The sequence below is a fragment of the Rhipicephalus sanguineus genome, chromosome 1 (assembly GCF_013339695.2).
Source record: "Rhipicephalus sanguineus isolate Rsan-2018 chromosome 1, BIME_Rsan_1.4, whole genome shotgun sequence".
NCBI lineage: Eukaryota > Metazoa > Arthropoda > Arachnida > Ixodida > Ixodidae > Rhipicephalus > Rhipicephalus sanguineus.
This window is the reverse complement of record NC_051176.1, coordinates 251532447-251820804: the sequence shown is the minus strand read 5'-3', so window position 1 is coordinate 251820804 and position 288358 is coordinate 251532447. Positions and strand designations below refer to the sequence as shown.

At 47.1% G+C, this 288358-nt stretch overlaps 2 protein-coding genes across 9 annotated transcripts; both read right to left on the bottom strand.

The window, feature by feature from the left end:
* Positions 1-25948: 25948 nt before the first annotated feature.
* Positions 25949-43895, bottom strand: LOC119377757 (uncharacterized). The gene is made up of 4 exons (XM_037647099.2): positions 43737-43895; positions 38305-38496; positions 37574-37807; positions 25949-26797 (listed from the first exon to the last, which is right to left on the bottom strand). Exons 1-4 carry the CDS (start codon positions 43833-43835, stop codon positions 26606-26608), a joined length of 717 nt encoding a protein of 238 aa, XP_037503027.1. The 5' UTR covers positions 43836-43895; the 3' UTR covers positions 25949-26605.
* A 30639-nt stretch (positions 43896-74534) lies between these two features.
* LOC119377718 (uncharacterized) lies at positions 74535-266303 on the bottom strand. 8 transcript variants are annotated; one of them, XM_049411333.1, is made up of 3 exons: positions 265995-266303; positions 112823-112933; positions 74535-86212 (listed from the first exon to the last, which is right to left on the bottom strand). In XM_049411333.1, exons 2-3 carry the CDS (start codon positions 112828-112830, stop codon positions 85147-85149), a joined length of 1074 nt encoding a protein of 357 aa, XP_049267290.1. In that variant the 5' UTR covers positions 112831-112933; positions 265995-266303; the 3' UTR covers positions 74535-85146. The 8 variants fall into 8 exon arrangements, 7 of the variants coding, with proteins under 7 accessions (XP_049267290.1, XP_049267286.1, XP_037502997.1 ...); XM_049411329.1 differs by lacking the exon at positions 265995-266303 and adding an exon at positions 265155-265375; XM_037647069.2 differs by lacking the exon at positions 265995-266303 and adding an exon at positions 147016-147433.
* Positions 266304-288358: the final 22055 nt, after the last annotated feature.

Sequence of the window (288358 nt, the reverse complement as noted above, 5' to 3'; positions counted from 1 at the left end):
TTACATCTTCGCTTGGTCAAAATGGGCCGATCACGGAGGCAGTGCATGCCTCCGCTGATGTGCAGAAAGCTTGCGCTGCCTTAAGGCTGTAAGAAAGCCAGGTTAGGCGCAGAAATATCTTGGAGGGAGGCAGAAAATGTTCAATACATTGACTGGAAGAAAAAGAAGATGGCTTTCGCCTTTCAGTCGTCTTAGATGAATGCATAAGGGACCCTGTGAGATTTTTTTTCTTTATCAATAAAGGGGAATAAAAGAAAGACAATTGTGATTTCTTTCAGTTCCATTTGCAGAGTGGTGGAACACAATAGTATGATACAGGGGCGTAGCCAAGGGGGGGGGGGGGGGGCGTTGGGGGTTCAACCCCCCTCCCCCCCGAAATTTTTCAGTTTTGCTAGCATATATATACATGCACACATACAAACGCACGCACGAACATAGATAAAGTATGGTTGAACCCCCCCTCCCCCGAAAAAAATTTCTGGCTACGCCCCTGGTATGATATACTAAGGCATTGGGGCGGTTGCAATAGACTGAAATAGAAAATAAAACGCGACTACTATCAAACTCGAGTGCAAGTACCGAACCGGCAGCACGGCCTCACAGTCTGCCTGCGGAATACTTACAGCGCGGATGGAAAGACACGCGAACATGCGGCATCTGCATTCTTTGCTGCTTCGCATCTATATTCAAGTGATTATAGCCTCGATGATTGATGAGAACACGACGTCATCCATGATACAATAAAAGACCATCTAGCATCTTTTTATCGCCACGATGGTTAGAGCGTGATGAAAACAGCGCGCCGCTATGTTCGCGTTTCTTTCCATCCCCCTGTACCCGTGAAAGCCTGCAAGAAGCACAAATGCAATTAAACTCGGATGCATACATGAGTGAGCTTCGTGATACGCGCGGCCGTTCAGCGCCAGCTTCCCGTGGATGGATGGATGGATGCTATGAGCGTCCCCTTTATAACGGGGTGGTGACATGTCTGCCACCATGCTCGAAGAAAAAAGAAAAAAAAAACTTCCTTGTTTCATGCTGGCCTAATACCTTATCTACCTTGATTAAATCTATCTTATTATACCAAACAAGTTATAAATTCACGGTCTATCTCTCTGCCTCTTAAGGCAGAATGACCTTATTTTTTTCCCCCATTATTTATTTTTGTACTTTAGCTCTACTCTTCTGCCACCGATACTCTAACCGTCTCTTACTTATTTCTATCGCGAACGTGTTCAGCTTTCCATTGTTGTCCCTAAAACCCAAGGCTTCCTGTAGCCTCGTGCCCACAAGTATACCTGGGTGAATATCGCCACATTCAATCAGTACATGTTCCATCGTTTCCTTAGTTCCCCCACAGCATGTACATTGTTCGTCTTCGTTACTGAATTTCGCTTTATAACTTCGCGTTCTAAGGTAGCCCGACCTTGCTTCAAACAGTAAAGCGCTTCCCCTTGAATTATCATAAAACCTTTCCCTCCTTATTTCGTTTTTTCCCTTTCGGTAGTTACTCAGAACCGGCTTCTTTTCCATCGCTGTCATCCAATAAGTCCTCTCCGCCTCTCTGACCTTCCGCTTAATGCTCCTTGTTGCCATATCGCCCGCAGTGCTAGCCGTATATTTACTGGTGAGCCTCCTAGTTCTTTTTCTCCACTGTGTGTCAACGCTTTTTCTATACAAATACCTGAAAACCTTCTCTGCCCATCTACTCTTCTTCATTTTCCTCAGTCTCTCTTCGAATCTCATTTTGCTCTGAGCTTCCCTCACTTCAAAGCCTGTCCATCCCATATCACCCTTTATAGCCTCATTTGTCGTCTTCCCGTGAGCGCCCAACGCGAGGCGGCCCACCGTCATTTGATTTACATCCATTCCTGATAGTACCTCTGACTTCATGCAAACCACTGAGTTCCCAAATGTAAGCCCCGGGACCATCACACCCTTCCACAGCCCTCGAAGCACCTCGTACCTATTGTATCCCTATAAAGCTCTGTGCTTCATAATTGCAGCATTCCTCTTTCCCTTTGCTACCGATGCTTTCTCTTGTACCTCCATATATCTATGGTAGTCTACTTGCACAGCGCCACCACGCGGCAGCAGCGAGCGGACGCGGAGCGCACGCTCGACGGCCCGAGGAGAGCGTTCGCCCAGGCACTGAAAAATAGAGGCGCTGGCCCTGCATACTAGAGCACTGCACGGACTCGGGCCTACCCGAAAACCCGGGCCCGGCCCGGCCCACGGGCCGGGCCGGGTAAATTAGCTTTCACGGTGGGCCCGGGCCGGGCTCGGGCCTGAAGCTCCGGGCTTAGGGCCGGGCCCGGGTTTGAGGCGGCGGGCTCGGGTCGGGGCGGGCTTGGATTTTGCTCCGTTTTTAAAGGGTCACTAAAGTGAAACACTGAATCGGCTTAGAACGATAAAGTGTTCTCTGAGAACCCGAACGTCATTAATTTCACCATCAATGAGTTTATTAATAAAGGAGAAAATCAAGGTCAAAGTTCCATCTTGAAATTTTGCGCTGAAATGATCGCACGTGACGTCACAGATTTCAGATTGTATTCGTCGTATTTTGGGGGCCTTAGCTCAACGAAATTTCCAGAAACTTGGTATGATAAGTCTGTTAAGGCCCCTCAGAGGTCAATGTATTTCATTTTTACCCACTATAAACTATGTAGGGCCCAGTAGATGCCGTCAGAATCTATGACGCCACGGCGTTTGCTGCGTGAATTTCAAGTTGGCGTCGTGACCTGCATTTTCCTGCGAGTTTTAGGGGCGAAGCTCCTTAAGGCGGCACCCGTTCGTCCCTCGTAGTCGTCGTCGTCGTAGTAGTAGCAGCAGTAGTAGTCGTAGTCCGTAACAAGTCTTACGCTTTGACCTCCAAGGTGGTGCCGGTGGGAGATTTTTCCTGTGCGTTGTTGAACAATAAAAAATTCGCAGCGTGCGCGTTAACTAAAATCCGAATTCTTCTGTCTCTCATTCCCCATTAGCAGCCATTGGCATGTTCCAGTAGGAAACGTTAGTAGAAGTAGAAGTGTAAGTGTTAGCTAAAAGCCGACTTCTTCTGTCTCTCATTCCCATTAGCAGCCATTGTTTACCTCCAAGGTAGTGCCTGGTGAGATTTCTCCTGTGCGTGATTAAACAATAAAAATTTTGTTCAAAACGCCGTTGATTGATGAAATAAACCAACGAAAGACGCCAGATGTTTTGTAAAAGCAAAACGAAAGAACGCCAGATGTTTCTAAAGCAAAACGAAAAGACGCCAGCTGCTTAACAAAAGACGCCAGATTTTTCGAAAGCAATGGTTTTCTAAACAATGAAAATTCACAGCGTACATGTAAAATTAAAGTGAGCTGCAAGTCGTCATAACTCATCTAACCTTTAGTATAAACGCGCCCGATCTCACGTCGGTGATGATGTACTGGGCAGAATTCACGGAAGATTCACGGTTTACCGATGAACCTCCGCAGCTTCGCCCACTCATCATCATTCACTCCGTGGATATGCTGTGATTTTTCTTTCTTACCAAGAGGCGTGTCGCGGCGAGCGTGGTGCTTTTGGAATGGTAAAAGAGTAATTTACTGATCATAGAAAAATTGTTTTTTAGAAAAATCGTTTTTCTTTTTAATGTGCCTTATTCCGCATACGCTGTGTATACATATAAGTCCCACGTTTTATCTCGAAAAAACGCTTTTTTTTATGTGGGGTAAGGTATTTGCAGAATTTTTATGAGGAATAAGTGCTGAACTGCTTTTGCTTCTTGCATATGAGCTACTTGATTTATCTGAAACGGGCGAGCTAAAAGTAAATAGACCAGGCGCTTATATGTAACATCTCGCTATTCCGTGCTTTAGTTGCTTTCGTTATTATTTTATATCCCAAATGTTACTCTGTAATCGCAGCAATAAATGTAATATAATAAAATTATACCTATGAGATGTCATCGCAAGAGCGATCACAGAGCTACAAAGCGGGGAAACGTTGTTGAAAGTTAGAGCCCCCCTCTAAAACTAAAGGACTGCACGGAGTCTTGATACATAGAATCCCCATAAAGGCCCATTCTTTTTCTGTGACTCTGTGACGGCTTCCAGTGGTCATGTGGCGCGGGATGGACATGCAGAGCCTGATTTGTGCCCACATTGTTAACGTCTGAGCTTTCGTCTTGTTCCGCCATATCAGGGGTCTCAAACTCACCTCAGCTAACTGGCCGCATTCACGAAAATTTACTCCCGCAAGGGCTAGGGCAATGACGAAGGTAGGAGCGTGGGAGGAGGGAACTGGTTTTAAAACTACCGTCATTTCACCGCAGACCTTTGCCATATCTCATATACGGGATCATTTCTGAAGGGGATTTGGCGGCAGGAGTCCAGCAACATATCCATACTCATTATTGCAAAATAGTGCGGAGCGGAGCAACTTGGAGCGCACCAGACTCTATCGAAGAAGAGGAAACCGAGGGGCATCGAGGGCACGTGCACGTGGCCGGCGCAGCAGTTCACCTTTAGTGTTGCCATTAAACGGTCGTCTCTCTTTCACGTCTGGGGAACCAGTCATTTCGTATCACCCATAATGACTAAAATCTCGACGCCGATTCTGAAATATAGCTTTTGTTTCACGGTGGTGTATCAACACACTGTGACCGCAGGGGGTGCCTGACGAAAAATATGCTTTCGATCTGTCATGCCTGTGTATCTCAAGGACACACTTATAAAGAAAAAAAAATGGGATGAAGACAGTCATGTGCGGGCGGAGGGCCGCTAGTGAGAGGTCCGCGAGCCGCGTGTTTGAGGCCCTAAGCTACATGATGCTGCCGCAACAGCGTTGGAATGCGCAGGAATATGTCCATTAAACGAGGCGTGGGGTGAAGTATATTCGCTTGACGAAATATCTGGCTTGAAAAAGGACAATGACAGATTCCGTGTCGGGTGATGTCCCCTCGAACCATATGCATCCAATGAGTAAGCTTCGAGAAGCTTAGTCGCGCCTTTATTACCAAACTCGAGCGAACCGCGCAAATATATCGAAATCGCTTCGTCCGCCTCTTGCCACTTGTAACCGCGTAGTCCAATGACCACCTTCTACCGGTACAACATCGCTGGGAAGGCATAAACCATTATAATATGAAAAAAAACGAGCACGGTGCAAACCGTGCATAACATACACTGCTGATAATTGCAAAGAGAAGCCCTCAAACAGGAGGTTTATAGATGAAATTGAAGAGTGGCACGACGTTCGGGAACGAGAGAAGTGAAGGGATGAGCTGGACAGCTATGGTCATTCTGCAGAGGTCCACAAAGACATCCTAGATTTGCTCCAGTGGTGGAAGTTAAGAACAACAACTGCCGACGCCTTCGCAATTGGCAAGGCAGATGTGGTGTGCCCGCATGCGGCCATCGCGAGCAGTGCAAGAAGCTTTAGTGCGGCAGGATATGTGATGCAACAGCGCATGGCGTGTATAAAGCAGGAATCTCTTGATACTTTGATTTTTCGCACAATAACATGTGAAGAAGTAAACTATAAACTACCCCTTGCGCCATTAAAAAAAAACTATAAACTATGCCATAATATTAATCAGAACTAACAGACAATAACGCCAAGGAAAGTACAGGGGATGTTATCTGTGGTATATAGAATATAAATATGAAGAAAGCAAAGTGGACGAAAAGATAACTTGCCGCCGGCAGGGACCGAACCTGCGACCTTCGAATAACGCGTCCGATGCTCTACCACTGAGCTACGGCGGCGGTCATCCTCTCGTCCACTTTATGGGGTATGGAGTGTTAGTCAGCGGAGTGTCAACCTAGGAGTGTTAGTCAGCGCCAATCGCAGCCATGCGGCGAGTTTGGAACAGTCTTTTTTCTGCCTGTTGGCGTCACGTAGCACGTGATCATTTTACGAGCTGGAAGCTGATCAATAATCCGACGGATTATTGGTCAGCTTCTTGTCTGTTAGTTCTCATTAATATTGTGTCTAACAAAGAAAAACGAGCCCTTAAGAGCCATCTCCTTTTCTTCAAACTATGTCATAAGAAACTTATAGACTGTATATACTAGCAGTGGTATGGTATACGAAAATAATGCTATGACAAATAGTTTTCTCTTCCTTTCCGCTGCTTATACACATACACGCGGTGCACGCGGTTCCATACCTTTACCTAGATTGGTGTATTTACAACAACGGTCACAAATTTGGTTTTTTCCCTCTGTTTCTCTTGCTGTGGCAAGGTGCTACAATGGTGAAAACAGGTGCTACATTTCGAGAAGGGTGCACAATTGGCTTTGTGGTTAGATCATGCTATAAATTTCAATAGGCTATAGAGTGCAATAAAAACAAGGTGAATTGAGTGTTTTGTTCTCTGCCGAGCCAATCTAGAACACATGCTATCTGAACACAGCTATATGGGCAGTCCAACGGACCCGCGACGCAGCAGAGAAACTTGGTCTTTATGTTCCGATGTCGGAGCGGCCCGCAACGTGCTAGAGCGCGTTCGGATGGACCATAATAAAGTTTATCCATCCATCAATCCATCCTCTGTTGTTATTGCGCTCCCTATCGAAACTGAACTCGTGCTGCAAATCACTTTCCTTGCTACAATGTCTGCTACAAAACGCCCTTCATGATCTCCAGTGTATTTGCAGAAAACATGGGTGCAGTATACCACTGCCGAACATAATTCATTGTATCCAATATGTCCGCTCAACTGTTTGTACCGTGACCCCCTTTTTACAAGAAATTACCGTATGTTAAAGTATAATTGTTAGCGAAACATACGTCAACAAAGCGTAGATATTTGCCACTTAAAACACTTTGCTGTCGATTCCATGTTCGGGCAACACCACCTAGATTGGATTACTGGGTCGGGCCTCAGTCGGGCCTGATCTGTGGACGGGCCGGGCCGGGCCGGGTAGACGAAATTTTGTCTTGGGTTCGGGCCGGGCCCGGGTCTCATTTTGAGTCAGCGGGCCGGGTTCGGGCGGGTAAATTTGAACGAGTTCTGGGCACGAGCCCGGCCCGGGTCGAGAATTACGGCCCGTGCAGTGCTCTACTGCATACAACGGCGGTGGCTCCGTCGGCGTTATTTTTTCTTTTGTTACATTGCAGCTCGCTGCACGCGACGGCTGCTGTCTGGCAGCGCGTGTGCTTTCTCTCTTCCTAAGACGAGAAAATCTGAGCCAAGGGCCGCTGCTCTGCCTTTCTGGAAAGCGCCCCCATTTTCGGAAATCTCGTTATGCAGTCGCGCACGGCACTTCGCCGTCGGTTTGTTTACATTGCGGCTGCGTGCATTCTGTCTCGCTGCACGCGCGCGCTTCTCTCTCTCTCTCTCTCTCTCTCGTTCTCTGCACGCGTGCGCTCTCTCCAAGGCGCTGGTGCGCGCGTCCTCTCCTCTCTTGCTGAACAGCAGTGCGCGTGCTCTTGCGTGCGGTGCTCATGAGAGCGTGCTTGCGCGCTAACCTCGCGCTGCGCTTGCTCTAGCGTTGTATTTAACTGCAGGTCGTGGTCTCGCGGAGTCGGCGGAGATGGCGTAGAGCACCTTTGTCAAGAGACTGGCCAAGAAAGCCACCCTCTTGGCGACGGTTATGCCCAGAAGGTCGAGAAAATGAAAGGTTGAAAATAAATTAGTGCGCCATGCTTTTAGAATATTGAAAAGAAATGGCACCAAGATCGCGCAGAACATTTATGACGAGAACTTCTGCAACCTCGATATGAAAATAAACGCAAAAAAAAAACGTAAAAAAAGTAACCCTGCTTAAAAACGTGTGTGCGTATGAGAGAAGCGTTTATAAATGACACAACCAGCACGGACTGATTCATGCTGTGGAGATAGGTTTGCACGAAGCTTACCCTACGAGGCGACCGGGAAGGGACGCGACGTTCTCCACTGCCGCAGCGAACAAAGATTCTACGGCCGGGTTCGTCGACTCTCCGACACGGCGCAGAAAAGGCACTCGAGGCAGGTTGTCAACAAACACGCGTTTATGAACCCAAGATGCAGGGCAGTGTGACAGTCGCGGGCTTGCAGGCCGACAGGGAAACTCTGCAAGACCGATCGAGTGTACGCTTGCCGGCGGCGCTACGACTATCACAAAAAGGGCAGCAGTCGAGCGCATTGGCGAGAAGCCGCCTGTCAGAGCAGCGCATCAACCTCTGCCGCGTGCTTCACAGCTTCGCACGTGTCATCCAGCTTCAGAGAGTGGAATGGCTCCGTGCTAAACCAAGTGATAAACACCGGGGCCGCCATCTTCAGCTTCGCTGGTCAGCTATCTCCACAGGGCGTGCAGGCCCAGGCCTGAGAGCGCGTCTCTCATAATCATATCGTGGTTTTGGGACGTTAAACCCCAGATATTATTATTATTAGGCCTGAGAGCATCTGACGCGGCGAGCCAGCTCCAGACAGAAGCGAGCTCATAGGAGAAGGGGTTGTCAGTGGCGGCCAATGAGGACAGGCGAAGCGCAGTGACGTGTGCTAGCGTGGCGTGTGGGTACGTTGTCCGGACATGTCCAGAAGCGTGGCTGTCGTGCGGAGAAGACCGACGCATGGCTCGCGCCAGGCCACCTGGCGGCGTAGCCACGGTAGCCACGTCGCCGATTAACGGCGGTTCCCGGCGCTCGAGCTGCGCGGGGCCAGCACACGCGCTAGCTGGGGAAAGAAGCGCCAGAGGGAAGGGCACGCTCGATTCCCACAATGCCAACCCGAGTTTGGCATGAAAACCACCTGAAAACGGGCAAGTCCCCCCGACAACGGATTTTAAGCTGGTAAACAATTTTTGGGGTGAACTGCACAAGGGCAGAGGACGAAACCACGGCGAGAACAAGGACAACAAAGGAACGAAACCCACAGGTCAAGCGCTGACCACAGGACAAACGCTTTGTTCCTTTGTTGTCCTTGTACTCGTCGCGCTGTTTTATCCTCTGCTCTAATTATGAACCAACTAGCCCTCATCAAGTGGTTACCAATGCACAAGGGCGAAACAAGAAAGGTGCTATCGCGTTTGCTAACCTCACTGTTCTGTTTTTTTCACGTAAGTTCTCCCCAAGTTTGAGGTGGGCTGTTTTCCTGGTCTTGCGGTTTCCGAAAGTAGTGCAGTGCGAAGAAAAAAACATGACTGCTGTTTATTTCTTTCCGGTGTCATTTCAGAACAACGTAAAAGCCACATTGCTAAATTTGTGGTTTTTCACATCGGATGGCGTTAGAGTGTGCTATTTCCTGAGAGTACTAAATGAGCGCGAGGATATGTGAGAAGTTGACTAAACTTGGTTGCTGTATGTGTAAGAGCCACTCGATCTGCTGTACAACAGTGATCAAAAGAAGGCACCAGGAGCGTAGGCAGAAATTTTTTTCGGGGGATGGGGGACACCTCTTTGATCTGAAATGCGGGCCGGGCAGGCAGATGTGGTCGAGTGTCATTCTATGCTCTGTCTGCCGTGGCAAAAAAAGAAAAATAATAATAACAAAAAATTCAGGGGGGGTGGTCACGGGTCTGGTATACCAGCCCCCTGGCTACGCCAATGGAAGGCACACAAAATAAATCACGATTTTAATCTGCGTACAGCTTGGCGCTTGTTCATGCTGTGAATTTCCCTTGAATATGCACTTTCACAGGCTTATTTCGGTGATTGTCATCTTCTCAATACTCATGTGGCACTGCACGACTTAAGAATACATTCAGACTACAGTTAAATCACAGAGAATACACGACGTAGAATATATAGCGAAGTCGGTAAAGTCAGCAAAAAAAACTTCGTTATATCGAGGATTCGTTAAATTGAAATTTGACCTTTTGAACAATGTGTACTTGCCAAAAGGCTTTATATATATATATGTATATATATATATATATATATATATATATACATATATATATATATATATATATATATATATATATATATATATATATATATATATATATATATATATATATATATATATATATATATATATATATATATATATAATGTTCCAATAATATAGCAGTGCAAAAAGCTCATTTACATAATGTGAAAAAAAGTTTTGTTCTTGAACCTGATATTCGGCGATAGCGGCTTGATGCTGCGCCGGCGAAGTCCTCTTCACAGCTGCCGAACGTCACGTGTAAACCGTCCAACGCATTGTGGTACTCTGGTAGTAGCGAAGCTATCGCGCCTGTCCTGCCGCCGCGGCTTGTAATCAAGACCTCGATTGTTGCCCGGAGTTGCCGATGCTGTGATGTACACCGAACCAAACCACTTGCTTCCAACTCGCTTCGATGCACGCGCAACGTTGAAGACCGTAGCACGCCACGAAACCAAAAGCGCTGCGGTCTAAATTCGCATAGAAGTCAACCTGAATTACGGCACCTCCGTTTATGGTGCCCCGCCCCTCTCAAGGATGAGTTCACTGCTGTGACGTCTATAACGCTTTGTATGAAACCGTTTACAGCACCTCCAAAACTTTGAAGTTAGGACACGCCACCTAAGAGGGCCTTATGACGTGGTTAGCCTACCATACTTCGATAACGCTGCCAGTGAGAAGATACCGATGATTATATAAGTGGGGACTTCTTTAGGAGCGGAGCTGCTCTTCGTTGCGCCGGGTAGTGCGAACAGGAATTATCATTATCATGAACCGGTACGCGCTCGCTTCGTCCTCTTCAACTTTTGCTTCGCTCCCACAAAACGTGCGCCACTTTGTCCGGTGTGGAATCAAATAACTATAATAATATTTGTTGGGGTTTAACGTCGAAAAACCACGACATGATTATGAGGGACGCCATAGTGGAGGGCTCTGGAAATGACATAACTATAATGGACGAGTCTTTTACGCGACTAAAAATCACGTAGCAACCAGTCACGGGACTAAAATCACGTAACTAGTCACGTGACTAAAAATCACATAACAATTACTCACGTGACTAAAAATCATGCAACATCTAATCACGTGACTAAAATCACGTAGCATGACGTAACATTTAGTCACGTGACTTCAAATCACAACGTCACGTGACAACTAGTCACGTGACTAAAATCACACATCAGGTAACAGCTAGTCACGTCGCATGTTCCCGCCATAAACCACGTAACAACTAGTTACGTGACTAAAATCACGTAACATCACATAATATCTAGTCACGTGACATGTTCCCGCCAAAACTTTTCAACAGCTAGTAACGTGACTAAAATGAATGTAACAACAGGTAACATCTGGTAACGTGAATGAAATAACGTAACGTCACGTAACGGCTTGCCACGTGACTAAAAATCTCGTAACGTCACGTAACAACTAGTCACGTGACCTGTTCCTTCCAGAAAACACATGAGAGGTAGTCACGTGACAAATCACAACATCACATAACAGCTAGTCACGTGACAGGTTCCCGCCATAAACCACGTAACAACTAGTCACGTGACTAAAATACCGGAACATCACGTAAACCAGTCACGTGACTAAAAATCACGTATCTAAAGTCACTAAAATCACGTAACATCACGTAGCAACACGTAGTGACTAAAATAACGTAACTAGTCCGGTGACATGTCCCACCAAACTGTAAAAGCTAGACACGTGGTTTATTTGCTCTTCATATTCTGTGTTTTTTCAATAAACTTTCAGTTGTTAGTATGCGCTTGTGTCGTCCGTTTCTCCCTTTGTCCACGTTTTTCGCGCAGTTTTTACAGAATCACGTGATATGTTCCCGCCAAAGCCACGTGACACGTGCGTAGTGTGGGGAGCCGACGGCAACCGGACAAGAATAGCCAAGTCTAGCCATACTAGCCAAAACTTAGCATCTCTAGCAAACGCTTGGCATTACTAGCAAAAGTTAGCTAGGTCGAACACTGGCTCCGCTGTTGGTTCCAGCCTTGCGCTACTAGAGCAAGCTGTGCACGTTTTAGTTTTACATTTTAACACGAAAGTGTTTTAAGCTGGGGTCCACCAAGACTTTCATGATGTATTTCCGTCACGGAAGTACGTCAGCAAAATGAATGCCATCAGATAAGAAAAAGTTCCGTTGACGGGAATCGAACCCATGACCTCTCGGTCCGCGACGATGGCTGACGGGCATTTAGCCCACTGAGCTACCGCCAAACACATTACGGAGGCGACATGAACGCGCCTTTTATCTTTCACACTTGCCTCTCAGAGTGATCTTGGATGTATGGATGCTATGAGCGTCCCCTTTATAACGGGGCGGTGACATCTGTGCCACCAGGCTCGAAAAAAAAAAAAAAAACGCGCCGTTGTAACGACCGTCCCATACGGCGCGTTTCCAATACAAGTTTAATTTCGTCAACGCTTTACACACCGTGAGGTGGCGGTTTTAGCGCAAGCCTCACTCATAGCATCCATCTATATCGACAAATAGCTCTCCGACGCTCGCCTGGCTGTCGCACCGCGTTCCCTGCTCGCCCTGTGAGAAGTAACGGCCAGGCTAGAGGGAAGACACGACGGGCGTATAGCATTTCTCTTCGCATTTCACGACGCTTTGAAGGAGTGCATATCGAGCATTAGTGTTTATTATGTACTTGTTGATGCCATCTTTGCGCGGGATTCACCATATGTGGAGTCCACGTATATGTTAAGAACTTCAGCTACCGCAAGGGTTAAATCATGATCACGGGCGTTTGTCGTCGGTATGGAGATGTGCCACTAGGCGTCAACGTGAGTGCGATGCGTCCACATCAAGCGGTGCTGTATCTGCCAAACAACAGTAGACATTGTACAAGCTCTCATATACCAATCCACTATAAACAATAAACTACTTCTGTGACGACACGTTTCACTTTCGTGTCATACCGATCAGTGTTGCGGAATGGGCTCCTCCATTCCATTCCAATTCCATTCCGGGGAATTAGAACTTACCGCAATTCCATTCCTTTCAATTCCTCGGAATGAGAAAACTTAGCCCATTCCCACTCCGGGAATTGCTGGGCAGTTAAATTCCATTCCTGCAATTCCTCAAAGTATAGGAAAGACATCTTGATAGTTTTATCGAGTTAAGAATGAATGCCCCATAAAGCTGATGCCATCAGATGCATTATGTACTGCAAAAGTATGCAAAACATGTTACCAAGGTCGAGGGACAGTAGCTTGGTGACATAACTCGTGCAGTACAACCACCCTACTAATTATCATAGGGGCAGTTCTTCCGCTACCTATAGTGTTTGCATGGTCAGCATGTTTGAACGAATGGTGATGTTTTAATATTGTTTAATCTTAAATATGTTAATGCTAAAATGATGACATAGCATATTTTTGTGCTGACAAAAGTAGTATTTAAGAAGACTAACCAGTTTTGCTACGCGTCTGGAGCAGTCGTGAATATGGAGAAAAGTAAGATTTGGTTAATGGGGAACAAAACCATCTAGATCTGCTGGTATTAGTTGGAAGAGTGCACCGCTCGGGCACCTTGTGCCTTTGCATCTTGTGCCTTTGCAACTTAGAAAAGCGAAATGACTTCTTTCTGGGCTAGTTGGTGCGTACATTACTTAGGTACAGACGACCGAGGCGCGAAATACATTTCTTAAAAAGGGAAAAGCAGAAGAGAAGACAGAGAAGCGCCAACTACCAACTGTTTAATGACAGACAATGAAAGGTACAGTAAAAAGAAAACATTTCCGCGCATGCGTAAACAGTGAACATTCGATGTACAGCGACATGGTCAAGCAAACATAGTATCTAGGAAGCGCATTTCTGTCGAATATAAAGATATCAAAGTGTTACTGACACAATCGGAACCTTTCTTTTTGATATTAAATGCTTCCAGCAGCTCTCTAGCCGTTTGTTGTGTGCCTTTACCAAGGATCAGTACTTGCTCAAAGCATGGCATCCGCAGGAGTTGCAATGCGCAGGAAGGTGCGCAGAGAAGCGCTTCTTCGAATATGCGTCCGAGTCGCCGACGGCGACAAAAGCAAAAACAAAGAAGTGAAGGGGGGGGGGGGGGGGGTAAGGGGGGAGAGACAGCAGGCGGCTGGGGCGCCGCCGAGGGGAAAAAATCACAAGGCGTAAGGGGTAGGGGGGGGAGGGGGTATGTCGCTGCCGTAGTTCCGCACGACGGATACCAGCGGCATAGATCCTCGGTTACGCGAAGAATAGCGAAAAACTTCGGAGCAACACAGTTTATTAGGGAGGCGCGTTGCCTACAAATGGACCGTGCTTGTAATCAGCCAAGCCATTTTAAAAATACTGCTTTATTGTTGAATTCGAGGCTCTGACTTACAAATGTTTGAAGTTTAAAAACAGCATGTAGACGAAAACGTGCTCTATTTTCGGAAAAGTAATATTAATATCTGGGGCTTAACGTCCCAAAACAACGATACGATTATGAGAGACGCCGTAGTAGAGGGCTCCGGAAATTTCGACCACCTAGGGTGCACCTAAATCTAAGTACACGGGCCTCAAACATTTTCGCCTCCATCGAAAATGCAGCCGCCGCAGCCGGGATTCGATCCCGCCAGGGGCGTAGCGAGGGGGATTGGAGGATTGAACCCCCCCCCCCCGAAATTTTTCGAATTTGCATGTGTATATATACACGCACACATACAAACGCACGCACGAACATAAGAAAAAGATGGTTGAACCCCACCCCCTACGAAAAAATTTCTGCCTATGCTTCTGGATCCCGCGACCTTCGGGTCAGCAGTCGAGCGCCATAACCACGAGACCATTGTGGCGGGGTATTTTGGGAAAAAGGCGTAATTCCATTACCATTCCATTCCATGCAAAAGGCGCTTAATTCAATTCCCGTTCCATTCCCCCAAGCGCTGCCCCCATTCCATTCCGGGGTCGCGAAAATGTGGAATGATTCCGGAGTCATTCCAATTTTGGAGTGGCAACTCCGCAACACTGATACCGATTCCTATGACGAAGGGATCAACCAACCAGATTTTTTATTTTGTTCTCTGTCCGTCGTTACTAGGGTTACATCGCTGTTTTTCGCCGGCGTCAGCAAATGAGCCGATCAGACGACAGGTGAGTGCCTCGATGACGCCGTGTCAGCGCATATCAGTATATCGTGCGTATATTTTCGTCGCACGCACACTGTCATTTGGGCACCGGGCCATTAGAGTGCGATGACAGTCGGCAGGACACTTAAGCCACTGTGCTCCCGTTTTCCCGCCAACTGTGATCAGTGCGTTATAGAAGACCGAAGGACCTGGTATTGCTCTCTATTTAACAAGCATGTGTTCTCTTGTGACAGCGGCGTCATCGTGCTCCTTTCTTTCCGTGCGTCTAATGTTTGCTGCAACTACTCAACCTGCAATATCACCTAGCCCAGATGCAAGCCATTCTGGTGCCATTCTGGTGACTGCGCCACCTCTCACCTTGGGAATAAGGATTTCATTGCTACCAACGTGACAGTCAAGTCTCCTGAGCAGTGTGTGGGAATTAATTGAAGCGTACTATTCTGCATTTGTTTCTCAAGAGCTCAAGAAAGCTCCTCAAGATGCCAGCGCAGTCTTCTGAAGCTTGACATCGAGGCAGGGGATCCCACGGACGCGTGCTGACAGAGGTGGCCGAGTGGGGCGCATTCGGAACCACCCAGTTCACCCGCACACATTTGGCAACCGTTTCGGTGAGTAACTTTGGACTGGTTCATTCCGGTACTGCATCTGAGGAAAGTGCCTTGTTCTCCGTGTTTGGTGTCAATGGAGATATTTCATTGTAGCATGAAGATGAAAAAACCTTGCAAAGATAGAGAAAATGTTGCTCTTTGACAGGTGACACAAAATTATCCCCGCGTGCTTCAGTGACAGTCCTGTGAAGCCAGAAGTGCGCATTCTTGAAAGGTTCCGGATCATGGATGACGCTCAATCGGTGCAATTATTTTTTCGTAGAGGATAATAAACGCTGGTGTCGTGCGTGCAGCGGCACGTCTTGACCACACGTCGGGCTTAATTTCTTATGTCAAACTTCCTGAAGCGATCCTAAAGCAGTGAATACGTTTGCAATGGTGACATTGAAGGGGAGGGTTAAACAACGTTTCGTTAGTCACCGACACTTTATCAGCAACTACCGCTTTATCGCCACCCCGATCACTGCGAATCGGCGCCAGAAAATGACACGCCATCGATGTCGTAACACATTGCCATTCCTTAGGTGCACGTGACGTTGCACCACACGTCACGCCTTCACTCGGCGCTACGCGCATGTGCTGTGGTAGCGCTACACATCGCGCCCAACCACGTGGCCTCGTGGGCGCGCCGCCTTGGACTGTGCGCTATTGCTTATGCATACTTGGACAATTCTTTTCGAAATTTCTACTCACTTTTTTGTTGATATATTAATTATGTGGACACTCCAGGCGCATTTTTGCCGTCGTCGGGAGGTTCCGTATGAAGTCCAAGGGCGACAACATCGCCCCGCGCGTCTATGTTCCACGTGCAAGTGAAAACGTGCAGCCGACGATGGCGGCTCAAGCGGTGTATTATACTATAATATTCGTCGTCGTTCGGGAAGGGGCCGTGGCTCCCGCAGAAACTGCGTACTTTGACCGGCCGGACGCGGTCGCGCGCGCTCGATCTTGATAGGAATTAGTAGACGGCGCACACCTTCATACGTACACTGTTCTCACCATTCAGTTTAAGTTGACGCGATAGACAGAACGAAGGTCGCTTCGCTCACGGAAGCGGCCGCGTTTTCTTATGTCAGCGTCTTGCCGCATTGCTTCGCCCTTGCGGCGAAACTGTGACGTTTATTTCGTCCCTTTGTTGTTGTTGTCTTATCGGTAACAGGATCGTTGAAGAGCACTGCCTCAGTTGCCCGCTGTCGCAAGCCCAAGTATGTGCCATCGATCAAAGGGGGAAAAATGGCCCAAGGGCACACTGGTTCTCCAAAGAACAATTTCTTAGGTGAGCCTTACTCTCAAAGTTAGGCTCATCTCGGAAATTGATTTCGTTAAGGCATGCCCTGTCGTGCTTATACCGAAATCAATAAGAACGTTAGCGCACTGCTTAATCAAAACTTTCACGGAAATGCTGTACGACAAGACGAATTGGATGAAAACCCAGGTAGCACAAAACGGATAATTGACGTTTTATAAACGTTTATCCGAGACGATAAAAACGTTTAGAAAACGTCCCGGAATAGAAGCTAAAGGTCTAGAAAACGTTTTATATCTCGTCTAATGTCCGGCTAGAATTCGTTTTTAAGACCATCTAGAAAACGTTTTTAAGACGATCTAAAAAACGTTTTTAAGACGTTCTAGAAAACGTTTCAAAAACGTTTTAAAAACGTCGCAAAAAATCCAATTTTTAAAACAGATAAAAATATCCCATTCCATGGTCTTTAAAAAGACGTCTTCTAAACGTTTTTAAGACGATCTAGAAAACGTTTTAAAAACGTCGCAAAAAATCCCATTTTAAAAATAAGAATATCCCATTGCATCGTCCCCCGCCACGGTGGTCTAGTGGTTATGGCGCTCGACTGCTGACCCGAAGGTCGCGGGATCGAATCCCGGCCGCGGCGGCTGCATTTTCGATGGAGGCGAAAATGTTTGAGGCCCGTGTACTTAGATTTAGGTGCACGTTAAAGAACCCCAGGTGGTCGAAATTTCCGGAGCCCTCCACTACGGCGTCTCTCATAATCATATCGTGGTTTTGGGACGTTAAACCCCAGATATTATTATTATTATTATTACCATTGCATCGTCTTTGAAAAGACGTTTTCTAAACGTTTTTGAGACGTCATGCAGGATCTCTTTTCTTTTAGCTGTTTTGTTTTTGCGCATGCAATTATAATAGTGCACGTTTTTAGGAAGCCCCCTCTGTTATAGTAATTACAGTTACTTTATTCTGTAATTACTATTACAGAGTGAGAGCTCAGTAGATTCACAGACAAAATTGGTCATGTCATAATTTATTATGTGAAACAGCAACGATTCCTGTACAGCATAGAAACGTAAAAACCACGAAATGAGATATAGCATGCGACTATATAATATTATTCAGAAGCGGCAAAAGAATGCAAAATATCGCGGTAATTAAAATGCAGCTATATAGTATCCAACCTTCAAGAACACTTTTTGTTGCACGATTCATCATTCGCAAAATTGTCAAACAACTAACAGTGCAATATGACAAAATTAAGGATCTGGCACAGCCATTCTGCAATATGTAGGCGTAGACTCATTAGCTTTACTTAATCAAACGCAAAGATGAAGTAAAGAGAAATTGTCGAAAAGGGAATGTCGCTGAAGTCAACGACTCGACAAGGGGGCTAGTTTCCGTCAGGCAGGGGCGTAACCAGAATTTATTTTCGGGGGAGGGGGGTTCAACCATACTTTGTGCATTTCGTGCGTGCGTTCGTATGTGTGCGTGTATGTAAATGCGAGCAAAATTGAAATTTTTTTCGGGGGGAGGGGGGTTGAATCACCCCCCCCCCCCGCCCTTGGCTACGCCCCTGCCGTCAGGGCCCTGACGAAGACAAGCATTCACGATGAAACGTTTCCTCAACGCTTCATCTTCCGCTGAACGTTTTTCTTGTAGGAAGGAGAGAGAGAGAAGGAACAGAGGATAGGCAGGGAGGTTAACTAGCGTCCAATTTGCGACCCTACACGTGGGAGGAGAATGAGGGAGTAAAAATAGAGAGAAAGAGACACACTTCACAACACACACACACAGAGGAGTGTATCACAGGTGGTCACTCAATTTGGTGCCTTGAAGTACTGCAGGAGGGCTCGTGTCGTTTTCTCGGCTGATGTGCTATGAAGACAGACTCCCAAGGTCTTTCCTTCGGGAAAAAGCCGACCGTCAAGTCTCCTGAAGGCACACTGGAGAGTCCGGCGATGTGTTTGAAATAGCATACAGCGGCACAAACGATGATCGATAGTCTCTATGCAGTTGCAGTTATCGCATTTTGATGAATCTGCCCTACCAATCCGATAGGTGAATGAGTTAGAAGACACTACACCGAGCCACAGCCAGCACAGCATCACAACAAAAAGACGTGGACAGTAGAAGTGGACAGGACAGCGCTTACTCCTGTCCACTTCTACTGTCCACGTTTTTTTTTTTTTTTCAGTGTGCTTCAACCTAATTTTCCAAACATGAACGTAAACCAACAGGCCCAACTCGCCATCTTGCTCCAACACAGCATTCTAAGCAGGAAAGGAGGCATGCATCAAGCACCTGGTGTGTATCTCGTTTCAAAACAATCGTTCAGTAGCGCTACTTAAGACCACAGTTAGTGGAAATCGACTCCAATGTGTTGAAATCACTAATAACAAAACAAAACTGCAAAATAATATTTGGCCCACCCAGCCAAGAATGCGCAATGAAAAAAGAACGTAAATTGCTTGCAAAATCACTGTTGGTGATGTGCATTGCTCACAAAATGAAACTTTTAGGAACGTTCTTACAACATGCCTCTGTTGGAACATTTCTCACTGAAAAAAAAAAATGTTGTAAAAAGCTCTGGCATCATTACAGAAGTAAGATAGGCGTTGGGAACAAAAGGCGCCATTTTAGACGTTAGCTAACAATATTTGTGGATGCAGCATACGTGTTTCAAACGGGGCCCACTAAAGAAGTAACGGTTTCAGGCTTCGAAATGCAGCGTACAAAACTTATCACAGAAATTATGGTCTGACATCCCTAGAGAGCACACAGTTAAGCTTAAATGTGCCATGGCTAGCAGAAAATATGAACACTGAAAATTACAGCGACATATAACAAAAAGTACAACTAAACCAACTGTAACGCGAAAACAAAATGTATGAACAGAAAACTAATCGAAACGACCACAAAAATTACAATGAATGAGCCACTTACTTCAATGAATAAATAAAAATTAGCAATATGAAAATACCAGCCTGATAAAAAAAAAACATCTTTCTTTTATGATGCCCAGTATTAGAAAATGTCAGGCTAAAAGAACAAATTGATATTATGATAAGACACATCAGCTAAAGAAATTGGGACTCTTCCCCATTTTTTACTCAATAAGCACACAGCTGTAAACTCAGGATTGTCAGAGGCAGATCAGGGTATTGGACTTAGTGCATCACATTGCTCAGTGTCAAAATATCACAATGTGTGGCAAGTCAGTCTGAACACATGGCTTCATAACAGGTACTTGATGGAAATCACTAGGCACATTCGGAAGTCTGCAAAGAACACTACAAATAGCATGCACACGAAAGTTGTTGTGCCATTAGCAGCATGGGGCAGCGTTCCACGTCAAATATATTTTAGCACAATAGCCCTGGTGCGGTTTCTTGAAGATGCCGACAAACAAAGACGCTCAAAAAAGTTAACTGCTTTACAAACTGTGACCTTTTGTTTTTGAAAGTTTCCAAGGAAAAGAGGAAAATGTCAATCTCTTGACATCCATCTTTTTTCACACTAAAACCTGCCAGTCAGCCCATCAAAAAGAAGAAAGTAATAATTTAGTTGGTGTAGTCTTTGTTTCTAAACATCTAGGGCAAGTACCATCTGCAATAAATAGGAGAAAAGATCATTTCATTATTTGCTATTATACCTAAAATAGGACAGTGTGAAAAGATGAAAACTCGATAACACCGTACGGCGACAGAGAGCAAGCCTGCTATATTTAACCAGGCACAAAAGACGCGCAAGAGAACCTCTTGGTTCTGCTAAGAACTGCAGGCTTTACTGAGAAAGGAGGAGGTTAACAGAGTAGGGGAAACATAAATCACAATTCCGAAAGTGCATCGAGATAGTCAAGGCAGCACTGAGAAAAAATGCCGAACTCCTCCCCGTGAAACGCGTCTTTGACTCCCATGCCCTCAGAAATTCGCAACTAACGGAAAAGCGTGACCAGCCTCTCGTTACATGCAGCTAGTACTGTGGAAGAAACCATGAATAAGTACGATGTCGCTGCAAAGATTCTCTCATCCACAAACTTCAGTGACACAATAAAACAGATGGCACATGCCGTAACTTCCAACAATGCAGTTTTAAAATTGGGTGCGCGAAGCTTTGCGTTCGTTCATCACCATTGCGCATGCATTATACGCTACGTACGCAACAAACGCTATCTGCGTATCCCATTGTAAAACTGGCTACTCCGCATGCGTCGTACGCCATCCTCTTGCGTACTGACGTTAAGTGGCGGAAATAGCAAAGGCGCCCAACGAACGCTATCTTTGCGTACTCTATTATAAAACTGCTTCTTACGCGGCACACGTAGCTTAAGCTAATGTGTATCTTGAAACTACCTCATCAAGCGGCCAAGAAAAGACAGTCATTTTACTGAAATTAGGTTAACAAATACAAATATGGTTTTCGCTCATGTTCGTTCGAGCATGAACGGAAACATGACGTGCATTTACGCTTAGACAGCTTTATCATGTATGCTGAATAAATTCAGCAGTAACGTACTGCTGAAACATGTCGCACATGCAGCCCGTGATGCAATGAAACACACTTTTCATTTGCCATAGTTCTCAAATACTGAGCGCAAATGCAGTAAAAATGAACTTACCTTCAAAAATGACGGAAACCCGTGGTTTACAGTATCCGCAAATCCACAGAAAACTAATGGCACATCAAAGTAACCACGCCCGTCCCTCGCGCATAGAAGAAAGGAAGTTGCGAGAGCGTCCCGCGCGCAGGCTGATGAGTGAAGTTTTCCGCAGAGAATCTTACGGGACTCTAACCGTCAGTCAGCGTAACAGTCGCTCCACACAGACATACTTGCATTCGGGTCCACAAGTTTAACACGCAGCGAAGTATAGTTTCTTCACAGCTGCGTTTATAGCCTCCACGAACCACGACACAAGCACGAAATATAGCAAAAGAGTGCATGACCGGTGAGCTCGACCGCCCATGCGAAATCGGCGAGTTTAACGACATTGCAGAAGCAACGGCCGCGCGGATGGATACAGTCAGCGCTAACGCCTTCGTGCGGATGTTAGACGGTTATCGCTACGAGTAAATTCCAGTAAATTACGTAAAGTTTACTGGTTAACGAACTTTGAAGTCTTCATTATTGCTGATGCAATGTAGACACCATACGCCTTTATCCTTTTGCGCGTTACTTTCTTTATCGCAATGAGAGATGGCGTGCGCAGGCCCGAGTTCAAATTTCAATTCGCGGTGGTTCATGCATGCCCATGCATGCATGGGCCAAGTGGCGCGCAGTCCGCTGCTGGGCGACAAAACGTCTTATAAAGTGCGTCTTCTAGACGTCACGAACAAGACGTTTTTGAAACGTCGAAATCGGTTTAGGATCGAACAAACGTCTTGAAATATACGTTCCATACCAAAATGGTCTAAAAAAATGCCTTTTCTAGACGTTATCAAAAACGGATATAATACGGATTTTCTGTGACGTTTTTAAAACGTCGAAATTGGTTTAGAATCGAACAAACGTCATGAAATATACGTTTCAGACCAAAATGGTCTTAAAAAATGCGTTTTCTAGACGTTATCAAAAACGTATATAATACGGATTTTCTGTGACGTTTTTAAAACGTCAAAATTGGTTTAGAATCCGTTTTATCCCATTTATCCCTAAAAAAACGTTTTCTAGACCATGTGTGCTACCTGGGAAGGGATGATATCAGCACAATATCAAATGAAACTAACTAAATAATATTGCTTGGAAATTGTACTCTAGTACTACACTATCATCCTCACTAGTTCTCCAAGCAGAGTCCTTGTGCAATGTTTCTTTTTCGTTTTCTTTCTTTCTTTTCTTTTTTTTTGTCCCCGTTCACTACACGGCTTTCTTTCGAGCCTTTGTCGCCGTCTGCGTCAATTTCCTACGGCGGACGTGAAACAACGGGTTCGCGAGTACCGTTGTTCTTGCTCAAAGAACTTAGTAGTATTAACTTTTGCACCACGAAATCAGTCAACCAGCGTTTCTTCTTTCGTTCTTTTTTTTACGTTGAAGCGCACATGCGGTTGCGTGATGCAGTTCGAAGAAAACCTCACGAACTGTGTAGATCGTGCGAGTGACCGCTGCAGCACGACGTCTCCAATCCACACAGAGAGAGAGACAGAGGTAGAGAGAAAGGAGTGTGTGTGTGTGTGTGTGTGTGTGTGTGTGTGTGTGTGTGTGTGTGTGTGTGTGTGTGTGTGTGTGTGTGTGTGTGTGCGTGTGTGTGTGTGTGTGTGTGTGTGTGTGTGTGTGTGTGTGTGTGTGTGTCAGAAATTGCGCAAGACCCACTACTCCCCACTCATCACAATTAAAATTGAAGAGAGTGAGTGAGTGAGAACTTTATTGTGGTCCAAAAGTGGCAGAAGCTGAACGCGACTGGAGGTCCCGCTAGCTCAGCCAGGTGGCTCCACCCAGGAAGGTGCCGGAAGCTGGAGCCTCTCGGCGATGTCCCGGGCCCTCTGGACTGCCAGGAGTTGCTCGTTGAGTTCCATGCTGCGCATGGCAGCCTCCCAGGCGGGTTTGTCTGATAATCCTGACCCCGAATTAAAGGGGCACAGCCAGAGCATGTGTTCGAAATTGCAGTGCTCGTGATTACAGTGTTGACAGTGAGATGAAAAGTCTGGATCGATTCTGTTTACCATGGCTGGAGTGATGTACGTGTTTGTCTGTAGTTGTCGTAGTGTGACCGCTTGCGCTTTATTCAATTTAGGGTGTGGAGGGGGAAGAGCCTGCGCCCTAGTTTGTGAGCTGAGGTGATCTCGTGGAATGATATTAATGGATCCTTGAAGTCCATACATCCCCGTTCCCGTCCCGTCTGAGATGGCCGGTCACCGCCGCGGGTAGCTAGTTCACGCGCTAGCTGGTGAGCCCTCTCGTTAGGGTTGCCGGTTGGGGACAGGGGCGTAGCCAAGGGGGGGGGGGGTTGGGGGGTTCAAACCCCCCCCCCCCCCCGAAATTTTTCAGTTTTGCTTGCGTATATATGCACGCGCACATACAAACGCACGCACGAACATACACAAAGTATGGTTGGACCCCCCCCCCCGAAAAAAATTTCTGGCTACGCCCCTGGTTGGGGAGGATGAGATGTTACCCATGTGGGCCGGGAACCATATGATGTGCGTTAGAGGATCTTCCCCTGCGTTAGCCTCAGCAGTCGTCTTATTAACAATGCTTGCGGCTGCGGCGGAGACGAAGCCGGATGAAAATGACCTGGTGGCAGTTCGTGAGTCTGAAAAGATGGTGACGTCCCTTCTTCGTTCTTGCAGAGCTACCGCGATAGCCAGTTCCTCGGCTTCGTGAGTGAAGCCGGTGACCACCGTGGCCGCGTTAACTAGTGATCCCTTGGCATTGACGACTGTGACGACATACGCGTCCTTCTTCCAGTATTTAGCTGCATCAACAAAGAGGGCGGTTGAGCTGGGAACACACGGGCGATAAACACCAATTAAGGTTTGTGGACACACGTAACCAATAATTGAGAAATACTCTAATGAACCATCGGGATTAACCCAGTGATAAACAGCGGCGTCGGACGTTTCAGGTCCGACGCCGCTGATTAGTGATGTCACGCACCGGAGCCGGCACCTTCCGTGCACTCCGCCGCCGCCGCGCGCGACTCGCCGCCGCCGGTCTGCGCTTTCCAGGGGAGTGACGTCGCAGCCGTGGCAGACGTATTGGCGCCGGCGCGCGCAGCTATTCGCCTTCGCTGTGCAGTCACCGTCTGACATTGCGCTGGAGCCGCTTGATAGCGCCTCTGACTGGCGTTTGCCACTGTGGTATAGCCATGGAGGAGAGCGCAAATACTGCTCAACGGCGCAGAAGAGCGGAGAAGCTTAACTCATCGGATCCCGAAGTAGTTGCCGGGCAAAATAAATATGCATGTGCCACATGATACGTGTACCGTGTGTGTGTCATTGGATCAGCAGTAAGCATGATAATCAAGCTAATCCTAGACAATCAGGAAAGCTAAGAATAATCAGCTGAACCTTTGCTAACGCTACGTTATCCTGGCATAGCCGAGCTAAGCCACTGCAACATTTTTTTTCTTTGCTCTTGGCTGCGTTAGTTCACAAAAAGTCCCGAAAACTTGCCAGCCTGTCTCTTGTTTCTTTAAACCGCAATTCGATCCTTTTCAATCGATAAAAAGTTAGCAAGACATGACGCTGTGAAAATCGGTGGCGTCATGGAGTGCTAGTGCGGCAACTTGCAGAGTGGCGTCACCAGCGTCACTACCTTTCTATCGATTTCGCATCTTGGCTGGTCAAGCGTGGGTCGGCTGTACGGAATTTGACCTGTTAAAGCTTGCACCATGCTCCCAACCTCGGACGTCCCATGGGCGAGACTACACGCTAACGCTAAACTATAACTAGACAGTTATAGTTTAGCGTTAGCGTGATAGCGGGGGTTAAGGGAATAGCGTTACCGTGCCGCAAACGTTGGTTGCGGAAAGCGTGTTTTAGTTTAGCGGGATAGCGTTTACGCGCCCAAGGCAGGACGGTGGCACACCTAGCGAATGGTGAATGCGTTAAAAAAAGTGAAAAGAACAAAACAGAGAATGCTCGCCTGTATCCCCGCACGCAGCAATATTACTCCTCTTTTTAGTGAAAATAAAAGTAAATAAATATGAACTAAGCACCAAGAGCGAAAATTTTCAGGTTGCAGACTTGTTTACACAGATCTTCTAGATAGGCCTAGGGACGTTCGAAATTGGAAGCGATCTCAAAAACTACGCTAAGTTTTCCGTTATACCGTGTCGTCGAAGCTACCTGAAGGCAAGCGAAGCCATTTCGCACAGTCGTTTGCTACGAAAGAAGTGGATCCGTCCGAATCAACGCTAAATTCAGTTCGAAGCAGGCGTCGAAAACCTCCGCCATGTTTTACGTACACTACGTTAACCACGCAAACACGCTACGGTAAACGCTACGGGTTGTTTACGGTACTGCGCATGCGCACTTCGACCCGCTAATCCGGTAAGCCTGCTATTCCGTTAAACCCGTTAAACTATAACTGTCTATTGTTTCGGGAGCACCTCGCGATATAGTTCGCGACATAGTGCGCTGGACACAGGGCTCTCCGAAAGTACATCACTGATACCAATGCATGCATGGGAAACAATACCGGGCACACTGGATTCGCTTTCTACACGGCAAACAGAAAAATACAGAGAGATCAGTCGAACTTTATTTACAAACGGATTGTTGTACGAGCTGTCAGCGCTGATGCGCTCACCCGCATCCTTTCCTCTCCCGAACTCCTCCACGCTGTCGACTCCTCGTGCGGCACATTATATGCATATCAAGAAAATATCTCTATACAACTAAACACAGTATGAAAACGGAAAGGAATTTTGAGTTTGCGGGAAGTTATCACATAATTTCCGCACAATGAAGACGGAACAGATCGTGTGAACTACAAAGAGATCATTCGTGACGACGCGTGCAGTCAGGCGCACTTTAAGAAGCTCCGTAACATTGCTCGAGTGGTTCAGGCTTTCGGAACGTCCTATAAGGCGAAATAAATACCTTACAAGCCAAGTGAAACTGGAGAAAAATCTGCAGTGCACAGATCAAACATTGACTCTTCAATGAACCCCGACCACATTGAAAAATCCTCGAGACGTAAACCACTGCATTGGGGCAGTGACTGCATGCGATGCGGCGCGCTTCCTTACGTCGTAAAGTCTTTCGCTTGCTGACTATTACGCAACGCGCGTAATAGTCGCTAATTCAGCTGCGTACACAGGATGTGGTCGGAAGCCTTTGCGACTGAGATCCTTGGCTTCTTCTTTTCTTTCTACTTGGGTAGGCACAGCGCCAGGTACGCAGTTCCTTCGTACAAAGCTTCCCGCACGTTGACAACCTTGCGGTCACTGAAGTTCAGAGGCACTGTGCACAAGTGATGGGCCGGGCAGTTGCACGCCTTGTACGTGGCGTAGTAGTCACGTGTGACGTGTCCGCACGGCTCTCCCGGCTTGCACTCACGCAGCTGCGCAGATGGTGTGAAGCCAGTTGCGATAAGTGATAACAAATGACAACGTTCGGTGTCGTGCACCGAACTTCTTGAAAATACGTAAAAGAAAGCACACAAAGTGGGTCCCATTGTTGTGATCGTGTTGTTATGTAACAGCGAAAGCCCGGGGAAGGTTAGCCACACTAAAACGCCCGCTCTCCTATAGCATCTGAGCAGAGCAACAACACTGTGAACTGGGAAGGTAAAGAAAGTGCTTAGACAAGCCAAGCCTGTAGGACAAAATTATGAGAGCATATATAAATACTTAATCAAAGTATACACGTGTATCTCCTAGAAAGTACATACATACATACATACATACTAATAATATCTGGGGTTTAACGTCCCAAAACCACGATATGATTGAGACGCCGTTGGAGGGCTCCAGAAATTTCGACCACCTGGGGTTCTTTAACGTGCTCATAAATTCAAGTACACGGACCTCAAACATTTTCGCCTCCATCGAAAATGCAGCCGCCGCGGCCGGGATTCGATCCCGCGACCTTCGGGTCAGCAGTCGAGCGTCATAACCACTAGACCACCCACCGTGGCGGGCCATACATACATACATACACACATACATACATACATACATACATACATACATACATACATACATACATACATACATACATACAAGAACTCCTGCTATAATGAACCAGTCAACGGAGTGGATACGAAGTTGTTACTTAAAAAAGCAAGTACCGTTAGAAATTAACATATCGTTATTCTGTGCAGTTTACATGTATCTGTTTTTTATTTACACGGACTTTTGAAGGGCTCTCTTTACGTGCTGTTGCATTACTGTGATACCAGTTTTTGTTGCGCAGTTTACAGAGCAGGGCCCATACTCACAAAAAGCTATTACGGTAGAATTGGTCGCATGAGAATATTCCAGCCATTCTTTATGCAGAACGTATTACCACTGAAGGCGGCCGGCCCACGGAAAAACGCACTTGCGAACGAAAAGCTTCGTGAATTTGGCTTCTGTATAATCGCTCTCACGTCTTCTTTTTTTTTTTTAAGTTTGTTAATTTACAAGTTTATGAAAGACTAGCTGGCCTAAATAATGACTATGTTGCCTATGAGTATTAAGGTATGATTTTTATTTTAAAGGCAACACACTGTGTCTCAAATAGTTCAACTTTTGTGTAATGAGAAAATTTGACAGTGTTACGTGTACTTGAGTAATTAAAATGGGTTTAGGCACGCGTGCTAAAACTTCCGCATACGTCATGCACTCAAGGCAGTTTTGCTTTATTATTCTCACGGCATGACAATTCTTAGGCTTAAAACTGCCATGCCATGAGAATGATAACAGGTGACGCGCACCTCCGATCATCTCGAAGATCATGCGCAGCACAGTTTTTCTTTTCCTGCTCGTTGGAATCAGTTTCTGAAATCTCATTCGTGTTCAAAAACTATAGGATTTCCGCATGATTTATCCTGTGGGAATGGTCCGAAAACGTACGTGTGTCCGGCGTGCAACACGAGACAGGCAATGAAGGTGGCAGCGGAACGTAAGCAAAAGCTCAAAATATTGCCTTGTGGCGAAGCAATCGGTACTGTTTAACGGTTGCGTTCTCCAGCGGCTCCTAGTGGGTCGTCCTCTTATAAACGCCGCTCGCTCTCGGAGCCCGTGCTCTTACCTTGACTGTCGCTATAGCGAATTGTCGCCGAGTCCCGTCCAATAAACCGCTTAACAAATTGGTGGAGAGTGCTGTGCTCCCATTCGATGCCTCTGGAGCTTCGATCCCGTACCCTACCAGCTACCATGCCTCAAGACGCCGCCCAGCAGACGCCTCCGCCTACACCGACCTCATGTCCCGGTGTCCCTCGTATCCGCGACCCCCCAGTCTTCACTGGCGCAGATGGGACCGACGTGGAGGACTGGCTCGCGATCTATGAACGCGTGAGCGTCCCCAATAAATGGGACGAGGCGGGAAAACTGGCCAACTTGGTTGTCTACCTCGCGGGTGTGGCCGGCCTGTGGTACAACAACCACGCATCCGATTTTACAACGTGGTCCGACTTCAAGACCGCCATCATCAACGTGTTTGGCCGCCCTGCCGTTCGTAAGCTGCAGGCCGAACAGCGTTTGCGAGAACGAGCTCAGCAGGCCGGCGAAACCTTTACCAACTACATTGAAGACATCCTCGATTTGTGTAAGAAAGCCGACGCCACCATGTCGGAATCTGACAAGATGAGGCACATTATGAAAGGCATCGACGACGATGCCTTTACGATGCTGCTCGCCAAAAACCCCAGCACAGTGGCCGAGGTCATCACGTTCTGCCAGAGCTACGAGGAGCTGCGCCGGCAGCGGTCGATGACCCGTCGCTCTCCATCCCGCGGCGCCGAGCTCGCTGGCTTGTCGACCATATCCGACCACTCCGCCTTGCTCGCAGAGGTGAAGTCATTCGTGCGCGAGGAAATTGCGCGCCAGTTCTCTCTGCTGGACTTTGCTCAACCTCAGTACGTTCAACAGCCGTCAACCACTCTTCTCCCTCCCCTCCGTCGAGCGATTGAGCAGGAAATCGCGGAGGTCATGCCTGAGTACCACCAGCACCATCCAGCTCCTGCACCACTCAGTTACGCCCAAGTTGTCGCCAGGACGTCCCCAGTAATACCTACGGCTGCCCCCCACAGTTACGCCGAGGCCGCCGCTAGACATCAGTCCTTCGAAGCGGCTCTGCCGGCTACCTACGCCGACGTCATGCAGAGGCCACGACTGCAGCCAACGATGCAGTCATATCAGTCGCCACCCCGTCAATCACGTCCTGCGCCATGGGCGGGCCCTGCTCCAGCAAACCGATGGCGCACACCTGACAACCGCCCCATATGCTTCGCATGCGGTTACGCCGGCCACGTGGCGCGTTACTGCAATCGCGTCCAACCGCCTCAAGTCGTGTCGCCCGTCAGACCGCACATTTTACGCCCCACCTACGCCTCTGTCGCCGACGTCACGCCAGGCTCCATCTACTCGGCGCTCTCCGTCTCCACGACGTCGCTCGCTGTCGCCGATGCGCCCACGTCCGGTCGCACGCGACCAGGAAAACTAGTCGTCGCAGTCCAGGAGGCAAAGGCTGCGACGCTATCGAACTGCGAAAGCCCTCAGCGAAGCCCATCGAACGTGATAGACGTGTTTGTCGACGGTGTTCCCGCATCTGCCCTTGTCGACACTGGAGCCGCCGTATCCGTTATGGACCAAAAATTGAGCCGATTACTACGAAAAGTGAGGACGCCACTTTCTGGGATGTCTCTCCGTACAGCACGCTCCCAGAGTATTCATTCTACAGCAATATGCACAGCTCGTGTCGTCATTCAGGACGTTCTGTACGACGTCGAGTTCATTATAATTGCTGCATGCTCTCACGACGTCATCCTGGGATGGGATTTTCTCTCCCGCCACGACGCCGTAATTCATTGCGCACAAGCCGAAATCGAACTCTCCCCGTTCTCAGATCTGACGCCGGCAGACACTTCATCGGTATCGAGTAAGATACTCGTCAAAGACGATACCAAAGTGCCTCCAAACTCGTCGACGGCTGTGTCAGTCGCCTGCGCCGGTCTCTCCGACACCATTGCACTCATTTCGCCATCTGACCACGTTTGCACAAGGAGAGGCTTGCTGGTACCTTTCGCGACCGTCCAGGTCACTCAGGGCATTACCGCTATTTTTGTTCACAACCCATCTCCCTACATTGTTACGTTGGTGCGAGGGGAATGTCTTGGCAGAGTGGAACCCCTCGAAGACGCACAAGTTATGGACGCACCCGATGACACGCACTGTCCCAGTTCCGGTACGCTCAGTGCTGTTTCCGCGTCCGATTCGTCACCTGCTGATGTGTTTAGGTCCTCCATTGCTGACGACCTCACATCGGTCCAGCGTTCCCAACTTCTGTGCCTGCTGGAAGAATTTCGTTCTTCTTTCGATGTCGGGCAAACTTCTCTCGGCCGCACTTCCGCTGTTACGCATCGCATCGACACCGGCGCCCAACCACCACTGCGGCAACGTCCATATCGCGTGTCTCCCGCAGAACGGCGGGTCATTAATGAGCAAGTCGACGATATGCTTCGACGCGACGTTATTCGGCCCTCGGACAGCCCATGGGCGTCTCCCGTTGTTCTCGTTGCGAAGAAGGACGGTTCCGTGCGGTTCCGTGTGGACTACCGACGGCTCAACAAGATCACTCGCAAGGATGTTTATCCGCTGCCGCGAATCGACGACGCAATTGACAGCCTGCAAGGAGCCGAATTCTTTTCGTCTCTTGATTTGCGCTCGGGGTACCGGCAAGTACCCATGGCGGATGACGCTCGACCGAAGACAGCCTTTGTCACGCCCGACGGCTTGTACGAGTTCAACGTCATGCCGTTTGGTCTGTGTAATGCGCCCGCGACCTTCGAGCGCATGATGGACACCGTTCTGCGCAACTTGAAATGGCACACGTGCTTGTGTTACCTGGACGACGTCGTGGTTTTCGCTCCGGACTTCTCCACGCATCTCCAACGTCTGCGGCATGTTTTGACGCGTTTGCGCAACGCCGGCCTCCAACAGAATCTGAAGAAGTGCCGATTTGCAGCACGGCAGCTGACGATCCTCGGCTACGTCGTGTCCAAGGACGGAATCCTTCCCGATCCGGCCAAGCTTCGGGCCGTGGCCGAATTTCCCAAACCTACGTCCGTAAAAGAACTGCGCAGTTTCGTAGGACTGTGTTCGTACTTTCGACGCTTCATACGAAACTTTGCCACCATCATATCGCCGCTGACGAAGCTCCTTGAAAGTAACGGACCCCTAAATTCGTGGTCGTCCGAGTGTGACGACGCGTTCGCAAAGCTCCGTCGTTTGTTGACGTCTCCTCCCATACTACGCCACTACAATCCTACGGCCCCAACGGAGGTACACACGGACGCCAGCGGTGTAGGCCTCGGCGCTGTCCTTGCGCAGCGCAAACCAGGGTTCCCCGAATATGTCGTGGCATACGCAAGCCGTACGCTTACCAGAGCCGAGACCAATTACTCAGTCACGGAAAAAGAGTGCCTGGCGATCATATGGGCCCTTACAAAGTTTCGACCTTATTTGTATGGTCGCCCATTTGATGTCGTCACCGACCATCATGCACTATGCTGGCTGTCGGATCCCTCAGGCCGTCTCGCGCATTGGGCACTTCGCCTGCAGGACTACGACATCCGCGTGCTGTACCGCAACGGACGCCAGCATGCTGACGCCGACGCCCTCTCGCGCTCCCCCTTGCCTGACGACAATGCCCCCTGCTCAGTACCTCACATGGCTGTTGCTTCAATCAACGTTCACACCATCGCTACCGAACAGCGCAAGGATAAATGGATCACGTCGCTGATCGACTTGCTCACTGATCCGTCGGCAACACCATCCACTCGCGCGTTGCGTCGTCAAGCCCACCATTTCGCCGTTCGTGACGACCTCCTGCACCGACGCAATTACAACGCCGACGGCCGCCAGTGGCTACTAGTGATACCCCGCAGTCTTCGTTCTGAAATATGCGAAGCCTTCCACTCCGACCCGCAATGCGCGCACTCTGGGGTATCCAAAACTTACCACCGCATTCGACAACGATACTTCTGGCGTGGGATGTACCGCTACGTGCAGAAGTTCGTTCGCTCCTGCCTCGATTGCCAACGCCGAAAACCTGCAACGCACGTGTCGCCAGCAGGTCTACAACCATTACCTTACCCTAACCGTCCGTTTGGGCGCGTGGGCATCGATTTGTATGGACCACTTCCTCTGACTTCGGCTGGTAACCGCTGGGCCATCGTCGCTGTTGACCATCTAACGCGATGCGCCGAAACCGCCGCCCTCCCAGCGGCTACAGCGCGCGATGTTGCCTCCTTCCTACTACACAGATTCATACTGCGTCACGGTCCACCCCAAGAGCTTCTCAGCGATCGAGGCCGTGTCTTCTTATCAGAAGTCGTGGAAGCCATTCTGAAAGAGTGCCATGCTGTTCACCGCAAAACTACTGCTTACCACCCGCAGACGAATGGCCTAACCGAACGCTTTAACCGCACGCTCGGCGACGTGCTGTCAATGTACGTCGCCGCCGATCACACCAATTGGGATGCCATTCTGCCCTTCGTCACCTATAATACCGCCCCTCAGAGCACTACTGGTTTTTCACCCTTCTTCTTACTGTACGGAAGGCACCCGTCGCACACAATCGACACCATCCTTCCCTACAGGCCGGATCGATCTGAATGTGCGCCTATTTCTGACACAGCCAGGCTTGCTGAAGAGTGTCGCGAGCTTGCCAAGACATTTACGACGCAGGAACAAGAGCTGCAGAAGAGCATTCGCGATGGCACCACCACTTCTGAGCCTACGTTCCTCCCTGGAGCGCTCGTATGGCTCTCGGTCCCTACCACTGCAAGTGGCCTCTCTTCAAAACTGCTGCCGAAATACGAAGGCCCATACCGGGTCGTCGAGCGCACATCCCCGGTCAACTACTTGATCGAACCCATCGAACCAGCTTCGGACATGCGCCGTCGAGGGCGCGACATAGTCAACGTGGAGCGCCTCAAGGCCTACTATGACCCACTAATAGTGACGAGCTGTTAGGAGGCCGGACGGCTCCCTTTTCGTACCCGGGGTAATTGTGGCGAAGCAATTGGTACTGTTTAACGGTTGCGTTCTCCAGCGGCTCCTAGTGGGTCGTCCTCTTATAAACGCCGCTCGCTCTCGGAGCCCGTGCTCTTACCTTGACTGTCGCCATAGCGAATTGTCGCCGAGTCCCGTCCAATAAACCGCTTAACAGCCTTAACTTTTTTTTTTCGTTATTGGGACCTTAGGAAAACTTACACACCAATACGTTAGCTTTGCAACGTGTAAAGGTTGAGGAATGCATGACATGATTGTGATTATTCTGCGCTGCCTTCCCTGATCGTTCAGCTCCCTGAACATGTCCGCATACATAAAGCTTAAAGTTCAGTATATTTGCCATGGTCATCGTGTATGACGCTTCACGCATTTTAGTGGTAAGAAAAGTCTAAATAATGACTAAAATAAATGTATGTCGAGGGCGTTTTTCTTCTATGATTTACTAAATTTTTGCGATTTTACCTCTGGATATTGTGTGTTTCACTGAACATTGCTTATCCTTGCGCCTTTTTGAAAGCCTTCGTGAAACGTTGAGCTGCTGCTAATAACCTCACAATTGAGTATCTCAACTGGCTTCAGTATCTATACCCTTCGTCAACATTCACCGCAATAGTAATCGAAGCTGCGGCCTCGCACTCAACATGTAGAATGACGAAGGCATATAGCGCAAGGGGAGCCTCTTATCTTCACCGTCAAAATTACGTACTGCATACAAGGCGCAAGAAAGGTGCAATTTTCTTGCGCATTGTGCGGGTAGCCGGCAGCATTGAAGATGCGGTTCAACAGAAACATGTGCACATTACTACGACTCCACTCCAGATTTTGTGCGCAGGCACAAATAAATTGGGCTTGTATTTACAAAGAAATTCATACTTATACGTGCAAGCTGGTTATAGGAGCAGGCACCACTCGATCGTGGTAGCAAACGATATTAGCGGAGGTATAGCTGGGCAATGAGAAGCGCGTCTTACGAACAGAAACGTTCACGAATTCGGCTAAAGGGCCAAATAATTTTATAGGCCAGAGTGGTTTTTAAGAATGGTCGCCCTGTGATCGCGATACCGCAAGTATCATTTATGAAACAGAAGCTTTCTGAAATCGCGGCTCCCCGGAAGAATCTACAAAGCTTTCTGTTCAGCTGTTTCGCCAGCCACCTCCGTTGATTTGTTCTGTGCATCATGACTGCCTGGCATCTACACTTACGAATAGTTCTAGTGTTGAAATGTTTTTTTGTGAGTTGATGCGGGCCCAGCTCTTCTGGGGGCTGGTTTCATTAGTTCTGCCTTGATATCGCTATGGCAGAATTAAATTTAACACCTGGAGCTAGCGGTGCGCTGCACATTCAACGACTTGTGCCAATACTATAGGTAACGTGTGATTATTTTGTACCAGTGAAGTCGGTGGCATCATGCAAAGTCTGTTTACCCGCAAAAACAAATTGGTTCTAAGTAAGCTCTGTTGGAGTTATACGTTTTTCACGCGTCCATCATCTGCATGGTGGAATCAAGCGCACTTATATATCAGTACTATACCTTAGCCCAAACTTGTGTGCTGCTCCGATGACAATCCCATGACAGCAATAATGAATAGTAGTGGTCTGTGGCGGTATTAAGTAGTATGACTAAGCTGTGCGAGTGACAATGATACGCGGAACATGAACAGCGAGTTTCCTGCTTTTTCACATCTCCTCGCGCTGTTTAATCCTGCAGGTAGCAGTAACGAATCAAACAACACAAGCTTTATTTTGTCACATCAGTATTTTATACCAAATTAGCTTCAACAAAGTTAATACAAAAAGCTACAAGAACGTTCGATGTCTCATTAAGAATATAAAATTTTGCCTGTTATTTTGCATATAGCTGGTTGGAACAGCATGCCGGTGATTGCCGCGGACACGTGTGTTAGGCGTCTCCCTAATACTACTCCACGATCTGCTCAACGATGCCCAATTCATTATCATGTTCCCTTTGTATTATCGTGCTCCCTTTGTACATACCCTATTCCCTTTGTACGTTTTGGATCCGCGACCTGCTGTTTGCTCAACCATTGATGATGAACAGAGTTTAATGGCGAAGGGGCCACGTATGGCCAAAGCGCGCCAAACAGTGGCTCAGCTATTCTTTATAGCTTCAGGAGCTTGTAGTTTCCCCTTCGAAGTTAAGTAAGCGCGCCCTTATACATGGGGTACAAAGGAGGGATTTCAATGTCTGATTCGATTTTAATATCAAGGTCTGCCTTCACGAAGGACTCTTAGGCTATAATTACCTGCAGAAGAAAAGTTTCTAGCGGCGGGCCAATGATAATGAACATCCGCAAACGCAAAACATTGGGAATTCAGGCACGTAATGTCTAGAACGCAGAGTTCTGGATCGCTTCTCCCAGCGTCGCTGTGTACAACCTCCCCAGCAAAAATTTCATTCCCGACGCATGTTCAAGTAGCCCTCGCCTGTATGTTTCTCTCCATTCACCACATTGTGATTCAACCCCCTCCCCCGCCCACCATTTTCATCTTGATTATGCACGGCCGTGTTGGGAACCTTGGATTATAGAGAAAATGGGGTTTGTAAAGTGCAAACGGTGGTTAACCTGTCTCTATACTTGTGAAACACGTTAAATTGAAACATGTCTGTAAATTAGTGGTTACTCCCTTTGCAGTGCATCTACTGAGCGGTGCTCGCGAAGGCTCCTTGACAGCGAGGATCCTGCCGCGGTAGCGCAGTGCTGGCGCAGGTGAGCTTGTGGTCGCGGGTTCAGTCCTAACCTCAGCGGACGCATTTCCATTAGGGTGAAATGCAAAAACTCTAAGGTACTTTGATGTAGGTACGCGTCAAAGAACCGCAGGTAATCAAAGCTAACCACGAGTGCCACACTATACGTCGTGTATCATAATCAGATCTTGGTTTTGGCATGTAAGATATCTTTTTTTTTTCTTATCGACTAAGGGATTTCAGTGCAGGTATAATGTAAGGAGTCGTCTGCATTCGATTCTATTATTATTATTACTTCTTCTTTTTTTTCTCTCTCTCTCTTTTGCGCAAGGGGGAGTGCTAATGCGGTTTGGAAAAAAACAGGGAACACGAAAAGAAAAGACGGCGGACCGATTCAAGTCAAAACGTGGGTACCGCTGTGGCAGCCTAGCAGGTATAGTGTCGCGCTGCTAAGCTCGAGGGCGCGCGTTCGATTGCTGTCCACGGCTGTCGCATTTAAATGGAGGCGAAATTTACATGGAGGCGAAAAGAACACCCGTGTGCTTATATTTAGGTACACGTGAAGAACCCCAGGCGGTCGAAGTTAATCCGAAGTTCTGCACTACGCCTTGGCTCATATCGCGGTTTTGGCACATAAAAACCCAGCAATTACTAAGGCGAACGCCTTAGATGCCTCATCAAACAAGAAAATTGACCGTCGGCGTTTCACGTCGGCGGCATCAACACAAGTGGTGCAAAAAATCGTCATCACGTGATGACGCCACCGTACGACGTCATCATGACGTCACATGATGACGTCAGCACATGACATCGTCGCTTGGTCAAAGGTGAGCCGATCACGGAGGCAGGGCAAAATCAGGTGAGGTACAGAAAGCTTGCAATGTCTCCGATCCTGCAGGCAGTGCAAAACCCCGTCGCGTGCAGAGAGCTTTCGGAGGGGGGCGCGGGAGGATCAATACATCGACTGAGAACAACAAGAAAGTGGCTTTCGCCTTCGAGTCGTCGAATGCATAAGGGACGCTGTGAGTTTTTATTATTGTGTGATAACGTGGGTGAAGGGCTTTCTGGATCATAATTGATTATCTGCGAAAAAGGAGTATAGACATCGGAGCAATATCCCGGCTCAGATCGCCGATCATTGTTAATTTTCACTGTTCCCAGAATACTGTGTTTGTTCTGTGAACTGTTTTCGTCGCCTCCGCACGGTTGCCGAATATCGTTGTTCGTGCGTGTGGCGCGCAATTGCGGCGTTGTTGTTGTCGCTGAATCAGGGGGGAAACTTCTTTCCGTGTCTGTGTGTCCCGCATATTCGGAGAACACGGAGCCAAATGCTTTTGTAGGAGCTTCTCTTGCTTTCTGAAGCTGTCAAAACATTCTGCCTGAAAGCTGCACGGCCATCGTTAAACATACCGATTCACAGGTGAAGTACTGGCGCTGTTCGTAGTATGTCAAATCCGCCGTATTGTTTCCGTGGGCCCGACGGTAATAGACGCCCGAGTCCTGCCCAGAGCAGCGGCACACCACCTCTGCGTGTGTTTGCTTGCCGTTTTGGCCCTGCGCAACGCGTGCTATCTTTCTGATGGTCTTCGTTACCAGCGACACCTGGCTGGCGTTACAAGGGGTAGCTTGCCAGCCGGAGCACATCTGTGAGAGAAACGGAGAGAGCAAGAGACAAGGCTTGTTAACATTGGGTAGAGGGAAAAGGAAACTCTGACCTGTCTTGTGTCGTTGCCGGAGTGACGCTGCTGCTTAAGGAGGAGCTTTGCAAGAAGCAATACGAAAGCCGCTGAACAAAACAAGTGTTGATCCTAAATGTTTACACTGATCACGCAACCACGCAACAAAAACGCAGTGTGACGTGGCGGCTGGAGAAAGAGTATCGTGGCATTCGCTGTAATGGAATAACTTCATTGTTTGTGAACGATAAGAAAACAATGAGTTCAAGATAAAGAACAAGACCTTGATTGATTGCTTTTATGAACTATATATATATATATATATATATATATATATATATATATATATATATATATATATATATATATATGCGCCGTGGGGGGGGGGGGGGCTGGTTGTACAGCAGTCGATGAGGTAGGTGCACGGCAAATGATAGCGCGTCTCAGCGTGAACCGGAGGCATACCTTGAGTTGAGTCCTTGCGGTGACGTTGAACGCCGATCCGTTTGTCGCTGTCTCAAAACCCTCGGGACAGGGCTCCTTGCGCGGGCAGCGGCAGAGACGAATCTCGAGTGGGCTCTGCCAGTAACGCCGATGGATCAGACTGCAGGCAGAGCGCTCCGAAGCGCACACCGGCAGCTCGCGTTCCCAGGTGGCCTGTGTGCGTGCGACCGTTCAGCAAAGTGCGCCCATAGGAACGCCGGTGACGCGGCTCGAACACTTAAGAGAGCTCGTATATTTAAAAATCCCTGCGCCAAGTTTAACGTGCGTTTGCAACTTTTTTTTTTGTTGTTGTTTTGCTGCTATTGCATCGTCGAGAAGCTGAGGGGGGCGAAATAAACGTTTGGTCCTAAAATAGTATTGCCTACAGAACACTGTAGTACAGCCCGACAGGGCAAACGTGGTACTTCAGTTCGTGTTTGCGTACTATTCTGTCTCGAGAGCGAAACCATCTGCTGGATGACGGGTGTTCTTAGGTACAGTAACAAACATGAAAAATCATACGTGCGTGGTTAAAGTGAAGGCATGTTGGCACATCTTATGTCACGACGTGTGCTGTGTTGATAAGCAGTATACATCTCACCCCATCTCTACGTTTATTTACAGTCTTTTCGTAAAAAGTGTATGCCCGGAATACCGTTGGGTATGAGACGCTAAAAACGACGCTGCTGCTTAACAGTAGCTAGTGGCCAAATAATTTCGTCATTGCAGCTTCAAAAGAAAGAGAGAGAGAGAGAGACAGAGAAAGAAATGTCGCAAGCAGGTGTGCGTGCCATGTCTCTCTATGATTTGTCAAAGTTATATATTGAGCAAAGTCATGTAGTTTGCCGCGATCGGTGGCTGTCTAGCAGACACGGAGTCATGTACGCACTGCAGTCCGCATTCTTGCGTATGAAAGACTAAAGCATTCGACATTTGAGTGGTTGCGGCAAAAGCACCGTTAACGTGCTAATAAGTTTATGGACTAGGACCTTGTGTAGCCCAGGCACTCATGCGAGCGACTTCAGCCATATTGCATTATTAGTCCTTACTTCATCGCTAGTTTATTCGGCTTGGACTACACACGTCGAGGGCATGGTAAACATTTCATCTATTTCGTTATCTGCACTGTTGCAATATCAATTACCCGCTGCGGCAGCAGCATTCCGATGGAAAGTTAACCCTTTCAGGCGCCACCTATGAAGAACTGTCTGCAAATGCGTCAAACTCACACAACATTATTTCAAGGCACTCGATATTTTATTGCAACAAAAATAATCTCATAATACGTTGATATATGTGTTTTATAGTAATTAATCGAACTTAAATTGTAATTGAATATACAATTATACTGAAGTCATTCAGGTTCTGTTTATGCATAAATAAAATAAAATTTTATGCTAGAAATACTGTGCAATTTGGTTTCCCATTATAATAATTTCGAACAAAGAAAAAGTATGCTTTCGGCTTGGCTCGCGGAAAGCGGCACGTGCGAACGACTCGTCGAACATGGTAGTGCATTCAACAAAGTGATCATTTGCAGCAGTACAATGCAAAATGAAGTTAAATGAAGACACATTTATTGTGTACGGGGATCAATTTATCCAAACCTCAATGTATCTTGCTCTTTCTTAGCCCCTAGTAGACGCAACTAGCCAAAACCAGACGTTTCTTTTTTTTTATTTGGGAGAACTTGTGCCAGGCGAATGAAAAGTCAAAGTACAAACGATTCACGCGGCACACTGAGAACAGTCGTCGGCCGTCGAGAAATCTGATCATCGGTAGAACGCGTCGTCTTTTATGCATCGGTCATCGAACCTTCCAGCGTTATCGCTGGTGCTCGCGTAAGCTCTCGAATAAACTCGACTGTTCGCGTCCTGCGCGTAATCTTAACAGAATGATGTGAAGCAATCGCGAAGCTTCCCCAACATTGCGGCGTGGTCGCCGAGCGTTGCTAACAGTTGTTGTAGGCGGAACCCGAATACATCAAAATAAAGCAATAAATACGCGTGGCAATATATCATCCCTTACGCTAATACTGCTCGTTAAAACAGTCAGTCGCGACGTTCTATATATTATTAGCGTATTAAGGCTGCCGGCGAAATGCAAGGAGCACATGAGAGAGGAGAGCTTTGCGAATTCGGCCCATGAAGTAATCAAAATTATTTTGTAGATTTCCACTACGACGTCTCCGATAGTGCCAGGTATCACCTTGTGAAGTTAAATCAATCAATCAATCAATCAATCAATCAATCAATCAATCAATCAATCAATCAATCAATCAATCAATCAATCGATCGATACGAGTTATTTAATTGATATATCCTCACTATCCGCATGTGCTGGCCTAACGTGACACGCGAGTTGTTATAAGCAAATAAATAAATAAATGTGGCGGCGCTTTATCACAATTTAATAGCCGGGAGAATTCCACAGGGCTGCGTATCAGTATCCAGAAACGTATTCTGTCAACACCTCGTAGACTATTTTCTTGGCTCAGTTGTTTGTGATGCCATACCTGCCAGGGGCGTAGCCAGAAATTTTTTTCTGGGGGGGTTCAACCATATTTTATGTAGGTTTGTGCGTGCGTTTGTATGTGTGCGTGCCTATATACGCAAGCAAAATTGAAAAATTTCGGGGGGGGTTTGAACCCCCCCCCCAACCCCCCCCTTGGCTACGCCCCTGATACCTGCATAATGGACACTTACGAAGCTCAGTGATATTATTTATTTATTTATTTATTTATTTATTTATTTATTTATTTATTTATTTATTTATCGATTGATCGATCAATTGAATAGTCTACTATTAATCGGTCCATCGATTGACCGTGGTCGACCGATACTTATGGGACTGCAATGTTTTTGTTATCGTAAACACTGCATGCTGCCCGCTGTCTTCTTCCTGCGAACCTTATTACGCAGTCTTCCCACGTCAATCACCTGAACGCCACGGTTCACGTCAGGCGTTGACCGATCGGTGCGTTTGCAGCGGCTGACTCGGCAGCTGCGGACCGCGCACCGGCACAAACAAGTTGAGAAATTTTCGGCCAAAGCACACGTGTTTGAGTTTTTTTTAGGGGCTTGTAAAAGTCAACCGATAATAACGTTGGACCTGTTATTGCCTAATTTGCTGTCTGAGCAGGCAGTGCATATTTATGCTAAATGGAGAATTTTCTGGCCAGTTTTACTATTTGCCGTATATACTAAGTGGTAACGGCCACCTTGAAACTTTGGTACGAGTGCGAGCTTTCCTTTGTCACCCATGTTCTAAAAAAAAGAAATAAAAACACGCTGTCACTATTCTGGCGCGCATCTTTATAAAGAACTGCATTCGCTCTAAAGCTAGCAAAAGTTCCAGTGTTGCTTGTTCATTTTTTTTTAAGAGTGGCGTTACAGGCGGCAAGAAGCACCAAGAGCTTTTTCGGGTAATTCGCCGGAGTAGTTGAAAAGGCGAAACACTTTAGCGGAACGCTAGTCGCTTTTAGAACACCGCTGTCCGCGCTCAGCGCGGCGTGCACTCTTCCTCACTGTGTAAGATGGCCCGAGCGGAGTATACTAAGTTCGTGCTTGTTCCGAGACTATTTGAACAAGAAACGATAGCGCTATTATTAGCCCAAGTGTAGGACGACTCGCTCGGCGGCTCGTTACCGTGCTCGTCGAGGCAAGATCGCTTTCAATAACTCGTACACAACCTCCTTTCGTGTGTCGACCCGGAGGCAAAATAAAAAAGAAAAGAAAACAATAGTAATGTCTCCGCACGGTGTTGTTCGGTTTCTTTGGCCGTGGTATATCAAAAAGATCGTCCTTCTCTACAAAATAAAACACCCCAACAAAGGTAAAGAACAAAAAAAAAATACGCGTGTACCCTGTCGACACATGTATTTCAGTGAATACGGTACTTAAAAAAAAGAAAAAAAAACGGCGCTTCTGCAGTTACAGCATTTCAGTGAAATCCGAATTCGTATATGCTTTTAATTGACAGCGAGATGCTTTTTTTAATGGCGCGAGGTGCTGGCAGTTTTTAATATTATTTTTATTCTTCGTACAGGTTTTTGCCCCTTTTACATTACTTCGCATGAGACCACATCCTTATGACAGCCAGGATAGACCATTTCGCGTAACGGACATGATAAGGAATCACGGCGGAAGAATCTTCGAATCAAGAGGATTCTTCCAGAATATGACTCTATGGAGAGGTTTGCCTGGCGACGCGCCATGTGTGGATGCTATAAATGAAAAGCTGTGACGTTGGGAATGACGCACATACACAAGCAAACCACACCGAACAAACGCAACACACACGAATACACCACTTCTGAATACATAAGAATTCGTTCAGATATCGTATACCGTTACGAGTTTTTTGCTCCCTTGTGTCCTACCGGCCCAACAGCGCAGGATAACCTCTAAGATTATGCGTGTCAGTAGTGGTGAACATAAACAGAGCTCGCACTTTTTCAACATACAGCATGGTTTTGATCATGGTATTGATTAAAAAGGTTGTTGAGAAATGCTTGAAGTATAGACAACGTACTCAGAAACATTACCGTGGTTACTAAAGATCTGGTCTTATATCATAACCTCTTTTACAAGAGCATTTGCTTGGGCACCCGCTACTCATGCAGAATGGCGATCGTCGCAACAACGAGGTCATCGTCATGGCGACGACCAAACGCAGACAGCACTTATGTCCGAGAATTCTCACGTATACGACTTCTTTGCCTTCGAGAAAGACTTCTGTGTTGCAACGTAACCGCTGCTGCAATACGTGAAGTAACATTGCTTAAATCAAAGACATGCACCGTCACTCAGCCTTTTCTTTTCCTCAGCCGGTCTATATGCAAAGGCGCTGGTAACCACTAATTTAAAAATGCTGGCGAGTGGATATGTTGAGAGTGGGATGAAAGTCTCAGCATATACATCTATAAAGAAACGCTCGGCGAGAGCCTGGTCCTCGGCCTTATTCGCGGGAGCTCTGCTGCGTAACATTTCCTCCGACATAAGGCTTCTGGCTCGAGAGCATCCCAGCCCGTATACCTGACGGCAACACATGTCTCGCATAACGCGTAGTGCCTTTGGGCATGAAGAAACGCGTCACAGAACGCGAGCGCGTGCGTCTGTCCCGTGGGACGGGACAAACATGTCGCTGTTCGAGTCAGCCTCGTTTATATGGAGCCCCGTGTGTTTACGAAACAACGCGGGCCGTCGACTCCAATCAAATGCTCACGTGCGCGAGGCGTCATTGGCCCCTGGCGGTATTCGCGTCTCTGCCTCTGAGGAACACGATGCGCAGGTGACAAAACACGTACGGAGTGGGGCTCCGCGGATGCACAAACGGTCCTCTACTGTCGCAACTCCGGCGACAAAGGGAAAGAGGGCAACCGTGTCGCTGCATACACGGTTGCTGCTGCTCACCCCGTTTCCGAACACGACGAGCGCTAAGGCAGCACCCAGGCTGCAGCAGGACAAAGCCGCCAGCACAAGGCAACGTCGCGCGACGCCCGCAGACGCCATGCCCGTCGCCACCGCTCCGAGGCCTCGCTCCGCGCGCAGCTCGCTCGCACAACTGATGCCTCCCCCACCCCACCGCGCGCGAGTCGCGAGAGCCGAGCCAAGGGGCGCGAAGGCTACAATGAAAGGGAGGCCTAACAACGCCAGCTCGTCACCTGACTTCCCAGAATATCTCGCTGACCGTTTCGCTTACCGTTCTGCTGAGTGTAACTTTGGCGCTTTCTAAGTTTGAGACGAGCCTTTTTTCAAAATAGACGCCCAGTTTGACTGCGGGAGCGCCGCAACGGCCCGTCGGAGACCCCCTGGCCTTCGGAGGACGCGGCATGCTGAAGTGACCTGGATTACAGTGCCACGGCCACTGGGTAGAAGAAAGGCACCGTTGTTACTTTCTATGCAGTGGCCGTGTTGGTACACCTCATTTACGTCACACTGGACATAATTTCGAAGAGGGTGTTATTTTGTTTACTTTTTTCACAGAGTAACAAAACAAAATGTGGTCGCTTTTCTTTTATTTTATTTTCAATCTATGACGCCGTTGGGTCTATATTCTAGCAAGCATTTGTATGCCTCAGTACTCACATATTTATTTATTTATTTATTTATTTATTTATTTATTTATTTATTTATTTATTTATTTATTTATTTATTTATATGCAATACTGCCAGTCTCATGTCGAGACCATAGCAGGTGGGCATATCGTTGTACATAAATGCAAGTTTGAAACAACGGGCAAAAAGCAAATACAGCAATTTTTGAAAGACAAAATACAAAAACCTATAATATAGCAAGCAAATGCGACAAACTGAAATAAACTGAAACTGGAATCTTCAACACTGAAGTATGAATCAAATATGCAGTAGAATTTTACAACAAACTAACATATGCGACTGAAAGAATACGAAAAACAAACAAACAAAAAAATTGCCTCAGAAAAGCGGAATTTTAAACAAACGTCATTACAAAGAATTAGGTTAAGACAAATGGATGTTGAGAAAACATAATTACACAAAAGCTATCTTTCTAACTATGTATGACATCTTCCAATAACTTAGCAAAATCGGACTGTGATGCAGTGTTAGTTATGGATGCATCTAGGCTATTGCACTCATGGACAACACGCGGGAAAAAAGAAAACCGAAAGGTATCATTACTGCAAAAGAACTCATTTAGTGTGCATTGATGCTTATGTGCGGGCAATACGAGATTGATGAAAGGTAACGTATTTTGTAGCGTCTAATTTTACTCGTTTGTGTATTATTTGGTGAAGAAATTTTAGACGAGCTCGCTTTGCTCGAATGGCTAGGGTTGAAATCCCTGACTTTGTTAGTAGAAAAGTAGGTTAGTCACTGCGCCGATATTTTTTATGAATAAATCTAATGGCCTTTCTCTGAATGTTTTACAATTTATATGTATGTGTTTTGGTGTGCGGAAACCATACGATGTTGGCATATTCCAGAACAGGTCTAATAAATGTGGTATAAGCTAAAGGCTTGACGTTAGTTGGTGCCATTCGCAGACACCTTTTAAGAAAAAACTGTTTTTTTTTAGTGCGCTAGAAGTGACATTGTTAATGTGCGAGGTCCAGTTAAGGTCAGATGTTATTGTTATACCGAGGTACTTGTGCTGTTCCACTCTGGTTACGAGGTGACCGTTGAGTTCGTAGGGAAACAGTGACGGGTACTTTCTCCGTGTTACTGTCATGCAGACTGTTTTTTGTATTAAGGCTCATTTGCCACCTGTCACACCAATCGGCTATTTTCGTTAGTGTGCTAATGAGCAAAACGTGGTCTTCACTGTTGTGTATTTCCCGATATATTATACAATCGTCTGCGAAGAGTTTAATTTTACAATCAATGTGAGCTGTTATGTTATTGATGAAAATAAAAAATAACAGCGGGCCCAATACTGAGCCCTGTGGGACGCCCGAAGTCACCGGCACAGGAGCAGATGAGATGTTTTCGATAATGACAAGTTGGGATCGATCAGATAAAAAGCTCTTTATCCATGCAGTAATGGGATCATCGCCAATCACAGCAGTAAGTTTGGCGATTAGTTTGGTATGGCACACACAGTCAAATGCTTTACTGAAGTCTAATAGAAGTACGTCTGTTTGATTGTGGTTGTCAATACCTAACGCGAGATCATGTACCACCTCTGACTTGCGCTTCAAACAAGTAAATGTACGGATTTTACATAGTGGCATAGCTAGGCTCATGGACAAGCATGATCTTTTTCTAATTTCTTTGTAAAAGAGGGCTAACACAGAACCGCTTTCTCGTCTTCCTCAAAAATACTGATTGAGAAAAAAAAAGGGGGGGGGGCTGAAGAAATTATTTTTTTTCTAATTTTTCTTTGTAATGAAGTTGCTCAGCGTCGTGGAAGGAACTCATCAAAAATAGCCAGCGCACGCGGACTCGTGACGCAGGTGAAATAATAAGAACGCTTCAGTGTAGCTTTCCAAGCTCCCTTTGCTCGTCGTTCTTCCCTTTCCTCGGCGCCCTCGCTGCTATTCCCGGTACGTCACAGTGAAGCTGTTTACGGTCATCCATTAGCGTCCTGTTTGTTTGACTTGCATTTCGTTGTTTGCGTGTGTGGGAATGCTAAGTAGTCATTGCATAGAGCTTAAAAAAAAATTAGGGCCGTTGGAATAGCTGTTCTGTTGAGTGTAATCCAAATATGCAAAAAGGAAATACAGTAGAAACCATCTAACGATGGTTGCTGCAGGCAGCGCGTTTCGCCGATGAAGTCTTCCTTAAAATAATTATCTGAACACACGTGCGACTGAACAGCGACACGACGACACTCCCGCCAGCATTGAGAAAACACGCAAGCGTCTCAACGAGCTAGAGAAGCATCTTGGGGAACTCACGAAGCATCTTGGGGAATTTTTCAAGGAGCTCTATCCCGCCTGATGAGCAATGCGCACGTGGCGTAGTAGATAGCGCATTAGACTTCGATGTACTAGAAGCCCCGAGTTCAAACGCTGCCGTCGGAACATTTTATTTATTCGGCATACTTTTGGTCTGTACTGACGTCATTCGCATAAGTGCGTGCGTGCTTGCGCGCGCGCGTGTGTGTGTATTTGTGTATGTGTGTGTCGGCTCAAATGGTTGAGAGGTAGCTAAAGAAATACTGTGCGCGTTAAAAAACAACAGAACTAACGCTTCGAATATCGAATCACCGCCTCACTTCTACAAATTACAATTCTAGCAAGAAGTGCATTGCAAATGAGAGATTTGAGAAATCAGAGAAATTAGTCCTTGTTCGTAATACCATTAAAAGTGGCAGCTTTGCACGAAAATGATTTCTGCAAGAGGAGGGCCTCCACGCTTTTATTTAAGAACACATCAATGCCACGGCAAGCTATGAAAATTGCGCAGAAGTGGCTCACACTTAAGTTCACTCACCATCTGTTGCATCGCTACGACTGGGGCTGCCTCCTGGTCTTTCCCGGTGCGAACATACAGTGCTGTAGGGTCTACGCATGGATGTTGCATTCACCAACGTATATTCATTTACGAATAAAATCGCCGACCGCGCCGAGTGCAACGACTGCGGCCGTTGCACTCAGCACGGTCGAGTTGCAACAAGTGTACTCGGACGTTGTACTCGTTGCACTCGAGTTCCACGAGTGCAACGCCTATCGAACCCCTCGTGAGCCACTAGCGTTCTTTTGAACACGAAAGACTTGAATCTCCGTACAGCTCAAGATCAACTAAAAAAAAAGGCTGTCTCCGTCGACGAGATATTGGGAAAATGGGACTGCGCATCACAGCTACGAAAAACATTAAAAACGCTGCTGCCATTTCTCAAGGCTACCGCATGATTGGCCGTCTGTGACATCGACCACGGAACAGTTGCTACGTCGGCGGCACCGACAGTAATCTTTCTTGTCCCCTCTCAAACTTTTTCTCCCATTCCCGAGTGCAGAGTGGTCAACCTGGCTCAGTCCTAGTTTACCGTCCCGCCTTTTTTTTTTTTTGTCCTGCCCCTCCACTCTTCCAGTGTGCACTCTAGTAATGTTTTTTTTTATTCGCCCCATTGCCCCCCTCCCCCAGAGTAGGGTAGCGAACCGGAAATGCGCCTGGTTAGCCTCACTGCCTTTCTTCACTGCTCTCTCTCTCGGAGGAGGGGAATCATGATCGTATCTTTAATAATTGTTGGGGTCATGGGCGTCCGGAGGGGGGTGCAAGGGGGGGGGGGGGCTGCCCCCCCCCCTGGAATTTCGGATAATATTTTTCTATGCAGTAGCAATAAGCTGCACACGTTGGTTAGCACACAAAAGGTCCGCATATCCGTGTGAAACGGCCTTCAGGACTGCCAGCCAACTTTGCACGTTATTTCATATTATTGACTAACCTTGCCGGTCAAGTCACGGTAGTGAACCCCCCCCCCCCCCCCTTGGATGCACCCCCCTGGAAAAATTTCTGCGGACGCCCTTGGTTGGGGTTTAACGTCCCAAAACCACCATATGATTATGAGAGTCGCCGTAGTGGGGGGCTCCGAAAATTTCGACCACCTGGGGTTCTTTAACGTGCACCTAAATCTAAGCACACGGGCCTCAAGCATTTTCGCCTCCATCGAGAATGAGGCCGCCGTGGCTGGGATTGATTGTAGCTTTAAACAAAGTACACTTTATTCTGTACGCGTCTGAGCGCTTCAAATGAAGCGTACAAACACGAGCGTACGACAGTGAGCAATGTTTATTGGGACATAGGCCTTTTATAGCCTAGGGAAGTATGCGTAGAGAATGTGCGCATACTTTATGTTATCGATTCGCAAAAAATATCACTATCGTGTAACAAAGGAGTCACTGCCTTGCAAAAAAATAAATAAAGAAACACCTCAGGAGCTGTTTTATCGACTCTGCTGCGTAACTTGGCTACGTAAACCACATTTCATATAAAACTGGTTGCATGAAATCCTCATCGTGAATGTCTGATGAGTCAAGGAGAGCTGATACGTCTCGCGTGATGTTAAGCTGTTCGCCCTATTCCCAGCAGGAGAAGTTCTATGCGCACAGAAGTTGTTCGGTTGTCTGTGGAAGCAATTTTGCTTTTTTTTAAGACGAAAGTGTTTTATGCCGGGGTCCACCAAGTACAGGCTGTTTCACACTTAGGGGAAATCTCGGAGCGCGTGGCATCGTGATGCGGCCAGCGCTGTAACCACGCGCCGTCAGCAGCTCGCGCGTGCGCAGATGATGTACAACTCTACACCCTTGAAGCGTCTGCGCACGCGCGAGCTGCTGCCGGCGCGTGATTGCAGCGTCGCATCGCGATGACAGGCGCTCCAAGATTTCCCCTAAGTATGAAACAGCCTGTACATCCGTCACGGATATGACGTACACAAAATGGACGCCAACGGGCGAGAAAGAAAAAAAAACCAAGGAAAAGATACCCCGCTGGGAATCGAACCCACGATCTTGTGGCCGCGACGGCAAGTGCCCGACGCCCTACCGACTAAGCTAAGTCGACAGAGCTGGACATGGCGCGAACGCGCCTTATATCTTTCACTCATTCTCTTTTGCACGGTGCTCTCTGTTGGCGGTGTAGGTAGGCGGCGCAGAGCGGGGCGGTGCCGCCGTCTGTGAGAGGTGAAAAGAAGTAATGCTTCACGATCGACACTTACTAGCGCTTACTCCGAGATTGCGCGCGATATCGGAGGCCATGGTTACAGCGTCTCGATACTAGCGAGGTTAGCGAGGTACACTGGCCGCGCTGGCACCGCCGAGGCACCCTTGACGAAGTTACGTTGGTTCCGTTCTTTCTTTGCCTTTCGCTTCGTGTTAGCGTGCGTCGGCTCATCGAAGTAGTGCACCTTCCACGTGCACCAACGGGATTTCTCCGCCGCCGACTGCTTCGATTGCGAAAGCACCGACTAACAAAACTGCTGCAATACGCGTTGCAGAAAGGACGCGATTTCGACGGGCGAATGTCGTGCCTTGGTGGAGCGAGACTAGCGCCTGCGAGACAGAGCACAGCGGGACGCACGCGTTTGCGGCTCAGGCTACGAACCTCTACCTCCCGTGTTGCTGAAGCGTAGTGCGTGGTAGTGTATGCATGAGCGCCGGCGTCGGTCACCCATTGCTAGAAAGCGCACACCGTGCCGTTTCTCTCCTTAATTGACGACGCTTTGAAGAAGTGCATACCGGGTACCAATGTTGATTATGAGCTTGTTGATATCATCCTTACGCGCGCGGGATTCACGATTTGCTGTGTCCAAAGATATGTTCACAACGTCAGCTACCACAACGGTTTAATCATGATCATGGGCGTTAGTCGTCGCGATAGAGACATGCTGTCAACATGGGTGCATCCACGTTAAAACGGTGCTGTAGCTGCCAAACACGAATAGACATTGTACTAGCTTTCATATATCACTACACAATAAGCACTATACTTCTGTGAAGACACGTTTCACTTTCGTGTTATACCGATTCCATATGACGGAGGGATCAGCCATGTTTGTTTGTTTTTCTGAGGCTTGTTTGTGGTCTGAAGACGGAACTGTTATGCAGCGCGAGACCTTTCGTTAACATGGACGTATCTTGTCTGTATACGCCGTTCGTTTGAGTGCGCGAAACTTACCGAGCACTGTTTCTTTCTCCTCCTTCAGTTTTGGCCGTGTCATAGTCGTGATTCCATGTGTTGTTTTTATATTTTGCTCATTTTACTTTACCTTATGATTACTGTTCTAGCTCATCAAAGGGCCTTATACACCGCATTGGTCGCCTATGTCGGGTCCACGATGGCAGAAAGCTATTGAGCGACTGTTCAGCTGACAGAATTCGCGCGTATAGGGAGAATAACGTCTATCTTCCTTGGAATTTTGAACATTGGGGGAGGCGTCGGTTTTTAACGACAAAATAACCGGCTTTGTCTGTTCGTTCACATAAGTATTCCAGGATTTCGATATAAAACAGCAGTATGCCCTCGAGGTCTACGGCAACTGTCAGCGTCCCTCCCAGATTTGACGCAGCAGAGCCATTGAAACAGGTTTTACGAGTTTTTATTTTATTTTTGCGAAGCAGGGACTCGTGTGTTATATATGAAGGAAAGAAGATGACTCGTGATATCGTGTGTTATATGTAAGATCGTGACATTGTCGTCCCTTAACCAAAAAAAAAGATAATAAACGTGCAAATTTTAGTCAGGTTTACGCAGATGCCTCTTTTCATGAAGGCACATGTATACAGCTACTGCGTTTTGTGGCTCAGAACCTTCAACGTAGCTTTCTATTCGAATATATCATGTATGCATACCGGCATGTACTAGTGTATTACCAAAAGTGAGAAAATTCTCAAACGTTATTCTAAGCTACTCTTGCGGAGCTCTCAGCCAGTTTATCATTGTTCAAGCTGACTCGCTGCTTTTGCATGAAATGCTTAAGATGGGCAACCAAAGCTCATCTTAAAGAACAGCGATGTTTCAATGCATAGCATCCCACTGGTGTCTTGGGAAATGAGGCAGCTGATTTTCTACTAGGAGAAGTTAACTGTAGTTTAGACTTAAAATGTAACAATGATATAAGAAAAGGAAACGAATGGGGACGAAGAAGAAACGTCGCTAGTATGAGTTTGACCCGCATGTTCCGTTTCACGCGTGCGATGCTTTACCAATAAAGCTACGGGAATGGTCATTCTTTTGTATGCCTTCTTGGGTATATTTGCGTGTATACAAGACCCTGCGAGTGTTAGCCAGAGCTACTCGTTGCCATGGCGATGAATGCAGAGCGTCGCTTGGCTGTACCTCAGCGGTTGTACGGCTGAAGAAATATTAAACTGAAGTTCCCTGAATGGGAATTATCCTAGTTATGCGCAGCGTTATGTTCGTTCGCCTTGCTTCTCCTGCTGTTACAGCTGTTTTTGCTCGTGCTTTGGGGAGAGCGATGTTTTCGTATGCACGTAGGCTTGTTTTCCACACTACACATTCCTCCATACACACTCTTTCCCTCTTGCGTGCGGCTTACACTCCTTTCTACTTCGTTTTCTCTTTTGTATGTGTTTATACAATATACCGAGTGCGGGTGTATGTGCGCCAAAATATGACAAGTAATTATACGCAATTATCGCTCTATACAGCTGCCGGTCGCCTGCAATGGGCTTAAACTGCGCACTTCACCCCATTATTGCGCAAGGGGTCAATAGAGGTCAAGACAGGGCCGTGGACTGGCCTTGTATTGCACTTTCGTCAGTACCGGCCCTGTTTTTTTTTTTTTTTTGCTTTTTTTTGCCACTCACGAACGGACCGATAGACGTTTGGGTGGATGGGTGGACAGACTTTCGGATCGACTCGCCAAATAATGTCACGCACAAAAACTACGCGCGCAGAAAGCGGTGCCATAGCACATAGCCAAAGACTAGCGAGCGGAAGCAACATCTTTCAGGGGGGCTATTCTGGACATTAACAAATTCCGTCATTTTGTCAAATTCCACCATTGGTCAACTCTCATTGGCCCAGAGGGCTGCTACGGCCACTCTCATTGGCTTAAAATGCCGCCATTACGAACTTTGACAAGATGGCGGAATTTCACAGTGTTCAGAATAGCCCCCCAGCAGCGCATGCTGCTATTTTGCGTCAGCGCATTAAACGCTTATCTTGGTGCACATGTGTTTAGCTTCAGACCCGGCTGGGCAACGGCATGCTAAAACGCTGGAACGTGACACAGCGTGCTCGCTATGCTTGCAACGTGCAAGGTCATGCACAGCCTTTCGCTTTGTAATCATGAGTAATATGAGCGGGAACACGCGAGCGCGTGGCAGATAGCCTTGAACCCGACGTTGGGCTCTTCGCGGCGTCGGCTGGCGGAAACACAAAGTGGAAAGGGTGCCACGGTTCCGCTAAACGTTGGCACTCCCGCCTCGCTAGTGCCGATACAAAACGAAACGGCAGCTGATTGCATGCTCGCGATAAGGCGGGAAAACGAAGCAGAGCGCGGCGACCGCTGTTTATATTTTCATCCGCACACACGTGTGTTTGTCACAACACAAGATCAAGATACAGACAAATGGAAAAAAAAAAAAAGAAACAGGACGGCTCTTAACTGCGCCTCTGCACAACAAAAGGCGCTACAATTTCATAGTCGTTATCTGTATCATATACGTTCCACGTGTCTTCAAAGCAGACGCGTGGTGGGAGTGAGAGTGCACGAAAAAGCGTTGCCCTTTCCACTTTATTTTTAACGGTGCCATCTGAGTGTCGATCGAACTGGGGTTTGAGGGTATTCGCCACGCGCTCGCGTGTTCCCTCTCATACTGCTCACGATAATACATAGCTTGTCTGGGAGCTTTGGGATAGTGGAATCATTGGTTCACGGTCACACCTAGCTGTTCAGAATAGCCGACTGTATATTTGTTACCTTTCTGTCGGCCGGTGTTGGCGTATTTTAGCAGCGCATTCAAAACTTCCGTAGCACCTCCTGTCTAGCGCTGGTGGCCCATCAGTCTCGGCTCATTATTCACTAAACACAAGACCAAATGCGTTGCACTTGTCTAGAACGCTGACACTCACTCAGAAGTACGTTATCGCTGACTACTGCGGCCGCTGGGGAGACAACCGGCTTTCCCCATGTCTTGTGAGAGGGACTAATTGTCACTACTCGTTGCTTCTCGCTTTGTAATTCAAACAAGCCAGAAGTTCAAGGGAAGAGAGATAAAGAGAAATGTTTTAATGAAAAGCTGGATATGTTTGCCTGGCTGTTCGCCTGACATGCTACTCCAGGTGATGGGTGATAATTATGATATATACACTGATAACCACATAACACATACATAGACTGCACTGTTTACAAAGTTTCGGTCAGGCTTGTGGCCCGCAATAAAGTCAGCGGCGCTTTCGTTGCGCGTAACGCACAGGTGCTGTTTTGCCATGGGCCCAGAATGTGCCGCAGTTCTAAACTCGAGTCCTGTTGAAGGTGCATGGCCGCTTCAGAGATCGTCTTTCTGTTGCGTATCACCTGCATTCACAGAGAACGTGTTTCAGGTCTTCTAGGACGTTACATTGAACGCACATCGGTGAGTCCGACAACTCGATTTTGTTCTTGAAGTAATGAGTGTAGGCGACGTTTAGTCTGATGCGGTGCAAGCATGTTTCCTCTTGTCTGTTGAGGTCTCGAGCCATATCGAAAGCGCACGATGGATCAATTTTGCAAAGAGGCCCATACTGGTGACTGGCATCTGTCCAGAGGGATCGCTGGAAGCGCCAAGAATGTGCCGATACGAGTGTCGCCGCGTCTTTTCTCGAGAAAGTTTCAAGGAAAGATGGAGTCTTGAAGTGATGAGAAATCGGAATGTCGCTGCAGCCAACGTTTCGACAAGTGTCGGCTACCTTGAGGATCACAAGTCCACTTGTCGAAACGTTAGCTGCAGCGACCTTCCCTGTTCAACTATTTCTCGTCGCTTTGTGATTGGCTTTCATGACTCCCTTCATTAAGCGATGCCGCCACGTGAACATCGGCGGTCTCTAATATGCGAATGCAAATGCGTTTTTTTATCCCCCTGCGTGACCTATCGCGCACTGTGGCAGCTGCTCAGAAGGCAGCGTGAGAAGCCGATCATCACTCTATAGAGAATTACTAAACGCAACGCTTTCGCACGTATCGTTGAAGCGCTGTATATGAATGTCTTAGGGCTGTACGGCACAAAGAAGGAGTTTGTTTTGCATCCAGGGGACGGAAACAGCCGCCTCCGATCGGGATGCACGTCCCTGAGTGCACGTGGTGAAAGACAAATTTAAGAAGTACTGCATAGAGTAGACGCGTTAGTCGTCGGTTACTTGCTCCACTTACCAGAAGCTCGAAAAGGGGAGAGGGGGGGGGGGGGGCTAAAAAAAAAAAAAAAGCATGGCTGATCGCTCCGTCATAGGAATCGGTGTAACACGAAAGTGAAACGTGTGTTCACAGAAGCCTCCTAGCCCCGCCAACAGAGAGCACCACGCGAGAGATATAAGGCGCGTTTGTAAGGTGTCGTGCATGCATCTGCCTCGGTAACTTAGTCGGTAGAGCCCGGCCAGGCGCTTATCGTCGCGGGCCAAGAAGTCGTAGGTTCGATTCCCGGCGGGGGCACTTTTCCTTACAGTTTTTTCTTTCTCCTACGTTAGCGTCCAATTTATTCACGTCATATCCGTGACGGAAATACGTCATAAAAGTCTTGGTGGCCCCAGACTAGAGTGTGCTAGAACAGGGGAATGCTCGGAACGGCCGCAGCACCAATGTACAGAAAGTGAAGCCCAAACAGGGTCAAGCCGCTTGTGGCGCTGCGGTCGGTAGCCTGCATTGTGTCGTCGTTTAAGAGTTGCGAGTGGCTCCGCCAAAGTGGTTCAGGCGTAGAAGGCCCGCTTCCCACTAAAAAGGCCCCGGTTCGAATAGCAGCTGTAGATGGTGGGTTTATATTTTTAGTGCCACTTGTTATAGCTGCATTGGTTTTCCTTGTTTCTTAAAACTCGCTTCAGTTGCTACGTATTGCTACAAAAAGTAACGTAAAATGTGAAGTCTCGTTTCGAATCTCATATTAGCAAAAATCTCGGGGGCCATACTTTGCGTTTTTGTTGAATGTCATGTGGTGGCGCTGCAAATAATCACGCTCACGGTCAAATTTTTTTATATTTCACTTCACATTTGACGTTACTTTTTGCAGCAATACGTAGCTACTGAACCTAGCTTTAAGAAAGAAAGGAAAACCAATATAGCTATAACAAGTGGCACTAACAATAAAAACCCACCATCTACAGCTGCGATTCGAACCCGGGCCTTTTGAGTGGGAAGCGGGCATTCTATACCACTGCACCACTTTGGTGGAGCTGCGCGCAACTTTTAAACGACGACACCATTACAGGCTGCCGATCGCAGCGCCACAAGCGGCTTGACCCTGTTTGGGCTTCACTTTTCGGAGCTTGTTCCGAGCACTCCCCTGTTCTAGTATACTCTATCCAGCCATAAAACACTTTCGTGTTAAAGGACAAGGATATCCGTCAGGCATACTTTCGGTTGAAGCCATACAGACACTTCAGATCCTCGCAAGACCCCGCTGCCATACGAAAAGAGTCATTATCTGAAATAAAAATTCGACTTTCTCAACTTAGACTTGGTTGGCTCTTTTCGTCGTTTGAGACACGAAGTTGTCAGTCTTTGGTGAAGGATATTCGTAAACGAAGCGGGAATGTACGTACGAAAGACGATCTTTTTACTTGCGTGTTGTTCAAATTAGCTGTACTACATGTGCAGGCATAATAGGAAAGAGATAAAATTCATTCACCATCTCGTAAACGCGAATGCTCTAGTAGTATAGTACTTATCCAAAGAAAAAGAAAACAATATAACAGATATGAAAATGGAAAAGGCAATTGGTCGTGCATGCATTTACACAGCCCATGTTATGGAGACGTGAACGTGGATGGCGGCGGCTACAAAGGCGTTGTTCCAGTCACGGCAAGGCTGTCGACGAAGTTTCCGTGCCTCATGCGTGGCGTATCAGTCTTTCCCTTTTTGACATGGAGGGCGGCACGCGCGCTCAAGGTTGGCGAAGCAGTGGGACTAAGCTTTCATTCTTCATTTTTTGTCTCATTCTTTTCCTTCTGTTCGGAAACCTGGGCGGTTTTTAAGCTTCTTTTGGGATCAAAGAAAAGAAGGCATCAAAGAGGGCAGTGCAAGATAAGGACGATGTGGCCAAACAGAATGAACGGCGGCGGCTGCTTCGCAGTTTTCAAATCTGTTCATGTTCCCTCTTATTTACGCTGTGCTCCCCATCCCAGTGCTCGCTCGCGCTTACTCACACACGTACGCACTCACGCACGCACACACAGGCAAGCACTCTTTTGCGTCGCGGACAAGTAGCCTATATATGATGCCGCATGTTCATCGTACCCTGCACAAGATAAAATAAAAATAAGAAGATTGCGAGCAAAAGCCACGTAGAGTTTGGGCTGTCGTCACCAGTAAAACTCAAAGGAATGCGTGCTAAACAAAACAAAAGCGACAAAGAAGGTCTGGGAATGCCAACGTATATGGCGTCAAGCACAAAGCGCGAGCATCTAAAATGAAAAACGCTCTCATTCCTTTGTCTTCCGGGTAGACGTATGCCGAACACGCTGCTCATGTCTGAACGGAAAGCTACGAAAACGCAACTATGCGTGCAAAATGTATCCGGCATGCGGAAACCTAGTTGCAAATAGGTTTCTGCATGCCAGAGGCATGCGCCCCGCTCGACGAATGCTTGCGAGCCAGAACTTCAAAGAACTACTATGTGTTGTCACGCGCAATAAACTAATGCGCCGTTAAGTAATCAAAACATTCCACACTTCATCGCGCTCAAACGGTCCGTGTGTTAGCGGTGCGCACTCTCCGCGGTACTGACAAAGAAATCAAACTTAAAAAAAAAAAGCCATGCGCATATAAGTTGATGTATAGTCCGTAAAGTTCCGAGACTGAGTCCATGAAAAAAAAATGTGTGTAACATTGAAATCATTTGTGCAGCACCCCTTCGAAGTAGTCTCCCTTGCAGTCTATACACGGCTTCCAACGCTTCTTGAGGTCTTGGAAACAGTTGGAAAACACTTCTTTTGGCAGGGCTGTCCGCTCCTTTGTCATGGCGTCTTGAATGGCCTCGACGCTCTCCATCCAGCGACCTTTAGGGTTCTCTTCACACGAGGAAACAGGAAACAATCGCATGGGGAGAGGTCAGGCGAGTATGGTGGATGGGGAAGTATGCAGTAATGCTGTGTGCGGCCTTGCGTTATCGTGGAGAATTCTCCATTGTCCAGATGCCCATAAGTCAGGGCGACGGCGCCGCAGTGCATCATGCATGTGTTGGAGCACTCGGATATAAAACTCCTGATTCACCGTCTGTCCTTGTGGGACGAACTTGTGGTGTATGACACCTCTGGCATCGAAAAAAACCATCAGCACCGTCTTCGTTTTGTTCTTCTGTCGCCTCTGTGTAATACGGCAATTGTTTGTTTCCAATTGCACAGCGGAATATACGAATGCTGAATGGGCAGCGTTCGTACATGATAGACATTTTGGGACGGTTCGCGCGATCCAAATATAGCTTTTCGCAAACACCACGCGCAACAGCAAATTGCAAGAGTATTGCTCCTAAATATAGGACTTTGAAATTAGTGTGACAGTTACTCAGTCAACTATATGATCGGTTTCGAACTATATAACTGATTTATAACAGATTCGAACTATATAACCGACAGCAGGGACTAAGGCGCACCACTGGTCCCTGCTGTGATAACTGTGGCAGCATAGAGACAGTGGAGCACATATTACTCTAATGATCCGCGTACCCTGATGAGAGAGAATTGTTTGAGCGACAAATGGACAAGGGGGGCAGGGGGGGGGGCGGTCGCCCCCCCTCCCTATTCACCTAAGAGGGGGTGCGCAAAGTCAGCCCCACACATTGACATAATAGAGAGGGGGGCGCTGCGACTCGGGGGGGGGGGGGGAGCGCAATGTCAGCGCCATACATTGACATAACTGGGAGGGGGGAGGCTGCGACGACCTTCGCCCCTCCCCCCCCTCCCCTGAAGGGGAACCCTGCGCACGCCTATGAACGTTACACAACATATCAGGCCCAGTGCCGGGCTCTTCAAAACAGCGGCGGGTTTTACAGTCACTGTTTAATTACCTGTCAAAAATTCGGAAAGCTTTCATGATTGACTGACAGCCTCGTTGTAAATATTTCTATCAGCTTCACTTGCGAATTTCAATTTTTTTATAATCTTTCTTTTTATTATTCTTTCCTCTCTTCTTTAGTCTGTCAATCCCATTCCCCGTCCCTACACAGAGTAGCATGCCAGTGGTTATACACACGCCGGCAAAAATCTCCGTTTTTCTAATAAAGGGACTCTCTCTCTCTCTCTGTGTCGTGGTAAGAGTAAGATGAATTGCAAGCAGAAGCACTGACAAGGATAAAAGAAAGATGGCATGCTGCAAATCCTTCTTACATGTCATATAAACGAGCTCAGTCGAACACTAGTCTTCAAGTTCCTGTAGTGACATCGAATAACAAGCGAATTTGGTTGAATTTCGACGGTAATCTTTTTGTTTTTCGCTTCTCTTGGCACTCCGCCACCAGTTTACAAGTTTGACTCTACTATAGCGTCTCCTCTTAAGACCTAGATGGGTATCGACAATTCTCTTTATGACGCGAAAAATCTGCATATCGAATTGCTGCGGATATAGTATCGCAATGGCCCGCTAGGCAGATTAAGAATAGGACGCTGTGCTCACGGGACCAGTTCATAAGCTGTAATAATGTAATTTTATTCAGGGTCTTCAATTGCTCCAGAGGATTACGTTATCGTTGATTGCGGGCGCCTGCCACCTGATTACAAGGTTATCAGTTATTCAGAACCTTTCGAGATAGTGTGATTCAGAGCTTTATTTTGCGGATATTTTTTTTGCGCAAGCGAATGGGACGGACGAGTGGTAACGAATTAAGATATGCCCACCCGTCTATGCGTAGTCGTGGTGTATACGATTAACAAGCAGGATACAAAATTTAGCTGGTTGTTAGGGGGCAGCAGTTTAGCTGCGTCTTAAGCTGCTTCAGTCGAGAATATTAAACTTCAAATCGAAACTTTGTAAGTATTGTGAGCGCAGTCACTGACTCTTTTTTGTCAATTGGACATGTCGTCATCATTTGTACATCTTCCTCATCTACATATCATCAGTGTGTGTCAGCTCGAGCTCGACTCGAATAAAGCTGTTCCTTATAAGTGGTGGACGGTGCTTTTCGATACGCCAATCCTCTCGCACAATCTCGCTGGAGCTCCGCTCGGGTCGTCGTATAATACCACCTGCCATGCCCACTCAAGAAAATCCAGGTACGTCCGACGCCACCGGCCCACTACAGCCTCCTCCTCCAGCCTCCGCCTTGTCCATTAACAGCCGCCAGCGTGATCCGCCGGTCTTCTCTGGTCTACGAGGGGATGACGTCGAAGACTGGCTACAAAACTTCGACCTTGTCAGCGACTTGAACAGGTGGGACAACCCACAGAAGTTGCAGAACGTCCCCTTCTACCTGTGTGATGTCGCGAAAACCTGGTTTTGGAATTATCAGCCAGGGCCCGAATTCACAAAGCTTTCTCTTGCCTACGCAATTTCTTAGCCAAGAATTCTCGTATCTCGAGGGATTACGATAGCAATGGTACGAATTTAACTTACCAGCCACTTTTGAGGGCAAGGAGGCAACGCGAAAGCCGATCAAACGACAAGGAAAGAAAGAAGTGCGCGCAGGTGATAGCAAGGCTGCACGCGAAGCGTCTAGCATCGAGGGTATACGATGATACCCAATGTATTTTCGCTGCATCTCAGCTTCCAGTTCCGGGCGTCTGCTACAGCTCTTACGCGTTGCCGCAGACGCCCTGGGGTCTTGCGCGAAGCTCAGTGCTCGTGTTTCATCGATGACCATAGCTAACAAAAATCTACTTGCTCGATGGCGTTAATAATCCGTGCGCTATCCCGTCAAGTGCAGTCGAACAACGCTCCAGACGCACTGCATCTTTAAACCGCGCGTAAATTGAAACATTGAAGGTTTGAAGATGTGACCGAAACGTCTCCCCCTGTTTACCACAACCAGTTTAGTTACATTTTCATGAAGCTGCGCTGCCACTAAACTAACTAGGCATGTTCGAGCACGGTATGGTGGTTGCCATTAGGGCGTTTTGTAGCTAGACGTAAAATTCTGCATTTCTTACGAAGATCTCAGTACAAGACATACGACGCTCGTAGGAGCGGCTTTTGAGCCTACGGAGAACTGTACAGAAATACAAAGCAGCAGTAAGAAAGGTATCATAGCGTAATGCCGCAGGTCCGATTCACCGCAGCATTTTGACAGGGCTGGAATGAGAGAGCAATCGTATACGCTTAGATATGTGCACGCGTAAAACAAGGAAGATTCGTCGGGAGGTTTCTACGTGCTAATGCTTTTCAGAAAGCACGGCGCAGTCACTTCGTCCTTGCGGAGTTTGCGTGAGCAAACATAAAACAAGCGGTGTTGTCTCGGCCTGAAGTGACATGACTACACATGCGTCTGGATTCACAGGGCACGCGTGCTGCGCGTTCGCACGATTAATAATAAGAAAAAAAAAGAGACGGCGTTCGCGTTACTTACTAACGTCTATGGGAGCGAAAGCCATACAAAAGCGAGCGAACGTGTGATTGTGCTTGTATATGAGAATCGAAGCAAATTAAGTGAGTAGCGATTTGTTTAGTGAAAGTTTATTTAAACGACAATAATCGAAACACATTGAATATTTAATTAGTGAAAGTGACATTAGTGACAGTCAATTAGCGATATTGATTAGAGATGTCGCACTCGATACAATGTGCACGGTAATATAGCCCCATTTGATGGCTTTAACCTTCGAGTCACCTTAGGCGAATGCATTAGGATCCCGAGTTTTTTCTTCTTTCTTTGATCGACTTTCACCGGACGTCTTGAAGTACGTGTCTTTCGAGGGAAAGATAATATATATACAATGAAGTAAGTGTTACAGTGGCCAGCTCTCTTCTGAAACACTGCAGCGGTAGTCGAGTCGTTACAGCGTCAGACTACAATGCGGGAGGTACTGGGTTCGATTCGCAGTGTCGCCAAGCACCCACGTTTCTTTTTAATGAAAAAATGGATAGCACGGCCTGAGGTTATGTGTTGCGAGCACTCTTTTCTTGAGAAGGTGGCCTTTCCGCTCTCTTCTTTCACGCCCCTTTATACCCAAATGCGCTTCGCCGTGCTCCCTCACGGATCATAGAAATAAGAGTATCTTTTTCTTGCTCTAACCACTACTATCGCAAGGGTGCCCAGTCCCGAAACCCACTTATCATACCTGGGCATTACTTTTCACGACTCTGGCTATTCGACCGCCGGTCAGACATCGCGGTGTTTTCAATAACATCAGGAGACACGCGGCGGCCAAAATGCTTGCGGCCAAGATGACTGCCATTGTCGGGACACGTTTCCGTGCTAGTTCGGTTGGATTCATTACAAGCAGCTGCGCAAAACGACAGGGACAGAGAGAAAACACACAAACACAGTGATGTGTTTGTGTCTTCTCTCTCGGTCTCTGTCGTGTTGCGCAGCTCCGTGTAATGTCTCTGTCAATGGCTATAAAGGACTCCAGCAGGCTATCGAGTTCTGAGGAGAGGGCAGAACAGTAGGCCTGGGAAAAGATTATGGCAAATTCATTTGCGTCATAAAGGGCTACTCTTCCCTTGGCAAGTACATGAAAATTTTAAACGCGAGTTTATTCTTTATCAACAGCAGTTACAGTATAGATGACAGGTGAACAGACAAAAATCCGCATATTCAGCTTGACTAGTTTTGTGCCCTTAATAGTAATTGGCGACACGTATGACAATACGTAGAAATACCACGCACATATGTAAAAGTATGTACAGCCACGGGCGAAAGCTTGGTTCTGCTGGTTGAAGTCGCCTAGTCTGTTGTACATATTCGACAAACGCAATGTGTAGAAGCAATGTTACACAGAGGAGCTGTCCTATAAACTTATTTTTGCTGGTTGGTTGCATAGTTCTCAACTTCTTGCTGAGAACTCTACGTTGTTAAGTGAAACATCTTGTTTGAATGCACATATTTTTTGTAAGGTTACATTAATTTTTGCGCAGTAGAAAACATATTTGAGAAATGAAAATGAGATAGAAAAAGAACTAGAAATCAAATAGCAAAATTTTTATGAAAGTTACACTAAACAAAAAAAACGTAAGTTTTTGTTTAAAAGATACATACATACATACATACGTACGTCCGTACGTACATACATACATACATACATACATACATACATACATACATACATACATACATACATACATTGAGTAGTAGTTAATAGGATGAACTGCTATAAAACAACAATGCTGATACACGCAGTCTTGAGCACATGAGGTTTAAAGGCAGTAACTTACGAGAGAAATCTCTCACCACTCTTATGTGCCAACTCGGCATTTCTCGAACCCTCTTGGAACAATTTCATGTATAGTTTCTGCTTCTGCCCACTCACAAGCAGTTTTTATACATTTTCGTGGGCGGCAGCCTACGACGATATATAAGAAAAGAGCCCCCGACAATGTGATGTCAAGGAAAAACGCAATGCATCACATTCTGGTACATGTCTGCAAGATGACACATAGTTTATTTACATAGTCCGGCATATTGACAACACTATAACAAGCCATGTCAGGTGATGTGGGCTGGAAGATTGGCACAGCTCGGACAAATTCTGGACAATACATAAATAAAACAATTCACTGTTACTAAGCTCCTCGGTACAAATAATGCTGTTGTTAACATGTAAATGCCCTATTGCTTCTTCTGAAAACACTCCTCAAAAAGGTTTCAAAATGTGCACATGTGCCGACTTCCTTCAAATGAGAGACTGCTGTATATCAGTCTCTCATTTCGCTTGAAAAAAATTTCAGTGCACTGCTGGGCAAGGAATGTGACGCAAAGATTCAGTACCTTGCATGTATATCTTGCTGCTGGCCTCAGCTGCAATGTTGATCAGCACAAATGGGCAGAATAACATTTTATAATGTGCCACGACAAAGTAATTATGTTTCAGGTGCATGAAACATGGACAACAATAAAGGAATTTAAGAACATTTACCTGGCACAGTTTACAGAATCTTAAATATATTTTCATGGAGCTATCACAGCTTGTCTGAATATAGTAGTAATGGTTATCAGCCTTCATATTTGTTCGAAGTCGCCAGTTTCAAGTTTAGAGCACACCAGCAGCCCTCTTCAGGCTAAACCATTTCACAGGCGCATCAAAAGGCATAGGTAAATGCATGCATAGTCACCATACAAAAAGCAATAAATACTTTCAGCAGTAATATGAGCAAAGCTGCATAGATGATAAACTATTTGCAGAGTATACAAGTACATTATAGAGAAACATATGGCAGCAAACACTATATGAAAAAAAAAATTAAAACTTACACAGTACATGCAGAAAGGTTGACCGTTGAAGAGGACAAGCATGCGATATGATAACATTACACAGGTGCTAAAGCCTGTTGGACAAACTAGGAATAGTGACGCTCCTTTTGCATCTAAATATTCCGCGGAAAATGACTTTCCTGAGCTTATATATACATCAAATCATTTGTGCTATAATAATGCATGTATCCTGAACGCCTATATAGACCAAAAGCAAAACTACGCGCTTCAATGGTTTCATTTGTGCACTACCAAACATGAAAACACGGTTTTGGTTGCCGACTATGGCTGCTGTTTCTAATGGCAGTGAAATGCAGAGACACACATGCACTTTGAGTTACGCGCATGTTAATAATTCAAGGTAGCCGAAATTAATTTGCACATTACCACTACAGTGTGATTTACATCAACGTCAAGGTTTGGTATAATAAATGCAGAATTTAATTAATTTTGAATTCTCAGGTGCAAGGAATTGCTGAATGATGCACTGCTCAACGATTAAACTGCAGCTGTGCAGATTCTCACCATACAATTCAAGCTGTTCCAACTATCACAATGCATTCTTTCTGTTGACGTGCACTTTGAACAGAAGGACACAGTCACTGGTAGTCGCTCTCTACTTGTTGGCCTTGTGTGTTTTGTCCGAGATACACTGTACAATTACATGACAGTGGGGCACCTGATCCCATGGCACTGCTGGAACATAGAAAAATACAGATGATTGTTACAACCATGCTATGTGTAAAAATCGACAGCTGATATGTGCGAAAAAGTCTAGCTGTCGTATTTTCAGAATCCAATGACAAGTATGAAATATAATAAAAAAAACAAGGAAAAAAGGTCTGAACATAGAGCTACCAACAATGAAGACCTTGAAAAATTATTTTATGATATAAATGTATACCTACGATGTTCATTTTGAAGGCAACAAACTTCTGCCTAATAGTGAGACATCAGCCAATAAAGTATCTTCTATTTCGACTTTACACTAGGTGCAAGAAGCCGACCAAAAATGAGTTTACTATGCTACACTCTAAGAAAAAATCAAGTATTTGTGGAGTATTGCTACCCCACAACTATAACGTCATCCACCTCACGTACTTTCCACGCGTTATCACCATGGTCCCAGGACTTCCGGGTCACGAATGCCGCGCGTGTTATCAAAGTGACATAGCATTCTTGACAGAAAAGTGCCAAGAGCGGGGTTTTGATAAAAGGAAATGCGAGCAAGCAAGATTTTGATTATTGCTGTGTAGCAGAAATACTCCCAAATAGACGATTTGTTCCTAGAGTGTACTCATGTATTTCTATGTTACAAGACAACAGTTATTGTTCATCACTTTAAAGTTATCTAACATAGCCACCTCATCATACAGTGTACAGGAGCAATTTTGAAGACTTGAAAACACAAAGCATTATTGGATTATGTGTGTTTTTGTTGCTCGAAACGGTTTTTCCTAACAAAATTACACTTTGCAAAAAAATGTACTTGATTAGGAGAAATGATTACGGGCAACAAACACACTCATAATCCATAAATGCATGTTAATGGGCTCTTATGGCTTCCACAAACACTCACCATCATTATTATTGATGTCACTGCCATGCCGGACGGATACGCTGTGTCCTGCTCAGAACACCAAAGGTGCACTGTATGACCGGTCTTGCATGGGTGGGGGCTGCACTGCACTGCTGCTCAGCTGGGCCAGCCACGGACAGGAGGGTGAGCACCCACGGCTCTCAGGCATAGCGAGAGTCACCTTCAGAGATCAACAAGCGTGTACTCAGGTCACATACGATTTGTAGAAATAACCGTGCCACTATGCAATTGTGCTGAGAACATGTACGGCGGAAACACAACGTGCCACAACATGGAAAAAAGATAAGCTACGGCAGGTAAAATGCGCATTTACTGCTCCTGTGTGGCCTGAGGCTTGAACTAGAGTTCTTTCTCCCTGCATGTTGCGAACAGCCAGGCGATTTTCTCCCGCTTGCTATTTCCATGCAGAGCACTTGATACACTGTGTGAGTGACAAGCACAAGAGCTCAATAAGCAATAAAAGTACTTGTGCTATTTCAAAAGCACAACTTTCCAGTCTCACATCTATGGAGTAAAATTCATAAGCTGTAGACTTTACACTTTCGACATTGTCAATTCTATTATAATTTGCTTCTCTTTACGCGTCCAATTAGCATCGCTGTGCGAAAATAATACAAGCATCCACTGTTAGTAACAATGTTTTGGTTGTGAAGGTGTGTACATTAACCGGTGTTTACTGTGGTTAAACACCTAAAACACCTAAAAAAAACTAACCTAGCAACCAGCCATTATGCAGTTTTCTACCCTTGAAGCTCCCAGGCAGAGCACAGTCCATCCAGATGAGGCTGCCATGCGTGCTTCCGGGCCCCTTTGAGGTCGGCTGGATGATGACACCCCCACCGTTGCAAAAGACTTGTAGATTTAGGGAGCACAAGTCCTTCCTATTTCTGTACAGGTGCTCCAAGTCATAAGGTGGCTTGATTTGCCAGTGCTTGCAATCGATGTATCCCACGACCTTACGAAAATCTGCAATCTGTGAAGAGGCCAAAAAGGATATATTAAAAAAACCATCATTGAAAGCGCTCTTAATACATATTTGGCAGAAACACAAAAATTATCGCTTAGTCATAGCTATCAAATATGCTTTATTCAATTTGAAACAAACTGAAGCCCCATGTAAGCTTTACATACTGTAATGTATATGTCCTGGTAAAGCATAGTGCTGCCACAGCGGTAATCTTCTATACAAGTAATTTTGCAATATAAAGGGAATTCCTGAAAAAGTGCTAAATGGCTCCCTGGAAGATAAATTCGCATCAAATATTTTTCTCTCAACTGTCAAGCGTGGTAAACAGACAGGCTCCTCTTAATAATCAGATAAAAGCCTGCTTAAGCAAAATCATAAAAACTGCTGGTGTACTTGCTCATATTGGAATATATGTATATTGGCCATATATACGTATATACAAAGCGGTAGTAGTACTTTTCGTACTGGAACTTAACATGGGGTGACAGTACATCTGCTGGGATGAAAAACTTGCAAACGTACGTTATAGCACTACACGAATAGCAACGAAATTAGTTGCGCAAGTTCAACTCACCGATGGCACAACGATGTTAGCAGCCGTCAGCGTCATCGGGAATGGAATGTGCTTGCAGCCACAGGCAAAAGACGTCCGTGGACTGGAAGCTGCCGTTGACGTAGAAATGCAACGCTAGCAAGACGTGTACGTCCACTGGTGAAGCGTGAGAAATCGCCGTGGGCCGCTGTAGTCAAGGCTCTAGTGCCGTGCAAAACGACACGACAGATGGGCTCGAAAACCTATAGTTAGCAGGTGCTGGTCTACGACTTCATCCAAGGCAAAGCACCAGTGAGAATTGTGTTCTGTCCGGAGCGAAGCGTGACGTCCACGTGCTTTCGCTGCCAGGTACAAGTCCAAGTTTTCACCGGAGAACAGTCAAGACATACTGCCAAAGCAGCCACATTTACAGCACAATGTCTCGGCGAGCGACTTCGGTTCGACACGTTATGACGTTCGAATTACGGTTATCACAAAAAGGAGAAGCAACGAGTTAAAAAAGAAAGCGCCAAGCCCAGCGCCAAATCCTTAAAGCCCTCAAAAAGCACCATCGCAACTTCGTAGGACGAAACACGGTTATCAACACTTTAATCTTCTGTCACACGGGCACAGCCTCTTCACAAGTCTTGGAAATGTCAACACAGCACCACTGTTCACAACGCACATCGTTTCACTCCCGAACACTGCATTTGCCTGGACTGCTCACAAGAAAATAGAAGCGCACGGGCTAACCACTGGCGAAGCAAGAACCAAATACAGAGCGTAGTTCATGCGTTACCGTACGGAATCACGGAAGCACGGAATCACTCAAGTAACGTGCCAAAATGCTATCAATTCGAAATGCCGCACTGCACCTTAATGAGACACAGGAACGCGAAGCAAACGAACTGTTACCGACACTCAAACACGCACTGCAGGCTCCTCCAGTGCCAGTTACCGTCGGTACACAGGCGCCGATCCCCGCTTCATAAACACTCCGTGGCACAGGCTTCGCTACGCTTCACGGCACACCAAGAGACACTGCCGTCGGTCTTCACACTGCTTGCGCGCACCGGAAAAGCAGCGGTATTCACAGCACATCCAGTCGAACGCTGAAGGAACTCATGCGTTTGCGAAAATCGGCGCCGACACCTACAGTTTACGGCGCCATGTTGTTCTTACAAACTGCGCAGCAGGGGGTAGGCGCTAAGACAACTTAGAAAAAGCTCTTTCGCGTTGATCGCGAGAAGATAAAAAGTTCTCTTATGTGCGAGGGGGAAGATATGACGAACACGACAGGAGCGCGCGATGAAAGAAGTGTTTTGTCAACGTCATAAGATGGGCTGTTGTAGAGAGTACTGCTTCCCAACCAATCACGAGTTGCACCTCTCGCCCAAGCCGTCGTCTGCTATCGTTTGTCGTCTGCTACGATAGTAGCCTCCTGCGGGGGTTTCGCCTTATCTACGCGATGATTTCTAGGTCAAGCTGACGCTTATGAGCACAAAATACATTTATGAGTGGGTGAAGCCACCTTCAATTGATATTCTCACGCCATGTTAAATGGCAGTTAGTAATCAAAGGGACGTGAATCCGGCAAAGGCTTGTTTATACTCGAGAATCGTGAGCATTCGCACATATTTTTGATGTCGTTTCAAATTACTGGATCCATTTACTTCTGACTGCTCGCCGTATAAACGCGTTCCGTTTCGGTTTCCGAACAGTGAAGATCGAAAAGCTTGATTTGTTTGAGATTTCATGCATAATCTCGCACATCTATAATATGCTGCGATTTGCAATGTACGCGCCCGCTCTGGATTGACCCAAAGCGCGTAGCGACAGCTGCGTTTCAGCGATCGTGCCTATTGGGCAGTTAAAGCCTATCCAACTAGACAAGTTGTGGAATCACATAATAGGCTTTAATAACGGCTAATTGAAATGCTCCGCTCAATTTTATTTCCAATAGCGTGCAGCTGATGTGCTCCTCTGAACCTCTTTGGTGGTGGTTTCGACCAATGCTGCGTACATCATGATAAGTTGGACGTCTCATTGGAGGAAGTCGGACGCAACACAACAACATAACAAAAAAATGTTGACCAAATACCGCGCCGCTTTGGACTTCATCGACCATTCATGTAGACCTTTGGTTTTAATCCAACCACAAGTCTTTGCATGCATAATGTTTCGCCATTGACACCCAATAGGCTTCTTTAATTACTGCGACTCCCAGTTTATTGGACGACTACGAGTGCCAATACAGTCCATAGCGTACAAGCGAAACAACACACGAAACTCAAAGCGCCGAAATAAATAAAACGTACCAGCAATCATCAAGAAGCCTTAAATGGCCGTGAATTAGCTCAAAATTAGCCACGGCACCCAGATACCCGCCGCAGTTGCATGTTCTAAACAGCCATATTGTTCGTAAGAGTGGTCCGGACCACTCTTGGGATTTTCTCGTAGCCACGCTGTTTCCGCGCAATTTTTTTGCTTCGTGAATCCACTTACGAGCCTTTTTCAGTGACGTCACCAAATATAGCAACTGCATCACCATCGCTGACATGTTCCTGGACAGTCACAGCGCGCTTTACCGCAGCGGCCGATGTGATAACGATGGCCTCTTACGACGTTTTTTTCGCTTCGTGAATCGACTTACGCGACAAAATTTCTCTTGCGCGACAATTTGCTCGTAAGTGAGTTTTGTGAATTCGGCCCCTGATCTTCCCGACTGGGACACGTTCACGTAGCAGCTTCGTCAGATTTTCGGTGCCCCCACAGTTCGTGCTGAGGCAGCAAAGAAGGAGCTGGCTGAACGCATTCAACTACCCGGTGAATCGTACACCTCGTACGTTGAGAATGTCCTTGCATTGTGCAAGCGTATGAACTCCGCCATGTCCCAGACCGATCACATACGCCATATTATTAAAGGCATAAACACCGTCGCCTTTAACGGCCTTGCTACGCAAAATCCTGCCACCACTCAAGACGTCATCACCATTTGCCAGCGACTTGACGAACTCCAGTCTCTTCGGCTATGCTACGTCACCTCGGACATTCGTCTTCCTGCGGCCCTCGACTTACGTACGCTGGTCCGCGACATCGTTCGTGAAGAGCTTCATGGACGTTGCTCTTCCTGGGCTCCACAATCTCCTCTACCTTCGGCTCCAACCAACTTGCGGGACATCATTAAGCAAGTAGTAGCGGCCGCATCACGTCTACCATGTTCCGATGTTCCCTGCGATCGTCAAGTGCCAACGTACGCCGACGTTGCGGCGCTCTCTGCAGCCACCCCCGTCCCTGCGCCTACACCAGGAGACCATGCACCTGTGGCTTCGTTGTCACCGCCGATGCTTCTACAGCCTTATTATACCGCACAGCGACCTCCTCTACCCATCTGTTACTACTCTGGCTACTGAGGACACATCTCTCGGTTTTGCAGACGGTGCAAGGAGGGGAAACTGCATCCGCCGGAGAGCCAACAATTCCTCCAAAGCGACCATCGAACTTATTAGTAGTGTTAGTAGAAGGTGTACGTGTCGAAGCTCTTGTGGATACTGGCGCTGCTATTTCGATTATTCGCGCTGACTTTTGTTCTCGCCTCCGAAAAGTGACCACGCCTTACTGCGGCCCATCTCTCCGTGCAGCGACGAACGCCATCATTCGCCCACTGCACAGTGTACGGTTCGTGTTTGCATAGATGCATGGTATTAGTCATCGTATATAGTCTTTGCTGTTTTCCGTGAGTGCACCCACGCACTCATTTTGGGGTGGGACTTCTTGTGTTCTGCGTCCGCTTCTATATCTTGTCGTCAGCGCCTCATACATCTCAATGCCACTGACTCTTATTTGCCTGAACACGAGGGGCGCATTCGCCTCGTCACCACCTCAGATTATGTGCTTTCGCCATCCAGAGAAGAAATAATCAGCGTTAATTCCAACAACATTGTGGATGGTGACGTGCTCGTGCTACCTTACGGTCCAGGGGCGTAGCCAGAAATTTTTTTCGGGGGGGGGGGGTTCAACCATACTTTATGTTCGTGCGTGCGTTTATATGTGCGCGTGTATATATACGCAAGCAAAACTGAAAAATTTCGGGGGCGATTGAACCCCCCCCCAACCCTCCCCCCCTGGCTACGCCCCTGTTACGGTCATACCCTACATCGAGGCATTCTCATTATTCCAGGGCTTATTCGCTTCTCTCACGGGTTGCTGCCCTGTGGATCAACAGTCACTTGCGCGGTTGACCTTCATCCCGTTGCAGTTGTTGCCCTTCCGCGTCAAGAATCACCAGAGTCAAGCTCGCCGCCACTCAACTCTTCCACACCTTTGTCGACAACCGTAAGCCCTTATCTGGCAGCAGCCCAGAGTCAAGATTTACTCACCTTATTGAACCGGCATCGTTCTCTGTTCAACGTTAATTCGGCCGCCCTTGGTATGACCACTGCCGCTACTCACCGCATTCAGACTGACGGCTCTCGTATTGTTCATCGGCGCCCGCATCGCGTGTCTCTGGCAGAGCGCAAGATCATCGAGGAAAGCGTCTCACGACATGCTTCGACGGAACATCATACGTCCTTCCTCGAGACCCTCCCTGGTCGTCCCCAGTTATTTTAGTGCAAAAGAAAGATGGAACATTACGTTTTTGCGTCGATTATACGTGCGCTGAATACGATAACGCAAAAGATGTTTACCCTCTACCACGGATCGACGACGCATTGGATTTGTTGCATGGCGCCGAGTATTTTTCTAGCCTTGATCTGCGATCGGTCTACTGGCAAATACCGATGTCCGAATCTGACAAAGAGAAGACCACTTTTTCCACCCCAGATGGGCTGTATGAATTTAATGTAATGCCTTTCGGACTTTGTAATGCGCCCGCTACCTTCGAACGCATGATAGACGGCGTACTGCGCGGTCTGAAGCGGAAAACCTGTTTATGTTATCTCGACGACATAGTAGTGTTTTCGTCCACGTTCCCGCAACATATGCAACGTCTAGAAGTCCTAGCCTGCCTTGCAAAAGCTGGCCTGCAGCTGAATACAAAAAAAAAAAAAATGTAGCTTCGCCAGCAAGACCATCAAGGTTCTAGGGCACTTAGCAAAGAAGGGATTCGACCGGACCCTGAGAAGCTTGCTGGTGTCCTTGAGTTTCCCCGTCCGCTGCGTCAAAAAGACCTGCGCAGTTTTCTCGGCTTGGCATGTTACTTCCGGCAAGGCCCGTAGACAGGGGGGGGGGGGAGGGGGCTAGGGTCCCCCCCCCCTTCCGAAATTTTGGTGAAGCAGTTGTTTTTACCAAAAATAAATAATGAAAATAGGTGGTTTTCTCAAATAGTCAAGGTTTTCAGCAAGTGCTCCCCCCCCCCCCCCCCCCAAAAAAAAAATCCTGGCTACGGGCCTGCTTCCGGCGCTTCATACGCGACTTCGCAGAGCTTGCGTCTCCGCTCCATCACTGCTCGCAAGTAATGCGCCCTTCGTTTCGTGCGAAGGCTGTGAAAAGGCTTTCTTGGCGTTGAAGCAAGCCCTGACATCCGATCCGGTACTGTGCCACTTCGATCCAGGCGTACCCACCATCCTCCACACTGACGCTAGCGGTCATGGTCTCCGTGCCATTCTCCTGCAACGGGACACCAACGCGCGCGAACGAGTCGTCGTTTACGCCAGTCGTGCTCTGACTACTGCAGAGCAGAATTACACAATAACAGAGTAAGCCTTGCTGTTGTTTGGGCAGTACAAAAATTTCGCCCGTACCTCCATGACCAGCAAGAGTGCCTTGCTGTTGTTTGGGCAGTACAACAATTTCGCCCATCCCTCCATGACCGCCACTTTACAGTCGTTACCGACCATAACGCACTGTGCTGACTTTCGTCCCTAAAAACTTATCGGGTCGCCTTGGTCGCTGGGTGCTTCGCTTGCAGGAGTACGATTTCGACGTCGCCTACAGACCTGGAAAGAAGCACCAAGACGCTGGTGCTCTCTCTCGCTGCCCTCTGCCCAGCCGTGATAACTCACCATCGCCATCTCCCACCGAGACTGCTATACCCATCTCAACGCTCAGTTGACTAAGATCCGGAAGCCCATCTGTCCTTGTGTCGCATCAACGCGTCGACCCTTACTGCCGCTCTATTCTAGCACGTATGGAAGGTACCTCTGCTCCACCGAACGTCCGACGGCGTCGACAACTTAATCAATTCAAGATTAACAGTGGTGCTTTACATCGCTACATTTATCACGTCGACGGAAACAAATGGGCCCCAGTTATACCACGTTCTCTACAACGTGAGATTCTTCAAACATTTCACGATGATCCCACCGCCGGTCATCTCGGCTACCACAAAACGTACGAGAAAATACGACCTCTCTTCAACCGTTGCCAAATATGTTGCATCGTACGTCCACTGTCAAAGCCGCAAGCGACCCACCACAGCTCCTGCAACCTTTCCTTGTCCCGCTTTGCCTTTCGAAATCGTCGGGATAGACTTGTACGGCCCCCTTCCCGTGACCTCCAATGGCAATCGTTGGATTGTTTCGGCTGTTGACCATCTAACCCGCTACGCGGAAACAGCATCGCTTCAAGCTGGGACTACTACTGAAGTCGCCGATTTTTTTCTGCGCAACATATTTTTACGCCATGGAGCTCCACGCGTTGTGCTCAGCCACCGCGGCAAAGTCTTCGTTTCTTCTCTTGTTGCTGAGGTTCTGCGCGCCGCCAACACCCATTCGCAAGACCACCTCTACTTATTACCCGCAAACCAACGGCTTGACCGAACGCTTTCATCGCACCCTCTCGGACATGATTGCCATGAACATCAACCCCGACCACACGAACTGGGATACAATTCTGCCGTTCGTGACGTTCGCCTATAATACGGCTACGCAACGCACCACCGGCTTTTCTCCCTTTTTCCTGGTCTATGGCCGCTCACCGAGTTTCGCTCGGGACGTCTCGTTCCTTTCGGCTCCTGCAACTTCAGCAAGTCCTTTATCCGAAGAATTTCTGTCTCGCCTTGCACACTGCCGTCACCTGGCACGAATTAACACCGGCATCTCCCAGGAAGCTCGGAAGTCTCGCCACAACTCGTTTCACCATGCTGTCACCTTTTTCCCTGGCGACGAAGTACTTGGGACTCCGGTGCGCGTTCCCGGCTTATGCGAAAAATTCATGAGTCGCTTTATTGGACTTTACACGGTTATTGAGAAAGCATCCCCCGTTAGTTACCGTGCCTCACTCCTTAGCCCTCCTTCCGATTACCGTTGCCGTAGGACAGAAATCGTGCATGTTTCTCGGTTTAAGCCGTATGCACGACGCACCTCTTATACTGTCGCGCGGCCAGGCGGCCGCTTCCAGCGCGAGAGCGCAGTCACTGACTCTTCTTTGTCAACTGGACATATCATCATCATTTGTACAACTTCCTCATCTGTACATATCATCATCAGTGTGTGTCAGCTTGAGCTCGACTCGAATAAAGCGGTTCCTTATAGTATTATACTATGTGTGGAGGTGAAGTATTTTCGGAGATTCTGCGTGTACTCATTATACAGGTATGGAAAAAGGGCTCCTCTGGAAAAGCAGGCCATCTGTCGCCATCCTTTCCAGCATTTATTTTATTTTCGCCTAAAAAGCAGCAGCAGCAACAACAACAACAGCCTTTACAAAGATACCGGCAACGTTTTTATTTATCATGTACACACAAGCAGTGCACAATTTCGTAAAAGGCTTGTAAAACGTACAGATGTAACAACACACTGACAAAAAAGCACGTCGACCGCCGAATGGGTGGGCACTACCTCCTGTTGAAAAATATTCTGTCGCTCTGCTGTCCGTCCGGTCGGCCACGTGAAATGCACATGTAGGTAGAGTATAGAGTACAACAGACGGGCGCGCTTACAGCAGCGCGTCTCTGCCGGAGCCGCACTTTTTTTTTCATAGGACGATCCTTTCTACGCCCGGCAACCGACTCGCAAGTGCTCGTGGCAGTCAATCGGATACTGGCGCCCGCTTCTCGACATAAGCTTCGCCATGACGCACAACGACGCGTCCCGTTTCACCTGGGCCGCACGGCGAGTGCCCCCTCCCCACCAAAAGTCACAATGCAGGCCAAACAACCCACGGTCTGTGTTCCGTATTCGCGGCGGAGCCACCAAAATCAGTGGTCTCACAGTTCCACAGTGAAAGCTCGCGAAGCTAAAAAGGTATGACAGGAAAGCTGAAGCTACGACCGCCGGTGGCGGACACGCAAACGCAGTCAAGCTCTACGACGTGAGTTTCGAAATGCCTGTCGACTCTGTTTGCGCCACGTAGTGCGCGGCGTAACCAGGGAGACCCGCGGCGCTGGAAGCATCGGGCGGTGGCGAGGCTTCTGAAACCGAAGTGTCGGAATCGAGTCGTTCGAACTTGGGCTCTGCCTGCGCGGCATTTGCGGCCAGTTATCCAGGCACGTACCCGGACGGGCAGAGCGATGTGAAAGACCGTTCCCGTTCACCGGTGCGCTTCTATTTCCTTTTTTTTTTCCAACTCTTCATCCCGTAATAAAACACTTCACTTTACCGCATGCTGTGGTGTGCATGAGCTTCTTGCTACGAACACATACCCCCTTCTCCCCCCCATCCGCGAACATATAGGCCACGCAACAAAATCAACCCAAAGTTCACGGAGAAGGCAATCGAAGCGAAGCGGTACATACATACAGTATACTGAACAAACTGCGGTCTGTAAGAGCAGCATGTATATGCGAAACGTCCACAGATATGAGCACGCGCGTACTTGTATAAGTCGACAAAAAAATATAGACAACATGCTACAGAGTATACAAACAACAACCGTTTCTGGGCAACATACTGGCGACAGTGTTTGTACAATGTTTCACTCGCAATCTGCAAGACTTTCGCTCTTTGCTGAGCGCTGGGGAACCTTCGCTGGGGTGGGTCAACGGGAACTCTGCGAATGTCTTTTTTTTTTCTTTTTGCAGTATTACAGCTCATATAGCAACCTTTCTATTAGTAATCACGTCGATTTATATCACGTCGATGAGCAGTGAGCAACCGAACATGTTTTTGTCTGTTCTTTTTCCATTTTTTCGAAGATCGCCTTTCGCCGCTCACTTGTTGCCTTCGAAAAACTGAACTCGCCACATGCATTACAACTACAAATAGTACGTTGTTGGTGTTGCTAACAACGCATACGGCCTGACAGGCAGGAGGTCGCATATTGTTTTTTTTTTCCATTGGATTGAATCATTCATTTATATTAGTCCATATTTTTACGCCAAATGTGAATGGTTTATAGGTGCCGGCGAAATGTCGGTCATTTCACTGTTATGTTATAGTTAGATGCGCTACGTACACTGCCAATAGAATCAATCCCCCGCAGTGTCTTCATTCTCATCCCCGAATACGCACATGGTCTCCGTCTGATCTATGGTCTCTGAGATACGCTTGTGGATATACATAACATGGCTACATTGCAGAATCATCAACACAGCGATACTCCGAAAAGCCTTGGCGAAAATTTCGTGTGTTCTTGTTCTATATAGTATATGGTAATACTGTCTGTTATCTGTTTTGTGTAGCACAAAAGTCACTTAGGCTTTGAAGAGAGAGAGATAATAAAACGAGAGAAAGGCAGGGAGGTTAACCAGAATTGTAGCATCCGGTTTGCTACCCTACACTAAGGGGAGGGGGAAAGGGAAAGAAAGATGGAAAGGACAGCGGAGAGAAGAGCAGGCGCGCGATAAAAAAAAAGATATAAACAAAAGGAAGCTGTAGATCGGCAGTACTAAAGCCTATTCAATAGGCCACTGGCACGCAAAAAGTTCAGTAAAGCCTTAAATGATTTTCGCTGTGCAGACAGTTCGGGTCGGCATTCCAGCACTGACTGTTCCGACAGGGGTCTGTCGTCAAGGCGGGCCAACACAGCAGCTAGCGACAGTCTGTGCGAGCTGTAGCGAGGGCAGCGTTAGGCTTTGAACACCGTAAATTTACGTTCGGGATCGATCTACGTGAAAATGTGTGAACAACTTTCAGTGAATGTTTTTCGTGCGAATGATCGAGTAATATTCTATGTAGGGTGTGTGTGTCGATTAAGCAATAATAATAATAGCAACAACAAGGAAAATATTGTGTGAGCTCAAAGGATACTTTTCTTCCTGGCCACATCAAAATCAATGCTAAACCGGGTTGTTAAAGTCCAGTTTAATGATTAGCCGGTTGCGGCAGGTGCAGCAACAGTTTGCGACGCCGTACCCGTCAAGTGAACCCCACGAATAAAGCGAAGGCTGAATCCCTATGCGCTTTCCTAAATACTATAATCTGTTTAGTGGAAGGAATCGTAAGTCTTCTAACTGGGGGCGCTTGTGAAAGCGCACACTGCTTTCGATGAGAACGCTGCCCGTACTTATAGGAAAGCAACTAATCCACAACCTATGTGAGATTTCCTTCCGTCTTCGAAAGGCGCACTGGTGGACGGCGATAAATCACTGCGTGTGTGTTTGTGTGCGGCGTGTGTGTGACACTCAGCTTGGACAGTGTGCGATGAGGCTTGAACTCGTGCGTGTAAGTTTGTGCGCGAAACAGGGTAGCGCCATTAGCGGCTACGTCCTCGCCGGAGCGTGTGTGTGCGTGTGGCGTTGCCTGGACCAAATGGCAAGATGCACCGGGGGCCTCGCTTCTCGTCGCTGGGCGTCGCGTGCGGGTCTCAAGGACGGTGTTCGCGAGCGTTAGGCGGAAGGGTCCCGGGACCCGAAGGCGAAGCTCCGGGGCCCAAGCCTGACGTGAACTCCCTCTACTGGCGCACGCTACACTGCTGCTCGCACGTGTTTTTTTTTTGTTTGTTTGTTTGCTTTTGTTTTGTAAGCTCGTGCTAAGAGAACCAACCTAACTGGAGCAGAACCGACAGCTGGAAGTGAACTGTGATATTCTTCTTAAACGAAAGTGGAAAAAAAAATTACCCCAGTTCCATCCAGTGTAAAATCTGCTGAAACAGCGGAGTTGCGGCTCTCCTGTGTTCCCCTTGTGATTCTCTGTGATCACTATGCGGCTACCGCTTCGTCCGCGACCGAGGCAGTGACGCCATCTATGGGCGTATCTGGGAACCGGTTTTTGCGCGACGCCCTTCCCCGTTTCACTGTGTGGCTACCGCTTCGTCCGCGATCGAGACTTAGCCATGTATGTGTGTATCTGGCAACCGGAACGTGACATGCGGACACTCATCTGTCGTCAGGCCCACCCCTAGAACAACTGCACTGTTATTTCGGAGCTGTCTTCTTGAAGGTGAACTATAAGCATGGGACCGAGGCATGGGCGCCGAATCCAAAACGAGGGCGTCCATTCAATGTACGGTCCACAAACGTTTGCGGCTCTCCTTTCAGTGCAGTATGCAGAGAAGGAATGCTATTTAAAGTTCTTTACTGACAGAGGGAGGACCGGTAATCACTGAAATAAAGCACCGCGTACGCCATTTATGTACGTAGGTGCACATGGAAGAACCACAGTGCAGAAAAGTAAAAGAAAAAAAGTTACCGCTAATTGACCGTGCTCAGCATAAACGTACAAGCCTCACCAACAAAAAGTGTTGCACTATATTGAATTATGCATTCGCGATATGTATAACGATTGGCGAAAAACAGGCGTATTCGTAGCAAGTGTTCTTGCGCTGCGCATTTGCGTCGAAGAATGCGTATTCTCGAGGCTCCTTTCATGTGCGCGCCGACGTTGCTTGTAAAGCTCGCAACGTTTGACAAGGTATTAATAAACGCAGGTATATTATATACAGGGTGTTTTTTTAGACAATACAGGTTTTTAATAAAAATCCTATGACAGTAAGACTCACGTTTTCGCACACGAGCTCCACGTTGAGGCGAAAATACTTTGCCGCAGTTAAATTGACACTGTTGCAACTATTTAAGGAAAACTCGCAAATTAACTTTTTAATTACTGACTTGAGGGCAGGTGTTTATATTACAAAGTTGTAGTGCATGCCAATTTATGGCATGCCTATTTTTTAGAAATCACAAAAGTTGCGCGTAGTTCGAGATATCCGTCATCGAATTCCAAGGGTGAAATCGAAACTAATTGCGCAAGGCGCGCAAGAAGCGCGACCGTTCTGTTACGTCAGACCGGAACTACCCGTCACAAGAGAGTGACGAAATTTGAACGAAGTCGCGCCATGGCCGTGTTTTTGTGAAAGGCTGCAAGTCATCTCACTGTGCCTGCGCATCGCCCTACTTTTGAGCGTAGTGTTTGGTGCTAATCCGTTTCTTTCGAACTGTGCACAAGAAAACAACAACGTCAACCTTTTCTTTGTCTGGCAGACATAAAATTCAGGGTCAGTCACTGCGGCGCTTTTTCTTGCAGACAGGCGAAATATTTTTTCGCGCCTCTTTATATTTTAAGAAAGAAACAGATAAGCACCACCCATCGCATCAGACATTAAGCTATCTACTGGTGTATTTCAGAAGACTTGCCGATTTTCTTTTTTACCATATTCTGCTTCCGCGAACCTTCAGTGAAAATTCGTCACTTCCCTGTCACGTGTCGTTCCGGTGTTCCGCCGCGCTTTGTGCACGCCGGGCGCCGTCAGTTTCTATTTCGCCCTCGAAATTCGATGCTGAATATCTCGAACTTCGTGCAACTTTTGTGATTTCTAAAAAAAAAAAGTCACAGTTTCGCCGCAAGGGCGAAGCAATGAATGCGATAGCAAGAAATTGGAATGTCACACGAAGAACGAGTAGCAGCTTGATACTTGCAGCGCGCCGCTGAAGCACAAAGAAGGAAGCCCGAAAAGAACGCACAGGCATGCACAGGGCAAGCGTGAACTAACAACTGTCAGAGTTGCGTCTTTGTGCTTGAGCAACGCGCTGCAAGTGTCGACAGTGGAGAACCAGACGCTCATAGGTATTTCTTTTTCTTTTAAACTGCGGCGTGTGGAGTGACCCCTTTGCGTCTCCTTCCACACGGGGGCATCTGACGCAAGGTGTGCCCGGTGTTCTTTGTTTGTTTTTTTTTTCCTTCCACATCATGAGTTGGTACAGAAAGGGGCTACTTTGTCGTGCGCGTCTCAAGGGCAGTTTTCAAATTAAAAGAAAATGTAGGGGCGTTGCGTGATAGAAAACACGCTCAAGCTCCGCCGAGATTTGCTTACCACCAGCGGTAAATGGTGTGTATAAATAGCTCGCCGTTATTTCGCCGGCGCATGCACGGCGCATGGCTGAGTTGCCTAACGCAGCTCGCTGGGGCGCGAGGGGTCGCTGGCTCGAATGCCCGGTCGGGTGCTTCGGAATTTTTTTCTTCTGCTTATTTTTCTTTGTGCCTTTTCATATATATATATATATATATATCCGGGACATGACGGCGACGGCAAAAATCAGCCGCGAGTGTCCATATAATTGCAATCGCAATAAAATGGGTATGCCATGAATTTTAATGCACTAAAATTTTCTAATATAAACAAATGCCTTCAATTCAATAAATAAAAAAGTTAGTCATTGAGTTGTTGTTAATTAGTCGCTTCAACGTCGCTTTAGCTGTGGGAAAGTATTTCCGCCTCGACATAGAGTTCGTATGCGAAAACTACAGGCCTGACTGTCATACATTTCTTATAAAAAATCTGTATTGTGCAAAAAAAAAACACCTTGTATGTAACGCGTATACCCGTCTTGCAATTTCTCATTGCTTTCAAATTAATCTTGCTTCCGCCGTCCAGCGACTTTTCACGAATTAATGACAAGGACAAAGAAGTCAACCAGCATGTCTATATGCAGCATCAATTGCATGTCTACGAAATAAAAAAAAAGTTTGGAGGACGAAGTGACACCGAACTCCCCAGGAAGCGCTCTAAACGCGAATTCGGCCATTGCACCAGGCCGTAAATAGTTTCTGTATTGTAACGTGCAATATACCTACGTGGAAACGTGTATATGAAATCAGCGTCTAATTATCGCTTTTCGACATCGAGGAATTTTCAGTGTGCAAGTGTTTCTTTGTTTCGAGGTGTGTGTATGTTTTCAGTTTCATTTATTAAGTATAATGTCGCTGTGAAGACCAACCCTTTTGGGCGTGTAAAGCGTGTAAAACAAACAGCATTTAAAAGTAATAATAATACTAGCGGAAATTTCGAAGAAAAAAAAAATGACTGGGACATTTCATGTTTCACTTCATGCGATGGAGCAAGCTAACTGCAAAGCGAGCGACATATATACCGGATACGCCTCCACATTACCAAATAAAAAGGCTGCGACGGACGTGAAGTCGACATCTCGGCAGAACACAGGTGCCAGTGTACTTTTTGCAGTGCACTGTTTTCCACTTTTCGAGCACAAGCGCCAGATTTGACTCCCGTTCGAGCTGGTTCATCTGGATTATAAGGTCGACTATTTATACAGGTTGCTCGCGACATCAAAACGTGTGTACGAAGCATTTTCCACTTGATATGTACGACAGACTAGAGACACTTCATATGGGCACGAGAAAACACCCTTGTGCACGTCAAGCGAACGCACTAGCTTTTTTTTTAAATTCATTTCGCGATATAAATATACTAGGTACTTATTTATTTCTTTATCAAACGACTAATTAAACGTGTAATAGGCCATTAACGACCACACTGTAAAATATCAAACGCCTATATCATCGTAAGAACTGCCTTGGGTTGACGTCAAAACCTCATTAATTCATCTCAAGGGCACAAGTGCCTGCAGCTCACGGACGTAAGTGTTTCTTTTCTTTTCTGCGCAGAATTTTTTTTCCCACTATGTGACCATTAATTGCGGCCTTATTTGAGATTCGTCTACACAACTGCTATTAAATAGAAAGAGAAAACTAGTGATTTCAACTGCGCTGCGTTGCGTTAGCCCAGCCCGTAATATTTATCTCGATTAGCCTTCTTTCAAAAAAAGATTTTTTTTTTGTTATTTGGGATCGCCCACTGCATTCTACCTCATGAGTAAAAACGGTCACTGTGAAGTATAAGTACAATATCAAAAAATAAGAACGAACGGCAGGGAGATTCTTTTCTTGCGATAAAAAGCCAAGCCAAAGTATGCTTCTTAAGTAGCGTCTCAGAGAACCGCTTAAAGCAGCTCAGCTTAAATTGTGAAGGTGAATCGTTGCTGAGAAAACAAGTTGTGCGCCCTGCACGAAGGAACTAATACAAAGCGCCCCCTCCAAAAGTAGAATCCCTCCAGTCTCTAGTCGGGATCATGAACAAATGCGTAGGACGCCGCAGCGCTCACACGTCCTGAAGAAGCTAGGCCTTCCAAGGCCTTTCCTTCATCTTCATCTTTAGGCCCTCCAAGCAAGTCCCTTTAAACAAAGTTGTTCTCGATTACTTGCAATGGTTTCCTTTCCCGGAGACTCGAAACCACGTCGCGTGCCACACACCACGCAATGACGACACGCCACAACAAGCATTTTAGAGCACGGCTCTCGTGTCGAGGTTATTCACAGCACTCACTGTAGAAGCGGAATATTACTGCTTTATGCCTGCACTGAGCTCCTTCCATAACGCTCCTCAGCAACGTTTAGGAAAGAACCAGAACGGTTACTTTCACCTTGCGATTGAGGTTCACAAATTAATGCCGAAACTTCGAAAGCGGATTTTTTTTTCCTCAAGAGAGGAGGGGTGAATGGAGAGTCCAGGCTGCGTTTCTTTATGTTTGGATCGGCATTCTTGGTGGGAAAGGAACGAAATGAGACCACAGGCACACTGTGTCGCCAAAATAATAGGGTGATACCAGCTGGTTCGTGTGCATGTTATCTCCTAAAAGCCAACAAGTTCAATCAGCACAAAAACAATATTTGCCTATTTCGTTCAGTACAATAACGGTGCCCCTATTCGTAGCGACAATGACATTCTTGCTCGAAATATATATGAACAACACGGAAGGGACCTGACCTGCAATTTTGTCTCTTGGGCACGTGTATAGCCTGAACGTAAAGATTTTACTGCAGAACAGCGTAGAGCAGAGGTCTCAAACTCACCTCAGCTAGCGGGCCGCAGCCACGAAAATTTACTCCCGGAAGAGCCCGGACAGTAAAGAAGGTAGGAGCGGGAGGGGGCGGGTAGTTTGCCCAAAATGTCAGCTAACGCTGCCACGTGAAAGAAGACATTTCCCGTGTCCGGGATTTCCACAACATATCGATACCGATCTCCGAAATGACTGAAATCTGGATGCCCATTCTGAAATATCGAGTTAGTTTTACGGTTATAAACCAAAACATGGTGAGCGCAGGGGGGGCCCAAGAAAAAAATGATTTAGACCAGTCAGGCCTGTGTAGCTCATGAACATACTTATTAAGAAAAAAAAATGGGACGAAGACAGTAATGTGCGGGACGGACCTCTAGCGAGAGGTCCGCGGGCCGCGTGTTAGAGAACCCTGGCGTAGAGGTTAGGGGTCGGAAGGTGTGGCACATCACGGAACATTGGAGGAAACCGAAAGTAGCACAGTGTGTGCGCGTGTGTCATTTTCCTCTTAGCCTCGCCTAAGCATTGTCTTTTCCTCCAGGGTTGCATGTGCCGAGCTCTTCGCTATTGAATTTGTCAGCTATGGGCTAACTGATAGAGTGATGTCGATGCGAAGCTTGTCCGACCATCTTTCTAAGCGTGTTGTAGTAGTAGCAGGCACTTCATTGGCTTTTTTTTTCTTCTTGGTACGTTTAGAAGCTTCCTGTAGCTCTTATACTTGTGTTCACTTTGAAATTCCGGGCTTTTTAAGATTCACGTTTTATTTTGTCTAAGCCTAAACATCTACTCATTCGGTGAAATAGTTTGGCACTGTGGTTGCGGCTTGTCACCGAAAATCGTGTTCAACGGCTTCGATGTCTACGCGGCGGACGTATGAGTCGAAGCGTGTTGCGAGTATACACCTAAGCAGCAATACTGTGTCACGGCCAAAGGAACAGAGGGAACGCTTTGTTCAAAAATAGAGCGCCTGTCGCGGCTCTTGGGCAATGATTTTAAATTCCGGGAATCTTTTAAATGCAACGGACTAACGGACTTGCAAAATCTCGCAATAAAGTAGACATCTGCGAGCCTCAGCCATTTGTACCTGAAGGCCATTTGTCTGGTAGTCGCCACGGAAAGCACTGCTGAATATTAGTAAGCCGAACGCCTGCCCTGGTAACGGTACGCAACAACTACAAAAATGCTTTCTTTTGAATAGCAAAAGTTGGAGTAAGGGCGCCGACGCGTCAACTTCGAACAAAAATAGTCTAGCTTGAGCACGACAACGCTTCTTCGCGGTTGCTCTGTCACTAGTTTATCTTAAAAATAAAGCCATCTACGAAACTGAGATACATAAATATTTGATTCGGTTCTTTCGTCACAATTCTTCTTTCGTTCGCTTTTTTAAGACTTCTATAAGGCGCTGCCGTAGCGCGATTCAGGTGTTTTGTTGCAGTTGAGAAAGGAGTTGAGAAAGATTATCAATGTAGGTGCTTTACAATTTGCGTCCCTAGAATGACGCAAAGAGTAAGATATGGGACAAAAATCCTTGCTTTGAGGACTTACGGCTCCTCCCCAAAATTGAAGTAATGAACGCATTAACAGTGTTTTGAATCTGACAGTTGCAGATGTAAGCGAGTTCGCACTTTATGGGGGAATGTAGTCATAACCATATTTCGATATCTTTCATTAGTAAGTGCGAACTAAGACAACGCGGCATATTTTGTTGTGCAACATTGCTTTCATGCTGTTTCTTTTCACAAGACAAGAAACAGTTGACCATTGTGTTCAGACTTATGTGCTCTGCCTGCAATGGCTAGTGACGAAAGCTTCAGCTGACCTTACGCAGGTCTTGACAGTGACTGTGATTTCTGTACAAGCAACAATGCACATATTGTCGCTGAATGTGTCTTGTTCTAATCACGACATTGCAATGCTAGGAAAACAATAAAAGGTCGTCGCCCGTTTTCATCGTAATTTTCCCCGGCATTCTCGAGTCTTCTTCTCCTGCATCCAAGGACAAAAGTACACATAACTCGACCCGTGAAACACAATTTTCGCAACATTCAATAGGACGGGGATGGAAAAAAGACAGAACTTTTCCACTGACACACAAGTCTGGACCGTTAGATATATGCTTATACGACAAATGCTTCCGCGGCATTCGCTTTTTGATGTCACGTTTAGGAATACTGAAAACACTTATATAGCACAGACACATATCGTCCCCGTTTGCGCCGACAGCTGAGAAGCAGAGCTTTGAGTGGTTTCACTGCGAAGACCTGCGGCGTAGCACCACACTGTGAGGAAGAGGGGCCCACAGCTAGAGGTCGTAGCTGCAGTGCAGCCCTTTTCCCTGGACGCAGTGCTTGACGGCCGCCTGACTAGAGTCCTTTTTGGCCGAGTAAATGTTCATGGCGGGAATAATGTGAACCCGGAGACCGACGCCGGAGCCCTGCGGCCCGATGCGCTGCTCACGCGAGGGCCTCGAGAAGGTCACGTGGCTCTTGCAGCAGCAGTAGAAGAAGAGCTTGTTGAAGGCCACACGAAACGTCCGGTGCGTGGCGGCATACACGTAGCTGTAGAGGCAGGAGTGCGACAGCGCCAGCCACCACGCCACGTCGACCAGGTGCGGCGGGACCTCGCGGCTGATTGACACGGCGGCCAGCGCCACGCCGGGCACCCACATAGCCAGCGTAAGCAGATACACGGCCACGTGGCTCTTGAGCAGCTCGAGCGCCGCCCCGTCGGGTTCGTGGCGCCGCATGCGCGCCAGCGCCACACCGAAGCCCAACACGGTGAGCAGCACGGGCACCAGGATGCACAGCGCCGCCACGGCCGCCTGCAGCGGCACGTTGCTGGCCATGGGCGCGCCACCGCAAAACGTCGGTCCCAGTCCGAGGCCACGCTGGCCAAGTGCCACGGTGGTGGCCACGATCCAGCTGGCCAGCGCCGCGGCAAGCACGGCGCCGCGCGAGCAGCGCAGGGCCAGCCCCTGACTGGCTGCCAGGCAAGCAAACGAGAGCAGGCTCGCTACCAGGCAGACGACGAGCAGTGCCCACTGGAAGTGGCACAGGCCCGGGTCGCGTGTCACGCCCGCCAGGATGGCCACGCACGTGGACGGCAGCAGCAGCGCCGACACCAGCAGGTGCGCCAGCGCCGACGACACGAGGAAAGCGTTGCCGCGCGTGCGCAGCGGCTCCATCACAATCACTGCACTGATGACGAACACACCGCCCAGAGAGCCGGCCGCCGACACGCACGACAGCAGCGTGAGCCGCACGGCGGCGTTCTGGCCCGAGCCGGGGTCCTCGTCGCGCGTCCAGCTGGCTACCGAGCCGTTGGGTGCGGTCGACATCGGGTCCGGCAGGCCGCCCGCTCCGTCGCGCCTGCATAGCACACTCATCTCTTACCAACAACTTCCCTAAACTCGCTTGTGATAGATTTGCAAATAATATTTTTCAGTGATCAGTTGGTATTATGTAAACAGACTGACAGGTAGCGGCGCTGTAAAGCGTTGTTCATAAATGGAACCAAGATGAAACGCGTGTACTTACGACGACAAGAAACAAAAAATAAACATTTTATGATAAAAGAGAAAACGAAAGAGAATTCATAAAAACAAACTGGAAGGCCAGCTGTAGAACTAACTGTTTGGCTGTAGTTCGTCTGACACATTAACTGCAAAAAATTTAAGCTCGATTAAACTGTAGAATGCAGAAGGAACATAAAAAATCGCTTCGGCTAACATGTTAGCTTTTAACTTTTGCAGTTAACAGGAAGACCAGGCTGAGCTCAGTTCGCTGCGCTGTGCTGGGAAAGAGGAAACGGGGCCAAACAATACGGGGGAGGGAGTCTCGCATTCTACACGTACACACAAGCAATGTGAGGTTCTTAGTTCATGTTTTCACAAGCGGGCATAGAGGCTGGTGCATTTCAAGGAGGAGGGAGCTGTTCATTTAACAGCCGTGAAGTATACATGAGAGCACGGTGGAGGTGAGAAGTTTCGCGCCGAATCCAAAGTGCGCCTCTTAAAGCTCTATCATGCCTACACCGCATCACACTAAACGTCGCCTACACGAACTACTTCAAGAGGAAGATTAAACCAGGGTGTCGGAACGAAATGTTTTTCGTTTCGGTTTTAGTTTCGTTCCACCGCAAAAAGTTCCGTTCCGTTTCTGTTCCGGAACGAAAAAAAAAATGTTCCGTAACGGTTCGTAATGGTTTTTTGCGCAAAAATTTGAAGTTAAGGTAATCATAAAGAACATTGTATTTGTGATGTAGTGACTTGCCCTCCTCTTTGGAAAGTGGGACAAGGGTAAAACACGTTCTTCAGAGGAGCGGAAGCAACTCTACCACGAATTCCTACCAACTTGCACAAAGCAGTATTAATTTCAAAGTCATAGTATTTATTTTCTCAAAAGACAAATACGATTTTTTTAGTGCGCTCAGTGCTTTGTGTCAAGGGAGTGAGCACGACCTCAGTAGCAGCACGTCACTGAGTGTACTCTCTGATGTCCGAGACCGCTGTTCTGATAAAAGGATCGCCAGGCCTGGGGGGAACACGCAGCACAGTCACAGCGAAAGCTGGAAGAATGGACTTTGTAGAGCCCGTTGTAGATTCTCTTGGGGCAACTAATACAAGTACACATGCAAGGTACCCACTACGCCATAAATCATCGTAATTTTTCTCAAGTAGCGTAGTTCCTACTATGCAATTTTTGTCACTTTTTTTGAGAAACGTGGTACCCGCTACACATCTGTATAAGTCAGTGCACTTTTTCTCTCCCTTAATCCCCATCCCCCAGCGTAGGATAGCAAACCGGACGCGCGTCTGGTTAACCTTCCTGCCTTTCCTTCCTCTTTCTTCTCTTTCAGTGCACTTTGTGCTGTGGCTGATGACGATGAGGAATTACGGCTGAGCACTTTGCAGTGGGTGGGAACTTGCAGTGTTGCGGAATGGGAGCCTCCATACCATTCCAATTCCATTCCGGGGAATTAGAACTTGCCGCAATTCCATTCCTTTCAATTCCTCGGAATGAAAAAACTTAGCCCATTCCCACTCCGGGAATGGCCGGGCAGTTCAATTCCATTCCTGTAATTCCTCAAAGTAGGAAAGGCATCTTGATAATTTTATCGAGTCAAGAATGAACGCCCCATAAAGGTAATGTCATCAGACGCACTAAGAACTGCAAAAGTACGCAAAACACGTGACCAAGGTCCAGTGATTGTAGCTTGCTGACATATCTCGTGCAGTATACAGTAATTCCCATAGGGGCAGTTATTCCGCTACCTATAGTGTTTGCATGGTCAGCATGTTTGAACGAATGGTACGATGTTTTAATATTGTTTAAGCTTAAATGTCTTAATGCTAAAATGACGACATAGCGTATTTTTATGCTGAAAAAAGTAGTATTCAAGAAGACTAAGCCGTTTTACCACGCGTCTGGAGCGGTCGTGAATATGAAGAAAACTAAGATTTGATTATTATAGGGAACAAAACCCTCTAGATCTGATGGTATTAGTTGGAACAGTGCACCTCTCGGGCACCTTGTGCCTTTGCATCGAATACGGAACACTGGGCCGCACTGCTCGTCAGCACTCATGGTTGTCAAGCGCGCCTGGCAAGCATGAATGTGGTGAGGAGAGCTTTCTGTATTCGCCTGTGCGCAGGTATGCAGTGTCTTCGTTGTCGCAAAGGTTATTCACGTGTTTCAGGTACTAAACTGCTTGTGAGATAAAGATCAGGCTGTGCATAGAGTATTCGCCACTTTCGTGTGGGGGTATCAATGCGAACAAACGCGCAGGGGTAGTTTGTTTCTCCCTACAGTACCTGCTGGGATAATGAATTTGTTTGTACACTGACTTATGCCTCTGTTTGTAGTAGGCGCGTTGCCTATAAATGTACCGTGCTTGTAATCAGCCAAGCCATTTTAAAAATACTGTCTTATTGTTAAATTCTAGGCTCTGACTTACTAATGTTTGAAGTTTGAAAAACAGCACGTAGACGAAAACGTGCTCTATTTTCGGAAAAAGACGTAATTCCATTCCCATTCCATTGCGTGAAAAAGGCGCTTAATTACATTCTCATTCCATTCCTCCAAGCGTTGTCCCCATTCCATTCCGGGGTTGCGAAAATGTGGAATGATTTCGGAGTCATTTCACTTCTGGAGTGACAACTCCGCAACACTGGTGGGAAGCATTAAACCACACACTTTGTGCTATTAGCATTCTGTGATGACTGGTTGTTATTTTACTCTTCTGCCACGCTATATTACATTTGTTAACACGATTCCCCACCCGACATGACGCCTCGATAGAGTATTTTTGCGAAGGAGTTACAAGCACCAGCGTGGCATTGTGGTGAAAGACCCGACTGCCACGCCGAGGGCGCGGGTTAAAATCCCATCGAACCCTAGAAATATGCTTCTCATTCAATTTTTTTATTTCACGCGATAGCGGTCACGGACACCGGCGGCGGCGGACAACTATGGCCCCAAAATCAGCTGTTGTTATCTCATAACAGATTTCGCTGTAACAAACTTCAGCGCCGACAATGCCCTCTCCACTTTGGCCTGCGTGGCAGGCGCGCAAAAGTCCACTTGCGTTAATATAAACATCTCTGGTTGCCACTGTTTTCGTTTGTCGCACAATTTCAACATATCTTTGCTTTGGAATTCCTGCCTGAGGTACGCGCTAGTACTGTACCCTGAGATATGCTCACATTGCACGAGCTCAGTTGTTCCGGATCGCGAAGTTTTCTCCTGAACCGAAAAACGATTGAAAAAATTTCGGTTTCACTCCGGAACGAAATTATATATAAAGTTTCGGTTACGTTTTCGTTCCGGTCAAAAATATCGTTTTTTTCGTTTTTCGTTTTCGGTTTTCGTTCCGTTCCGACACCCTGGATTAAACTGTCCGACTCGCCTATATGCATTCAGCGTAACGCTCCGGAAGACCTGCAACATGTTCTGTGTGACTGCAGGCGATATGCATCAGAGAGACAGTCTCTGTAAACGGCATTACATTTTCAACGAGACTCGAGCTTAGGATGCGGCATATTCTCTGCCAATGGCAAAGCGCCACCTGTGCGTTACGCGCCACGAAAGCGCTGGTGACGTTCTTGCGGGTCATGAGCCGTAATGAAACTTTGTGAACAGTGTAATCTATGTGTGTTCGTGAGTGTGGCTGTATGTGCTGTTGTGTGTTTATCAGTGTATCATAATCATCACCCAGCACCTGGAGTAGCATGTCAGGTGAATGGCCACGCTAGCGCCTCTAGCGTTTCATTAAAACATTTCTCTCTCTCTTTCTCCTAAAGATCCACCAGTAAAACAACTGTGCTTGGAGTGACACGAGACGCATTTGTTCCGTTTGTGTGTCATTTCCTTGGTGACGTTGCTGGTGGGTGCCACCCAATAAGCCAGGACTAATGTGTCACTTGCAACAGGGAGTCGCTTATTTTGTTTGCTCGCAACTGATACACTCCAGGCACTTCGCGTCCAGTGTGTCTGCATTAACGTCCCCGGAGAGTTCCTAGTGTTCTTGTTCCATTAGGAGCTCAGCGGGAGAGCGCTTCCCCTAATGGGCCACGATTGCAGAGCTGGAAGTACGCGCATTCAGGCCGGAAGGCTGGACGTGCCGTCGTCCGTTGGCTCAGCGAAGACGGAAGGCCCGGAGATATATGAAGCGGAAACGCCTCGCGCAAGCACAGGACCTCACCAATCGCTCTTGTAGACTGCTCTTCACAAACGACGTTCTTTTGCAGCGAAGCTTTGATTGCGATTGGTTACGACGGAATGTCTCAGCCCTAAAGGTCTGTTCCATAGGTCGTCAACTTAGAGAAAATATTGTCTGGTGCAGTTAAAGTTTTAAGGCATATTGGGCATATCAGCGGCTATGTAGGAATAATTAGGTGCGTTGCGGGGTTTTACCGAAGTTTCGTTATTTGCGTTATATGACGTATTCAGCAGTGCGTCGTTTCAGGACTATAAGGCGCGTTACGTTAGACTTGGAAGAATGCTTCTCTGGGGAGGAACATTGCTGGACGGTGATCGAAACATCTTTATTCAAATCATGGTTCACCGAGCCTACCTTCTGCTCCATCACCTGCATCGTGTATATTTCAGCCAGACTCCATGATGTAAGGGAGGAGCCAGGTGAGGACCGCACGTCGCCTTGTGTATATGTTCAGAAGCTGTTCGGATCATTGGGAGTTTTGCGCGACACAAACGTGAAAGCCGTCTGCGCTTTGACGGCACCATAGACAATTTTCAAATTTGTACTATAGCGTCTGATATTTGCGAACTGACGCATCAAGTTGAAATCTTGTATGCGGTGAAATGTGCCTTGAAATAAAAAAAATATGTTTGGAGGAACTTCAAGGTTGTACTTAGGTTGTGTAGGTTCAAGATTCTATACTATTGAGGGGGCAGCACGAAATTTTCAAACTGCTATTAAATCACTTAAACGCCCCTTTGAGCAGTGAAACGTTTGAATTTGTTGATTTAAGCAAACGGCTCAAAATTTCTGCTTTATGCTTTGCTCACGTGTCAGGCAGACGCTCAGCGTTAAGAAACGAGTGTCGCATAAACCTTTCTAAGGCCAAAAATATTTATGCGAGACGGCTACCAAGCCACGCATCTAGCGCTGCTATGGCACCGGCGCAACAGTTTTGTGCCTGTGCTGGACGCAGAAGCGATTAAAAGGGCACGTGCGCTAAGTGCACGCTAAAAGCTGCATGGAACTGAGAAGCTTCATTTGTGCCTCTAAAACCCTAGGTATCAAACTTTTCGAGCTCTGCTTTTCTAAAACTTGGGCTGCGATTTCTCTCTTTTTTTTTCCTTTTCTTTGGTTTATTCACGCACCATTTTTTGCGCTCGCTGCTTCAGCTTTACCAACTTTGCGAAGTTCCACGAAACTTCCACCACCCTGAAGATTTCAGTATAACTCATTCGCTCGGGTTATGGTTGAGGCCCCCGGAGACCACAGTCAATGAAACGCGACGGTTGGAAGCGCAGCGCTGAAACCGCAGTCGCGCTCCCCGGAAGGGTGAAAGCTCGCGCGAACGGAGCAGGCGTCTTGCATCGCCGTCCTGCGCCGCCTCGCGCGAGCGAGACCCGCCAGCGATGGGGAATCGATTTCACTTTTGTCGGCGTCCAGTCGCCGCCGCTTCTCGGCAGCGTTGTCCGCGCTGCTGCCGGCGATCGCGGCCTTGACTTTTTCGACAGGGTGCGATGGGGTTCGGCGCGTCGAGGTTGAATATTTAAGCACGATCCTTCCTCTCCGCGCACCCCCTCGGCGACAGCCGATCTCACTTGACCCTGGAAGCAGATGTCCGTGCACTCAACCACTGGCGCGGTGGCTGTTTGAACATCCAATTTCCCGCGCATCACCTCATTACCCTCTAACGCACACTCGCGTGATGCTCTTCGGGTTTGTCTTTCTGTGCTTCTTCGCGAGGAGCTTCTCTTTTCAATTTCTTTTTTGACGTTCGTTACTACTTTTCCACGCAGACTGATTTGGATAACGACAGGTATAGTGAATTGCAAATCTCCAAAAAGTTAAATCGAAGTACAAAACATCGCGTTATCCTCGCTCTAAGTAATTAATGTATAAACACATGGGGCCCACCACGTCTGTTCTCCCCCCCCCCCTTGATTTCTCCGCACCTGATGCAATTCTGGTTACCTTAAAAGACCTCTGGAGTTACAGAAACTGCGTCGACGTGAGTGTGTAATCTATCGTAAATATTTAATATTCGTGTGTGTGAAAGGGAGTTGCGACCCTGAAAGTGAGCGCAACGCTCACACGCGACTGCAGTGAACCTGTTCTACTAACGTTCCACAGGTTGCGCGATTTTGGTGTGTAAGGCGCGGTTTTTATCTGCCGCACACGCGGCCCTTAGCCTATACGTGGGATTATTCAGCTTTCAGCAAGATTTGCCATTAGACAAAGGTTGGTTAAATTGAGTGCCGCCCTATAAATGTAGGACTAGCCGTCGCGAACATCGGTGCTTTTATGCGGGCTGTTAAACGCAAACACACCTAATGACGCCGAACATTGAACACTGCTTGTGCACGTGCTGCCGAAAAAGGCAACGCTTCTCGTTTTCGTCTATTCTAACAATAAAGTAATCAAATACAGCAGTACAGTGCACTATAGGTATAGAGAATAAATGTTTTGGGCAAAACAGAAAAAAACAACGAAAAGATTGCAACGATCAATTGCATCCTAATGCGCACATAGGTTAACACAAATAACGCAACAGTACAAACACACTACGTAACCGTTCTACTACAGCAAAAACCAATTTGTTAATAAGATTTTTCAGTGTTAGAAATGACATAATGGTCCTCTTCTCGGCAACTATGTGTATCTAAATGAATCGCGTTATTCCTCCATTATTTAAGTAAACATTAAGAAGAACAAAGCTTTCGGTTTTGCGAAATGGACGCGTTGTGACGGTGCAACGGCAACGTCCGGTACGTCGATTCGCGCTCGCAGGTCGCAGGAAGACTGATAGGGCACCGACTAAACTTTCTGCACGCGTCATGGTCATCGCATGCACCTTCATGCATTTGTACAACACGTGCAGCAACAAAGAGCCTCCGTCCCACCAAATTGAGTGCAGCTTCTATCTGCAGGTATGAAAACATAACTTCGTCATTAATACTTAGTACGAAGCATTGTTTACCTTGTTGTAGCATTTTTGTAACGGTCGCCCGTGATGTGTGACGCAAGTCTACTTTCGGCACTACTAAATTACTCTCGGAGGCGGATATTATTTGTGCGTGTAGCAATATGAGTACGTCATTAATTAAATAGGTTTTGTTAATTCAATTCGAAGGTAATTAGAATTCGACGCGTACTGCCTTTTGCAAACTGTAGACGGGAACATCGAGTATTATGCCCATATGAGAAGAATCCTGAGGAACACGCCAGTTTCCTTATATGCGTTCCCAAAGTGTGCGACGAAATGCATTGATGACCAACTTTTTTAGGTGCGAAGCACCTTAGGGACTCGAACTGTTGGCGTCTAATGTCGTCACGGTGTGTTGTGTAGTCACAGTCCATCGTGAAACGGGTACGCGCCACAAAAATTGGGCAAATCCCACTACTCGCCACCGGTCCACTAAAAATTAAGAAGGCAAATAGCCGACGACGTTAGTGGAGCTGAAACACCCTTCCCTACATGCCGTAGGGAACTGAAACCGGGAATGTATATAGGGAAGAAGAAGATGATGATGAAGAACCTTAGGGTAAGCTGCATTCGGACCAGACGCAGTTTTCCGACGAGGTTAGTGGAACGGAAACACCCTTCCCTACATGCCCGGTTTCGGGCTTGGCACCACTAGTGCCTCATCAAAGAAATCTCTCTCAGAACACTGCATGCTTCGCACCTCCACAGGTTTCACGTTAGTGGAGCTGAAACACCCCTGCCTATATGCTTCGCACCTCCCCAGCTTTTTTAAGCTTTTTTTAGAAGGGGGGGGGGGGGGGACGAGGAAAAGTAAGTAGAAAAACAGTGCTGTTTTACCGCATGTTTGACATGACTTATCTTGAGACTGGTGGGCGTTCAAAATTTGTTTATATTAAGACGCGCCATGTCAAATCGCTGTCCCTTAGTACTGTGCAATGTATGCGCTATTTACAGTTATTATTAAAATTTTGTTAATTTTTCAGTTCCGTATTTTTATTTCCAATGTATACGCAATGTCCACCTCGTCGAGTAGCCCGGCTGGGTGAAAATAATTGTGCTATGTACCACAGACGATTTAGAAAAATATATAAAAAATTAGAGCCGCCGATAACTCTCCATGCATGTTAAACGTATAAGTGACAGTATATGCCAATCTCTGGAATCGAAGTGTATGCGATCGAAGCATATGCGTTGATGTGCGTTGCTTAACTTCCAGTTAGTAACCTTGAAGGCTATATTGTGATTACAGAATGAAAGTCAAGCAGTATGGAAACCCTTCATCAGTATTTATTTCCTATTATTTGCATTTCACTGTACTTTTTAACTGTTACAGAGTGATGCCTTTCAACGCTCATCAATTGAGTTCATATTTCTCGAACAAGTGCTTGTCCTTGAGGTTATAGCGTATCTGTAATAGTTATATTGTACTGAGTGGGCCCACTTCAAAATGTTTTAAAGATGAAATTAGTCATGGTCGTATACGCGATTATAACCCAAATTTTTATGTCAATCGCTATTACGAATCTAGTTCTAAAAACATCATCATTCTCCATCGCATTTTTGGAGCATAACAATCACAAATAGTTGTCACTGAAACGGCCGGCATATCTGATACTCTATCTTCTGCGGGCTCCTTCGAAATGATTGATATCTGGTGGCAATGCCCCATGAACAAACGGAGATAAAAGAGGGTCGAATGCGGGTTTCCTAAAGCCTTTCTGGCTGAAGAACAGGCCTCCATTATAACCATGTCACGCCTGGCACCAAGTGGAGCCCCATTCCGTGCAACAAAGTTTCCTTTGGCTCGGATAGCTTTCGAAAGATGATAGGCGCACTCACGAAAGCTCAGCCATCAATCGGTTTCGTTGCGCAGTATCCGATCAGACGCTGTTGGACGGATAATACAAACGCGGTTCGATGACCACCGTATATACAAACCGAAGCCTCGTCTCCGGAAGCTGGGTATCCGGAGGATGACGAAACTATGGCATAGGTCTGGCGTGGCCGCGGTATATCGCAAACCTTTCTGCGGCGCGCCGGAGGGGCCTGCACGCTTGACGTTCTCATTACGAAGCATCTTGGTCAGCACACGGCGTGAAGCATCTCGCAACTCTCTCGCACTAAACGATTCGTCTTCTCGTCTCTTAAGCCTTTCCGAAGATGCGGGTGAACGACCAGGCGAGCGTCACGCCGCAACTCGCCTGAGCAGTACGCGTCACAGGAGCACAAAGACAAGTGCATAGGATGAACCATACAATGTTTGCTCACCATCTGCTGCGACTCTTTCTTGGGACAACTAACTCGATAGATAATCGATAGAACATAACTTCAACTATCATGCTTCGGTCAGCTAAGAAATATATTGAGTATATTTTACTTATATATCTCCCTCGAATCTGGACACAGGCGGGACTTCGCGCCTCAAGAAATCAAAACGAGTGCAACGTCAACTCCTATATCAACACGCGTGTTGATATAGGAGTTGACATTCCTCGCTAGCTCTGATCTCGCCAAACTGTGCAAATGACGCACCAAACAGCGTGTGAAATGTATACTCGTGCAACGTCCGGCTCAGAACAAAGTCAATTCGCCGTGTCCACGCGTACTGGTGGACGCGTAGTCAAATCAAAACTCTTTCGGTATGATGTTCACTTGGCGCTGTTTCGATGACGTGTCCTCACTCCTTTGGAACTGCCAAACTACAGCCCAATCGACTCACACAGGAGTACTCGTCAGGCAGCTGCAGAAGGGATCACCTGTCGAATGGGCGCTCGGCGCGCTGGAAATCATATCGCTCGGCGCAGTTTCAAATAATAACAATAATAATAAAGAAACAAACAGCCGGACCGATGCGGCTTTCCGATGTGGCTCCTCACTCATCCGGCATCGACGTCCCCTGGATCACCAGATGCCAAGCAAGCGGGTGTGCCGGTCTTGAGAGGTCGCGCACCCGACTCAAGTGCTCCATCAAACCCACGCCGCGCGGTGGCCCGGTCCATCGCGTTGCCGCGGGCACAGTTCGATTCCATAGCCGCGGTTCGTTAGTCGACAGGAGGCTGAGATGCCTCCGAAGTTTCACAAACCCTTTGTACGGGGAGGTCAACGTTCGCGCTTAATGATCTTTCTTGCTTCCTTTTCGGTTTTATTACTTTTTTTATTGCTCATAAGCTTTATTGGCGTCGCGCACTTTTGTCTTCACCGAGAGGCTTCCATTCTTATTTCAATTAAATCCTGGGCTTTTACGCGTCCAAACCACTGTATGACTTTGATGGGGCCACCTGGGTTTCTTTAACGTGCACCTAAATGTATGAACATGGGTGTTTTCGCATTTCGCCCCCACCAAAATGCGGCCGCCGTGGCTTCCTTGAGCTTAGCAGCTTAGCAGCTCAACTCTACCGCTGGGCTACCACAGCGTGCTTCCATTCTTAAGAGCTCTTACAATAATGAACCAATATATTTCTTTTCAAGATCAGTAATAGACCCTGAAAATTCTTGACATGTTCGTGGCATTCAAATTGCCCATGCCTTAAACGTGTTCACAGACCTCAATTCCATAGTTGCAATATAACCAAGGTCGAATAATTATGTTAATCCTGAGCGTTCTTTAATTAATTAGTTAATAAACGAATATCCATATCCCAAATTCAGTGCTGTCAAGCACCGCCGGCAAATAATTATCGCGATAAAACGCATGGTCATCTCCATTGATATTTGCTAAAAATGACTCTACTCACTATAACATCTTGGTAGAGCTTACCGTGAAAAAGAAGAAGCTGGTAAATTTATTCCCAACACTTCAAATAAGGGGAAATATATGTTGGGCTCTCAATAAGTAGCCCTCGCTTGCCTCTTGGCAATAATTACCGAGAGCAGCATCAACATCTGCCTCTGCTTAGGCAAGCACAACGAATACAACTCGAATTCTAAACTGGGATTACTGTGCACTACTAATGACAGCGCATGGTCGGCCTCCGCTGGAGTTAGCCTGCACAGATTCTTTTCGTTTTAGTTTTCGTCTTTTCACTGCTTCGGTCACTCTTCTTTCCCTCTTCGCTGTATGCGTGCCTTTTAGTGAGTGTGCTGCGTTTCCTCCTGGTATGACGCTTTGATCTCCTCGTAAAGTTATTCCTGGCTTAAGGACGAAGCAACTTTTTTTTTATCAACAAGTATTGTTTCATCAACAACACGATCATGTTCATGGACGGGCAAAATTGGTGAGAAGCTCCAGCTGGGCGTAAACAAACCCACGGGGTTTGAGGAGTGCCGTGGTATGTGCCATATGACGTTGATTCCTGATGTTTAGTTTCACCAAATGTTAATGTGTTCCTTTATCGGGTGATAGACTCAAGCCTAACTGTGGCGTAGCGATACAAACAAACGCTGATTTGTCAAAAACAAAGCGTTAAAACTGACTTCTACTTCGAAACGTATATATATATATATATATATATATATATATATATATATATTTGGTCACATATATATATATATACATTTGGTCACATATATATATATATATATATATATATATATATATATATATATATATATATATATATATATATATATATATATATATATACATATATATATATATATGTGACCCGATAACGTTTAGCTTGAGACCCGTGTACTTAGATTTAGGTGCACTTTAAAGAACCCCAGGTGGTCGAAATTTCCGAAGCCCTCCATTACGGCGTCCCTCATAATCATATCGTGGCTTTGGGACGTTAAACCGCAACAATTATTACTGATTACGTTTAACTAAATTTCCTTTACGAGCCACTGTATTCCCAATTTTAACTGTTTTATGCAAGTGTACGGAGTGAAAGACGTTAACCTGATACATCAAAATTCTAATTTGTAGAAGGTTCTATTCGAGGTAACGTCAGTACAAGATATTCAAATTAATCCGTGAGCACGCGCGACAGTTTTTCTCAGGCATTTGTCACAAACAAGATGCGTATATCACAAAGGCACTGAACTCGGCACAGATATCTCAGGGCACCATCGGGCTCTTTCGAGGCCGTGAAGCATTTGGACAAATAAAGAAGGTCGACCACTTTCAGGCGTTGTTATGGCTTCCTTCGCGCAAGCAACATGTGGGGGAGATTGATCGTCTGTTTTGTGCACTGGTCTATACAAAGCCGGCTGCTGCAGCGGCATGACAAGGCAGCACAATCGTTTTCATTTGCGCGGGAATGTTATTTCAAGATTACATATTTTTGTTCAATTTACAGTACGGGGTGTTCTTTTGTTCAGTTGGAAAGCTCGGTATAAAGTATGACGACAAATACCAGCTGCTGCGCTTCGCAATGACGCGTATGCAGAACAGTTGCGTATCTTTGTTTGTCTCCATTTACTTATGGCGACGGTGAGGCACGCTCCCGATATTGTGCACATGTAACTGCGGCTTCTTGCGGCACGTTTAGCTATCTAGAGACCCCATTTCGGAACTCTTTATTTTCCTTTATCGCTGCCAGTTTATAGGTTCAGCCACCATTCGGATCATCGTGCCTTTCTTAACAAAGGGGAAAAAATGCCTTCTTTCACTAGCCGGCCCATTCTTTTCCCTAAAGTTTATTTATTTTCCTTCACTACATGTATTGCGTCTATGAGGATGGTGTGGTTGAAAATGTCATCAGCAATTTCAGCCACGCATAGGCTTCCCACCTTGCATATATACATAAACATAGCCTACCCTTTCGCCTTGTTTGTCGTACTTGTATGGAATTATACCAGAACATCCCTTTTTTTGACAAATACCTTTGGTACTCTTCTACTGAGCTTCACGTGAACCTGCGCGTCGTTCTTAACCTTGTTTTTTTCTTATTTGTTTGACATCGAATATTGAACAGACTGCCGAATTCGAGCGGATTCGGCAGTCTGCTCTAGCGAACGCACCCAGACAGTACTGACCACTGCGACTGTAAATAGTAATGCCATCGTTCCAATACGTGCCCTCGACATCGTCAGTATACTGCCTCGGAGTACGCGAATTCTGTGCATAAGAAACGGCGCACTTAATCCTGAAGGCCCAAGAAAGTAATATGCCTTAGCGGGTAACTAAGACGGCTGAAAACGACTGAATAAAAGCAAGTGTTACCTGCAGAGATGTGGAACTTGGTAGATGGCGACAACGTGATATGAGGAGCGCAACCCGACGAAAACTTGACAGCCTTGTAAGGGCGCCTAATACGCAGATTTCTCCGGGCGCACTGAAGTGGTCGCGGGCTCTGCACGGAATCACTGGCGAAGCGCAAGCGAGTAGGGGCGCTGCGCACAAGTAAGCACAGCGCAAAGAAAATCGCGGTAGAACGCCAAATGCCCCTGATGACGCCGCATTTCTGCAGCGCGACAGTACGGAGAAAGTTCAATTTTATGTTCTTTTTATTTTATTTTCGAAACTGCGCGCGACGATGAACTACGTGAGTGCGGTGATATTCATGCTTTTTTTATTTAATTGTGCTTAACAATGCACAAAAGCGCTTATAAATCGCGCACCTGAAGACAATACAAAAAAGTCCGGTCAACGTTCAGGGATTCCTCACTTTGTTTTAGCCCACCTACATGCTGCTGCTACTACGCGTATTGTGCGTTGGTGACAGTTACAGCTAGTATCGTTAACTGCGCCGCTGTCGGATTTGCGTTCGTCTTGCCCAACCCTCCTGCGCCAGTGTCTACTGTTAAACGCTCCTATTGCGGCGGGAAATTGGCGCAAAAGGCTCCGCGAGAATAGTCAGAACAGTTATGATAAGCGAAAAACCAGCGAAAGCTAAGACGCAGGATCAGAAGGAGGCACGCACACACAGTCTCCGGACTTACAACTGATTTATTAACTTACAACTGATTTGGCCTTCGCTGGTTGTCGCTTTAAACGTAAACCAACCGGCCCAGCAATTCACTTTTCTAAGTTGACTTCGCAAGCATGCCACCACAAGATGTCACCAACCATAACAACTAAACGTCTCAAACCGTCGCGCCTCTATTTATGACGCCAGTGGTCAGAACCTACGCTGCTGTCTGCTCTTTACCTGTCATTGAAACACTATGATTAAATGCTCGATATATTTCTAGAGCAGAAGCTTCTAAACGGCAGCAGAAGGCAACAACAACGAAGAGATACTCTTGAATGAACTTATTGGCGCCGTACGAAGCTAGAACCAAATCAAGACCATAATAAATTTTCACGCGAAGGCTTTCATTATGATACTGTAGATGCCTACTAGACCCGCCTTGGTTGCTTGACTGACATGGCGTCCTGCTACTAAAAGTGGGGTTGTGGTCTCAGATACCGATCATGTCGACTGCATGCGCCAATGCAATTGGAATGTGAAAACGCTGGTGTGCTGAGATTTAGGTTCTACTTAAACTGCCCCAGCTCGTCGAAACCTGCAGAGCCTTCCGCTACAGACTCTTCCACAGCCCATAAGTAAAAATTCGACAGATCCCAAGTCTTGTGGGAATCGGTTTCATGCTAAGCAGTCGGCGAGTAATTATCTATGCTGAATTTTTTTTGGCTTTGAGCCAAGCGTTACGAGGTGGATCAACCTGTTTTTATAAGTATAGTTGTGTGCACATCGTGAGCTTACCAGGAACGTCGACTACACTGGCGTTTAAAGAGTCACTTAGGCTCTGACGTAACGTCAGCACTCACATTAGAGCACAGACGTCAGAATTATACTGAAACGAAGTGCATTTTGCGGTGCGAGGATGTGAATATCACACGTAACACGTAACTGATACGTATCACACCTGATACAATAACCCGACATGACGCCTACGTCATTGGAGTACATAGGTAATCTTTATTGCTTTGTTATAAAATTAGATAACCAGCAGTGCAACCACAACTGACGTTGCGCCGACATTACTCCTGCATAGGGTCTTTTTCCAAAGCAGTTTCAAGACCTGGCGTGGCTCTGTGGTAAATTCTTTACTGCCATGTAGAACGCTTGTGTTCGATTCCTGCTGGGATCCTGATTTTTATTCTTTGTGTTCGTCGGGTCAACGCTGCCGATGTCGGTTTTGTTTAACGCTCTCGCATTTAAATTAGTATGTCTGTTCTCGCCGTTCCTGGGTAGATATAAACTGTCAATCATCTGTGGCGCATATCCGCATATCGGGACTCGTGGTATACGGGTATGTGCCACACGTGTCTGGAGGAAAGGGTTCGACGAAGTGTGCGACATGATGTTCGCGTTATTCATGTAATGGCCAGACAGACATATTCGTCAAACCCTCTTACCCTCCCACACCAATTTTGGTCTACACCGCGTTAAGGAGGCGATCACGAGAGCACCCAGACGTAGGCGGCTAGATAAATAGATAGATGCGTAGATGGAAACGCTCAAAGTGCCTTTGGTTCGCTAAGAAATGTTTCTCGCTTAAAACTTCCATAGGCATAAAACAGCTTCACCATGTCCATGTGAATTCAACGAAGGGGAACAAGCTGAGGTGAAGTGAGGAAAAAGGTTCGTTTAGGAACAAGGAGTGTGGTTTATGAACGCAAAGAATAAATAAAATTAAGAAGGGCAGCCTTAATACAATATATCTTTTGATACCTTGGCTCAGCTATACTGCGAACGGTATTTACAAGCCTCAGAATATTCTGCAAGAAATTGAGAACCACCTTGTGGTTCATATGGAGAACATGGAGAGCACCAATACCAACAAAAAAACACATGAAAGGCGCTCCCCCGCGCTCAATCAAAGCTTGCAGAACGCATGCAGGAGCGGACACGTGCTGTCCGTCGTATCATCAATTTGCAAGCAGGACATGCACACACCCACATGGTGAGCACTTCGCGAAGTGCCTTTTAGCGATATCGCATGCACTGCTGGGCCATTTCTTTTGCGCATTAGCATTAGGAACGAGGGAATTCCATAGATAGCACGTGCAGGACAGTACGGACACTAGTTGGAGAGAAGGGAGAAAGCATAGCATTCACGGGCTCCACGGGTGGAAGTTTCGCATCTCGATTAGCGCTGTGCGCAACGCTAATGGCAATAGCGCCACATGCACGAGGTGCGCCTGCTGAAGACACATAGCACTCGTTAGCGCCGAATGGCTTTTAGTTTCCACAAGACGGCTGCAGCGTTTAGGTTAGAATGCTCGGCTTGTTAACACGCGCTCGATGGTTTGTATCTCAGACTTCACATCCATTTGTTTTACTTTGCTCGGTCCGATCCTGAATCATATCGTAAGGAACGAATAAACGGTCTGTTTTCCTATCGTTCGTAAACGATGTTCGCAATAAGCGAAACAGTATAACAATTACAAAGCGAAACACAGCGGCAGCCTTAAGACGGAACGTGTTATCACAGCGTAAACAATATCCGCGGCCGCGATGGGTGCTCGCACGGGGCTTCCATCACTTGTGCAAGCATGTGCCGATGGACAATATGTAGAATTCCTTAAGCAGGCTTTTCCAGACATCTAACTTACCTTAGCCAAGAACACCACGTCACCTCTAGTAGCACTGTTAAAGATGAAACCCGGCGTTTTGAAAGCTTGGCTGGTTACACCTTAATTACGATTATAGCCCAACGTTCACTTCTCTGGTTAATTTAAACAAAGTCCATGGAGAAGCCTACTTGCAGGAGCTAAATGTAAACGCACCGAAACGGCTGCGTTTCCATTTTGAGCGCGCTATGAAACCACCGGGGTGGTGCATCGTTTCAATGCGATGAGGGGGCATTGATACTCCTTTTCGTATTCGTTTCCGCTGTGCTCCGCCCTGTCGTCCTTGCAAACGCCCTCCTTAGAGCGCACGTATTTTGCCGTGCTGCACTGAAGAGCTGGCTTTTTTGCAAGCTTAGTCGTCTAGTGGTTGAGCTCCCCGTTCAAGGGGCAAATGGAAAAATCTCGTTATAGGTAACTAAACGGTGGCAACGGGAGCCGCTAGAGAATGTACAGTACGGATTACCACTGCGTCAAGAAGGCTCTGTGCTTCTCTGATTTCTGCCAAATAAAACAAATGCATACGTGGCGATGCAATGCGCTTTCCACACAAACGTGCCTTATCTGTCGAAACTTAGTTAACCGTCTACAGCATCCCAAATGACAGTTCCATTTAGCCTGTATCCACGCAGGCATCGCGAGGCGTATTAAAGTCAATCCTGGAATACGCGCCTGCGCTTTTTTTTTTTTTGCTTGCAAGTGTGGAGCGCTTGCAGAACAAATAAGAAAGAAAATAAGGACGCAAGCGATTACAAAAGAGCTGATCACTGGAGCTCGTGAAAGGCAGGGTCACGTGACTGCTGCTCGATCTCTCTCTTTCTGAGTGAGATATATAGTCATCTGCGAAGAGAAATTGCTCCATCCGCCGAGAAGGCACACTGCATCGCTCGCTGCATTATGTCGCGAATGACGTCGATATTTCCATAGTACAATGCTTGTCATTGATCGACCCGTCGGTCCGTCAGTTTGCGCCACTCTCGAGCTGTCGGCGGCCCCGCCGTGTTTCCATCGACCGCGCTGCAATCGATTACATTGAGGAACCTGTGCCGAAATGCATGCGCACTTGTCGCGTGCGCTGCGAAAATTGAGGCATCGTACGAAAGGGATGCAACCGGCGAAAAACGGAAGAGTGTTTTTCGTCGCATCACTTAAAAAGGCGTGCCGGCAAAGGAAGCGAAGGTCGCGCGCGAAGGCCTTTATTGCGCGCCTGCGACATAAACAAAAGACCCCGGCGAGGCCTGGCGCAAAAAGAAAACTGGAAGAAGAAGAAAAGGGGGTCGCCCTTCAACACGCCTTTGAGCACGAATGTGTCCTGCCTGTCGTTGCGTCAGAGACTGCTGCTGCCTCGCCGAGGTTTAGCTGTCAGGAACAGCAACACCGGCCCCCGTATTCGAGGTAAGCGCTTCGTCGACGCGCGCAGAAGCGCCGGAAGCTACGAAGGGAGGCCACACAGGGAAACATGCATCTAGCGCTGAAGTCCCGAATGCGAAGCTTTTGGGTGGAAGTGCACGACTGCGCACCTTCTCTGCGACTGCCCTCGTGTCAGTGCGCAAAGAAAAAAAAACCGAAGAAACTCTTGACAACCGTCTTCGTACGAAAAACAGAATTCCTAATACCCAGTCAGAGTCGAGACATGCCCGAGTTGCTCTCTCTAAAATCACTAGCGCGTTTATAAGCATCGAAATTGTAGGAAATGCTAATAATAATAATAATAATATCTGGGGTTTAACGTCCCAAAACCACGATATGATTATGAGAGACGCCGTAGTGGAGGGCTCCGGAAATTTGGACCAACTGGGGTTCTTTAACGTGCACCTAAATCTAAGTACACGGGCCTCAGAAATTTTCGCCTCCATCGAAAATGCAGCCGCCGCGGTAGGAAATGCTTTAATCGTTGTTAGTTACCACTGCTTTTTCTATCTTCTTTTCTCTTCATATGCTCTGCCGTCCCTCTTCCCTCAGCGCAGAGTGGCCAACTTCACAGTTAATTCGGTTAACCTGTCTGACTTTCATCTTCTACCTATCCCCCTCTCCAGCGCTGAAGGACAGCTTGCTACAAGCATACTACTTTTGTCGAAATTCGCTACAGAAGCAACTCAGTGGGTTATCGAGTCATGTTGCGTGGTTCCTGCAACACGCCTGACGTTGTGAAACGGCCGAGTGTGAGAGATATGTTTAACCTTTGGAACCGTAGTCCTAGAACAATCGTTTCTCGAGGAACGCCCAGAGCGTGCCCGACCACAGGGCCGGTCATGTATGTGCAGATGCCGCGAAATATTTCACAAAAACTGCTAGTAAATACGGGTGCCCGCGCTATTCGCGACTGGGTTGAGGGTGAGTGTCATTACGCGGTGTTTTCCTGTCTCCTTTTTGCGTCGTTAGTGAGACAGTTTTTGTTTTTTGTGCTATGGTAGAAAAATTGGGCATTTTGGTTTTGTATAGTCAGGTTGACGCCTTTTATGTTTTGGTCTTGCTCATGTATGTTGTAATTTTCACTCCGCGTTACCTAGATACTTCCCGCGGCTTTGTAATCCGTGGCCACGGGTTACTAAAACTCTCTCTATGACACGTGCCAAAAAGCGAGCAAGCTGAGACAGCGAGAGCCGCCACAATACAAACAAACTGTGCCAGAAATGGCGTTCTCGCTGCTTGTCAGGAGGTGGGAAGAAAATAAAACTACGAACACGAGGAAGTGCAGAGGCCTGCAGTTTTCTCCGACGCGAAACGGCAGCAAAAGAGCGGAACACGATACACATCGCGGCGGCCACTTTCGCGGTAATGTCTTATTTGCATCACGGCTCTAACCACACGTCCCAAATGTTTGCGAACTAAAGCAATTAGAGAAGCGAACATAGCGAACAACTGCCAGCCTGATTCAATAAACACCATTCCTGGCGGTTGTTAGCGCATCGTCAGGGTTTTGTTAATATATATATATATATATATATATATATATATATATATATATATATATATATATATATATATATATATAACCAAGCTGGCGAGGACCTCGCTTCGCAAATGGGCAAAATGAAATATAAACAAACCGTGCCATTTCTTCTTCTCTTTTGCTGGGCAAAATAAATGTGGGTAAAAATGCAAGCGAGAAATAATGCAGATATCGTACAAATGATCGCAAACGTGAGGACAAGTAAAACATATCACCTGTGCATGTACGTAAATTGAGCGTGGTGATTTTCGCAACAGTTTTGAGTTACGTATAAAACGTGGGAAACCACCCTTCATTGTTCTCACATGCCGAGCTCGAAGGCCCGTGCAAGTTCTATGGTGCCACAGGCTAAAACAAAATCGAAATTAGACAAAGAAACAATGCGCTGTCTTCTGCCGAGCACTTGAGCACGAATTCAAATAAGCGATACGGCCTGATATCCTGTCCTGTTTAACACATTTTCCAGAAGAAGAACACCCGTGTACCTTTTGGTGCGTATTAAAAAACCTCCATAATAATAATAATAATAATAATATCTGGGGTTTAAGGTCTCAAAACCACGATATGATTATTAGAGACGCCTTAGTGGAGGGCTCCGGAAATTTCGACCACCGGGGGTTCTTTAACGTGCACCTAAATCTAAGCACACGGGCCTCAAACATTCTCGCCTCCATCGAAAATGCAGCCGCCGAAGCCGGGATTCGATCCTGCGACCTTCAGGTAAAGAACCTCCAGGTTGTCGAAAATAAATTCTTCGTGCCCCACATCGGCGTGCCTCGTATTCATGGCATGGTTTTGGCGCGTAAAATCCCAAAGATTAATTTCAACGCAGCAGTATTTCTGTGCTAACACTCCGTCTTTTCAAACTTACGCATTTTGCTAACAATGAAAGTCATCAAACTAGTAATTAAGAAAAGCCTCTTTATTCACCTTCTTAACAATAATAATTTCTTGGGTTTTACGGTGCAGAACCACGACATGATTATGAGGCATACCGCAGTGGAGGACCCCGGATCAATTTCAACCACCTGAAATTTTTTAACGTGTACCTAAATATAAGTGCGCGGGTGCTCTTGCATTGCGCCTCCACCGATATGCGGTCGCCGTGGCCGGGAATTGAACCCGCGTCCTCCAGCTTAACAGCGCGACATCCTGCTAAGCTTCTACGCAGGGTGATTAGCTTTTTTGTTTACTTTTTTTTGCTGTCATTGCTATGGTATGTTTTTATAATGGAAACTTTAAGATACGTATGGTATGTCTATATAATGGAAACGTTATAGTATGGTAGTATGGTAAACGTGGTATGGCTATCCTATGTCTTTATAATGGAAACGTTAAGATGTGTACAGACAACATAAGTTTGATTGTTTTCCTAAATATTCCGTGATAAAATTTGACACTCACCGCGCTAATTTCGTATCCAAAGGCTTTGTATCTCGACACAACATCCGTCCTAACAATTACGATGCAGCGAGCGTGAGGGAACGAAACACAGCGATAAGTCGTTGCTTGAAATCATCAATCGGGAAGCAAGTGAGCAGCTGTAACCAGCATCAAGCAGCTTTCAAACGATATGCCACATGCAGTAACCTGCGGCACAATGTGGGCTTCACGTTGTGACGTGAAGACCACATGTGACGCTTAGCTAAATCAGCTAAGCGTCACATTAATGATTGATATAATAAAGCGGAAGCGCTCCATAAAGATTGCAGTGAATATGATTACCTTAGCGTTTAACAACATGAACATAAGCCACGACCTTAATAGCAAAGTAGGTAATTAAAAAAAGCTTTTTAATTATACGATCGATTGCTAAGCGCTAAAGAAAATTGTGCTCGCCAAGGTGCGTATGAACTGCCTACGCAAGCAGATCTTGCGTAGCATCGCCCAGCGCCATGGCGAAAGACGGCGCGGACAACCAAACGAATCCTTTCCAGTTTACGCAAACAAATATTATACGAACACGAATTAAGGAGGCGCTCAAGAAGGGATGAGCGTTATTGTCACCGCTCCTCCGTTCTTTGTTGTTCCGTCGTCCGCGCTGTTTATCGTCGTTCAAGCCGTTTCCACAGGCTAAAGCTCTTACCCTTTCTGATAGCATAGCGCTTTCATTAAAATGTCATTTTTGAAGCCCCTGGACATCTCGCCAAAACAAACAAGAAACAAACAAAAACGAGAAAGGGGAACTTCAAATGTTATTGGTAGTTTTATTCTAGGAATCGGCGTTCGAAGAGCGTGACCTTCAGCACAGCTCTCTTTTCCTAGTGTCAGCGCTGTACGCCTTAATTATTAATACGAGCGCCTCCGCTCTGCCCCATTCAATTTGGGCACCTGTATGGCTTGCGCATTTCTCCCGTTCCGCGTATACTGGGCGCACTCGACGGGGTAGATTAGATTGATTAGATATGCTAATGAGAATGCATTATGCGTGTTGTAACTGTATAGCTTATCTGAACGGCACCTAATGCAATTTTGATCACTCGATCATTTTGAAAGCGCGCGGCGAGCGCAAATATTTCGCCTCCCGCCCAGTTCACCACGCTTCGCCAAGAAAAACAGGCTTGGCTAGACGAATTGAACTGGTAAGTTTGGCAATGGCGCCAGTCATCCGCGAAGATGGTGATTCGGAGGCTAATTAGGCAGTGAACCGATACTACACGATAAAGGGCGAGTTTTGAGTATGATCATGTGTGGAACGCCAGGGCAGGGGATTGCGTAAAGCTGTCATTTCATAACTGTACGCATTCGCGCATGCTTTTGCTACCTGGGCTGTCGAATGCAGGTCATTATTTTTATAACTTATTTTTGGTTTTAGATATAGTTAGCGCATATTTATTTGTCAAGCTCCGTTATCATGAGCAGCAATCATCGTATTTCGGGAGCGTCAGGCTGTTCCAAAATTATTGTCGCACTTTAATTGACGCCTTTGAAACCTATATTTACTGATTCCACCCACCACTTATGTGTTCGCCTACAGAACCATTCAGTCATTGATGAATTGGAGCAAGTTGTAGTTTTAAGGTGGAAAAGGAAAAAGGGAATGGACAACTCGTAGAGTGTGAGAATATACGCGTATATCGACAGATACGTTATACGCGTATATCGACAGATACGTTACTGTCGTGTGAGTGATACATGAGAAACTAGCGCAAGCTTTCCACAGGAGCACCTCGCAAACAAAAAGTTTGCGAGGTGCTTCTGCAGTGATCGGCGCAGTTTCCGGCCGAACGAGGCGTAATCGCGCACGGACAACGTGTGTGGGGGTGAGTGAATCGGCCTGCTTTCACATGGAGCAGATGAACAGCGAGTGGTTTCTCATACGCAGAAGCGGCGTAAAACGTTAAACGCCAAAGAAACCTATGCATAAAAACGTCCACCTTTTGTCTTAGGTCCATGGCTAGCATTTGGTTAGATGAAAGCTTAATTAGTTAATTAGTTCTTATTTATTTCTATATAAACTTTCCGTATAGTGCAGTGCACTGTAATGCTGCCTTTGCCCCCGCATCTGTTGCTTTAACTGACAATTGTGTCAGTTAATTACAATTGTGTTTATTAATTTCGTCCCATGTGGCTCGATATTCGAGGTACGCAGGCCCCGAATTCGCTAAACCTTTCTTTCACAAGAGCTGATTGGGATGATTCGGCTATCTCAACTAGTAATACATTTATTCATATAAGTTGGTGTCACCTTCCGTTACAAACGGCTTTATCGTATACGAACACGTTTATCAATACGAGCTAAGATGAATATCAGTATGCCGACACGCCAAGAACTAGCTGTCGCCGTTTAAAAGGAAAAATATAATGGTGTTCTAGTCGAAAGTCTCCCAATCGAATCTAACGAGAATACTTGAGAAAAGCGATATTCGAATATCAAATACCCTTTTCTCATTTCTCAACTAAGTTGTAATATAAAGGACGCGCGCATTGTCCGTCATGTAAAAGGTAAGAGCGAAGGAACCTTATTTACTTATTTTACGCGTGCGGAGTAGTCTATAACTTGAAAAATACCGGCCGACTGAGGAGTGTGTAAATGAGAAACGGCAGAAAGGTGATGGCGTATGACATATACCGTACGTAACAGATGAAAAATTGTCTTGTTTAAGGAGAAGACAAGCCTTGAAGACAAGTCCACTTGTCGAAACGTCGGCTTCAGCGACACTCCGTGTTCATGAATTTTAACACGAAAGTGTTTTATGCCGGGGTCCACCAAGACTTCAGTGACGTATTTCCGTCACGGATATGACGTTGATAAAATGGACGCTAACGGATGAGAAGGAATTGACTACAAGAAAAAGTTGCGCCGCCGGGAATCGAACTTCCGACCTCTCGGTCCGCGACGATAAGCGCCCGGCGCGCTACCAACTAAGCCACGGAGGCAGATGCACGACACTACACAAAAGCGCCTTATATCTCTCACACATTCTCTCTCGCACGGCGCTCTCTGTTGGCGGGGCGGGGCGGTGCCACCCTCTGTGAGCGGGAAAGAGAAGTATTGTGGCATGACACTCACTGGCGTACGATTCGGCGACGACGCAATGAAAGCGTGGCCTCCGAGAACCTTGCCGGCGCGCACTCTTGGAGGCCGTGGTTAAAGCGTCTCGATTCCAGCGACAAACACTGGCCGCGCTAGCATCGGGGAGTAGCCCTACACGCAGTTACATTCTTTGCCTTTCGCTTCGTGTTAGCATGTGGTGGCTCGTTGTCGGAGCAGTGCAGCTTCCACATGCATCAACGGTGTTTCTCCGCCGACTACTGCTTCCAGTGCGATAGGACCGACTGATAATACAGCTGCAATAAGCGCTGCAGAAAGGCAGTAATGTCCACGGGAGAATGCCGTGCCTTGGCGGAGCGAGACAGAGGCCAGTCGGACGTGGAACGCCTGCGCGCGTTCGCGGCTCAAGCTACGAATTATAACCTCTGCCTCCCGTGTTGCTGAAGCGCAGTGTGGTAGTGTATGCATGAGCACAGGCGCAGGTTACCGTATTACTCAGGAGTGCACACCGTGCCGTTTCTTTCCTTAATTGACGGCGCTTTGAAGAAGTGCATATCGAGTACCAGTGTTTATTATGTGCTCGTTGATGTCAACTTTGCGCGGGATTCACGATACACTGTGTCCAGGTATATATTCACAAATTCAGCAAGCACCAAGGTTAAATCGTGATCATGGGCGTTCGTCGTCGCGATGGAGATGTGCCACTAGGCGTCAACGTGGGGGATTTCCCCACGTTGCATTTCTCATGTAATAATGCGGTTCGCCTAAATCGATAAAACAAATTCGTAGGCTGCATAAAGGCGAGGCAGCGAATGGCTAGTGGAACAGGAGTCTGGTACGGCATGCAAGCGTTCAGCAATTGGCGTCGCTCGGAGGAACCGCGGGATCCCCTTGCAAAAGAATAATTCGCGACAGCCATCTCGCTGCGTCTTCCTTTCTACCTGCAAACTCTAGCAACATTTTCTATATCAATTATAGTCGGAGAGAAACAAATATTCGCAACTTCGAATAACAAATCCTCCAGCATACGAACTGAACAGTAAGAACAATTCACAGTGAAACATTTCCAATATTCGCGCATCTCTCTCTCTCAAAAAAAAAAAAACAATACCATGAACGTCAATTTCGTGTACAGAAAGAAAACTTGCACCGTACGCTGCACCTTCATTTCACTTTCGCGCGCAGTTATACTCGTACAAACACGTATAAATCCATCAGAATGTAATATGCTGCATCGACCGACAGAGATGATAAAATACGGTAGCAATTTTGCCACTAAGTACGCGACAGTGTCCATTGGTTCAAACCCAAATGTGCGCACGATTTCATTTCTATCTGTATCGCAGCTGAGGCAATAATTACGCCCGCTGGATATTTGGTTCGCTGGCAGACTCCAGCGTGTAAACTCAATTCCGCGCCGTCCTGCGAACGATTTTACAGCGCTTTTACAACACAAGATGACAGATACGCGCAAACTTTCCTTGCGCTCAAATTTAATAAAGGATATGGAGAAAAAGCGCGCAGCTTTTGTGTCAAGTTCAAAGGAAATGCAATTTCGCTAGTTTAAATGAACGAGAAACTGCTGAAGCCTTATCATTTACGCGCACTATATAGCGGTGTGAGTTGCAGGCGCTAAAGCTTTTGTTGCGACTCTGAACGGGCAAAAGCAAGAGACGCGTTAGAAATATAAAGAAGGGAAAAAAATGCATACCATTACGAGAGTACGGTGCCGTAGGTGGGTTGGTGGGTTCTTCCTGGAACCGTGCTGAAGTGAATATGAGCGGAGGAACAAACGTGCATTACTTTTATGACGAATTCAGCTTTGAGGCGCCAGCGGACGTGAGAAGCGATGGGTAAATACTTTCGGATGATTACAAAAGTAAGGATTACACCGGGAGCCACGTTTGATTGCCTGCATTTCGTTTTCTTAGCTAAATAGCTCGCTTGCTCGTTATCTACTCGTTTTACTCGGGAAACGTCGAGTGGGAGGGGAAGTCCTTCTGCAGAGCCAATACGTGCAAACTAATTCTTGCGCTAATTCACGATGGCGCCACACCTTTGGAACGCTTGTGCGAAGTGTTATACGTTTAAGACGGGAACACAGCTCCTCGTTTCCCTCTTTTACCTCCACTCTCGTGCGCCGCTGGTAACACGGGCCAACTGAAATCGGGTAGAGAAAGACATTCCGTACTACACAGTCTAGAACGAGCATGCGTGTGTCGTGTAGAGGGAAGAGACAGCGAGGGCTGCCGGAGGGAGGCATGCCTTTACGGAGTGCTGGAGTGAACGGGGACCATTTGGCCGGCAGCCAAGCCGGCAACGCGTGTGGAAAGGGGAGCGCTTCCACGCTGTGTTCAGAGTGCGCAACAACTGCTCTACGACTTACAGAATCATGTTATCCTTTCCGCGCTTGCCGCGTCCATCGCCGGGCGGCGAAGCGGGCCGCTCCGCTGTGAGAGACTGTGCTGTCAACTGCAATCATGCTTTCGGTTATTACCTGCGTAGAGAGAAGAAAAACAAGAGGCGCCCGTTGGTTCTCATCGACCACCGTGCTGGTGCCGTCCTGTGCGCCATCTGTGGTGCCTTGTCCTTAGCAAGAGATTCCTCCCTGCGGGACACGCTGAATGAGTTACTGATTCCTCGTGCGACATGATCGGTGCCGCGAGATTACGCGGAAGAGACGGGTAAACAAACGATGTACTGTCATAGCGCGCATGAAATCTTTTTATTGAGCCTTTTTTTGAAGCCGACACGGTTTTCATTAGGCATTGGTGTAATCCCGTTTGCTGCAGTAACCGCCACTCGCAGTAACCGCCACTTCCATGCGTACGCAACGGGAAAAAAAATAGACCTTTCCGAAAGATCTTGAAAAACTCGAAGGCAAAGTGAAGCACGGCATTCGCTTGTCCTGCTGTTGGCAAACTCCCGCTCCATCGCGGCTCCCGGATGATAGGAAAGCTTTTACGGCGGTGATAGTAGATTTAGTCGGCGCTGTTACCAAGAAAGGCCGACGGAGAGGGCGATACGTTAAGGAGTATTGATGTGTACTAAGATAGGTGCAGCGCAAAGAAATGAACACAAAGGGAAGACACATAAACGACATAGACTCTCGTTTATATGTCTCCTTCGTTTCTTTGCGTTTGCACATACTTAGTATACAGTATATCAAGACATGTACCAACTAGCCCACCAGCGGATACGTCTAGACAATATATATATATATATATATATATATATATATATATATATATATATATATATATATATATATATATTATATATATATATATATATATATATATACACAGAGAAAGAAGGGTAGATAGCAGCCTAGAATATCAGCAGCTACCTTGTCACCGGCAAATTTTTTAGCGTTATCATTCATTTATTCTTTAAACACATACGCAATAAATCAACCGTTCGTAAAATTTAGCTCTCGATAGCCCTATGGATATCCTTTATAGCTTGCTTTTATATTCGACTGTCACCTGTGTTATTCTTTTTTCTTAGTTCAATTTTTTTTGCCATACTTTTTGTCTGTAGCAAGATAGCTTCCATGTCGATTTTTTTTTAACTCGTAAAAGCCAGAACCAGCATCTTCGTACTACATTTCCCGTCTCGAAATGGCTTGCGATTAGCACGTAAAGAAGTAGTGGGAGGAGTTGGGTATATACCGTAAACAACCTGTACGAGGTTACAGCACGGTATATAAAGGGTGAGTGCGAGTCATTTCAAGAGAGAGTGTGTTTGAGTTGCCTACTGTAAGCGGCGTGGTTAACGCAAAATAATCCATTCGGCGCCTATATACGAAACTGGCGCTCCACTGTTAGTGATTTCAATTCGTTGCGAGCGTCCTTCTGTGCTAATGGTGAACGTGGACAACCGAGTGAATCGGTATTATGAGTGAAAGCGAGACGAATTATTTCACGAAAATTAAGGAACCAGCAGGAGGGGGGAATCGGTTTTGCCAGTCGGCAACACTGTCTCTGTCGAGCGTCGTCATGTAAAGAAAAAAAATAAGGAATGCCTGACATGTTCGAGGTCACTATCCCTGGTCGGAGACTCAAAGTGAGCGTCACGTTGCGTTTGAACGAAGCGGATGGACACGGGGGGTACACATGCATTTCAGTACTTTCGATATTGTGCTTTAGCAGCTGTAGCTTGCATTCTGTTGCGGGAATAGAAGCATGAGAAACGTGATTCCGATGCAACCTCCTCTTGAACTAAATGAAATACGATGTCCTCCAGAACGAGCTAAGGGTGAGAATGCATGGGGCCTATGAACCACTGAAGTTCTTTTGAGAATATGGCTGTGTCTCAAACGATCGCGCCTTAAGGCACTGGCTGTCACGAGACAAGAATGGAGGAACTCACTCCTTGCCACCGGTACCACCGGTACCGGTACCGTGCGGTATGACCACGACCAGATTTGTCTTCTGGTTCGGCGAACATCTTTAGTCCGCACAATCTACAGATTCGGCCCCAGAATTTACTCGATAAGGAAAAGCGGAGGCAGCTGTGTAAGAAATGGATTGTCTTTAAAAAAACAGCCGAACTAACACTGTTTAAATGTTACTGCTCAAGCAGTTACCAGATGTTCTATAGCTATTGACTTGAAAAATATGTTAATGAATTATTGCAAGCTGTGACGTTTTCCCAGCACGTCGAAAGTATTCGATCATACGTATGTTTGAGAAGTTTCTTCAGGCTCTCGCTTGCTAAAAACAAGTATGCCCTGTACGTCCTTAGTTATCATATTGTACTAACCATCTTGATGAACTACATATGCGCGCGCACTGACGCACAAAGGAAAAAAAAAGGAACATCAACGGCGTGGCTTTGGCATTTCCCATCATTCTCATCTGCTATCTACGCTTAATGATTCCTCTAAAAGCCCTGAGTAATTTTCCACGAGAACTTTTCGCTGAAAACACCACTGCGAACATTGCATCATCACTTTAATTCGCCCGGCACAGCCCTCTGTGCGAGCATCTTCTTCCTCGAGCACACTGCAAGGCCTTCTCTCTTCCACAACCTGGTCATTCTTGAATCCCTCCGATGTGCTGGATTTGAGTTGAACGTTGAAGTGGAATAGCTCTGGGGAAACCTCTCGCTCGCCTAATTAGTATAATAAGGCCTGCGCATTAAGATAAAATTTCACTCTCACTGTCGCAACAGTCAACATTTAAAAGCCATGGAAAGCCGACAAGCTACGGAGCAAACAAGTCGCATTCCCAGAAAGCCGCTTTCCAAGACGGCAACCAACTGACATTGTCCTTCATGAAGAACGTCTTAGTTTTCTTTTTATTTTGCTACCGGGTCTCCGTGGCAGTAGATCACCTCTGTTCTATCCAACTGCATTTTCTGTAGACAAAATTATAGGACCTTGGACATGTGCCCCGTAGGCGCAGAAGGCAATGAAAGCGTTACTAACGTATTAAAGTCAACAGGTCAGTGCGACCGCCTGTAAACTTGATGTGCTCCCCCAAGCGTGCGCGTGATTCTGCCCATCCCTCTCTTTTCTTCTGTCTCTCTTTTCGCCACTTTATACCTTCCCCCAGTGCAGGGTAGCAAACAGGACGTGCGTCTTGCTAACCTTCCTGCCTTGCCTTACTTCTCGCTCTATTCTCGCAGTTCCTACAATAGGTTGCCAGATAAAAATGAGTAGCACTGTCTTTGTGTTGTTCCGGTGTTTGAACTGCAGGCATTCGTTTAGACACCTCCTGGTCTACACAATGTAAATCTGTCCGCAGTTATAAGGAGCATGTTACACAATGCACCTTCCATGCCTGGGAAGTACCGCGCTTGTGTAGGCGCAAGTGATACAAGCGTACATATGTACGTCTTTATACATGTAATGCGCACAGTGTAGGGCCTCTATCCCGTAGCGAAGTCCACCGAGGCGGTACAGTAGTTAAGGTGCTCTAACCTCTTCTGCGGACCCGAAAGTCGCGGGTTCGATCCCGGCCGCGGCGGTCACATTTAGATGGAGGCGAAATGCTAGGGGCCCGTGTACTGTGCGACGTCAGTGCACTTTAAAGAACACCGGACGATCGACATTTCCGGAGCCCTCCACTACGGCTTGCCTCATAATCATGTCCTGGTTTTGGCATGTAAACTAATTTATTGTTAGCCTGTAAGTTCATCGACAGTTTAAAAACAGGTCGATGCACTAACAGAACGCGAATAAATGGGCACTGTTGGACACTATGTATACATGGAGCAAGTCACACTAACATTTTTTATACTAGCTAATCACATAATTAGCTAATTTAAATAATGAACCTCGCCAGCCTTATATTTAGCGGCAGAATAAACTGTAGTGTCAACGTCGTACAGTGCATCATAAGATACATCCGGTTCAGCATGAAGTTTGTGCATATTTGCGGTTATCGCTTCCTACCAAAGATCACGCAGTATAAAAAAAGGAAACGTGACTACGCTCTTCCGCTTCTTCTGCGTAATGAACATTATAGTGCGACTCGGTTGCCGCTTATTTAACTCCGTTTCGTAGCGCAGAAGACGTTTTCTCGATTTTTCGAAGCTCTTTAAATCTTTATGGCGTTGTCATAAACGTTAATTCTTTGGCAACCTTCGCCGTGCCGCGAACCTCTTTAATGTCTCAAGGAAAGGTTGCGTACCCGAGCCTTTGACTGAGTTCTATACGTGCATAATTTGGGTTGTGTAAGACGTGCACATGGCTACATATATGTGAGCCCTTGAAGAGAAAGTTTCTGAGCTCAGCCAATATAAAATATGGACAATGCCAAGAGATCCACCTCCATAATCTCAGACGGCTGTGATTCGTTTGTACCTTCCGATGGCAGAGGCACAATTGGTTCCGCCGCGTGAGGGCAACTTTGACAAGGAACGCAGCGTATTGCCAACAGGGTCATACAGCACCCGTGTTGTTGAGCCAACATGTTCATTACGATGGCTTACAAGAGGTGCTTGTGCTCCCAGGCCACCGGCAGTCGTCGAAACCGAACGCACGTGCGGACAAAGTAATTCAGGTTGTTTCGCCTCTTGTTGTTATGCGCCTGTTCTGCAGATCACTTCTAACCTTTAACTCGACATCGCTGTTAACGAATAGGTTTAAAGCCGCAATCGGGGACTTCCGATGAAAGGCTCTGAAAGTAACGTTTCAATGTAATATCAGTCGTGATGATCTTTCTAATGTATAACTACTTAATCTGCTCTTTCGATCAACAATTGCACAGACAAGTGGGCCGCCCGTGCGAGGTCCACACCGGATACATTTCAGAAATGATTGCGCCTTTGGGACCAATGTGCTGCCCTCGTGCGCATTTGACCTTTTGGCAAAACATTGCTCTCAGCGAGGTTGCTGTGGCGTGTTTATTGTGTCTGTGACTGAGCGTATCATTTCATTTATCATCATTCCCTTTGAGAGGGGAATCTAAGGCGTGCCGTGCCAGGCAAACCTCTCCAGCAGCTTCATTAAAAAGCCACGCTCTCCCGCCGCTCTTGCATCGATCTGAGACACGCCTAGCTAGTATATTGCTCTGCCTGCGATAATTATTGATCTTTCATGCTTCATTTCCAGTAAGGAAGCGGATTTGTATAATTCAGAATGACGTTGCTGTCCTGCGGGGAGCCGCGCCGCGGCGGTACAGCGGTTACGGTGCTCGGCTGCTCACCCGAAAGACGCGGGTTCGATCCCGGCAGCGGCGGTCGCGTTTCGATGAGGGCGAAATGCAAGAACATCGGCTTGCTTAGATTTAAGTGCACGTTAAAGAACCCTAGATGGTCGAAATCTATCCGGAGTCCCCGCTACGGCGGACCTCATAATCATATCGTGGTTTTGGCACGTAAAACCCTTGGAAATATTAATTATTATTGTTATACGGGCCTACGTAGTGCGACGTCATGCCATATTTCTCTTGCATTAGAGCGCTCTGTCTTAACAAAGATAGCGCTGGCGTCCATTAATCATCGTGTTTCGCACGTGTGACCTCCAGTGGAAGCTTCGATACCACATGCGCCTTTATGCAATATTGCGCACAGCTGATGAGAGATAAGCAACAGTTGACGTGCTGAGCACAGGAGGAGCGCTACAATGAAGAAGGCAGGGAGCGGCGTTCTGCTAAGGTTCGTTTTCGTCCTTTCCGATAAAATTTGTTGCGAATTCGTCACCGCATTGTCGTCTATGCTTCTTCGCCCATTCTTGTTCTTGTTCTCCAAATATACGCCCACTAGAATAAGTCTCTCTTATTTATTTTATTTATTTACAGATTACCTACATCGCCATATAGGCATTACGTAGGGGGGAACAAAAACATAACCAGAATAAAGGAACGCTTGCAGGGGTATATACAAACATATAGAAATATATGTTTGTTAATGACTCACAAATCCCACGATTAAGAAAGGCGACGCAAGGACAATACATTGTACAAGTCGCTATTTCATGCAGCATCTTCTATTATATGCTACATAGCAACCTGGGCGCCTGCTGTGTTTTGGAGGCCGCATTTCGATGCGGGCGAAATGCAAGAACGCCAATGTGCTTAGATTTAGGTATGCGTTAATGAACCACAGGTGGTCAAAATTGATTCGAAGTTCCTCATACAGCGCGCCTCATAATCCTGTCGTGGTTTTGGCGCTTACAACACGGCAAGTTATGATTAATTACGGCGTGTCCAATAACCATATCGTGGTTTTAGCAAGTAAAACACCACAATTTAATTTTTAACCCATGTAATCAATAAAATAGAATAATTAAATGCTATATCGCTCAACTCAAGGACTTCACTTATAGCAAAATTTTTATGGGAGACCAGCGCTGGATAGGTGGCGCGCCGAAAAAGGGCGCCTGGCGGGGAGTCGCGACTTAACTCAGCCGCTCGCGCCCAGACGACCGGCCGCACTGTACCGCGGTGAGCGCACGCGCGTGCGCCGTTCCTGGACTTCATTTTGGCGCGAACAGCTCGAGCAGCCATTGCGCCAGTAATACTGCACTATGTTTTAGAAAAAAATGACTTTGTCTGAAGGCTACTTTCTCAGGAAAGCACTGGAAAACGGAGAGAAGCCCTGCAATTAAAGCAGACTACGTCTGTGCATACGGCGTCGAAGAGACTGCTGTGCCGTGGTGGCGACTCCGTCGTCACCATTTCCTGGTTGTGTGCTGGGATGTGTGTTAAACTGGTGCAAGCTCACAAGCCTCCATTGATAAGTACGTGCTGCGTCGATACCAGCTGCCCACTACTGCAGTAAAAAAAAAAAGTAAGAGGCAAGGGGTAGCTGCGTCAACGTTCTTCTGTCGTGGTATGTATGCCCAGCCCGATGTATGTATGCACGCGGACGTTGATCAAGCAAACCACCGTGCTAGCATAGCATGTATGGTGTCGCGATGTTATGCTCGAGGGCGCGGGATAGATTCCCGGCCACGGTGGCCGCATTTCGATGGGGTTGAAATACAAAGAACACCCGCGGACTGAAATTTATGTGCACATTAAAGAACCCCAAGAGGTCAAAATTAATCATTATTCGCACACTACGACGTGCCTCATAATCATACCTTGTTTGGCACGTAAATCCTCAGCAATTGTCGATGTTGATCAAACACCTGTATTCTAAGCAGACGCAGGCAAGCGAAAAAACTAACGCAGTACGTTAGGCGAATTAAACGGCGAGTAAAAATCCAAGACATTTGACCCTTTTTAGCGAGGCATAAATTCCGATGTCACTTCGTCGTGGCAGCCAAAGCAAAAAGAAACTTTACCGCATCGGCTGACGCCAGAACGCTAAGCTTTGAGTAGTCCGCTGCTTTGCGCGTGACAAGAACTCTGTCTGGTGAAGTTCAACGGAGGCATCCACCGCGTGCGTATTTCTCATAACAGTTCAGCGGCTTTGGCGAACGTGCCCCCGTACGCATCTCGTCAACCGACAGCTTGCCTTCTGCGTAAGGGTCATTCCACGCCAAACGTCCCAGACATTGCGCTCGACCCTCTCCAATTGTATTGTAAAAAATTGTGGACGTTCATATCAGTGCACTAATTGCCCTCGGAAAGTATTTTTTGGAAAAAAAAATTTTCTTGTCTGTTACAGTGATTTGAATTTTGCCGTAGTGGGTGAAACATAGGTTGCGAAAAAATACTCTAAAAAATACAATACTTTACGGAACGCTTTAACTATCTGCTGTTTACTTGAAAAGGAATGGCACTATCTTATTATCGCCCATTGACGACCACTACTTTGTCTCACGATGTGCTTTGTGGTGAAGCAATGCTGCAATTCTGTGCCCATTTTGATTATTTTTTAAAAATTCTACGAATATTACAGACAAAATGGGACTATATCACATGGCTGGATAGTTGGCAGTAAGCGTGTCAAAAAAGTATTGAAGTCGATGACCGAGTAGTTTCGAAGTGGAAGGGGCGCAAACATTGAAAAATGTGTGAAATGCTCCACGTTCAGGCACATGTAGAGAGTGGTGATGCAGTCCAAGTAAAAATGCACGCTTGGTCTCGTTGGGAAGAGTAAACAAAGGAGAATTATTTGTGAAAGTTTCATCGGAGTGTTTTTGTTTTTGGCGAGAAACAAAATTTTATGTTGAGCATTCGCGGCGTGCCTGGGCGCGGGCCCGTAAGTCCGCTTCACTGCGCCGCCACTGTTCCTTGGGGCAACGGAAGTATGCAGCACCCACGCGGGTGGCACGATCGTGTGCTGCTGTGAGTTTTCACGTTTCGACACGGATTCTTCGGCTTTCCGCAGTGCCGCCGACGAAGTGTCAGGGAAAACGAGTGATGGTTCGTTTAAAATATATTATTATATAATAAAAGTGGCTAACAGGCACCGGGAATACACTTATAATTCTTTTTTATAGGCAGCTCGCTTGAACGTGACTCGCGCAATTCGTGCTTCGGAGCCGAATGGTGATACGTATTCTTACGCTCGGATCTTCGGCAGAGGTGAACTTTGCTCCGGTGATCGCGTAGCCGAGCGAGCACGCGGCACTCGAAGGTTCGTCTTTCGGCCGCATCCCTTGGCAGCGCGTAAGATAAACATTGCGAATGGTGAGTATACCGTTGTCGTGTCATATTTTAGACGGAGAGCCTGTACAATGGAAACCGAAAGCGATAAATATACAAAAGGACGAAGCCGCCTTAAAGGCGGCTGCGTCCTTTTAAATGTCTATCACCTCCGCTTAGTAATCGCAAGGCGATTACTAAGATGAAAGCATCGCATGCAGCGGGGCAGAAAGTTGAGCTCTCAGCAAGGATTGAGTCTACAATCTCCCTCAAAGGTACGCGCACGTTTCACCTTTTCGTGCCGTCATCACTGACCACTCTTAATGCCGGGCTCACCACCTACCCAGCAACACAGGCATTTCAAGTGGCGAAGACCATACGTCGGCAACGGCAGTAAGAACTGCAACCTCCGCGGAGATCGAAAACACAACCCAAGCTCTGCGCCTGTCGTACGTGTGCATGCAGTGACGTGGCAATGAAATCGTGCTCTGCTCCGACTACTAACCGGCAACCTTTAGTGCCCTTCCGAAACATTCTGCCAGCCATATACACTGTTTGCAAGTTTTTAGCAACGTGAAAACTCACAGGAGCACACGATCATGCCACCCGCGTAGGCGCTGCATACTTCCGTTGCCCCAAGGAACAGTGGCGACGCAGTGAAGCGGACTTACGGGCCCGCGCCCAGGCACGCCGCGAATGCTCAACATAAAATTTTGTTTCTCGCCAAAAACAAAAAACACTCCGATGAAACTTTCACAAATAATTCTCCTTTGTTTACTCTTCCCAACGAGACCAAGCGTGCATTTTTACTTGGACTGCATCACCACTCTCTACATGTGCCTGAACGTGGAGCATTTCACACATTTTTCAATGTTTGCGCCCCTTCCACTTCGAAACTACTCGGTCATCGCCTTCAATACTTTTTTTACACGCTTACTGCCAACTATCCAGCCATGTGATATAGTCCTATTTTGTCTGTAATATTCGTAGAATTTTTAAAAAATAATCAAAATGGGCACAGAATTGCAGCATTGCTTCACCACAAAGCACATCGTGAGACAGAGTAGTGGTCGTCAATGGGCGATAATAAGATAGTGTCATTCCTTTTCAAGTAAACAGCAGATAGTTAAAGCGTTCCGTAAAGTATTGTATTTTTTAGAGTATTTTTTCGCAACCTATGTTTCACCCACTACGGCAAAATTCAAATCACTGTAACAGACAAGAAAATTTTTTTTTCCAAAAAATACTTTCCGAGGGCAATTAGTGCACTGATATGAACGTCCACAATTTTTTACAATACAATTGGAGAGGGTCGAGCGCAATGTCTGGGACGTTTGGCGTGGAATGACCCGTAACTGTTTGCAAATAATGTAGACTACCTGCATATCGTATCATTCACTGCACGCGGTGGCATCAGAAGGAGCTTGGGGGTGGTGGTGGTCAGATGAAAAAATTGTTACATATGCCGCATGCCGCATAATATGTACGTTTTATTTACGGCAAAACACCGATTAAATTGTGCTCGTTGGCCCCGTTTTCCACTGGTGGCCCTCACTATCGAATAAATCTAGCAGACACGCGCAATTCGGTTTAGAAACCAGCCCGACGCCACTAACAGGAGAGCAAGAACAGAACATGCTGTGCTCGCCTGACTGCCGGGATGTAACGCCGCATCTGTTCCTATTCGTACGTTTTAGAAGGAAAAGCGTAGAAGGATACGTCCTCCCTCATTTCTACGTATTGTGGCACATGAATCCGCAACAGTACCCCCCCCCCCCATCCTTTTGTTTTGTTTCGGCGACACGCGCCCGCATCGCCTCAACCAGTCTCCCCTCTCGTCCGCGGGAGCAGCTGGAGTATGCGCGCTTTGACCGCCAGGGCGCCACTGCCCACACCGCGGAAACTCCAGCGCTGGTTCCCTATAGTTGACGTTCGTTATAGCTGCGACCATTTTCAGTGGGACAATCGGAGAGCGGAACCTTAATTCAAGTAATTTCTCCTTCGGCTAGTTCGCTGATAGCCGCAGCGAAAAAAAAAAGAAGAAAAAAAAAAGGCCGCGACATATAGAATGGTCACGAAACTGCTTTTGGCTACGCTTCATGCGAATGCTTCAGTGCGCTCATATTTGCGGCCGCTATACAAGCTATTTTTCGACAGTGAAAGATGAGGGCAGGTCGCATGAAATATGATGCGATGCTGTACGCGTTGAAAGCAGCAAAAACCTTATCTGAGACAGAAGAAAAAAAATATCATCTTTCTATCTTAAAAAACAATAACAAAAACAAAGGTCCCTTCTAACTCTCTCCTTTTCTCTCGCATTATTTTTTAAGGAAGGAAGTTGTTTAAAAGAAGCGTTCATAGGCTTCCAAGGTCCCACAAGTGTTTTGGCTGACGCTATTGTATGCGCGCTTTTTTTTTGCAATGTTTTTTGCATAAAGCACGTTTATAAACATATTCGATGGCAGTTTCCTCCGTTACAATGTTATCGAGAGCAAACCGGACGTCTCGCGCAACTCCTTGTTGCTGAAAGGCAAACGTATATGGAAAGATATATATATATATATATATATATATATATATATATATATATATATATATATAATAAGCACGCCCCCCTCCTTGTTTTTTTCCCTGTTCTTGGCACTTGTCGTGAGACAGGTCTCTAATAAAAAAAAAATAAAAGAACCACCGCTCTTATTTATTGCACGGACTATCCAGGAAACAACACATGGCGTATTGAGTGATCGCCGCGCGTGCCGTGGCCACACTGGTGCGGGTCGCGTGCATTATGCTCCCCATACAGCGTATGCCGACGGCCGCCTTAACTTTTGAAGTTTTGAGGTGCCAGCAGAGAGAAATCGATGCAAGCAATATTCGCGTATGTGGGCTCTCCTTGATCACTGCCACGAGACACGACAAAGAAAAAAAAAAAGGTGCAGTTTCTCTTCATCTTTTTTCCCCATCGCCAACCAAAGGACAAATATTGCTTTTCAATATTCAGGGCCATCGCCAGTGTGCCGGGAACGATGGCCACGTGGATCGATAGTCTCGCGGAAAGCGCACATATCCGCCACACAATGCAACCGCCTTCAGTTTCCTGCGCGCTGTGTGGATATACGACTATAAGTGCGTGAGGCACCACGCGCTGCTTTATGAGTTCCTTGTGGAAGCAATATTGCACGACTAGCGAAAAACGGGGATTCATTTCAAAAGTGTTCATTGTTCTCGCCAGGCTCTTGATTGTGTTTTGTTTCTTTTCCGTTTCTGTGCATGCACGTGCTTTGTATAAGGAAATTAGCTGGTCGAACTCGCCGTGAAAGGACACCGCGAGCAGCGCCTGCATATGGTCTCGACCGTAGATGGCCGCTGAACCGGACGCTGTGTACTGCCGTCTCATCGCGGTGGGTGTATGTATAGTTCCGTGCACCTGATAAAACGCTGGATTCACTCGAATGCGGAGGCGCGCCGCGTGCACTAGACATTCCAGTATATATATATATATACTGTTTTCACATACTAGCACACGATGGACGGAGTTGAGGTGGAAGATTACGAAAATACATGTCAAAGAATGAAAATAAGGTAGTTGGGCGACAATGTCTCCTGAAGTTGTGATGCAGAGGGCTATTTATAAATTTATCGCTTAGAATTTGTTTAAGGACGAGACACCTTGGTCAGTGAGCGTAATTGTACTGACGGGCGTTCGTCTGTATACACGTACCCGTGCTGGCATATGTAATAAGGCCGTATTTCTCTTTGTCACTAACCATTGTCTTGTATACAAAACAATAGGCATATATACCGTATACGCGGTATGTCTGTTATACGATAATGCCTGTACTATTTCCGCGATGAGTTTCCTTTGGTTGTCACGGGGCTCATAAGAATCAAAGGTACAAACACCTGCAATCTCAAATACGAAGATTGTCTTTGGTGTTTTTGTGTCTCCTTCCATTGAAATATTTGCATGCGCAGCGTTCTCGGTGTACACACATAGAGATATATGTTATTTTGCTTATGTTTACGTGCGCAGGGTATGCGTGCCGCCACTTCATGCTGCCGAACTCTAATAAGCTGGGAAGCCATATAGTCAAGCTTCGTAGAGCGTTTTCTTCCCTTGCCGTTCGCTATTTGAAGCTGTAAATAAGATGATCGATTGACTTCTTTTTTCAGCACGCCGAGACAGCAGCACAAACATGGAAAGTATGCATGCGACGTCGTTCGAACGTAAACTGCGTGTTTGTTTACTCTCACATCTGTACTTACGCCTATCGATCTCGCGTATAAAAGGCGCGTCAGCTCCCGCCTGCGCCGCTGTAACTCGAGCCTTTAATGCCTTTAACTCGAGATGCAGAAGTTGTTTTTCTCATTCGACATGCTTCTTTTTTCCGGCTTCCATGCGAGCGTCTTCGCCAGTGAGAGCCGCGGCTGCGATCAAAAGCGCCGCCGCGAGATAATTATCAAGCAGGTCATAAACAGCAGATACGCTGTAGCAGTGCGACGGCGACAGCGGACTTGGCAGGTCTTTTATCGAGCGTCACTCCCGCCTAACGCGTATGCTGCACGCCCGTTCGAGACACGAACTCATTTTCAATGTAGATGAAGAACGCCCTGAAGAGTACAACCGAATCGTTATGAGGCCGAAAGCACTTTCGCAGATATGAACAACGGCCCGGTCAAGGACGCGACGGTATATTGGACCCGCTCGCTCGTCTCTTCCCCTCGCTAGATTTCAAGGAGTGTTTGGGGGGGAGAAGCCCACGTAATACATACGCGCAGAGAAAAGAACAGCCCTGGGCCGTAATACGCAAATGCACTTCCGCCCCGGCACGCGGGCCCAACCCGGATTTTTGGGGAAAGGAAAAGTGGTCAGGGCCGCGGCGAAGCTCTCGAGTGTCGAGCGCTGCGTGGAGGGACTGTAAACTATCGAGGCGGCGCGTGGAATACATCGTCGTCACCGATGCCGGGGCGCCGTAAAGGTTGCTTTCATCGCTTCCACGCCGGATCATAATGCCCCACGAAGCCTTTACGACTGCCCGCGCGCCGCTATCGTCTTGGGGACAGCCCTTCGAGAAGGGAGAAGAGAAAATAGGGAATGGCGCCGGCGGTGCCCGGGGCTTTGGAATAACCCTCTGCGGCACGAGGACGAGAGGCGGGACCGGAACGCTGCATTTCGTGCAAGCTGCCAGAGGGAAGCGCTTCGAAGAAAAAGTCTGTCTTGGTCGCCTACGGGTCTTAATACTGTCGTCTGGGATGATTGAGGTGACCGGAAAGGGAGTAGGCGGTAGCAGAAAACGAAAGAAAAAAAAATAACACGGAGCACAACAACTTGAGAGACATTATTATTTTTATATACTTGCGTACATATACGCGAAAACAAGGGCCAAAAAAGAAATAGGGGGTGTGCAGGCCGACAACTGTCACCGAGCGGGGCACAACGCCTATATACTTATTGATACCGTCAGCAGTCAAGTAATGTACGCGTGCCCATTATTGATTAAATAAATTTAAAAGTAGCAGAGTTTTCTGTAGCTTGGCACCATTTCTGCGCTTCTCTTTGAACAGCTGAGCGACTACGTCGACTTCAATCTCACCCCGCAGGTCAAACCGTGACCTCATGCGGCAACCGCTTTGACAAGGCTCCGGCAACTTGTTTTGAATATTACAAGGTACCTCAGTAGCGACTTCTATGTGTAACTCATCGAATGAGAGCTTACGATTTGAATCGGCGCTCCATACAGCCAAGTAGCCCGAACCACACCACTGCAGTGGTACGTGGACGCCTTGGGGCAAAAAGGTAGCTGCGAATTGTGCCAGACTCGTAATGCATTTGTTTGAGAGGCTCGCACACCGGCCACAAAATTTCACGAGGAAACGCCTCTCTCAAAATCGAATCCTGCACCTCTCAGTAACGGCAAAGAATCGCAACTGAATGTCGGCAAGTAGCCAAGATACGCAAAGCCGCGAAGACTTATCACCCGGATAACTTTCACCAGCAGCAAACAAAACGCCGCAATTCGCAAAAATCGCGTGGGAATGGCGAAGTCCTTTTTCCTGTTTACCGCCTCATATATAAACAAACAGGAGGCGTTGGAATACGCGCTGCTCGTCGGCTAATCTGGAAATATAAATAAACAACAATAAAAAAATATGTTCACGTATTAAGTTCCTTGACGTTACAGCCTTGACTCGTCAGCTTGGCCGAACTGAAGCCACTGACCTCAAGAAGCCTCATGTTTCCAAAAACAGGCTGTTGCCCTGACATCTTTTAGCATTAGTTATCGTTTACTTCAATAAGTAAACCGCTGTAAGGTTCGGAAATAAACAGAGGTCTTGCCAAGCTAACACTGAAATAGCCGTATCTTCTCGAGGCCGTATCGCCACTGTCCATTGTCCCGGCACTCTGACCACATTCGCAGATGCAGTTCTTGCCCTGACAAACTCGAGTCCTTGTGTCGAAACCTTCGTTCAGCCACGCATCGCTTGTTCGACCACTGTTTATCGCTTAAGTTCACCATCCTGATTGGCACTTCTCTGTTGTCAGGCACTTCGGCTTTATTTCTATTAATGTGAAACTCAAAACAAGCGTACAAAAAGAAAAAAAAAAGCAGATATCCCGTAAAGAAGAAGGTCCTGTAGCAATTAAAGTTCGGAGTAGTCAGTATACCGTGTACGAACCGAATGCTACCGTTTTCAAGTGAAGTATTGGATTCCAGGATTCATTATTTGCTTGCTTCTAATATGCAGCTGTGATAGAAATGATGTGCTGTTACGACTGAAATATGCTGACCTGACGACACGAGCATATATTTGCGCGCGTGCGTGCATGTGTGTGCGGTTGTGTGTGTGTGTGTGTTTGTGTGTGTGTGGACGCACGCACGCAACCCATAGCATGATTGTGTATTCGTAGCGAAATGTCCACGCAGTATTCGGCGAACGTAGCCAGAAACCATTGGCGATTGCAGCAATCTCCCGACCGTGTGAAATATTGCTTACTGTCAGGTAATCGGTGTTGCGCAGAAGGAGCGTCCATTGGAAGAGCTTATGGTGCAATCAAGTCTCTGTCTGGTTACCAAGAGAGAGTTAGCCAAGAAGAGTATTTCGGTGTCTCTAATTTTTTTGTCGTTTCAGTGATGCGAAATTTATTTCCCTTTTCGGGGCCCGTCCCGTTCGCGTCACTAACGTGATGTATGGTTTTGTGTTGTATGTTATTTCTTTTTAATGGCGAGAGCCGCTTCCTACAATTGCATTAATACGTAACCAGTGCGTAGCTGTATGGCTTCTTACTTGACAGTCTTTCTTTTTCGTTGTCTATGGCATCATCTCAGATGTAGCAATTAACTTTTTACTTCTTGTTTATTTGCAAGTTGTCAGATTAACAAACTTGCTGAGGACGAAAAGTGTAGTGGAACACAGTATCTTTATTCTGACTTTCTCAATTTCTCCCTCGGTCTTCCTTGCTTTCTTTTTTTTTTAATCTGCAACAAATGATGATAGATGTAGTTTATTACCCGAGGGCATTTCCAATCGGAGGCCACCGAAATATATACTGGAGCGCCCGGTAAGGACAGCAAATACTGGCACCAACGTAGGTAATATATGGGCCTATATTTAGTTACGAGGTAGGTGCACTGACTGACCCAGAAATTAGCGACAAAATGATGTGAAATTTCAGATCTTGCTTACCCAGACGCTTTTTGGTACCCAAAGGGTTATTTACGCGCCCAAGATGTGCTTGCTATCTCTTGCATACGGCGGTTTCGGTTCTTTTGTGCGCCCGGTGTTTTGCGTCCCCTAACTTTGGGTGCGCAAAACTTAAATTACTCTGATGATGGAAGGCTAGCGTGGCGGTATTTAAATTATGCTGCGAGGTGAAGAAGTAGAATGTAGTGTGCAGGGCCGTAGGCGAAAAATTGGTGACGTATCAATGATAAAGACTATAGAGGCAGAGATGGCCTTACATGGCTGAAATACGAGCCGCGATATGTACAGAATGCCTCAAGTCTGCAAGTGTAACACTGCCGTGTTTCATGACAGTCTAGGAAGAACGTTAGTGGAAGAAAGAGAGAGGTAAGGTTGTCTCCCACAAGGCCGTCTTGCTAAATCTATGAGGCTTTGCAAACCGTTTTCTCAGCTATGAAATAAAGAGTGAAGTTCTAATGCTTCTTTGTTGTTGTTTTTTCTTTTATTAAACCGGCTAGGTCTGTGCCATAGAAACAAAAAAAAAATCGGCATTTGGTTCGATTTTTTAAGCGAGTGTTCTCGAAAGCACAGATTCCAATCGATTAAAATGCTTTATTACATTTGCACCCCTTTTCCAACCTTTCCATCTGTCGCCACTTACGCGGAACTAATTTTATGACCATGTATGGTGTACATTTGCATCATGAGTATCGAGTAAATCGATATACGCCACTGCAACTGAATTCACGAATTTCGAGTGCAAACTTAAAAATTAGTCCTATAGACCCGCTATATAAAGATAGCGTAATCTAAGTAGAACTGGGCTACTAATCCGCATCATGACAGCGAATTTATGCCACAGTGCCATCCAGTGCAGACATATCTGAAGTCATTTCTGTGGAATTCGGCCAGACTTATACAATATGTCCGCATGGATGACACCTCCGACTGCTCATTGGTTTCCCGTGTATTTACCGAGGCTGTGACGAATCACGTCGGTGACCCTGATTTCATCGCGACGCAGCCCGAGCAAAAGGCCCGGTGGTGACTATATCAAGTGCATAGTGCAGCTTACTCGCTCGTCTCTTCACGTACCACGTGCCCGTTGTGCCTCCCTTTGAAATCGGTCTGCAGGTGTTACACGCGCGCCAGATACAAATCAAATTAGCGCGACGTAAAGGATTAAATCCGCGACGCTTCGAAAGCAGAGCCGCGCTTCTTTCTCAAAAGGCTTTGGAATTGACGTGCGAGCCCAGGCTGTCACATCGCGAGAAGGCTGCGTATTCGGGCGCGAGGCCGCTTTTACTGTGAAGCGGGGGAGACGCAGTGGTGGCAGCCCGAACGTTTCCGCTCTGACTCACCGCGGGTCCAAAAGCGGTGATGTGAACGCGCGGCGTCTCCTTTTATATTTATTTTTTTTTTCTGCTCTATAGATTTCTGCCGCGCTCTTTCAGCGTGTCGCTTCGGCCGCGTGTCAGAGAGATTGAAGAGGAAATTGCTGAGCCCGGCAATCAGGGACACCGCGACGTAATCTGAGCCGTGCACAGTCCATTGAATCCTTGCGGCTATTGATTTGGCCTCACAGCGGCGCGCAAAATACCGCCGGGGCCAAGCGTCCGCCGCCGCCGCTAAGTGCAGCTGCGTTGAAAGAAACGACTTTTCGGTATTTTTGACCCGAATGCAAGGAAAAAGAGAGAGAGTTTTCAGTGGGAGTACGGGCACCTATACAAGTCAATTTTTTTTTATCGCACTCGCTTAGAGCGGCTCGCTTCCGTATGCACCAGTTTACTAAATATATTTTGTATTTACTTGACGCAAGCGAAATCTGAAAAAAAAGAAAACAACTTAAAATTAACGAAGAAGCTATTCGATGAAACCTTAATAGCGCGTTAAATTTCATTCTCGCTTTTTCTGCAACGGTGGCAAAATCTGGAAGTGAGGAGATTTAGAAGTAATAGATTCAAAGCTACAGCGGAAACTACCTGCCCTGCGTACAAAAGAAACCGGGTCGAGCTTGGATTCAGCTTATAGGCGCAGCGTCATTGAAGCAATACTCCTTGGGAGCGAATGACACCCTATATCGCATTATTTGAATTACGTATGATGCTTTTTTAATCGTTCTTAGCATATTTTTTTAAAAATATTAGCAGGGGAATGTAGCACGAATCTATTCCTTCAGCCAGTATAAAAATTGCAGTGTGTGAACTGTATACCTGGACGTATCAGCCATTTGGATTTTGGAACGAATTCTGAGGATGACGCCAGGTTTGGTATTCTCGTTCCCAAGATATGCAACGAAATGCGCTGTTGTCCCTGTAAGTTTTTAGCCCCAATGCATAAAAAGATGTCTTGTTTAAACAAAAGTAAATATAACAACATCCTTTTTTTTTTTTTTTTACCACAAGTTTGACAGCCCTCGTCTCAGAACTAAGGCTATGTGTTTTAGAAGTCGTATTGCTTTTAGTGTACCGTCACTACCGTGTGAAATCACCGACCTTATTCATCATGTTGCAATATGCGCGCTAGAAAAAATCAGTTTAAATGTTGATTACTGAAATTTTGTGTTTGATTTTTAGTGTAAACAACGTCCGCCTCTTCAAGTAATCCGGCTTCTTGAGCAGATTTGGGCTATACGCCAGAGGAAATTTCTTTCAAAATTCTATTAACGGTAAAGTAAAACGCCCAGCCTAATAAAACTGAAAAATGAGGGAAAAGAAAGAGAACGGCGGGGAGGTTATCGAGTGTATGTACCAACCGGCTACGCTGGCTCCCTGCCTTTACGCATTACATTTTTCTATCTGCGCTGTGGGAAGGGGTGAAGGGAATAAAAAAGTGATAGGGGTAGAAAACATGTAAAAGATAATAAAAGTGGACGTTACCCCGTGTATAGTGCCCCTCGATGAGTACGACCTTTGATTTCAAAACACCGTTTTCTCTCATAAGGTGAGTAGGTTTTATGACATTAGCCCTTATATCATAAACGGGAGTGCACGCAAAAGAAGGGGCGAGGTCGTAAAAACAGCTTATGAGAGTGCTTGTTCGTTATTCACTAATTGCGCCCATATGTGAAGCTAGGCTACGTCAGAGCCGGCTTACCGATACGTAGTTAAAAAGTTTCGAATGCACATTCCCCCATGAATAGACATGTACAATGCACGAACAAATGTCACACTTACTATACAAAAAGTGTGAATAGGAAAAAAAAACGCAAACAAAGCAAGCCAAACCGGGAGAAACGACCAGTATGTGCACGCGCACTAGTTCAGCAAAACCAACACCACTCGCGAAGCACCCGGATGTCACATTCAAAATCAGTACTGAAGTCACTGTCATAATATTCCTTCCATGCCTATTTCTGCCTCGCTATAACATATGCAGACGCAAGGACACTGACCAGCTTCACGTTCGCGCCAAAGCGCTGACTTCGAGTGGATCCCCAGTCGTATCCGTATCACCGGAAATGAGGTAGCCGACCGACTGGCTTGTGATACTCGCACCTTGACTGTGACGACCGATCTAGGCTTCGTCACATTTGACGTCAAAAGCGTTCAACGTAAGCTGCGTCGAACACTGTGGAAAGGCATACGCTCGTACAGTTCAACGAACGAATGAGGACGTCATCGATATATCGAGGAGACCCTGCATGTAGGCTCTACGGCTTTCTGTGAACGGTACATCGTATACCATTTTGCACCGTTTGTGATTGGACGTGGCCCATACACATCGCTTTGTCTGCAGCGTTTTTGGAAAAGAGGGCAACTTCCACGTGTAACTTGGAACGACCCGGATGCTTCTGCGGAGTTAGAGAATTCGGACAAACTTTTCTTTTCTTATGAGAAACTATTTGGACTGCGGTCATGCCCCACTAACGCTAAAAAGAGATGTGCCTTGACAGCCTTGCGGGATTTTCTTACGGATAACAATTAAACTAATTTGATTTGATATCTAGATTTTTATGACGTCTGTGTATTGTGTTTTATGCTAGGACAACGTATGCGTGCGTCGGGAGAGCACATTTTCATAAGATGCAAGAAATAGGCATAGTTCATGTCACAGCAAAAGATACGGTGTAAAAAAAAAATTGTACTTCAATGTTTAAATTGTCATTCTTTTTTAAGTATCGTGCTGGAAAGATTTTTAGAAAGAGCGCGTGGCCATCGACAGTTCGTGCTCACCGCGTTCAACGAGCTCTCAAGTACGATTAGCATTCCCGAAAAAAATATATATTGAAAAAGAAAAAGAAAGGAGGGGTGTCTCGACTGGGCGTGCTATCCGTATACGATTTCGACCGCGGAGAGCTTCCATCGACATCTCCGCGCGGCGCTGATAAGCGAGCGGGCGAAAACGACGTCAAAGAAATCAAATACATAGAGCGAAGAGTTCTTTGCCGCGCAATCAGCGAGAAGGAGGAGGCGCGTGCAATCTGCGTCTCACGCGAGGATTCGCTGAGACGCACGAAGCATCGTCGTACATCTCGGCTCGCGACAACGTATGTAGCTTAATGTAGCTTTAGAAGCGTAGAAATTTGGGCGAGTTGGTATATGGTTCCGTATTGATGATTTTGTAGCGCAACACTAACAGAGACGAAGAAAGAACGCACAAGGACGCGCGCGTTCCTATATAGCTTGCTCGTGTAGACTGCTCGCGTTGCCGCCCTTGCTTCCTTCTGCGAATGTATCTAAGAAACTGCGCAATCGCAAGCAGCTGCAACAGCAGCGGGCGTACCTGCGAATCCCGTCGCCGCTTTCGTCTAACCTTCCTCTCGCTCGAACATCTGCGAGACAAGAGTTTACACTCAATCGAACTAGTCCAACGGTGCGCTTGCTTTCGACGTAGTCAGGGGGCCCGCGCGCGGGCCAGGCTCTCGCCACCAGGCGCGCGCGTTTTTTTTTTTTTTTTTTTTCGCATGCAGCTGTGTTTTCGGGCCGCTGAATCAGCGCGCGCGTATGTTTCGTTCAACTTGCGGCGGTTCTTTTGGCGAGCTCCACGCATCGTCGAGACGACCACGACGTGCCGAACCGCAGCTGTAAACAAGGCGCGTGGGACGCGGTGCGCACACGTCGCGCACGGTGCTGCTACCTGGCCAATCACGAGCGTCGTCAGCTTGCAAGGTCTTTTTGAGAGTCGTGGCTCTGTTTGTGTGTGAAAAGACTGCTTTCCGGCTGGACAACATACGTTAGAGTCGCGAGATGCGCACACTGGGAAATAAATGCGGGTTTGAGACTCGTTAGTTTTCGTTAAGAGGGCCATGCACTACACGTGGCGTGGTGCCAAGTGAGGAAAAAAAAAAGAAAAGAAAAAACACGGTCCGGCGTCCAGCGCATTCCCCTCGCCGCGCGCTTCGCAACCTCCTTTTCGTCTGCTGGGAGAAAGCGCGCAGCTGCGCCGTCGCGTCGCTCGCCTTCTCTTTCAACCGCCAAAGACAAAAGACATGAGGCGCGCCAGATTTTCATCGACGCAGAACGGCTCGCTCCATTTTCCTTATCTTTTTTTGCTTATCCGACAAGAAGAATTTGCATGGGGTGTTTCTTTTCACGTGAACGGGCGTAGGCGACGCGAACGGGAAAAAAAATAAAAATAAAAGCAAGGAGTGGGGGACCACTCTGCACGTGCCGAACGGTGTTTTGAAATGGCGCTTGCTGTTTGACTCCTGAAATCAGAGAACGCGCGTCACACTGTTCGGTCGGTAAATAACTGAAGATGGCACTCGCCGCAAACAACACTGTCGCCCCCATTCCAAAGCTCTTGTCGGCAGACAGGTGCAGGGAATTTGTCTCGGAGATTTCAAAGGCGGCGAGGTTATTATATATATATATATATATATATATATATATATATATATATATTCCGAAAAAAAATGAAGGAAGAAATAAAATAGCGGACTGATGGTGGTGCTTCGGGAATAATGAACTCACGAATAGATAGGCCTCTGGAGCTAGTCTTGCGCAGTATATTGTCTCTCCTCTTTTCTTTACCAAGCCGAAATTTGAAATATCCTTTTCTTTCTATCGTAACAAGGGTGTGTTGTCTTCGTGCAGCAACGTTCCTACGCTGAGGCTCTTGTTAGGTGGGCGAAATCTTCCTGGAGAGCATACACAAGGGCGCCCTTCAAAATTTAATGGCACGTGAATTTGCATTTTCGATGCGTGTTCCGACTCGGGCGCGCTCTCAGCGGTGTCTGGGCAAAGTCGGGTACTTGCTTCTTGAAGAATTCGTCATTAGCCATTCACTTCGGCCGTTTTATCCGAACATCTTATTTCAATAGACAGTTCTTCGCATGCCATTCCTTCGAACCATTATGTTTCTTTACGCTTAAGTTAGGGCTTCAATTACTTGCTTTCCTTTTTTTTACCGGGGGTACAAGGGGACATTCAAGTAAAAACGCTGAAGTCGACAACGCTGCTTTTAAGAGATTGAACAGGGCAATCAATGGCTCGTTCCTTTCGACATATAAGTTCGCATGACTTTAGTATTTCGCTCACTGCTAACCTCTGGTAGCTTTCTTAACCTATCATTACTTCGGGAAGAAATGTGGAGCAAAAAGGGGGATCATACGATATATGAAACTGTGGATAACAAGACTCCGAGTCGTGAGAGTAAGGGAAAAAATATGTTATCCACGTGTCCGCGTCTCATGTTGCCGTACTTCCCCAGAAAAAAGAAAAACGTTTTGATGGTTACTGTTGAAAAGATCGATATAGGATATTAATTCCCCACTGCATGTCTCTCTATTTATCAGCCGCTACCGCGCACGAGTTGAAGTAGTTCGTGCCTCGTATAACAGAGCGGCCAAAGAATTATTTTAGCGACTCAACTCTTTAATCCGTAAACCTGTGCTCAAAAAAGCAAACACTGATAAGAGGCGAGCACGGTCGCCAAAACTGATCTAGGGTGTCAAATGCATTGTGCATTCCAGCATAACTGCTAGTGCTCGCGTACGTTGCAGGTACACTATCTGCGTCACACACGCAATCTGTTTAGACGGGATTATTCCGCTAGAGAGCCGGTGACACCGTAGGAGAAAGTTCTGATACATCAAGGCGCGTCTTGCGCCGAGCGATAACTTTGTAAATTGTAACAGTTTCTATTATGTCCAGCGAAAAGTGGTCACCTGTGATAGATAGATAGATAGATAGATAGATAGATAGATAGATAGATAGATAGATAGATAGATAGATAGATAGATAGATAGATAGATAGATAGATAGATAGATAGATAGATAGATAGATAGATAGATAGATAGATAGATAGATAGATAGATAGATAGATAGATAGATAGATAGATAGATAGATAGATAGATAGATAGATAGATAGATAGATAGATAGATTGTGCTGAAGGCAGCGAGGTTAAATATCGAGTTTGCTGCTGAGCACTGTGGAAGGGGTACACGCACGCACACACACGCGCGCGCGCACGCGGAAGTGGCGTAATCGTTCAACGAGGCTTACCGTAGAAATTTTAGCAGTGCCTTCGTCGATTTTTGATTAGAAGCTCGAACGTTTCAGCATTCCTAGATTGATTGAAACAACTGGTCATCGAGGCGTGCTAACACTGCTGGGAGGGACTGTCTCTGGAAGCTGTAGCGAAGGCAATGACAAAAGGTGCGTGGAATGGCTTCTTGGCTGCCGCACTTATGACAGGAAGCACTGTCTATCATTCCGATTCGGTAAGCAAAGGTGCTCGTGAATTACACTCCAAGCCACAGGCGGCACAGAACGGTTGTTTCGTATTGGGATAGTTCAGGTGGAATTTGAAGTCGAAGTGACGGGCACGCAGAAAAGCGGACGTACTGCATGTCGAATGTTTGACATCACGCGCGAGCGAACGAATCTTAGCTGCTGCGTCGGTTCTTGGTAGCGGAATGGCTTTCTGCGGGCCATTTTCATGAGCGTTCTTAAAGCATTGATGTTGCAGCCGTTGATGTCGCAGTGGCCTCGAAGCCACTGAAATGTTCTGTCATGCCCTCTGTCTTTTAAATAATGAGGCGCTTGTCCTATTTCCAGCACTAGTTGGTCTCGTGGCCCACGGCAGAGAGCTGATAACAGACACTGCATGCAGGGCTGACTTAAAGGCCAACTCCGGCGATTTTTCGAGGTCGATGGATCTCAATGAAATTCGCTGGGTACGTTCCTCTGCACGTTTCCTTCATTTATGCCAAATTACAGGCTTGAGACATGCGCAGATTGTTTGCAAATGAATTTTAAAGATTGTCTGCAAACGCCCTCCTGGCTTCCCACAATTATTGGCAACATTGCGTCTGTGACGTCAGTATTGGCAAGGCGGCGGAAGTGACGCAGCCGAGGGCACCGCTAACTTCGGCGCTTCGGCCGCTACAGCGAGCGTCTGCTGTGCATAAGGCGACAGACAGCGTTGGTTTGGCCGGCGCTTCGCTGGTCGTCCCGACTGTCACAGTTTTCATACTCCGCGCCGGCGTGACCGGCATGCCTTGCACGACTTCCGGTTCATTCGTAACAACGTCTACGTCATACGTAGACAGTACACTTGGTTGGGTTTCGGTTTCGGTGTTGCGCTTTTTTGCTTATTTAAAATTATTCTCCAATTTGCCGAGTATTTCTGCTATCGGGCCCGTAACAGGAGCGTCTCAGGAACATAAATGCACTATTACTTTGACATGGCCAAAAAAACGCCGGAGTTGGCCTTTAAGGGTCCGTAAATATGCTCCATTTTAACGCGATAGCTTTAAAGAGCTCGTTCCGCAGAAATTCCGATGTCGGTGTCGGCGTCGGTGTCGTTGGTTGTGAGCGAAAAATCATCTCGTATAATATAAATAATAAAAAAATCTTATGTTCAAGTGAGAATCGAATCCAGGCCGTCTGCGTGGCAAGCAGCTGTTCTGCCACAGAACCACTCCATTGCTTGGAACTGCACTGAAATTAACTTTAATGCTTCACAGACATACGCGTCCTGTGTACAGGTGTCACAATACGAGATGTAGTACAAGCGTATATTGCCATTGGGCGTGACACCATGTGAACTGCATAACGAGTTGGCGGTTTAAAGCCGGCCACCCATTACAAAAGGCACACATATTACTGCGCGTATTCCCTTACGAACACGTAGTGGTTGCATCGCAACTTCGAAAAAGTATCACGCGCGTAATTGCTGCTGGTTTAAAGCACGCCACCCATTACAAAGGGCATACACATTAGTGCGCGCATTCTCTTATACACATGTAGTGGGTACACTGTTGTCATGAAAGTGCTGTTGAAAAGGGCGGAAACATTTACCTTTACTATAGGTATGTCGAGTGTGTGTGTGTGTGTGTGTGTGTGTGTGTGTGTGTGTGTGTGTGTGTGTGTGTGTGTGTGTGTGTGTGTGTGTGGTGTGTGTGTGTGTGTGTGTGTGTGTGTGTGAGAGAGAGAGAGAGAGAGAGAGAGAGAGACCGGGCGACTGAACATAATGACAAGAGAAGTAGAGCACGATGAGGATGGGGCCGGATATCGCTATCGCGTTCAACTCTTAAAGGCGAAGCTTGAGCGTGCCCCCATTTTTAGTGGTGGTTCTCGCTGAATCCCGCGAAGTGCACTGCGGAGTGCCGCAAGCTCTGCAGCAGCTTGCGGAGTGCCCAAGACCCTCCAGCCGCTGTCGAGCCATCAGTGAAAAGCTGAATATGGTCCTTATATTCGTCGTGCAGCATGGATAGCGACCAGACTTGGCAGTAATGAAATTACAGCAATTAAATTACTTTTTCTTTAATGGGTAATGTAATGAATTATTTTTGTGGGCTGGTAATTTAGTAATGTAGTAATTTACTTCGATAGAGTAATTTCAAGAAAGTTACTCATTACTTTCAGAATTAGTTTAGACAAACAGCTTCCGTGAAATTGTTGAAAATGTTTGGCAGGTTTTTTTATCAAAATGAAAATAATGGGGAAGTTGTCACCATTTTCTGGCAAAGGTTACCACTTCTCACTTGATTATTCGTATGAACTAATATTAAAAAACGAAATAGGTTACGTTTGTCAATGCTGTATATGTACGCGTATTTTCTAGTAATGTGTAATACAACAATTTCGTCCGCTTTTGATGTATATAAGGCGCTGTTTACAGAAGATATGGGTAGCGTTATTTGCTTATTGTTGATATAAATAAGTGCGAACAGTTTTTTTTTAAGAATAGTTTTAAACTGAGTGCACTTGAACATACAATTCATACAGTCGATCACTACAGATTTTTACTATTAAAGAGGCCGCTTCCTTTACACCCAACCCTCCCTTACTTTGCAATTTGTAAGTAGTTCCTGCCCGTTTATGTGACCTTGAGGACAACCTTGACACGTGCCTAGGAGCGAAATATAAAAACGTCCAACGCTTCTTTTCGAACCCGTTCCATTCGGCACAGAATTCTAACGATTAGGCCAGGGACGCACGCCTGAAAAGGCGAAACTCCCTTGAGAATTGCCCTCCTGCGAGCCAGCGCTTTTGAGATGCTAAGCGCATTAGACGCATCTTATTGCGACAATTTACTTAGAAAATCCAAGTGCGCGAATCTTCTGGCTCTCGATAAAGAAAGAAGTGGAACGCGTTCTCCGCTGAAATTCGCTGTGCCTCTCTCGCCGTACTGGCGCACTGTGGCGCGTTTCTACAAGGTCAGACGCGTCGTGTGCCATGATTCAGCGTGTTTTAATGCTGAATGAAAGTTCCATTTCCTCTGAAAACTCCACCTACGTGGCAAAGGTATACGCGAGCGCGTCTTTTGAATTTGCAGCGCGTCTTTCGTCACAATATGCGCAAGTCTGTCGTGCATACGAAGATGTCAACACGGGGTTGTTTCTGCCGGCGTTAAGCTCAGCAGCCACCTGCATCAAGATATACAGAATGCGCTTTCATTCAAATACGGCATAGACGTATTATAGAACAATCAAGCCGATACGCATCAGTGACACTTCAAGACTGTACCATTTCTACTTTAAAGAACACGTTAAACGTTAAAGAACACGAGATGTTCGAATTTTCCGGAGCCCTCCACCACGGCGTGCCTCATAATAATACCGTGGTTTTGGTTCGTAAAACCACATAAGTTATTAAAACTGTTCCATTTACATTCCGGAAAGAGGTGTAGTGAATATATGTGGCTTTTTCTGGGATTACAGCACGTGATCTCATCAAAAGTGATCCAGGCGTTACCACGCTCCTCCATCCGTCCATCCTTTCAGTCTGTATGGCAGGGATATTCAAAGAATCCGCAAAGGCAGGCGAATAAGAGGTTGGTTGAGAGAGAGAGAGAGAGAGAAATAGATGAAAAGGAAGAGGCAGGGAGGTTAACCTGGTGCGCGTGACCGGTTTGCTACCCTGCACAGGGGTGGGGATATAGGGGTCTGAAAGAGGACAGAGAGAGAATGAGATAAAATAATAAAAAAAAAACACCGCACGCATGCACACACATGCAAGATTTCCTATCATAGCCGTTCTGAAAGACCGGTTGAACGCAGAAAGCGCATTAGCGCCTGCACAGCCTTCTTCTGTGACGTTAAGTCCTGTCGGTGGCGCAGGATTCTTTCTTCCGAAAGAGTTCGGTCGTCCAGTTTATCAAGCGCGTTGCAAAGCATCTGTCTCCGCGAACAGTACTGTGGACAGTCGCACAGAATATGTTGAATCGTTTCATCACTTCCGCAGTGGTCACAAGCTGCGGTGTCGGCCATTCCTATACGGAACGCGTACGCGTAGGTAAATGCGACACCCAACCATAACCTGTACAGAAGGGTAGCGTCACCTCGGCGAAGTCCTGGGGGAATGCGAAGGCTGAGAGTTGGGTCCAGGGCATATAGTCGTGCGTGCTGGAAGTGTGGCTCATTCCACTCCGACATGGTGCGTTGGCGAGCAAGCACGCGGAGCTTCCTTGCAGCGTCAGTTCTGGAGAGCGGTATTAAGAGTTGATTGTTTTCAGTATGGGCGGAACGAGCAGCTTGATCGGCCCGTTCATTGCCGATAATCCCACAGTGACTTGGAAGCCACTGAAAAGTTATTTCGTGCCCTTTCTCAGTTAAATGGTACGTCTCTTCTGCAATCTCAAATACTAGGTGTTCGTGCGGGCCGCGTCGTGCGGGTCGGTTGGTTGAAAGTTTTCTTGTGCTGAGCACGTAAACTAGTAACTAACGAGATTCATAAGTTACACGAGGCAAAATTTAACTAACGACTCGTAATCATACAGTTAACAAAGTGGCAATATTGGAACCTTGTTGTATGGGCGGGCGCACTTTGCTGACGAGGCATGCACTGAAATTACACTTTGGGCGTCACCGGCTATTAGGTTGAGGATGGTGTTCCAATGAACAAAAAATAGTAAGGAGGTAAAAATAAACCTTCCACAGGACAGTGGTGCCCCTGGCATGACATATATCAGCGACTGTCTCAGGCAGTTACAGTTCTATCAGCACAAATCGTCATGCTAGTAAAAGCCTGTATGCAGAAAGAGGCGCCTTCAGTAAAACCTTTCGGTCTTCGCCACTCTACAAACCGCCTTGCAGCTTCTTGCCGTGAATTGAGCGAGGCGCTTGACCTAATCGAGCTACACGTTGCGTTATACTCGGAGTTCACATATATCCGGTTTAGACGCCACATGACGTAACAGTCACCACTGCAGCACGAATTTCTCTTGGTTGCTCTCGCTTCTGAGACGATTATAAATGAAAGATGCGATGGGCAGCACATTGCCGCGAATACGTCAAGCCGTATACCGAAGCTCCTGCGGTGGAAGCCACGCTTGCCGCGTGGTATAATAGGCTGCTCGCGTCGCCCCCTGGGCGGCGTATGCTTTTCTTCGGCGACGACCATATATATCATACGCCGCTTCTTTCACTATCTTCAAAGAATGCGGCCAACCTTCACAACAAATTCAGAGTACACTCACGCTTGTAGACTGTCTATGGGCAGCATAAAATTGATCGTCCTCGACGCCCTTTTCTTTCCTGCTTCGTATATATACTCCGTCCTTTTCACGAAACCGCGCTGTAATTACGCTTCACTTTCCATGCGCTGCCCTTTTTCTCGCTTTCTTTCGCGCGCGCGCACACATAAAAATGTGCATGTGCTCGCATGCGCGTTTTGTCTATTGAACAAGGTGGAACGCGCGAGCAATAACAATGGCTGCCGTCCCTATTCTGCTGGTGCCTCATGTTCCGGCCAGCAATCTGTCTGCGCCCATGACAGGCTCATTCAATGGCAAAGGGCGCGCAGGAGAAACCGCAAAGCGCGTAGGCCGGCGATACGTACGGCCGTTTGCACCCTTCGGCAAAATAATGGCGCTGCTCTTCCCAGATAATAAAAACTCGTCGAACGTGGCGTGGTTGAGGCGGTGCGTTTACGTCGGTAGCTGGAACGCACGCGTGCGCGAATGAGACGGACACGCCAGCCCGGGCAGAGAAACGGGCGCACAAAAGCGCCAGTAGATAGACGTATATGGAATTGTCGTCGTGGCGGATCTTTTTCTTTTCAAGCGAATCTCTTTTTTTCTCTTTCACTGCTGTCTCGGCGAATAGCTGGGCACGTTCGTTGCCGAATACCAACTAGCTCCCGCAGACACACGTGCCGTCGCGCATGAGCTTCGTGACGTTCGATGGTTTGGATAAGGAGGGATCGGCGGGATAAACCTTCTATTTTTCCCACCGCCGTCTCACTCTGCGACGGCTTTGGGAGAGAAGGATGGCAGTCGCGTTCCACGGAAGCGCTCGCGCAGCTAGAGACAACACACATGAGACGAATCACATTGTGTGTAATGCCACCTGCGCTACTCCTACAGGTGCACTACTGTACGGCTTTGTCCATTACTGAAACACGCAAAGAAACAACAGGGCTCCACTCAACTCACACCGGTGTAAAAATATATACGTCACGAACTGTATCGTAATATAATAATAGTTGTTGGGGTTTTACGTCCCAAAACCACGATATGATTATGAGGGACGCCGTAGTGGAGGGCTGCGCAAATTCTCACCATCCGGTGTTCTTTAACGTCGACCTAAATCTGGGCACACGGACCTCGAGAATCTCGCCTCCTTCAAAATGCGGCCGCCGTGGCCGGGATTGGATCCCGCGACCACGAACTGTATCGTTTCTTAAATGATGCGCATAGCTTGCTCTAAACGCCCGAGTATTCGCTTACATCTGCAAGCATCGCCGACGGTGTCTGCGCAGTTTCCTTTGCTAGCCCCCATTTCTAGCACCCTTTCTGCATTGTCGTGTAACCGTTACTCTTTAACCCTCTTCCTATCACCCGTGGTCTCTGCGCTGTCGTATATCGTCGATGGTGCCTTGGCATTGCATGGGAGGGGGATTTTCCGCGTCACTAATGTGGCACGGCTGAAGTATTTCTTAAATGTTATAAGGTCGAACAGAAAAGCAACGCAAAAAATTAAAGGTGCACGCCCGAGGTTAATGAAATTCGCTCGCCGCCGTCTCATTGACCTTCTTCGTCACGTAACACACCACTTTATGAAAGACGACATCAGATATAGGTCCACATCTTTCTGCCTTATAAGGTTCGGATCGTCCACAGTTCATTTGCTCGCTACGGCGCGTATACGGTATTCGCGAAAGCCACGCGTCAAGTGAAAGTGAAATGAACGGGCGACCGAAAGCTTCGCGATTCAACGCAGTTTAACGCACGTCTCTTCGTGAAGTAAGCCCCCATCTCCTTCTAGCATTTCTAAAACGTTCTATTTCTGTATTTTCAACCTGCCGCAGCGCTGCTAATATTTTTCCCCCTAGAAGCTCTGAATGGTTCGGTTGGCGGCTAATCAAGACAAGCCTACAGCGGATTTGAGCGAATTAGCAGCGTTAATCCTGGGGATTTCGTAATAATCCGTAAAAGAACGCCCAAAAACACACGCGCGCGCGCTGACTTAATGAAATACGAGGGAAAAAATGTGCAAGCGAGCAGGTCTTCCAGGAATACGTGAAGGAATACGGGCGGAGAAAGAAATACGCGAACGTATTTGTTAAAGTTAATTAAACTTGAAGCACCGCAGTGAGCAAGCTACATGAAGCCGTCCTTTCACCAGTGCCCTCATCATACCTATTTTCAGTGGGACGTTGAGGACATAGGCGGTAACGAAGACAAAATAGGCATGGTCCGTCGCGTGGTCACGGCCTTTCTTGTCTTACGTTCACAGGCTTCACTTAGGCTTAACTCACCGATGCCACACGGCACTTCCGCCTGTTTCACGGCGGCGTTGGCTTTTGACAGTATTCTTTAATAGATAGCCCAGTAATGTGTAGGATAACACTTGTCGTATACGCCAAGACGACATTGTGACGGCACCGTATCGTCTGCCCGTGTGCTATTCCTGTTAAGCGCAGAGAAGTGTTTTTTTTAAGTGCGAATGCACTTTATAAGCGACCCTGAATCCGCCGTCCCATAGCAACGGCGCGAGGAGCGGTGAGGAGCGTCTGTAGCAACGGCGCAGCGACGTCACGCCCCACGTGACTGCGCGCGCTCCGCCCTCCGCTCCGTGGCTGCGCGCGCCCCGCGCATTGCCTGTGGTGATGAAGGCCGGCGGCGAGACGCCGAACGAAAGCGTGCGAAGCGAGCCGAGCACCCCGAAGCCGATCTGGCGCGGGGATGCGTGAGCGAGCGCGGGCCCTCGAATTCGATCGGCCGGACGCGCGCTTCAAGCGAGACTTCCTGGACCGCAGCTTCGGATATAGCTGCGCGGTGTGCGATCGACTGTGGTTCGACAACAACCTGAGCCCCATCTCGGGCGTGCGCAACGCCGCCAACAAGTTGAACGCGTTGCGGGTTCTTTGGAACGAGTTTTCGAGTTTAGTCGTGCGCGCCCCCTCATAGCATCACCCCGTGCTTCGCACTTCCTCATACTCCCCTTCGGGGAAATGCGGGTTTTTTTCTTCTTCAGCACGCCGTTGCTTGCAGGCAGATGTTACGAGTGATTCATCGCGTAAAGTTCAAAGAAACATCCTCGTCGGTACTTTGTTGTTGTTATCGATACGTATTTGAGCACGCCAGATCCACGTTTAGGCGCCGCGCATGCACGTATGCGCGTATACGTCGCGGTGTATGTACGTACTTAAGTACGCATGTACAGTTAGCGTCAGAAGTTTAAGGGAAAACGGAAAAAGCTGAATATTTCCGCTTCTTCGGCAGGTATACATACCGAAGCAGCGGAAATGTTCAGCTTCAGCGGGAATACTTAGATTTCCGGCCTGTTGTAAAATTCGCTAACAACATGTACTGTGCATTTCGACCGAGTACAGTAACAAATTACTCGAAAATTCAAAGGGAAATTACTGGGGTCTTTAAACTATTGAAACCGACTGTATAATGAGATGAAGTCCTATATAGATATCGAAAAAACTAAGAAAATTCTCGACCTTTATGAGAGAAACGGCCAGATCTTTATGAAAAGCGTCGAGAAATTATAGGGACCTTCGTTTCAACCGGTCAACCATGCTTCGTGTAATCAAATCGGCTACGTATAAAAACAATTACTGTCTCGTGAAATTTCGCATTCTTCCCGTCACTGTAACTCAGCGTTCCCAATCGCCTCTATTTGGTGCAAATACAAGGCGTCTAAACACCGAATGGGAACGACTGCAGGCTAGGTTGTTGCTGCATCAAAAACCTATCCTGTAGTAAACGCAACGCTTCTAATAAACCTGACAACTTAATGGAAAAGTCCAAACGCCGGTTTTTGCGCTACTCCGATGCTTTACATGTTAAGCATAAACTCAAAGTGTCCTTGGCAAGCTAGTAACAACCATACGAATTGCGCCGTTATTTCTTTATTCGTCTTTGCAGATACATTTATTTTAAGCTCCATAACAAACACTCGACATATAAAGGCAATTCACAATTGTGCTAAACACTTGCTCCTATATATACGCCTCATCCTCACCTTGTAACCTTGTCCTGTTTTTCTCGCTTATTTTTCTAAAACTACACGTATCACGCCAGCGCTATCTTACATGCGCACCAAGTAAATCTGATAACACAGTTGAATTAGCCAAAAACCAAGCAACACATTTCATTATTCCAGTTATTCATATAACTAAAATCTAATAATAAATGTTGGGGTTTTACGTCCCAGAACCACGATGCGATTATAAGAGACGCCGTACTGGAGGGCTCCGGAAATTTTGACCATATGGTGTTCTTCAACGTGCACCTAAATCTAAGTACACGGGCCTCGGGCATTTCGCCTCAGTTATAACCAAAATGTATTCGTTCTCAACAGTTCTTTTTTTTTTTCATGAGTCCCCCATCCACAACTAGGCGGGAATTCAGCGCTCTGATAACTTCCCATCTCATTGGGTGGTATCGCCCTTATGATTGACCGTTCCCGCATTAGAACTGCTATCGACAACCACAACCATCCATGACATATTTGTACCACCACATCGACGTCCACGTCTTGTGTGTTTGAGCTGTAGTAAATAAAAGCAAGTTTACTGAGGCCCTCGGTAGGGTACATCGAAAACTGTAGTTGCACAGCCCTTAACATAATCTTCGAGGCGAAGCGGTACACAGAAATACGCCCATAATTTGGCCTGCCGTCGATGAAACTTACTGAAGGAGCGTTTTTTTTTCTCTCTCTCTCTCTCTTTTATACTACAGCGTATGTAAGATCAGCCTGGGTTCAGCAAGTTCCACGATGTTGTTGAAATAAGCCGTGAGATGTCCAGATCGTAAATCTATTGGGCACACAAAGCAACCAGCGGTATCGCTTTGTGTCAATATTTTGCGGCCGTTGGCAAAATTAAGTGATGCGCTCACATATAGCCGCGATTGTGAGCCTTTACTTTCTGCGTCATTTCCCGTTGGTTAAGGAAGAGGAAGTCGTCAGAAAGCTTTCCCTGTTTGTGCCTAGATGATGCTGTTGACGGCGCTTGTTCAATTTACGGCTACAGAAATGCCACAGATGACTTACCCCGACGAAGAGATGCGGCTGTAGTTCTCGTTCCTGTCCTCGCAGTTCTGGCGACGTGTTCGCGACGAGGAAGAGAAGCACTTTTAATTTACAGCGCTTACTATTTCTGTTTTCATCGCGCTCCTATAAAGGAGGATATGCAGCGCGCAAAAAAAATAAAACGAAAGAAGAACGAAAGACATCTGCGCCTCACGATATCTCCTCTGTCAAAATCTGACGGAGCGTGAAGAAAAATAGGCGAGAACGTAGCATTACGCTGCATCTATGGCGTCTGCAACGAGGAGGCGTGCGGGGAGGCGCTGCTATCGCGAACTCGGCATGTGGCTTCCGTCGTGGCGTAACGATATTTGCGCACTGAAGCGTCTACGCTGCCTGGCGCTCTGCGCGCAGCGAGGCTGCCGCGCAGGCTGAGCGAACAGCAGACCAGGCACTTCGTCTTTCGCGGAATGCCTGTGGCGTCAGTCTGACGTTCCCTTTAGCACTTGCATCCTTCTGTGGGCGACGCCAAAGGTCAAAGAGCGCCAAGGGCGCGCAAGCCATTCAGGATGTATGCACCGCGTGTTTACAGATTATACGAGGTGAATACGCATTGTGGTCTGTTATCTCCTAACGTTCTCCTTCTCGAATCATTTTTTTTTTGTTCTCGAAAGAGACGCATCCGCAGTTGATCTGGTATTTCATCAATAAAGGTTGATCATCGAAGTGCGTAATTCTTTTTTCATGTTCATTTCAAATGACGAAGCTCGCACAGCTGCGGCGTTCAGACGAAACTGCTTTGGCAAAGGCGTATAATAAGCTTGTTTCGTGCGAGATGCACCTGCGTGTCTACATCGACGCTTCCATTGTGACGGCGACCTTTCGTAGCACGACAGTTTCCGCCGTTGCTTCCAAAATTTACAAAAGTACGCGCAAGGACGTAGCAAATTAATAGGCGAAGGCGACAGATTTTCGTTTTACTATTTGCCATTGCTTCTAATTTTTTGTGTGTGATGAAGCCGTACATTGTATTCACTTATGAACAACAATGTGTGAGAGCAAACTGACTTAATCTTTCATCACTTTGGGCAATGCATATTATCCGAAGTGATCAAACGTAAGCCTGTAATATTACGAGTTTTTTTTTTTTTTTTTCCTGTGAGTGGACGAAACACAAGGCAGATTATTTCTTCTCAGATGCGGCAGACGCAGGCGCTTATAGCGGCTGATGTTCAGTATCCTTAAAAAAAAAAATAAACGAATAACAAACGAATAATAAACGAATTTCGCCTGCTAAGCCGGATTTGGGTCTTTAATCCGTCCTTTTATTTCGTCGTAGCTCCTTTAACTTCAAGTAATTAACATTTCGTTTTTCGTTTGCCTTTTTTTATAGTTTTATCAAAATTAGGCCAACGCTTGGCACTGCTGCTAAGGCCACGGCAAAAAAATAATAATTTAGCTGTATACCTTTGAGGCCTCGTTCATTAATTCCGCGGGATATGCGCGTCTGCTCTTTCGGACACGCATTAGTGAATGGACGCCAGGCTTTCGCGCGTGCCATTGATCCGGGAATCAGAGGTCAGCTTAATTTAAAAGCCGCCCTCGTAACCTTTCAGCAACATTATCCAGAGGCATCGAATAATGAACTATGTACACTCTCATTCATAAGGAGCTCTCCTAGAAAGGTTTTTCTTTTACGTCGTTGTTGTTGTTTTAAATGACGGACCACTCGGAAAGCAATTGAGTGCTACAATGAGTGCGCTTTTGTTACTCCGCTTTCACTTTAAATGCGAATCACTTCTTAGCGAAACCTTGACGTTAATCTATCTATCTTAGCGAAATATATATATCTATCTCTATCTATCTATCTATTATCTATCTATCTATCTATCTATCTATCTATCTATCTATCTATCTATCTATCTATCTATCTATCTATCTATCTATCTATCTAGCCGCCTATGTGTGGATGCTCTTATGATCGCCTCTGTAACTTCGTGTAGACCAAAATTGGCATGGGAGGGTAAGAGGACTTGACGAATATGACTGTCGGGGCACCCCGCCACGGTGGTCTAGTGGTTATGGCGCTCGACTACTGATCCGAAGGTCGCAGGATTGAATCCCGGCCACGGCTGCTGCATTTTCGATGGAGGCGAAAATGTTTGAGGCCCGTGTACTTAGATTCAGGTGCATGTTAAAGAACCCCAGATGGTCGAAATTTCCGGAGCCCTCCATTATGCCTTCTCTCATAATCATATCGTGGTTTTGGGACGTTAAACCCCAGATATTATTATATTATGACTGTCACGTCATGACATGAATAACGTGAAAATCCTGTCGAGTACGTCGTCAAACCCTTTCCTCCAGACACGTGTGGCATATTCCCGCTTACCACGAGCCGTGGTGTAAGGGTATGCGCCACAGGTGATTGACAATTTATATCTACCCAGTAACGGCGAGAACAGACATTGGTAATTTAAATGCGAGAGCGTTAAGAGAAACCGACATCGGTAGCATTGACCCGACGAATGGAAAGAATAAAAATTAGGAACCCATGCAGGAATCGAACCCAAGCATTCTGCGTGGCAATCAGGCATTCAACTACAGAGCCGCGCCAGATCTATAAACTGGTTTGGAAAAAGAGCCTATGCAGGCGTAATGTCGGTGCAACGTCAATTGTAGTTGTGGTGCTGGCTATCTAATTTTACAAGAAAGCAATAAGCATGATATAAGTACCCCTATGATACAGTCGTAATATCAGATTAACGTCGGTGGTTCCAGTGTTGGCTCCGCTTTTATAGCAGTCTAATAAACATTACATTTGTATTCCTATGATTCAACAAGCTATACTGAAGCATTGCTCGACCCCGGAGGAATACATTAACGGAAGTTACGTATGATATTCACATGATTGCACCATAAAGTGCACTTAGTTTCGATAGTACTGACGTATGTACTCTAACGTGAGGGCTGACGTTACGTCGCACCATAAGTTACCGTTTAAAAGCCAGCGTTGTCGACGTGCCTGATAAGCCCACGATGTGCATACAGCTACTACATTTACAAAAACACGTCGATCCACCGCGTAACGTTTGGCTCAAAGCCATAAAATACAGCATAGAAGTACTCGCTGACTGCTTCGCATGAAACCGATTCCCACAACGCGTGGGATCTGCTGAATTTTTAGATGTGAAGCATCTTATAGCGGAGTTCAATCCGGTGGTGGTGGTGGTGTGCGGCGAGACCATCCTTACTGCGCATGCGCAAGCCCTCTCCACACACCTCCTCTCCCTCTCCACTCCCCTTTCCCTCTCTCTCCCCCTCTCTCCACTTCCCCTCTCTCCTTTGCCTTTCTCCCCTCCCCTCTCCACTCCCCCTCTGAAACGCGGGCTCTACATGCCGAAACGCTGCTTCACATCGCCTCATGGTCCCCTTTAGCGGGAGATGGTGTGATTTCTTGCTATCATTTCTGAATTATTCGCGTGGTATCACGGTTGCTTTATTTATTTATTTATTTATTTATTTATTTATTTATTTATTTATTTATTTCCTAGTTTTGGCAAGGTGACGGTACATTCCATCTAAATATGGCATTTGAAAATTTTGGGGGTTTTTTTCTCTCTTTTTTTGCCTTTTTATTATTGTTTCAGGCCCGTGTCGCGCTTATCGCGCTTATCCAGAGGGTTATGGCGCTTATCCAGCGCATGTTGTGCCTGTCGTTTCTTTTCCTATCAGTCTGCTCGTTTTGCTGTAGCCTGTTACATTGAAATATGGACCGATACCAACTTGCCCAATGCCGTCTTACTCCAGAGGGTACAATTTCGGTCTTCTTTTGCCTGTTATAATATGTTTGCCCGGCACAGGGTATAGCAAACAAGATGTGACCATCGTGTTAACCTCGCTGCCTTTTCCATTTATTCCTTTAATTCTCTCTCTCGCTGTCAAAACTCATTATACAAGTTGTCAGATACATATTATAAAACAATTAGCATGAAATTCGTGCAGTCCATCGACACTCGCAAATTCACTGCGTTTACAGTTCGGCAAACACGTTGCAACACACATGGGGCCGATGAGAGCATACAGGAACAGAGCAAAGTTTTTACTTGGTGGGCAAGCGTTTGTGATGAGCAGTAATGGGCTGTTATGTATGTAGCGACGTGTTCTTCTGTGTACTGTGGATACAACTTGGACAGAAATGTGTGCTTGCGAGCGTTCTATTGCAGAGTGAACTCTTGCCGGTCCATTGCCATGCTATTTTCTTTTTCATTCGTTTCTGTTTACTGTACAATTTATTTACTTCTTTCCTCGCTTTACGGTAAGATTTTTTTTTTTTTTGCTGGAGAACACAGAAAAATGGAGTAATTTTAAACAGTGTAGTAAATTCTTTTTTCTTGCGAACCAGGACCTTTAACATATCTGCAATAACTATTCGGGTGCATTTGTGGAAACCATTGTTCGTTTCTTTGTCTGTTAAGATATGTAATTGTATACCTAACTGTAAATACTGCACTGACCTGAATGTTTTATTATTAACACTGGGCCGGATACTAGCCTTTCCTGGCTATCGGTCCAGATATCTGTATAAGCATGATTGTAAGAAAAAATGAAAATAAAAGCACTTGACTTGACTTGACTTGATATATACCTCGCTCTGTCCCCAGCAATCAAGTTATAGGGAACAGAGAACCGTGCTGAAGGAGATGCAGACGTTTGCCGCAAATGTCTCCGGTTGTTTACCACGTGCGCCAAAAAGGGAGTAGAAGAAGCAAAAGTGCACGCACCAATCGCGAGTAGTACGCAGCATTACTGCGCAATTCTGAAAGCATTATAACCTTATCAATTGCGCTAGTGCTACTGGGGGCGATGAGTTACGGAGTCGCCCTCTACCGGACGCGCCTCTCTTGCGTGCTAGGTACATACGATAACGCCGGCGCGCTCGTGTTAGGTTTGGCTGTCGGCGCTCTACGAAAGCACCACGCGGAAGCCCTCCTGGACATTTCTGTGAATGCTTCCGAAACGAAGGAAGTTCTTATATTTAAAAAAAAATCATAATCTTGAACGAAAAGAAGCGCGGAATTGTTTACAGGCGCTATTTGTTTACAGAATATGTACACTGAGCGCACAGTGCGCGTGTTCGCCGCGACGGGGTATCCCAAAACAAGCCTCTTGCGTGAAAGGCAGGCATTCCCTGAGGGCGAACTATGTGACGTACTCTTACATTCGTCTGTCTGTCTATAAATAAATGGGGCATACCAGAATGAAGCCTCAATTAAGCGATCGCGCGGCCGCAGCATTACACAAGTAACCATTGTTGAGTGGGCGTTATCGAGGTTTTTTTCGAAAATAATTCCTTGAAAACTTTAAAGAAAGTGGCGCCTACTTGTGCGCGCCGTCAACAAGATTCTTTTTTTTTTCTTGTAAGTTCTTAGACGTTTCAATGCCATAAATATTCAAGTGGCATCGCACTCTACGTTTATCGGCCTCCTCAGCGAGCAAATTCCCGCTACTTTCTTTTTTTTTTAATCTAATGCATTCATTGGTTGGTGCTATCAGACAAACATGAGCATATGCCGCGCGGCGTGCATTCTTTTTTAACATGGCTTCTACCTCTCCCTTTTCATTGCAGTGAACTTGCCGGTATCTATAGAATCACAACGTGCATAGACCAAAGCTTAAGACCGTAGGCTTCGCGACTGCTGTTAGAAGGAGAAGCAGCTTACGAGGTGAACCACGTGGCAACGCGCAACGCGGATGTGAACAAATGTCACATAGCAACGTTCGCTGGACTAGTTCTCCAAACAACGACAGTACACAAAGACCCGCATGAGCTGGAAATCGCAGTAAAAAAAAAGAGAGAGAAGTTATTGCACCACGTAGCTGCAAAGCGTAGTAAAAACAAGAGGTATAGAGACCGCAATGTAAAGTTTTGACGCGCAACATTTTTTGGTAAGTTCTGCAGCAATTTTGGTGGCAAAATCGTGTCTATAACGCAAAAGGCGTGGCACCTTTCCGACAAGAATATATACGTGCGGCTCCGTAGAAAACAAATAAAGTTGGTATGGACCAACTTGAATTTGGAGTGAACCTAATTTTGGGGTCGATATGGAGGTGGGCAACATATCGACCAGCCTGTAGGAGAAAGGCGTCATTAGCTGGCCAGCGTAGACGGGCGAGCGTCTCAGTGAGCGCTTTCTGCTACTCACCGAACATCGCAGCCCCACGCCGAAATGTTTCTTTGCTGCAGGCGCGTGCTGTAGCCGATGGCTGTTTACAATTTTTAAGTTTGCAAAATCTAAGCTTCACGCAGCTTCTTGCCCTGAGGACACGTGTGAAGGCTGACACCGGACTCCGTTGCGTACGCCCTGCACTGCGGCACGGAGTACCGGCCGACCATATAAGATGCCTTCATAGACAGCGACTACATATTGCAGTGCTTTCAAGTGTCGTCAAGCGAACACCGGAAGCGGAAAAACTCCCCATTTAATCAGAATTACGGCGCATATGGCATTCTAAAATTTCGTTTTCAGCTCGCGTCGGTGCTACCTAAGCAGACGACGCTGCTTAGCACGTGACGCCGACGGTGGCGCCAGCTTTTCCAGTGGTGGGCCTCGCTCCCAATACCGTAGCTCCCAGCGCAGACCGTCCATTTAGACCAACTGGCCCAGCGCCTCACGCTTTGATGAACGGTTGTCATGTCTGTAGGCAGAATTCGGATCGACACACAGGAAAAGAAAGAAAGAAAGAAAGAAAGAAAGAAAGAAAGAAAGAAAGAAAGAAAGAAAGAAAGAAAGAAAGAAAGAAAGAAAGAAAGAAAGAAAGAAAGAAAGAAAGAAAGAAAGAAAGAAAGAAAGAAAGAAAGAAAGAAAGAAAGAAAGAAAGAAAGAAAGAAAGAAGCACCTTTCACATGCCGCCTACGGAACCCTCCCTTATTTTTTTTCTTTTTGTGCAGTGTTGGCATAAAAACCCTTATTATGCCATATTAAACTACGTCTTCACGGAGCAGCTCAGCACCTGCACAACCGCCTACGGCATGTGCTCTCCGCAGCAAGCAGCTCATTTTTCATGATGTAGTGACATACCTTATCCCGTCAGCAGAGACAGAGCTTTCGTACAGTTTAACCATGCAGAGCTCCGGTATTGCGCCAGGTTTTGGCGTAGTGTAGGTGAATATTTCGTCAGTTCCTGCAGAGGAAATTGTACTTTGCATTTCTTATACTATGCAAACTAGCACAGCCTGGAGGTGTTGCCGTTTTCATGCATGGAGTTTCTGGTTAACTTCGTTTCTATTAGCTCTAGTTGAGACAGGTGTAACGCTTCTATTTTATTTGGTCTAAAGCTTTGAAAATGAAATGTGCGGTTGCTTTTGTGATGACGGTGCGACAGCGGAGCACTTTAGTCTTCTTTTTTTTTTTAATCTATGTCTCTCTGATCAAATGCTTTCTGCTTGTTCGATACTTTATATTCTTGGTAAGGGTAGATATTTGTTTGATTGTAAGGGTAGATATTAGATTGATTGTTGAAAGTTAGCGCTTGTGTGTGTGTTACTCCTTGTCATTTCAGTTCTGCGCTTTACAATATGAATTTATTTTCTTGTCATCCTTATTTTTCAGCCTACACCTTCTACTTCTATTCCTGGCTTTTATTTCGAAAACCGATATTGGTCGTCTGTGTACTTGTTGATGAGCAATTATCTTGATTCAAATAATTCGACGAAGCCTTAGCTTCATACGCCAAAGAGAATATATATCCGCATGTATCGAAGTCCACAAGTGATCGATTCAAAGTGTAACAGGTCATTAAAGTATTGCGTTCTGCGAGTTTTATTAAGGTCTCGTGCTTTCATCACTTCTAAATTGTCAGTAACTTCCGCTTCCATGAAGTGCAATGAAGAAAAGAAAAAAACTCGTTTTTATGAAGAAGCGGAAACTACGCTATTTGGAGTGATGAACAGGGAAACTAATGCACTCAGGACCGCCTCAACGTTCGCGTGCCATCCTCGTTAATGTGCGCGATGAGAAAAACCAATTTCCGGCTGCGAGAAAGGCCTGGCGTCACTGAAATACTAGCGCATAACGTGCCGCAACACGATCCTCACAGCGACATTCTGCCGCATTAACGAGTATCGCATTGCGCCACTCGAAGCGTGTTGCTTGTAAAACATGCAGCATATCTCCATATTATAATACAGCGGCTATAATCACACGCGGAAACGCATAGCGCGAGTGCGGGCTGCGATGCTGCCTGCGGCTTCCTGTGTGTGTTGGACTATGAGCACAGGACGTAATTAATTGGAGGAAGTGGGTGGGTCGCGGGTTCGATTCCCGGCCGCTGCGCTATCTTCTGTTTAGTATGTAGGCGAGAGAGATAGACGTTATACGAGAGAAAGATGAAGAAGAGGGACAGGGTGTATACAAGGTCGACAAAGATGGCGTGTGGAAAGTTGAAACATTCCTAGATCACGCAGCAGACGAACGAATGCCGGTAGGCAAAGCAACGCATTTATATCTACAGTTACAGTAAATGGCTCGCGAAGGGAGACGCGGGTGCGCAAAGGCCCGCCATCATGCTAGACAACTTTTTGCGGAAAAGCCACTTCTCGTTCACACAGGGGCTTTATGCTCAAGGTAGATAAAGGCATTAAATGACATGGTGTGAATGACAATGAATTGATGACAGCACGAATGCCATCACCTGCCAATAATTAGAGAGAAAGGCGAAGGAAAGGCAGTGAGGTTAACCAGGTTGCATCCGGTTTTTCTACCCTACACGGGGGAAGGGGAGGAAAAGAATGGAGAAGAAAGGAGGAAGGAAACAGAGGACAACTAATACGCTCGCACGCTTAGCAGCGTTCACCGCGCATATCCAGAAGGTTTCAAACTGCGAAATGTCACAGACTACGGTTCGACTTCGACTGTCTTATTGAAGTATACTGCAATACATGACGTCAATGAATGCTTGCTGGGACTGGCTCCAAGGTACTTCCAGGACTTGCAGTGCACTTCGAACTGTTGAAGTTGTCATTCCAGTGAGGAGCGACATGCATGACGTGGCATGTTATGACATGCCACGTCATAACATGCCACGTCATGATGATGAGTGGTTCAAAGAATGCAAACGCAGCGATTGCCGTAAGATGTTGCGTGGAAGTAGACACTGCAGCCACGTATTCGCAGTTTCTGCAAAAAATTACTTTTCCTGAATGAACAGTTTCCGCATAGTAAAATCCGTACCTCGACTCTCACTGACGCAATCTTCGGCGAAGTATCAATCACGGTCACGCGCACATGTCCATTATAGCAACGCACGCTTTTTTACCGCGAAATCGCATCGGCATATTACGTCAGAAGCTTTTAATGTTATTATAATCTCTTTCTTTTTTTTCGAAACCGTCTTCGTAGCAGTACAGCACTTCGTAAGTTCGTGCGGCTAAAGAGCCGTAGCAACCGGACAAAATGTTTTTGTTCGAAGCGATGCCGGGACGTGCGTTCATGTGCCGCAAACGCAAGAAGCAAGACAGCCAATTTGAGAAAGCCTTGCTGTATATAATCGTAACATCACGAAGCTCAGCTGGCGTAATATCGCGAACAAGCTTTGCTCGCGTCGCCGCTCTCAAAAGCTTCTTATATTTCGGGCGAGCTCATTTGAGACGATATAATCCAGATTGAGATATGACGAAATACGTTGTGTCGAGGAAGCTTCATGAAAAGAGCTTCCTGCCTTTCACTTAAAGATAATCTTTCAAAAGAAACGTGTTCGGTTCATTAACTGAGAGCACTAATCGAAAGATTTAAGGAGAAATGAAAAAAAAAAAAACGGAGGGGTATGTACGTCTTTTGTATTCGTTATACGCAACTCAATGCGACGCGCCAGTGGCGGCCTCTTAATGTTACCCTGAAAATTGAGACAATAGCCCGATGTCGCAAGCGGTGAGTGCGGTGACACACAATGTCAGGATGAAAGCTTTTGTCGGTCGTCAAAGCCACGCGAAATGCTGTTGAATGTGATGCGGCAGTTATATTTTAAGCGAGAAATTTCTGTAGGCATTGTCTGCGACACATTGTGCCGCACTACATTGGTTTCGCCGTTCAGCAGGCTTCACAAAGCCTCGTTTAAAGTGCCGCGAAGGTTTAACAAAACGCGGAATCTGCTCTGCTGGCAACGTCGGGAAAATTGCGATGACTGCCAAGGCTGCGCGCTACCGGTATTTAGGAAAATTTTGTCTCAACTTCGCGGCATCATTAGGGGCTGCGCTGTTTCTTCAATTCCTGCCCGACTGTCTGATTTTCTCCCTCGGATAAAAAAAAACTAAGTAGCGCAGGAATTATATGCTCAATCAACTGCTCAGCCAGTATAAATGATACCTGTTGAATTTATACAGAAGAACGTAAAGTACCGTTGCATGACACGGCAAAATTTGGATGAGCCATTCATATGTTGTATCGGACTAAATCTAAAAGTTTGTAGCGTTTCATGTGCACGTGCGATTTGCATCTCACAACAGTGAGTCAAAGCTTATTTGCTTTAGACCATCTTTACGGTGCAGTTTACAGAAGTCTGATATTAGTGTCCTTTTAAACTCCGCGACGAACACGAAAGCGAAACAATCAATCAGTTTAGACTGATCAATGTAAACTCTAGTGTCGTTAATTTCGTCACCATAGGTTTTGTAGTGGAAGAGAAAATGAAGGTCAAAGTTTCGTTTTTAAATTTCGCACCGAAGGCACTGCAGTCCGCGCGATGGCGTCACGAACTTCAGTGTTGTTGTTTTTTCGTACTTTGGCGACTGTATACGAAGGGATGTCTTAGTGCGAATACTGTGGGTATAACTTGGCAGGAAATGTATGCGTTCTCCTGCAAGCGAACTCTTCACTGCCACGTTGTTTTCTTTATTTGTTTCAGTTTTCTCTGCGTTTTTTTTTCTTTACTTGCTCATTTTCGTTTTCCGGTAACCATTTCTTTCTCTCTCTTTTTTTTAACGCTGCTGGACTTATAGAAAGGGAGTAGCCGATGGGATAGAAATGTCAACCATCTCCACAGCAAGGTGTGTGACCGGGCTAGTTGGTATTCCATAGTGACGGGAACAGCGCGTGAAACAGTCCTCGTCGGTTATTCGTCCTTGTGTGTTCCACGCGCTGTTCACGTCACTATCCACAGCAATTAAGCCAGCTAGAACAACACAGAACAGAACAGAACAGACAATATCCCAAGAAAAGTTCCTGAAACTTGGTATGTTATGTCTTTGGCCCCCTCTAAGGACAATGAACTTCATTTTTGTTGATTAGGAACTACGTGGAGCCTAGTAGACGCCTATAAAATATATGCCGTCACGACGATTGGTGTGGAAACTTCAAAGCGGCGCCGCGCACCTGCATTTCTTTTTTGTGCGTTTTCTCGCTTACCGAGCGTCTTCTCGCGACAAGCGTGGTTATTTTGGTGCGGTGAAAGAGTAATTTACTAATAAGAGAAAAATCGTTTTTCTGTTTGGTATCCCTTTGATATTTCCTCTTATACGACATGGACATGTACCCACGATAGGTTGGTGGCTACCCTGGTAAGGCCTGTTCTGAACTTTAGTGCCAGTGATGAAACCACAGCACACTTGCTGGTCTCGAGCACGCTTCCACATTTACTGCAGGTACGTCATTATGATCTGTACGACGTTCCGTGCATCAGCAGTACCATAAGGTCTTTATGTAGAGGTTACGTACCAGCCGCGCTTTTTGCGCATATAGGAGAATCTGGAAGAAGAACTTCTACGCACATGTCTAGATTTACCGAGTTTCGTATGGTATGATGAACTTTATTCGGGTCCTGAAGATCATCCCTAGGTTGACGCAGGCGGCTCCCACGTCGGAGCAGTAAGGTTTAACCTTACCGCCATATCGGGCACGTGAAAAATAACACGAGCGAATGTCTTCGAGCTTTCATGGCTCTGTGTGGGCACCCCTGTCTGTCTTTGACAACTATCGCCCTGACCGCAGCTTTTCTTGAGTTATCATATTGCCGTGGGTTCATCATGTCGTTAGGCCGCATCTCCTTCGAGCATCCGGTCATGTATAGTCCCACAGATGATGTTACTACCTTTATTCATGTCTGCTTACGCCAGGAATAGGCAATAAAATGAACATCGCGACGTTGATTCTGCAATGATATATTGTTTCCTTTGACGTCTAATATAGAAGTCATCGAAGCGAAAGCGCATCAAACCAAGACTTCGACTTAACAGGCTTTCTCGTTTTCTCTGATCTTAACCCCCCCCCCCCCCCCCCCCCCCCCGACATATACGCACACCTTATTATTTTCCTCAAGTTATCAACAACAAAATTTTTTTAACGCAGCACATCTTAGCTTTCTAGAATTATTGAAGCGCGCCGCATACAGGCCCACTTAGTAAAATTCCTGGCTTTTATTTATTTATTTAGTTAGTTAGTTAGTTAGTTAGTTAGTTAGTTAGTTAGTTAGTTAGTTAGTTAGTTAGTTAGTTAGTTAGTTAGTTAGTTAGTTAGTTAGTTAGTTAGTTAGTTAGTTAGTTAGTTAGTTAGTTAGTTAGTTAGTTAGTTAGTTAGTTAGTTAGTTAGTTAGTTAGTTAGTTAGTTAGTTAGTTAGTTATACTGTCAGCCCTTCTTGACGGGCTATTACAGGAGTGGTATGAAATCATATTAAACAGAAATGTCCGTTTCCTTTATATTCCAAACAGCATTAAACGGGCTGGATACCAGGCCGTTCTCAGAAGCGACGATCCTTGAATTTATGGCTTTTCGCGTGACTGGCGAAATGAAGCAACCAGGGCGTTGCAGCACAATGCCGGCGGTTCCCCATGGCCTTTTATATGTTCGGTGCAGACTTTCAGACGTGCGTGTAACTGTTCAGCGAGGAAATGCACAGGCCCGTACTCCATTTAGCTTTGTGTCGCATCAATTCTAACGTTGACGTCACATTGAGTTTTCCCCATCGAAGTCTGTGTATAGCACCTGACGTTGGTTGACTTAGACGCCCCAGTACGGCTGATACGTATATTGCAGAGAGGCTTCTAATTTTTCTTCGCCGATCTCACTATATCCATCCAATTTTTCTTTACGGCGTAATGTACAGCATTTCGTGCACAGACTCATACTTGCCGATGTATAGAATTGGCGACCCTCTTTCTTTTTTGCCCTCTTTTCTTTTCTTTTAGCAGAGTGACCCTGCGAGTTCACTGGGAAGCTCGCAGTCGATTTAAGCCGAGAGTTGTGGGTATGGCCATTTAAGCCCCTTCCAGTTTACGACGGCGGCGGCCGATCAGGGTCCGGGCTCGTGGTAGATAAGCTGCTACAACGAGGTCACTTTTCTAGAGCCTCATTTCGCGTCTAACGGCCTCGCGGGGCAAACTGCGGCTGATGAAATGAAAATCGCGTTTTTTGTAATTTTTTTTCGTGTTTATAAGTTCATTTGTAACCTCGGATGTTGAAGTCGGGTCATCTTTATACGTAATGCTGATCCATGGAAGGGGCTGTGAAACAGTATAAACATCGAACCTAAGACAAAGCATACCGAGAAAAGTATGAGGGGGGGGGGGGAGGTAATCGGAACAAAAGAAATTGAAATCTATTGGTTAAAGTCCCCAATCAACTCAAAGGCTGTGTGAGACGCGGTAGTGGGAAACTGCGGTTATTATGTTTGGCCGCTGTATGAAAGGTACAGGGGCGTCTTTTTCTTTTTTCTTTTCATCCCCCCCACCCCTGCCCCCGTCTGTTACAACGGAAGCGCCTTGACCGCTGAGCCCACAAATACACCGTTGGGCTGACTCTCGCATACGCTCAGCATGCTAAACTGTGTGCTTGTTTACATTTTGGATCAAACATTGCACTATTGAGCAATCTACTCCGGCTCACGAGCGTCTCTGCAGTCGAAGTCACCGTGCACGTGTGGGCAACTTGCCAGCAGTAGCAGGCAACTGTGTGCGAAAGCCCTGCGAATTGCGCCGCAGTTGTCCACGCACTATGGCTTACAAGGCAACATACAAGGCAATGACAGCCTTTCACATCTGCGCACCCAAACACGAAGCCGATGCTGTTTTCAAGAAAATACGCAACAGCTATGGTGTCTGCTTGCAAATGTGGAAAGATCGCTAAAACGGCGAATCGCAGTGACGGAAAAACAGTGCACAAGCGCTGACAGCCCTTGTTTACAGACCTTGTGGTATGTTTTTCCATCTCCTTGTTTCGCATTGTACGTACACCACGACTGTAGCTTGGAGCTGCACGAAATTTCGACCTCTTTGGGAAGCACCGCTCAGGCTCAACGCAGGCACCTTTAGTGTTATTGATCACTAGAAGTCTTAACGAGACTTTGTGAAATGCTTTAGGGCGTACGTGCCTGTTCGATAACGTATGCGTCGTTTGTGTGCGTATGCGGGATTCCTATGTATCCCATAATTGTCGACAAACTCCTAAAATAGTTTGCCAGGTCGCCAGCAAGCCAGGCTAACATTACCAGTGTCTTACTAAAGTCTCAATCTCTCCCTCTTTTTCTCTCTCTCTATCGATCAATCGACTGCGTGTGCAACAGAAAAGGCGCGCTTAGTAAGCTCACATGTGACATCGTACTTTCCATGAAAGAGGGGATTTTACCTGTAGCAACAAGTTATTACAATCTCCAATTCCACGGCAATCTTCTCTTCTGGGGAGAACTGTTGCACGTTTTCTCTGAAGGGGCACATGCCACACCTTGAGTTGCGCTATGTCACACTATTGTCATCTATGTGACTGGATCCACTCGGCAGCGGACACCGGGGAAATACGTTGTCAACGAAAAGCAATTGCTGTCACGTCAAGGTTCTTCCGCGAGCAAACACTCTTCTCATATTCCCCCGTGTTGATGCTCTTCTCTATGTTTCCTCCAGGCAATCCTGACTGCTGCTTGCTTTAAGAACGGTACAGCGATGAGTTTGTGACAAATACTATAGCGTTGTAAGCACAACTGCTAAATGAGTTTTTTTTTTTTTTTTTTCGCCTCGGAGGTCCAACAGGCTTAAGGAGAAGCTGACCAGCGGAGGCGTATGTTTTCGTCCGGTACAGGAACAGCGCTGCAGCAAGCAGTCCTCCCTAAGTCCTTTCAGTAACAGGGAAGCTAAAATTGCTTTCTTGGCCTTCACGACTGACAGGACGGTCCGTTCTCAGACATACCACTGTACCTACAGTGGGCGTGCGAGAGCACCCAATTGCAATCAGACAGAAACAATTTTGCGAGGGAGCTTATATTGGTAAACTATAGCAATGAGGGAGACATATATAGAAAAGAGGCAAATGCAGGTAGGTTAACATAAGGCAAAAACCGAGCACACTTTGCGAAGACGGACCAAGGGAACACGAGGCAGCGCCTCCAGAATTATAACATACGGTTTGCTACGTTACACTGGGGGGAGGACGAAGGGGAAAGAGAGAAGGAAGTCCCCCGCGGTGATGTAGCGGTTACGGTGCTCGGCTGCTGACCCGACGGTCGCGGGCTTCGATCCCGGCCGCGGCGGTCGCATTTCAATGGAGGCGCAATGCGAAAGGCCGGTGTACTGTGCGATGTCAGTGCAGGTTAAAGAACACCAGATGGTAGAAATTTCCGGAGCCCTCCACTACGGCGTCCCTCATAATCATATCGGGGTTTTAGGACGTAAAGCCCCATATACGTATTATTATTAAGAAAGAAGGAAAGAAGAGCGGAAAAAACAGCAGGCGCGCGAAAACAAACAAACAAAAAGAAAGAAAGAAAGAAAGAAAGGTGTGTAGCGGGAGTACTACAACTAACTAGATAATTTATATTATTATCCTTGTGTGTCGAGACATGGATATATTTTTAAAGATTCGGCCATTGATTTTTTTTTATTTCATTATTACTATATATATTCATATTTGATCGAGCGCCAAAATTTTCTATCAAACTTGTAAAGTTTCTATTCTGTAACCTCCTTTCTAAAGTATTCTAACATGTTATAAAACCACTCACTTCTTGGCCAATCCCCCGCAGTGGGTGTGAGCCATAGTTGAAGGCAAACAAGAACAAGAACTATCCCGTTGGCCACTGCCACGCAAAAAGTTCAATAAGGCCTAAATAGCTTTCCGGTGCAACGACAGTTCGGGTCGGCATTGTAGTATACTGGCTGTTCCGACAGGGGCCTGTCGTCAAGGCGGGCAAACACAGCCGCGAGCGGCAGTCCATGCCCACTGTAACGAGGACAGGGACAAAGAACGTGTTCTATAGTTTCTTCGCTGCCGCAGTGGTTGAAAACAGCACTGTCTTCCATGCCGACTCGGAAGGCAAAATAAGCTTGCCTTCCGTGTTATAAATTAGAGAGCTGCTCCATCACCTCTTCGTGCAAGGACATGACATCACGGTTCAGCGGCTCTCAAGTCACTGCGGCATATTGGGCAACAAACATGCCAATGCATCTGCTCGATCTGCACACGAAGACGACGTACAAGATTCCATCCCATTCTCATGAACAGATGCCGCAGTGAAAAATTCGCGAGTTTTGAAATGAGGCCATTGAATTCTTATGAAACACACCCAGTTTATAGCGCACACGGCTGCTCCGACTGGACCCGTCTCGTCGACTTCGACGCCCGTCCGGAATCTCTCGACTCGAGACAACGGTGCTTTGGCGACTTTGGCATGGGGTCGCTTACTGTAGCACTGAGGTTACCAGTATGCACACTTCTCTTTCTGGTTCGCGCTCTACGGGGTGCCCCATCTAGGTTTAGCCAATCTCAAGGAATATGCAAGCAAAAATTCGTATGAATGATACGCCCCTGTGTTGCAATGTTCTCTAAAGATCGCAGCAGCATTAGCGCGTCAGCCACAGAGCTCGACAACACTGGACACACGAAAATACTTGATGGTGGCGCAGGCTAACAAGGACAAAATAAAGGCACACTCGACACAACACAGCGCTATGCGTGTGTGCACGCGCTGTACGAATATGCATGTTTGCTTCAGGGTGGGTGAAGTTAAAATATTAATGACAAAGGACTCCAGAACTTTTCACGCAGTGAAATTTTACAGCGGAGCTAGCTGTTAAGCATTTCGTTTGTCCGCAGGGCTCGCGCAGAAAACTATCATCATCGTGAAGTGCGCGCGTTCTCTCCATCCACTTCTTCATCTACCGCTTCGCTCTCCCGCTGCGCCGATTTGTCCGGCGTGGGATGCAATAACTCTGACGGGCGAGAGAACGAGCACATAGAAAGAGAGAAAAATAGAAGGAAAGAAAATAGAAATAGAGAGAAAGAAAGGTAAGAAAGAGAAAGAAATTGAAAGAGACAGAATGAAACAGATACAAAAAATAGATAGAAAAGACAGGGAGCAAGACAGAAAGAGAAAGAAAGATGGAAAGAGAGAAACAGGAAGCGAGAAATAGAGAGAAAGCGAGGAAGAAAGAAAGAGAAAAATAAAGAGGAACAAGGAAGGCTTGGCAAGGAAGGCTGTTCATTCAGGCTTGGCACCGCTAGTGCGGAGCTACCTTAATTTTTTTTACGTATTCTCAGTAGTTTGAGCGGTCGATGTTAGCTAAGAGTGGAGACCCGACAATGTCTGTTTAGTCCCGTACGTGCTTTAAGGCAGACGACCCGATTTATGGCGTTTGCAGTAATAATGCTTGGCCTCTGAGAGACGCGTTTGTGAGGAACACCGCATTGCTTTTTAACGACCTAAAACTCGATGATACGTGCACAAGTTAAAGTATATGGCTGTTCCCGCATTTCATTCCTGTGGGAAGCAATGTGACCGCCTCCTTTGTCTGGCAAATGAAGTCGCCAGCTCGCATTCACCAGTAGAACTGCTTAATTAGTCGCCACTGTGAGACAGACAAGCAAACTCCTAAAAATCGGTGAAATTCACTTTAGCTGATTAAGTCTGTAGGGCTGTGTGAATATACTATATCCAGAGTACTAATAGAAATAATTTTTGATATTATATTCATGTTCTAATGGACATGTAATTAGCATTTAAAAATTGTCAAATCTTCCTTCATCTTTGAACATGAGCGATAATCTCACTACTAGAAGTCCTCGCGAAGGCACGCAGATCGCTGCAAGCCGAGACTGTTCCGAATAATTCTGTGGCATGATAGCCGCAGATGCTGCGGAGATGCACCAGTTCCTTTGGGAACGCATGGATAAACCACAACTTTCAGTCGTTCCGTAAGGATTTCTCACCTCTGGGCAGCCTATGCTGCATAACTTTGGTATCGCGTTTTATACAAAGCTTTTTATTGCGATAGCAATTATATGGACAGTCTCGGCTGGAAAATGTCCGTCCCCGTCGCCGTCATTCACCGTATATGTATAAGTATGTATATATATAGAAAGGCCACAAAGAAAAATAATTAAGAAATTCTTTCCGACGCGCGGAATCGAACGGGCGACCTCTCGCTTTGCAGCCCGCCGCGTTAGACGTTAGGCCACGACAGCACCGTCTCTCAGCCTGCTAACGGCGAGCTATTTATATATACCATGTAGTTCAGCATGCTTTCTTAGTGGCCACATAGATGGCGCGACGTGCGCGCGTGTTGCGCGCTTTAAAGATCGTCGCCCCGCCCCTGCGAACGCCGTTGCTGTTCGCTCTACAGGGCGTCGTCGCTTTCGTGCGCTTATCTCAAGGAAAGAAGGGGCGGCCGGTGGGGTGCTTCGCTTCGCTCGCTGCAGCGGCCGCGTTTGCGAAAGGAGCGCGCTGTTCGAACAGAAATAAGTAACAACTGTGACAATTAGTTCGCGCTCGTCTTGTGTGTACCTGTTCGTTTGTTTCGTGCGTCCTGCTTTATGTTTGAGCAGTGCGCTTCAAGTGTCGAGCTGTGACGCATTAGTTCGCGCTCGTCCTGTGTGCGTTCTTTTCGTGCGTCCTTTGGGCTCGAGCGACGCGCTGGCAATTTCGAGCTGCTTTCCGTTCTTCGCGTTACATTACAATTTATTCCTATCGCAATCATTGCTTCGCCGTTGCGGCGAAACTGTGACTTTTTTTTTAAATATTGATTGTTTCCTTCCTGTTGCTTCTCTTTAAACCAACATGCGGCGCTGTAATATTGCACTTGGTTCCCTGAACGAACATCCGACTCTCTTAGCCCACGGTGACGTGATGCTTCCTCGTTTAACTATTGTCATTGTGCACTAGGCAACAAAAACAAGTTTATTTTCAGGAAGCTCGTCAGTTCACCAGACATAGTGCGGTCCGGGCGCACTTCTCGCGAGCTTTATGTTTCACCTATTCGTTATACGATTCCAAATCTGACGGTCGCTTTTAAAGAATATTTGTGTCCCATTTAATCTGGAAACATTACTATTCAAACGCCCCTGGTTAACGAGCGAACGCTCTTTATTCGTCCTTGCACGCTCTCTCCCGCTTCATAAATAAGTGCTCACTTCGGTGACTCTTTTCCCCTGTGAAAAGTTGATAGGAACAGATCATCTTATCAAATTATCCAGTTTTCCTAGAACCATCTTGTAATTGCCTATCGGCTCGGTGATCGTTTGTCGGTTGTGCTGAAGCGACTTCTACCAGGCTTAATTTTACACGCCAAAAACACGATCTGATGCCGAAACCATTACCTGATTATAGGGCACCCTGTATGTAGAGGATTTCAAATTAATACTGGCTATCTGGAATTCCTTAACGTTAACCCATACGTCTTAATACACTTTGCACTTAGCCCCCATCGAAATGCGGCCGCCGCCGCGACCGGGGTCGAGCCCACAACCGCCGCTGCAAGTTACCGATGTAGAACCACTCATCTAACTTCTTTAATTGTTAAGGGAGTTAGATGAGTAAAGAAGTTAGACAAGTTAGAAAGCGCTCCCCCCTTTCCGGTTGACGCCGGCTGTGTCGCCTCCCACGGGGGCAAAACCTACGCCTCTGTTTCCAATATTAAAGAAGAAGAAAATCTAGAAATAGAAATTAAAAAGTGAAAGCGGAATGAATTGAGAGTGCATTTTGGCCTGCATCGTTTCATTAGTTTACAATAACGCCACCCTTAAGCCTCAAATGGCAGTTCTGCTGTCATTTCCGGTCGTAAGACGCGAGGGCGCATATAAACGCGTTTAAGGCAATGACGAATTTAAGGGTTAAATTAAAGCCAAGGGCGGCACTTTTATTTGATTGAATAAGGCACCTCGTGCGCACTGAGCTACGTGCCTCAGAGTTCCAACGTCCGCTTAATTCTTGCAAATAAGGGATATTCCATATATAGCCCCGGTGTCCTAATTGCATTTACATCCGCGTCAATCGCTCGCTCGTCCAACTCTTTTTTTTTTTTTTGGTCGCGAAAAGTGCGCCCGCGAAGCCCCAACTCGCGACGTTCACTTGGAGCGTAAGCCGTACGATAGAATTAATTACTGCGGCCGGCCCGTCGTAATAAATCGTCGCCGCTTTTCGAGAGTGGGAATAAGTAGGCTTCACGGCGAGGACGCGTCGCGCGATGGACATCGAGAGAAATGAGAGTTTCTTCTCTCGCGGGGCGAGTAAACACGAAACCGAAAGGCGGTCCGCGAAACAACGGACGCTGTGCCCAGCGAAAACGTGGACGGAGGGAATCCGCGACGACTCGCGCCAGCCCAAGAAGCAAAACACTTGACTGTCACGGCGTCGCACGCCGACGGCCTATATGGCCGGTTGCGCGTGGGCTCGCTGTCCACCGGAGCGCAATGCGGTCGCCTCGCTGGGGCTGTCGCCTTTCTTGGCCGACCCCGTCGGCCTTTCTGCCAGTTACCTCGTCTATCTCGGATGCGTTTCGTCGTCGGCCGCAAACCACTCAAGCGCTGAAGCCCGCTGGACGCCACGAAGGCCTGTTTTCTAAGCTGTCCACAACGTGAGCCCTGGAAATTACTGGAAGGGGTTTCCTTCCACGGCGGATAAGACATTTAATGCGTTGTCAAAACAGCCCGGTAAAAGCCTCTTTTCGAGCATCCGGGCTCTGCTTTTCAACTCGGAATTGTAAACAGCTCTAATCGAGTTTTGAGAATTTCATTTTTTCCTTTATTTCTGACCATGTGCTCCTTTTCTTTTTATCTCTTTCTTCTTTTTTTTTTTCTTCTCCGTGCCAAGGACGACGATGACGGTATTGCACTTGGCTTAGTTTTCTCCCCCTCTCTTTACGTTTTTTACCGTCCTCACTGTGCTTACGAAACCGAGCCCAGCAAACAGGGGCGAATGGGCTGCGACGGCCACGATGGGATTCCTTTAAAGCGAATTATTTCGGACAGGTTTAGCTTAGCGCAAATGGACCTTCATATGGTTTCAAGCTTGGCGTTTCATAACGCCAAATATTGAGAAAAAAAGAATGTCTCTCAAAACAAGATATATTTCGCGGAAAACTCTGACAGTTTCTCTCTCTCTCTCTTTTTATTTTCTTGCTCAATATATGGACATTCTTTTATGACGGTCGTTTGACGCCCTTGGCCCGTATCCGGTACTGAACAAATGTTAACAAAAAAATAAAACACGTGTCTAAAAGCATGGAAAAAGAAAGGAAACAGAAATGGACGGGACGTCGTCGATGTAGCTATAGCGCTCGTTTCTACTCTGGTGTCCAAAACACCCGTCGCGCACACATAGAGGCATGATTGCTCGCTCAGTTGTTCGAGGAAAGGCTTCGCGTAAATGTGCTCTCTGAAAGCTCTTAATACGACCAGATAGCAAAACACCGGGTGTGAGGAAGGTTTGAGGCCGAGATCCCAAGGCGCAAATAAACGCTCGTATTGATGTTTCAGGTAGAAAGGAAACAAAAAAGTTACCTTTTTTGTTTTTTTGTTTTTTTAGTTACCGGACAACGTGCGTATCTGCGCCGAAGCTGTACACATTTTCACGCGAGAGAGCTAGGGGCAAAGACAGAAAAAATGCCATTGTTTTTTCAAGGACGCCAAAGAGTGTCTAGTTTGGCAGCGGGAGCAAATAGTTCGTACGGATCGTCGCACCTCTGTCTAATGTGGCCGAGGTTTTAAAGAGCAAACGAAGAGGATATATGGCTCACGACAACAGGTTAAAGGTACCACACTCAAGGTCAAGTGGCTTGTGTCCACGTGGCTACTCCTGCGCTCATGAGCGACAGTACAAAAGCTCGGCTATCGCATTCTTCACGGAATCCGCAGCACAGTGTGGCGACACACACACGCACCCGCGCGCGCGCGCGCGTGTGTGTGTGTGTGTGTGTGTGTGTGTGTGTGTGTGTGTGTGTGTGTGTGTGTGTGTGTGTGTGTGTGTGTGTGTGTGTGTGTGTGTGTGTGTGTGTGTGTGTGTGTGTGTGTGTGTGTGTGTGTGTGTGTTGTATACTGCGGCTACTGTTTGATCCGGGCCTTGTACTCGCCCTCTTGTTTGACAAGAGGGCGAGTACAAGGACGTGCAAGAAGAAAGCTTGTCTTCCACGTCCATGTAGCTACACGCCGCACCCTCCCTCATTTGAAACTTTTCCGCATGCAAGTTGCATGACTGCGTGTCGAGGGCGGACGATGAAAAGCATATGTGCACTGGACCTCGCATTTTTGTAGTTGTTTATTTTGGCATATTCAGCGCAGAGGGAAAGCGTCCCGGGTGTCGAACGTACAACAACAGCCAAAACATCCCGACGCACGTATTTTAAACTTCCTCGTTTAAATTTACTGCCGTATGCGTTCAACAAAAGCCTTTCCGATTGAGTAAATATTGCGTCATCACGAGTGTCTTGCAGTTACCGCGCGTTAATCTCCGAACCGCGTGAAATATTCGCGTGACTTGTTCGCGACACGCAAGGCGGTTAAATCGCCCATAGCTACTATCGATGTGCCGGTCTCGCTTACCGGTCAATGCCAATATTCTCGCGTACCGAGTGCACCCGGCCACCGCGAACATGGCAGCACTTCAGCCACAGAACGGCAATGTCTTGCCAGTTCACTCAACGGCCATGGACACTTACCTTCGCCCCTTTGTAACCAAATGGAAAGCGATGGTAGCAAAAATGTTGCCCCCAGCGCTGTCTGTGACTCGATAGAGAATACACGCCGGAAGGGGGCGATCGACGACAATCGCTGTTCAGTGAGAAATACAAACAAACGAAGAACATGCAACACGCGACGATCGTCGTATATTACGAAAAGATGAGCATGCCGCAAATTTTGCTGCCGGTGATTGTTACCTATAGTCGCTCCGCGGATGTGATCCATCTCAATGTCACACGAGGGCGTTTTCTTTTGCCCTACGTCATGAAGACGGGAGGTGCGTATGCACACGTGCTGCACGCTGATTTAAATGATCTTTTTTTTTTAAGTGACTCACTATGAAAGTGAACAAAGTTAACTGGTGTAGCCTCGGGCAAATTTTCAGTCACCGACGTCCGGAGCCGTCTCGATGCTCACGCCTGTAAAACCTGTGCTGAGCCAAAGAAAGCGCTCAAATGCAAAGTAATTCTTGTTACTTTAATGCACCAACAAAATAGACGCCATCTCTAAGGCATTTCAGGGATCAGAAAGAGAAAACGAAACATTTAGGTCAGAGAGGTTGACAAGGTTAACCGTCCGGTTGGCAACGCTGCACTGGGGGTTGGGGTAAATGCGCAAAAGATGAGGAGCCGAATTCACAAAGCTTTCTGTTCGTGAATGCTTTTTTATTGCGATAGCAATTATATGGACAGTCTCGGCTGAATTTTGCCGTCGCCGTCGCCGTCATGCACCGTATATGTATAAGTATGTATATATATAAAAAAGCCGCAAAGAAAAATATGCTTCCGAAGCGCGGAATCGAACCAGGGACCTCTTGCTCCGCAGCGAGCGGCGCTAACCGCTACGCGACGAAACGCAGATCCTCCACGTAGCTAACGGCGAGCGTTATATACACACCCTTTACCGCTGGACGGACTCGGAGACGGCCGGCGCTTATAAGCGTTTCTTCATTACCAGCGAGATGGCGCTAGGAGCACGACGGGCGCATTTAAAAGTCGTCGGCGAGCTCGCTCGCTTCTTCTTATTGCGCAGGGAGAACCTCGCCCTTCCGCTGTCTGCTCGCGCGGTTTTCTGGTGGTGAGGGGAAGAGGGTTGTTTCAAGCTTTCACCGTGGTGTCCGCGCTCATGTTACGGAGCGTACGAAAGTCACTTGAGCTGAAGGGACGCCGCTAAACGAACAAACAGACGATGAGCGCGAACTATCAAGTGTCACAGCTCGACACTTCAAGCACGCTAGTTTGCTTCGCTGCTTCGGCCGCCTTTGCAACAGGAGCGCTATTCAAACTGAGAGTATCAGTTATGTTTTTCCTTTGTTCGTTTTCTCCTTGATGTGGATTGAAGTCCCGTCAAGGAGATGATCGACGTCGATGAAGCAGGAGGCAGGTTGGAGGTAATAAAAACTTGAAGGTATATTGCAGCGAAATATTTACAGTCATATGTACATTTTGCCGAAGCACACTGATGATAACATAGACATCAACAGCGTCTTACTCTTCTACTTAACTTTTCTTAAGTTAGAGCCTAGAACACTGTTACTACATACGAAGAACCGAGTCTCACTGTTCGACCACCAAGTGGTTACGGCCCAGACGAAAGTTGCATCGTACGGAGTCTTACTGATCGATCAGTTTAGTGATTACAGCCTAGACTGAAGGGAAACGAATTCCGTCCAGTCTTAAGTACCTTGCGGTAACAAAGAAAAGGGGAGGTGGCCACTGGTGGTCCGCCTCGACATTCCCTTATCCAATCCGTTCATTCTCAGATTAAGCCACTCCCTACCGGGCTGTCCTTAATCTCGACAGCAGTGTCTTTACAGCGCAGACAGGCGTTTTGGCACTCTTTCCCATCATGGCTCTCCCTCTCCTTCCCACGCTCTCAGGGATTCTCACGGTCGAAATACATCTGTATTTTAGCCCTGGTGCATTCACGCCATTTTCCCATACACATCGAGTTGAACTCGCGGAGCCAGTCGTTAAACCGTTCCGGGAAAGAAAAGGCGTCTGCGTGACCCTGCCTCCCACGCATTCGACCTTGCATTGTTGCAAAAGCACATCTTGGTCCGTGTTGGGGTCACGCATACTGTCGCCTCGAGCGACTGCTTAGAGCGGGGGATGTCCTCCTCATTTTCCCACACATTCAGGCCGCCGACCTCTGAGAACGGTCGCCTGACCGCAACCCATGCTGGCCATCGGGGCAGACAAGCTTGCTCAAAGGAAGCCGTTTGCTTTCTCTTGATAATTGCCCAGCGAAAAGACCAGGCAGGGGGAGAGCCGAGAAAGAAGCTTTGTACGACGTACCGTGCCGCGCCGTCCTGTCTGCAGGATCGACTTATGAGCGGCAAACATAACAGTATCCATTGGCAGTTTCTTGCTATCGCATTCATTGCTTCGCCCTTGCGGCGAAACTGTGACTTTTTTTACCATTGGCCGGCAGCCTTCGCTATTGATATGTCCGACACCATCATTGGCTGAAATTTTCGAGTACGAACAACTCTATAGTTTAAGACGGCTTTGCGAATACGGACCCAGGAGAAAGTATACCAGAAAAAAAATGGCCGCGTATCTGCGTGCTTCGCTGCAAATGTCGTCTAAAGACGATAGATGAGGCGCTGCGTGAGATATGGACGCCATCTGGCAATACGTCGGGAAACATGAGTGCTGTGTTGCGGGCTGGTAGTCCCGGCGCAGCAGCAGGCGAAGACCGGCGGTGACCAACGCGACCGGCGGGGACGCCGGCCAGCCCGAACACGCGGTTTGGCGCGATGCGCCGAAGGAGAAGAAACGTCCGCACTCAACGCGTACTCTCCACAAACTTTTATTTACACGTCGCCTGGGTAAAGCAGGAATGCCAGAGCGGCACCACCCCCCCCCCCCTGTCGCGCCGCCAAGCGGAATTCAGGAGCGTCCTCTCGAGGAGGGTTAGTAGACGACAAAATGGCAGCACTACGCAGTCGCTCCCTTGTTCAGCTGTGCTATAGCCTCAGTGTTAACGCGCTGGCAAGAAAAGAACACTACGACTTTGCATGTTCCCTGCATCAGTGAACAAACCGGGCCCTCCGTGACACAGGAAATCTGATTCGTTCTTGCGAGACGTGAAGTTTTCGTGAAAATACGTGGCAACTCGCACTTTCAGTACTATAGCTCACAGCGTACACATACTATCAGCTTCGCGAGGCTTTCTGTAGCCACGTAGGTTAGTTAAATGTTATCGTCTGACATAATCAGTTGAAGCTCCCCCTGTTTTACTTGCATATAGCATTGGTCAGTGTTTCTTGTAGTGCATGAATCCCATAACACTGCACGCGGGAGGTCCCGCGGGCACGCGATGTGCTTTTGTATAACTGAGCGATCTCAAGCTGGCGATACCTCTATCCTTTGTCAGCAAAGCGCTGTTACGAATCGTGCGAGCGACGTTTCGATCATTCGAGAACGCGTCTGCTCGACGCCTTTCGTGGAGCGAACGCTTTCCACGCCATCCTTCGCCAGTGTGTTGGTTTCATATTTCATAACCAGCGCTGCGCCGCTTGTTTTTGTACGTTTGTTGGTAGGTGGCAGCACACTGCAAGCGATTTGCTTGTTGACCGATCTGAGAGCAGAGTGTTCTTCGCGCCCAGACGCCTCTCTAATTGTAAACGTGGTGACGCGGAGTGGTCGAAGTCGTTCGGCGGAGGAAATTCTTCAGATTGCTTTCAGCAGTGATGTTGAAAGAAACCATCTTGAGGACTAGGATTTTTCACTGGACGTTGAAGACTGTGCAAGCACCATGAGTGACAGCGACGATGAACGATCAGCTGCTAACTCACGAGGAGCGAGTTGCACTTCACGTCCCCTCGTGCGTTAATGTTCTTTCACGCTCGTAAGTCACTTTGATTGTATTTAATGTATAATTTCCTAGAGCGAGATCAAAATAAAAGCATAGTTCCTCTTGTGCATTGCATGTATCAATTATTGTGGATATTATGGAGCGCCGCATGCCGCCAACACGCTCGAGCTCGACCAGCGAAGCGAAATGGTTATAACGATAGAACGTGCAGTCACGGCCGCAATGCACGCCTCTCGGCTAACTTCTTCGCCGTTGCGAAAGCATACCTGTGCATTCTTTTCGATATTCATGTTTCGATCGTGCTGATCGAACCTGCAACATGCGAGTGAAGTGAATTGCATGCACACGGCTAGAGTCTCAGCATAGCGGTGACACAAGCGCTACTGAATGGGATGTGAAATGCTTGTGTTCCGTTGAAGACGTAACTCCGCGTTCCCGACTGCGCAAGTAATGACGACGGCGTATGATGTTTGCAAACCATCACCACGTTAAACGTGCGGTCCCGTGCAGCAGCGATGGCGCTACTCGCTGGCGGCCTACTACTGCGGCAAATCCGTCAGGCGAGCTCAGCACGTACTACCTCGGAGTGCCGTTCAGCTCATACGTCAGTTCTATTTCATGCAGTTTTATGTAGCACGCACAGGATTTCGCAAAGCATCGTTATGCACGCTAACGGAGCTGAAATATAACCTTTCACGCCGCAGCAAATAATTAGGTGGCGAGTACTTAGCACTTTCCATGGTTTGGGAAAGCATTTTAGTCTCATATCCATTTCAGCGCAGCTCATGACTTCATCCGGTGAAAGCAGCACGGGTCGTACGTCCGCACGTCCTATCTGATCCTATGCTAACAAACGGGTTGACCCTCCTCCTGGCGCCATCTTGAAAAGCACGGCGCGCCACCTATAGTTCGTGGGCATTGCGAATACCAAAGGGACCCGATTTCGCCGATTCACTCTAATAGAGTTCGAGGCCCAAAATTACGTTTTACGGCTTTGCGGTGGTTGGCGCATCGAAGACGTGCAGACAAGAGCGCGCGTCGTGATAGATTATCCGTCTCGACGTCGGAGTGCGGTTAGACTTACCCTACATTGCTCCCTTTAAGGATACGGGAGCCATATACAGCTAGGAAGTGCGACCGATGGCCTGATGCGCCCTGTGTCTGCATTTCATCCGGCTTGCCATTTGTAAGCGATATGTCTGAGCGCACCTCACCAGTACACGGCAGGAACTGCTGTGCGGTTGGAATCATCCAGAAGTGCTCGGTTGCTACGGCATGACTGCGTGGTGTATCACTTTAATATCGATGTCCATTTCGTGTTCACGCGTCAGTTTCTCCTTCCGCTACCGTATAGCAGCGTAACTTGCGCTCACGCTCAAAGCGGTGATGGAGTGGTGTGCTTTGGTAGATAAGCCGGGCATGGTCGTGGCCTGATAGGAGCTATGGTTTGTTTGTTTTTTTCTGCTTTAACTGCAAGGCATGTAGTCGGCTATCAAACCGACGTTTTTCTCTAAGTCATGCGAAAGTTTTGGTTACCACCGCGGACCCATTTCTGGTGATTATTGCGCTAACATACCTTCGAAAATGAAGTGAACTGTACAATATTCCGTTAATGCAACAAAAACTAAGCTAATAAACCAATTAGAACGTTTCCTCGCTTACAGCGGGCCTACAGTCCCTTAGTATTACAACGGGAAATTTACAGGCCTCTAAAATCGTTTAAACGCCGAGCTACGCGGGACCAGTTATAAATATTCGAAGAAAGTTCGCGGCGCGAATGAAACGAGGACAAAGAAAGACAATCGGAAGGGTGCCCTTCCTATTTTTTTTCTTTTGTCCTCGTTTAAATTGCACCACGAAATTTGCACGAATATGAATCGCCACCTTGAAGCTCAAACCGAGATTCTGCTCTGCCAATTATTAATGTCGCTGCGGTTTTAAGCCAAATCTCCTAAATCCTGCAATCAAACCTGCTCACTTAAATGGAGAAGTGTTTATTCAGGGGACGCCACCATTTCCACGCGCGCTGTACGAGATTTATCGATTCATGGCTTTCGTCGCAAACAAATAATCATAATGATAACGGTGACAAGAAAAAGATAAGGACGATACGAGCGCTGTCTTTCAACTGAAGATTCTGTTCAAGATATCCTCTCTTTAAATATTCAAAGTCACAATAAAAAGAAAGAAAGATAAGGATGCCAAAAGTCAGGTGACCAAATCAGCGGTCACATAGTCTGTTCATATCAATAATGAGGCCAGTATCATTTTCTGATATGACCTTTAGTACATCAGAGTTTCGTGAGCCTTCAACCCCGCAGCTAAGCCTCCGATTATTACACCGTGTTTGATTCTGTTTCGTGAGTGCCTCACCGTACCAGGACTAAGAAGTAAATCCAAGTTTTCATCTGCTACATGCTTTCCGTCAGAACGGAAACACCGCATGCACTCATTGTTATCAATCCCTGCGGCGCCCACCACATCCACATGCATGAGCAATTAAAACGGCGTTCGAGATTAGAGAATTGATCCATACTTGACTGAGAAAAGACACCACGTGACATTTTAGTTACTTAAAAGTCAATGCGGTATCATAAGTAACGAGTAGGCCGATAACACTGCTCGGTATGCTCTTGAAGGATTAAAGAGGACTCGATATCGCTACGAACGTCAGACGCCGCTAGAAAACTTCGAGTTCTCCAACAAATGACTGCCTCAACTGCACTCTTCGTTATGCCTCCGCTTTCCAACTGGGCAATGCTGACAAAACGTCACCTTGGTTTGTCGACTATTACTAGGAGCAGCTTTTCGCATGGGAATGACCTACAACACATTGTGCGATGATCGTGGTCATATAGCTGCGCTACCTACAGCTTTGGTCCGAGCAATGCTTTTTGCATGGCCGACCTGAAGTCATCGCACTTGAGGGTGGCGGGTTGGCGTCTTAAAGGGTAGCAGACTTGCATAAGGGCTTGCAGCCCGAATTCGTGTCTGTCGTGATATACATAAGTGGTCTTGTTCTGCGATAATCTGTGATGATGGTGAGTGACTGTGATGGTTCGTCTGTTGCCCTCTTTGTCTCTCTCTCTTTCTCTTTGTCTCCTATTAATAAAAGTTGTGAGCACATGAACGTGCTGTTCACCGTCACAAGACAATTTTTGCTGGTTTATCACATTGTCTTGTAAACTGTCATTCCTTAACTTATGTCCCACGATTTGTTTTCTATATATATTTTGCGATGCATTAGCAATCTGTAGCTCTCGCAAGACGAGACTCACGGTACCTAGCCTTCTCTATATTTTTTTAATTGTTATTAACTCCGCCTTGGCGGGCGGGTAATAGTCATATGACACCGCATGAGATAGGGAGAGCTTTGTGCGACTTGAAACACGCGCAAGCGAAAGTACGAGTAAGCACTATCGCTGTAGCAGCTGCCTCACCAGGGAAATGAGAGATTTTCACCTCGCTGTCGCAGTAAAGCGTCAATTCAACAACCCGACTTGATAATAGAAAGTGCTGGACTGCGTTTCATTGTGTATTGGTTAAATGTTCCTGCAGTCAAAATTGAGATAATGAAGCCGTACAAGCAGTCATCGAGTGTAACAATGGTTTCTGATATTATGGCGAAATACGACTGCGGAATTAATGTCGCACAAAGTTGAGTGGCGTGCTCCAAGTTAAATAAAGATGCGCGCAATACGCCAGCCGCACTTAGAGGTCATTAAACGGAATTAAACTGAAATCGATAAAAGTCCTATTTTGTCTTTTCTCGAATAATTTTATGCGCTAATGGCAAGGCGACTGAACAAAGCAGCAGCAGTGTGTGTGTGTGTGTGTGTGTGTGTGTGTGTGTGTGTGTGTGTGTGTGTGTGTGTGTGTGTGTGTGCGTGCGTGCGTGCGTGTGTGTTTGTTTGTTTGTTTGTTTGTTTGTTTGTTTGTTTGTTTGTTTGTTTGTTTTCTCATAACCAAAGCGTTGTTTGAAGTTTCGCGCATGATTTTGGGACGTTAAAATCCAACAATTAATAAAGATTCGAGCATTCGTGGCCCTCTAGCGCGCTTTTAAACTGACATTGTAACCATCAATTACGCTCTCCCCTCTCTTTTACCGCATTGCTTGTTTACTTATTGACCCGCCACGGTGGTCTAGTGGTTATGGTGCCGCATTTTCGATGGAGGCGAACACGCCTGAGGCACGTGTGGTTAGATTTAGGTGCACGTTAAAGAACCCCAGGGGTTCGAAATTTCCGGAGCCCTCCACTACGGCGTCTCTCATAATCATATCGTGGTTTTGGGATGTTAAACCCCAACAATTATCATTATTATCTTAATTTAATTATTTTTTCTTCGTATTTCTCATCAACGCGTGACACAAGACAATGCATTATAAAGCACACAATTTCGTCACATGCAATGAATAACATTGCCGAAGGGGATCTCGATTATCTTTGTGTGACTTTCAGATGAATCTATAATTGTCGAAGCAGCACTTCTAAAGACTGGGCCCATTTGCCTTTGGAAGCGACTTCGCTAATGCGCGGTCCTTCTGTTATTTTCCCGCGGACGCTTCGCAAATGACACTATACGAGCGCAGTGCAGATTCCAGATGGCCGGGCCCGCGGATTCAAGACCATTGGGTCGCCGGGCAGAATTGAAACACAGTCTCATTTCCATGCGGAGTGAGGGAAACTAATTAAAATTTCTCTTTTCTTTTGTTCGGCCCTCTTTGTTTCTCCATTACGTACGCATACAGTCAGGGCCCTTAACAAGAAGGCCTCCCGAACACTACAAGGTGTCTCGCAAATACCTCGTATGCACACAAACGCCGCTTCCTGGAAACTTAATTTTCCATAGGCTAGTCGGTACGTGACTTTGTATTATCGATGTGTGCACAGCATATACCACGTGTGCCAAACCTGAATAAACTATTGTGTATGGAAGACGGTGATTGTTTGTGGTTGCTTATATCTACGCAGCTCCTGTGCGACATGCGTGTGATTGTGTGATTGCGTCTCCCTGAGTGCACGTACAGATTCTGCGTTTGCAATATATTTTTACCCGACGCCTGTAGAAGGTCACAGGCCATCTGGTAAGAAAATATCTCCAGCTCCAGCACTTCATATATGAAAAGAGTATCTATCTATCTATCTATCTATCTATCTATCTATCTATCTATCTATCTATCTATCTATCTATCTATCTATCTATCTATCTATCTATCTATCTATCTATCTATCTATCTATCTATCTATCTATCTATCTATCTATCTATCTATCTATCTATCTATCTATCTATCTATCTATCTATCTATCTATCTATCTATCTATCTATCTATCTATCTATCTATCTATCTATCTATCTATCTATCTATCTATCTATCTATCTATCTATCTATCTATCTATCTATCTATCTATCTATCTATCTATCTATCTATCTATCTATCTATCTATCTATCTATCTATCTATCTATCTATCTATCTATCTATCTATCTATCTATCTATCTATCTATCTATCTATCTATCTATCTATCTATCTATCTATCTATCTATCTATCTATCTATCTATCTAAACTGTGACGCATGTGCATGCATCCTGGGCTATATGCTACCATACAGCCCGTCCGATCAAATATTTCATAAATTTTACGACATCGCGCCTTCCTATAAATGACACAAAATCTTCGGTTTCTTTCTGCCCCCGAATTTCATAAACAATGTCCGAGCCAACTTGTAAAAAAAATAGACATTTTTTAAACGTAATTACGCACCTAAAGGTGCATTTTTGATTGCAGAATAAAGTGTGTCATATAAATATGCGCGTGCGTGTGTGCATTTTCTTTCCTTTGACTTCTTTTTTTTTTTTTATCTCCCTCTCTGTGCTCTTTCCGACCCCTAATTCCTCTCCCCCCGTGCAAGAGGGCAGCAAACCGGCCGGTTACTAGGGCCAGGTTGACCACCCTATATTATAGATATAGGGTGGTCATCTTTTCGTCCACTTTTCTTTCTTCACATTTACCTTACATTTACTACTAATAACATCCCCTATACTTTCATTCGCATTATTGTCTGTTTGTGCTTATTAATAGTGTGTATAGCCAAGAAAAACGAGCCCTTAAAATTAACACTTCTTGCCTTCATTCATAGCGAGGGTCTCGTTCTGGCAGACTTGATGCGTTCAGGTAGGATGCGAGGGATTATTGGTCAGCTGCCAGCTCGTAATAAGTTCTCGTCCTACGTGACGCCAACAGGCAGAAAAAGAGGGTTCCACACTCGCTGTCATGGCCACTGGCGGCGCTGACTGACGCTCCCACGTTTAAATACACATATGCCCCCCCCCCCCCCCCCCCCAAAAAAAAAAAAAGTGAACGGGGGATAGCCTCCGCGGTAGCTCAGTTGGTAGAGCATCGGACACGTTATTCGAAGGTCGCAGGTTCGGTCCCTGCCCGCGGCAAGTTATCTTTTCGTCCACTTTTCTTTCTTCACATTTACCTTACATTTACTACTAATAACACCCCCTATACTTTCCTTGGCATTATTGTCTGTCAGTGCTGATTAAGATAGATAGATAGATAGATAGATAGATAGATAGATAGATAGATAGATAGATAGATAGATAGATAGATAGATAGATAGATAGATAGATAGATAGATAGATAGATAGATAGATAGATAGATAGATAGATAGATAGATAGATAGATAGATACTTAACGAGACATAAACCATATGCATACATTGATACAACAAATCAATCAATCAAAGCGGACGATGGTTGTCGGAACATCCTGGCAGACCTGGCGGGCACTATTTCTCCGCCTGAGCGTCTCTTTCCGCGTAGTATATTTCACCATGCGTCACTTAAGCCAGTTCCTCGTCGAAAAGTTAAAATGATTCCAGACACTTCCCTGAGAACCATATGCGCACTTTTCCGGAAACACAGTCTGTTCAGTGCACACGTAGGAGAAGCACGCTTTTTTTTTTTTTTCATGTTGTCCGTAACCCTCCTCCTTTGAGGGAAAAAGCACTTGCAAGACTATATGCAGTGCTTTACATAGCCCACTTCAAGGCACTCAATGCACGATGGAAAAGTGGCACCCCTTATTTTGAACGTCCGTGCTGGAGTGCAGGCCGATCCCGCTCTTACTCTGTAGAGCAGGGTCGACTGGGCTCCACTGAGTCCTTTCGTAACACAGGGCAGATGGACGATTTCCATACGAAAATGACCTCGAGTTGTCTCTTTTATTGATTCACAGGAGACCTTCCGAAGCGCGACCAGGCAACTGGTGCCGGAAGATGTACCTAACCCATTTGTGTTTGAAAAGCGGCTATAGTATGTTTGGGTACACGTCGCTAATCATTTTAAGGTAATCAGACTTAACTGTATGCACACGCCCCACCCCAACCCCCGCCCGTCCCTCATCCCATATGTTCCAGATCTTCGTTGTCTCCCAGCCAGATTGCCCCACTTGGTAAGCAAAACCACCCTGTTGTTAATGTCGCTTGTTGCAATTAAAGAAAGCTGCAGCAGTAATGAAGATGCGCATTGAATTAGTGAAATTAGAGCACGACTGAAGTTGAAGGAGTGCGTCACATGAATGTATGGCTGCTCACGGCTTAATTCGTATCCACTGAACACGTGAAAGTCGCTGTATGAACGCGACGGCTGCATTCCCAGAGAGCGCTGCTTTGATGGGCCCGGTTCCATAAGCAGATAGGCGGACGCCACTTTGTCTTGTATACGCTTCATTTAGTTGCAACACATAGAATGCCACCGAAATACTGGAACCGGATTTCGACAGAGAAAAGTTTATAACTAAATGAAAGAGCTTACACGAAGCATGGCCGCCCTCATGGAAACTTGAGAAACGCATTTGGCAAATGAGCTGACGTAGAGAGAGCGAGCGAGAGTGAGAGAGAGAGATCGCCTCCGTCTCGTATAGCCATAATTACCCGCCGCGACTGAGCATGAAGCGAACATCTGCAGCCGCTGAAATCAAAGCAGGCGTTTCTCGAGTTTGAGCGCCGTTGGAGACGCTCCGAAATGGCAAGAGCTGCCGCACTTTCGAAGAAACTGTGCACTATTTCGCTCTGTCTGAAACGACGCCCAGTTTGTAGCGAAGCTAATCCTGACATCACGGCGTCTTTCGTACAGTGCGAGTGTCGCTTTACTCTCAGTTCTCGTTAGCCCCGTCTTCAGTTCGGCCTTTCTATTCCTACGATTTCTTTGTCCTTATTTGTCGTTCAAGTCCAATGAGAGCACCTGCTCGCATTTCGTTTCTTGCTTCGCATAAAAAGGATATAAAATAAAAGTGCTATCATTACTACACACTTAACAGGCTTGATGTAGAGAGAGTATTGCGATAGGAAGGAGACAAGTATTTTTTTCGATGTGGGCAAAACGTCAGCAACAATTGCATACTCGTTGGTTACGCATGATAAATTCCAAATCACCCTGGGAGGCTGGTGCAGCATCATGGCATTGAAGCGCAATCGTTCTTTCGTATGACAACGGCCGTCATGTTTGTTTTTTAAGGACGAAGCTGTTTAAGGTAGCCGTAATTTGTGCGGCCTATCTGTGTGGCCTATTTACCCAATTTCTGTGCCACAGAAATTGGGTAAATCCCACTCCTCACCACTGGTACACTAAAAATGAAGAAGACAACAGTTAGCCCAACACGAGAACAGGAAAGGCAACGGCGGCTGCGAGAAGGTCCCGAAGCGATGGAAGGCCTACGCCAACGACTATGGGCCCGTAGATCTATGAGAGGTGCGAACGCTTGGTTTCAGCGCGAATTTCTGTCTCTGGAGTTTCGACATCCGTGTCGTGTCTGTTAGTGAACTCGAACCTCTTTGCGGTGAGAATCAACGTAGAAACAACCTATAGCATCAACTAGTTAAAGCCCACCAACGACCTGTAAGCAGCCTAGAAACAACCCTCCACCCCTAGCTAAGGCCTAGAAACAACCTAGAAGCAACCAGATTAGTCTTCAGAATCGTGCAGTTTCGCTGTTTCAAGCCTTGCGCGGCTTCGTGCTTAGTGCAAGCTTCGCCAATTTGTTTTATTTCGTTTACTTCATGAAACTAAAAAAAAAATAGCATAGGCCCACGTTAGATAAAGTATAGATGAAGCGATACCGCACGCCTTTGTTCGTGAATATATTTGCAAGAGCGAAATCAAACAAAAGCTTTGAAGGTCATGTAAGTTATAACACGTGCTTTAAAATTTCTTTTCATGTTCCTCGACGACATTAACTTTATTGGTAAACACTAAAATGGCTTGCATCACAACCATTACGTTTAACATCTCACCTGTACAAAGCACGACCTTTTTTTTTCTATTTTACTTTCCTGCCCTCTCGCTCCTATAGAGCCTTCCCGTCTTCAATCCCCTTTCCTTTACGGAGTAGCATGTAGGTGTCCTTATAAACGCCTTCAGAATTACCTGTAGTTCAACAAAGAGCTATCTCTCAGGCACACACACACGCGTACACACGTGAAACCAATATACTACGTACGCTTTCGCAATGACCGGTAACATAGACACTTTTTTTGTCACATAGGGGACCTAGCGCCAATATGAAACAAAACCTAAGTGCAACTGCACGCACACTAAAAACTTGGATCATAAAAATACCGAAAACCAACCTATTGACTGTTATTTAAAGTTTCTGACCGTCTTAAGCAATGGAACTCACCCAACTTTTCACAAATATTTTTTTTTTTTTTGTAATCAAGGCATCTTATCTACTTTTTTGTGTTGGTGTAAAACATTGTCCGTAGGTATCTAATTCTCAGACAAACTGCTAGCCGTCTGGCCTCTTAAGAAGCCACTGCGGAAGAGGATGTTTCCGTCATGGCACTCCCGTGCGCTTGTCTGCTCTCCTGCGCACACATTTCGTATATTGATCATGTGCGAATTGTGTGAGCGCTTTTAAAGTAAGCAAGTCACTTCGGAAGAGCCTTTTTTTCTCTCTTTTCTTTCTTTTTCAAATTTCGCTCGACCCACTTAGGGCTGTGTTTTTTTTAGCTTTTCCTTATTCGGGCCGCGAATAGGTCCCCGCCTTCACATACAGAAGCGATAGCTACCCTGACAGCAAACGAACGCCCCTCTTGCGATGTTATTCGCAAGAGAAAAAAAGAAACAAAACAAGATTCTGCGAGACAACGCTTTCTCTCCGCGACATGGAAGCAGCCGGAGGCGATGCCAGCCGGCAGGAACCACCGGGGGAGTGGCATTAGGGGGGCCCTTGACAACACGGTATAGTGACAGCTCTTACGTGTCGCTTCTCTAGGTGGGAGCACACTTGGGTTGGAATACCTGAAAGAAAACAAGAGAGCCGGACGAAGACGCCAAAAGGAACTGACGTTGTCGAGCGTCAATGTATACGCGCCCAGAGCGTGGCCGCGCTTCACGTTGACAGGCTTAGCGCTCTCTTGTCGCTTGTCTGATAACCTCGGCGTTCACTACCGGCTCTCGAGTACGCTATATACGCACCGCCTATTTTTTGTCTTTTTTTTTCGGCACACTTTGGAGACTCGTACACCCGAGTTTGTTTAATTGACGTTTGATTTCATGCCGTCACTTTGCACCACCGCGAAAAAGAAATGTGTCCAAGAAAAGACATAATTGTTTAAAGAGGGTCTGGAACGAAACGACCTCGCTGCCACCCCCCCCCTTCCTTTTTGTGTTCTACGCTTTTTGTGCGCCAAGGCCAAAGTATATTCCATTGCTCATAAGTGCAGTTGTCGTGACCTCAGTCTCTAATGCTCTTAAGAAATATGTCACGTTTCTTCTTTTCCGGAATGCCAAAAGGAAAACTAAACTAGTTCGGGCTGATAGCTGTCATGACCTTCCGGGATAACGTCAAGGAGGATGTGTTAACAATTAGGCGTGGAATGAGTACTTTTACAATATTCCAGCTCCGTACTCGTCACCACCCTAAAGAAACCGACACCATCTGGGGTGCGTCGTGTTTCATGCGAGCAGTAATTTCAAGCTGTTGCAGAGGCTAATGGCTTCTCACAAAGAACTAAGCGGAAGCAATCCCGGCAGAGTCGTTGTCTGTTGCAGACACGGCCGCACAACATTGCTTGTGGGAGTAAATCAATTTTTTATGGCCAGGTTTTGGCGAATCGCGTCCGCGGACAAAAGACGTGTATACAGAGAACAGCAATTTTCGGCGCCCTTCGCCCTCTCGTCACCGCTGATACCTCTTTCACGAGTGCCGTGATACTCGGTGGCGGCACGACCCACCGATCGTTCTGCACCTTTGTCTCGTGACTTAGAGGTCGTGCTAGCGCTGTTATCGGCAGTCGCCCTTTGAACTCACGATGGGACGGCATTGTGTCGTTCGCGAGGAGGAAGAACAGCGGGAAATGAAGGAGCGCCAACGCGCAGAGAAGCGCAAATGGGGGCGAAAACGACGGGAAGCCGCTGCCGCAGAACGTGCAACCGCAGCCGCTGGCTTCGCTGACTTCAACCTTCACAGTAGTGGAAGGGCTCCGGGCCCGAATTCACAAAACTTCCCTTTCGTAAGTGCGTTTTCCCATTGGTCAACGGGCTGCGCTAATGATATGTCCGCAATCGTGGTTGGCTGAAATATGCTCTTACGAACAGTTTTAGCGAAAGGCTTTTTTTGTGAATACGGGCCCTGAAACTTTTGGAGTGCGTTGGATTCGAAACTGCACACTACAATCCGTAAAGCCCGAAAGTCAAGCGCGAAAGAATTCAGAAATCCCCAGTCCAAGTGTGAAAGAAATATTCGGTCATTTGAAACGAAACCCATAAGCAGGACGATGATGCCACATTGAGAAGGCACGACAGTCAGCATGCGCCAGCGTTGTCTACTGAGACGTCCCCGCAACGACCTAGCCAAACAACATCTTCTCCGTATCACCGATGAGATTACTTATAGCACTACGCGTGTGCATCGACAGGACGTTAATATTTGCAGGCACCATCGCGTTTTGCTCACAACTGCTCGTCGTCGCGAACGCACAAACGCCCTGGCGCACCAGAACGTAGCTGTAACAGCTGCTGCATCATTGTAATTTCCGATTCCGGCGAAGATTATATTGTCTTTGTAGATGTGGTCCTATAACCTGTGCACTATGAGTACGAATATCTCTTGCTGGCCGTGAACACTCCTTTCCTGAAAAGAAGAAACTTGTAATTTTTACTTCCGATGCCTTAATCAAGATTTAAAATGGCGTTTACTGTTGGTAGAGCAACGTTGTCGCACGCACGACCCTAAATCTATAGCATGCTGTCGTCTGCCAGCCGTAGAGCCAAGAGAAGCCGTGAAGTTGGCTTCTTCGTACAATGCCCCTTACTGTGGCAAAGCCAACTTTCAAGACGGAGAGATATGTTTGCAGGCAGAGTTTTAAGAAAATTAGTTCATAGATTTGGCGTCCGAATGTTTATGGAGATTCGCCCAGTTTATCAGACGAATTCCGCAAGTTGCGACTGACCGAGCGCTGTCACTGCTCGCAGCTGCAGCTCTCCATAACTGTCGCAAATACATGTACTGTGCACAACTTGTCATCCATAAACAATGTGACAGCATGTGAAACACGTCATCCGAAGCCATATGAATGCTCTAAGAATAGTTTGCCCCCCATCTATAAAAACATGCCGCAAAAGTGCGGCAATGCGAAATAGATCGACGCATCTGTACAGCAGGAAAATTGATGTGCCTGCTTTGAACCGCCAATAATTTCATCACGTCAGCGCAGCGACAGGGATTGGAGCGCCACAATTAACGTAAATGTTGTTTGATCTATCAGAATAAGCTTCTTTAGCTACGTAAATTATACCAGGTTTTTTTTTAATCCCCTGTAGAAGATGACAGAATTGCAGTTGTCTAAGACGATTACTTCAAGCGGTGAACTTGAGCGAGAAAAACAAATATACATAAACGGCTAGTTAATGAAAAAATTGTACTTAACATTTAAATTACTTACTTAAGGACACACATCGCAATTTATGAATTTTAGCACGTAGTTTTAAAAGGAGTATCCCGTTTGAACCAATTTTCAGGGTGACCCGAGCTTGTGGAGATATTCTCACCTCAGCGTGCGACAAAATGCATGGGTGTTCCAGTTACTTCTGTGCTGCAGTGCACAAGACGATGTTTTGGTAAAAAAAAGAATCAATCAGAACGACAGTGTATTTTTAACCCAATTGTGATACGAACAACGACGTTAAGCAGTAAGATTAACAGAAAAGTGAATAATCTGGTTAATCTCCGGCACCTCAAGTGGATTATCAGCAAACTATCAGAGTGCCTTATGCCGACGGGTTGTTACGGTAAACAGAGCGGAGTCCCTGTTCGTCGAGTACGACTCAAAGAGACCACTCCTCGAAATTAAATACAGGGCGGTAGAAAGAGAGAGAGAGAGAAATAAAAGAAACAGCAAGCTTAGACTTCGGCGCCAAGAAAGCATCGGATCGAGGCAAGCGAGTCGGAAGCAGCGCTGAAGCCACTGTGAAGAGGACACTGTGCGCTTCATCCCTCTATTTAGGGGGCACTGTTTTTCGCCTTGGCTATGTACTCGCGTCTTACAGGGTAAACAAAAATAATAAGAACACGCGAGTAAACTTGGCGGTGCTGAGAGAAAGCGGGTCTGTTTCTTCGCCCTCTTCATCGGTGGCAGGTATGCTACCGAGACCTGGCCAAGACTGTTGGCACAGCAGAGCAGCTTGGTCCTCAGCGAAGCGTTTCATACGATGCGTTTGCTGTTTATTTTTTCTCCCGCCCATCAACGCATGAGCAGCGCACGCCCACGTTGGTGACGCCACGACGTCAATCATAACATTGTACAAGGAGCGAGGCTACATGGTTTTCTGCGGCGGGAGACGCATTCCCCGAACGAGCGGGCCGCTTTGTCGAGCGGCAGGAAACGGGCGAGCGCGCCGGTCGTGAGGAGAGCGCGCCAGAGTCTGCGTGAGCAAAACGACCGCGCGCGTCGTGTTCCGAGGTAGTGATGCGAAGTCCAGTTTCGAGCGGCGCTTACCGGACACCGGAACGACTTGCGCATCCGCGATTACTGTTGGCGGCCCAAGACCAGACGAACGCGCCGCACTGCCCGCCGGTCGTCGTGCCGCGGGAGCGCTGGCCTAGCGGCCCTGTGCGGGGCGCGACCTGCAGTGCTCGTCGGCTCGGGGCCGAAATAAGCAACCGTGCCTGAGCGGTGACGCGCGCGCGATCGCTTTCTTGGCGCCCCTTCAAGGGCCTCCCCGCGCTGCTTTCTCACGCGAGGGCTGCGGCCTCAACGAGCAGAGAGATTTGTTTCGAGGCAGACAAATTATGAGCACCACGGTGCAGAGCCAGCCTCGGGCCAAGGTCGTCGGTGTAGCAGGGGGAACGGAGGTCGTGCTGCCGCCGTGCCCTACGGTGCACCCGTACGGTTCACGCCAGGTGGCACGCGGCACGGTGCAGCCGCATTATTTCGGAGATCGACCACTTTACTTCATTCAGGAGGACTTCCCTGTCCCTTTGCGCTCACCTATTTCGTAGAGTGCGCTGTTTTTTGCTCACTGTGAAAACGCTTTGATTTATCGGCTGTACGACGCTGGCCTCCTATACACTTGCATTCTTAGCGTTAACTCTTCCGCTACCTTTCGCCTTTATATATCGGCTTGCTTTCTTTTTCGGAGGAAGCAGAATGTCAATTTCTCATCCCTAATTTATTCCGAACCACGCATCGTTGCATCCGTATAAGGTATGTAACGTGATGGTTGTGTTGTACGTATTCACGATCTGTGTTTCACTCAAAGATTGATACTGCATAACTTCAGCATTTACACACAGGTACGCGCTTTGTCAACATTAGACTGGCAAAGCGGATTGTACCTAAGTCGCTGTTGATACAAGCGAATAACGCAAGACTTCATGCGAGCAAAATGAATAATTAAAGAAAGGGTATTATTTATGTATTCGAAGTGAAATCATGCTATGCCACACATACATTGTGTGCAGAAGCCTTTCTGACACGAATGTATACAGTGCAGCAACTCACATAAAGATTATAATGTGAACCTAGACATGCTAATGAATATGTGGCAGTGGCTATTTATAGTGCTCGTAACTTCATTTTCTGCAGTTAATCTTTAAAACATGTTGCAATGCAAGAACTTTCACTAGCCTATGTTGTCAACACTGTGAACCACCTTCAAAATGTGCGAGTCAACCAATTCAGTTTACAAAAAAGAAAAATATATATCAAGGCTTTCAAAGATACAGTATTTATCGCCGGGGTAGCACAGTGGCTACGGCGTGATGCAGCTGAGAACAAGACCGCGAGTTCGGTTTCGGACCACATGGGGCCGCATAACCCTATAATTTGACTTAAACAAAACCGTGTTGGTTGCCAGTTGCCTTCTTAGAACGCATTCGTCCAGCCGCTTTCGAGCGCGATACGCCAAACGAGGCCTTTTCCAGCCAACCAAGTTGCCTCGTTGAAGATAAATGACACACCTGACATTGGGAGCGACGACAAGAAACGAACGCCCAAACACACAGCGCCCGCGCAAGCTCCGAGAGATGGATCAAAAACGTCCACGATCCTTTCGGCGCTTGCGCCGGTTGACGCCCCGTGTCGCCAATTGAATAACGGTTTCCGGCGCACGGAGCGACGACGGCCGTTCTTCGCGCTGTATCATACCGTCGGCGCGACCTCTTATTTTATATTCTCGTTTTCGCAGGGTAGGACCAGCTTTTGCTGAGTGAAGCATCTGGTTTCGCAATTCCGGCGTTGCAGCTCGCCCGAGACGGGCTAGTCGATACATCACGTCTGAGCCTGCTGTCTTTTCCTAGAGCGGCGGGCGCTCTGGAGGTATAGTCCAACCGCAAGCGAGCCAGTAGCGTAATACAATTTTCCAATTTCGGCAGCTCGAGTGCTGATGAGGGAGAACATTGCCTCACGCCGGGCATACGTGCCCTGCATTAAGATAGACATTAGACGAGCGTGAAAGAGTTTGGATACATACTAAAAGAATGTGATCGCGTTTGAATACGAGCACCGAAAAACGTCGATGCACTCAGACGCACCGTGAACAAACATCTAAAGAATCAATTAATTCATTATTCGACGAACGACCTGACGGTTAGATAGATAGATAGATAGATAGATAGATAGATAGATAGATAGATAGATAGATAGATAGATAGATAGATAGATAGATAGATAGATAGATAGATAGATAGATAGATAGATAGATAGACAGACAGACAGACAGACAGACAGACAGACAGACAGACAGACAGACAGACAGACAGACAGACAGACAGACAGACAGACAGACAGACAGACAGACAGACAGACAGACAGATAGATAGATAGATAGATAGATAGATAGATAGATAGATAGATAGATAGATAGATAGATAGATAGATAGATAGATAGATAGATAGATAGATAGATAGATAGATAGATAGATAGATAGCAGTAGTCGTCGGGCTTCTACGACCGCACTATTGATTTCCGAGAAGCCGCATATATCTGGCTACATGCTGTAGATACTTCGATGTGGTTTCCTATTCCGCCGACGTCTACACTATTCCACTAAGCTCCTGCTGACGTCAATATGTGCACTGTACTGCCACACTCGCTCAGAAACCATATCCACAGCGGAATCTTGCTTAGCGACATCGGAAATTCGATTAACAGGTTTCATCAAATGCATGTTTTCTTGTGGCAAGTGCGCAGTCCTTCCTTTTCTTTTTTCCCTGTTCCGGTCGACGGGATGGAGAGTCTGGCCGCACAGTGGTGGGCCTATTGCATGTTCAAATTCATTCGTATTGTGTGGACACCCTTGAATATTGCTCCACGAAGAGTTCATATAACCTGTAGACAACTGCGGCGTGCGAACTTGTGAAACGTTTTTTTCCTGCGTAGTCTTCTTTAGGCGTACTACAGTGCGAAGGCCAATACAGGAACTGCTTCCATTCATGGCCAGCAAAAGTGAACTCAGAGCCTCAAAAAAAGGAAACTAAAGAGTAGTCGCGGACTAATGTTTATGAAATCTATTATTTACCTAGATAAGCCAAACTTCGGAAGCTGGTCAGACAGATGTACTTTCTGATCTGTTCAAGGGGTACACACCATGTTTTCGCCTATTCATTTTCTGCCTTAAGACAAAATCTTAGACCTCGAAACCATAGAAAGACATTGCCAAGCCTCAGAGTTTCCTAGATGGTTGAATATAATAAGCTCTACGCAGCCCATTCCGGTTTCGTTTTTCAGGTGCTTGCGCTGTGTCGTGACGTCACCGCGCTGAAAGTGGTCACGTTCTGGCATTCGCATTTTGACAGTAGCATACAAGCATTCAAAAATTATTTAAAAAGCATTTTTAAGTTTAGCAAACATCAGGAAGTTTTTCGTTCAAGTTCCCATTCTGAATTTTCTGTTGTACTTACGCACATGTAGCTACGCTGCAATCGGGCTACGAATGAAAGAAAATGACAATGTTCGTATGAATTTTGAGCTGCTCAAAAGTTGAGCCTCCCTCAATCATCACCCATTCTCTTATGACGAATGAACGCGCAGCTCATCGTAACAATATCACGTCCGTGCGCATTGTGAAACGCCCTTGCCGGTATTCGGAAATATTGTCGTGATATTAATTTTCAACTTTTACCGCTTGCTTCTATCGCTAATGGCTATGAGAAAATTTGCTGTGCCCACTGCCTAACGGCTCAGAGTGCCGACAGCATATGTAAATAAATAAATGTACACTTATTTTAAAAGCCACAGTGTGTCGTGAATGAGCTGGAAGATCTTTCCCTACACTGACAATATGCGAATGTATTCTCTTACTAGTTAAACTGATTTCCACTGAATCGAAGAAAAAAAAAGGAAACGAAACAGTAGTTAGGACGCTAATGAGATAAGTTTACAAAGTCGTCATTTTTCGCAAAACTAGTATTTCTATATACACCATGCGACAAACACAGCCTCTCTCAGTTACGTTAGTTTATTGTTTGAACCTCTGTCTTGACTAGAAAACCGGCAGGCTGGATTAGCAAGGCACTAATCAACTGCCCGATCATGGCCTTGATTCCTTCATTTGATCATGAAGGTTCAGGTTGATCGTGTAGCGGCTGCCCCACTCCGCTATTATTACGTGACGGCAAAGAAGGCTGTACGCAGTGGGATCTTTGCTCTTAATTACAGATAACCCGTCTGAGGGCGGCCCGCGGGTGATTCACGAATGCCTGCGCCTGCTATTCAGGTCATCTTTGGACTGTCGCAATGTGTGCGGTAGTGGGCTAATTGGGTTGTCGCTGCTCTTTCAGAAGGAGCGCCGGGACGTCATCATCTCTTTGGGAACTGTGTTCGCAGTGAGTACAGCAGCATTCATTGAAATGGTTGCTAGCATTCGTTGCGGTATTTAATTGTCGCGGCAGCTCCCCGTCCTTTTACCCCAGTTCCACAACTCGCGTGTGTATATATATATATATATATATATATATATATATATATATATATATATATATATATATATATATATATATATATATATATATATATATATATATTGTGACGCAACGGTTAACGCGACCTTTATTAGGTGAAGCGACCACACCCGAGGCACAGATCTCACAATCAAGCAGCGTTCCCACCACCGATGAAGATGACGAACACTCATGATGATGAACATGCATGAAGAGGGTATATGTGTCTAATGAACGCCCACACTAACTTCCCCCCCACGCGAGAGCGGTCATTCTGACCGCAGTTTAAAGCGAAGAAGAACGCCTTGTGAAAGGCTTCATGCGCGATACGTGGACTATCTCTGCGGCCCGGCAGCGGCGGTCCGCTGGAAGAACAACGGGTGCCACGCGATAGTTGACGGGAGACGTTTGCTCCAAGACCGTGTAGGGGCCAATAAAGCGTAACTGAAATTTGTCACACAAGCCAGGAGTGCGAACGGGTGTAAGCCAGGAGTGCGAACGGGTGTAAGCCAGGAGTGCGAACGGGTGCCGATGCCTTTCAGCAGATGGCGAACCCTCTCTGATTCGGTCATGGAGGTGTTGAAACGGCGGCAAAGAGCAAGCACATCCTCAATGTATGAGGTGTAGGATTCGCCAAGTCGTTGCTTGCGAGCGTCCAAGGTCTTCTTCGCGAGGGCAGAACGAACTGCCGGAGTGCCGAAAATTTGGCGAAACTGTTGCTTGAAATTGGTCCAGTCCGTGAAATAAATTTCGTGATTGAAATACCACGTTTTCGCTACGTCCGTGAGATAGAAAGAAACACGGCGAAGCTTGGCGGGATCATCCTAGTTGTTTGTTGAGCTCACTCGGTCGTAGTGGTCCAACCAATCCTCCACATCTTCACCTCGAAGTCCGGCGAGCATAGGGGGATCACGCTGGTGCCCACTGATAATCCAGGGTGGATAGGCCGCGGTAGTCGGGGCCGTGGCGGTAGATGCAGGTGCACCGGTTGGCTCGTCCTGAGGCATGGTACCGGACACCTGGTACAGACGGCGACCTGAGCGGAGCTCCAGGAGGTAGAGCAGGTTGGGAGAGGAAGGAAGATCGATGAGCAGCCTCCACCACTTGTGACGCAGCGGGTAACGCGACCTTTATTAGGTGAAGCGACCACACCCGAGGCACAGATCTCACAATCAAGCAGCGTTCCCACCACCGATGAAGATGACGAACACTCATGATGAACGTGCATGAAGAGGGAAGATGTGTCTAATGAACGCCCACAATATATATATATATATATATATATATATATATATATATATATATATATATATATATATATACTCTTTGTCATTCAACGTAGTATGACATCATACTACGCCGTATGCTGCTACGCAAAGCGAGGGGCCTTTCGGAAATGATGCATGTGACGATTGCTCACCATAAAGCGGGCTTGAAATGATGGTTCGTATTTGGGATATGATTGTTCACGTTGCTTTATTTTTTGTAATGTTATATATATATATATATATATATATATATATATATACTCTTTGTCATTCAACGTAGTATGACGTCATACTACGCCGTATGCTGCTACGCAAAGCGAGGAGCCTTTCGGAAATGATGCATGTGACGATTGCTCACCATAAAGCGGGCTTGAAATGATGGTTCATATTTGGGATATGATTGTTTACGTTGCTTTATTTTTTTAATGTTTATATATATATATATATATATATATACTCTTTGTCATTCAACGTAGTGTGACATCATACTACGCCGTATGCTGCTACGCAAAGCGAGGGGCCTTTCGGAAATGATGCATGTGACGATTGCTCACCATAAAGCGGGCTTGAAATGATGGTTCATATTTGGGATATGATTGTTTACGTTGCTTTATTTTTTTAATGTTTATATATATATATATATATATATATATACTCTTTGTCATTCAACGTAGTGTGACATCATACTACGCCGTATGCTGCTACGCAAAGCGAGGGGCCTTTCGGAAATGATGCATGTGACGATTGCTCACCATAAAGCGGGCTTGAAATGATGGTTCGTATTTGTGATATGATTGTTCACGTTGCTTTATTTTTTTAATGTTTATATATATATATATATATATATATATATACTCTTTGTCATTCAACGTAGTGTGACATCATACTACGCCGTATGCTGCTACGCAAAGCGAGGGGCCTTTCGGAAATGATGCATGTGACGACTGCTCACCATAAAGCGGGCTTGAAATGATGGTTCGTATTTGGGATATGATTGTTCACGTTGCTTTATTTTTTTTTTAATGTTAAGAACGCACACATTAAAAAACTGCTTCGACAATAGCGCCATGTTTATGCAACAAAGCAAGCTGTTTTTTTTTTTTCACTCTTTGGAATACATGCACAAAGTTCATGTAAACCACAAGGAATTTCATAAATAGCGTCCCCGGCTATGCGCGATTTCGAGCTTAAAAGCCCAAACTGGTGTCCATGCATCTTGCGTCTTCTTTCATACTTTAGTTACGTTTCATTTCTAGATTTGAGAGTTAGCGCTTATAACCTTGGGCACCCAATTTATAAAACTCCCTACTAATGACGAATCCTCAAAATTGCTAATTAGAACAGCACTGCCTTTCAAGTTTCACGGCACACTTTCGTGTTTCTCGAAACTGGTGCTGGGTGCTAAGTTCCTAGCAAATTGCAACGACTAGACTGCAGGCTCACTTCCACTCTGCAATCACAAGGCACACCGTGATGTCACGAATCAAAATGTTAATTAATAGAATATGATTAATTATAACGTTGGTGAGCACCCGATGTCCGTACCTGCTATGAAGTTTGCTCGGCATAAGTTATCGTTCTCTCTAGAATCTCAAATTTCTTTAACAATTAATCAGAGATGGCCTTTGCAGAAACGCTTGATGATTATTCTCGGCCCATGCCGCGACCCTCGAGGTTTAATCTTCTAATGCGAGCACGTCTCGGTGACCTCACATTACGTCAAAACTGTTTTCTTTAGGTACGAAACTGCCTGACCTTTCGGGCAGAATTGGAGTTCGATATCATAAAGGTGAAAGAACAGTCAGCTTGCACAATGTCCTGATAACGTTTTATGTTAAAAAACTTCCTGGCCGCTGAAATTGTTAATCACATTCACTGTCCTTCGTACATTTTTCCTGGCAGTCCTACCCAGCATTAAGAATTGACAACCGATTTTACGTAGTCGTTAACCGGCTATCTCTGGGAAGGAGAATGGCGTCGGTATCGCAAAAACTTACAGCCAGTTTTTTAGCTTGCTGCTACCTTCAAGGTTTGCACGGTATAGAATTATGGAGTTAGGGCGCTTAATTCATAACAGCTGCGAAAAAGTAGAATTTGGATTTTTTATAGTAATGAAACAGTTTTACAAGGTTACCTGATAAACAAAGAAATAATCCAGGGAAACGTGGCAGTACAAAACGAATAGATTAAAGAGAAAAGAACACACACACACACAATCACTTACGCGCGCACTTACGCGCAGTGATGCAATACTGTGAAAACTGGAATGTGTAGGGGATACAGGAGCTACCGCTGTGACAGCTCTACGACTTAGAATATCAAACTTCTGCTCGTATTCAGTAGTAGATTATCCGAGACATCCAGTTTAGTGGACAAGTTGATGGTTGTACTAACAATACATCTCGTGAACGAAGACTTCACCGGGCTATTTTACGCCGCGTGGGAATTTCGGGCTCTCTGATTTCGTGGTGGTAAACTTGGCTGTTGCAGCTATAATTGGATTATTACAAAACATTTATTCAGAAAGGATGCTTCGTTGCCAACTCTTCTTCGAGGTTGTCGCGAAACGCACAAGACAGGAGACTCGCGAAAACTTTCGCAAAATTTTGCTGCAACATTGCCACTGGCAAACATGGCGTAAAGCCTCTACAGGAAAGGTTCACCTTTATCTCGTATCTCGGACGGTGATGAATAAATTGTGAATTTACCAACAAAGTGGCCGAGGGCTTTTACTATTATATATCTACAAACCTAGCACCGCTCAAAAGAACACGGATAAGCCTTTTTTTTTTCAGCCTTAAAACACAGGAAGTATGCAGCTTTGCTTGCATACTTTCTAGTGTTTTTTGGCGCTCATGTAACATGGAAATGTTGCGTGGCCACCACACATGAGCATTAACAGGGAAACGATAATTACGAGACCATTATCTTACAACGTTGCTGCCCTTTGATTCCCCTGAATGAAACCGTGCATGCATTGATTTATCCCAAATTCCCTAGAAAGGAAAACATTGCGTTGAGATTTCCTCAGTCGATCTGCCCTATCATTCGCTTAATTGCTGCATTCTAGATCTCACTGTAAAAAAAAGGAATTATGTAAAAAACTTTTAGTAACTAAATTAGTTGCTACGCTTGTCAACTTCACCAGTCGATGGCATTTAGCGAAACTACAGACCCTGCCGCATTACTACTCATTCTAATTGGTTTTGAAAAACGTTTTCTTTAAACATTAATTTAATGACCGCAGGATGAAGTCTGTTTCTTTGGTGCAAGTAACCTCATCGTGTGCCCTCTGTGAGTGAAGTCCGCCATTGCATCCCCATGGTGACTGATGTCACACACCCACATACTCTAGCTTTCTTCTAATAATGAAGCGCACCTTGTAACTCTAGAATTACATTTTCGGAGCAATTTTCTTGAATTCGAAGTGTCCGAGATGTCACAAAAGTGCTTCGTCACCTGGCTAAAATAGTCGAAGGCTCCTAAAATAGAAAATGTCGCTAAACGAACAAAAGATGTCGCTAAATCTAACGACAAAGTCACTAAAACGGCAACACTGAAAGGATGCTTCTTTGACCTATTGTTTGAAGTGTAATGCCCCTGGCCATCCATGGTGCTCCAGATCGCTCCCCGGTCGGACCCACTCCTGTCATCTCTTCGTCACTGAAGGTGGTAAGATAAAGACGAATGGATCGAGTTAATGTTCCACCGTATAGGTCCAGGCGGATGACCCGCACTCATGCCGTTGATAGATGAAACTGGCGTGGAGTAGCTTTCCTTTTAATTAATGTTTGCGTGAGGTTGAACATTTTTTTTTTCGAAAAGAGCCCCATCCTGTGGTTAGCTTTGTCAAAAATGTACTTGTCGCGACTTGTTCAGAACAGGTCGCTATAGATGTGGACAACGAGATATTCGAAGAACGACACTGACTCAAGCTACGCATATATTATCAGAACAATTCCGCGAGTATGTTAATGAAGTACGATAAACTAGCACTGGTTTCCATTTCAATATGCTTTGTTCTACGTTTCGCAATTGACATCAGCGTATAAATACTTAAGCACGTCTGGAGCAAGGCGATGGCGTCTTCGTTAGCTCTATCTCTGCAAATTACGTACCAATCCGCGAGTGGGTGAGACTTCACTGGATGCAATGTCGCAGTGTTAGGCAAGTCGTCCTTTAAAATTGCGAACAACGACGGTCCTGAAGCGGACTCCTGTAGAATACACCAGAGATTCGACTGAATAACATACGGTCATATGCTTATTAGCGAGAACAACGTGAGTACGGCTCTCAAGGAAACTCTGAATCCAGCGAAGCCCATTAGTGCCTACATTCAATTACACCAGCTTACTACGAAATCATGATTGAACTTGCGTTTTTTTTTTTAATTCCAGTATTCTGTAAACCTAATCAAGTAGTAAATTCAGGTCAATATTAGAGGCAGAAACGGGTGTTCTGCAAGAGTACATTGTTTAGGAATGTGAAGTGCTTAAGAAAACTGTTTAGACACAAGCGAAATTAGTGCGGTGAAAAGTTGTGTTCACGCAGTGCGGGGTGTCGATAATAATGATAATTGTTGGGGTTTAACGTCCCAAAACCTCGATATGATTATGAGAGACGCCGTAGTGGAGGACTCCGGAAAGTTCGACCCCCTGGAGTTCTTTAACGTGTACCTATATCTAAGTACACGGACCTCAAGCATTTTCGCCTTCATCGAAAATGCGGTCGCCGCGGCCGGGATTCGATCCCGCGACCTTCAGGTAAGCAGTCGAGCACCATAACCACTAGAACACCGTGGCGGGTAAGTGCGGGGTGTCGAACAAAATTCGGACGGCACTAGGAAAGATGCCGAGTAATTATTAAAGTCAATAGAGGTTTTCGTCACGAAATGAATGCAAAACAACGTACGAGGGACCTACTGAAAAAATTGCCCTAAAAGAACAAAAGCATCATCCACGGCTGAGAAAGGGCCTTTGTGACAGTATTCATGAGAGGAGTCTGGCACAGAAAGAGCTAACAGAACGGAAAAATCTTTAGCACGCTTCTAAAATGTCTTTCTCTTTTTCTTAAAGATGAAAAACTGCGAGAGAATCGATCGTCTCACCTCCTGCGCATATTTGGCAATTCGGGGATCGTGCAAGCTCAATCCTGTGTCGATAAAAATGTAATCCGGGTGTCCGACAACATAATTGGATAAAAATTACATCCGTTCTTTTCTCCATGGTGTGAGACAAATCTTTGTTCCAAGAAAGTGCGGGTGTCTCTCCCCCCTGCAAAATAAACTACTGTGCTGTGTTAAAAAATTTCTAGCGCGATTGCACCTGTTATGAACCTGGCAGAAGTTACGAAGGTGGTTGTGAGAATTGCTGACAGACCAAGGCCGTGGAAGTCGCAACTAGCCATGCTGGTGATTATTATATGCGAAGCATTTCTTAGCGAACCCAAGGCAGTTTGAACATTTCTATCTATCTATCTATCTATCTATCTATCTATCTATCTATCTATCTATCTATCTATCTATCTATCTATCTATCTATCTATCTATCTATCTATCTATCTATCTATCTATCTATCTATCTATCTATCTATCTATCTATCTGTCTGTCTGTCTGTCTGTCTGTCTATCTATCTATCTATCTATCTATCTATCTATCTATCTATCTATCTATCTATCTATCTATCTATCTATCTATCTATCTATCTATCTATCTATCTATCTATCTATCTATCTATCTATCTATCTATCTATCTATCTATCTATCTATCTAGCCGCCTACGTCTGGGTGCTCTCATGATCGCCTCCTTAGCTTGGTGTAGACCGAAATTGGCATGGGAGGGTAAGAGGCTTTGAAGAGTATGTCTGTCTGGTCATGACATGAACAACATGAAAATCCTGTCGCGTACGTCTTCAAACCCTTTCCTCCAGACGCGTGTGGCACAAAGCCGTATACCACGGGCCTTCGTGAGCGCGTATGCGCCACTGGTGATTGACAATTTATATCTACCCAGGAACGGCGAGAACCTAAATTCATATATATTTACAAAGCCGCGCGCCCTCAAGCGACAAATATAGGCAGAAGATCTAACACGGCTGTGCCCCAGTTGCTGCAACACTGTTCCAATTTTTAGTGATGTTCCATAAAAAAATTACCTCACGTTGGTTCAGTAGATTGGAAGGTTGGCTGACGCAACCGTGTTTTCTTTTGTTGATACAGAAAGCTTCCATTGTTTACCAGCTCAGCTGATCATTATGGTAAGAAAGAACTCTATAGTGTCACTAAACAGCTGCAAACACTCACGTTGTGAACAATGCCCTTTCTAGTGGAAATGAATGTTTCCCCCTAGTGACCTCTTGTCTTCCAAGAACCTTGCGTTCGCACACCAACCCTTTCGGCCAATGTACACTGTTCCGCAAGACAGGGGGGAAACAGTATGCGACGAAAAATGTATATTCGGCAAATGCCAACGCATGCTTAGCCACTCGCTGTCTGTGTTTGTTGTTGAAACTCTATGAGAAGGTCAAGCATGGGCACATATTTTATCTGCGAGTAATGTATAGCCTGGTCCCCGCAGGCGATCACAGCAGAGGCTACGAAAAATGGCGCAATACGTCCGACAGGATAGTAGACCGAGGTTGTGGGACAACACGACATCACACTATCACACTTGTCCAGACCAAAAAAGCACAGACCATCGAAAGGCAGAGTGTTCACCCTAGGAGACATTTACCGTTCCGAAGTACCACGAAAGGGCTCGGACATAAATTATGCTTTCAGCCATCCTTCACGCCACAGGGAAAGGTGGCAGTGGCAAACTCCACGGTGCGTTGGGTGATAGCAGAACAGCGTCCACGCTAAATCGACGAATGCGTTCATGTGCTTTCCAGGACGATGACTCACAACAGAGAAGTGGAGCACGTCATGAATTTGGTGACTTTTTCAAGAGGAACAAACAATTCACGTTTTTTTTTTTTTTTTTATCAGATAAGGAATGTTGCTTTGCAGTCTCACCTGAAAGGTTGCTTCAGGGTGCAGCGGAATGCAGCGGCAAAAAAAAAGAAAAAAAATCCTGCTCTAAGTTCTGCGCTAATGTCATTCTTGTGTAGGCCCTGGTGTAGTTTTAAGTCCTGTGCTTAATGCAGCTCCACTAGCCTGAAACCTGAGGAAGTGCCTAGCACGGGCAATCCAGTAATTCCCTTGGCAATCGCGCGCATGCCGAGGCGGTGGCGCCCTCTCTGGCGCGGCGCCGGTATCAGCCGGATGTTTCAAAAGCGTTTCTCGCGATTTTAGGTAAACTGTTGCGAATAATTCTTGGTTATTTTTGTAGTTTATATTATTTTAGACCTTGATAGCTTATTTTGCACTGGTTTTTAGCATTGCTAGCCTTGTTTTAGGCTTGTATTGACCACTGCGTAACCATGCGGCATGAGACAGTGGATGGACGACAAGCCGCGCCCCTAAAGTGCTACGCACTTAAAAGGGATTCGTCCGTGGCAAATTAAGGACAACAAAAGCCACGGACAAAGCGGTCACTTAGCTGGCGATCTACATCCTTGAGAGCCTTGCTTCAGAAGTAAAGCGCTTGTGCAGCTTGTGTAATTTTTTTTTTTTTTTTTTTTTGCGACCAAGAGGCATGAGATTGATCTTCGGCCCGGGGCCATAGTATGAAAAATAGACTTGTGACAGGTGATTGTATCCTTGTACTTACAAAAGCACGTAACGGCCCTCAAGACCCGTTCTGTATGCCGAACTCTGAGGTCGTAGTGTCGTACCTCAGCATGTCTGACCCTAGATGGTGCAACTGCTTTAGAATAGATACACAGGACTTGGGTTATAACATTTCATGTGGCCCTTTGTTATCGAACTTAAGGCACTGTATATCAGAAGATAGCGGCGAGATGGTATTTGTCAACAAATGCGGTGTACCAGTTGACGCCTTTCTTGAAATATTAACATTTTACCCTCTCTTTTTGTGCAGTTGTATAATAATACATACAGATAGAAGTCTGCTATTGTGCATAGCCTCAAGTTTTCCTTCCATACTTAGCACACCTTTTTTTCGTAAACTTGACAAGAAAATTGGTTCATATAAGGGTCCTGTATTTAGGGTGTTTTGATATGGGAATGATGTTTTGTTATTAGTCGATCCCACTGGTTTGTGCAGAATAGTAACATATTTTTTAAAGTGTTCAAAGGAAACTGTCGACGGCTAGACGCCCCTGTATCAAAATAATGGCTAGCTACACTCTTATATGTGGCACTGAAAACCACAGCTGAATACGTTTTCTGACTGTACAGCCCACGATCAGAAAAACATTTGCTTAGCTGCGAGTCGGAGCCCTTGAAAGTTGTAAAAGTCGTTTCTTCATATCTGCGTGCACCCTTGGTCAAGCTTTGGCAGGAAAATTTAAACGAATTTTTTAACGCACACGTTATCAGGCTAACGAATACAGCGCACGAAAAACGTATCTGGTGCAGATCAGCTGGTTCGTCATGTGAGCAGTGGCCTTAGAAGGAGCGTAACGAAAAAACGAGAGAGAAAATGACAATTCAAAGAAATGTGTCAACACCATATGATCACAAGGTCGCGCATAACCTCAAAAAATGTGGTTCGCAGGTACGGTACAGAGATTGTTTTTCTCTGCGCCTCACAAGCTAGGCAAAACAAATTCCGTGGTTGTTTCAACAACAAAAAACAAGCAGATATAAGTGCGCAGTTAAGTATACGTTGGCGTTGTGAAATGTGGATTGTCTGTTTTTCCCTGCCTTGTGGAAAAGTGCACATAGGCCAAACGGGTCGGTGTGTGAACACAAGATTCAGCGGAACGCGAAAGGCCACTGGGAGGAAACACTCATTCCTGGATCAAAGAGCGCGGTTCGCAACGTGAGTGCTGGCCATGACCTTTAAGTGAACAGTAAAGGCAGCTGCGCAGGTTCTTGTTGGTGCGATATGCGAGAACTTTAGTTCGGAGTGTCGCAAAGAGAAGGCAGCTTGTCGACTTCATAGCACCGTCACCGGCGCACAGTAACTGCCCCTTTGGGCAAGCGATGGTGGGCACTGCTCGATTTGGCGAAAGAGCTCCCGCCGAAAGGAGATTGGTTACCCTCAGTGCCGCGTTTGTGCTATTTATGCAGTTGTAGCCGATTGCCACTGTCGTTAGCTTTCATGGTTTAGCCGCACTTCGAGAAAATGCGGATAGCGAGAGGCTTATAGTTAACACTGCGACTGGGAAACACCGTATCAGTTTGCAGGCTGGCTTAATTTCTACTAGAAACAAACAGGCGACGTCTGCTGCTGATAACAAACGTATGACAACTCGTTCCCTTCTGTGTCGTCAAATGGCCATCGTGGTGTTTGTCGCCTCTAAATGTGGTTGAGGTGCACGCATTTTGTTATTAACAATCAGGCTGGCTTCGCAGAGTGCGATGTGATGATGTCTATTACTTTCCTGCCCTGCAAACGTGCGCTTCTTTCATTGCCGCATGTGTCCTGTTTTGCGCAGTTGCCAGTGGATGCCACCTTCGTTCGCTCGCGTCGTTTATTCGCGTGCGAAACACATTACGGGGTTCAGTGTTATTTTTCTCGCACGTGCCCGCACAAGCGTACAGCGCGGAATTATGGATTAAGGTCGAAAGTCTGGAAGCTTAGCTGTACAGCAAACATGCCTGCCGGCGCCAGGCGCCGTGACATTGGGATTATCACCGCTTCTCATTACCGCGCCGAACGCAAACAGAATGCGTATTACTTTGGCCGCGAAGAAATAAGCTCTGGACGTCGCGATGCGATCGTGGTAACAAACAAAATGACATCCGCAGATCCGCGCTTGCTTGCGCGAAGGCGGGAAAAGTAATCTGTAATTGGAGATTATCGTCGAACCATTTTTGTTGCTCCATCCTCTACGTCTTATACCATTAAGCCAAGCCCTACGGCGCCCTGGTCACAAACTTGCGGGGAGGGTGCTGAACAAAATATCAAAGTTTTGCGGGCTGCTAAACCCAACGTCTCGAAAAAGTATCCAGGAAAGGCTCGCGCGATTGCCCAAAACGTGGCGCCGTGGGTTACTCGTTGCCTCTGTGTAAAAATCATATTCTTCCGCCGAGCTCGCTGCTTTCTGTGACCCGGTGAGAGATAGCATGGTGCTGCGAACAGTCGTTCAACAGCGCATTGATTGGAGAATTTCTTGGCCAGCGAGCAGCTTTCCAGTGCAAGCGCGACATTTGCAGTTATTACCGTCCCACTTCAAGCGCAAACCAATTACACCACCTGTTGCGCCATTCCGAATGTTCGACTCCTCACGGCGGATACTTCTCTGTCTCACTTTTAGTTTTGTCATCTGCAAACAGCAAGTCGTGGAAGGGCAAGCGTCAACTTTTCGTGCGAATCCGCGCCCACCCGGCGTTGTTGCTTTCGGGCACGGCTGCTGCACTGCGGCGCGTCCATTTTGCAAAGGGCGGTGGCGGTCAAAGTGAAGGGCCTCGGCACCCCGTCCCGCGGCCGACCGCAGCCCGGAAGGCAACCCTTCGGCAGCGGAGAGGAGAGCTGCGTGCCGCCTTCACATGCCATCCTGCCGCCTGGCTGCTGGCCTTCCGTTTCGCTTGGTATCTTGGCGCGTTGTTTTGCTCCTTGGCAGAGTCCATACTGGTCGCCATAGCAACCAAACTGTCGATGTGGGCGCCTCATTTCCTCCCCCTTCTCTTACTTTCTTTTTTTTTTATTCTTCTGCCGGAAGTCGCAGGCAGACGACGGAAAGACCGAAAAACAAATCGATCATTTCCGGTGCTTTAATTTTGTTGTTTTGCCCACACTGACATCTGACTTGGTTCCTTTTCAATTGGCCTAGCGAGAACTTTCAGCCACGCCACTCTCCTCCTTCGACCGTCTTGTACGCCGGCAGCATCGAGAACTAAATGAAATGTAGCAGAAATGCATTACTCATTAAGGCGAACACTCAACTGAAGTGACGCAAGCTCCGAGTATTGAGTAGTGGCCCGCTCGTACTCCACGAGCTGCCGTCCGCTCGTACACCTTACCTGCATGGAAGAAAAAAACTCTCCGCAAACCGCCTGCTTCCTCGGGCCTCGCCTACGCTTCTCGTGAATGCTGCGTAACCTCCTTCCCGCTCATCCTGTCCTCTATCGACGCACGTGTGCTAAGTTATCTGGCCGGCTTTCCTTTGCCGGTATACATCGCTTGTCAGGCCCCATAAACCAGATTTGCTTGCGTTTCAAATATAACTGATTATGTCTTTTTTTTTAACCAGGCCTCGAGTTTCAGCTTGGCTGTTGCGTCCCACGCGAGTAGTCGCTGCTGTGTGAATCGAAAAATCTGAAGCAGTCGCCGTCAATGTACTACGATTACCGTATGGTATAAGGGGAATCTGAACGCTGACACACGCGCGCGCGCGCGCAGGCACGTGCGCAGAGACAGAGAGAGAAATCGTGCGATCATACGGTCAGTTTGCATTCACTGCCTTCAGTGCCTTCGCACTGTTAATCGACCTGCCTTCTCGCCCAGTTCGTGCTTGGGCTCAGAAGACCGCAACACTACATTCATTCACTGCTGCTCCTAATACAAATATGCAAATGATAGGCGTAACGTTAACAGCTAGGCAGGATGGATTATAGAACATGCAGGGGTAGCCGACATTCTAACGTGCATTAAGAGAGAAAAAAGTGGGCCTGCGCAGGTCACTTAATGGAATAAAATGGTATCGCCTCAAGCTGGACATGGCAAATTAAAGACCATTGTACATAGGCTGCGGCTGTTGTTGCTTATGGTGATGATGATTCATTTACTATAAGGCGTGATGTCGTGCGAGCCATCTATGCACGCCGGGCCAAAACTGGTGTTTGACTGACTCGATTACGGCGTGTGTTGGGAAAATAGCCTTAACGCACCCTACCGAAGCCCCGATTCAACTTTCAACTGTTATAGTATGAGTATAAATATAGCGCAAACTGGCGGCAGGAGGCATTTGACAGCAAGTGATACAGGCTGGGTTCACTACTTCAATATTCAATATTCATTTATCTTCGGTTACCTGCCCAAAATGTAAGAGAGTATTCGTATACGCCAACAATCGCCCTTTGTCGCCGTCCTATCTGAGTACCGTCATAACCGTTATGCAGTGCATGTTAGCAAAGCGAAAGGTGCACTTCTCGTTGACTCTATGCATACCGTTCTATCTGCATATCTGTCAAAAATTCGTTCGGGACAAAAATATTTACCTAGTGCACTCAAGTGAAAACTTGGCAGGGGTGAAACTTGGAACTGTATACACAACGGGAAATCGGAGAAGGAGCGACGCAGTGGTAAACGAAGAATTGAGTCCACATGCTTTGTGTGTGTGCGTGTTTCGGTGCCTTGGTATTGTGTTTCAGTAGCTAAAGCGCTCGTCCATCTTGACACCTTTTTTTTCTTTTTTTCACAGTGACACATCACAAGTGCCAACAAAGAACGCTGGGAACAAAAGTTGGCACACCGCACTCCGCAGACATAATAAAACAACAATGCATTTCGGCATGCAAAAAAAGAAAAGAAATTAAAAAAATAAAAGCAAAATGCAGGTGTAGGTTTAGTGTCGTTCCTCGGGATTTCTTTAATTATTGGCAGAATTGTTCGATCTAACCGAAAGGGTATGCAAACTTCCTATCCATGTAATCACATCGACTGACTGTTAAAAGCAAGCTTGTATACGGGTGCTGAATTCCAGTAAACTTTTTCGACTCTCGTTTTCGCTCCTTCAGCCCTTCGTCGTAATTGTAACTTTAGTTGAGTGACGAAGTGGCGTATGTGTCTAAATATGCACGTTCACGCACACGCACAACATACAAAAACAACGCGCTTTCTAAACCAGTCACTAAGTTCGCACTTGTTCCACTATATTTCTGTTAAGTGGCCGTAAGTCGATCTCGTTGACACACTGTTCAAAAGCTTAAGCGAGATCTAAAGGAACACATTCAGAACATCGTCAGCAATGAAAGAGCCCCTAAATGCCCGCAAGAATGTCTGGAAGCAATATTTAGCTGATGATATAGAGTCTTCAGATATCGATCAAGCATACAGAAATTTACGTTAAGACTGTAAATACACATTTACAAGGCTTTTCAGTGGTTCACGCCGCGCCCTCCCGCTCCACCAGTGTTCATTAAAATATTAGTAATTAGTTACAGGCTTTAATGGTTGTTATATACGCCGTTTAGGACCCTCGCCAATAAGAACACGAGGTCTTCTTTTTCGCTGCAAGGTTTCAGATTGATAGCTTCTCTTTTTATTCTTGCGGTTGCTTAAATATTGTCCGAAGGCTTCCGTAGCACGAGCGCGTGGGTGTCACGTGCTGCCTTGATGCAGACCCCCTTGAGCTTTTAAAATTACAGTGAGGCGAAAATAAATTAGATCAAAAGAGCTGACACTGCCACGCACCCACGTTGCACGTAGCATCAATGTGGCGAAGCTGAAAAGGGCACGTTTTTGCTCGGTGTTGAAGAAAGCCCTGAGTGGCACTGTTCCTCGCCTCACATCGCGCACTGAATAGGGCACTTGAATGTCAAACTACTGGAGCCGACGCGAGAAGCCACCTGAGCGAACGTGCATAGCGCAAGCCTCGCGAAGAAAATGCATTCACGAGTCCCTCTTGATCGGATGCTAGAAGTAATGATATATTCGGAACGACAGTGTCAACACTGGGCTAAGAATATCACTCAAGTGTAACTAAGACAAGTGTGTACGTGAGAACTTGCTAGCACTCGCCTTATACTGTCTGCAATTCCCATGCATCCGAATCGGTCTACATGCTTATGCTGGAGCGCCGTTTGGGCAACTGTGAGAACGCGAGAAAGAAGAATGCGAGTGCCGGACGTTGTGCTCCAGCGAGGATTTCATGGAAGCCACACGGGGCCGTCGGCTCGTGTGGAGCGCGGTTGCCGTTCCTAGAAGGGCGTAAAAATGTCGGCTGACGCAATATATATGTGCTTAGAGCCACGCGCTCGTGGCTCTGAGCGCCGAGCACAGAATGGCGGCCGCCGAAGACCCGCCCTCCCCCAGCCTAACACGAAGATCTTTTGGCCGTATATATACTGCTCGGGTGGGTTCATCGTTTCTGAAAAGGAGGAAGAAACGGAGAGGATGGTGGTTGCGCCCTTCGTGCTGGCAGGCAAATCCCGAGGATTGCGCGGCTTCCCTTCGCCGCCGAATAAATCCCTCGACAGATCGGTGGCACCCGCCCCGCGGCCGAGTCTCCATTTGCGAACATCGTCTCCGCTCGGGGCGAAGAAATCCGGGCCGATCTTTTTCGACCGACGCTATACGCGGTTCGGGTTAGCTTTGTTTCGTTTCTTTTTAACTCTCTTTCTCTGTGTCTATATTTCTGTTCACTGTCTCTCGCTCTCTCTCTTGAGTGATAATTTCACCTATCACTGACTGATAACGGGGTCTTTCGTACAAGGCGAGGGTAGAAATATAAGTTGCCTAATTGAATTGTTGCGACAGCCCATGCAGGGCAACCAAAAAGTGCATGCCAATGAGAGCGTAATAAAAGCGGGAATTTAATGTTGTTGAGCGTCCTGGCCTTTCGCATGCATCTTGATGATCGCTGAGACACATGCCTGAGCGAGCGCATACTGGGAATCGGTCGGTTGGTGTTCGGCCTCGCTTCTTTGGCTCTGCATGGGGTGTATGAGAAAAAGACGGTCCTCATTTAGATACCTACAGAAGTGACGGTTATTGTATTTCGGTCTAGCGCACTAAAAAAGAAAAAAAAGCTCATTTGTCCGTATATAAACACAGAAGAGTACCATGAAGAATTGTGGGAGGCCACGCTCGTGGTCATGGACGTGGAGGACCAGTGCGAGCTGGTGAACCAGGCCAGGGAAGCAGCAAAGGCCAATGGCTGCATGAACTGTGGAGGCCACCCATCATCACGAGTGAACAAAGATCGAATCACTCTTTCTGACTGATGCAGATCAATAAACGTTTATTCTCTTATATATAGCTCCTGGAATTCCCGACTGATGTGAAACCGCTTGCAGGTATACATTCGACAATCAAGTGCACTGTCATTTGAGCAGCCGTCAAAGTGGTCGAAAGGCCACCACAGTGCACCTAAAGGCCATAGTTCACACGTCCACTACCATTCCGTGTGAAGGTCGGGCTATATATTCGCTAACCACGACTTCTTCTTCTGCGGCCCCTTGCAGTCCTGACTGACGTGATGCGATCACTAGAGTGGGCAGACATCGAACGTGCAGCCAATGCTAACGTGTTGCGTAGGTGGCAGTTGTCTCTCCTATGACGTTTACGTGACGTCCTGGGCACTTTTTCAGTTGGAAACAAACCAGACCATACTACTAGTGAAACCAAACAACGTGCGTGGCGTGGGCAATACTTCGTTTCGATCTAACCGCGGAGCCCTCGAGCGAAAAAAAAAACAAACATTGCGCGAGAAACTTAGGGGCCTACTCGCGGAGGACAGTGATTCGACTGTTTCACTCTAGCACTGTGCGTGGACGCGAACGACGGCGTCCGTGGCAACCGCCCCGTCGCGACGAATGCGACCGGAACACGTGCGTGTGTGAACCGGGCTCTAGAGCTAATTCGACGACGCAAATAGACGGAAGAGAGGAGGAGGAAACGAAAAAAAGGAAGCGTGTCATTATATAGAGAAAGAAGGGGTGAGGGGGCGCCGCCATTAAACGTGGCGGCGTGCCACGCCTAAATATATACGCACACCGACGACTCGGCCCGAGAAGCGACGACCGCGTGGCGATCGCACGGCCTGTCGTGTGGCGGAGCGAAAGACCCTAATTACTTCCTCTCATGTGGCGTCGTGTTTTGAAAAGACTAGACACGGAGCTACACAGTGGCGCCCTGCACGAGCAACACGGGCCGCCCGCCGACGAACGACTGGCTGTCGTCCGACGACACCGAACATCGGCGGTGCCGGCGCCATCCTCCGCGGCTTGCGAACTCTTCTGGTCTTATCACGACCCCCTTACACCTTCTTGGAGTCACTCCAAGTCCACCCCTATCTCGGACACACTGTGCTGTCCCCGGGTTGTTCGGTGCGGTGAGCATGACTTCACCAGGGCGCTCTGGCGCGGCGTAACAGGTCAGCCCTCCGGACCGAGGAATCGTGGGCGCCGGGGCGATCGACCGGAGCGTGCTTCGCTGCCTCACGCAGCTGCGTTCTGCAGTAACGGGCCACAAAAGGGAGGCCGCTTCTCGTGGGGATCGAGTGGCTCGGGCTGCTCGGGCCACGGTCGCGTATCGGGAGCGAAGGAGGCGGCGTGTGCGCAGCAATATACTACCCCCCCCCCCCCCTCGCCCTTTTCCAGTTTGCGCTCTCCTCGGTGAAATGCTGAGTTGTTACTATACGGTGCTGCTTCGCAGCTGCTGGCAGCCGGGGCCCGCCTTTGCCGCCGCTAAAATTACTTTATCGACGTAGACGCCGGTCAGGGGGGAAAATGAGGAAGGAAGGGAAGCAAAGGTTGGCCTGCCGCCCTCTTTTTCTTTCGCCTGATTGTTCGCGCTGTCGCCACAGTGGGCCGAAATGAAGCCCCTCCTTTTTGTGTATTCTTTTTCCTTTCGCTGCCGTCGAGACTGATTCCAGCGATGAAGACACGCGCGCAACTTGGCTGAGAAATTTAACGCATGAGAAGCGATCAGACGGAGGGTACGACGAGTGAAGAAATGAAAACTGATAGCAGCGCCGCAATAAAGGAGAGCGTCAGTCGTTGGCGGTGCTCCCTGAATCGTGCCCACTTCGTGCTTTAACAGTCATCTATAACCGCTAAATGGGCATGGGCACGCTTCCACAGGTAGTTACTATATGAAAAACGACGTTTCATTTTTCTTTTCGTTCTTTCTTTTTTCAGTTGCCAGAAGACAAATGCCTTTCTCCCGTCTGATGATAAAGGCCCGGAATTACGACAGCTGCCTTTTAAAGGGCACTAAGACGCCTAGAACGAGTAGAAAGGTTACATCGCGTACTTAACACGCTGAAAAATTTTGAAAGAAATGAGGGAAATTCAAAGATATTTTGAATTTGATATTTGCAGATCAAGGAAACTTTTAAGCTACGTGGCACCGAAAAGCTAGACGCGACGGCATTCTGGTGTATTCCTGTGATATGCCTTAATTTTTCTTCACAAATGTCTGCTAATGATGAATGAACTTTGCTTATTCATTTTCTTACCCAGGGCCTCCACTTTCTTATCTTCTTTTTTTTTCTGGGGGGGGGGGGGGGGGGGGGGGTGGCAGTTATTACGTTACCAAATATTTAAAGTGGCTTCACTAACTTTCCTTTCTGATCGTTAATTTCTTACTTACACTGACTCGTCGCTGTCAGAAAGACGCAATGTTTTCTGTATCTTCTATTCTTTAAAGAAGGTTTAATACAAATCGCGCCAGCACTCATTCGTTAGCCTCCCCTCATGCATCAATGAGGGTCCGCATGCTGCTGCATATACAAATACTACGCGTTCAGAGAGGAAAACTGGCTCTCGCGTACAAGTTAAAAACACACTGACTTCAATGTCTAAATGAACGAGCTCAAATATCAGGGACTCCGCCGACAGTGGATTATGTCGTAAATTGTGCTTCCGTGTCCCCTCGTTTCGCCCCGTGTACTACGTGTCATTCACGCAAGATCACCTGCATGCTTCTTGCGGTCACGGGATGTTGTCAAATTAATATCAACAAAGCATGTATACGCTAGACATCACTGCATGACCCATTCGCGTGGGTTATGTAAAGCTGGAATGGATCGAAACTGCTTTATTTTCTGCCGCCTTCATCGGGTCTTACCAGTTCGACGACCAGCCGATACCAATGACTGTAGTCATGTCACAGCGCTAGTTCAAAAGGAAACACACATTTTTCACAAAACATTTTTTTGGACCGCGGGTGCTCCCTCCGCATTGTTCGCTCTTCTCGGAAGTTTGCGAACATCGGCGATACGGTGTTCCAAACGTCTAATGGTCGTACGCTCGCGCGGCCGCAACGATCAATCTCACGTGCCTACATGCTATACGCGTAATTCGCAGAAGTAATCAATGCCACTGATCGTCTACACGCAAAACATGCTAGCTTTTTCTTCTTTCTGTAGTTTTTTTTTTATCAATATATCAGACTGCACTGGGGAAAGCACAGACCATGAAAAATCCTAGCTTCCCTCTCTCTCTCTCACTAATATATATATATACATATATATATATATATATATATATATATATATATATATATATATATATATATATATATATATATATATATATATATATATATATATATATATATATATATATATATGGGTCATTCCATGCCAAATCACCCAGCGTTTTTCCGACCATCAAAAATATGGCTGAAAAAATTTCCACGCTTTTCTTGAAGTTCAAAACTCGTTCTGCTCGTTTATTTCTGTTGCCAAAAATTTTCCCGCCTGTTTGTGAGAGTCTTTAGTTTTGCGCCGACTGAGCTAAAGGGCATCAAACAACAATTTTTTTCAAAGGGTGTTTATAGGATGCACTCAATAAAATGGTATTTCCGGCAAGCTAATGAAGTGATGTAACTGTAAAAATAATGACTTGTTTATGTATATCGATTATTCGAGGGCTTTTCGCACGAGCAAAATTGAATAAAGTTGCAAAGTTTGATATTTTTTTCCAGGAACAAGGCAACCTCAAAGGGTAGAAATTAATTATATACTGGAAGCCTAATCGACATACTACAAAAGAAAAATAATTTAGTCGCTGAAGGTGTAGCAAATCGTCTGAAAAAAATTGCGAATTTCACTTTTTTTGAGAAAAGCTCTGTATTCATCGTCAAAAAACTTGCCTTGGTGGTCGGACTAAAAATATGCACGATACTTCATTTGAAAGCTCTATGTATTAGCTAAACATAGACAAAGTTACAAAAGGGTATTATTTTTTTAACTTGAGAAATATTTTTTTGAAATTTTGTATCTCCACCAGCTTTTCGCTGACGTAACTCAAGCGGCATGAAGCACTCGCAAAGGCAATCTTCAGCCCATGCCCACTGACCTGGGATGCAGACGTCAAGCATGGTGCTGTCTATAAAGCAACCCCATTTCCTTTTTCATTACTTTATAGACAGCACCATGTTTGGCGTCTGCATCCCAGGTCAGTGGGCATGGGCTGAAGATTGCATTTGCGAGTCCTTCATGCCGCTTGAGTTATGTCAGCGAAAAGCTGGTGGAGATACAAAATTTCAAAAAAATATTTCTCAAGTTAAAAAAATAATACCCTTTTGTAACTTTGTCTATGTTTAGCTAATACATAGAGCTTTCAAATGAAGTATCGTGCATATTTTTAGTCCGACCACCAAGGCAAGTTTTTTGACGATGAATACAGAGCTTTTCACAAAAAAAGTGAAATTCGCAATTTTTTTTCAGACGATTTGCTACACCTTCAGCAAATAAATTATTTTTCTTTTGTAGTATGTCGATTACGCTTCCAGTACATAATTAATTTCTACCCTTTGAGGTTGCCTTGTTCCCGGAAAAAAATATCAAACTTTGCAAATTTATTCAATTTTGCTCGTGCGAAAAGCCCTCGAAGAATCGATATACATAAACAAGTCATTATTTTTACAGTTACATCACTTCATTAGCTTGCCGGAAATACCATTTTATTGAGTGCATCCTATAAACACCCTTTGAAAAAAATTGTTGTTTGATGCCCTTTAGCTCTGTCGGCGCAAAACTACAGACTATCACAAACAGGCGGGAAAATTTTTGGCAACAGAAATAAACGAGCAGAACGAGTTTTGAACTTCAAGAAAAGCGTGGAAATTTTTTCAGCCATATTTGTGATGGTCGGAAAAACGCTGGGTGATTTGGCATGGAATGACCCATATATATATATATATATATATATATATATATATATATATATATATATATATATATATATATATATATATATAATATCAGTCCCATCCACATCGAGAAGTACGTATTTGAGGAGTTTGCGAAGTTCCTTTCTCTTCGAGCAGTGCCTGCGATGCTTGTGCAGATACACTCGGCTACAGCGGGTGCCCCTTTGGACGAAACATCTGCAGCGCCATTGGAGCATCAACTCAAAACAATTCCCGCTGCAACGGTCACGGAGCAGTCACCGATCGTTATCCACGAAGTGCGCAGAGTCTGTTGCTAGTCAACAAAAGCGTGCGGTGAATGGCCTCCTTGTAGTTCGATATCGGGCGTATGTGTTCGTTACGTTACGTAACCGCAGGCACCGTGCTTGCGAGACCGAAAGTAAGAATTGCTCCGCTTGCGCAACGTCTTTTTTTGGGACTATTTTGCCCTGCGGAGCTGCCGTCGATATTGCAGCGCCGTTGCGAAGAATAACAATTGGCTCTCCGCGGCCGCGCTGAAATGAGTGCGACGTCTATACGACACGTGTTGCATTCCTCGGTTGTCCCAAAATCAGCAGCTGTGCGTCGCTTTTCGACGGATGTGTCGACACCGCCAACTTAAATAACACGCGCCAGACGCACATTCCACGAAGAAGTGACCTTCTGCGAGAATTGTCATCGAGGCGTTTTCATAACGAAAGAAACGACGACGAACCCACGCTGCCTTCGTCCGCACGAAGTAAAAATAGAAGCGGGAAATTTATTTGTTATTGATTTCGACAACACCTATGCTCACTGTATCTCATTAAATAATGATGATGATGATTTGTGTTTCATGGCGCCAGGGCGTTTGCCACATTCGTGGCGAACGCCGTCTTCTTGCTCATTTCGACCACTGCCATCTCCTAATTTTTGTGGGCTTTTGTCTGTTAGTTTCCTCCACGTTTGTTCGAAATCAACACCGCCGCATTATAATGAATGCGGCGATAATTAAGTTGCCAATTTAACACTGTGCACGTCTTATTCGTCAGCGCATACCTATTCGACATGCCATGCGTTTACAATGCCTTGCTATAGCAGCAGCATCGAAGATAAGGAACATACAGGTGCTCCGTGACAAAGCTATACCGCCATGAAGTGAAGAGGTTGAGGATTCTGCTGCTACAAGCCGAACCTGGTCAGTGGGAGTCACATCGGGAGTCACATCGGCTATGCTTCGCCCTGTCGTATGGCCAATTAAGGGCCCCTTTGGCAAGATTCTGCAACACTGTCCGTGAGGAAACCCTGGATACCGTACAATCCCCCGTCACGCCGGTGTGTTTCCCACCGTGTCCATATTCGCCAGGGGCCGGGTGTAAAGTAACGCGCCAGACGCTAACTACCTTGGCCAATCAGCCTTTCTTTCTCCCGGTTGTGCATCTCTCTATTAAATCTAGCCATTAGACACCGAAAGTCGAGATAAGTGCACACTGTAGGGGAGTTCTCATCATTTCTAAGTGGTTTGGCGCGCCTGTACCACCCGTCAGTGAATTATAAAAGGCCAGCGGTCTCATCGTTGTATATGTGTGGGCGCCGTTTGACGTGCGCCCATAGGCCACACCCTATAGGAGACAAAACGGTCTTGCAACATATTTAGTGTAGCAGCGCCTCGCATCCATGGCGGTATCGTTGTTGTTGTTGTTCACTAACTGCACACAACTGTTAAGGTGGGCACAATTATAGCCATACATACATACTCATGCATGCTCGCACACACACTGCGCAAACAAACATTGTAAGCCTAGTAAAATGTAGATATGATGGACAAGAAAGAAAACAACAAACATACAATGGGAAGCGACCAATATGCACCCGCGTTAATGTTTACGCACGCATTGTTCAATAAATGCGCAGCTGTGCGCGTAAACACACGAATGTCGTTCTTCAATGGCGGTGTTTTGTGCGAGAATATGTCGTTAATCCGGTTGACAAGCACACTGTATTAAGCACTTGCGTCATATAATAAGCATTTCCCTAGGGTAACCGAGCTACGCATTCAAGAGAACCAGTTACAAAACCAGTCACCGAGAGATCTAAATCTCCTCCATCTCTCGTTTCGATTCGATGACGTGAGGAGCACTCTGCGCAGCGTGTCGTGAGAACATCCCTCGTGGCACGCATGACTCGATATATTGCGGAGAAGCGTGGCCGCTCGTGGATCCAAACATAGCGTGAGCTTTGCACAGTCTTTTATGTATAGCGGCGGCGTTGGAGATCTGCGTTGAAGTGAAGCCACCTTGCGCGCTGCTGCGAAGGGTCTGTATACCAACCCTCCTCATAAACCAAAAGTTGTGAAGCTTGCGAAAACTATCGCATGGCGTTGAAAATACATTACTCAACCAATAAACAAACGCGCCAACTCTTGGTTGTTTCTTTTTCCCTCTGACCGCTGTTTTTTTTTTTAATCTTAAGGATTTTTTACGACCGAACGAAGGCTAAAGTGTCACCCGCATCACCAAATATGACAAGTTATCATTGTCAAAAAGAGTGCGTGAGGCGATCGTGCTCTTGACAGGCGACTTCTACGGAATATTTGCTTAAAGCATGAGAATAAAAGGAATGTGGTGGGAACGTGATACAATAGACAGTTTCCGGCCTCACATATAATATAATCTCCCTTCCCTCCAACGCATTTTTCACATCTCTGAACTAACAACTGTAGAATGGTCTGAAACTTTTGTCTTCAAAATTTCTGCGGACTGCATTCTTCACTTCTTCATCATCAGCGATTCTTTTGCTTCCTGAGATCTTCCTGTAGCTTTGAGATGAGGTAGCAGTCACTGGGCACCAGGTGTGGCTGTAGGGCGGGTGATCGATCTCCTGAAAGCCACAGTCCTTCGCTGCAACCTTCACAACACTCCCCTTATAAATTGGAGCATTGTCGTGGAACCGGCGGACGTCGTGATGGAAAACCCCTCACATTCTCGTTTATTGCAATGACGCAGTTCGTGCAAACACGCCCGCCGAGTTTTAAACTCGTACGCAGGCGTTCAAGTAGGCGGCTCTACGCGCCTAAACGGCCGTTTTGAAATCACTGTGAGTTTTAGATGTCAGGCCATAAACTTAAGAAATAATCCGACGTATGGAGTGATTTCGAGCACACAGAATGTTTTGTACGCCATCTGAATAACAGCAAGAGTAATGAGCCAAAACAAAAGTACTTCTACAAAGAAGCAACAAACGTATATAGGCACTGCGAAAGATGGTGCCCAGAGAAGCTGTTGAGAACCGCCACTACAGCGCTGAGGGTGGTATTATTTATAAATGCGAAAACATTGGCGCCGCAACACATGGGACGAAGTTGTGACATAGCGTTTGACATGATGCCGTAACGTGATGACATCATCGCGTCAAACGTTACGTTGCGTGATGTCGTTATCGTCACGTAACGATGTCGCCTGATTACCTCGTTGTGACGATGCCATCACGTCAAACGTGGCGTGACGTGATGAAGTCATCGCTGTGTGATTGTGTCACCTGATGACGTCATGCGCTCCCTCTTGGAGAAGCAACACACTGTGTGCTTTCCCGCTTCTTTGAACTGTCTTCGGAATCAGCTCACATCATTCCACGAGGATAACGACGCCACAAGAATCCCGACCAAGTAAAGGCTCCACCTTTGACCCACCTCTGGCCACGACGACCGCATATGCTAAACAGCACTGCTTGGTTCCCCACGACAAACATTAAAAAGATTTGACTCAAAATCAATGATAGGACAAGGAAGCTTCGCCTCTGGCCCGCTATGCTCCTCATATATCTTCTCACCCGTTTATCAGTTATTTTAATAAAATACCACCCCCAGATATCCCGATGGCACATAAACCCCTTATCTAATAATTTAGTACAGCGTAACATATGGTCACGTACAAAACATGTGTTTTTATTCGATATTATTACTTTCCTTGGCGTTATTGTCTGTTAGTTCTCATTAATATTGTGTCTAACAAAGATAAACGAGCCCTTGAAAAATCATCTGCTTTCCTTCATTCATAGCGAGGGTCTCGTCCTGGCAGACTTAATGCCTTCAGGTAGTATGCGAGGGATTATTGGTCAGCTGCCAACTCGTAAAATGATCACGTGCTACGTGACGCCAACAGGCAAAAAAAGAGTGTTCCACACTCGCCACCATGGCTTCGATTGGCGCTGACTAACACTCCTAGGTTTAAATAAACATATATACCCCAGAAAGTGGACGGGAGGATGACCGCCGCCGTAGCTCAGTGGTAGAGCATCGGACGCGTTATTCGAAGGTCGCAGGTTCGGTCCCTGCCGGCGGCAAGTCATCTTTTCGTCCACTTTACTTTCTTCACATTTATATTCTAAATACTACAGATAACACCCCCTGTACTTTCCTTGGCGTTATTGTCTGTTAGTTCTCATTAATATTGTGTCTAACAAAGATAAACGAGCCCTTGAAAAATCATCTGCTTTTCTTCTAATGTATATGGGTTATACGCAACATATCACTTTCTAAGGGAGCTTTTCGATATACATCTTTTTTCGACTTATAGGCGCCCGTGGTGTTTTTTGTCCATAAGCTGTTTTTCCATAATTATCCTGTTCCACTGGCTGGTCGTCCTTGCTAATAATACGATCCACATTAAGACCAGTTGTAATCCGCTGTTACGAACAATTCTATCGACAGCTCATTACGGCTACAGAATCTGCAGCGATTTTTGCACCGCATACGGAATCGTTTTTCGTGCAACGTGGAAGTGCGCGCTATGCCACACAGAAACGGCGTGGAGCGGATTAACATTTTAGAGTGAATATCGGAAGTTTCGGAACTCTCGCTGGGTCAAAGTTTTACAAACTCCCATGCAGTGCGCGAAGAAACGAAAGGAAGTCAAGGTATGTATACTCGAAAAGTCTCGCTCGCGCGGCGCGCATGCGGCCTAAGCCATTGAGCTCTTAAACGTGTGCGAGCCACGCAACAAACGGCGCGACTCGAGCAAATAAGAATTCCACGCGCGGTAAACAAGAATCTTTCTATGGAATATCGCGCGGTTACCTGTACCGCGCGAGAACGTACGCTCGAGTCTAAGAACGTGAGGAAGCGCATATTGGGGAGGCGCTTACGCGCACCGTGCTTTTCGAATCGGAAAAGCCCTGGGGAAAGGAGTTTTCTCAGCACGGTTCTGGCCGTGCGGAGGAGCCATTGCGCCCCTCGCTCATCGCGGGGACTTGAGACCCGCGCTAGTTTCGCAAATTCGTTTCCGCCGCGTTCTTCTTTCCTTCGCCACGGGCGAGCCCCGGCTGCCGCAAAACGCGGGGCCGGCGCCGTTGTCGCCGTAGGCGGCGCCTTCGTTTGCCGGCGCTGCGCGGTAAGCAAACTCGGTGAACCGGGGAATCTGATCTCGTCGGCGACCACGTCTCTCCTCTTCCGAGAGCTCGAGTGCGCTGGACGCGGTGGCTGCCTCGCAGCGGTGGTCGGCGCCTCTGCTGATCTGCATGCTAATCAGAAATTTCACGGTGCTCCGGGTTTGCTTGCTGCGCGTTTCCCGAGTATCCTGTATAGCGTTCGACTGGAAGCAAAGGAAAAATAAAGAGAGAGAGAGAGAGAAATCGAGGCGATTGTAAGCGATTTGTGCGCCCAGCTCTTAATTTCCAGCGACAAAGAACCTCGTCTCCGGTTCGCAGTCCCAATCATCTGCAAGAGCTCACTCTTAACGGCGAAGGAGAATTTTGCGCAATTAAGTTTTCTTTCAGTGTTTGTTTTTTTTTTTTTTTTGCTTCGTTTGAGAAGAGTGTAGTATCAGGTGCGCAGTAGAAGGGCTAACACATTGAATGTTATTTCCTTTTCCGGAATGTTTTGCGGGCTATTACCGCCTGCTCTTTCTATTTGGTTTCTTCCCAATGTTCTTTTTTTTTCTTTTCTGACTATTTCTGTAGCGGACTCGTTACTAAATTGACAGCAGTTACAAAGAAGTCACTGAAACTGTCTAGCGTCGTCGTCTTCGCCACCGATGGTCTATTAAGTAGACGACGTCCGCCGTGAAAGAGACGTCTACTTCACCTGTGCGTCCTACCTCTCCAGCACCGCGCCATGTCTGAAAGTGGAGGGTACATCGGAGACGTAAGCATGCAAGATTAACTGTTCCGAAGGACCTACGCTGTGGCAGTTATCGCGTAGTCACAGATCGTCAACGTGTGGAAGTGTGCCGCCCTATACTCTGACATGCATGCACTACACATGCTGATGAGAAATGCGAATTAAAAAGATATATCCGTATTAGGCGATTACTATACATCACCCGTGCTCCCCTAAACAACCTGCACATCAAGTCTACTCAAAGCGCGATGCTGCACCTCAATACACAGAGAGCAGTTCTGGCATCCCTCTATAGTGAAGGTCTGCTCAACAAACAAGCGGCATCCCATGCCCAGAAAATCCAAATGTTGGCTCACCGATTGTCAGAATAGACGAGAGAGCGGTAAGTTCGAACAGCTTGGCCGAACGACTATACACACTTCAGTGTTTCTTTTTTTTTTTTTTTTTTTGTGGATACGTTGTGGACAACCTTGTGGTTCTTTACCCTCAATTCCTCCGCCTTTATCCTTCGTGCCCCCGTTTTCTCTTCCACGGCAGCACACAGTTACTGCGATCTCGTTAACCTTCCTACATTTCTATTTCTTTATTTTTCTCTCTCTCTCTCTCTCTCTCTCTCTCTCTCTCTCTCTCTCTCTCTAGTACTTTTTGTCACGAACAGAAGTTATTCAGCATTTCGAGAAACGGTCTCAGCACTATTCTGGGTATTTATATCTACCCACATTGACCTCAGAAGCTGTCAGTTGAATGTTTTACATAACAGAATAAAGGGGGACAGGGGGATTGGAATCGGTGTGCCACAGGAACGTGTAGATGTGCCCACGAAGTAACAAGAAAGGAATAGAGGAGCACAAACGGCTCCGTATAATCCAAATATGTTAACAAAGACCAAGTGGAACGCAACAATATCGAACGTTACAATATTTTTATGTTTAATAATAATGCGTCTGCAAATGATCTAAACAGACTAAGAACCAACTAGCTCTTGACCCCATGAACCGCAGCAAGTGTTTGGGGACAGAGTGGTAGCAGCGCCCGCAACGCTGCTTACGGCTTCTATATGCCAATTTGCAGAAGGCAAAACACACAAATGCAAAGGCTCATAGACTGTATCGTTCAATCAACAACTCGAAACTGGGAGACGGAAATATCAACAACAAAAAAAGCATTTAGTTGTATGTGATCGTCAAGTCCTGAAGCTATGTTGAATCAACTTAACTGAGATGGCGACATGTTGCATTCCATAAATAAATGTAAACAGACCGCATGCGCACAATCACTGCTGTCTTAAATACAGAGTGACACTCGCCAGCTCTAGAATGGGGGGGTAATGATGAGCGTTGAAAACGTACTGTGTGACATGGTTGTACGCGCTTGTCTCCGAAACCGACGATCCCGGCGTGGAAAAAATGCTTGCGGTGACTGAAAGAAATCGTGATGGAAAGACGCATAATGATAAAGTGGCAAATGCGACCAGTTTCATGACTAATAGATAAGCCTTGTGAGGCGAACCGCGCGCACATGCGTAGATCCGCACATAGATCCGCACGTAGATCCGCACGTAGATCCGCACATAGATCCGCACGTAGATCCGCACGTAGATCCGCACGTAGATCCGCACCCAGATTATGTACGACAGAAGCGTAGAGTCGAGCTCAGGGCAGATTAGTGTATTGCGAGCCAGTTTACAAATGCAAAACGGTGTCAAGCCTAAGGTTGCATTCACCGAGGCGGACGGAGCGATTATCAGTTTCGTGTAGTTGCGTCGACGGCGAAAATATGATGATACCCCTTTAGGTCGAACTGCAAGTGTACGCGTACTTTTCTCATGGACGAGTTGCGCTGTATTAGCGCTTAAATGGCGCAAGGCAGCATTCGGGCGGAATTCAGTGAAAGACATAGCTTCAATCGTGTTGGGATTTAGAGGCATCAGCTATCAGTTTACACCACGTGTTATTTGTGTCTATGATCAGCTCGGACAGCATCATTGTGCTTGAGCCAGAATTACTTATGTTCTTCTGCCTCGATAGGGTTAGTTATGCTCCTTCTGTCGTTCAGCCGCTGTCAACCGTTTACGCAATTTTTTCAACTGCAGGTCTTTGTATGCGTTGTCGCACTTAATAACCCCAAATTTGTTCGGAAGCTGTAAGTTGTGTTTATTTTGCTAGACGTTTTCCCCCCGTTGTTCCAGTACGTGATGTTACTTGCTGAACAAAAGAAGTGCTATAATAGCTACGAGGCATGTGCCTGAGAGGTCTCCGTTGGCACCTTAGCGAATGCTCGCGGCACTTACACAAAGATCGGTTGTATAATCGCTAACGCAGCAATACGTATGGAAACACATCGCGTCGCGCTGCACGCAAGCGTCCACCTGGAAATATGCCTTTTCATAACTGCGCTGTGTGCCCGAGATAGCAAGGTCGGCAAGGTAACCGGATCAACCGAAGCCCGCATTACGTATTGGCATTAAGGTCGTTCAGGTGACCCGCAGAGCGGGTAAACATGGACGTCCACGTGGACGGAATAAAAATGGCCCGTTACGTATGCGTCCGTTTTCGCCTATACTGCTGCCACGCGAGCAGGTTGCGCAACTGGGCGCGTCCGGCAAGCGTCGTGTCAAAATGTGTGAAGGGAGCCGTGCGCCCATTGACTGCATAATTCGAGATCCCCCAGCCGGATTGCGCTGTGCGAAAACAATGAGGCGCCCGAATGAGGTAAGCGGCGAAAGGCGTTCAGCGGTCGCTTTTCTTTTTTTCGGACATGCTCCGTCGCATCAAGCTGTTTTGTATACAATCAAAACACACTGTAGACGCCCACCGAGCCCCCATTTCAGTTAAATCATGAATGGAAACAGAGCGTTTCCGTTCATGATTTGATGGAGAAGAAACACAACTTTCACGGTCGTCTTGGATTTGTTAGGCTAACATTTATGGTCGCTGAACCAAGTGAAACTGTTGAGCAAATAAATCAATGATAAACGCGGAGTTGCATTTCTCCTTAAAACTTAACCACAGCCCCATGAAGTGAAGAGATAAGGAAACCAAGAAAAGCATAGCGGAAGCTGTTGGTAGTTTTGATGTTTTGATTCAAGCGTATTCGCAATGCCCATAGACTGTCGCGCCACCGAGCGGAATCGAGGAGCGTCCTCTCGAGGAGGGTTAGTAGACGACAAAATGGCGGCACTATGCAGTCGCTCCCGCGTTCGGCTGTGCTAGACTCAGTGTTAACGCGTTGGCAAGAAAGGAACACTACGACTTTGCATGTTCCCTGCATCAGTGAACAAACCGGGCCCTCCGTGACACGAGAAATCTGATTCGTTCTTGCGAGACGCGAAGTCTTCGTGAAAATACGTAGCAACTCGCGCTTTCAATGCTTGCCCACAGTGTACACATACCATCAGCTTCGCGAGGATTTCTGTAGCCATGTAGGTAAGTTAAATGTTATCGTCTGACATATTCAGTTGAAGCTCACCCTGCTTTACTTGCATATATAATTGGTCAATGTTTCTTGCAGTGCATGAGTCCCATAACACTGTACGCGGGAGGGAGGTCGCGCGGGCTCGCGATGTGCTCATGTATAACTGAGCGATCTCAAGTTGGCGATACATTAAAATAGGGCCTCTATCCTTTGTCAGCAAAGCGCTGTTAGGAATCGTGCGAGCGACGTTTCAATCATTCGAGGACGCGTCTGCTCGACGCCTTTCGTGGAGCGAACGCTTTCCATCCACGCCGTCCTTCGCCAGTGTGTTGGTGGTGTTGGGTTTCATAGCCACCGCTGCGCCGCTTGTTTTTGTACGTTTGTTGATAGGTGGCAGCACACTGCAAGCGATTTGCTTGTTGACCGGTCTGAGAGCAAAACGTTCTCCGCGCCCAGACGTCTCTCTAATTGTAAACGTGGTGACGCGGAGTGGTCGAAGTCGTTCGGCGGAGGAAATTCTTCAGATTGCTTTCAGCAGTGATGTTGAAAGAAACCATCTTGACGACAAGGATTTTTCACTGGACGTAGAAGACTGTGAAAGCACCGAGAGTGATAGCGACGATGAACCACCAGCTGCTAACTCACGACGAGCGAGTTGCACTTCACGTCCCCTCGTGCGTTAATGTTCTTTCACGCTCGTAACTCGTAAGTCACTTTGATTGTATTTAATGTATAATATCCTTGAGCGAGATCAAAATAAAAGCATAGTTCCTCTTGTGCATTGCATGTATCACAGTTATTGTGGATATTATGGAGCGCCGCATGCCGCCAACACGCTCGAGCTCGACCAGCGAAGCGAAATGGTTAGAGCGATGGAGCGTGCAGTCACGGCCACAATCCACGCTTCTTGGCGAACTTCTTCGACGTTGCGAAAAGCACACGTGTGCATTCTTTTCGATATTCATGTTTCGATCGTGCTGATCGAACCTGCAACATGCGAGTGAAGTACACACGGCTGGAGTATCAGCATGGCTGTGACACAAGCGCTACTGAATGGCATGTTAAATGCTTGTGTTCCGTTGAAGACGTAACTCCGCGTTTCCGACTGCGAAAGTAATGACGAAGGGGTATTATCGCAGAACACTTTTATGTTTGCAAGCCATCATCACGCGCAGCAGCGATGGCGCTACTCGCTGGCGGCCTACTACTGCGGCAAATCCGTCAGGCAGGCTCGGTACGTACTACCTCGGAGTGCCGTTCAGCTCATACGTCAATTCTAGTTCATACAGGTTTATGTAGCACGCACAGGATTTCGCAAAGCATCATTATGCACGGTAACGGAGCTGAAATATAACCTTTCACTTCGCAGCAAATAATTAGGTGGCGAGTACTTAGCACTTTCCATGGTTTGGGAAAGTATTTTAGCCTCATATCCATTTCAGCGCAGCTCATAACTTCATCCGGTGAAAGTGGCATGGTCCGTACATCCGCACGTCCTATCTGTTCCTATGCTAACAATCGGGTTGACCCTCCTCCTGGCGCCATCTTGAAAAGCACGGCGCGCCACCTATAGTTCGTGGGCATTGCGAATAGATTTAACTGTAGTACTCAGATGATTGGCTGAAAGGAAATGAAAGCAGATTTTTTTAAATATTGCTGCTGGCTGTGGGTTCGGCGCCCACCAGCAGTGTTTACACGCTCCCACAGCACAACTCCAGCACAGAACAGCACAACCCTCCAGGTTCGAGCACAAACCTCGAGGAAATGGAACCGCGAACTCAGCGACGCCGACAGTGACTCCACCGAACTGCATTCGGTGAGCAGTGAAGATTCTGAAGATGTCTTTCTCTCCCCTCTCCACTTCCACTCTCCCCTCCCCCTCTGAAACGCGGACTCGACATGCCGAAACGCTGCTTCGCATCGCCTCATGGTCCCCTTTAGCGGAAGATGGTGTGATTTTTTTCCACTCTTTGCCCCTCCCCCTGTGTAGGGTAGCAAACCGGGTGCTACCTGGATAACCTCCCTGCCTTTTCTTTGCCTCTCTCTCTTTCTCTATCTTGTTTTCTGAAAGATAGAGAAAGGCCACCAGCTCTGCTGTTTGCACAGTCGTCACACCACTAGTGGTGCGACCCTCTCACAGAAGACAAAATCTTAGGGCACTCGCCTACCCGGTCTTCAGCGCGAGCGGCTATGAGGGCGTTGCTGCGGTTTCTTCGAGAAACCGGACTGAACGAAGAGTTATGACTGGTCTCGGACAACGTTGGTGCGTTGTTTTTAGATAGTGCTAGTGTCATGACATTGTAGTGTCGTTACATACTCTATTTTCCTCTCTCACTCTTTCACACACCCCTTTCCCCTACCCTAGTACAGGGTAGCCAACCGGAGTTCTTCCTGGTTAACCTCCCTGTCTTTCATCTACCTTTAATTCTCTCTCTCTCGCTCTTGCTGTTTTTACCATTGTGTTTGTGTCTGACGCAGCAATGGGACTGGTGCAACATAGCCTTAGTCCCTTTTGAGTTATTAAACTCAACTAACTAACTAACTAACTAACTAACTAACTAACTAACTAACTAACTAACTAACTAACGAACGAACGAACTAACTAACTAACTAACTAATCAACCATTAAGTAACAAAAATAAATTCTACTCTCCGAAAGAAGTGAATATTCGTGCAGTGTTTTACAGGGAGTTGGTTGGATGGATGGATGGATGGATGGATGGATGGATGGATGGATGGATGGATGGATAAAAAACTTTATTGAAGTCCTGCAGAGTACGTCTCAACGCGCTAACTTCGAAAAACGTAAAAGCGACAAGGAGGTGAAGCAGTGACTTCCTTCGTTCGGCTATGCGTAGTACCCGACAGCGAGCTCTCGTGGAGCGCTCATTATCGCGTCGAGTATCTAGCGCAAACCGCAACACGCATCGGCCGCAGCATCTACCGACGCGTTTCTGGCAGCGATGCCAGGAGAGACGGGCGAACGTTGCGCGTGGACCCGGCGGCGAGCAATTACTTCGCTCCCCGTATTCTCGGCGCCCAGTGACAGGCGCAATGAAGACGGCACCCTGCTGCATGATATGCCAGCCAGCGAATCCGATCTGCCACGCAGCGCCCGATACACGCATGTTTCTGGCGCGGCTGATTCCGCGATCGCTTTGCGTTTTGGCAGCTGTCGCCTCAACGCCGATGCAGCCACGGGGGAGCCGCGTCCGTTTAGTGCACGTGCCACCGAGGAGCCCAGTTCCGAGTGCAGCCTCTCACGTCCCGAGCAAGACCACATATCGAGGCGCGCTCACCGTTCACCACATATCGCGTTCACCACATATCGAGGCGCGCTGCTCAGTCCGGGTAATCGCTAGAGGCAGCGGTTCTAACGCCGCCCGCGCCTCTATCCATCTGCGTGATACATTTGTTACTTAAACGTCGCGCTCCCTCAAACTGCAACTGCGGATACTTACATCGTATATTGATAACCGCGCGGTTCCATTGAATAGGATGGCGGAGTATAATGCGCTAGAGGGACGTGAATCGCGATAGCGCCAAACGAGAGGCAGATCGAGGCAGGAAAAGACGAAACGAAGTAGTAGCCTTAAATGGCCATTGCAGAGGAATGAATGTGGCTCATCACTTTTCGTCCGTGCATCCGCGACTTGCCCGCTACGCATATACTCTTTGATAACAAGAGACGCGAGCTTGTGCTTCAAACATCTCCTCACATGAAGCACCGCCTCCGTCAGACGTGCGAGTCATAGTATACACTGCCAAGCGAACGGTGGCGCGAGGGTGAGCTGCTGTCGAGCTCACCTGAATGCGGCACGCTTCACTTGGCGCAACCCCTTTCCTGGGGCAAAGAAAGCAACTGCGCTGACCCTACCCGTGTTTCGTGCGCATTGAGCCTCCTACGGTATAGGTGATCACGCACTGGGCTTTTGCTCCTCCTGCTGCCACCCTACGCAGCTGACACGCAGCAGTGGCTCACCTATACGGAGAGTTGTGCGCCGCCGCTGCTCTGCTCGGTTGCTATTATTTCTCGGCGGGCACCATGCCCTCGTTCGATTCGATCGGATGACTTCCCCGAGGCTTCGTGCGCTGTGCGGAGAATTAGTCCCGCTATAGCCGCGAGGGTAATTGCGCGTGATGTCATTCACTCGAATGTTCTGCGTGGTCGGTTCGGCCGTGTTCGCCCGATAGCGGGCAAATAAATATTCCAGCTGCGCCGTTCATCTATGCTGGGCGGACGCCCGCGCGCCTTTGGCGGGCCCTATATATCTCTCGCCTTGCTTGCTTCGCCACGCGCTCCTGACACGAACGGCGACCCTCCGCTCGCGCGTCGTTCCCTGGCACGTATTACGCCATACACGCGCCTCTGCTGCGTGTGCGCGCTTTATGATCCGAAGAGCCCGCTGTCCCTTGCACAGTGCATGGTGGTGCTTTTGCTGGCGGCACCGTTGTTTTATTAGAACTAAAGCAGATTCGCTGTTAGAACCACGTCTAGTTATAGAAAGCGAGCGCCTCGCCCTCGCGATTTCCCCGCTTCGATTGCAGGCAGGTAAGAGCGTAACGCTCTAGCTTTTGTCTGGTGTGGGGAGATATCAATAAAGATCAAACGACGAATATATTGCTCAACTTTGCCGACCTTAAATATTGACCTTAGTACAGCTGTAATCACCCATATAGTATTCTCGAATAGCTGCATTCTCAAACAATCTTCGACTACAGCCACAGCGTCTTCTTAAGGATTGTTGTAGAGTGCCTTTGTATAGCGGTGACCACATTTGTCCATGAGCAGCGCTGCCATCCACTATTCCCAAGTAGAAATGTATGTCCTAGCTGGTTATATTTATTGGGACGTTACTGCCGTTATTCTCTCTCTCTCTCTCTCATTTACTGATTGAACGCAAGGTGAAAGTGGACTAAAAGACAGCATTCCATCTGTGGCACCGAGCCTACGGACACCCATGTTTCGTTCGATACTCTGTTCAGTGAACTATGGCGGCGACCATCCTGTACTGCGCTTTCGCAAGTAGTTTGTGTGATGCAATGTGTGCGGCAGTTAGCCAATGCTACTTGCGACCCCGTCAGTAAATGTGGAAAATCCTGTTACTTTGCAGGCCCTCTTATATCCTTCCTATCGGCCCTCCTATTGGCCCTCCTATACCCTCTTATAACGCCCACAGATACATGATTACGACACTCTAGTACCGCGCCGTGCGAGTGGCAAGAAGAATTAGAGGCCTAATTTATGGGTCTTTACGTGTAAGCGTTAGGACCCTGATAGTGATTTACGCTGCAGCAATATTTATTAACGAAATAAAAAAAATACGAAAAAAGGTGACTCCTACTTATACGTTTACTTTTGACATAGACGGAAAAAAAAACTAGAATCGAGCGTTGCATACTCACTCTGTAGCCTAGATATAAAAATATAAAGAAAACTATACATATTGGAAATGAACACTTGCCACGTGATAGGAAAGTGGTAATATCTAGACACCGGACGAGTGCGCTTCTAAAATCTTACCAGGGCCCGAACAATGCCTAGAAAGGTCGGCAAACAAGAGCCCACCAGAACCAATAATAATTGAGCGTGATTCTGAAAAATTTTGCAAATTGTCAACTTCATACTTGGTACCACTGTAGCAGTGTCTAATTTTCCTTTATTTTTATTTTTCGCAAATTTACCTACTGTTCTCACGCTACCGTTCGCTCGACTAACATAAAAAAAATCAGGCAGATCCCACGCACTGTGGAAATCGATGTAATGCGAAGCAGCCAGCAGAGAGAGAGCTGCACACATCGCCTTGTTTCTCTTTGAAGAAAGTGAAGTCAAGTCATTCATGTCATGACATCTAGTTCACTATATATCCCATGTTTGTCATGCATGCATGCATGTACAATCTTTTACATAATGAAACGTATGTTCTGGTATATACAATACATGACCTGTCATTTATGTTCGCCACGCACTCATGTCATGCCATACCAATTTTGGTGTATATCCAGTTAATAAAACGGCCAGAAGCGCACCAAGACAGTGTCATGTAAATCATGCCGTACATGACATGCATGTTTGAAGGAAAGAAGATGACTCTTAAGGGCTCGTTTTCTTTGTTAGACACAATATTAATGAGAACTAACAGACAATAACGCCAAGGAAAGTATAGGGGGTGTTATCTGTAGTGTTTAGAATATAAATGTGAAGAAAGTAAAGTGGACGAAAAGATAACTTGCCGCCGGCAAGTTATCTTGCCGGCGGCAAGTGACATGCATGTTATGATTTGCGCGCTCAGACCTGACATTTATGTTCGTCATACAATCACGTAACGCAATACAAGTTTTGGTGTATATCAAGCTAGGGAAACGGCCGCGAGCGCACCATGAGCGTGGCATGTAAACCATACTGTACATAAAATGCATGTCATGATTGTCATGTTACCATTCGGCATTTATGTTCGTCGTACAGTCGCGTCACACAATACCAAGTTTTAGTGCAAGCTAGCGAAACGGCCGCGAGTGCACTATGAGTGTGGTATGTAAATCATGCTGTACATGACATGCATGCCATGATTTTCATGATACCACCTGTCATTTATGTTCACCATACAGAAATGTCTCGTAGTGCCAGTTTTGGTATATATGCATCTAATTAAACGACCGCGAGCGCCCCGAGACCATGTCATGTAAATCATGCTGTACTTGACATGCGTGTCATGATTCGCACGATAGGACCTGTCACTTATGTTTGTCATACACTCTTGTCACGCCACACCAATTATGGTGTGTACCAAGTTAACGAAGCGACCGCAAGAGCACCAACACCGTGGCATGTAAATCATGCCGCTTATGACATTCATGTCATAATTGTCATGTTGTGACCTGTCATTTATGCTCGTCATACGGTCATGTTATACCATACCAATTTTGGTACATCCCATTAACGAAACGGCCAGGAGAGCACAAAATCGTAGGCGGATAGATAGATAGATAGATAGATAGATAGATAGATAGATAGATAGATAGATAGATAGATAGATAGATAGATAGATAGATAGATAGATAGATAGATAGATAGATAGATAGATAGATAGATAGATAGATAGATAGATAGATAGATAGATAGATAGATAGATAGATAGATAGATAGATAGATGCCCTCAAAGTCGCCGAAGTTCGCTAAGAAATGCTTGGCATTTAAAAGCAACTGCTGTAATGCTGCTGTGTTTGTATTCGATTGCTTGTATTGTTAGCTTAGAGATTTTTCTTCATCCATGACGTGCAAGTCCGCGACACAAACGTCAGCAGCAGCTGTCCTGTTGGTGAGCCACCCGTGTTGCGTTCGTTTCACTGTGATTGCAAATGAAATCTTTGAGTCTAAATGCGTCCCGTACTGCGGTGTAAAAGGCGGATCTCTGGAAATATAACAAAGCCTGCACTGCCCACACGCATGAGACCCAACCATTGATGTCGAAAACGTGCCTTTCAACGGAAGGTTTCGTGTGAACGGCATCGAGTCGGTTACGATCGATAGGCGTTAAAAAAAATAGTCAGCAACGCATTCAAACGTAGCAGCCTTTTTTTTTTTTTCCCCGCATTGATCAGGTGGCGTCAAAGGAACTCTGCTGAATTTCGCACGGTATTCTCGCAATGAACAGCCTGCCGGCCACGCCTATTGCAGGACCCCGCCATAGCCGACGACAACGCTGTTGGGCATCGACATGTATATAATATGGCTTTGAAGGGTGCGGAGATGTAAGCGATGCGCACGAAGTGTATGACATATTGCACAAAGAAGCACGTGTAAAACAAAGTTACACAGAACAGCAGATTAATAAGTACAGTATACTTTTAATGTTCTTCCCGCTCTCGAGTGTACATTATGGTGGATATATATAGAAGCACTTTCTATGCCTGTTGTGATGCCCTTGCAATACGAGACAAAGTGAATGCGTAACGTAATGTCGACAGATGAATAACTGATGCCTTATTTTACTTAAGACTATAAGCGATTGTTCATCAGAAATTCTTGAAATTGCAGTGTACGCATATTGCGGCCCATGCTCTGGGTCAAAAGTACCGCTGTAAAAATGCAGCCAGGCGAATGAGACCGCGGCTTCCTTTCTCTTATATGTCTGCATCGCATGAATAAATAAGCGCACACATTTTAACGAGCCAGCTATATTTAGTTTCTTGTAACTATGCTTTGCACTGCCTCTCAAGTCATCCATATTATATGAAACTGACGAAACGTGCTACAATATATAACAATGTTAAATGGTACGTGCGACCTGTACTATGTAGGACGTCCAGGCGGCGCGCAGTAAATGGTAGCTCAACGTAAAACTCGCACATGCCTCCTTTTACACGCGCGCGCACACACACACACACACACACACACACACACACACACACACACACACACACACACACACACACACACACACACACACACACACACACACACACACACACACACACACACACACATACACACACACACACACACACACACACACACACACACACACACACACACACACACACACACACACACACACACACACACACACACACACACACAAAGTGTGTTGGAGAAACAGGGAGGTCGTAGTGAAGCTTTAGGGCACGGTGAGCTCGCTGTTGCACATTCTAACTTACGTAACACATTCATTGTGTTGCAAAAAGCGACGTCCGTTTAAATAAGCTCACTTTCGTTGTAGTTACAGGCGCAATTTGCATCGCATTGTGCCGGCCTCGGCCACCTCCCCCGAGCACAATGAAGCCGGGTTGCTTTCCATCGGCCACAGCTGCGGCCCCGCGATGTGCCTTCTCCGCGGGGGCACATTGCTCACCTCCCCCCCCCCCCCTATCGTGGGCGTCACGTCATTCCATATGCAAGCGCCACGCGGTCGTTTCTCGATGAGCATGCTGTGCACCCGTGTTTGATCTCCTGTCACGGGAAACGGCTGTCTCTTTTTCTCGGCGGCATCGCGGGCGGGCGCCTGTGCATGATAGAATTGCGCTCGTTCGGGCTCCAAACGCGTGACCTTTTGGGGAGCCTGTATATAGCTTGACACAATAAATCTCGTCGGGAAATTGGCTCCCGCACGCGACGCGCGAACGTATCTCTCCCGAACTCCACTCACTGACGAAATCGACGCGGAACGGCGACGTCATTCGACTGATGACGTCGCTCGCGGCATGAAAGGGTAACCCTATCCCGCTCTGTCATCAGACGCGAGCTTCTAAAGAGCGAGCCATCCGCTTCGAGAAGGGACGAAAAAAAAAAAGCGTTTATAGAAGGGTAATGTTTAGCAGGAGGGTTTCCCCGGGGCGTATGAACGGTAAAATTGTTCGAAGAGCCCCACTTTTGTGTAATGAACGATATCCGGAACAAAAATATTGAATACAAATAATAAAAGCCTGTCAAGCGTGAAGATTCATATTACAGTTTCAAGCTACGTTCAGTGTAAACAGAGTGCGCGTATGGCGTTAGAAGCATGTGCATGCTGCTGTTGTGCGACGTGAATGACTTCGTGGGCGGTGCGTGTGGGCATTTTATTGCGATAGCAATTAAATGGACAGTCTCGGCTGGAAAATGTCCGTCCCCGTCGCCGTCATTCACCGTATATGTATAAGTATGTATATATATATATATATATATATATATATATATATATATATATATATATATATATATATAGAAAGGCCACAAAGAAAAGTAATTAAGAAATTATTTCCGACGCGCGGAATCGAACGGGCGACCTCTCACTTTGCAGCCCGCCGCGTTAGACGTTAGGCCACGACAGCACCGTCTCTCAGCCTGCTAACGGCGAGCTATTTATATACACCATGTAATTCAGCATGCTTCCTTAATGGCCACATAGATGGCGCGACGTGCGCGCGTGTTGCGCGCTTTAAAGATCGTCGCCCCGCCCCTGCGAACGCCGTTGCTGTTCGCTCTACAGGGCGTCGTCGCTTTCGTGCGCTTATCTCAAGGAAAGAAGGGGCGGCCGGTGGGGTGCTTCGCTTCGCTCGCTGCAGCGGCCGCGTTTGCGAAAGGAGCGCGCTGTTCAAACAGAAATAAGTAAAAACTGTGACAATTAGTTCGCGCTCGTCTTGTGTGTACCTGTTCGTTTGTTTCGTGCGTCCTGCTTTATGTTTGAGCAGTGCGCTTCAAGTGTCGAGCTGTGACGCATTAGTTCGCGCTCGTCCAGTGTGCGTTCTTTTCGTGCGTCCTTTGGGCTCGAGCGACGCGCTGGCAATTTCGAGCTGCTTTCCTTTCTTCGCGTTACATTACAATCTATTGCTATCGCAATCATTGCTTCGCCGTTGCGGCGAAACTGTGACTTTTTTAATTACCCTGGCTCAATGACGGGGGTATTGATTACAGTTTTCAGTAACAAGGTGCGGTGCAAAATTGAAAGTCGCATGAACGAAAGAGGCTCGAGCCCACGCAAATTAGGATGTTCGGCATCTATACAAAGTGGCCTATGAATCATGCGTGGCGGAGAAACATATATATATATATATATATATATATATATATATATATATATATATATATATATATATATATATATATATATATATATATATATATATATATATAGAGAGAGAGAGAGAGAGAGAGAGAGAGAGAGTGAGAAAGAGAGAGAAAAGACTGGCGACTTTCTTAACGGCAGACGTGCATGAGACCACTGGTTCAATTTTCGGCTGCTTAGGCAGCGTTTCGCGGAAACAAAGTGCGAAAGGAAGGTGATGTATCAATATTGAGGCGCACGTTAAAGTATCCCCTAGGGTTCAGAATTAATTGCGAGCCTTTCTCATACGTATATTCGGCGTTCCTTATAAAGCGTATCCTTGAAGTATGCGTTCCGCAAGCGCATGCAGCTTAGCTTCACTGCGTAGCCCTGTCACTCTCTGCCTTTACTTGGGAAGAATATAAAACACAAAAGGCAGGAGCTAATTAGGATCAGCAGCAGTGCTGAAGGCTGTGTAGATTTCCCTCACGGTTCCTGCGTGTGTTCACCAGGTATGGCTCTCAATGGAAGACTCTGCACGATACTTTTCGCAACATGCAGCAAGTGCTGGATGGCCCCGTGGCAACGTACTACACGAGTGATTTGATAATCCCACCGGTCGGATATTGCCTGAGCATGCCTCGTAGGTCGTTGCGCAATATTTAGCGCGATGTCGGCATGTAAGAGTGTTTGTATAGTTGCTCTTCTCGCGCTCGGGAATTTCGTAACTGCTCAATTAATTTTCTCATTACTTCACAATATTCTATATCCATTTCTTCGTTATTATCATTGCTATGTTTTCGCTCTGTAGGCCACACTTGTTCGGCAGAAAAAAGGAAGTTCTTTCCCTCCCGACCAATTATGAGTCACCAACGCCAAACACACGCTGCGCCAATACTTGCAATAAAGACCGGCGACACCAACGCGCGCGCGCGCGCGCGCGCGTGTGTGTGTGTGTGTGTGTGTGTGTGTGTGTGTGTGTGTGTGTGTGTGTGTGTGTGTGTGTGTGTGTGTGTGTGTGTGTGTGTGTGTGTGTGTGTGTGTGTGTGTGTGTGTGTGTGTGTGTGTGTGTGTGCGTGTGTGTGTGTGTGTTTGTGTGTGTGTGTGTGCGTGTGTGTGTGTGCGCGTGTTAACGTTTAACGTATAGGACTGACAAACAGCGACAGTTTTCTCCAGTACCAGTCTCACACCGTGCCTCAGCGTCTCATCGTTTGTCATCGGGTTCAGCGTCGTCATGCGCCTTGGTAACTGCATAGCGTGCTGTTCTTGCTGCGCGAAGCAGCATTTGTCTCCCCTGATGTGTCTTGTCTCCTCCGCGTATTGTTATAACGCCGCGCGAGGAACTCAAGTTCAACGCTAAATCTTGTTATCGTTGCCAATGCGTCCCTCGCCTGCGACAAAACTGCTACACTGCAAAATTCCATAACCCTTGGTGTTTACAACGCAAACTCTGCGAAAGGGTTTTATGTAAAATGTCTCGCCGGAAATATTTATATCAATCTTTGCTTTGTCGAATTCTTTCGTGTTGGCTGCACACGTGCCCTGTCGGAAAAAGAAAAATTTTTTCGCTATGTTTTTCTGTCACGGTAGTTTTAGTGTAATGCCTTTGGATACATCACCTTAGCACGAACATTTTTAAAGCATGTACACCGGCGGCCCCGGGCTGGTGCAGGGCCAAACTTGCTGACGCGTAGCTTCAAATGTTTATATACCTTTGTCTTTTTTTCTTTTATTGAACCGTTACAATAAGATAAAACGCTCGTATTTCAGTGTAGCAGCTACCGGAAGGTGGATGTTCATAGCCGTTTCGCTTATGTACGATACCTACTGTTCAAAGGCGGCGCCGGCACGCGTTATTTACGAGTGCTTCGACACATTTCACGCGCATAGTGAAGATTTCGAGCATTCAAACCAGTGGCACTAAAAACTGCCGACCGTAAAATGTAGGTAGATCTGTACATCGATGCGTTAATAGCCATAAATTGTTACTGGCCGTTGGAATGCATAGAGAGTGTTGCCTTCAACCGTGCGCACTTCTAAACCATAGCGTCTGTCCAAGTATATACGCATGCAGCTGACGCGACACTGTATATGCGAAGTAAGGTCGGGCGGCCTGAATCGCGTCGCTTCCCATACGTCGATTCGACTTAAAAGAGGCTGTCGCAAGACGAAAACGCAATGTGCAAGTGAACGAACTAGGAGCCATACCAGTCGGCTGCAGCAATACATTCCGCACCGCGCAAAAGTTTAATCGATGAGTCACGCGGCCGGCGTGTGCTCTTTTCTGGATACTTTGTTTTTCTCATTCCCGATTGGGAAATGCCTGTGATTCGCATGGAGAGTTTCGCAAGATAACGAGGGAGAAAGAAAGAAAATGCATACGCATAGCATAAGCTCACATAGAATTACCGGCGGCTCAATGTCAACACTGTTGCGAAACCCGCACAATCAAGCCGCACGTGCCTTCTGGAGCGTATGCGCCTTACGCAAAATTCCTGCGTTTGTACGTCTCTTTCTCCTTTTTTTTCTTCTTTTTGTTTGTCCGAAAGAACGTCGTCGTGCGTGTGATGTCGAACGCTATATTACTTTGGGGTCACATTTCGTGCTTCGGGGTCTTGTCGCAATATGTTATTTTATAAAAACCACTCTTTTAACGTTGCGATACTTGCGACGCGTTTCCACGTTACTCGTGTAAAAAGCAGTAGTGGGCGGCACGACCTGTTGAAGTCAACATTGCGTTTCCTCCTGTGAACTTACACGCAAAAAAAGAAAAGGTGGTGACAAGTGACTGCAGGTAGGATTTCCCGCACGGTACGGGCTCTTTGAGCGTGTTCAATATAGGATCCCGGAAGTTTCATCCTGCCGAATGTATATAATGGCAAAAAAAAAAGGTGTGCTGTGCATCTGTTATCACTGTACAAACGCCCTCAAAAAGCACTGACGAATTCGTCTCAGCAATGCACCCGCGGCATATTACAGAAACTGCAACGAATGGGTCACGCAATGTCGGGGTAGTACGTCGATTTTCGGCCACGTTAGACGTGTGATTTACGTTTCTTCGTTGTTGTAGAAGAAATTCGAACACACCGGTTTATTTATTTATTTATTTATTTATTTATTTATTTATTTATTTATTTATTTATTTATTTATTGAAACATACTGCGGACCAACATTTCGGTCCACGCAGGAGGGGCAAAAGAAACATCAAGTGAATTGTAACAGCAAGAATAAGAAAACATAAATTCGTTGCATTAAACACTCATCAATACGCTAAAAGAGACAGCATGTATGTGAAACAAGAAGATTACAACACATTTGAACACTAAACACCAAAAACTAATTTTCCAGTGATGAAGCAAAATTTTCATTTGCGAAAATATCCCGAGGCAGTGCATTCCAGCCTTTAAATGTTGTCGGAAAATAACTGTTTGTAAGCATTAGTTCGGGCAAATATCGGGGCCAACGATGTTTACGACGGATTATCCTAGCAGTGGCTGGTTGGACACAACATGGTACATTTATTGTAATTTTTCCCGACATGATTTTGTATAGGAACGTTAAACGACGCACCTTTCTTCTTGTTTCTTACAAAGGAATGTTGTGTAATTGCCTTAATATACTAGGTGAGTCGAGGCTTCGATGCTTGTTAAAAATAAATCTGATTGCATTACGTTGTACCTTTTCAAGAAGCATAATATTCTTTTTCTTTTTTTGTAAGAGAGTCTCATATGACTGCAGCGTATTCTAGTTTAGATAGAATTAAAGCTTTGTAAGCCAGAAACTTTATGCTAGAGGGAGCATCTTTTAACTTCCTTTTTAAGAACCATAATTTACGAAGCGCTTTTGCTCTGTCAGCTTTGCAAGGCGACAAGGAAGAGACTATCCCTTACAAAAATGTATGTAGACAGTCTATAGACTCTCTAAAAATGGGTTTAGAAAGTCTGTAGACTGTCTAAATCTATTTTTGTATCGGTATATTCCTTTCAAGGTCTGATACTGCTGCCATGCTTCAAAGGATCACAAAGAATATTTCGCACTCAACACTGAATACCTCAAGAAGCCAAAAGGCAACACCACCTAAACGAGTTGCGGCGATTTCAAATACCATCTGGACTCCGCCGAAGAGAGGCCACTCTGCTATGCCGCTTATGGCTAAGAGTGGCTTTCCCGAAGTCATATTCGTATCGGATAATGATGGCCGACAACGCTCTTTGCGACGCCTGCGGCACCGAGGAAACCTTGTAGCATATCTTCTGCGACTCTCATCGCTACGCTGTGCAGAGACGATCCCTCTTATTCGCTCTCGCTCGTCTTCACAGCCATAGGCGTGCGCAGGGTTCCTCTTCAGGGGGGAGGGGGGCGAAGGTTCGTCGCAGCGCCCCCCCCCCCAATTACGTCAAGGTATGGCGCTGATATTGCCCCCCCCCCTGAGTGGCGGCGCCCCCCTTCCTATTATGTCAATGTGTGGGGCTGACTTTGCGCCCCCCTTCTTAGGTGATTAGGGGGGGGGGCGCCCCCCCCCCCCCCCCCCCCTGTGCGCACGCCTATGTTCGCAACAGAACGATGACACTAGAAACAATTTTTCAATGTCATCCTGAAAAGTCATCGAGAATTCAAGCAACCCTTACAAAAATCAATTTAGACAGTTTATAGACTGCCTAAACACATTTGTAGACAGTCTATAGACTGTTTAAATACATCTTGTAAGGGAACCAAGGCATTGCTCAAATTCCTAAGCACAACAGACTTGCACGAGCGGCCGTAGACTCTTAATGATGCCGCATACCGCACAATACTGCCGCTCTGCGCTGTGAAGTTACGTGTGTGCATGCGTCTTCCCCTCTCTTTCTTTCTATCTTTACTCTTCTTTACTCTTCTCCCCCACCCCTTCCCCCGGTGCAGGTAGCATACCGGTTATGCCAAACTGGTTAACATCCCTGTCTTTCCTCTCTCTCGTTTTTCTCCTCCTTGTGCAAATATCTGTTATGTGTGGTGTCTAAGTAAGTTTGCTGCTGAGAGTAATGCCTAAATATTTGTATTTGTCTACTTGTACCACTGGACTATCATGAAGGATGTAGGGAAAAGTGACGGGATGTTTCTTCCTCGTAATGCGTAACAGAACAGTTTTCTCAGAGTTTAGCACCATATTCCACTTAACTAGAAGATTTTGAAAACGTCATTTCTGATAGCTTTTGAGCGATCTTGCTGCACGGGGCTCCCGTGTGTCTTATATGAAACTGCGTGGCTGCGTAGGTGCTGTATCTGCTTCGATGGGCAGCATTGTTGCACGGCGCACTGACGAGCCGTCATGATGCGGGAAGCCACACACGCAGAGTTATGCGAGAGCAGCCCATCATGGAAGCGTACAAGGAGGGGTAGGATGGAGGCTTCAGCACGATCCCATCCCACTCCTGGCATGCATTATATACAGGGTGACCAAAATTATGCTTTAAGGTTTTTTTTTTTAATTCAGCACTGGGAAGAACGTGAAAATCACATTTGCAGATAAGTTATGTGGCCAGGAGGACACAAAGTGAGGCAATAATTATTGCTGTCAGCGTCAGCCGCCCAGTTAACTAAGATTGAATAATTAACTTTTTAATGAGTGCAGCAAGCGGGCATCTTTGTATTATAAAGTTGGAGGCAGGCGCGTTTTTACACAGTTCCACTTGGAAGAATTGTTCTAGCATGTCTGTGCCCCGAGATATCCCGCTGCAAAGTTTAATTGCGGTTTGCATGATTACGCATGCAAGACTTTGCGCACTGGCGTAAAGCTCCTCCCCGATGTGCCGCGGCAGTTGCGTGCAGCGTTTAATCTGACAAAGGGTCGAAGGCATAGGTAATGATAACGGTTACCCTTTTTGCTACCGGCTGGCGATAACAAGCAATGACTGCTCGTCACATCAGGGAGGAACATTGCGCCGATCCTCACCGTCTTGCGTGCGTAATTATGCAAACCGCAATTAAACATTTCAGCGGGATATCTCGGGACACAGACATGCTAGAAGAATTCTTCCTAGTGGAACTGTGTGGAAACGCGACTGCCTCCAAATTTTCAATACAAACACGCCCGCTTGCTGCCCTCATTGAAAGTTCATTATTCAATACTATTTAATTGAGCGTCTGACAGCGAGAATTATTTTCTCACTTCGTGTCCCCCTGGATACATAACTTATCTGCAAAGGTGGTTTTCACGTTCTTCCCAGAGCTGAATTTTAACAAAACCATAAATCTTAACTTAAATAGCCGGTATATTACGGTATTTCAAGAAATGCGTCCGAAAATCCTGAAAAAAAAAGGGGGGGGGTGCAGTATTTGCTCGCTGCCCTCATAATTACGTTTTATGTGGTGCCAGGCATATTAACATGACTAGAGACATCAATTATCGCAGTAATAAAAGAAATTACTAACTTTTGGCTAATTAGTGTAGACAGCTGGCCGGGTAAAAGGGGAGAACTGGAGCCCTTTCTGCGGAAAGCCCATTGCCGCTTTGAGATTTCTGAAAAGCGGACGCTGGTAATTTTAGCAGAGTGATGAAATCTGTCATTTATTTCGCCGGCGAAACCGAAACCGAAACGCGGAAGAGTGCTACTGCTGCCATACTCTTCAGGGACTTCCAGAATGAGCGAGAGTCCTTATATCAACCATCGATCGACTTCGCTTTGTGGGTGTGCGCGCTGTGCTTGTGATTGTAGCGCGCATGGCACACATGCGTTAACGAATGCACAACTACCACCACTGCAATCGTTGTCGTGAACAGTGATGCCATTCTGGTCGTCTGCTAGCTGCGCTTATCTGCGCTTCGGTTTCGGTTTTGCCGCTGTCGAATTTCATTACTTACTGCAGCGGCCGCTTTTTCTAAATCTCTACATGACGATGGGTTCTTTGCGGGAAGGACTTCATGCCCCCCGTTCGACTCCCTTACTTTTTTTTGGATTTTCGGACAGAGAGCCCGAGAAACAACTAAAGGCATTATATTGGTGACGATACGCAAGGTGCTGCCAGCTCAGATAAGCACTCCTGCTAAATTTGACATCCTAACAAAATACGTTCAAGAAAACGTGTGGCCCTAATACTCGGTCAGAGGCTCCTGCAAATACGAGACGCGACCCCCATTATGTAGACTATAGCCATGGGCGTACCTTGCGTCAATGCGTCTTGCATACCAACGGCACAGACACGACCACAGCGATGAAGGGGAAGTAATGAGCAATCTCCTGTGAAAGTTTTCACTGTATATATATGTATACCTACCGTTCTGCCCAACAAGTTCGACGACCCCCCTGTATAGGGCGAGGTAATCTAAAAAAACACACGTGTCTTAATACCACATCGGGAGACGCTAATATTGTACGTGTGGCGAAGGGGAGAGTTCTACACCTCTCTCATCCTCCCTTCTTTCTGACCCCTCATTTTACTGGGGACTTGCTTTTAGTTGACGTCCCCATGTATTTTAGATTTTTCTCTCTCTAATTCCTCAGACATAAGCCAGCGGCTCCGATCACTCTATATGGACAAAGCTGGACGTAATGTGGAAGTGCATGGCGGCCAAGTGAGCAAAATCAGAAGCTATAGTGTGAGCGCTTGAATTCATCTCGCTATAACGCACGTAAATATGGCCCGAATGCCACGTTGTACAAAGCTCGTTGGGCCTTTTTTTTTTTTGTCTAACATATTGCCACGCCCACTTCTTGTCTTGTTTTGATGTATTCGGGTTTGACCGGCAGGGACGGTTATCAACGCTCGACGCTGTCCGCGAAGTGGTGTTCTAGAAGCGTCGCGATTGTAGTAGATCGGTTTGTTAAGATTGCGCCCCGCACGCGAATGTTCCAGCTTTGTCTAGAGATAACGCCGCCACCAGCGATGTTGCTGGAAAGTTCGATAGCGCCTGTATAAAAGCCGACGCGCGTGACCGCTTGTGAGTCGATCGACGGACGACGCCCTGTTCGCCGCTATCTTTGTACAGCGTGTATTGCTGTAGTTCTAGTTCTCATTTTCCCGGCCACAAGTTCGGCCCAAATAAACAGTTTCATTCTGCAAACGCCGACTGCTGTCTTCGTCGACGTCACGACCACGTGACATCTGGTGGAGGTGCTGCTTCATGATCCGGACGCCACCGCGGAGCGCTGACCCAAGCCCAAGCCGCGAAGAAGACGACTCTAAGGTCAACCCGGATCCTCGAACCAGCCGCCGGCAGAAGGGACTACAACCAGAGTACGGGCTCCTTCCCGAAAACGCCAGGCAGCCGAAGACCGTCACATCTACCGCCGAGACGATGACAGACCAACTGCCACCTACAACGGTAGTAATGCAACAGCCAAGGGAGCCACCAACTTTCCGTGGATCGTCTTTTGAGGACCCGGAGAGCTGGCTGGAGACGTACGAGCGAGTCGCCGCCTTCAACCACTGGGACACTGAAGAGAAGCTGCGCCACGTCTACTTCTACTTAGAAGACGCCGCGAAGACGTGGTTCGAGAACCATGAATCGAGCCTTCAATCCTGGGACCTCTTTCGGACGACGTTCCTCAATACCTTCGCGAGCATCGTCCGCAAGGAAAAGGCCGCTGCTTTGCTGAAGACCCGGGTGCAGCTGCCAAACGAAAACGTCACTATCTTCACGGAAGAGATGACTCGACTTTTCCGTCAGGCCGACGCTGCGATGGCGGAAGACAAAAAAGTTCGCCTGCTCATGCGGGGTGTCAAACAAGAACTTTTCGCGGGACTTGTCCGCAACCCGCCCACGACGGTCGCCGAATTCCTCACCGAGGCTACGACTATTGAAAAGACATTGGACATGCGGACGAAACAGTACAACCGCTCTCCGCTGTCTGCAACCTATTCCGAAGTGCACTCACTAGCCACCGACGACTTGCGCGAAACCATCCGAGCGATCGTGCGGGAGGAGTTGCGCAAGCTGTTACCTTCGCCGCAGCCTCAAGTGGATTCCATCGCAGACATTGTCCGCGAGGAAATCAAAGAGTCACTGGGTGTTCCTCAGCCGGCACCGCCGCAGCTTCAAGCAATGAGTTATGCTGCTGCAGCCCGACGCAACGCCCCCCCTCCTCGTCCGCGTCATGACGCCGCGCCGCCCCAGCAGTTCCGCCGCCAGGCACCACCGCCGCCACCACCGACGCCATACCGCCCGCCAACCGGCCAGCGATACACGCCGAGGAAGACCGACGTTTGGCGCGCCCCCGACCATCGTCCACTCTGCTACCACTGCGGAGAAGCTGGCCACACCTACCGCCGCTGCCAGTATCGACGGATGGGACTGCGTGGGTTCGCCATCGACGCGCCGCGTCCACAGCACGGTGAACGACCACGTGACATCGCCGACTATCTGGCAGGAGCGCATTGGACCCCCCGAGGACCTTCCCGATCGCCGTCGCCAGGCCGCTACGCCTCTCCCCAACGCCGCCAGTACACTGGCCCGTTCCGGGGCCGGTCGCCTAGCCCGTATTCGGAAAACTAAGGGCAGCAACCGATGGAGGTGCGGTTGCTGTACGACGAAACATCGAAGATCCTCCGCCGCCGACGACGACGCCACGACGAAGCCTTGAAGACCCGACGCGAACCAGACAGAGCCCTGATGACGAAGCCTCGCGGACCGAAGTGGACCTGACAACGCAACGGGGAAGCAGCGGAACAAACCGACGTAGCCGTGACCCGACGCCACGACCTAACTGCAATGCAAGACGACGAACTAGCGACCTCGACGTCCTTATCGACTGCCACAACGTCACAGCTCTCGTCGACACCGGAGCCGACTATTCTGTCATCAGTGGACCGTTCGCCGCGAAGCTGAAGAAGGTTAAGACCGCTTGGGAAGGCCCCGAAATCCGCACCGCTGGAGGCCATCTGATAACGCCGATTGGTGTCTGCACGGCGAGAGTCACCATCAATAACCGGACTTATCCTGCGAGCTTTGTAATCCTACAAAACTGCTCCAGGCATGCAATACTTGGAATGGACTTCCTAAGTGAACACGGCGCCGTCATCGACCTGAGGTCCGAGTCGATAACACTAACCTCAGATAAAGCGCTCCCGCCCCGCGTGACGCCAGGGAACCAAGCATTGAATGTGATAGAAGAGCAGGTGACCATTCCGCCGCGTTCCAGCGTCATTATTTCCGTCGGCACCGAAAAAGCTGAAGACATCGAAGGTGTCATCGAGAGCGATCAGCGTTTGCTGCTAGATCGTGACATTTGCGTCGCAAGGGGCATTGCTCGGTTGCATGAAGGAAAAGGAAGCGTGATGCTAACTAACTTCAGCCAGGAATACAGACACCTGAGCAGGGGCACGACGATTGCATACATCGAAGAAATCTCGGCCGTCAGCGATGCGTTTGCATTTTCAGATTCTGACGAAGCTACGACGACGATCCCTGAGCCACCCTTCGACGTAAACCCAAGTCTTCCCGCTCGCCAACAGCAACAGCTTCGACGCCTTCTGCAGGAATACAGGGACTGTTTCTCGTCGTCATCGCGGGTCCGACAAACGCCCCTTGCTAAGCACCGCATCATAACAGAAAAAAATGCTCGACCACTCCGTCAGAGTCCCTACCGGGTTTCGACGCGGGAACGGGAGGCCGTTAAGAAACAAGTCGATGAAATGCTACACGACGACATCATCCAGCCGTCCAACAGCCCGTGGGCGTCTCCCGTGGTGTTAGTGAAGAAGAAGGATGGGACCCTACGTTTCTGCGTCGATTATCGTCGCCTGAACAAAATCACAAAGAAGGACGTGTACCCTCTCCCACGGATAGACGACACCCTGGATCGACTCCACAACGCGAATTACTTTTCGTCGATGGACCTCAAGACCGGCTACTGGCAAATTGAAGTCGACGAGAGAGACCGAGAAAAGACCGCCTTTATAACACCGGACGGCCTGTTCGAGTTCAAGGTCATGCCTTTCGGTCTTTGCTCGGCACCTGCGACTTTCCAACGAGTCATGGATACTGTATTAGCTGGCTTGAAGTGGCAGACTTGCCTTGTTTACTTGGACGACGTCGTTGTGTATTCCTCGAACTTCGACGAACACCTCCAGCGACTTCAATCCGTACTTCAGGCAATCAAGAACTCCGGGCTCACCCTGAAGCCAGAAAAGTGCCACTTCGCGTACGAGGAGCTCTTGTTTTTGGGTCACGTGATCAGCAAGACTGGAGTGCTCCCAGACCCGCAGAAAACAGCTGCCATCGCCGCTTTCCCGCCACCCACCGACAAGAAGGCCGTGCGCCGATTTCTCGGCTTGTGCGCCTATTACAGACGCTTTGTCAAAGACTTTTCACGTATCGCCGAGCCACTAACGCAGCTCACGAAGACCGACGTCGAATTCAGGTGGCAAACAGCGCAAGTCGACGCATTTCATGAACTGAAACGACGCCTGCAGACACCTCCGATACTTGCGCATTTCGACGAATACGCCGATACGGAGATTCACGCCGATGCAAGCAGCATAGGACTCGGCGCCGTCCTTGTGCAGCGGACGGGCGGACTGGAAAGGGTTATCAGTTATGCTAGCCGGTCGCTGTCTAAAGCAGAGGTGAACTATTCCACAACAGAAAAGGAGTGCCTCGCCATCATCTGGGCTACGTCAAAGTTTCGCCCCTACCTCTACGGCAGGCCCTTCAAAGTTGTGAGCGACCACCACGCCTTGTGTTGGCTAGCTAACTTGAAGGACCCTTCAGGTCGCCTCGCACGGTGGAGCCTAAGACTTCAAGAATTTGACGTTACTGTCGTGTACAAGTCCGGAAGGAAACACTCCGACGCCGACTGCTTGTCGCGTGCCCCCGTCGACCCACCAACACCCGACGACCAGGATGATGACAGCTTCTTGGGAGCCATAAGTACCGAAGACTTCGCCGAACGACAGCGAGCCGACCCGGAACTGAAGGGTCTAGTGGAATACCTGGAGGGCAGGACCATCGTTGTCCCAAAAGTATTCAGGCGAGGATTGGCATCATTTTCCATGAAAAACAACGTCCTCGTAAAGAAGAACTTCACTCCGGCCCGAGCCAGCTACCTTATCGTTGTACCTTCGGGACTGCGACCAGAAATTTTGCATGCCCTGCACGACGACCCAACGGCTGGACACCTCGGACTTTCCCGAACGCTCGCACGAGTACAAGAAAAGTACTACTGGCCGCGCCTTGCCGCCGACGTCACTCGCTACGTAAGGACGTGCCGAGACTGTCAGCGACGGAAGACACCGCCCACAAGACCAGCAGGCTTCCTTGAGCCGATCGAGCCTCCTGGGCGACCATTCCAGCAGATCGGGATGGACCTCCTGGGGCCGTTCCCAACGTCGACTTGCGGAAATAAATGGATCGTCGTGGCTACCGACTACCTCACCCGCTACGCCGAAACAAAAGCCCTGCCCAAAGGCAGTGCCGCTGAGGTAGCCAAGTTCTTTGTTGAGAACATCGTCCTTCGACACGGCGCCCCAGAGGTTCTCATCACCGACAGAGGTACGGCGTTCACGGCTGACCTGACTCAGGCGATCTTGGAATACAGCCACACAAGCCACCGCCGCACCACCGCGTACCACCCACAGACCAACGGCCTCACCGAGCGTCTAAATAAGACCATCGCCGACATGCTGGCCATGTACGTCGACGTCGAACACAAGACGTGGGACGCCATCCTTCCGTACGTGACCTTCGCGTACAACACGGCCGTACAGGAAACGACGCAGATGACGCCATACAAGTTGGTCTACGGACGGAGCCCGGCAACGACGCTCGACGCCATGCTACCAAACGTGACCGACGAGGAAAACATCGACGTGACCACCTACCTACAGCGCGCCGAAGAAGCACGACAGCTCGCCCGCTTACGGATCAAGAACCAGCAGACGACTGACAGCCGCCGCTACAACCTTCGCCGACGCCACATGGAATACCAACCTGGTGACCGTGTATGGGTATGGACGCCAATACGCCGACGAGGACTTAGTGAGAAGCTTCTTCGACGATACTTCGGACCGTACAGGGTACTTCGACGCCTCGGCGCACTCGACTATGAGGTTGTCCCTGACGGCATTACGAACTCTCAGCGGCGCCGTGCGCTACCTGAAGTCGTCCATGTCGTGCGCCTTAAGCCGTTTTTTGCGCGTTAGCGAGCCTGGGGACTCTATTTTTTTTTCCTTTGTTATTGTAATTTATTTGTCTATGCACTTGTTTTTTTTTTTCTCTTCTATGTTCTTTCACAAGCATCGGGACGATGCTTTTCAGAGGGGGGCAATGCCACGCCCACTTCTTGTCTTGTTTTGATGTATTCGGGTTTGACCGGCAGGGACGGTTATCAACGCTCGACGCTGTCCGCGAAGTGGTGTTCTAGAAGCGTCGCGATTGTAGTAGATCGGTTTGTTAAGATTGCGCCCCGCACGCGAATGTTCCAGCTTTGTCTAGAGATAACGCCGCCACCAGCGATGTTGCTGGAAAGTTCGATAGCGCCTGTATAAAAGCCGACGCGCGTGACCGCTTGTGAGTCGATCGACGGACGACGCCCTGTTCGCCGCTATCTTTGTACAGCGTGTATTGCTGTAGTTCTAGTTCTCATTTTCCCGGCCACAAGTTCGGCCCAAATAAACAGTTTCATTCTGCAAACGCCGATTGCTGTCTTCGTCGACGTCACGACCACGTGACAATATACGTTATGGCTTATATGTATACGCGAGACATCCCTTCTGCGAGGAAACTGCGATCGCCTCAATCCGACATTGCGAAAAACGATTCGCCGTTCTCGTTTCTCGAGTGAAGAATTCAACTGTTATCTCATTTCGACATACGCGCTGCGTAGTATAATGTCAGGGTCGTTTTGCGTGACCCTTCATTCCTACCCATATCGACCATGCGCAGCATTATTTCTTCTGCAGAAGATCGATACATATAAATTAAGCTGTGTTACTACTATTGTTGCACTATTGTAATTTTTATTTCTTGTTGGACAACGCTTATAACGAATACTGAAAAGTTCGTTCGGTTAGCGTTTGTAAATAATGAACGGTCTTGCGTTTTATAATGCTAATCCACGCGAGGCTTACATAATGTACGCGCTACGATGTCGCTCCGTGTGCGCCTTGTACATTAGGAGGAGACGGCATGGGTTATTTAAATTAGATGACCGGCATGGCTCTTGGAGAGCGCTTAAAAGAGACACAGAGAGTCGTCGAACACTTTCTGAGCACCAATGGACTCTTGAGAGAATGAAGAACCAGAGTGATGTCGGAGAAAAACAGAGAGACAAACCAAATTTCTTCTCGACCCTTGGTACGAGTCGTCGCTGTCGCAGCCCGGCTGATGGGCTTGATGGTGGAGCGCTCAAAACATCCCACCCCCTCTCGCGTACGTCTGGAAGGGCTCGAGTTGCGTCCTACACTACGGGCACTGTATGCTGCATTGCGGCCACCATCGAAGGCGACGTAGCTATTGATGCGCTTGATGCTGGCCACTACGGCTGTGACCACGGGGCATCTCTTGCGATGAAGCAATTCAGCTCTTCCAGGTGCCACGCAAGAGAAGGTGAGATGTTTGAGCGAATTAAAGATTCCGGAGAAGATAGCGCCGCCTGGGGCATTCCCAGTCAGTATGGAGTGCACGGGGTATCTACCATCATATACTTGACACGCTGTTCGCTCCGTCTGTTCTCAATGTGGTGTTGGATAAAAAGGCGTGTCTTTGTTTCCCTCATGTCAAGCAACTTAGATGGGTTGGCGCAATCTTCATCACACTCGTTGAAGCAACAATCCATGAATTTGCATCTCATACGAAACCAACCAGAGGAACCATACTTTTTCTTTTCGATCGGCATGCGTAGGTATAGATCGGCGTGCTTTACCTTGCTTTACAGTTAACCACAACGGCCTACAATAAAAGAGGGGGAGAGAAAGACGAAGAACTATATTACTGCCCTCGTACGCTCGCAAAGCGGGGCTATAATTGCACGCTGTATTTGCTGCGGTTTGATCTCGAAATTTGTCAAGAATTTATCAGATTCGCAGTCAGTTAACCTTCCGCTTCTGGCCTTCGTGTCAGCGTGCCGACTACCGTGGGCCGAGGGAATCACGCACAAATCGCCACGTTACTCTAACCTATCGCTTGGCTCATGCATGCAAAAACTGCATGCGCAATGGTTACCAGACTACTCGTGATGCGGAATATGCCGCCCGCATTAAGCGAAGCGCAATTCATATTGAGCAGCACGGATTAGTTCTGTATAATCTCACAAGCACTCCGGGTGCGCCAGCGTTAATTCACAGCTCCCGTTTTTCGCGGAGCAAATCGAACTCATTCGTGAACAAGCGCTCCCTTTTAAATGATTTTTTTCTTTTTCGCTTCTTTTCTCACGCGTGACTAACACTGTTTACACCACGTTAACAGACAGCCCTGGGAATGTTTAGCGCCGTTAACGTAATATACTTCGACCCCACGGTCACGTATCCGTTCTCGGATGTAGTTTCAGAAAGCGAAAATTAAAGTGCGAGTCCTTGAGTCAAAGCGACGCGAACAACTCCTTCTCCCTATTTTTCTCCCTCATTTTTTATGCTAATTTTCCGTTCTCGCAGCCAGTGAGACCACTTCCTGATTAACATCCCCGCCTTGTCTGTTTCTTCGGTCGCTCCCTTATTTTTATTTGTAATCTTCTAAGAAAATACGGGGATGGAAGAAGGCTTTTTGGCGAGGAATATAGTGGGAAAACACATGTCCCTGAGCTGGCACGCACGCGCCGCTCCCCATATTAAGAGAGAAACGAGGGATTTCGCGGCGACGCGGCTCCATTTCGCGGAAGCCTCGTTCGTCGTGTCCAGCGGCCGGGGGAGCGCGCAGAATGAAATTGCCGCCACGCGACACCGCGCGCGCCCGGCGGAGCGACTTGATTCCCAAGGCCGTTGGCCACGCCACGTAATGCATGCGCACGCGCCTCAGCTTTCTACTTATTTTGTGAAAACTGCGCGGCCCTTCCAGCTCGGCGAGTCTCGGAAACCCGAGGCGGAAATGGAGCCGCGCGAGCTCAAAAACACGAAGACGGCCGCGAAACCGGAGATGACGAGGTAGTACGTGGAAAGGCGTGCGCAAATTGGCGGAAACCTGGGAAGACACGAGAAAGAAAGACGGGGAATAATGTAAAACGAGTCCCGGATGATGGCAGTGGCCGACCGCAGCACTGCGTGGAGAGGGGGAAGTTGAAGTGCGAGACGGACGTGCACTGTGATGACAACGCCTGATCTACAGGACCGGAGAAATGATCACGCGTCTGCATGCGCAGGCGAATGGCTTAAAATATTTCCCTTTATTCAGTACGCTTCCTCGCGTGCCCCGGTGCATTGGGGCCTGGCATTAAATTGCACGTAGTACATGTGTATGTATCGAGCGAAATAATAGAGCTCTGCCCTTTCTTTGCCCTTCAAAAGGAGAATACGCTGAGTAAAGCCCGTGTCATCTTGATTACAGATGGGGTCTTTTCTTGCTGTTACCTTTCTTTTCTCGGGTGAACTAAATGACACGTCGCTGACTCAGTAATACTTGCTAAAGGACGCTCCTCGCGCACGTGCCCACTACTGAAGTAATCCGCCCTCTATCGGGGAATGATTTTAAGTATAACCCGAAGTTTTGCTTCTCCGCGTGACCAGCTATGCAGTGAAGTGTGCTCTCCTCCGCGAAGAATCGAGGCAGCAGCGGCGGCCTGGCGAGCGGACGCGACGCAATCGAGCGAGCGCCTTATCCGCGACGCAAGCGACGAAACGGCACTTCCGTCCATCCATGGTCGTGATTTGCCATGCGAGAAAAAAAAAAAAAAAAGCGGCACCATTTCGGCGGCGTCTTCCACGCCAGCGCCCTATCGCGTTCTTCCGCGTCGACTCAAGGAGGAGAAAGAATATACATATGATAAACGAAAAGCGGAAAAGCAGTGGAGACGCTATATACGAGGTCGCGAGGTGCATCGGGGGATAGCCGCTTTATATTTGCATTTATCCGAGGAGCGGTCACCGCTGCGACCGTTCTCGGCGGTACGCTAGCAAGCTTTAGCGCGAAAGGCACCGGAAGCATGCCAGGCTCGATGAAAAAGAATAGAGCGATCGGCCGAAAACAGAGATAGACGGTCGCCACCGGACTCGCATCGCTCGTTTTGCTTTCGACTGGAAGGAGTCGTCGCTGCAGGAGTGAAACATTCTCTGTATACTTGTAGCAGCTGTCAAGTTTGCCGCCGCTTTCATACTGCAATAGAGATGCGGAACTTCTATGGCCCGTCCTTTTTATCTTCATTCAACCATACTCGCGCAGCAAAAGAATCGGCCGTGGAATATCGACACTCCGCGGCGCCACTGCAATGTGGAGATAAGACTATACTCTGGACGATCGGGCATTTTGAAATGATCAGTGCGGCGCTCCTGTGCTTATAGGTGTGCGCACAGGGGAGGCAAGATGGCGGAGTGGTGTGTGTGTGTGGGGGGGGGGGGGGGTGGGGGGAGGGGGGATTGCCTCTCCACCCCCTCCTCTATCATCCAAGGAGTGCGCGAGGTCAACCCTATATATTACTCAATCAGACCTGGCCCGCAATCATCGAATGTGCAGGGTTTTGGCCATGCAAATTTTTCGCAGTAATGGCAGCTGAGAACCCCTGATGTTGTATTCCGAGAAGAGCTTACTTCACACATTTACCCCAGAAAATCCGGTGACCAAAGGCAGGCCGTTCTGAGCAACAAGTCACTGCGTCATTTTGATTTTCAGTTTTGAATTTATTTAGAAAATTGTTTTCGTTCGGACTCGACCATCGGGGATGGGAAGAGGGGGCGCTGCGGTGTAAACCTACCCAGAGAACCTACCTAGTGTGCCTCGATGTGTGCGCCCCCCTGGACAAAACGCGCATCAAGGCACCCTAAACCTACCCCCCTTATACAGAGAACCCTGATCACGCCTATGCCTCTGCTCGTTGGGATCCCTCGCTATCTCACTTGTCGTAGCACAAATCGCCGCGAAGACAACACAAGAAGTGTAAGGTAAGCGTAACGTGGGGGTAACGTTTCTGCAAGTCATAACGTCGACAGTTCGTTGACCGCAAATCGACTACGTGTTCGCGCTTTCCACTGCACCTCCTTGTGACTCTATATCAATGTACTCGCAATAGTTGCAGAACAGTATATTGTAAGAGCAATCCGTTATAGATACCCCTGTACACCCTTGTAAATGACCCGATATATGCGTGTTTATTTCAACATAAATGTTAGCTGATAGCCCACAATTTCCAGGAGTTTCTCAGACTGAAGCGATTTTGTAACACTTCTTTTCTTCTAACATGAAAATGCCGCATTCCTGTGCTGTTATCAGTGATCTAGCGTTGGTACTCACATTGGAGATGCTTCAAATCTAAGTATTAAGCGTTTATTTGAAAAGTAAGCCGCAGTCGTGAAAAGCAATCATACTCGGCTGCATATCCTGCTATAAGCAGTGCTGCGGATTCGTGCGTTAACATGTAAGTTGTGGCAACATGACCGTAAAATGCATACGGGTTCGTATGGAGATCGAAGGATGAGAAGTTCACATGCCTCCAGTACAGGAGGGACGGCGCTTGTGGACGTGATTTAAGGCAATGGAAGAGACTCTCTGCTACAAGGCATCCGCACACCATCACCTCGCAACAGATTAATATATATATATATATATATATATATATATATATATATATATATATATATATATATATATATATATATACGCGGCAGCACGTACTGCGTTACATGAAGCGGCGCTGGTTTTCGCTCTGCAGGAGATCGAAGTACAAACGCGCGCGCACACGCACCGGGCGAAGCCGGACGAGTCGTCAGCGTATGCATTAACTGTCCTAGTTTCGAATTGATCCAACGGCATATGTCGGCAAACTCACTCATGAGTCGACTCACTCAGACTCAAATCGAGCCGTGAGTCTGAGTGAGTCAGGCAGAGTAATATTTTGGTGAGTCTGAGTCCGAGTGAGTCCGGTTGAGAAAGCTACCATCATCTTAATGGGTATGTGCCACTGTGCGGCTACCTGAGAACAAGTACAGAAAGAAAGAAAGAAAGAAAGAAAGAAAGAAAGAAAGAAAGAAAGAAAGAAAGAAAGAAAGAAAGAAAGAAAGAAAGAAAGAAAGAAAGAAAGAAAGAAAGAAAGAAAGAAAGAAAGAAAGAAAGAAAGAAAGAAAGAAAGAGACGGAAAGAAAGGGTCTATTCCAAAGCGTTTTCAAGCCCTGGCGTGGCTCTGTGGTAGAATACTGAACTGCCACGCAGAATACTCGGTTTAGATTCCGGCTCGAACCCTGAAATCTGATATTTATTAAGGTCACGTGAGTTTCTGTATCTCGTGCTGCGTTCTTCAAGGCAAGCGTCTGATGAGGCACTCAGGGCTTTCACCTAACAAGTTTGCTGGTGAAAGAGAAAACGCAGCTGTGGTGATTATCCGGTATATGCGATTCAGTATCCGAAGCAACGCATGTCTACGCGATTCGCACTCGTGAAATTGCGTATGCTCGACCTATACGTAATTATATGGCGAACTCTTTGGTCGGCCACAAAATTGGTCCGTTCAGATGGAGTCAATGCATTCTTTAGAGTTCCCCATTCTTCTTTAGCTGTATTATATACGTCCATTATCCAATTCAGAACATGAAACACTGAAAGTGCGGCCAATGTCCACGACCGTCATATCCTTTCTTTCTTTTCTTTTCTTTTTCAGTCCCTTTCACGGGTCATGTAGATTCGCGAGCACTTCCAGGGACTTCGCCTCGCCTTCGAGGCACATGACCGAAGCCTCGACCATTTTCTACGCCCACTATTTTGTTTACAAAAAAATTGCAGAGAACCACAGGCAAAAAAAAAAAAAAAAGCCTCCAGCCTCACCAGAAAGCTGCCCGGGTCAAGTCGTGTTATCGATGCGTTCCAGCAAAGGAGGGCGCGAAAGGCCGATAAGGCTAACGACATATAAGTCCGCGCCCGCTGCTTCCAGCGGCCCGAAAGCTCATTTAACTTCGTGTGTCCAAGCTTTTCTAGACGGGGCTTTAGCGATGTTCGGATGGATCCCCCGCCGGGCTCGGCTGCCTCGGTTTGTTTAAATTTTAGATTGATCCACGCCGAGGTGGCGGAGGGGCCAGTTACGTTTAGCGCGGCGGAACGTAAAAAGGGAGGGGGCCGACCTATTACGTCGTGAAAGGACGCTCGTTCCTTCCGGCGCGGCTCTTCGTATAACCGCGCTTTATGGGACATCGTCGTTCCGGCTGTGTCGTACTTTATGCGCTGAGTCGCCCTGAGGCGGCGCGTGCAATGAGGCCCTCCTGCGGAGCCCGGCGACTCATTTGAACGAGCACGACGCGAGATAATCAGCGCGTGCCACCACGACGGGGGGCTCCTTCACGCGGCGCTTCCTCGCGTCGGCCGACGAGGGTCTGTACTTCTCCCAACACCGACGACGCCGTCAGCGGCGGGGGGATGGCCGTACTTTTATTGTGCATTCAGTGAAGGGGTTCTGCACGTTCCAACATTGAGGAGTAAAGCTCAGGGAAGCGAATATAAACGGAGTGTCGTTAACGCTCGTAATTACCTTCTGGCAACGTTCGAAACAGCGAGCGAATGAATGCTCCTTTTACACAGTAGACTCTCCCTCTGTGTGTCTCTCTCCTGCAACGAAGGTTGTCTGGGGAATTTCGGAACTTGGCGTCGTTATGGCAACAACGTGCCTGGAAAGTGAATGGCATTGGTCTTCACTTTGACCCCACAATGTGTCTATCTCGTAGTCTTTGCTTCTCTGCTAAACAAAGACACATAAATGCTTGAAGGCATAAGTAGAAAACGCATACGCGAAATTTCTTTAGCACTGCCATAACATTTAACTAAAAAAAAATACTTTCCAAATAGTTGCAGGACAGCTCGAGGAACAATGGTGACTGTGCAAAAGCATATATAGAACGCGTGGAGCTGCAGGCTACCTCGCGAAAACAGCGGCGGTAGTTCGGCTTGTATGCACTATAAGCTATGTTCCCGCATCCACTTAGCCAACCCATGCCACCTAACTTTGGCCTGGACCAAAGTATCACGCGAACGGGGAGAGAAGAAGCGTGACTCGTTGAGGCGGCGAAGTGAATGATTTCTTGTTTGGCAGTGCTAGCTCTTAATGCCGTTGCTTCTGTGTCCCTTTGTCGTTGATGTGCCCTCACCACATGATCCAAACTGACGCGCGTGATTGGATATACTGTAGTTAATGAAAAGTGCACGCAACAGATCACAAAAGAGGATGAAAAGAACAATCAGAAATCATCGCAAGATGTAGGTAAGGGCCATTCTCAAAACGAAAAAAAAAAACTGTGTGCATTGTGATCTGCCCCCCCCCCCCCCCGCAGCCTTCCTTCCGAGTTCTACAACAAACCTATGCATAGCAGTTGTAATACAAATGTGACTTGTATATCAACCTCATCATCACTATCATCATCAACCTGACTGTATACGCCCACTGCAGGGCAAATGCCTCTTCCATGTTTCTCCAATTAACATGGCCCTCTGCTGGTGTACCAACCTGACGAGCGCCAAATGACAAAAAAAAATTAGATTGAGTGAAGTCTTGTACCATTAGGAAATACTCGAGACATTGGGGTTAGTTACAAAATAATATATACGGATTATTTATACGGAAGCCGCACTTATGGAAGTAAATATTTTTTAGTAGTGGAACTCCACAGGGGAAGTTTGATAGCGTCATCTTTTATTACCGTGTGTGGCCTCGAAGCCAGCGGCCAGCTAGAGCCCTCAGATTGAGGCAGCAACAACAAAAACGTATCGACTTTTGCTCCTTGAAAACCAGGGCCAGACTGCCAAATCTCCACCGGGGCCGAGCGAACGCGAACCCCACGAGCGTGAGCGTCGTTGTCGTTGTTGTTCATCTATTAACTGTGGCTCACACCCACTGTGGGGGATTGGCCAAGAATTGAGTGGTTTTAACATTTTTATAAAACTTTATAATGGGGTAGTTTACACAATGGAAACGTTACAAAATTATTCAGGACATTTTGGTGGGCGATGAAATGTGTTCCCGACCTGTCATCTTTTTTCCGAAACCTGGCTCTCGAACCAATGCCTCGTATACGTAAAAGTCGTCTTCTCGAGTTCCACGCGGAAAGTGAAGGCGCGAAAAATTGTCAGATTAAGGTAGAGACGATTTCTTGCATTTAGATATTAAAGGTGTTTAATTAAATCCAGTTGATCTAAGAAAAGGAAAATGTGTGAAAACATGGCTACGTTTGTTCCTTTTTCTTGAATGGGATGAAAATAAAAGAAGTGCAGGGTGGGAGCGAGTTATTTAGTGGTGTGTGTGTGCGGGGGAGGGGGGGGGGGAGGTAGTGTTTATGCAATATACCGCTTTATAAGCTCCATAACATTAGGAGAAAACTGGGAAAATGTTCGCCACAGAAAAACAGCTCGGTCAGTCGCTTTTTCTTTTTACATTTTTTTTCCCTGTGTTTCTTGCTACCTTTTCCCGCTTTCTCCTGAATGTATGCATACATGCACCGATGTCTGCATATCAAGCGGTAGTAAGACGGCGACCGTGTATGAAATCCGTGCAGTTGTTCGAGCACGCTAACAGTGCTCCACGCACAAGCGATCTTTGCGGAGTATGAAGGGTTACAGTACTCTGACAGCTGCGTACGAGGTCACGCGATTGTATCCCGAATGCGGCAGACATACTCCACTGGGAGGCGGAACTCGCGAAAACGCATCCATGTTTGTACATTTAGATAGCTGTAATGCGTTTTGTTTTGTTTTGTTCGTTTTTTTTTTAAGATTTAGGTGCACGTTAAAGAACTCCGGGTGGTCGAAATTTCCGGAACCCTCCACCACGGCGTCCCTCATAATCATATAGTGATTTTGGGACGTTAAAACCCATCAATTATTGTTATTAATGTGTTTTTATACGTTCTAGTACACATTAAATCACATTCAATCGCAACAGATATATTTATTATCAACTACTGCTAATAACTATCTGCGGGCGTTTGAACGATGACCAACGTGAAAACGACTCTCTCCTTGGAGAAGTTTCCAGGCCAACACATACTCAGCAACTATATAGCCTCCACCTATTCGTCTTCGTTCCCTTTTCGCAAGTACTTCTCACGCCAGCAACACCGATTATCACCAACGGGACAACAGGTATTTGTCTGGCTACTGCACTCCGAAGAGTAAACGCAACGGCTCAACATGGCGCGCATTTCGCTATTTCGGCGGCGCAAACGAGTCTTCGCGAGGTGCCTGGCTGCGCTGATCAACGGAGTCGGACCACTCATATAAGAGCCTCCTATAACGCAACCAGTAAAACCCGTCGAACGTGGGAGGCAGTTTGCACCTACTCAGCCGCGCGTGCCAGCCGCCTCGGGGCCTTATAATCGAGCCCGGGGGCGCCATTTTTTTTTTCCTTTTTCTTCCCGGCGTTTCTTTCCATTATCACTTCCTCGCCGGCGCTTCGACGACGCCCCACTTCTTTCCCACAACCCGAGACGGCGCCGCTGCTCGGCGGACGCACCGTGGTGAGGCGCTGCCGCCCCGGGGTTTAGGCCCGCTGCTCTCCCATTCTTCTTTGCCGCGTCTTCTTTTATCGCCCCGTGACAGGCTTTTGTTCCGTTTTTTGCTTTCTACGTCCGAGGTGCGCGCTGCCGGCGTGCTCTACAGCAGTGTTCGCGGTCGAGACGAGAAGTCACGTCGCTCCATGGCGCCGGCCACGCTCGCTTTCAACACCTCCGACACACGCATCCAGGTGCCAGGCCCGGCGGCGCATTTCGTCATTTTTTTGCTCATCGGAATAACAGGGATAGACAGAAAGCCGCGAGAGGCTCCCTTTCTCTTTCTCCTTCTTAACGCCTGCGTGAGATGCGGTTATAGGCGAGGTGGAGGGGCGTGCGCTTTTCTCGCGAGACCGACCTTACAGCATCGTCGCTTCGGGAGTGAAAGTTATATACTAAAGACGAATAAAAGCGTTGCGGCTGGTATGTGCCAAACAGCGCAACAACTGCGGTCGCGCACTTCTGTCTGCCTTTCGAAAAAAATGTTTTATGTTCTTTCCACCTTTCCAGTGCAGGTAATATGGTCCGTCCCTCCAGACAGTATTTCACTCACTTGTACTGCGAGAGGCGTTAAAAACGGCACGTTCTCTTCTCTTATTTTTTTCTTAGCCATTCTTTCCCCTCCTGCGGTACGTGCGCTGTTTCGCAACTCTTTATATTATGCTTCCAAGCTTTTTTTTTTTCCTTTTTTCCTCGGGGCATGCTGCAGCCTCCTTAAGTCAAGTTTTGAGGCGCTATAGGAACTCGTTAAGGTGGAGCACCCCAGGTATCCCTTTTTCAAATTTCGAGTGCACTTGAGGTGAACGTCTTTTAGTCTCGCATTAAGAAAAAAAAAAAACGACAACTAGGGAAATGTTTAAATCTGCACAAATTTCGTTTTCTACAGCTGACGTGCACGCATGCAATGTCGTTTATTGCATGGTAGGAAAAGAATTTGATCGACTTCGTGCTCGTTGTCAACGCCTCCGACACGTATATTTTTATGAAAAACGAAGTAAAGAACACCCCCTAAATAATCATTCTAACGTAGTATCATCGCAGAGAGGATAAAATAAAATAAGGTTCTTCATATAAAGGCTACTATGCCAAGTATCAGCTTCATGCGATTAATCAAATAATTGAGAAATCTACCGAGACAGGGTTTTTTTTTTTCCTGCGGGAAGGGGGGGGGGGGCACGCGGTTTGTGATCTTCCACATCCTTTATTGCTCATTGGTTAAACGTAGACGATCACCAATTGCTGCTGGCCCGACCGTTTCTTGTTGGTGCTGCGGCTCGAGCTCGCGAGGCTGCGTGCGTAGGCGCCATTTCTTTATCGTTGACTAAAACGTCGAAGGCTCGCCGTAACTCCTTCAAATCTTCATAGAAAAGGCGTTGGGCCCGTCAGAGTTACTAGCGGTTCTGGAGGGAATGCGTCGACGAGGAGCACTTGAAACATATATGAATACCATGTCCAATATATGCAGTGATTCCACCGCTACTCGGCTCCTCCTCAAGAAAAGCAACAAAATCAGGATCGAGAAAAGGGTCCGTCAAGGAGATACAATTTCTCCGATGTTATTCACTGCTTGTATAGAACAAGTATTTAAACGGCTAGTTTGGGAGGAAATGGGAATAAAGATTAATGGAGAATATCTTGGCAATTTACGTTTTGCAGTGACGGCAACGAAGTGCAAGAAATGATTGAAGAATTAAACTGAGAAAGAGTCAAAGCAGAGTTGAATGTGAATATGCAGAGGACAAGGATAATGCTAGGTGGTCCGGCGAGAGTTCGTGATAGACAACCGGGCCCTTGAATCAGCAGGTGGAAATGTCTGTCCATGCCAAATGACAGGGGAGCCTACTCATGCAAAGGCAATCCTCGGAAGAAAAACGATGGGATGGTGCACATCCAGTAAATATTCTCAACTCATGACCGGAGACTTACCACGTGTCAATAAAGCGGAAGGTCTACAACCATTGTATACTGCCAGTTCTAACCTACGGGGCAGAAACCTAGAGAATAACAAACAAACTCGAGAAGAAGCTAATGACCACCGAGCGTGCAATGGAACGAAAAATGATGAGCGTAAACTTAGGAGATAGGAAGACAGCAGAGTGGATCAGAGAACAAACCGGGGTAGCCGATATCCTAGTAGATTTTAAAAGGAAAGAATGGACCTGGGCAGGTCACGTCACGACGACAGATAACAGATGGTCAGTTAGGACGTCGGGATAGATGCCAAGATATGGGACGCGCGGCCGTGGACGGCAAAGGGTTAGGTGGAACGACAAAATTGAGAAATTTGCGGGCATGAAATGGAATCAGCTCGCGCAAGATAGGAGTGATTGGAGACCGTTGGAAGAGGCATTCGTCCTGCGCTGGACATAGAATATAGAGCACACTGTTGTTATAGTTATTACGGTGCGAGGTTAAGCACGCAAATAGCGCCGCCAGGTTGGCCTCTCTCGCTGTATTTGCCTGCTCTGCTCCTTAACAATGGAGATATGAGGCCTTTCGAGCCATTCACTTGTCATACAACGTCCCTGAAAACGTCAGTTAACCACTTTTTCTTCGAATTTCAGCACAATTTCGATGTGCTGACTCGTAAGAGTAACCTGGCTGCACTAAATCGGACAAAAACATAAAGTAACGGCCGGTGTAAATTAGTTTGTGAGATTCTTATGCTTTCCTTTGCTTGCGCGCTCACAAAAAATATACAGTATGTCCTACTGTGTGCGGCATATAGTGTAACAGGGGTAAAAATAAAATAAGAAAGGGAAAGGGGGGGCAGTAATTGGCTCTGGTAGTTGTCCAACGGGCGTACTCGCTTGAATACGGAACCCTGAAACTTGTGCTCGCTTAAAGATACGCATCCATTCAATATGTAGTACAGTATATGCTACCGGCAGAGGTACAAAGCTGCGGTGTGCATATTATCAGAAATGTTCTTTGGTTCGTTTCCCTTACGAAAGGAACACAACTAAATATGAAGCCTCAAAGACAGGTCTTATGACTAGTCAGCCGTACATTTAATTGGTAGAGCACTCGTATTTGTCATAAGCAGTGTTTCGCAATCTTTGTTGCAACCATACATTTCACATAGAGCTTTTTGTATAGCAGCAAGTACGAGTAAATCCTCGGGCTATGACGTTATTCTCATGATGCTCTGTAGATTATTTTTCTTTTTTCTTCTAATCTACGTTTCAGTGAAAGCGTACTGGGTGTACTGTTATCACACGCCCATGACACGCGCTACCCTCGCTGTGCAACGCATCTATAGTACTTCGCACACTGACGCCAAGTTCTTTCCCAAATGACTAGTTAAAAGGTAAGCATTATTCTCGCGACAACGGTTTCCATTCTTCTTCTTCCTCGCGGGATGAAAGAAATGTCTGGCTATTGTCACGACACAACGAAGTGCACCTAAAGCCACGGAGCAGCAGACACGTTTTTATTTACTCTCCCCTGTCTCCTTTTCAGCGCTAAACGTGTCGGTTGAGAAACGAGCGCGATAGCGGGGTCCTTTCTCGGGGGGCGACTGCAGAGCATTTCCGGTCGACGCACGCACGAATGCCGCGACGTCATCTGTCTATCCGGGGAATTGCATTCTGATGTCAGCCGCGGGCACTTAGCTGACCCCGGCGTTTCTCACTTTGTAGCTAACGAAGCGAGAGACAAATGGTGATGGCCGCCCAAGCCGCGAGCGCTAACAATTTTGCTGGTCGCTGCCTCGGCGTTCGAGAAGTCGGGTGACGTCGAGTATGCACTGAGCGCTGTGGTATGTGCTAAAGAAAGGCTACGTGGAGGCGCTCATATAGCGTGACACGGGAAGTTTAACGGCAGCAATTCAGTTAAGATGGAAGCGGCAAATTGATACGGCTATTTCTTTCTTCGTTGCGAGGACTGCTCGCTGTGTGCGCGGAGGCAAGCATGGGGCGGTAAAGAAGGAAGCGGCTCGCCGATGTATAGCCGATGACCGGAAGCGGCGTTGATGGTTTCGTCGCGCACACTGGAGACGGGGTCCCGTCGAGGGCAAGAAATGGAATGGACCTCCCTCGCGCGAGAGTGTGTGAGAACTATCAGTCGTCGGGTGCGTGCGTGCGTGCGTGGTGTTTTCGAGGGAGAGACGGAGAGAGTCGTTCACCCGCGACGCATTATACCCTTCCGCTTCATTGCACGTCGCGGTGCGCTCTTCTGGCTGGAAGCAGGTGAAAAACGGAGAGGCTAGCGGAAGGCTCATTACGCGGGACAGTGCGCTCGAAAATTTTGTGGAATCATGGCGGCGCCATTTAAGCCTTTCCCTCCAGGGTCTATATAGAGAGGCTGGCGCGTCGGGTCTATAGCGTATATTCTGGCGAGGCGGTTTTCTTCGTTCCGCCTCGGTCCTGCCGTTTATCCGCGAACGAAGGAAAGACGAGAAAAAGGGAACGGCTGTCGTGGCGGCGCCCGGGGGAATAATTCTTGCCCGTGGCGTGGGTAGTATAGTGTCTGGTGTACGACGTCGTCGAGAAGGGTCTCCCTTCGTCATTTTGACGCTGAGAGGCCGGCGCGCGTCCTCTCGTTAATACCGTGCATCGCTGTCGAAGCTGCTGCTAACGTCAGCCAGTCGGGAGCAAAGCATTCGCGTAAATGTGTAAACGGCGGTTTATCGCCTAGCTTATCGCGCACCGCCGACAATCATGACTTCAGGGTGTCTGAATCTCGAAGCCTTACGATCGGCGGCGGCACCTGCTGAGTTGACTCTCGATTGGCTAACGTCGGCTCCAGCTTCCGCGCCGCTGCGCGGTTCTCGTGAAACCGAACGTTATGGCCGTGTGTGAGGCCGCCCGCTGCGGCCATCCATCCATGCTGGTGCGCGAGTGGCGCGGTCCACGAGGCGTGAAGTGTACATGCTGGAGTGCGCACTTTGGATGACGTTAATAGAATAGCTTCGCTGCGCGCATAGCTGAATAAATACGACGTGCTGTGGATGAGGCTAAAGCGCTGAGCTTCGCCTCTGACCGTACAGGTGCCAGGTCTTTCTTATGTCGAGTTAACTTCGGAATATATATATAAGCGGTACAGGTGCTGACGTTTAATGGGAGAAAAAATAACTTCTTTCTCGCATTATGATGAATCACTGTGTTTTGCAGCATAGCTGGAAAAACAGCAGACAGTTTTAATAGCTAGAGTTGTTTAGGTCGATGCTATACACGCAGCACTCACTCGATGGGAAATCTGTTGTGACACCGATCACACAGTGTTGTATCTTCGTCTAACAATTGTCACCGGGTGCGTATCCGCTGCAGCAGTCAGTACGTGCATAGACGTTTATTTGTTGTTGCTTCTTTTCACTACGAGAGGGCAGGTTATAACCTACAACGATTAAAACGTCGCACCTAATAAATAACATGCGTCAAAACAACAAGAGTCAGAATAGTGTGTATCTAAACACTGTGAAATAAATCAATGGAACTATGGAAAGCAAAAAATAAATAAATAAATGAAGTGCGCGTCGCCTGGTATAAGCTATAGATCATATGGAGAAAGAAGGTTCCAGTTGACACGTGCACAGCCTCGATGCGGGCTCTGCAGGACCACCATCAATATATCTTCCTTTCTTACGACACTTCACCAAAAGAAAAGCTTTTCAGAAAGGGGAAAGGAGGATGAGAGGGGAGGGGTCGAAGAGGACGGTGTGCGAGGTCTCATGCCTGTACGAAGAATGCATGCTCAGAGATCAGCTTCCGCGTTTCTAGTTTGTATGTATGATGGAATACGGCCTGGAATCTCTGAGATAGCAAAGGGGATCCGACCGATGGAAACGGATCTACATCCATGTAGGTGGACGTGAAAGGTCATAACAGCTTGAATCTTCGCGTACGTGCGTGAAAGACAAGCTAAATAAACAGGAAGGCAGACGTTTCTAAACTACGAGCCGTAGTAGCTTAACGGTTCAGGTGTTACGCTGATAAGCTCGAGGACTCGGGTTCGATTCCCGGTTACGGCGGTAGCACTTCGTAAAAACGTCCGTGTATACATGTCCAGGTGTTAAAGGACCTCAGATGGTCGAAATTAACATCGAGTTACGGCATGTTTCACAATTATATCGGGGTTTTTGGCACGTGAAACCCTAGAACATAGCTTTTAGGGGTTTCTAAGCTATACAAGTAACTATACGTCACAAAAAAATATTGTTTCGAACAAAAATCGTTAGCTAATTCATTCTTACCCGCGTGTTAATGTGGAATAATCTCACTAGAAGAATCAGTGGACCAAATTATGAGGTGTTTTTTTTTTTCGTTCTCTTTTGCATACTCACTTTCCGGCGTCCCTTACCGGACGTGGCGCTGCAATTGCAGAGTTTATATCAGCGGAGCATTTAACCTCTTTTCAACACCAGATATCATGCGCATGACTCGGTTAAATTCTTTCTAGATCTTTTTTATTATTATTATTATTGTTCCTCTTACGGAACACAACCAGCGCGTCAGAAACGAGCTGAAAGATGCGAAGTGACTTTTCGAAACGAAGGGGCTGTCTACGTGATGACAAAATCTGGCTTTGGTTGGCACTTGCAGCAAGACCCTTCGAGTGTCAGTCGCCGTATGACCCGACGCAGACAAGCCTTTTCGGCTCGTTGCCGTCTTTTTTATTCTTCTTCCTCGCTCTGTTTTCTCGTATATTTTGTTTTTCTGTTTCTTCACTCATCGCGCACCCTCCCCTGCGTTCTATTTCGGCCTAGATCCCTTTCTTATTTACTCCGGTCGCCCGCGATCCGGGCGCGCACACGAACACACAAGCGACGCGCGCGCGGCTGCATCCGCAAAGCACGCACAAGCGCGTCGACCTTGGAACTTTTGAGGTGTCGCTGGCATGGCATATCATTAGCACGCGCCACTTTTGCGTCCGTGGCTCGAGCGCGTTTACGCACGCACATACACGCACACATGCATAACGCTCGATGCATGCGCCGTCGTCGTCGCCGTCGTTGAGAAAAAGAAGAAAAACTGCGGGCATTGCGCGCTCAAGGCCGCTACCGCAGCCGCTTGGTCGGGTTGCGCGGTGGACCTAAGCCGATCCGCCGTCGCCGCGGTATCTCGACCGTGGACTCACCGTTGCGCGAGGGAGACCGCCGCACCTCGCCAGGTTAATCCGATCAGCGCGAAACGACCACTTCGAAGGCTTCGCGTGGCCGCCGGATAGCATGTTGTCTAACCCAATTAGGGGCCACTCGATCGCGAGCCGCCCGCGGCGTAAGATGCGACGCGCGGTCGCTTTTGGCCCATTTACCCTGCACGGCCGCGAGGTTTTCTGCCTTCTCATCACTTCTCGGTTAAACTGTCCATATCGTTCTACATTTCCCCGTCCTTCCCTTTTCGCACACGACTACATTGCGCGTGTTAATCTAACGACGCTGACGTGATGCATCGCAAAAAAAAAAAAATTAAACCGGCGTCCATCTCCTCGACTCGATCGCCTCGCAACTGCAAAGAGCTATGCCGGAGTTCTCTCTGAACTGTGTAGCTCAGAGCCTGTGGCCACCAGGGCGACGATTTGTACATTTTGCTTGTTTCCATCGGATGATCGATGCATTCGACATTTCGCAAGAGCGCTGCGCGAGAGGCGGACGTGATCGAGAAAAGTGGCGCTGGATATAGAGTCGGGCCACTGCGCGAGGCTATAGCTGCCAGACTAAATTACCAGAGAGCCCATTTCCAGCACAGCGCGTTCGGGGCATGCATATTGGATGAGCTTCGGCCTCCTAAGAGAGTTGGTAGCCGCCGATTAATGTTGGAAGTGGGCATTGTGCCCACATCTAAAGACAATCATGCAAGTACGGCGGCTATATGTTATCACTGAGAAACATTTTGTTTCGTGGCGAAGTGGTGTTGCTGCCCTCTGTTGACGCCACAGAGGCGCGCTATGTGCTATCGTGTGTTCGCTTTCAAATAATATGTATACACTTGGCATATACAATGAAGACAGCGTGTCCACTATTACGCGTTCCGTGCATGCACCCGCTTAAGTTGGTCCTCCATTCATGATGACATACCCGGGGCCACGTATTTCAGAACTAAACCATATAATTTATCATTCGCGGGACAGCATAAAGATTTTACACAACAATCATTCAGACAGACGTTTTCTCTTTTAAAAAGAAGTAAAAGAAAAAAGAAGCAACTGCTAAGATCCTACGGACAGTGCACGCATGCAGGGCTTCACAACATGGTTTTGGTAACCTACCTTCCCGAGTAAGAAAGCAGTGGCCGAGTCTTTTGTGGAGTCGTGTGTGGACGAGGCTTGAGCAGATCTCACGCTAACAACGTTAACAGGCACGACGAGACGAATGTGACACCAGCGTCTGCGGCAGGCGAAGAACCGGACTGTGCTGAAGTTTTCACCTTAATTAACTCCACACATAACGCCGCCTCGCAGAAAGATGCGTTTGTCGCAATAGTGTCTGGTAAAAAGCAGCGTAAGAAGCATGCGGCCCTTAAACTGAGCATGTTTCACCGCACGGACAAAAGGACGACAGCCCACATCGAAGAACAATAGAAAACTGCAGCCTTGAGAGCGGCGTTTTTTTTTTTTCTTTTCTAGTGCCTTACAATAGAAAATAGATCGCCTCGGACAGCGGTGACATTCACGCGCAGTTCAGTCTCCTGTTGCTCAAAACATTCGAGAGCACCGCCGACGCACGCGGTGCGCCCGGAAAGCGTGCTTTTTTGCAAGACAATTACGTTGTGCGGTGAAACAAAGGTCTGACGAAAGCGGCATGCATCTCTCGCTCTGACCACCACGACAGTTGACGACTGCACCTACCCGTGCTTACTCGATGGAACCAAACGGCTGCGCGTTTCGTGCGCGCCTGGGACACGTGCCAGTGAGCAGAGCCACGGCGAGGTTTCGCTTAAGCAAAGTCGCGCCGTTCATGCAACGCGCGCATGCACCCGCGTTCGGCGGCGAAAGTGCCTTTCCCGCTTGAGAAGGGGGCAGCTTCTCATGCGGGGAACGCAGGAGGTGGCAGTCTTGTCGTCCGCGACTGACAGTGAACGATGCGCCAGAAAGGTGCTCTCGGCTTACCCAGAGCAGGAGACGGACATGTTGATGCGACGGGGTGCTCGGCCGCCGCGCACCCACGGACCGCTTCGCCACTGAGGCACTCTCTCTCAGCGCCAACCTGCCCCGCTGCATAACCCAGACCCGGAGACAACTTCGCAATCGATTATAGTCGCCGTGGTGGAAAATAAAAGGGGGCGAACTGGGAGGGGTGGCAGGGCCTCTTTCTCTCGCTCACGCACTTTTTTTTTCTTTTGTCTCGAGCAAAAGGGGTGGGGGCAGACGGCGCGAGCACAGAAACCGCCGGGGAAGAGCGGCGTCCGCACCCGACTAAATTCTCAGACGGACTGAGGAGAGGAGCGGGCATCGTCTGCTCTTGGGAGGGCTGCGTTGTCGTTGTCATGGCGACCAACATCCGGGACCTTTCCTTCTTCTTTCTGTTTCTCCCGCTGGTACGTCACCCGGGCAACAGGCGGTTGGCAGCTCCGTTGCCCCGATGACAGTCGTCATGGCGACAGGCACGCCGCTTCGGGACTTGTTGGTTTTGTGGCGCGCGCTCCCGGGCTCCGCGTGCCCAGTTTGAAACGTGCTGTCGCTGCTGCAGCGCCGAGTTTTGAGCGACATCAGCTTTGGCATATAAGTAATTAGAAGCATATAACGCATGGCGAGCAATGCGAACATCCATTCTGCGTCACTCACATTGTCGTATATAACCGCGTCGAGATCTAGCGGTTGTCACTTAGCAGGCAGCTTCGAGATAAGCGCCGAGACGCCCTGTTCATGCTCTCCGAGAAATGCAAAAGCTGCCTGTTATAACTGCGCATAGCTTGATTTCTTCCTTTAGTTACAATTACCTCAATAAAGATTTCGTTCTATTTTGTGTGACATTCAACACCACAATTAGATATTTATATTCGCCTATCGCTAGAACGCACAACGATCTGTCGGAAGCATATTTTGCATTCTGTTTGCACTAGTATGCGAATACATAAGAAAGCGCAGTAAATAGAACGAGCACGTTTCTACATTAATCGCTTAAGCTGTTGTTCCGCATAGCAGCGCAACGATGTGATGTTCCTTTCGCTGCATGAAAATGCAATCTACCCACGATACATCGTATTCTCGAACGCCTTGAATTGCATCTAAATGTGACTGACACTATTCGAAAGAGAAAACCAGCGAAAAACGAAGACAGCGATGAAGAACAACCAGACAGGACACCTTTGTGTGCTTGACGCTTGAAGTGATAATTTTGGTAGCAGTCAGCCTAAAGAGTGACCGTCAGTTCGTAACTTTAGCGGGTGGAGCTGTGACTCCCACAGATTTGGACTAAATATAAAAGGACAATTCTATCCAGCAGCAATGGTGGACGCGCGAGAGATGCAGATGAATATGAGGGATTCTCAAAGGTGTCGTAATGCAAGAATAAAGCTGTCAAGGAAGGCTCATGCCTATGTCTTTGCCAAAAGTTTCTTTTAATTAATAGCCCGAAATTTGTCCGTTTGGTAATAGGAAGTTTTACCAATATTTGGCTAGGCAGACTTCACGTTAGACTGGGTCAAATACTGGGACAAATAGGCAACATCCACACGACACGCGTCCACGTTGTCAAGAAACAGTGCGGATGGAAGACGAGGACAAAAATAAGAGGAAACGAACAAGACGCGTGTTCCTCCCTCCTCATTTTCTATCTGCGCTGTTTCTTGACAACATGTATACGGTCACCAACTCACCGAAATGTGCGTCCTTCTACGACACGCGGACAGTTCGCTCATTTACAGTGTATTTTACAGCCACTTCGTGTTTAGGATACGCCTTCAATACAACAAGTTCGCGACACTTTCAAGTGGAAGGCCTGTCTTCGTATATGTTGTCTATCTCAAACTACTCCATTCACCTTTAATCTAATCCAATCAAATGCGTGCGTCACGTACGATTCGGAACAAAAACCCAGTAAATGTATACTGCTTGTTGAAGGCTGCCTGTGCACCGTCATCAGTAGGTTTATATAAGTGCCGTTCTCTTTATAATTGCTTCGCAATATTAATTGGTGTCACGTTCATCATAGCGGCTTTTACTGCGATGGCAGGTAAAGGCTCAGAAACTGGGTTTGCTTTGCCCGTCCGCCTTTGCTGCGTCGGCGACAGCCACAGTCGTTAACGCGTCGTCGTCAGCCCTTCTCAAGTTCAGCTTTGCCCCTGAGGACAAAGACTACTTTGCTCACTGCCGCCACATCATTTAAATATGCGTCTGAAGCTCTGTACACGGCAAATAAAGGGATTTGCGTCTAGAAAGATCGTGGTGGGACTGGTAGTGGTGGGGATGACCCGCATCCATAAGTGGGCAGTGAAGCGTCCTCAAACTTTAGGATGTGTTTTACAGGTATGAAATTTGAGCCCCCTTACAATACGTCCCTTCAGCGCGTGACTGCCTCGTACAGTGCTCTTACTTAGTGAAGAAATATTCGAAGGCAGGCCTCTTTAAGACCACCTTATCCGGAAATCCCAAATGAATTGCTCAGTCAAGCATAAAGGAGCAAAGGAAGCAAATATGTAGAGCATATACCAACAAGCGCTGAACTACTGACAGATGTTACGAGCAGAATCACAGTTTCAATATATCCGGGCGCCGGCATCGCAAGCACGCTCCATTAAAAGCGACAGTTAACAATCACGGAGAACAAGGGGAGCTCACATTATTTTTATTCCTTTGATGCACGCATATTCGCGTCATCTATACTTTCACTTAAACTGCTCCTCGAAAAGAACAACACGGCCGCAATATAAAGATGACCAAAAAGAAGAAGAAGATAAGGAGGAGGATGGGGCAATGTCCCTCGTAGGCTGTTCGTGAGATAAAATTTTACTGAAAAAAATCCCGACGAGCCCTAATGGTGCGGGCTTCGCAAGCGAGAGTATGACTGCGACGCAGGCACTTTCGTCAGTTAGAGGACGCATGTAAGGATGTTCAAACGCTCACTCAGGCGCAACTGTTTCACAGAACAACGAAGTGAGCGGACTGCCGTGATACTACAAACACAATAGACACCGTTCTGTTCGGTGTCTCGTGTTCTTGTTTGCTTTTGGGATGTGGAAACAAGGGAATGTAGACTGCGTTAAAACCCGCTATCCCAGCCTCATGAAATTGATAACGAATTAAGAAACAAAGAAGAGAAAGAAAGAAGGAATCAAAAGCACTATGCGCACATATCAGTCACCTAATACAGGCAAACTTACAAAAAGTTCAGTTGCTATGGGTACCAGGCCACCGCGGATTATATTTGAACGAAATGGCTGACTCATTAGCCACAATATCCCTGAGTGGACCTCTCATCCCAATTTTACCAGATTCGGCTTACGCGACAGCATTAAGATTCAGAAATGCTTGTTTGCAAAGCGAAATAAGCAAATTCTCATTGGATAAATTTAAAGACTTCGCACATCTGAGATATTGCTGGAATAAACAGTGCTGTTTATATCGCCAGTTAGAAGTTTCATACACCAGACTACGATGTAGAATTCCGCAATTGAATTATTAACTACATAAAGCTGGACTCAAGGCGTCCTCGTTATGCGTGTTTTGCAATGAAATCGAAACAATAGAACATTTCTTTTTATTTTGTCGCCGCTATTCTAATCAGAGGAAAAGATACCTTGTAGCTCCATTTCAGAAGTTAGGTTTAGCAATAAATGTTCCAGTAATTTTATCATTTGGAGGCACGTCGTTAGGTTATAGCCACAGGGATGTCTGCTCTGCTGTGTTCAGTTACACAAATGAAACAAAAATATTACCGTGTTAGGCTATTTTTCTCTCTTCATAATCTTGATTTGAAATTCGTCATTTATCTTAGAAACCCAAACGATAGTCTGACCGCTTGCTCGTTCAAAAATTGCATTTATTCGATGTTTCATTTTAAACCTAAATTAACAGATTGGTTTGTTACCCTTTGTGGGTGAGCGCCATCCGCAAGAAGTCGTCGTCATCATCATCATCATCGTCGTCGTCGTCGTCATATCTCAAGCGTATGTCTTCGTGGGCAGAGTCCAAAGCAGACAGGGCGGGAGTATAGATATCGGAACTGACCGCGCTTGGCGCGCAGGAAACGTGGCCGCTCTGCTGCGTCAGACCTGAATTTCCTGTTACAAGGAAGTGACGAAATTCGAATGAAGGCGCGTCGCGCCAGTAACTTGTCGTTGAAAGCGGCAAGTCATCTCACTTGCACCAGCGGATCGCCTTACCTTTGCGTGTGATGATTGGAGCTTGTATGTTTCTTTCAGGCTGTGCACAATAAAACCGCAATATCAACCTTGTCTTTCTCTCTTACAGCATAGAACCCAGGGGCAGCCACTGCAGCGCTTCTTATTGAAGACAGGCGAAAGAGCTTTTTGCGCTTGTTTGGTAGTTTGAGAACCAAAAATATTGGCACCACACATCGCACGCAAAGAATAAGCGGTCTACTTGACTATTTCAAACAACTCGCCGTTTTTTCCGACCACATTATGCTTCGACGCGCCTTGGTTCAAATTTCATCACTTCCTGGTCACGGAAAGTTCCTGTCTGACGTAAAAGAGTAGCCGCGTTTCCTGCGCACCGGGAGTGGTCAGTTTCGACATCGCCATTAAAATTATATTATGAAGATCTCAAATCTTGTGCAACATTTGCGATTTCTAAAAAAATGGTATGCCATAAATTGTCACGGACTACAAGTTTCTAATATAAAGAACTGCCCTCAACTAAATAATTAAACAGTTAATGAACCAGGTTGTGTTCATTAGCCCCTTCAATGTCACTTAAGCCGCGGCAAAGTATTTCCACCTCGACGTAGAGTTCGTGTCTGAAAACGACAGGACCATAGGGGTCATAGAATTTTATTTAAAAAAAAAAAATAAGTAACGCCCTCTATATGCGATTCAAACAGAGCAAAATATATTAGCCGCTCAGTTTTTGAGGCAAAGTATTTTGTCGTCTTCTTAAAATACCTAGGCTTGTATTCACAGAAACGCCTTCCGCTAAAAATTCTCGTAAGAAATATTTCAGCCGATCCAGATTCTCGACATGTTGTTAGCGAATCCGGCTGGTCAATGAAATAGAGCGCTTACGAGCCAGAACTTTTGGTCGTCGTCATGGTCCGTGAAATATTTCTACGCATGTTAATGGAACACGGTGACCAAAATTATGCTGGAGACCTCCACTAAGGCCTATCTCAAAGCCCGTGCGACGTCTACTTTAGCCTGAAGGCATTTGGAAAAGTCACATGTATACATTGCATCCTTTCCCACTGCGTCTTTTCAAAATCTGCCTGTCATATTTTCGCGATTGAACATTTGGGGTGAATAGCGAGAGAGACAAAAAGTTGGAGGACGCTTGAGCTTCGTCTTCAAGAGTAGAACGCGATAAGGTAATCGGGCCCCGTGCAATCACCTTCTCATTCGTTAGACAGGCTTTGCTTCTCGGTGGGCCATTAAACCGTGCCGCGAGGAAAGGAACGTCAGTGCGCCCAGCGTTGGACATTTTAAACTCTTTTAGAATGCATGTCCAATGCAAGTACAGTTGCGATGTCCCCCTACTCCATAATTCATCATTCTGCGAACGGTAGCAGCAATTGGCTTGGTGATGCGCTTACGGGGAGACGTTACAAAGTACACAGGACACAGTGTTAACAGGACAAGAGCAAACTTCAACTGGTTTTTTTTTTTTTATTATTCATGTGTAGACATACAAATATAAGTTCACAAAAACACGTGGAAAGAGATACACTTGACTCTGCCTATGTGACGTCCATCACGAACTCGATTCCCGCAGAAGATAGCTTTATCGATGGCTCGCTGACGCGTGTTTCGGCGCCCAGAGATGCCATGACAGCAGCTTCGTGAACTATTCTCTCCCTGTCGTCTTTTATCCGCTTTACAATAGTTGTTTTTTTTTTCGAACTGGGGTACGCATGTGCATTGGTTACAGTGAGTAGCCAAATTCCCGGGATGGGTAATCTGTTGACAGTTGTACCGGTGTTCTCTAAGCCTATAGTGTTAATACATCTTGAGGTCTGTCCGATATATTTTTTTCCGCATGTTAATGGTAAACTGTAAACTACTGCTACATCACACTGAACGAAGCTTGGTCTGTGGCCTATTTTACATATCTTTCCTTCTTGCGTTTCTTGTGTGTTATTAACTTTTTTACACAACCCTAGCAATTTTTGAGGGGCTGAAAATGAAACTGGCACGTCGTGTTTTTTGGCGATCTTCTTTAATCCATGCGATATTTTGTGGACATAGGGGATGATCACGGGTCGTTACCATTTAAAGGAAACACAAGCATAGAGTATCCTTTAATGTTGTCAAGCCCAGTTTTATAACAGAAAGGCATGCGCATACGTGTTTTGATAATGTCCACGAATGTAATTTGACAATGAGAAACAGGCTACACCATCAACACAGACTAAATTATATGTATGTATGCATGCTGAACACATGGAATGGAGCTCAGTAGAACAGACTGAAGAAACGCACTGCCTCTTGAGGAATGCATATACAGTACCTGGTCCTGTACCTACATCAAGTAATACCGCTTTGGAAGAAGTACTGATTCTAGGTTACTTAGAAATTCTGCAATCTACGCTTGAATGTACAGTGGGGAGCAAAAGGCCGTGGACCGCGGCAAAGGCGATAAATATAACTTTCTTTTTGTACAGTAATCGCAGTGTGACATAACCTGATTACGCTTTGTTGACCGAAGAGTTGCACATAAGCTATGCAACTTCAACCTGTGCCTAGGCCGTAATATATATATATATATATATCAGGGTTGCCACTGACTTTTGAGTAAATGTCGCCAAACAACGAGCAAAAAGTCGCCAAAAGTCGCCATTTTTTAACAAATTTCGCCAAAAAAGTCGCCATTCTAGATATGTGCGGCATACCTAGTAATAAAAATTTCCACTCACGCATAGCCCCGTAGAATACAGTACCATCCAAGACCCTTAAATTATATTGACGTTTCTCAATACTAGTCGTATCGCCCGCTTCACCATGGGAGTGCATGCTGCCGCTTCTCCGACTAGCCGCAAGATGCGCGTGGTGGCGCAAGGATGAATGAATGAAACGCTCATGATATCCTTCCATCCCTGTCCGCTTGTTTCGAAGGTAAAAGTGTTAAACCTTGGGCAAAAACCGTGAAAACGTTGTTTGTAGACAGCTTTACGTACCCTTATATGAATTAAAAGGTTTATTGAAGGTAACATGACAGAATTCTTAGAGGAACCGATCATTAGTGAGTCTTACACCTTTTCAGTGTAAACTAATATGATACTGGACGCCACCTACCCTTTCTTATAGTCGCTTATATCTACACGCGTCAATCCGATGCATTAATGAACAGGTAGACAATGTAAAATGTTATATAGGAATTGTTTTCATTGCACACGCTCACCGAGAGCATTGGAAAATGCCTCAATAAATATTTTATGATTGCACAAATAGCCGCGTATCCGCCTCCCTTCGCTATTCCAAAACAGTCTTCACGAGCTGAATTGGGGGTACTGCAACAGTGAATAAGTCGCCGAGCTATTTAGAACAGTTGGAGCTTTGGCGGAACAAATGGTCGGAACATGCGGCCAACCCGTCGTCTAGCCCCTTCAGAAGCGAAACTTTAGAGAAGCTTAAAGCATCTAAAGCCTGTTTGACTTACAGTCAAACACTACCCTCTCGTGGTTTGCAAGGCAGTCCGCGTACTTACATTTTGCTAGAATGTCGCTAGAACAGTTCCAGTACCTCCTGCATCTAGATGAATTGAAGAGATACACGCGAGTTACAAGACGGACATACCGAATGGCGCGTAATGCGCACATTCTACTCGTGGGTCTAAAACCAAGAAAAATACAGAGAACGTTGCCGCTCATTCGTTGGGAAGACACTGAGCTTAGGATGCATAATTCAGTGGAGACCTAAGCCGAAAATCGCCAAAATTTCGCCATATCGCCATTCATAATTTTAGGTCGCCACGGGCCTCTCAAATTCGCCAATTTGGCGAAAAGTAGCCACCACTGGCAACCCTGATATATATATATATATATATATATATATATATAAAATATTGCAGCAGCCAGTCCACAGCATGCATGTTGCGAGCATCTGAACATGGGGAAGTCAGATTTTGTAGATTTACTGATATCACATTGTAGCCATTCCCGGCCGCGGCGGTCGCATTTCAATGGAGGCGAAATGCTATAGAGGCACGTGTGCTTAGATTTAGGTGCACGTTGAATAACCCCAGGTGGTCGAAATTTCCGGGGCCTTCCACTACAGACTGTCTCGTAATCATATCGTGGTTTTGGGACATAAAACCCAGCAAATTATAATTAAACATCTTAGAAATACAGACATGGGCATAAGTATGGCGGGAAACAGTCGACACAAACGCAACACAAACATATCCGTTCGTGATCTCGCGCAGCCTTGATCGCAGGTAAGTTCTGTGCCTTTCATCTTTCCCGCCTTTGTGCAACCTTGCATTTGAGGTGTCGGCGTTTGTATTGCACGTTTTTGTGTTGTGTTTGTGTTGTCCAAACTCACCTTGAACTAAAGTCGTCCGTCCCTCTGTCTGTCTGTCTGTCTGTCTGTCTGTCTGTCTGTCTGTCTGTCTGTCTGTCTGTCTGTCTGTCTGTCTGTCTGTCTGTCTGTCTGTCTGTCTGTCTGTCTGTCTGTGTATGACGAACATGATTGACAGTATAGTGTACTAGAATAATTTCCTAGTGACGCGTCTGAGAAGGAGCGCGCGTGCCCGTTTGTGTAGACGCCACCAGGCGCCGCCACTGCGCCTTTTTCTAGTACACCGGTCGCTCTCTCCCCCGCTGTGTTTAATGCTCTCCTTCTCCGCGTTTGTAGGCGTTCCTTAAGCACCGGACTCTTTGATTGCTGCGCAAAAAGACTGCATTTACTATAGTATAGTGTAAAGAAATTTTGTGAAAACCACAGCAACATACTAGTATCGACAACGTCGTCTGCTAGCGTAAATGCCGCAGACCAGCGGATTCATTGCAGTTCGGGACATCGCCTGCAGCAGTATCTATTCGCATTTTTTTTATCATCCATTTGCACAAACCCATCATATGAGTAACTCTGCATGTTTTGCTTCTATTGCGCAATATCTAGCACAACATTTAAATCGCATGCTCATCGCAAACTACACAAAAGTGCTCAGCAACGTCTACGCTGCGTTGCTATGCCAGAAGGCGTACGATGAAATAACGGCCTCGACGGACGCATATTGATGGTGGTAAACTTTTCGTGATTTATTCTCGGTTACAGAAACGCAGCTAAACAAGATTTTTCCGGCGTTTCCTTACCTCATTTTACGGCGTGCAATGAGACGTACTACGTGGAATCATCCCGCATGTAAGCGTCCGGAGAAAAAAAAAGTCATCCTACATTTTTTTTTCACACGAAGTAGGACGTTGAACGTAGCGTCGCAGGGGACGCGCACGAGGCAAGCAGCTGCAAAGCGCGTCTGAACTGGCCCAAACCGGCGCGAACTGGCAGTCTGGCTCCGCGACTAGAAAAAAGCGCAGCAACGCCACCAGTGGCGTCTACTGGCGTTTGCTTCAACCGGCCTATTGTCCCTGCCTCCTGGACGCGTCAATAGGAAATTATTCTAGTGCACTATAATTGACAGGTCATGATATGAACAATTTCGGCAGATGCAAAGCATTGAGGAAATCGATTTCATGCGAAGCAGTGAGCGATGCGAGTAGCTGCTTATGCCACATTTGTTGGCTTTGAGCCAAGTCTTACGAGGTGCATCGACGTCTTTGTGTAATTTTAGTAGTTGTGTGCATATCGTGGGATTACCAGGCACGTCGCCTAAACTGGCGTGCAAATGGTAGCTCACTGTTCAACGTAACGTCGGCACCCACGTTACTGCACGGACGACACTTTCATCGACATTAAGTGTTAGCAGCGATTGTTGGCGTACTCCTGCGGGGTAGGAGCAATGCTAAAATATATAGCTAGCTGTGTCACAGGAGACAACATTCGTAAAGTTTATTACACTGTTATAAGGCGGATAGCCAGAACTGTAAGCACAGGTCGCGTTACACAAGCACCACCACCACAACTGATGTTAGGTCACCGTTGATGTAATACATTTATTCACTACATATACCTGTACCGCGTGGTTGCTGGCTAACGATCATTGCAACATGTTTATCAGCGTTTGTCTGCTACGTTAAAATCGCCAGCTATAACAAACGGTATGTATTTCTCTTTTCTGATCCACCCAAAGTGTTTTATAACGTTACCAGTGTATATTAAATGCGAAGCATTTCTTAGCGAACCTCAGGCACTTTGGCCGTTTCTATCTATCTATCTATCTATCTATCTATCTATCTATCTATCTATCTATCTATCTATCTATCTATCTATCTATCTATCTATCTATCTATCTATCTATCTATCTATCTATCTATCTATCTATCTATCTATCTATCTAGCCGCCCACGTCTGGGCGCTCTCCGGGTCGCCTCCATAACTTGTAATATACCAGAAATGGCACAGCAGGGGATCAGTGCATGAAGAACATGATTCACTGGTCATGACATGAATGACGCAAAACGCCTGTCGCGTACGTCACGGGACCCTTTCCATCAGTCACGTGTGGCACATACCCGCACACCACAGTCCATGTTATGCATGTATGTGCCACAGGTGATTCACAGTCTCAATCAACGCAGTAACCGCGAACATACACATTGAAATGCAAGGCAATTGAGGGAGCTGAAGGCCGAACTCCCCTGGAAGACGCTCGACTGCCGTCCATTCGTCCTTGTGGTCCGCCAGAATGACGCAGGGTTCTCTTCAGTTCTTATGAGGCTAGGCGATGGCCTCATGCTGACCGAGTATGACGTCAGATTGATTGAGAGCCGCTTTGTGACACGCGAAGAAGTTGCCGCTAAGTGCCCTGACCACGTCGACCGCTATAACGCACATTGCCTCGACGCTGCGGACAACGCGTTATTTCATCCCGCATGCGATGACATAACTGGCTATAAGTACGACAGGCCCGTAGCCAGAAATTTTTTTCGGGAGGCGGGGTGGGGGGGGGGGGGCACTTGCTGAAAACCTTGACTTTTTGAGAAAAACACCTATTTTTATTATTTATTTTTAGCAAAAACACCTACTTCACCAAAATTTCGGGGGGAAGGGGCGCCCCCCCCCCCTGGCTACGGGCCTGAAGTACGAGCAGGTACACAGGGATGCCCTGACCAAGATGGTCAAGATGAACACAAGCGACATGGGTGGCCTGCCGGCCACCCATGTCTGATCATCGCACCAATTTGCCTGAGCATCGGCAAGCTGTGCATGATCACGGCCAACATCGAAGTAGGCGAAGGCCTCGTTAATGGAAACATGGGAACCTTGTGGTACATCGAGCGGGACGAACACGGCAACCTCGTGCGACTGTGGCTTGAATTTCCAACGTCCACGGTAAGCATTGTCGTCCAGGTCAAAGCACTTCACTACCGCGCACCCCTCAATAGAATTGAAACGGGTGCCCGATGTAATGCGAACCAACACAACCACGATATACGCCAAAAAAATATCTCGTGTGGGAGAACACAGTTTCCCCTTGCGCAAGCAAACGCCATAACTATATTACAAGTCACAAGGGGTCACAAACGCCCAGGTAGTCTACGAATACGATAAGCGCCATCCACTCAAGTTGGTCTACGTATCACTTACCAGGGCTGCCAGCCTCGACGGCCTATACCTCACTAACGCGAAAGGTTTGCGGCATTTCCTCCTCAAAGGCTGATGCACAAGCCTGCACCGATAGGCGCGCACTCCAGATTGACGTTATGAGCCGGACGGCCGCGCACCCCGCCTTCGAAGAACATAGCCGAGTGCATGAGCGGGACTATTGCGTACGTATGTACGTTTCTTTTTTTTGGTTTTTTTTCCCTCTCTCTTGTACCCTCTTTCTTGCCCCTATTTCTCTGCCCCAGTGCTGGGTAGCAAACTGGATGCTAATATCTGGTTAACCTCCCGGCCTTCCTCTATATATATATATATATATATATATATATATATATATATATATATATATATATATATATATATATATATATATATATATATATATATATATATATCTTTGGTCGCGAAGGCGATCAGCTACCGCGCTCGAATCGCTTCATTAGCAAAGTTTATTGCCCCACCAATTGACCACCGCAAGAGTTTTTAGAATCCGTCAAGTACGAGCGGAGTTGCGTAGATTTGTCGCACGCTGTAAATGCTTTCTCTATTCTCTCGTTCCGACGAGCGCTCTGCAAGCTAAGCAGGGAATAAATTGAAGTAGCACGAAAACACGAGGACAAGGAAGGAACACGCGCAACAGTACTAGCGCTTGTCCTGTTGCGCGTGTTCCTTCGTTGTACTCGTTTTCTCGAGCTGCTTCAAGTTATTCACAAGATGAACCGACTCGCCCAAACCTACAAGTTGTTGCTAAGCGGGGAGGGATGGCGCGGGAAAAAGAAGTTGCGTCAGGCGCGCGTCGTGACCTTGAGCGCTTTATTTTTTTCTTCCAAGGCGCGGCTTACTTTCAGCGTGATAGCGAACGAGCGCGAGGACACGTGGCGGCCTCCCGTGGCGGCCTCGGTAACTGTGCAGCTCGCGATGCTCAAATCAGCCAATGGCCGTGCATTTGGGTATATGACGCAGTCATTTTGGTATATGCCATCTTTTGTAGAAAGAAGAGGGAACGATTTCTTGAAAATTAATTGTAAATTCCAGGCCGCGTGCTGCGCTATAACGTTTGGCTCGCGTGTTCTCCGGAGTTTGGTGGTGATGATGTGAGGCTGAGCCGGCGGGCAAATCTAATGAGCACACTGCGCTAGCCAGCGAATGCCAGAGAACTGTAGAGCGTCATCTGTCGACAAACCCGCATGCGCCGTCCTCCATCTTTTCATGGGCGCAAGAAAACGGAAATGGTCGCGTCTCAACATCTTTGTCGTCGTTCTGCGATGACTCCCCACCGCTGCCGCGTACGCAACGAGGGAGCCGTCAAAAAGCCGGGAACACCATGACATTGTTTTAACCAAATTCCTTGATATTACACTTGAGCGATGTAAAAAAAAAAATACCGTGACCGTCGCGGAACTGGTTTTATCAACGCGATTGGCATTACGTTTGTTCGGAACTGTGGCCGACGTGCGTAAAAGCGCCGTTAAGCCTCCTTTCTCGTTTTCCCGTGCACATGAGTTGCCTTTCCTGAGACAAAAGCTAGACTCGGCGAACGGTCAGTGACAGATATCGGACATGCACGATTTCAACAGTTTCTTAACAGACTGACGTGACGTACAGTGGTCAACTCTCATGTCTATAACGCCGGAGCGTCGTGCTCGGAACTGCATGAGCGACATCTACAGCTTGAAACGGGCCACATCAGAGCATGCGCAGTGTCACTGATGCGCTCGCCATGTAATTTTCGTCCGTGTTATCGCCGCGGCCGCGACAACTGATTTCGCCGTCAGAAGCGCTGTCAACCGTATAGCGCCTAAAAAAAGAGAGAGTGCAATCACCGGATCTGCGTGTTTTATACTGCGCACTTATTCTCGGTTCGCAGCATCATATCACACCGACCATGCGCCGGACAATGGATAAACTTTAAGTGGACGCAAATCTGCTGCTGGGACAATGTGACCGCGAACGCCAAATCAACACGCAGCATAGCTTTCATCGCGCGCTGACAACGGTTCGCTTCGTTTCCTTTTTTTCCTTTTTTTCCTTTTTTTTTCTTTTTTGTTTTTGTGATAAACTGTTGACAGCACTTCCAACGACCAAAGCAGTTGTTGCATTCGCGGTGATAACCAACGATCGAAAATGCAAGGTAGGCACATCAGTGGGGCTGCGCATGCTCAGAGGTGCCCTGTTTTCAATTGTAGATGTCACTCGTGCAGTTCGGAGCACGACGCTCCGTCGTTATAGATATGAGAGTTGACCACTGTACGTTCAAGAGAGCGTGATCAGTCCGGATTTTAGGCAAATGCCTATTTTGTCCCTTGCATTCATATCGCTCCATTTTGGTATATGAGCTTGAATTAGATGTTAAGAAGGGCTTTTATAGTGTTTTTATAGTGGCTATAAAGGCCTATTTTTGGCGTTCGTGCCTAAACGCTTACAAATGCCTATAAATCCCTATTTTCAAAATTGGCGCTTATATGAACGCTATTTAGCCTCAAGTGGCGCTCCCGGGTGCAGTTTCAGACCGTTATTCATGTTACCGCGCAACATTGACTGTGCGGAACTATGGGCTTCAACCTAGTTCTCTAGTTCAACCAACTTTCGGAAACAACCGCTAGCAGCTGTGAAGTGGGACACGCCGGCGAGCATTCGCCGCCGCGCTGACATGGCGCGAGCGGTTGGCGAATGCGAACCCACGGAGACTGGCAGCGGAAAGGAGAGTGAAGGGCTAAAGGAGAAAGAAAAATGTAATCTGCACGCGGCTCTTGTTTTGTTTAAAATTTACTTTTTAAGGTGGTCGCTTCAGGGTGTCGTAGCCAGAAAAATTTTTCGGGGGCGGGGAGTTCAACCATACTTCCATGCTTTATGTACGCTCGTGCCTGCGTTTGTAGGTATGCGTGTATATACATATGCAAAACTGAAAAGTTTCGGGGGGGGGGGGGGGGGAATCCCTCCCTTCTGGTCTTTTAGCGATCTGGCTATCTGCTCCTGCTCTGCCCTTCTTAGTCATGCCGAAAAGACACCCAGGAGTGTGTTGATTCGACAGTGGACACTCGACTCACCGTGCAGAACACGAGAGAGACCTTGTTCTGCGAACCGTGCGCGACAAAGCAGAATTACACGGCTATGTTCAACTGTTGGCGCCGTTGTGCCATCTTAAGCAATAACATTTTTGTTTTCCTACCGTAGATAGAGGTCGCGCACGTCTTCGTTTTGAATTATTTGCATTTATGTGAATGCTTACTGTGCCTATATTTTACGCGGCACTGCAAACGAGCGCGACGCGTATGCGTGTCGCAATAAACAGTCGACGAGCTGCGCTCTAGGTGACGAAAGGAAAACAGCCCCTCTTTATTGTACTGGTCGATAATATACACTCCGGGGAACATCACATGGTAAAGGTAGCTTGGCGCATGCAGTTGTCGCCCAGCTATCTGTTCTGACGTCACACGCCGAACACGGGCAAGCGGTAACAGCACATCCCCCCCCCCTTTTTTTTTTTCAAGCACAGGAACATCCGCACATACATGGTAGAGAATATATGTTGTACAAAACAAAACAGAATATATGTTATACAAAACAGAACACCAAACCACTACTCATCAATGCCCGGTCGTATGGGCTTCTTTACCACTCTACCAAACCGCGGTACAATGCGAGCGGGTTCACTATTGGCCACAGCGCGAGTCGGAGGTAGAGTACTGCACGGGCCAAATTTTACGGCCCGGGCCCGGCCCGGGCCCTCTTTATGAAGCCCGAGCCCAGCCCGGGCCCGTGGTTCCAAGTGCGGGCCCGGCCCGGGCCCGGGAGTACATGACCGAACCCAGCCCGAGCCCGGCCCGGGCCCGTCGTTCCAAGCTCGGGCCCAGCCCGGGCCCGGGCGTTCATTACTAAACTAATCCAGGGCGCGCTTGTTCATGACCAGGCCCGATCCGGGCCCGCAGGATATTAGTTGTTGATGATGATTATTAATGATGCCGTGCGCTTTGTAGCGGGCGATCGGACGGAAAATCCGGTGTGTACATGCATCGAAATGTGCTACCCACGGTGGTAGCTCAGCGGTTAAGCTGTTTCGCTGTTAAGTCCTAGGACGCGGGTGCGATTCCCGCGGCCACGGCGGCCGCAATTTGGTGGGGGCGAAATGCAAGAACACCCGCCTATATACTTATCTTTAGGCGCACGTTAGAGAACTCGAGGTGGTCGAAATTTATCCGGTGCCACTACGGCGTGCCTCGTAATCATATCGTGGTTTTGGCACGTAATACCAAGGAATATATATGAAATGTATCGTATGTGTCAACCTCGAATAAAAGACCGAAATCTTTATGCCTCCCATGGGAACAACCGTGATCTGGCCCATTGTTAGTGCTGTTAATATATATATATATATATATATATATATATATATATATATATATATATACGTGTCACTTCAGCTTGGCACAGTATACCTTAGACCATGGAATGCATAACATTCCGTTGGGGCCAATGGGGCCAATGGGGCCATTATAAATCTCCGAGAGCTGCTGGTGACGTTTTCACGTAACGCAAACTCGCACGAATGCGAATCGCACATAATGGCGTTGCGTGTATCCGACGATTCAGTGACCATACCACCCCGTTCGAGTGTGCTGGTTAACGTGGTGAGCGACATCAACCGAACCGCTTTCGGAGTTGTGGAAGGCAATGTGTCCGTGCTCTTATCGCGTCAAGTATGCGTCGCCCGCGGCCTCATGGAACTGACACAAGAGCCTGCTAAAATTCTACTGACAAATTTCAGTCATGAATACCAGCACTTCATGAGGCAGTGTGTCGTCGCTTACTTCGAAGAAATCAGCGACTCCAGAGCCAGCTTATCACTCGCGGAACTCTCTTCCGGTCCTCACGACGACAAGCAGTCCACGGTTAAGATTGACGTGAACTCCGAACTATCGGCTTCACAGCAAGAGAGTCTTACCTCCCTCCTGCTTTCCTTCAGTGACTGCTTTGCCACGACGTCAAAAATCAAGCAGACACCCGTTATGAAGCACAGAATCATAACCGAGCCCAACGAAAGACCTATTCGACAACATGCTTATCGTGTTTCCCGAAGAGAACAAGACGCCATTCACGAACAAGTTCAACAAATGCTTGCTGACGACATCATTCAGCCATCTATGAGCCCATGGGCATCACCAGTTGTGTTGGTGAAAAAGAAAGATGGCACATTGCGCTTCTGTGTTGATTATCGCAAGTTGAACAACGTGACAAAGAAAGACGTCTATCCGCTTCCCCGCATCGACGACTCGCTCGACCGACTTCGACACGCCAGATACTTTTCATCCATGGATCTGCGCAGCGGTTATTGCCAAATTGAGGTCGATGACCGTGACCGGGAAAAGACCGCATTCATTACTCCTGACGGGCTCTTTGAATTTAAGGTGCTTCCCTTTGGATTGTGTTCTGCTCCTGCGACTTTTCAACGAATAATGGACACAGTTTTGTCCGGTCTGAAGTGGCAATCGTGTCTTGTTTATTTAGATGACGTCGTCGTTTTTTCAACGACTTTCGAGCAGCACCTTCAGCGTCTTCGGGCAGTACTTGATGCGCTCCGAACAGCTGGCCTGTCACTCAAGCCTGAAAAATGTCACTTCGGCTACGAGGAGCTCAAATTTCTCGGCCACGTAGTAAGCAGCGACGGAATTCGCCCAGATCCCGACAAAACACGAGCTGTTGCTGCCTTCCCAACCCCAGCGAACAAACAAGACGTTCGCCGTTTTCTGGGACTTTGTGCGTACTACCGTCGCTTCGTCCCGAACTTTTCGAAGATAGCAGGACCCTTGCACCACCTCACAAGAGACAATGTCGCTTTTGTTTGGGACACAAAACAACGCCAGGCTTTTTGCGAGCTGCAGCGACGCCTTCAGACGCCACCAATATTAGGGCACTTTGACGAAAATGCAGACACTGAAGTGCACACAGACGCAAGCAATATTGGCCTCGGCGCCGTCCTTGTGCAGTGGCAAGAAGGTATCGAGCGAGTGATCGCCTACGCTAGCCGTACGTTATCATCGGCTGAATCTAACTATTCGACCACAGAAAAAGAATGTTTAGCTGTCGTGTGGGCCATAGCCAAGTTCCGACCGTATTTGTATGGGCGACCTTTCAAAGTAGTCACCGATCACCATTCTTTGTGCTGGCTTGCAGGCCTCAAAGACCCCTCAGGCCGCCTCGCCCGATGGAGTCTCCGCCTCCAAGAATTTGACGTTACGGTGGTTTATAAGTCGGGACGCAAGCACACCGACGCTGACTGCCTCTCACGCGCCCCAGTCGAGTCGACTTCTCCTGACCAAACTGACGACGAGAGTCTCATGGCCGTCACAGCGTCTGACTTGGCTCAGAAACAGCGTGATGACCTAGAGCTTCGTCCACTCATCGACTATCTTGAGGGCCAGCTTAAGCAGCCACCACGAACATTCAGGCGCACGATTTCATCATTTTTCCTTCGCGACGACATCCTGTACAAGCGGAACTTCGATCCCAGCGCTCGAACCGCCCTTCTGGTAGTACCATCTGCGATGCGAGAAGAGATCCTAAATGCGTGTCATGACGAACCGTCTTCTGGACATTTAGGGTTCACGCGTACTCTCGCTCGTATTCGCCACAAGTACTACTGGCCTAAACTGTCCCGTACCGTCAAGCACTACGTCAAAACCTGCCGAGAATGCCAGCGGCGCAAGATTCCGCCCATGAAACCTGCTGGCTTTTTACACCCTGTAGAGCCACCTCGAGCACCATTCCAGCAAGTTGGCATGGAACTGCTAGGCCCATTTCCGAAATCTTCAGCGGGTAATCGTTGGATAATAGTTGCAACGGATTATTTAACCCGCTATTGCGAAACACGGGCACTGCCACGAGGTACCGCAAGCGAAGTCGCCGACTTCTTCATTCATGCTGTCGTCCTCCGCCATGGTGCACCGGCCGTGGTTCTAACCGACAGAGGCACGGCCTTCACCGCCCAACTGCTGGAAGAAGTGATGACACTTAGCGGCACCGTACATCGCCGGACGACAGCTTACCATCCGCAAACGAACGGCCTAACAGAACGACTCAATAAGACCATTACAGACATGCTTTCCATGTATGTCGACGTGGACCACAGGAACTGGGACAGTGTCCTTCCTTTCGTAACTTTCGCGTATAACACCGCCGTGCAGGAAACTACAGGATTTACCCCTTTCCGCTTGCTGCACGGCCGCGAGGTTACTACGATGTTAGACGTCATGCTTTTACCTGACGCCTTTGCGACCACCACCGAAAATGCCGCCCAGTATGCGCAACGCGCCGAAGAAGCTCGTCAACTAGCTCGCTTGCGCATTCGCTCACAGCAACATTACGACGCTCACAGGTACAACCTTCGCCACAGGGAAGTCGCCTACCACCCCGGAGACAAAGTATGGATATGGAGTCCTGTGCGCCAACGCGGCCGGTCAGAGAAACTCCTACGCCGTTATTTCGGCCCTTATCGGGTTCTTCAACGCCTCAACGATGTCAACTACCAAGTTGTCGCAGAGACTGGTGCACGATCTTCCCGCCGTGCAGCACAACCGGACATCGTACACGTGGCCAGGATGAAGCCGTATTACACACGCTGAAGACTTGCTCTTGCCTGGACACATTCGAAATCATCGAGTCGATGCTTTTCGAGGGGGAGAGTAGTGACACGAACATGTAGTGGGTATCTGCCTGTTGCGCGGCTAGTTTCGCCATTATTTGTGCGTGGCGAAGAGCAGTTTCTTAGCGCTGTTGTAGACGAGGACACAAAGGAAGAGACACTAGACACATGGGCGCCCATGTGTCTAGTGTCTCTTCCTTTGTGTCCTCGTCTACAACAGCGCTAAGAAACTGCCTTTCCATTATGCACCAACAAGCCCACATCGCTACGCTCGTGGCGAAGAGATCGCTGGTGGGAGAGAAAGACGAAGACGTGCTGCTCGATCGGAGCTGTTCCGCTGTTCGCCGTGTTTATACTTGTTTTCCTTTATTTACCGTGACAATATATACGTGTCACTTCAGCTTGGCATAGTATACCTTAGACCATGGAATGCATAACATTCGCGTGTGCTCGAAGGCCCGACTTACGCCTTTTAATGAGCGGGTCCGAGTCCGGCCCGGCCCGCAGCCTCAAGCCCGGGCCCGGCCCAGGCCCGCGGCTTCAAGCCCGGGCCCGGCCCGGGCCCGCACTTTCAAGCCCGAGCCAAGCCCGGGCCCGCCAGAAAACGCTTCGGACGGCCCGGCCCGGCCCGCGGGCCGGGCCGGGCCCGGGCTTTCGGACCGGCCCGTGCAGTGCTCTAGTCGGAGGCACCGCTAAATCTGTTGCTGTCGAGCCATCTGGGCTATGAGCCATTTCTGCCGCGCTTGGCTGCTCCGAGTTTTCTGGAAATTCGCAAGTTTCCATGTGCGCTCTTTCTTTTGGGAGACGGTTAAGCATTCTCCTGTTTCGGTGGAGGACAACACCGTCGTCTGTTCGCACTACATATGACCGCGGTTTCGGTGCTGGTGCGAGGACTGTGGCTTTGGATTGCGTGTCTGTCACCCAGACCAGGTCCCCTGCTTCTAGCTTGGAAAGCCGTCTGTCACGATGACGTTGGTTGTAGTAGCGGCATTGCCGCCGCCTGACCTCCTGGTCGCGGGCCACGACTGCTTTCGCGCTGCTTTTTGCCGGATTTCGATGACGCGGTAGCATTGGGACTCTTGTCCTCAGTCGCCTACCCATAAGTACTTCCGCAGGACTGACTCCAAGAATGCCGAGCGTCGCCCTGTAAGCCAGCAATGCCAGGTAAGGGTCTTTAGACTTTAGAATGAGGTGCTTAACCGTCTGAACCATTCGCTTTCACAGACGCCAGCAACGGCCAGAAAAATCGGTGGATCAGTTCGCAACCTCACTTCACGTGCTAGCAGACCGCTGCGACTTCGGGGATATGAAAAAGAGACTCATCCGAGACCGGTTTGTCGTCGGACTCCGGGTCGCTCAACTATCCGAGGCCTTGCAGATGGACCCGCAGCTGACATTGGCTACAGCGCTGGCCAAGGCTCGCCTCAAGGAAACCGTGCGACAGCAGCAGCAGAGCCTTCGACCAGAAGGTGTCCACATCGGTAGCCTGCCAGAACTTCAGGACCAAGGCGCCATCGTGGACGTCGTGGGCCATCAGAAACGCCTGCAACACAACGGGGGGCGGTGTCCCTACTGCGTCGGCGACGTGCACCCGAGGCCGACGTGCCCAGCCCGAGCTTCCAAGTGCCACTACTGTGGTAACTAAGGACATTTTGCGAGAGTTTGCCTCAAGAAAGCTGGGTCAGCAGAAAGAAAGGTACGCGTCTGGGCTGTCGAACGTGATACCGGAGAAACTTTCATTGGCGCGATTGACGCGGCCGGGAAAGCGCGCTATGTGCATGTTCTGATGAACTCTGTGCCTATCCTTGCTAAAGTTGATTCGGGCGCAGAAGTGTCGGTTCTACCTTCTACATTTCCAGGATTGCCCACCCACCTGGATAACGCAGACGAGGTGCTACAGGGGGCTGGCGGCAACAAGCTCAATGTTCTAGGCAAATTTGTCGCAGAGATTGCGAGGAAAGGGAGGACTGTCCGTCAAACGTGCGATGTCCTTAGCCCTCTTCGCGACTTACAGCCGCCCATTTTTCTAACCTGAACGCGCGAGCGTCGACCGCCGAGTTGATAAACGCCGTACAACGGAGCGCAGCGGCGAATCCCGGGAACCGGACACCACCCCCGCTTCTTTTGAGCACCGCTATCATCCTTTTTTTTTTTCATTTCTGAACGCTGCCATCAAGTTATAAAAGAAAGGCCGAGTGCTCGCGCTTGACATGGATGCGATGTGATTACACACGCTGATTATATTAGGGGCGTATCAGCATTTTTACAGCGGTACTGTAAGCTTTTCGTTATCATCAGCGGCCAGCGTGCTCTCTGGCTCACTTCGTTTTCTTCTTCACGTTCTTAGTCAGTCTTCATGCTTAGTCAAGCCAATCAAGAAAAGTTATGCTACGATCAAGCTAATTAAGCCAAACCATGTCGTAATCACGCTAATTAATACCATACCAATTAAAGATTGGATAATTCGGATAATATAATTAGAACCTTACTGACTAAGTCCTACCTAATTAGGATCTTGTTAATTAAATACATGTTAATCAAGGCCTTGCTTATTAGGACCACGCTGTTAAGAACTTCTAATTGCGGTCACTTTGCAAGTTAGGGTCGCGTTAACGAAGGCCTTGCTTGTAAGCAAGGCCTAAGTATCATAATCTTGCTTAGCATGATCCTAATTAGCAACGTCTTAATTAGCGAGGTCTTAAACTAATTAATAACCACGTACTTTATTAGTATGTTGTTAATTGACATGATTCTAACCACCTGGTCTTAATTAGCAATGTCTTCATTAGCGCTCCCTTTGCTTGCAAAGCTGTAATTACGATGACCTTAAATAGCATAGTCTTAAGTAGCTTGATCTTAGCATAGCTTGGCTATGCTAAGATCGCGTTAGCCTCTGATGATGAGAGTTTCTTGTCGACTCCGCACGGCATAACGAAAAGCTTAACAGCTCCGCTTTAAAAATCCCGATATGCACGTAGTATAATTAGCGGGTGTAATCG

Bases quoted from the DNA above. Each gene is read 5' to 3' on its own strand.
- LOC119377718 (XM_049411327.1), bottom strand. From the start codon at position 266,014: ATGTCCGTCTCCTGCTCTGG. The intron at 86,213-265,994 runs GTAAGCCGAGAG...TGTGCTATGCAG, and splicing joins ATGTCCGTCTCCTGCTCTGG to GCGCGACGGAGCGGGCGGCC.
- LOC119377757 (XM_037647099.2), bottom strand. From the start codon at position 43,835: ATGGCGTCTGCGGGCGTCGCGCGACGTTGCCTTGTGCTGGCGGCTTTG. The intron at 38,497-43,736 runs GTGAGCAGCAGC...GCACGCACACAG, and splicing joins TCGTCGTGTTCGGAAACGGG to GCCACCTGGGAACGCGAGCT. The intron at 37,808-38,304 runs GTATGCCTCCGG...TTTCTCTCACAG, and splicing joins CCGCAAGGACTCAACTCAAG to ATGTGCTCCGGCTGGCAAGC.